Source organism: Pseudophryne corroboree, chromosome 7 (genome assembly GCF_028390025.1).
Source record: "Pseudophryne corroboree isolate aPseCor3 chromosome 7, aPseCor3.hap2, whole genome shotgun sequence".
Taxonomy (NCBI): Eukaryota; Metazoa; Chordata; class Amphibia; order Anura; family Myobatrachidae; genus Pseudophryne; species Pseudophryne corroboree.
In genome coordinates, this window is record NC_086450.1 from 104,088,889 (window position 1) to 104,361,460 (window position 272,572).

Consider the following 272,572-nt stretch of genomic DNA (forward strand, 5'->3'; position numbering starts at 1 on the left):
ACCGGAATGATAAAAGTCTTCTTGGGAAATTCTGACTTCTGGCCTGACAGGATATTTCCCATCACCCTCAGGCCCTGAAGTTTTCCGGCTTTTCTGGGCATGATACTACCACATGACCCTTATTCCCACAGTACAAACACAACCCCTGCTGTCTCCTCCGCGTCTTCTCACGCGAGGAGAGGCGGGTAGCCCCAATTTGCATAGGCTCCTCGGAAAATTCCTCAGAGTCTGAGGTTCCCTTGGGAAAGAAGGAAACCTCGGTCTCCCTTTCAAGCCTACGCTCTCTCAGCCGTCTATCCACCCGGATGGATAACTGCATGAGCTGATCCAAGCTATCAGGCAAGGGATATTGTACCAGTTGGTCTTTTATCTGGTTAGAAAGACCTCTTCGGTACTGGTGTCTCAGGGCTGGGTCATTCCACTGGGTATCATGGGCCAAGCTCCGTACAGTAAACCTCAACTGGCCTTCGCCCTTGCTTAAGGATCGAAATCTGAGCCTTGGCTGAGGCCGTCTTGTCAGGGTCATCATACAACATGCCCAGTGCCGTAAAAAAAGCATCAACACTTTTAAGCGACGGACAGTCAGGCTGCAACCCATATGCCCAGACCTGTGGGTCTCCTTGTAGCAAGGAAATCACTATGCCCACCCGCTGAATCTCTGACCCAGAAGACTGAGGCCTAAGCTGGAAATATAACTTGCAGCTCTCCTTGAAACAAAAGAACTGCGAGCGATCTCCAGAAAAACGATCCGGAAGATTTACTTTCGGCTCCTTAACCCCTGAAGGTGCTGCTGCTGCGGGAGCTCCGCCAGCGGCCTGGGAGGTGTGCATTTTAATGGACAAATCATTAAATTGACGAGTCAGGACCTGCACCTGATCGACCACCTGTTGCAACGTATTTTGAGGGGTATGCTCCATATTCCCACAAAATTTCAACAGGAGTATTGGGCTGCTGAATATGTTATGCACACCAGTGCCTGCAGGAATGTACTGGTGTTTGAACTGTTATACACACCAGTGCCTGCAGGAATGTACTGGTGTCTGAACAGAGAGGGATGCAAAACAAATGAACTCACAGACAGACTGGGAAATATGACATAACGTACACAGAAGGTGATAGGGTAACAAAACCAACACAGAGTGAACAGAGAAGCCCAGAGGCTAAGAAACTGGGTGTCTCCCTAGTATTAGAAATGCTCAGATGGAAAAAGCAAGATGTTGTGTTTTAATACGTAGAGAACCCGAAATGCTGTTGCTAAGGGCAACAGCAAAACCCTAAAGGGTTACCAACGGGTGTGGCAGTAAACTCCTTGGTCAGAGATGGAATAATAGACACAAGGAGAGTCTCCACAATCCTAATTCTCACTTGCAGGGCCCAGGTTCAGCTTACTGCCACTAAACTGACACATGGACGCCCTGCACAGTGAGAGAGGATTATGCAGGCAGGTCTGAAAGTACAGCCACAAACCTGCTGGGTTCACAGAATAGCAAAAGAACCTCAGCAGGCTAAACGACTGACTCCAGTCTTACTGCTAGGTCTGGATTGGCAGAGTGTAGTACCAAATGCCCAGGCCTATTTGCAGTAAGCAACAACAAAATACAAAGCTACACAGTACTGGCTAACTTTCAGGAACTGACTAACCAACAAAGATTCAGCAGCATCTGCTTAACCTGAGAAGAGGCCTTATAAAGCAGGTGCTGTCCACGCCCTCCTCAGACCTCACAGACTGTGAGCACAAAAACCAGCACCGGATCCCATGCCTGTAACCACTGCACAGCAAAAGACCCGAACCGGAGTATCAGCTGCGCTCAGGTTACTCCGCTAGCACTTGTCTCCCGGTTGCCATGACGACGTGGCAGCACAGGGCAGGAGACCCTAACACCTACGCTTCTTATCTGCAAACTTCTTGTATCTAGACGATGCTTTGAGCAGAGCCGCTCACACATTTTTCCAGTTATTTGAAAACTGGCGTAAGGTGATATCCACTGCTGGTACAGAAGTTGCTGGAAGCGGCTGGAATTCTGGAACTTTAGGGTGGAATCCATAGTTGATGAAGAATGGTGTTGAAGAAGATGAGGAATGATATTGATTGTTATGACTGAACTCGGCCCAGGGAAGGAGTTGAATCCAGTCATCTTGCGAGGAAGACACATAGATACGGAGGAAGGCCTCCAAGTCCTGATTCACCCTCTCAGTTTGACCATTGGTCTGAGGATGGTAAGCTGTAGAGAACTTTAATTTGACTTGGAGAACTTGACACAAACTTCGCCAGAATTTGGCTACAAATTGTACTCCTCTATCAGAGATGATCTCCTCGGGAAGACCGTGTAGTCGGAAGATCTCTTGAATGAATACTTGAGCCAACTTGGAAGCTGACGGAAGACCGGTGAGAGGAATGAAATGTGCCATCTTGGTAAACCGGTCAACCACTACACAGATGGTGTTAAACTTGTTGCACATAGGCAGGTCTGTAACAAAGTCCATCGACAAATGGGTCCACGGTCGACGGGGAACAGATAGTGGAACCAGTTGCCCCGCAGGCGACTGGCGGGATACTTTGTGTTGAGCACACTTTGGGCAAGATGCAATAAACTCCATGACGTCCTTCTTCAGAGTTGGCCACCAATAAGACCTAGAGATAAACTCAAGGGTTTTCTGAATGCCTGTATGTCCGGCAAAGCGGAAAGCATGTGCCCAATGCATGAGCTTCTTCCTTAACACCGGCTTCACAAAACTTTTCCCTGGTGGGGGCGTAGAGTCCATCCTTACCGTGGAGAATGCCAACGGATTGATAATAGGATGCTTGTCAGAAGACTCCGACTCATTTTCTTTCTCCCAAGAGTGGGAAAGGGCATCGGCCTTGCGATTCTGAGAGCCCGGACAGAACTGGAGTTTAAAGTCGAACCTGGAAAAGAAAAGTGCCCATCTGGCCTGACGAAGATTAAGACATTGTGCGCCTTTCAAATATAAAAGATTCTTGTGATCGGTAAGAATAGTGACCGAATGAGAAGCTCCCTCCAGCAGGTATCTCCACTCCTTCAGAGCGAGTTTGATTGCCAGCAACTCCTGATCGCCAATGGCATAGTTGCGCTCAGCTGGGGAAAACTTCTGTGAGAAGAAGCTGCAAGGATGTAGATGACCATCTTTAGCTCTCTGGGATAACACCGCCCCTACTCCAACGGAAGAGGCATCCACCTCAAGAATGAAAGGAGAGTTGATGTCGGGCTGTTTCAAAACCGGAGCAGAGATGAATCGTTGCTTTAATAGATGAAAAGCTTGCATAGCTTCTTCAGACCACTTGGACGGATTAGCACCCTTCTTGGTCAACGCAGTGATAGGCGCCACAATGGTGGAAAAGTCTTGTATAAACTTTCTGTAGTAATTGGCGAATCCTAAAAACCTCTGGACCCCTTTGAGGGTTACAGGTATCGGCCAATTCTGGATTGCTTGTAGTTTCTCAGGATCCATTTCTAGTCCGGAACCGGACACAATGTAGCCTAGAAACGGAATGGACTTGACTTCAAAAACACACTTCTCTAATTTGCAATAGAGATGATTGACATGGAGACGGGACAGAACTTCCTTTACCCAGAAACTATGTTCCTCTAGATTATTGGCAAAGATAAGTATATCATCTAGATAAACAACAACATGACGATATAAGATGTCTCTGAAGATCTCGTTCACGAAAATGCTGGAAGACAGCTGGAACAGTACTTAATCCGAAAGGCATGACGAGGTACTCATAATGTCCATCACGGGTGTTAAAGGCGGTCTTCCACTCGTCACCCTCTCGGACCCGGATGAGGTTGTAGGCACCCCTCAAATCCAATTTCGTGAAGATGGTTGCTCCACTAACTCTATTGAAGAGTTCTGTAATCAAGGGTAAAGGATATCGGTTCTTGACGGTAATGTCGTTCAAGCCTCTGTAGTCGATGCATGGCCGCAGGCCACCGTCTTTCTTCTTAACGAAGAAGAAACATGCGCCAGCTGGGGAGGAGGAAGGTCGGATGAAACCCTTCGCCAGATTCTCCTTAATATATTCTTCCATGGAATGCGTCTCTGGTAAAGACAACGGATAAGTTCGGCCTCGAGGTGGAACCTTCCCTGGGATGAGATCGATTGGACAGTCCCATTCTCTATGAGGAGGAAGGATATCAGCAGAAGCTTTACTGAACACGTCCGTGTAGTCTTGATACGGAGGAGGTGGAACATCAGACGACCTGGAGGAGGAAGAACAAACAGGAAGCACTTTGGACAGACAGGTCTCAGTACAGGAAGGACCCCATGCCAGTATTTGCGTAGTCATCCAGTCAATTGATGGGTTATGGAGACGAAGCCATGGAAGGCCCAAAACCACTGGATGTGTGGCTCTTGGAATCACTAAAAAGGAAATAAATTCTGAATGAAGAACTCCTACTCTCAGACGAACTGGTAGAGTTCTGAAAGAAATAACTGCGTCAAAAATCTTACTGCCATCCACGGCAGTTAAAGAAATGGACGAGGAAAGTCTCTCAGTGGGTAGGGACCACCGCTTAACATATGCTTCAGTTATGAAATTCCCAGCTGCTCCGGAATCTAGGAGGGCAATGACGTTCCTATAACGTTGAGCAATTTGAAGCGAGACTGGGAGATTACAATCATGGGGAGATGGAGAGGAGAGCATTACTCCTAGCCGGTCCTCTCCTTGGCGAGCTAGGACTTGAAGTTTCCCGGACGTTTGGGACAGGCATCGATTGCATGAGACGGAGCTGCACAGTAAAGACAGAGGGACTCAGAAAGACGTCTTTGATGCTCAGCTGGAGATAGACGGGAACTACCAATTTGCATGGGCTCATCTTTGGATGGAGACGGTTGACGAGGAGGAGGAGCAGAAGGTTTTGGAGTAGAAGACCTTCCCCGCTCAGTTGCTCTTTCTCTAAACCGTAGATCAACTTTTGTGCATAGGGATATTAGCTCATCCAACTTAGAGGGCAAGTCTCTGGTAGCTAATTCGTCCTTGATGCGTTCTGATAAGCCATGCCAGAATGCAGCATACAGGGCTTCGTCGTTCCATGCCAGTTCGGTTGCCAGGATCTTGAACTGTATTAGGTACTGTCCCACAGTACGCGTTCCTTGGTGTAAACAGAGAATCTCAGAAGAAGCTGAAGTTACACGGCCTGGCTCGTCGAAGATGCGCCTGAATGTCGTTACAAAGTCAGTATATGAGGACAACAGGGTATCGGATTTCTCCCATAAAGGTGATGCCCAATCAAGGGCTGAGCCACTGAGGAGGGAAATAATATAGGCAATTTCAGTGCGATCACTAGGGAAACTGCCGGGTTGTAGCTCGAAATGAATTTCACAATGATTGAGAAATCCCCTGCAAGATCTTGGAGATCCATCAAATTTTGCTGGCGTTGGAAGATGAAGACGTGGAGCAGAAATGGGTAAGGTGGGTGGGGTTACAGCTGGTGTCACTGTGTTGGACGCACTGGACGCGCCTGATCCACGGAGGGTCGTTTGGATCCCATCCAGCCGAGTAGAGAGAACCTGGAGACAGCGGATGAGGTGGCCTTGTGCAGCCTCCTGATGTTCGAGTCTGGCTGCCAGTTCTTGCATCGGCCTGGCCGCTTGATCCTGGTCTCTTGCTGGATTCATATGGTCAGTGCTTACTGTCACAACTGAGGGCCTGAGCTGACGGGAGGAAGCCTCAATTGTAGGGGCTGAGGTAAAACTAAACTTGGGAGGTTTAATCAGACCCCTAGACATGTAAGTAAGGTGTATGAAGATTGCCCGAAGGCGTGACCATGACAACCAGGATTTAAAAGTCAATAAAAGTTTATTAACAGAACTCCGTATTCACAGCAGTGGTAAATGAATAAAGATATGCAGTAGATAAAATGAAACAGTTCCTGGATCACTATAAGCTTGGCAAGAGCCACAGGGTACTGGTAGGATAAGGTACAGTTCTTAATGTTCCAGTGATGGAGTGTCCTTACCAGACCCGTCCGTAGTAGTGAGAGTAGCCGAGGAACACACCAGCAGATGTAGCACTTGAAGCTGGTAACGCTGTAGCTGAGAAGACTGCTGTGGATGCTGGATGGAACCAGCCAGGTGTTGAAAACACGGAGTGAATGCTGGATGGATACAGCCAGGTAGATAACACGGAGTGGATGCTGGATGGAACCAGCCAGGTAGTTGAATGAAGCTAGGGAGCGAGGATATAGGAAATGATGGTATGCAGGTACCGATGGTTTGCGGATACCGCTGGTATGTAGGTATCCGCTGGAGAAGCACCGGCACTTTAAGAAAGCTGAACACTGCTGGAAGCTGACCGCTGGAAGCTAATGGATCTGTAGCTGGAAGCTGGAGTAGTCATGGAAGACTGCAGAGTCAGGCTGCACCGCAAGGTGGTAAGCTGGTGCGGGTCTCTTAGTGGTAACTGGAGACAGGAGCTGGAAACCTGGAACAAAATAACCACAGGAGAGAGAGAGACTGGAAACAAGGTTTGACAACCAAAGCACTGACGATTTCCTAGTGCAGGCTCAGTCCCTTTATACCCTTAGGTGTAAAGGGATTGGATGACTTAATTATGCAGAGAAAAAAGTAAAATATATAGACCCACTAAGTAGTCACAGCTGCTGGAAAAGGTTTGTCAGACCTCCAGAAGGTTAAATAGATAAAGCAAAAATACCAGCGCTAAGAGTCGTTTAACCAAAATATTGATAAGAAACAATTGGATCAGTTAATCAGTGTTTTTATTTAACTTTTTTAATATAAAATAATGGTGATTAAAGGGGTTTCCATAGATTGCTGGAAGTACTCAACACAGGAGGTATCTGCGGTTATTTTGTATTCCAATGGAAAAGCAAAAGTCCTTATCCAGATCGATATTAAATGGTAAGAAGTGCAAAAGTTCCTCAGCATAGGCCTTAACGCGTTTCCCTGGACTAGGTCGTCCAGCTTCCTCAGATACCTCCTGTGTTGAGTACTTCCAGCAATCTATGGAAACCCCTTCAATCACCTACACAGACGAATACTAAGAGTCATCTTTTCGTGGAACTGTGGATGAGGTATATTTAGGGTATTACCAGCTGACTGTGCTTTATACTGCTTTTTGAGGAGGAGCGGATTTCCACTTAAGTCCGGGATCTTTTAAATTAATGATATTGTTCCTATCAGCAAAATCTACTATTCTGACCACTTTAGAGCCATTCAGGATTAACTAATGTTTTCCACATTATTATTTTTTTCATATGCTGTTATCGACTATTTAGTCTCTATTACGGTTTTAGTAATGTTTTAATATTATTTTATATTAAAAAACTAAAATAAAAACACTGATTAACTGATCCAATTGTTTCTTATCAATATTTTGGTTAAACGACTCTTAGCGCAGGTATTTTTGCTTTATCTAATTATGCAGAGCTATGGATTGGAGGTCAGGATCATGTGACTGAAACTAAGATGGCTGCGCCCATACCGGCCTGTGGAGGGAAAGCTGTTTGTATTCACCACATGGAGATTCCTCTGTAATGGCGGCGGTGAACATAGAGAACGCCGGCTTGCGTCTCAACCTTCAGCATGGACGGCCGCGGCTGCAGTAGGTGAGGAGTGCCACATACCCTGTATGCATTAGGATTATGGAGATGATGCCCGAGGCCCCGCCGGCAGGTGACGCCATGCCAGTCGCCCGGGCATTGAGGAACAATATCCACGGATCAGCAGAGATGAGATATGACGTATGAATGCTTGCATCACAGCTGGGAACCGGGCCTAGGACGCTGGGACAACCTTAGGAGACACCTGAAAGGTAAATAATGGCGTCCAGATACCCGGATCGTGACACCAGTGTCATACCGACCAATATCCATTCTCAACCTGGATTATGAAACCCTAACTAAAATCTTGGCCGATAGACTGAAATTGTTACTTCCTTCTATAGTTCACAAAGACCAATCGGGATTCATAGCGGGACGACATTCCGTCACCAATGTTCGAAGAGTCTTCTCAGCTATCTTTGCCATATCCCAGACTGATTCCCCTTCCCCTAGCGCTATTTTGTCCCTTGATGCCGAGAAGGCCTTCGACATGGTGCTCTGGTCTCACCTTTTTAACACTATGTCCAAATTTGGCTTTCCAGAGTAATTTATATCTATTATAAAACATTGGGGGTAATTCCAAGTTGATCGCAGCAGGATTTTTGATAGCAATTGGGCAAAACCATGTGCACTGCAGGGGAGGCAGATATAACATGTGCAGAAAGAGTTAGATTTGGGTGGGTTATTTTATTTCTGTGCAGGGTAAATACTGGCTGCTTTGTTTTTACACTGCAAATTAGATTGCAGATTGAACACACCACACCCAAATCTAATACCCCTTTCACATCGCACAAATAACCCGGTATCGACACGGCATATTGCCGTGTCGAAACGGGTCAGTGTGCGATGTGAAAGGTCCGTTGCCGATTTAGCGGGTCGCCTGACCCGGTAATTCAACCCGGTAAAAAAGAAGGGTTTTACCAGGGTTGATTACCGAGTCAGGTGCGGTGTGAATGGGAGCCGTGTCGATGCGACGCGGTTCCCATTCACAGCATAGGCAGAGGCGGCGCAGGAGATGAGCTCATCTCCCGGCGCCGCCTCCACCCCCGCCCCTGCTGCTGCTGCGCCCTCCGTTGCTATGGCAACCGACCCGGTATATTGCCGGGTCGGAAAGCCAGCCACAGAGCGCAAATGCCGGATCCCACCCGGTAAGGACACGTTTCTCTTACTGGGTAGGATCCGGCATTTGCGATCTAAATGCAGCATAACTCTCTCTGCACATGTTATATCTGCCTCCCCTGCAGTGCACATGGTTTTGCCCAGTTGCTAACAAAAATCCTGCTGAGATCAACTTGGAATTACCCCCATTGTACTTATCGCCTTTTTCCCAGTTGTCATGTAATGACTATTTATCAAACCCAATACCTATATTGCGAGGTACAAGACAAGGTTGCCCCTTATATCCCTTACTCTTTGCTATAGCACTGGAGCCTTTAGCGATAGTGCTACACAAAACACCCCTTTACCGAGGTATCCAAATTGGCCCTGTCGATTTAAGAGTTTCATTATTTGCAGATGACATGCTTTTATTTCTGTCCCACCCTGAACATTCCCTTCCGGTAGTATTGAACGTTATTGCTCACTTTAGCACATTTTCCGGTTACAAAATAAATATAGATAAATCAGAGATTTTATCCTTATCAGGATCTCTAGATTTTATGCGAACTGACCCGTCTTTCAACACTATGACCATAGTCCCCTCCCACTTTAAATACTTAGGCATACAAATCTCTGCTAAATTTTCAGAGTTATATGACTTAAATTTTGCCCCCTTACTTTCACAAATTTCAAAAACCTTAGACGGTTGGACTTCTCTTCCTCTCTCCTTATTAGGTAGAGTGGCAGTGGTGAAGCATATTATTTTTCCCAAATTACTTTACCACATGCAAATGCTCCCGATCCGAATAAAAGACTCTGATATTAAACTTATGTATACTGTTTGCCAGAAATTTATTTGGAAGGCTGGGAAACCCTGCATTGCGCGCAAGAAATTGCAAATGCTTCGAACGCATGGCGGCCTCGGCCTACCTGACTTCCTAGTTAATACACATGCAATCTTCTTTCGCTGTGCCTCTGATTGGTTAGAAAAAAGTACATACCAGATTAGTAGAGAAAGACCACCTTTCTGTCAAAGTGACAGTTACTCCACCCCCTTTCTCCTAGGCTCCACCCCCTTTAATATTAAATGATAGTGTTTGATATCGCTTTATATAAAATTTTATATAAAATTTATAGTGTTCGATATTAAACCGTATTAAAAGATAATGACTTTGAAAAGAGTGTCACGTAACACCAGTCGCAGAATGCGCAATAAAACTGTATCACAAACCAGCTTGTGATGAAAAAATTGACTTTAACAAGCTGTACACTTTCAAAACATTACAGTGTTATAGTTCACATGTTATAGTTCACACATTCCAACAATTTAAACGTCACGCTTGGTACACATGGTACAGCTTTAAAAAGCATAATGACTAATGACCATGCCCATTTTCTTAGATGCACGGAAGCATCACACATGGCACTGATTTAAAAAACATATTGATTTTAATGACCATGCATGATTAATGATGACAGCACAATTTAAAAATCCACAGATCTACGGACTACCGTGACAAAACAAATTCAAAGTCTTAGAACTACAGAATACCAAACTTGTAACAAAGACATCTGGTTATTAAATCAGCGTGTTATCTCTGTAGAAGAACATTAGCGCCACCTACAGGGCTATGTGTTGACTCAAAATGACAGTGCTTTTAAATAAATATATATATATATCCCTTATCCAAAATGCTTGGGACCATAGGTATTTTGGATATCGGATTTTTCCATATTTTGGAATAATTAGATACCATAATGAGATATCATGGTGATGGGACCTAAATCTAAGCACAGAATGCATTTATGTTACATGTACACCTTATACACACAGCCTGAAAGTAATTTTAGCTACAAATCAGTAATCCGGTTGAGGATAATGCTACCTTGTACCAAGTTTACACCTTGTTAAGGTGAGGGCGTTCGTACATCCATATCACCTACTGGATATTTATGGAATCATAAAATAATTTGTTTTCATGTACAATAGTTCATAAGAACTTCTGTATAAGGCTTTTTATGAATTAATTTTGTTATTAAATAATTTTATTCTAATTGTTTGTTTGGGTGACTTTTTGGTGAGTGGTTATCCACTGTAGGAATCCAGAAAACCTCATCTTCTACAGTATAAGATATATCCATTTGGAAGGACTTCCGTTCAATCTATACAAGAACTTTAGAGCACTCAGGAACTGTTTTTTCTGTATGTATATATATATATATATATATATATATATATAAGTATTTGGTATGTTTTTGAAGCGCTGAGTACGACGTGTAAGGTACCGCTAACAGATTATATCTTCATTGTAACTGAAAAGAATTATCACATTTACTAATTTATAAACCAAAGTTTATATGCTTAAAAACCCCACCCCAGCATCTTGGAAATGTGGGCCGGCATACCACAGGTTGGTGGGGGCCATCTGGCTCACAGCCATGACTATAAGAATAGGACACAGCTCTGAAGTGGGACAGAGCTCTGAGAAGGAATTTCAACCGAAGTTGCATCGCTATACACACGTGAAGGCATTATGGTAAGTATTATTATTATTATTATGCAGGGTTGCAGATTAAATATTTGGTAATAGTGTCATCTAACGGCGCATTATCATGTTGCAGGTGTGGGTCATGCAGATGCAATAGGCTATCTCATATTTATACAAATTGCATATTTTTTATTTTACAAATATAGCTGTGAATTATGTGACTGCCTGAAGGATGTTTAAATATGTGGTAATAGTGCCATTTAGCGGTGCATTATTATGTTGCAGGTGTGGGTCATGCAGATGCAATAGGCTATCTCATATTTATACAAATTGCATATTTTTTATTTTACAAATATAGCTGTGAATTAATGTGACTAAAGTGCAAAAAAAAAAAAAAAGGGGGGATATAAAATATCAGGAAGCGCTTCCTGATATTTTATATCCCCTTTTTTTTTTTGCACTTCAATCTACAATTGGTATTTAGTAAGTACCATTGGGAGCAGCTTAGTATTGATTAAATTAATTAATTTTGTGTATGATAAAACGAGCAGGATAGTTGACCATACAAGCGCCAGGGATTTCTTTTGGTTTTTAATTAATGTGACTGCCTGACGGATATTTAAATATGTGGTAATAGTGCCATCTAGCTGCGCATTATCGTGTTGCAGGTGGGGGTCATGCAGATGCAATAGGCTATCTCATATTTATGCAAATTGCATATTTTTTTATTTTACAAATATAGCTGTGAATTAATGTGACTGAAGGTTGCTTAAATATGTGGTAATAGTGCCATCTAGTGGATCATTTTGGGAATGCACCGACACTGTATTTCATGTAAATCGTTTGTGTTATGCACACCAGTGCCTGCAGGAAAGTACTGGTGTCAGGACTGTTATGCACTCCAGTGCCTGCAGGAATGTACTGGTGTTTGAACTGTTATGCAAAACAAATGGACTTACAGACAGACTGGGGAATATGACATAACGTACACAGAAGGTGATAGGGTAACAAAATACACACAAAGTGAACAGAGAAGCCCAGAGGCTAAGGAACTGGGTATCTCCCTTGTATTAGAACTGCTCAGATGAGAAAAGCAAGATGTTGTGTTTTAATACGTAGAGAACCCGAAATGCTGTTGCTAAGGGCAACAGCAAAACCCCAAAGGGTTACCAACGGGTGTGGCAGTAAACTCCTTGGTCAGAGATGGAATGATAGACACAAGGAGAGTCTCCACAATCCTAATTCTCACTTGCAGTGCACAGGTTCAGCTTACTGCCACTAAACTGACCCCTGACACCTAGCAAAGTGAGACAGGATTAGACAGGCAAGTCTTAGAATACAGCCGCAAACTTGCTAAGTTCACAGAGTAGTAACAGAACCCCAGCAAGCTAAACGACTGACTCCAGTCTTACTGCTAGGTCTGGATTGGCAGAGTGTAATACCAAATCCCCAGGCCTATTTGCAGTAAGCAACAAACAAATACAAAGCTACACAGTACTGGCTAACTTTCAGAAACTGACTAACCAACAAAGATTCAGCAGCATCTGCTTACCCTGAGAAGAGGCCTTATAAAGCAGGTGCTGTCCACGCCCCACTCAGACCTCACAGACTGTGAGCACAAAAACCAGCACCGGATCCCCTGCCATGCACAGAGCCTATAACCACTGCACAGCAAAAGACCCGAACCGGAGTATCAGCTGCGCTCAGGCCACTCCGCTAGCACTTGTCTCCCGGTTGCCATGACGACGTGGCAGCACAGGGCAGGAGACCCTAACAGTTTGACTGATATTAATCGTATCTCATTTTCATTATTGGTTCAGAGACAGACAATGCAGAACATCAACAAAGATAATGTCATGTGTACATCCGGATCCGGATCCGAAGGTGATGATGATTTGCCAAGTTATCAAATGAGCCATGGTAAGCTATGTCTATAAATACCATTGACACGTTTTTATTTATTTTTAAAAGTTTAATTAGTACGAAATTATAGTCAAGGTCTACAATTTGTTCATTTTTACTTATTTTTAAAAGTTTAAATAGTATGAACGTACAACAGTCTGGATACATTGATAAGTAATTAAATAATTATTTTCTCATTTTTATTTCTCACAATTTAATGACAGGCACCACAAACACAGAGAATTTCGATGATGTTGGAGAGAGTCCATTTGGTTTAGATTTCAGCGTTATACCAGATTTTACTAATATTTTGGAATTGGCTCCAGCCTGTAAGTAACATGATATTATTTTTATTTTTTTAATTTTTTTATTTTATTTAATTTTTTTCCCACCGGCTAAAGAATTAAAAATAAACCTTGTACAGTCGTGCTGATTTGTTGTCAACTGTACACACTTTATATTCTCAATAATACAACTCTTTTTCATGTTATTCTAATTTTATACCGTATGTAATATTTATTTTTCATTTTTTTACCGGCTAAAGATTCCACAAAAATGGATGATGCGACGGCTGACAGTATTCTACGGGACATATTGAACAAACCTGAATATTGTCACAACACCGCTATACAGACCGGCAATGCTGTTGATGAGCGACCGTTTTTCCCCCACTCGACAGGGGGCCGGGCTCAAACATTCGAATATAAAGCAGGTGTGTATTCAAACACTGTTATACGGTATATTGTTATGCAGTGATTTAAATGCTGATTTACGTGCATCGATGTTTATATTTATTTTATAATATATGTATTACAGATGATGCTGTAGCAAGACGATATGATCCTACGATACCAGCAGGTCGTGATACAGTCGCGCAAATACACAGGCCTAGTACAAGCGGGAAAACATCAAAACGCACAACCGCCGCTGAAACGGAGAACCATCATATCGCAACAGCAGGTGTGTAATCAAACACTGTTATATGGTATATTGTTATGCAGTGATTTAAATGCTGATTTACGTGCATCAATGTTTATATTTATTTTATAATATATGTATTACAGATGATGCTGTAGCAAGACGATATGATCCTACGATACCCGTAGGTAGTGATACAGTCGCGCAAATACACAGGCCTAGTACAAGCGGGAAAACATCAAAACGCACAACAGCCGCTGAAACGGAGAACCATCAATTCGCAACGCCGTCGATTGTACATAACAGCCTAAAGGAGATTGCTAGGTCATCGGTTATGGTGGTGCATAACGGTTGTATCAACCCGAACAAACGAAGGCCGGCTCGACCAAGAACGAATGAGAGAAGTCATAATTCAGCATTTACAGATCTTAAAAGAAAATTGTCGTATTCCGAAAATGATAAGCCGCAACGGAGAAGGATCGCGTTACAAACTGTATCAAGCGTAAGTAACGATGTTGCTGTAACATCAAAACACGCAGCGTTTAACACTGCAGACCGGGATGTCGCTGGTAATACAAAGACTGTAAAGGTTAAGAGGGCATCGCGTCTCTCAAGAAGTAATGTTAAGCAATTGCCGCAATCAGCTGTAATCACAATTCCAGATACACAGGGTTGTTCTGAAACAGAAACAAGGCACATAGCAGGCATTGGTGTGTTATCAAATGTTGACTCAAGAAGTAATGTTAAGCAATTGTCGCAATCCGATGTCATCACTATTCACGATACACAGGATTGCTCTGAAACAGAAACAAGACACATAGCTGGCAATCCTGTGATATCAGATATTGATGACATAAATGGGCAAGAGCTTATTACAAACTGTGTAGAGTCAGCGACACAAGAACCGCAGAATAGTTCTGATGAAGTATTATCAGCCGTTGCAGGAATTCCTGGTAATACTACAACGGTTGATTGGGTAACATCAATGCCCAATATTTTTACAACGGCAGCCGTGGTACACGCATCGGCTGATGCTTGTGCACCGGCACGCGGGATAGCGCCCGACATAGTTGATGAATGTCAAAATACAGAACAATTAGGCCAAGACGCCGAAATACAATTTTACGCGTTGTTGGGTAAGATACGGGAAGATGTTGAGAACATGGGCGTAAAAGCCGGATATTTGTTAAAACACATTAAAGGTGTGAGCCACGGTAGTAAATGTAAACAAGACATTGTTAAAGAAGTTGTTGAGACGTATATGAATGTCATGTCAAAATACATAGATCGGTCAGTTAAGACAACTGAATTTATTAAAGCCAACATACATCATTTTGCAGAAATAAATGAAACTGAGCCGTGACTAGGTATGTTAGGCAATGGTTTGAAACGTGTTTTAAATTTAAATGCCTGTAAAAAAAATCCACAAATTAAACCTTGTTTAACATACAAGATCTTACAGTTTGTCACGATCCGGGTATCTGGACGCCATTTCTTACCCATCAGATGCCTCCTAAGGCTGGCTCAGCGCTCCAGGACCGGATTCCATCTGTTATCCTGATGTGTACATTCCTGTATCCTCTCCTGTCACTCTGGGACGCTGTCACAGTAAGCGCCATATTACATCTGGCATGGCGTCTCCCGCGGCCTCCGCCGCCGTCCCTGAGCTTCTGCATGCAGAGTGTCAGAGTGGCGATTACGTCAGCCGCGGCCTCCGCTGTGTCCGCGTGGTTGGATGTGCACTTGTCAGCCTGGCGTCTCCTGTCTCCAGTGGCCGGCGCCGCCATTACTGTTTTCATTACCACATGGATTACAAACCAAACTTCCCTCCAAGTGTCTGCATGGGCGCAGCCATCTTGGATTCTGTCAGCTGATCATTTCCTCCAATCTGTTGTCAGTATTGTTAATCTGCATAATTGCCTAGCCAATCCCTTCCTTGCTGCAGGTATAAATACACTGTGCCTGAGCAAGGAAGGCGTCAGTGCTTTGGTTGTCAAACCTAGTTCCTGTTTGTCTCTCTCCTGTGATTGTCTTCCAGGTTCCAGCTCCTGTCTCAAGACTTCCACCATAGAGACCCGCACCAGCATTCCACCTGCGGTGTAGCCTGACTCTCCAATCCATTGTGGATTCATCTGTTTCCAGCTACAACATTACCTGCTCCCAGCTCAGCTTCCAGCAGAGTACAGCTTCCCTTAAAGGGCCGGTGCCCTTTCTACACTTTACCACTCTCCACCGGTATTATTATTTCTCCGCTCTCAAGTTCTACATTTCAGTTCATATTTCATCGCTCCCAAGTTCATTTATTATTTAACTGGTTCCAGCCAGTATCCACTCCGTGCTAACAACAGTCTGGTTCCAGCCAGTATCCACAGCAGCTGTTTTATCTTCAGCAACCCAGCTTTTCCTGGAACACCAGCTGGCACAATCCTGGGTTATCTCCATTGCTACAGTCGGGCCTGGTAAGGACTTTCCATCTAGAAGATCATAAGAACTATCTCACACTACCAGTGCCCTGTGGCTCCTGCCATCCTGTAGTACCCAGGAACTGTATTTATTCTTTGCTGACTTTTACGTTTTCTTTTACTGCTGCTGTGTTGCGGAGTTGTCATAATAAACATCATTGACTTTTATCCAAGTTGTCGTGGTCACGCCTTCGGGCAGTTATTATTCATGTTACTTACATGTCCAGGGGTCTGATACAACCTCCCAGGTTCCGGTACATCTCAGCCCCTACAACTGAGGCTGCCTCCCGTCAGCTCAGGCCCTCAGTTGTGACAGTAAGCACTGACCTAATGAATCCAGCCGGAGACTAGGATCAAGCGGCCAGGCCGATGCAAGAACTGGCAGCCCGACTAGAACATCAGGAGGCTGCACAGGGCCACATCATCCGCTGTCTCCAGGATCTCTCTACTCGGCTGGATGGGATTCAGACAACTCTCCGTGGATCAGGCGCGTCTGGTGCGTCAACCACAGTGACTCCAGCTATAACCCCACCCACCTTACCCATTTCTGCTCCACGTCTTCATCTTCCAACGCCAGCAAAATTTGACGGATCTCCAAGATTCTGCAGGGGATTTCTCAACCAGTGTGAGATTCAGTTTGAGCTACAACCTGGCAATTTTCCCAGTGACCGTACAAAAATTGCCTACATTATTTCTCTTCTCAGTGGCTCAGCCCTTGATTGGGCATCACCGTTATGGGAGAGGTCCGACACCCTGCTATCTTCCTACACTGCCTTCGTGTCAACATTCAGGCGCATCTTCGACGAGCCAGGCCGGGTAACCTCAGCTTCATCCGAGATTCTCCGTTTACGCCAGGGGTCACGTACTGTAGGACAATATCTGATACAGTTCCAGATCCTGGCATCCGAACTGGCATGGAACGACGAGGCCCTGTATGCTGCATTCTGGCATGGCTTATCTGAGCGTATTAAAGATGAGTTAGCTACCAGAGACTTACCTTCTAAGTTAGATGAGCTAATCTCACTCTGCACGAAAGTTGATTTACGTTTCAGAGAGAGAGCAACTGAGCGTGGAAGATCATCTGCTCCAAAATCTTCTGCTCCTCCTCCTCGTCAACTGTCACCATCTAAAGATGAGGCCATGCAACTTGGCCGTTCCCGTTTAACTCCTGCTGAGCGCCGAAGACGTCTCTCCGAGTTTCTCTGTCTCTATTGTGCAGCTCCGTCTCACACCATTTATGCCTGTCCCAAACGTCCGGGAAACTCCAAATCCTAGCTCGCCAAGGAGAGGGCCGGCTAGGAGTAATGATCTCCTCTCCATCTCCTCAAGATTGTAATCTCCCAGTCTCGCTTCAAGTTGCTCAACGTTACCGGAACGTCATTGCCCTCCTTGATTCCGGAGCAGCTGGGAACTTTATTACCGAAGCCTATGTTAAACGGTGGTCCCTACCCACCGAGAGACTTCCTTCGTCCATTTCTTTAACTGCCGTGGATGGCAGCAAAATTTTTGATGCAGTTATTTCTTTAAGGACTCTACCAGTTCGTCTGAGAGTGGGAGTTCTTCATTCCGAACTTATTTCTTTTTTAGTGATTCCAAGAGCCACACATCCTGTGGTCCTGGGCCTTCCATGGCTCCGTCTTCACAATCCTACAATTGATTGGACGACTACGCAAATCCTGGCATGGGGTTCCTCCTGTGCTGAGACATGTTTGTTTAAAGTACTGCCTGTCTGTTCTTCCTCCCCCAGGTCGTCTGATGTTCCACCTCCTCCATATCAAGATTTCACGGATGTGTTCAGTAAAGCTTCTGCTGATATCCTTCCTCCTCATAGAGAATGGGACTGTCCGATTGATCTCGTTCCAGGGAAGGTTCCACCTCGAGGCCGAACTTATCCGTTGTCTCTGCCTGAGACGCATTCTATGGAGGAATATATTAAAGAGAACCTAGCAAAGGGGTTCATTCGACCTTCTTCTTCTCCAGCCGGCGCAGGCTTCTTTTTTGTAAAAAAGAAAGATGGTGGTCTGCGGCCGTGCATCGACTACAGAGGTTTGAACGACATTACCATCAAGAACCGTTATCCTTTACCCCTGATTACTGAGCTCTGTGACAGAGTTAGCGGAGCTACCATCTTTACAAAGCTGGACTTGCGAGGTGCATACAATCTCATCCGGATCCGTGAGGGTGACGAGTGGAAGACCGCCTTTAACACCCGTGACGGACATTATGAGTACCTCGTCATGCCCTTCGGATTGAGCAATGCTCCAGCTGTCTTCCAGCATTTTGTCAATGAGATCTTCAGAGACATTCTATACCGTCATGTCGTGGTCTATCTAGACGATATCCTCATTTTTGCCAACGATTTAGAGGAACATCGTTTTTGGGTTAAAGAGGTTCTGTCCCGTCTCCGTGTCAATCATCTCTATTGCAAATTAGAAAAATGCGTCTTTGAAGTCAAGTCCATTCCGTTTCTAGGGTACATTGTGTCCGGTTCCGGACTAGAGATGGATCCTGAGAAACTACAAGCAATCCAAAATTGGCCGGTACCCTTAACCCTCAAAGGGGTCCAGAGGTTCTTAGGGTTCGCCAACTATTACCGAAAGTTTATACGAGACTTTTCCACCATTGTGGCGCCTATTACTGCTTTCACTAAGAAGGGTGCTAACCCGTCCAAGTGGTCTGAAGAAGCCATGCAAGCATTTCATCTTTTAAAACAAAGGTTCATCTCTGCGCCTGTTCTGAAACAGCCTGACATCGACTCTCCTTTCATCTTAGAGGTGGATGCCTCCTCCGTTGGAGTAGGAGCGGTGTTATCTCAGAGGGCTAAAGATGGCCATTTACACCCTTGCAGTTTCTTCTCCCGGAAGTTCTCCCCAGCTGAGCGCAAATATGCCATTGGCGACCAGGAGTTGCTAGCCATCAAGCTCGCTCTAGAAGAGTGGAGGTATCTGTTGGAGGGAGCTTCTCATTCAATCACCATACTTACAGACCACAAGAACCTTTTATACCTGAAGGGCGCACAATGTCTCAACCCTCGTCAGGCCAGATGGGCACTTTTCTTTTCCAGGTTCGACTTTAAACTCCAGTTCTGTCCGGGCTCTCAGAATCGCAAGGCCGATGCCCTTTCCCGCTCATGGGAGCAAGAAAATGAGTCAGAGTCTTCAGACAAGCATCCTATTATAAATCCGTTGGCATTCTCCACGGTAGGGATGGACTCTACGCCCCCATCAGGGAAAAGTTTTGTGAAGCCGATGCTAAGGAAGAAGCTCATGCATTGGGCCCATGCTTCCCGTTTTGCCGGACATACAGGTATCCAAAAAACCCTGGAGTTTATCTCTAGGTCCTATTGGTGGCCAACTCTGAAAAAGGACGTCTTGGAGTTTATTGCATCTTGCCCAAAGTGTGCCCAACATAAAGTATCCCGCCAGTCGCCTGCGGGGCAACTGGTTCCACTATCCGTTCCCCGTCGACCATGGACCCACTTGTCGATGGATTTCATTACAGACTTACCTATGTGCAACAAGTTCAATACCATCTGGGTGGTAGTTGACCGGTTCACCAAGATGGCACACTTCATTCCTCTCACCGGTCTTCCGTCAGCTTCCAAGTTGGCTCAAGTATTCATACAAGAGATCTTCCGACTCCACGGTCTTCCTGAAGAAATTATCTCAGATCGAGGAGTTCAATTCACAGCCAAATTCTGGCGAAGTTTATGTCAAGTCCTCCAAGTCAAGCTAAAGTTTTCCACGGCTTACCATCCTCAGACCAATGGTCAAACCGAGAGGGTGAATCAGGACTTGGAGGCCTTCCTCCGCATCTATGTGTCCTCCTCTCAAGATGACTGGGTTCAATTACTTCCCTGGGCCGAGTTCTGTCATAACAACCAGTATCATTCTTCATCTGCTTCAACACCATTCTTCACTAACTTTGGATTCCACCCTAAAGTCCCTGAGTTCCAACCGCTTCCAGCAACTTCTGTTCCCGCAGTGGATATCACCTTGCATCAGTTTGCCAATATCTGGAAGAGCGTACGATCAGCTCTGCTCAAGGCATCGTTCAGGTACAAGAAGTTTGCGGATAAGAAGCGTCGAGCAGTTCCTGCTCTCAAGGTGGGTGATCGGGTATGGTTATCCACGAAGAATTTGAGGTTAAGAGTTCCCAGTATGAAGTTTGCACCTCGCTATATCGGTCCTTTCAAGATTGAACAAGTCATCAATCCTGTTGCTTACAGACTTCAGTTGCCTCCCTTCTTAAAAATACCCAGGACATTCCATGTTTCCCTGTTGAAACCGCTGATCTTGAATCGGTTTCATTCCTCACTTCCTCCAACTCCGAAAGTCCAAACTCAACGAGGCGTTGAGTATGAAGTGGCCAAGATCCTGGACTCACGTCACCGTTACGGTCAACTACAATATCTTATTGACTGGAAAGGTTATGGTCCTGAGGAACGTTCATGGACCAATGCTTCTGATGTCCATGCTCCTGCCTTGGTCCGGAGATTCCATTCCAAGTTTCCTCAAAAGCCAAAGAAGTGTCCTGGGGCCACTCCTAAAGGGGGGGTGCTGTCACGATCCGGGTATCTGGACGCCATTTCTTACCCATCAGATGCCTCCTAAGGCTGGCTCAGCGCTCCAGGACCGGATTCCATCTGTTATCCTGATGTGTACATTCCTGTATCCTCTCCTGTCACTCTGGGACGCTGTCACAGTAAGCGCCATATTACATCTGGCATGGCGTCTCCCGCGGCCTCCGCCGCCGTCCCTGAGCTTCTGCATGCAGAGTGTCAGAGTGGCGATTACGTCAGCCGCGGCCTCCGCTGTGTCCGCGTGGTTGGATGTGCACTTGTCAGCCTGGCGTCTCCTGTCTCCAGTGGCCGGCGCCGCCATTACTGTTTTCATTACCACATGGATTACAAACCAAACTTCCCTCCAAGTGTCTGCATGGGCGCAGCCATCTTGGATTCTGTCAGCTGATCATTTCCTCCAATCTGTTGTCAGTATTGTTAATCTGCATAATTGCCTAGCCAATCCCTTCCTTGCTGCAGGTATAAATACACTGTGCCTGAGCAAGGAAGGCGTCAGTGCTTTGGTTGTCAAACCTAGTTCCTGTTTGTCTCTCTCCTGTGATTGTCTTCCAGGTTCCAGCTCCTGTCTCAAGACTTCCACCATAGAGACCCGCACCAGCATTCCACCTGCGGTGTAGCCTGACTCTCCAATCCATTGTGGATTCATCTGTTTCCAGCTACAACATTACCTGCTCCCAGCTCAGCTTCCAGCAGAGTACAGCTTCCCTTAAAGGGCCGGTGCCCTTTCTACACTTTACCACTCTCCACCGGTATTATTATTTCTCCGCTCTCAAGTTCTACATTTCAGTTCATATTTCATCGCTCCCAAGTTCATTTATTATTTAACTGGTTCCAGCCAGTATCCACTCCGTGCTAACAACAGTCTGGTTCCAGCCAGTATCCACAGCAGCTGTTTTATCTTCAGCAACCCAGCTTTTCCTGGAACACCAGCTGGCACAATCCTGGGTTATCTCCATTGCTACAGTCGGGCCTGGTAAGGACTTTCCATCTAGAAGATCATAAGAACTATCTCACACTACCAGTGCCCTGTGGCTCCTGCCATCCTGTAGTACCCAGGAACTGTATTTATTCTTTGCTGACTTTTACGTTTTCTTTTACTGCTGCTGTGTTGCGGAGTTGTCATAATAAACATCATTGACTTTTATCCAAGTTGTCGTGGTCACGCCTTCGGGCAGTTATTATTCATGTTACTTACATGTCCAGGGGTCTGATACAACCTCCCAGGTTCCGGTACATCTCAGCCCCTACAACTGAGGCTGCCTCCCGTCAGCTCAGGCCCTCAGTTGTGACACAGTTATTCCGACGTGCAAAGGTGAAACAGGCTGTAACAACATTAACCAGATTGAGAAAGCGCAAGCGGCACAGGGAACATGTGATAGGCGGGAAGCAGAGTGCGAGGTATGTAGATTTAGATCAATCGCCACCCCAAGCATTACCGATTGACGAATCACAGCCTGACAATATTGAGCGCATTGCAAGCCCCATATATGATGATGCAAGCGGTGTTGAGTCACCCGGTAATGACGAAGGTCGGCAACATGTATACTTAGAAGCAATTAACAGTTATGAACGACAACGACCGAATTTCAGAGCCGTTGAGTACCACAATCACTATCGGTTTGTTAATTTGGACAGGGTTACATCATTTGTAGAGGGAGTTCGAGCCGTTCATACTGCTATACAGGCCATGCTCGATGGCGTCCTTGCGGGCGTGGATCCTGCCGACCGCGTTCAGCTTAGATTGGAGGGGGGTGGGTTACACAACGCCATCTATTCGCATCGTAAGCCGCAAGAAACATTAGACGCTACCAGTTTTTTGAACCAGATTACAAACGCGCTTCAAAGTAACGCTGAATTCTTATTATCCACAGGCTTAAGATTTGTGATCAGTATTTTTAGGAACAGGTCAGGAAGTGGTTTGACTGGTAGAAGTTTACACCGCTTACCCCATAGTTTAATAATAAATAAGAGAAAAAGATATCTCTATGACTTCAGACGCATCGGTAATAACCTGTGTTTGGCCGCTAGCGTCTGTAAACTTCTGGATAAAGGTAACAATGCCAATGACCATGTAATACAGGAGAGAGCGATCCAACTACATAAAGCTTTGAATCTGCCACTTGATAAAGCGGTCAGCTTTAGCGATGTTGCAATTTTTGAAAATTATTTAAATGTTTCGATCAATCTCCTCTATTACAATCAAGGGGATTGGAAATACTACTGTACGAACAGCCGTTACAAAGACACGCTGTTTGTGCTATATCACGATTGTCACTTTTATGGGATACTCGATATCAAAGCGTTTCTTGGAGCCCGATATTATTGCATCCGTTGTCATAGCGCTTACCATCATAGAAATAATCACGATTGTCTTTTCTTTTGTAAGGCTTGTCACAGGCCGGATTGTATTGACGACGGTGTGACTGCGTTAAGGTGTTCGGTGTGTAGGGTATTTTGTCGATCAAACGAGTGTTTAGAGCTACACAAAGCTTTAGGTCTTGATCACAAAATATCCTGTCTTGAACATGTATATTGTGACAAGTGTTGTCTCTACAGGCGAACAGATCATAACTGCCGAGGCCTAAAGTGTCCTATTTGTAAGGTGTTCGTTGATGGGTTTTCGAATCATTTGTGCTATATACAAACCATCAAGCCGGAAGAGCCCACAAAGAAATACATCTTTTATGATTTTGAGTGTATGCAGGAGACGGGTGTGCACATACCAAACTACTGTTACGCTTTAACATTAACGGGGGAGAAAGACTGGGAGTTTAAGGGTGTTGCGTGTATCGAAGACTTTGTAAAGACGTTCATGAAACCAAAATTTGCGTCATTACACATTCATAGCCCATAATGCAGGTCGCTATGATGCGTATTTTGTGCTGCGCCAGCTGATTAAGGAGAAATTAAAGATGGAATTATTATCTAGAGGCGGCAACATAATGTGCATCACGGTAAAAGATTTGAAGGTAAGATTTACCGACTCTTTAAATTTTTTACCCATGCGGCTTAGCAAGTTACCAAAGGCGATGGGGTTTGACGGTACCAAAGGTTATTTCCCACATTTTTTTTAACACAGCTGATAACCAAAATTACATAGGCGCTATGCCGTCAATAGAGTATTTTGGTCCACAATACATGACGCCTGAAGAATTATCTGAGTTTACAGCCTGGTATAAACAGTATGTACACAAACCGTTTAACTTTCAAAAAGAGCTCGTACGATATTGTAAAGAAGATGTGAAAATATTACAAAAAGCTTGTGATGCTTTCAGATCGGCTGTTATAGCCATGACAGAACAGGAATTTCTAATAACAAAGGGGAAAAAAAGGTTGTGGTTAAACGTCACATTGAGGCTTTTCAATTAGTCACGTTGGCTTCCGTCTGCATGGCCATGTACCGTTGTAAATTTTTACAGGAAAAGACACTGGCCCTTGTACCGGGTGATAACTATCACAAGACTCAGAAGCGTTACTCAACGCCAGCCATACAGTGGTTAATGTACATAGAGCACAAAGAAGGTGTGAGTATAAGACACGCTTTACAAGGGGGTGAGAAGAAAGTTGGTAAATACAGCTTGGATGGTTACGCCGTGATTAACGGCACACCCACTGCTTTTGAATTCCAAGATTGTTTTTATCATGGCTCTGGTGCTTGTTACAACGCCGATGATAAAAACAAACTGACTAAAACGACCTACGGTCAATTACACCACAAGACGCAGGTAAAGTTGCACTACCTTAAACGTTGTGGATTTCAGATACGTGAAATCTGGGGTTGTGAATGGAAGTCTATGCTAGATTCTGATGCGGATCTACAGGCTTTTCTGAAGGGTAAAGAATTACCCGAACCCTTGGAGCCACGTGATGCTCTTTATGGCGGACGCACAAACGCCATAAAGCTGTATCACAAAACAGGTTGTGATGAAAAAATTCACTATTTTGATTTCACCAGCCTGTACCCGTATGTTAACAAAACCAAAACGTATCCTATACAGCACCCACGCATTATTTATAAGGATTTTGGTGATGTCACAAAGTATTTCGGTTTTGCCAGGGTTAAAGTTTACCCGCCTCGTGGTCTATTCTTTCCGGTTCTGCCGGTTAAAATGGGCGGGAAGTTAATGTTTCCATTATGTCGCACATGCGCTGAGTCTGGACAGACTGAGCCGTGCGTTCATGATTCAGAAAAACGTGCACTCATCGGTACATGGTGTACCGTGGAACTAAACTTGGCTGTAGAAATGGAGTACATGGTGTGTAAAATCTATGAGGTGTGGCATTTTGATGAGAGATCTGACAAATTGTTTTCAGGTTACATTAAAACGCACCTCAGGGATAAACAAGAGGCCTCTGGTTATCCCGAATGGTGTACAGACGCGGAGAAACGCCAAGAGTATATAGACGCCTATCAAAAAAATGAAGGCGTGTCTTTATGACCCGATCACATAGAAATCAACCACGCTAAAAGACAAATTTCAAAATTGTTTTTAAATTCCTTATGGGGTAAATTTGGTCAACGTAGCAACATGCCCAATACGTGTCTAGTGACCGATCCCGACAAACTTTTTGAATACGCGTTCTTACCGTACTATGATGTGTCCGCTTTGGACTTTGTTGACGATGATACCGTTATGGTAAATTGGAAGTATGCCAAAGACCATTACACCAGGGGCGCAATTTCAAATGTAACTATAGCCATCTTTACAACTGCTTATGCACATGTTGAACTGTACAAACTACTGTATAGATTACAAGATCACAAGATTATCACGACACAGATTCTGTAATTTTTGTCAGTAGACCCGGTGACTGGAGCCCGCCATTGGGTGATTATTTAGGCGAGTTGACCAGCGAACTACCCACAGGCACCCATATAACAGAATTTGTCTCAGCCGGTCCCAAGTCATACGGCTATCGACTAAACAACGGAAAGACCTGTTTAAAAGTTAAAGGTATAACGCTCAATGTTGATAATGCGCAGCACGTTAACTTTGACAGCCTGAAAGAACTGGTCTTAGATAATCCTTTAAACCCCGAAGGCGACGACCAGAAAAAGGTTGTGATCCGTCAACCCGGTATAGTACGTGTGAAAAAGTGCTGGCAGATAGAGACGCGTACTTTGCAGAAGACGCAAAGGTGTGTTTATACTAAACGGTCTCTTACGGACAACTTCACAACACTGCCGTTCGGCTATTAAGATGGACATCAGATTTCAGCACCCTTTCTCATGTATTTTAGCGGGTCCGTCCAATTCGGGTAAAAGTTATTTTGTGAAAACGCTGTTGCAACACGCTGCAACACATATGACTCATGTACCTGATAATGTTGTTTGGTTTTACACCTGTTGGCAGCCTATATACGACCAACTTCTGTGTGATTACCCCGGTACGCATTTTATAGAGGGTTTACCAGAGTCTTTTAGCGATGATCAACTTTTTCCCCCTGATAAGATTCATTTAACAGTGATTGATGATCTGATGGACGCAGCAAGTAATAATTCTGAGGTTGAGAAAGCTTTCACAAAGTATGTACACCATCGTAATCTCAGTATCCTGTACCTTGTCCAAAACATATTTTATCAAGGTAAAAAGAGCAGAACTATACATTTAAACACAAAATATATGGTCCTGTTCAAAAACCCCAGGGATAAAATGCAGGTGGGCATTCTGGCTAGACAAATTTACCCATCGAAACATCGTTTTTTTCTCGAATCCTATGAATCCGCGACGGCTGCCCCTTATGAGTATTTACTGGCTGATTTAAGAAACAATGCTCTTGACGATTATCGTTTACGAAGCGGCTTATTCCCACCAGACACGCCTGTCGCTTTTGTCATTAAGAAGCGCGGTTCTATAAAGCTATAACCGTACAACCTTTAGTCATTTGTTGTCATTCTAACAACTGTGAACATGTCGGGATGGATAAGACGTAATTGGGTGCTTTTAAAAACGTTAATTAAAGCAACACCAATCCGAAGAAACGCTATTTTATCCAATGCTTCAAACGATTTAGTCACGGCTATTTGTGAGATAGCGCTCAACACGCTTAAAGGTAAAATACCGCTGTCTCAACGACAGTTGAACTACCTTAAATAGAAGCGAGCGCTTATAAAATCACTTTGTAATAAGAAATGTGCCATTGGAAAAAAGAAGAGGTTGGTTAAACAGTCGGGTGGTTTTATCGGTTCGCTGCTTGGTTTTGCTATACCGCTAATTACAGGACTATTGTCTAATCGCTGATGGAGTACGCTGAGAAAATGTATCTGGTGCCTCAGAATCAGATAGACCGTTTACATAACAAACCGAACAGCGACGACATACGTAAAACAGCAATGCACGGTCTAGATGTAGAGATCGTGAAAATACTACAGAATAATGATTTATCAGAATATGAAAAAGCAAAGCGATATACAACGTTGTTGCAGAGATATCTGGTGTTGAGTAAACAGGCTGATAGTGAAATGTCAACTTTAGCTCTTTTATCCCCCGTTGCAAAATCTGTTGATGAATCAAATAACACGACACAACCTGTTGCGCACGATGCGGTTTATCATGAGCTTTTGAGCGGTGTTAATGCCCGGTATAAAAAAAACTGTGAAATACTATTGAGTAAAATGACACGCTCTAAACACATCACAGACTGGAACAGTAAAGGGGAGTTTCTGTACAAAGGCATCGCTGTGCCAGGTTCCAACATGTTAGATTTAATAAGAAGCATCACGCAAAAGCCACAGAGGCATGTAGTGCCTCATGGCACATTGAGGTCGGTCCATCAATTTGTTAACTAGTTATGCCACAGAGGCATATAGTGCCTCATGGCTCATTGAGGTCATTAGTTCCTATCATTAGTTGCTAGATAATGGAAAGGTAGAATTCTAATATTCGACCATCAATTTGTTAAGTAGTTATGCCACAGAGGCATGTAGTGCCTCATGGCTCATTGAGGCCGGTCCATCAATTTGTTAACTAGTTATGCCACAGAGGCATGTTGTGCCTCATGATTTATTGAGGTCATTAGTTCCTCGATAACGGAAAGGCAGAATTCTAATATTCGCCCATCAATTTAACTAGTTATGCCACAGAGGCATGTAGTGCCTCATGGCTCATTGTGGTCAACTGTCTGCAAAAAATAACGTGCGACAAATGTCAAAGTACAGCTTGTTTTGCACATATATATGTATGCATATATGAATCGTGTCTGAACATGTTCCAGCACTGTTGTATAATATAAATTAGAATTTTCTAAATGCTCTTTAATTCATAATAAAAAAGAAAAAGGCTATGTAGTATTGCTATTAAATATTCCACATGGGCTTGAAAAACTTTTGAAACTGTATTTGTTATTTTGCATGTTTACATTAATAACCAGATGCTTTTGTTATATGGTCATTAAAATCAATACGCTTCTTTAAATCAGTACCAGTTGTGACATGGCATGAAATTATAACTTCTGGAATGTGAGAACCCTTTTGTGCTTCGGTGCATCTAAGAAAATGGACACGGTCATTAAAAGCAATATGCTTTTTAAATCAGTACCATGTGTGACATTGTATGATTTTTAAATAGTACCATATGTGACATGGCATGAAGTTTCAGCTGCTGGAATGTAAGAACATTTTGTGTTACTTTAAAATATATCTTTTTTTTGTGTGTGTCATATGTGACATTCTTTTCAAAGCAATTATCTTTTAATACAGTTTAATATCGAGCTCTATAAATTTTATATTACATTTTATATAAAAGCAATATCAAAAGGCGTGGCCTGGCTGGCATCAGGAGAGGTCGGGTTTCTACAGAGCTCCGGCCAGCAACATTTTAAAAGGATCCCCTGGCCTAGATTTGAGGGCCCATATATAATAACACGGACCCCTAAGCCCTGCTGAACCACCCTGCACTCGGAGGTCGAGGCTGCGGAGTCGGGGGGGCCCTGCGCTGCCCCCTGCGGATTGCGGCCTACCTCTGTTCCAGAAGCCGGGGCCTCGATTTTGGGGTGAGGACGACGAACCACCGAGCCCGGGGCGGCGACTGTGCGGACTTCCCCCTCCACCTAACCAGCTCTCCGGAGGTCGGACACCTCGCCCATCAAGCCCTAAACCCCACGGAGGACCGGAGACCGGGCGGCCTGCGGGAGGTAGTGGCCGGAACGCATGGAACTGGCGGCTGGCGGCCATCTTGTGGTTGGCGCCGCCTGGACTTCATCTTCTGCGCTGCCTCGCTGATCCCCGGCCTCTACGGACGCCTGACATCCGACCCCCGTTCGACAGCTCCCCCACCCCGCTGACGGGAGATAACGGCCAGGAGACCTCCGGAGGGACCTGGTCTCATCGACTGGCGGCGGCCATCTTGTGGTTGGCATGGCACCCATCCTGCTTTATGGCTGGAGATAGACTGTAACACGAGCTCCCTCTGGTGGTTACTTCCAGATTTGCAGCTGCTACACATTTATTCCTATAATCCTGCCTGTCCATATGTCTCCTATTTGACAGCCGGAGGGGAATCATCATTGTATATCATCTTGAAATAACCGATGTGATACCTCAACAACCCTGTCGCAATCTGCTGTGTCCTGAAGCTGTAGATCCACTGAGGTGGATGTCTAGCTCCTACCACGTCACCTCAAGCCTTTCGACATATACATCACGCGGCTGTGACATTTTAGAGTGTCACGTTGTGACACCTCTAACACGTTATTTCTTGTAAATCTGCTCCGCAACGCCCTGACATGCCTGCTATCTTCATAGCAATGTAACTTTCCAAGATCTCCCCTACACTGATGTGACCCTCATTGAATTACTCTCTGCGCCCTACATTATTTCTATTCTACATATCTATTTCTGACGACCTCATATGGAGAAGTTCCTGGTGTCCACTCCAATGTCCTCAACTAGTCTTATTTCAGGCACACGCGAGGACACATCCCACAGAAATTCTTCTGACTCCGATTGCTCCACCACTCGAACCCAAAGAAAACGTACTAACACTACGATTACTAAGCAGCCTAAGATGAAACCCACTGACATTGCTGCGGTTCTTGGCCCTCTCCTAGACGAAAAACTGGCGGGCATCAAAGAAGCCATTGACTCCACCTTAGCCCAGCTGACTCAACACAGTGGCCGTTTGGATGAAGTTGAGCAGAGGGTCTCAACATTGGAGGACGATCTACAAGCCGCACAGTCTACTATAAAGTCCCAGACCACAGAAATGAAAGGCCTCACTGAAAAACTCGATGATTTGGAGAATCAGAGCCGTCGAAACAACCTGAGGGTGGTGGGCATCCCGGAGTCGGTAAGGGGCCACACACTGCTGGACCTTTTATCCAACTGGCTGCCTGATAAATTAGGTATGGACCTTCAGGGCTCATCATTAGCCATTGAAAGGGCACATAGGATTGGCCCTGAACGCAGAGACTCAGCCGGACGCCCTAGACCTGTTATCCTACGGATTCTAAACTACGCAGATAAAGCCAAGCTCTTAGACCACTACCGAAAGTCAGAGAATCTCCTCTATAAGGGAGAAAGGCTGCTTATCTTCCAGGACTTCTCCACCCATGTCGCCAACAAGCGCAGAGAGTTCGCTCCGATATGCAAGCGACTGTTTGAAGACAACGTCAAGTTCTCACTATTATACCCTGCCCGTCTTTGGGTCTTTGTCAATGGGAAACCATGCTTTTTTGATGATCCGATGGCGGCAAAGGCCCATTTTGCACACCCTGACACTTGACTGTCCACCATTACTTAACGTTTGCCTATCTTTATACTTGCCTTGATTAATAGGTCACACAGTGTTCGGGATATGATATAGGCATGCTATTTGCACATGCCGGAGGCTTCGCCTCCCATTGTTTCATGTTTGTTAGTTTGATGTTTTTGTCTGTTTGTTTGCTCGTTCTGCCTGCTGGGATAATGTGTCTCGATCCTCCATAGGTTGGCCCCTCCTTGCTCATTGGGACGGGGGGGGGCACCATTTCACCTATACGATTTTGATATTCTACTTTCCATCTACAGGGGTAGGATAGCATAGCCACCCATGCTGCCTCTCAGACCTCAACCCCGGTGACAACTCCACTTTTAGATTTTAATATAGTTTCTTGGAATGTGGAGGGTCTCAACAGCCCCGTTAAACGCAAGAAAGTGACTGCCCATCTCTCTCGCTTGTCCCCCCAAGTCGTGTTCCTACAAGAAACACACTGGGTGCATGATTCCCCTGTGTCACTAAAAGTCCCTTGGATTGGGGAATGTATATCTGCTCCTTACACCAATAAAACCAGAGGGGTTGCCATACTCTTTCATAGGAATCTTCAATTCTCCATCCTTAAAAAATATATCGACCCAGAGGGCAGATTTATCCTCCTAGATGTCTCCATTGACAATGTGATATATACCTTTTTGAATTTATATGCACCCACTGGATCTAACAATCTCTTTTTTGCAGATATCCTTCAGAGAGTTCTGTCCTGGGGCGGCCAAAATTTAATCCTAGGGAGAGATTTCAACACGGTCGTTGATCCATCCATAGACAGGTCGGGGGTGAGTACCAAAAAACCCGGATCCTCTTCCACTCTGCTTTCCTCTCTTTGCTCTCAACTTACCTTACTGGACCCTTGGCGTACACACCATCCCCTTCAACGGGATTATTCTTTTTATTCACACCCGCACTCTACTCACTCTCGCATTGACTATCTATTTCTATCTAAACACCTTTTCTTTAAAGTCACCCACACCTCAATTAAGGACATCATTATTTCAGACCACGCCCCCATCACCCTGTCCCTACATTTGTCCCTGCCCCAGAACATTTCTAAATGTTGGAGATTCCCAGCATATCTCATACACTCAGAGGATTTCTTATTACATCTCAAACATTCCTGGCATAATTATACTACTGATAACCTGGATCAAGTATCTAACACTCCACTCTTTTGGGGGGCCTCTAAGGCAGTCCTTCGAGGCCATATTATTTCCTATGTTAATTCTAAGCGTAAGAAATTCAACACAAAATTGCAGGAACTTAGCGCGGCTCTCACACTTGCATATAGCACTTACAAACAATGCGACAATCCTACTCATAGAGAAACGTACCTCATGGCAAAACAAATTTATGATACCTTTCTCACCGAACAGGCCCAGATCAGCTATGATTACGGCAGGAACAGGTTCCATAGGTGGGGGAACAAGTCTGGCAGACTCTTGGCCAACTTGGTTAGGGGGCCCCGAAACAAAACATGGGTTAACTCGTTGCACAGCTCTGGAGGTGTTCTTTCTGATCCCACTGACATCTGCTCGGCTTTTATGAGGTTCTATAAATCCTTATATACTGCCGACATTGATAACACAACTGATGGTCAATTATTCCTGGTTGAGGCGCAGTTACCGAGGCTGGAGGTGGAGGAAAGAGACTCGCTGGATGCTCCCATAACTGACGATGAGTTACGGGCCACCATTAAGTCCTTACCCAATGGAAAGAGCCCTGGCCCTGACGGCTTCAGTGCCGAATTTTATAAGATGCTAGATGCCGATATACTCCCTACATTAACACGATTATATAACCACATCCTAACAACAGGGGAGACTCCCCTTCGTTTTAACGAAGCCAAGCTTATAGTGCTTGCAAAACCGGGTAAGGATCCTGCCCAGGTAGGGTCATATCGCCCCATTTCACTCCTCAATCAGGACTTTAAAATATTGACCAAAATCATAGCTAATAGGCTGCAAGCCTACCTACCCCGTCTTATCTCACCCGCGCAGATGGGATTTGTCAAGGGTAGACAATCCACACGAGGAGTACGGGCGGCCCTGACTGCGATATCTCACACCCGCTTCAATCAGGCCAAAAACAACATCATTGTGAATTTGGACGCAGAGAAGGCGTTTGATAAAATTGCCTGGCCTCACCTATCTCGAGTACTCGCCCATCAGGGATTCGGCGCAGCGTTTTGCAACTTGGTACAGACCTTATATAATAACCCAGTGGCACAGGTCTTAGTCAACAATGTGACATCTCCATCCTTCACGTTGGAAAGAGGCACTAGACAAGGATGCCCCTTATCTCCCCTCCTTTTTGATTTAGCACTAGAACCTCTTATACGCCATATTCTGTTACACAAGAACTATAGGGGCATCGAGGTGGGTACACAAGAATTACGGGTGGTGGCATTCGCAGATGACCTCCTCCTTTTTATGTCAGACCCTCACCGTACGATCCCACAGCTGACTGCGGTGATTGATCGTTTCTCCTCTTTTGCAGGGTTTTCCATTAATTACAGTAAGTCGGAGGCACTAGCCATATATGGACAGGCGAGACTGGGTTGGAGGACCACCTTTCCCTTTAAATGGGCGAATACACATATTACCTATCTAGGCGTTGCACTCCCTACTCACCCCTGCCACCTATATAGGCTTAATATCACCCCGGTTCTCCATAAGATTAGAACCGAACTTGGTCTCTGGCAATCCCTCCCCCTTAACATGCTAGGGAGATGTAACCTATTTAAGATGGCCAGCTTCCCAAAACTCCTCTATATTTTACAGATGACCCCCCTTCTATTATCCAAGTCGGATCTATCTTCTCTGAATACCTCTATCTCCAGATACATCTGGGCTAGTAAACGCCCAAGGATTAGCATGAAAAAATTGTCCCAGACGGTACCTAGAGGAGGAATCAATCTACCTGATGTTAAACAATACAATCTTGCGTGCCTCCTCCGCATTGCTATGGACTGGCTTGGAGACAATAATTACTACACGGATTCCAGCTTAGACTCTCAACTTTGCACTCCCTTGTCCCTCAGTTATCTTCTCCATGCCAAACCCTCCAAGTTGGCGCTACATATCACCACTAATTCGTTACTACTCCCCATAATACAGGCGTGGAAAATGGCGAGGAAATCTCTCAAACTTCAACACCTATACTCACTCTCGATGCCCCTTATAGGCAACCTGGAGTTTCAGGAGGGAGAGGCTCTACAACCCTTCATTGCCTGGCACTCTCTTGGTATCCGCAACCTGCGCAACTTGCTTAATTCCTCTCGCGTCCCGCTGTCTTTCGCAGAGGCACGAGAAAAATATGGCCTGCCCCCTCACCACGAGTTTGCCTATTTCCAGGCAATACATTATCTTAAAAATGTACTATCTAAATTGACGGGGAACGACTTTCTTAACTCTCTAGATACATTACTCCAATCAACATGCTACTCTATATCAACCATTTATACACGTATTCGTCATGAACTTATCCCTGACACGGACCTTCCAGAGCTGTCCCAATGGTCCTCCCACATTTCAACGGTAACCCCTGACTCCCTCCTAAATCACTTTCAACTAACCCTAAAACTTATCCCTGCAAGCTCCTATCAAGAGATGGCCTATAAAATGCTCCATAGGTCATACATCTCACCTAAACGCCGATCTTTGATGGGCATCTCAGAAGACAGTAAATGCACTAAATGCTCAATGGAGGGGGCCGACCTCTTCCATTGCTTCTGGGACTGCGCTCTGGTGTCACAGTTTTGGCATGAGGTACATCATTATGGAACCACTTCCTTAGGCATATCCTTTAGTTGCACTGTTTCCTGGGCATTGTTTGGGTGTTTGACTGACCAGCCAGACGTCCCCAGGTCTAACAAAAAACTACTTATGATATTATCAGCGGATGGCAGGAAGGCAATCCTACAACAGTGGATCCACAACATACCTCCTAATCTTTCGATGGTGACCTCTAGATTATTTTTTCTATTCACCATGGACTGGCTGGAGGCCTCTATCCATAAAGAGAGGTTCACCCCTGCCTTGTTCCAATGTTGGGACACCTACATTTTGACACTCCCCTTGCACACTAAACAAGCCATTGACAAATGCTTTCAATCTACCTCATGGTACCTCCTCCACACTTTAGCCCAACCTAACCCCTTGAACATCTGACTTACCCTCTCTCTTTTCCTTTTTCTGGACCCCTCCTCCACTCCGTTCTATATTCAATCGTCTACCGGGTTGACTAGAAATATGGACCCCCGATATGGGAAGATTGCTCTGTGGATGGATCGACGGCCCGTGTCCCATAGTAGGCATTACATGTTAGTTTATTTTCTTATGTTTTAGGTATTATGTATATGTTTAGGGATCTTGAAATAATTTGTCCATATTGGCGGAGAACTGATGTTTAAACCACCCCTTTTCATCTATAGTCTACTCCGTTTTGGTAATTAAAGCACATCCTCAATTCCCTGATATCCTTAGTTATACATATGTTACCTTTCTTGGAAGGGTATAAAGGTTTTATGTGGAGAAAAGTTTGAAAATATGTTTTGATCTCTACCAGGTTTTATATGAGACTGAATAATCTATAACTCCCTGTCTCTTGTCCAGAGGTTTATATATAGTGCATATTATGTTGTACAATGCTAACTATATATTCCATTCTATGTCTCGAAATGCCGTATATCTACTCTGTATGGTGTGAGATTATAATAAAAATAGTTAAAAAAAAAAAAAAGCGATATCAAACACTATAATTTAATATTAAAGGGGGCGTTCCCCAGGAGAAAGGGGTGCGGTAACTGTCAGTTTGACAGAAAGGTGGTCTTTCTCTACTTCAGTGGCATAACTGTGTGTGGCATGATGTGTAATGGGCATAACGGTTTGTGGTATAACGTGTAATGGTTGTACAGTGTCTGTCATGATCTGTAATAGGCATAGCAGTGTGTGGCATAATGTGTAATAAGCATTACGGTGTGTGGCATAATGTGTATTATTTTATGTGACTACGCCCCTTTATGACATGTAACCACGTCCATTTTTACTATCAGTACCACTAAGAAAAAATTTCTACTTGCACCACTGGTTAAGCTGCACATAGAGCTGTATATAATGGGGCTGTCATGCTGCACACAGAGCTGTATATAATGGGGCTGTTATGCCATACACAGAGCTGTATATGATGGGGCTGTTATGCCGTACACAGAGCTGTATATAACAGGGCTTTTACTGTAAGCTGCACACAGAGCTGTATATAATAGGATTTTGGTTACCTACCGGTAAATCCTTTTCTCGTAGTCCATAGAGGATACTGGGGTCCATATTAGTACCATGGGGTATAGATGGGTCCACCAGGAGCCATTGGCACTTTAAGAGTTTGAGAGTGTGGGCTGGCTCCTCCCTCTATGCCCCTCCTACCAGACTCAGTCTAGAAACTGTGCCCGGGGAGACGGACATCTTCGAGAGAAGGATTTAACACAGATATTGGCGAGATTCATAGCAGCTCACACATACAAGGCACATCAAGCTAACTTAGCTTGAAAACTCAGCAACTGCTGAAACATTACTTACCAAGTAACAATGCAGTACGTAACTAAAACAAAGTTGTACTGAACCAGATAACAATTGCAGGAAAACGAAGCGCTGGGCGGGCGCTCAGCATCCTCTACGGACTACGAGAAAATGATTTACCGGTAGGTAACCAAAATCCAATTTTCTCTTTTACGTCCTAGAGGATGCTGGGGTCCACATTAGTACCATGGGGATGTATCAAAGCTCCCAGAATGGGAGGGAGAGAGCGCAGGCTCCTGCAGAACTGATTGACTGAACTTCAGATCATCAGAGGCCAAAGTATCGAACTTGTAGAACTTTGCAAACGTGTTCGACCCAGACCAAGTCGCAGCTCGGCAAAGTTGTAACGCCAAGACACCCCGGGCAGCTGCCCAGGAAGACCCCACCTTATGAGTAGAGTGGGCCTTGACAGACGTAGGACACGGCAAGCCTGCCGTAGAATACGCATGCTGGATAGTGAACCTGATCCAGCAAGATATCGTCTGCTTAGAAGCAGGACACCCAATTTTCTTGGGATCATAAGGACAAACAGAGAGTCCAATTTCCTGTGACGAGCAGTCCTCTTCACATATATTTTCAGAGCCCTTACAACATTCAAGGACTTTGATGAAATTGAGGAGTCAGTAGCCACTGGCACCACAATAGGTTGGTTGATATGAAATGCTGACACAACCTTCGGAAGAAACTGCTGACGTGTCTGGAGCTTAGCTCTATCTTTGTGGAAGATCAAGTATGGGCTTTTACAGGACAAAGCCCCCAACTCTGACACACGTCAAGCAGAAGCTAAGGCCAACAAAGTGACAGCCTTTCACGTAAGAAATTTGACCTCAACCTCCTGTAGAGGCTCGAACCAATCCGATTAGAGGAACTGCAACACCACGTTAAGGTCCCAAGGCGCAGTAGGCGGTACAAAGGGAGGTTGGATGTGCAGAACTCCCTTAAAAAAGGTCTGAACCTCAGAGAGGGCAGCCAATTGTTTCTGGAAGAAAATGGATAGGGCCGAAATCTGGACTTTCACAGATCCCAACTTCAGGCCCATATCCACACAAGCTTGTAGGAAGAGGAGAAACCGTCCCAGTTGAAACTCCACCGCAGGAAATTTCTTGGACTCACACCAATATACATATTTTTCCAAATTCGATGGTAATGTTTAGATGTTACTCCTTTCCTAGCCTGTTTCAGGGTAGGAATAACTTTGTTCGGAATGACCTTCCGAGCTAGTATCAGGCGTTCAACCTCCGTGCTGTCAAACGTAGCCGCGGTAAGTCTTGATAGGCAAACGGCCCCTGCTGCAGCAGGTCCTCCCGAAGAGGAAGAGGCCTCTGCTCTTCTTGCAGTAGATCCAGAAGATCCACGTACCAAGCCCTTCTTGGCCAGTCTGGAGCAATGAGGATCGCTTGAAACCTTGTTCTCCTTATGAGCTTTAGAACTCTTGGAATGAGTGGAAGTGGAGGAAACACGTACACTGGCTGGAACACCCAAGGAGTCACTAGGGCATCCACCGCCACTGCTTGCGGGTCCCTCGACCTGGAACAAATCCTGCTGAAGCTTCTTGTTGAGACGAGAGGCCATCATGTCTATCTGGGGTACGCCCCAAATATCTGTTACCTCCTTGAAGAACTCCGGATGGATACCCCACTCCCCTGGATGGAGATCGTGTCTGCTGAGGAAGTCTGCTTCCCAGTGGTCTACTCCTGGAATGAAGATTGGCGCTGTCACAACGCGTGCTTTTCTGCCATTGCAGCTCTGCTCTTCGTTCCGCCCTGTCGGTTTATGTAAGCCACTGTTGTCACATTGTCCGACTGCACTTGAATGGCCCGATTTCTCAGAAGATGGGCCACTTGGAGAATACAGTTGTAGATGGCTCTTAGTTCCAGAATGTTTATCGGCAGGCCGGCTTCCAGACTTGACCACTTTCCTTGGAAGGTTTTCCCTTGAGTGACTGCGTCCCAGCCCCGGAGACTTGCATCCGTGGTTAGAAGGATCCAGTCCTGAATCCCGAACCTGCGGCCCTCCAGAAGGTGAGGTAATTGCAGCCACCAGAGGAGTGAAATCCTGGCCTTTGGCGACAGACGTATTCTCTGGTGCATGTGTAGATGGGATCCCGACCACTTGTCCAGGAGATCCAGTTGGAAGGGCCGAGCGTGAAACCTCCTGTACTGCAGTGCCTCGTAAGAGGCCTCCATCTTCCCCAGAAGGCGAATGCACTGATGAACTGACACCCGGGCTGGCTTAAGGACATCTCGGACCATCGTTTGAATCACCAACGCCTTTTCCTCTGGGAGAAACACCCTCTGCACCTCCGTGTTGAGGATCATTCCCAGAAAGGTCAACCTCCTGGTTGGTTCCAAATGTGATTTTGGAAGATTCAGGATCCAACCATGTTCCCTCAGAAGCTGGGTCGTGAGTGCTATGGACCGTAACAGCTTCCCTTTGGATGATGCCTTTATCAGCAGATCGTCCAGATACGAAATTATGTTCACCCCCCCGTCTGCGGAGGAGAATCATCATCTCCGCCATGACCTTGGTGAATACCCTCGGTGCTATGGAGAGGCCGAATGGGAGGGCCTGGAACTGAAAGTGACAGTCCAACAGTGCAAATCGAGGATAAGCTTGATGCGGCAGCCAAATCAGAATGTGGAGGTATGCATCCTTGATATCCAGGGATACTAGGAATCCCCCCTCCTTAAGACCTGATATCACTGCCCTTAGAGACTCCATTTTGAACTTGAACTCCCTCAAAAAGGGGTTTAGTGGTTTTAAGTTCAGAATGGAACTGACCGAACCATCCGGTTTCGGTACCACAAAAAGGTTCGAATAGTAACCTTTGTTTTGCATATGAGGTGGTACTGGCACAATAACCTGTGTCTCCACCAACTTCTGGCTGGCTTCTTGCAGGACAGTCCTGTCCGCCAGCAGAGTTGGCAAGCCTGATCTGAAAAATCGGTGAGAAGGGAGATTTTGAAATTCCAGCCTGTACCCCTGGGACACAATATCTTGCACCCAGGGGTCCAGGCCGGAGGACACCCAGACATGACTGAAATGTCTGATTCTCGCTCCCACCGGCCCCACCTCCGGGGCGTGCAGTCCACCATCATGCGGAGGACTTTGGTGTACCTGAAGCAGGTTTCTGTTCCTGGGAACCTGCAGCCTCAGGTTTCTTGGACTTGGGCCGACCTCCCCGAAAGAAGGGTTTAGACGGTTTGGCCTTTCTGGGCTTGGTAGACCGAAAGGGCTGTGATGTAACTGAAGAAAAGGGTTTCTTCGGAGCAGGTGTAGCTGAGGGAAGAAAGGGTAATTTACCAGCTGTATTTGTGGAGATCCACGCATCTAACCCTTGACCTGTGTAGGGTAGGGTCTCCATACTTCTCCTGTATTTCGCGTCGGCAGTCCACTGGCGCAACCACAGTCCTCGACGGGCTGATACTGACATGGAGGAAATTCCCGCAGCCATGGAACCCAGGTCCTTCATGGATTCTACCAGAAATCCTGCCAAATCCTGAATGTTACGTAAAAACAATTCAACATCACATTTTTCCATAGTATCTAAGTCCTCAAGTAACGTGCCTGACCACTTTACTATAGCTTGGCAATCCAAGAACTGGCAATAGTGGGGCGTAGTATTGCCCCAGAAGCCGTGTACATGGATTTGAGTGTATTATCAATTTTACAATCAGCCGGCTCTTTCAAGGCGGTAGATCCTGGAACAGGAGTCTGGATACCGACGCGTCAACAATAGGCGGGTTTTCCCATTTTTTTTATATCCTCTACCGGGAAAGGAAACGCTACCAGAACCCTTTTGGGTATCTGGAATTTTTTATTCGGGTTTTCCCAAGCCTTTTCAAATATAGCATTTAATTTCTTTGACACAGGGAAGGTTAGCGAGGCTTTCTTATTTTCAGTGAAGTAAGCCTCATCAACCTACTCGGGTGTTGTATCAGCAATATTCAACACATCCCTAATAGCCTCTATCATCAACTGCACCCCTTTAGCAAGAGATGCTGTTCCCCGCAACACATCCCCGTGACCGTCTGCAGTGTCAGAATCCGTATCATCTTGCATGATCTGTGCAAGAGCACGTTTATGTGAATATACCGCGGGGAGCCCTGATGTACCAAAACTGGGCCAGACTGCCATACAGTTCTGTAAAGCCTGAGTTGCAGATTCATTTTGTGCAACTCTATTTGATATCTGAGAAATCATAGATTTGATAGAGGACAGCCACTCAGGCTCCCTTGTTGGAATCTGTGCTAAACCAGTGCAATCCTGATTACATGGAATGGGATCATCCTGGGAGGATATATCCTCTGCAGCATATGACACAGAGTCCCTGGACATTGCAAAATGGAGACCACAGACACTCCACACACACACACACACACACACACACACACACACACACACACACACACACACACACACACACACACACGACAGACAGAGTTTCACCCCCAAGAATGGCAAGTGAGACACAGAGATTGGAGCCAACCCACACACAGCGCTTTTAATATAAAGGGAGACCCCCTATCAGCACTGGCTGTGCACCGTAATAGGTTACACAGTCGTTTTGCAACCTCCCTCCCCTCTACAACCCCCTGGTACCGTGAAAGATAGCTGGAGTTGCTGTGGAGGGACTTGCTCTTCACTGACAGCGCTGTGCAAGCAGGAAAATGGCAATGAACGCTGCTGGGTCCGTTCTGAGAAGCTCCGCCCCAAAAATGGCACCGTCTTCCCGCTCTTCACAAGGATTATACTGGCCTGAGGATTTCACACAGTCCTGATGCCATACAGTCCTAATGCCCATTTGCCAGATTTTAGAGCCACAAGATGTAGCTACTGTATAAGCAGATGCCATCCTCTTTCTGGATTGCTGTGTGTAGAATAAATTACCACAAGAAATCATTACACCTTAAATACATTTATTTAATATCAATGTCATATAGTTTACAATTGAATATCTCACACACAACTCTATAAAACGATTATTAATGGAATTCAAAATATATTTAAAGTGTATTCATTTGCATACTCAAAGTGAAGGTGGCCATTTTGTGTGTTGCATTCTCCGCTTTGGGTAGGTGACGATACATTGGTTACAAGCTACACTGTCACTAGTTAGTATTGGTTGACATTGAAACAAGACGTAACCATTTACAAATAGGACAATTTCTGTAAAAAGGCAAAAGTGTTTTCTGATGGCTATAAGTCTATCTCTACCAATAATATATTTTAACGAGTGAATATCAAGTGATACAAGTGGATTATTTTCATCACCATAAACAGCACAAATATTGGGACTTATTTTATACAATCATAGGCATCTTTCAAGTGCAGAATAGGCTAATAACATAGGGTCCTGTCCCAAGGCCTCAGATATTGTATGTTAGCATTAACGGCATACCAGCAAGGCCGCATCCGTGGGCCTGAGTACTGGCAGGTGTGTGTGGCCAAATTTGTAACGGAGTGGTCACATCCCCTCCAAAATAATTAGAAAAAAATAAAATAAATAGTATGTGTGGGGCTGCGCAGGGACACCGGTGGCTAAACAGGGGGACATATGTCCCTCTTAGCAGCTGACCCGGCCCCCGCTTGGCCCCTCCCACAAGACCAGGATCAGCTAATTAGTACCCGTTCCCTCAGGCAACACTGCATACCAGTGGCTTGCAGACTAATTTACTACTTACACATCCAATTCTCTGTATACAGCTTCCCTTTTGAATTACGAATATTAGAGCGTATAAAACCCCCCCAAAACAAATCAATACAAGAGTGTGTTAGATAAAGTTAAAAGCTACAGCAAGACAGACTCACTGTGGAGAAAGCTGTACCACTACCTCTCCCCCTTTTTAAATAAAAGCTTATGTATTTCATATGGTTCGTCTTCTTTAATAGACGAGTTTAACTGCTCAATGTAAGATGCAGTAATTAGTCTTCATTGACTATGGACCTTTATAGCACAGTGTTTACCAAACAGTCCACATTTTAGGATATCTGTGCTTGAGAACAGGTGACTTAATTAATACCTCAGTCATTTTGCTTTAACCAGCTTTGCTCAAGCATAGATAGCCTTAAAACTTGGACTGTTAGGGAGCGTGAGGACAGAGCTTGGTAAACGCTGCACTAATATATGATGTAATTATATACAGTAAAAAGACTTTCTCCCTCCTGCTTACCCTAACAATATATCGAACATCCATTTATTTCTCACACAAGGCCACCAAACTCCTACTCCCCACCCCAGTATTTCCTGCCTCGACTACTGTAACCTACTCTTAACTTACAGACCTTCCACTGGGAAGCCAGGATCACCTCCACCTCCAGGAGTTACTGGCCCATCTACACATCCGGATATTCCTTTTTTGCTGTTTCACGTGTTGCTCAGTCTTCCTCTGACAACATTAACCTTATATCCCTAAACAGCTTGCCTCCTGGATCAATTTCTGAACTTAGCAAAAAAATCCTTCTTTCTCTTACGTCCTAGAGGATGCTGGGGACTCCGTAAGGACCATGGGGTATAGACGGGCTCCGCAGGATAGGGCACCTAAAAAGAACTTTGACTATGGGTGTGCACTGGCTCCTCCCTCTATGCCCCTCCTCCAGACCTCAGTTAGATCTTGTGCCCAGAGGAGAAAGGGTACAATGCAGAGAGCTCTCCAGAGTTTTCTGTATTAAAGAATTTTGTTAGGTTTTTTATTTTCAGGGAGTCCTGTTGGCAACAGGCTCCCTGCATCGTGGGACTGAGGAGAAAGAAACAGAGCTGGCTTGTCAAGTTGGGCACTGTTTCTAAGGCTACAGGACACCATTAGCCTACAGAGGGAGTCGGAACACAGGTCTCACCTGGGGTTCGTCCCGGAGCCGCGCCGCCGTCCTCCTCAGAGATGCCGAAGATAGAAGCCAGGTGAGTATGAGAAGGCGAGAAGACATCAGGCGGCAGAAGACATCAGATCTTCATGAGGTAAGCGCGCAGCGGTAAGCTGCGCGCCATTGCTCCCAGTACTCACACACAAGCAGGCACTGAAGGGTGCAGGGCGCAGGGGGGGGCGCCCTGGGCAGCAATATTCCTCATTTTGTGGCAATATAAGCAGGATTAGGCTGTGGCACAGTAAATCCACAAATCCCCCGCCATTTTTTATATAAGTTTACTGGGACCGAAGCCTGCCGTCGGGTGGGCGGGGCTTGATCCTCAGCACTAACCAGCGCCATTTTCTCCACAGAAACTGCACGAGGAAAAGCTGGCTCCCTGATCTCTCCCCTGCTGAACCTTCACAGGCTGGAAAAAAGAGGAGGGGGGCACTTTGGAACGCAGTGAGTGGGAATTAAGGCTATATATATATAAAAAGCGCTATCTGGTATATATATTCCAGTGTTTTTAAGCGCTGGTGTGTGCTGGCATACTCTCTCTCTGTCTCTCCTAAGGGCCTGGTTGGGGTTTTGTCCCCTTATAGGTTAATCCCTGTGTGTGTGGGGTGTCGGTACGTGTGTGTCGACATGTCTGAGGCGGAAGGCTTCTCCAAGGAGGAGGTGGAGCAAATGAGTGGTGTGTCCCCGTCGGCTGTGCTGACTCCGGATTGGATGGACATGTGGCATATGTTGAATGCAAGTGTGGCATCTTTACATAAAAGGCTTGATAAGACTGAATTAGGGGGGGGACATCAGGGGGTCAATCCTCGGATTGGACCGACTCACAGGGCCCGTCGAGGTCTCAAAAGCGTCCCTTAACACAAGACACTACTACCGACACGGATTCTGATTCCAGTGTCGACTATGACTAAGTAAAATTGCACCCTAGGGTGACTAAAACCATTCAGTGTATGATTGTGGCAATAAGGGATGTGTTGCATATTGAGGATGAACCCTCGGCCCCCGACACAAGGGTACACATGTTTAAGGAAAAGAAACAGATTATTAATTTTCCCACATCTCATGAATTAAATGATTTCTTTGGAAAAGCTTGGGAGACTCCGGAAAAGAGACCGCAGATCCCTAAAAGAATTTATATGGCATACCCCTTCCCTAAGCAGGACAGGGAGATTTGGGAATCATCCCCCACTGTGGACAAGGCCCTGGCGCGCTTGTCCAAGAAAGTGGCGCTACCGTCTCCTGACACAGCGGCCCTTAAGGACCCTGCAGATCGCAGGCAAGAAACTACCTTAAAGTGTATTTATTCTCATACGGGGGCTGTGCTAAGACCGACAATTGCGTCGGCATGGGTGTGTAGCACAATTGCAGCTTGGACAGATGAGCTGACAGATCAATTTGATAATATGGATAAGGATACTATATTCTTAACTCTAGCCCATATAAAAGACGCAGTCTTATTTATGAGGGATGCTCAAAGGGACATTGGATTGCTGGCTTCTAGTGCCAATGCCATGTCTATCTCAGCGAGAAGATCCTTATGGACTCGCCAATGGACGGGTGATGCGGATTTCAAAAAACATATGGAAGTACTACCCTATAAGGGTGATGTATTGTTTGGGGATGGGCTGACGGACCTGGTTTCCACAGCTACAGCAGGTAAATCAAATTTTTTACCATATATTCCCCAACAGCAAAAGAAAGTAACACCCTATCAGATGCAGTCCTTTCGGTCGCACAAGTCCAAAAGAGGTCAGGGATCTTCTTTCTTCGTCAGAGGTAAGGGCAGAGGCAAAAGAGCACCTGCTTCAGCAGGTGCCCAGGAACAAAAGTCCTCCCCGGCTGCTCCAAAACCCACAGCATGACGCTGGGGCTCCCCTGAGGGAGTCCGCACCGGTGGGGGCAAGTCTTCGACTTTTCAGTCAGGCCTGGGTCAGATCAGACCTGAATCTCTGGGTGTTGGAAAGTTTCCCAGGGGTACAAACTGGAATTCGACGAGGTGGCCCCGCGCCGATTTTTCAAATCGGCCCTACCAGCTTCCACATCAGAAAGGGATGTAGTGTTAGCTGCAATTCAAACGCTGTGTATACAGCAAGTGATAATCAAGGTTCCCCTGCACCAGCAGGGAAGAGGTTACTACTCAACCCTATTTTTGGTCCCGAAACCGGACGGTTCGGTCAGACCTATTTTGAATCTGAAATCCCTAAACCTGTACATAAAAAGATTCAAATTCAAAATGGAATCACTCAGAGCGATAATAGCCAACATGGAGGAAGGGGCGTTTATGGTGTCTCTGGACATAAAGGATGCGTACCTTCACGTCCCCATATATGCCCCCCATCAGGAATACCTGAGATTCGCTGTACAGGATTGTCATTACCAATTTCAGACGTTGCCGTTTGGACTTTCCACGGCCCCGAGGATTTTCACCAAGATAATGGCGGAAATGATGGTGGTCCTGCGCAAGCATGGAGTCACAATTATCCCATACTTGGACGATCTCCTGATAAAAGCGAGATCAAGGGAGAAATTGCTGAGCAGTGTGGCACTCTCTCTGAGAGTGCTCCAGCAACATGGTTGGATTCTAAATCTACCGAAGTCACAGTTGATTCCGACAACTCGACTACCGTTCCTAGGTATGATACTGGATACGGAACAAATGAAGGTCTTCCTCCCAATAGAGAAAGCCCAGGACATCCAGAACATGGTCAGAGACCTGCTAAAACCGAAAAGGGTGTCAGTTCACCAATGCACTCGAGTTCTGGGAAAAATGGTGGCGGCCTACGAGGCTATTCCCTTCGGAAGGTTCCATGCAAGGACTTTTCAATGGGACCTTCTGGACAAGTGGTCCGGGTCCCATCTGCACTTACATCGGAAAATAACTCTGTCTCCAGGGGCCAGAGTGTCTCTCCTGTGGTGGTTGCAAAGTGCTCACCTGCTGGAGGGTCGCCGGTTCGGGATTCAGGACTGGATCCTGGTTACCACGGACGCGAGCCTCCGAGGATGGGGAGCGGTCACACAGGGAAAAAACTTTCAGGGACTTTGGTCAGACCAGGAGTCCTGTCTACACATCAATGTGTTGGAACTCAAGAGCCATTTACAACGGCCTTCGACAAGCAGAGAGTCTTCTTCGAAACCTACCGGTTCTGATTCAATCAGACAATGTCACAGCAGTGGCTCATGTGAACCGCCAAGGCGGGACAAGAAGCAGAGTCGCGATGGCGGAAACCACCAGGATTCTTCGCTGGGCGGAAAATCATGTAAGCGCTCTGTCGGCTGTCTTCATTCCGGGAGTGGACAACTGGGAAGCAGACTTCCTCAGCAGACACGATCTCCATCCAGGAGAGTGGGGACATTATCAAGAAGTCTTTGCAGACATAACACGTCTTTGGGGTACTCCTCAAATAGACATGATGGCGTCACGCCTCAACAAAAAGCTTCAGAGGTATTGTGCCAGGTCTCGGGACCCTCAGGCAGTGGCAGTAGACGCTCTGATAACACCGTGGGTGTTCAAATCAGTCTACGTGTTTCCTCCTCTTCCTCTCATCACAAAAGTGTTGAGGATCATAAGGCAAAGAAGAGTACAGACGATACTCGTTGTCCCAGACTGGCCTCGAAGGGCCTGGTACTCAGATCTACAAGAGATGCTCACAGGAGATCCCTGGCCTCTTCCTCAGAGGGAAGACCTGTTGCAACAGGGGCCCTGTGTATTTCAGGACTTACCGCGGTTACGTTTGACGGCATGGCGGTTGAACGCCGAATCCTAGCGAAAAAGGGGATTCCGGAAGAGGTCATCCCTACTTTAATAAAGGCTAGGAAGGAGGTGACGGTTAAGCATTATCACCGTATCTGGCGAAAGTATGTGTCTTGGTGTGAGACCAAGAATGCCCCTACGGAAGATTTTCATCTGGGTCGTTTTCTCCACTTCCTACAGACAGGAGTGGATATGGGCCTGAAATTAGGCTCTGTTAAGGTTCAGATTTCGGCCCTCTCGATTTTATTTCAGAAGGAATTGGCTTCTCTTCCAGAAGTCCAGACGTTTGTGAAGGGAGTGCTACACATCCAGCCTCCTTTTGTGCCTCCAGTGGCACCGTGGGATCTCAACGTGGTGTTGCAGTTTCTAAAATCACACTGGTTTGAACCGCTTAACAAGGTTGAGATGAAATTTCTTACTTGGAAGGTGGTCATGTTGTTGGCCTTGGCATCGGCAAGGCGAGTATCAGAATTGGCGGCTTTGTCACACAAAAGCCCTTACTTGATTTTTCATGTGGATCGAGCTGAATTGAGGACACGTCCGCAATTTTTGCCTAAGGTGGTTTCTTCATTCCATGTGAATCAACCTATTGTGGTGCCTGTGGCTACAAGTGACCTGGAAGATTCCAGATCCCTGGACGTAGTCAGGGCCTTAAAGATTTATGTAGCCAGGACGGCTAGAATTAGGAAAACAGAGGCCCTGTTTGTCCTGTATGCGGCCAATAAGATTGGCGCACCTGCTTCGAAGCAGACTATTGCTCGCTGGATCTGTAATACGATTCAGCAGGCTCACTCTACGGCTGGATTGCCGGTACCAAATTCGGTTAAGGCCCATTCCACTAGGAAGGTGGGCTCTTCTTGGGCGGCTGCCCGAGGCGTCTCGGCATTACAACTTTGCCGAGCGGCGACTTGGTCGGGGTCAAACACTTTTGCTAAATTCTACAAGTTTGATACCCTGGCTGATGAGGACCTAGCGTTTGCTCAGTCGGTGCTGCAGAGTCATACGCACTCTCCCACCCGATTGGATGCTTTGGTATAAACCCCATGGTCCTTACGGAGTCCCCAGCATCCTCTAGGACACAAGAGAAAATAATAGGATTTTGGTACTCACCGTTAAATCCTTTTCTTCTAGTCCGTAGAGGATGCTGGGCGCCCGTCCCAGTGCGGAAACTCTGCAAGACTTGTATATAGTTGTTTCTTACATAAGGGTTATGTTACAGTTGAAATCGGTTTTGGACCGTTACTGTTGTTGTTCATATGGTTAACTGGTTATGTATGATCCAGGTTACATGGTATGATTGGTGTGGGCTGGTATGAATCTTGCCCTTGGATTGCTAAATCCTGCCTTGTATTGTCCATCTCCTCTCGGCACAGTTCTCTAACTGAGGTCTGGAGGAGGGGCATAGAGGGAGGAGCCAGTGCACACCCATAGTCAAAGTTCTTTTTAGGTGCCCTATCTCCTGCGGAGCCCGTCTACGGACTAGGAGAAATAGATTTACCGGTAGGTTTAAAATCTTATTTTCTCCCTTTCAGCTTCTTCAACAACTTTATAATATTGACCTCACTCGTATACTTCATCCCACGTTCAGCTACAGGACTCCTCTCACAGCATCACATCCATAAAACTGTCTACCGAACCCCTTCATGCTTTGCCCGACCTTCAAAACCTTAGTGTCCAATTTTTAAAGAAAATTAGAGAACTATACTCCCCGACTCCCACTCATCCTAAGGACAAGTCTTTGGACCAACCTGCAAAGCTCAAATGTGTCTCATTGCAGCACACCTCTCTATAAGACAGCTGTCACTGCAACAGGTTCCACTCTTTACAGGTTATGCAAAGATTTGATCCAAGTTGCTATATGGATAAATCCATAGGTGTAGCCTCAGATTCAGTGTGATTTACCGGCGGACGGGATACCGGCTGTCAATATCCCCACAGCGCCATCCCGCCAGCAGCGGGACGAGCGCAAAGAGTCTCTTTGCGGGCTTGTTGCGCTCGCCACAGGATCTATTCCCACTCTATGGGTGTCGTGGACACCCACGAGTGGGAACAGTCCTGTTGCGCTGGGATTCTGGGTGGCCGCATTGTCGTCTATGGGGATTCCGGCGTTGGTATCTGACCGCCAGGATTCCGACAGCCGGCAAATTAAACGCATCCCGTAGCCTCTATCTCCTTTATTTTTTTTAGTACGTCACAGGATCTAATCTATCTAGACTCTTCTCTACTGTACAATGATATATGGATCCTTCATAAATAAAAGATTTAGGTTAACAAAGGGTATAGTCTCCATAGAAACATAGCAAGTGGAGTTAAAGGGGCTATCTGCTTGTAGGTAACCGAGATACACTTGAATTACACAGGTTCAGTGGCTGATTAAACCCCAATGAAATGTAGGCTTGAATTCAGCCAGCCACAGAACCTGTGTAATTCATGAGTGCTCTGGTTTAAAGCAGCCTATTCAGGAAACAAACACATTGCTAGAACAGTGGGCAGTTAATCACAATCTAGTGCCTCTGGATAAAATAACATATTCCAGACTAAAAGGCTCAAATCTGTGTTGAATGAAGGAGGCTTGCATCAAACGTCAGCAAGTTGTAATCAAATCAGTGGTGTTCAGAAGCCTCCTAAACATGCAAAGCATATTGAAAATAACGAGGACAAGTCAATGAATAAAACAAAGTGGAAAAAGTAGGTCAGCAATTTTACAGAATAAATGCATTGTATAGATTCATCCTTTTAATGTGTAAAATAATGTGAATAAACCAGAGGCGTCACTAACTCTAATGGCACCCGGTACGGCCATGGCTTCATGGGTGGGGCTAAGCATCCTGACCCTCATTTTCGTCACTCCGGGGTTCGGGAGATGCGGCCTGCCCCCAGAGACTGGCTGCCTGCTGTGCTGGTTTCTGCAGGGTGACAGGAGCCGGATTGCTGTACGTAATGTTACAGTGCAGCACCCGGCTCCTGTCACTAAGTATGAGACAGCACTTTGGTGTCACAGACCCCGTACCCTCCTTGTGACGCCACTGAATATACTCAGGCTTACAGTTTACTGACAAATAATACCATTTTCATTTCCTAAAGCAGCCTGTACATGATATTAGATGATAACTGATCATTCCAGCACAACATAAACATTATCCCAACAGGTTGGGTCTCAGATCACACGTAAGATCATGGAATGGATCATGAAGCTGTGCATGTGTACTTTGTCGCTGATAGTGTTGTTATACTCCACATTATTCAATTTGACAGGAGTCTCACATCTCTCTGATCTCTGTGCTGTTGGGCAACCCTACATTCTTCTGGTATTATATGTGCCACCTGCTGCCTCCATTCATGCAGTCCTGTCCTGAGCGGTCACAGAGGGGGCAGGTAAGTACTACAGTCCACGTCTACAGGTGTAGTGTGATTTTGGTTGGTCAATTAATAAAAACTGCATAACCACTCTAACTTATGCAGAACTGAATTTGCTTTAATAGGGTATGGAAGTAAAATTGTGTGCGGAGCACCATCAGGGAGCATATACAGATGTGTTCTTATACACAATTTGCTGTCGTCTCGCCAAACAGCAAATCTTGGTGGGCAACTAGGACCCTCCAGGAGACTGCATAGATTACTTTGACACTTGTATATCTGTGTGCGATTGGATCTGAATCTGTATATGAAGTGCTGCAGTGGCAGTGGCTTTATTCTGTTGTGCTTTGTATGCAGACTCAGTCTCACAGATATACAAGTGTCGCATATCAAATTATTCAGCACATTCTCATTGTGTGTCCTGGAAGCACCCCACTATGTGACTAAGACACATTTTCGGGTAAAAATACGCCTTGTGCTAGCAGAGTCACACAGGACCTGGAGGCTCACACCTGCCACGTGTCTCACATCACAGGGCATAATGAGGCAAGATGTATGAGGACACATCTATAGGATTAATGTTCAACCTAGAACTCATACGTACAGTGTGACCCAGCTTGTTCACCCAACATATGAAGAACTGGATCACTACACTATAGAATCCACATAGTACACTAATATTGGGTGATTCCCTTTGGATATCTGGAAAATATGCACAGATACAGATTATTACTGAGGTTTCTTGGAGAGAATATTGTGCTGTGCATATAAAATAAAAGTAACCTTGGGGCAAAAAAATGCTATTGACTCCTGAAAGGACAGTGACACTAATAATAACTCCTGCCTCAACATACTGACAAACCATAGTATTATTCATACAGAACTGACCTGTGCAATTGAGCTATATATATATATATATATATATATATATAAATAAAACACATCTCCTATATAATAGCCCAGAGTGACTGTGTGTATAACGCTGGGTGTGGCTAGGAGCTCCCATTGGGTTAGTGGCAGGTCTATCACACTGACTGGGCAAGAAATGCCCTCCCACACTGGTTACATCCAATGGGAGGCTCTGCCCTTTGGCTGCTGTGTGTTCCCAGAGCAGGATTGACAATGGGGCTGATGGAGCTGCAGCTCCAGGCCCACCCCCCAAAATATGCCCACTGCATCTGAAGCAGCATACCCTCCAAAAATGTACACATAAAAATCGGTACAAATTCAAAAAGGGGGCGTGTCCACGGGTAAAGTGGCCTGACCACGCCCCTTTTCCTTTACTTTCAATGCAAGTTTGGAGAGCAGCAAGTCTCTGTGCTGTAGATAGGGAAAAAAAACCTTTTACTGCAGCGACCTATGTCCTGCTGCCAGTCCACCTGCCCCCTCCGGCATCAACAATCCCCACTCCCTAGCCGCGGCGAAGGTGGAACAAAAGCTGCAGCGCCCACCGGCATAGATGTGTATGAAAGCGGCGCAGCGGAAGGCTTTCATAGCCCTTCCTGCGCCGCATACTCTCTGAGCCCTGGAGCCTCCTCTGCGCGTGATGTCACAGAAGTGCCTCCCCGCCACAGCCGTGCCCAGATCCCCAGAGGCCCTGACTCTGCAACACAGCACCTGGGCTGCCGGCCTGGAAGGCCCGAGATGGCTAATGTAATGGATAGAGTGGGTGATATCGTGGAGGGTAATGTCTGGATGCTGAATCAATGTAAAAGGTGACAGTGCTGTGCAGTGCAGTGGGTGTGCATTGTCACTGATACTGCACAGCACTCTCACCTTTTACATTGATTCAGCGAGTCAGTCAGTACTTCCAGCCAGTGACTATTGTTAGTGCCGGTGTCCCAACCCGCCGCAATACAGGGAAGTAGACGCACTAAATAAACTACAGCTCCCAGCAGCGCTTAGGGGGCAATTCAATTGTGCCGCTCACCCCCTGCTGGACGTCTTTCGGAGCTATTAAACTGTTGCTCCGATCTGACGCCAATTAGTAGTTAATGCACCTGACAGATCTGGGTTTAGCTGCGCAAAACAGCTCAACCCATCTAAAGATATTGATTAGTTGTCTAAAGTCTGGGTTTGGGCGCTCTAACTATGGACTTTTTTTACACATTTTCTTCTCGCCCCTCCGGAGGCTGCAAGAAAAAAATAGGATTTTACTTACTGGTAAATCTATTTCTCGTAGTCCGTAGAGGATGCTGGGGACTCCGTAAGGACCATGGGGAATAGACGGGCTCCGCAGGAGATAGGGCACTTTAAGAAAGCTTTGGATTCTGGGTGTGCACTGGCTCCTCCCTCTATGTCCCTCCTCCAGACCTCAGTTAGAGAAACTGTGCCCAGAGGATATGAACAGTACGAGGAAAGGATTTATGTAACCTAAGGGCGAGATTCATACCAGCCACACCAATCACACCGTATAACTTGTGATAAACTACCCAGTTAACAGTATGAACAAGTAACATAGCCTCGATTCAAGACCGACCAACTATAACATAACCTTTATGTAAGCAATAACTATATACAAGTCTTGCAGAAGAAGTCCGCACTTGGGACGGGCGCCCAGCATCCTCTACGGACTACGAGAAATAGATTTACCGGTAAGTAAAATCCTATTTTCTCTAACGTCCTAGAGGATGCTGGGGAGAGTGTGGATGACTCTGCAGCACCGATTGAGCAAACAGGAGGTCCTCCTCAGCCAGGGTATCAAACTTATAGAACTTTGCAAAGGTGTTTGACCCCGACCAAGTAGCAGCTCGGCACAGTTGTAGTGCCGAGACCCCTCGGGCAGCCGCCCAAGAAGAGCCCACCTTCCTAGTGGAATGGGCCTTAACCGATTTAAGCAATGGCAATCCTGCCGTAGAATGCGCCTGCTGAATCGTGTTACAGATCCAGCGAGCAATTGTCTGCTTTGAAGCAGGAGCGCCAACCTTGTTGGCCGCATACAGAACAAACAGAGCTTCAGACTTCCTGATCCTAGCTGTTCTGGTCACGTAAATCTTCAAAGCCCAGACCACATCCAGGGACTCGGAGTCCTCCAACTCCCGTGTAGCCACAGGCACGACAATAGGTTGGTTCATATGAAAAGATGAGACCACCTTGGGCAGAAATTGAGGACGAGTCCTCAACTCTGCCCTATCCACGTGAAAAATCAGGTATGGGCTTTTATATGATAAAGCCGCTAATTCCGAAACACGCCTTGCAGAAGCTAAGGCCAACAACATGACCACTTTCCAAGTGAGGTATTTCAACTCCACTGTTTTGAGTGGTTCAAACCAAGGTGACTTGAGGAAACTTAATACCACGTTAAGATCCCAAGGCGCCACCGGAGGTACAAAGGGAGGCTGAATATGCAGCACTCCCTTCACAAAAGTCTGTACTTCAGGAAGAGAAGCCAATTCGTTTTGAAAGAAAATGGATAAGGCCGAAATTTGGACCTTTATGGACCCTAATTTTAGGCCCAATTCACTCCCGTTTGAAGAAGTGACGCAGACGGCCCAAATGGAACTCCTCCGTAGGAGCAGCTCTGGCCTCACACCAAGAAACATATTTCCACCATATACGGTGATAATGTTTCGATGTCACATCCTTCCTAGCCTTGATCAGGGAAGGAATGACCTCCTCCGGAATCCATTTTTCAGCTAGGATCCGGCGTTCAACCGCCATGCCGTCAAACGCAGCCGCGGTAAGTCTTGGAACAGACAGGGCCCCTGCTGCAGCAGGTCCTGCCTTAGAGGAAGAGGCCACGGATCTTCTGTGAGCAACTCTTGCAGATCCGGATACCAAGTCCTCCTTGGCCAATCTGGAACAATGAGAATTGTTCTGACCCTTCTTAGTCTTATTAATCATAACACCTTGGGTATGAGAGGCAGAGGAGGAAACACATAGATTGATCTGAACACCCATGGTGTCACCAGAGCGTCTACCGCTACCGCCTGAGGATCTCTTGACCTGGCGCAATACCTCTTTAGCTTTTTGTTGAGACGGGACGCCATCATGTCTATTTGAGGCAGTTCCCACCGATCCACGATCTGTGTGAAGACTTCTTGATGAAGTCCCCACTCTCCCGGATGCAGGTCGTGCCTGCTGAGGAAGTCCGCCTCCCAGTTGTCCACCCCCGGGATGAACACTGCTGATAGTGCGCTTACATGGCCTTCCGCCCAGCGCAGAATCCTGGTCGCCTCTGCCATGGCCACTCTGCTCCTTGTGCCGCCTTGGCGGTTTACATGAGCCACTGCCGTGATATTGTCCGACTGAATCAGAACCGGTTTGTTCTGAAGCCACTCCTCCGCCTGGCGTAGGGCGTTGTAAATGGCCCTTAACTCCAGGACATTGATGTGGAGACAAGTCTCTAGGCTTGACCAGAGACCTTGGAAATTTCTTCCCAGTGCGACAGCACCCCAACCTCAGAGGCTCGCGTCCGTGGTCACCAGGATCCAGTCCTGAATGCCGAACCTGCGACCCTCTAGGAGGCGAGCACTGTGCAGCCACCACAGGAGAGATACCTTGGCCCTGGGAGACAGGGTGATCAGTTTCTGCATCTGTAGATGGGACCCGGCCCATTTGTCCAATAGGTCCCATTGGAAAGTCCTCGCATGGAACCTGCCGAAGGGGATGGCCTCGTATGAAGCCACCATCTTCCCCAGAACCTTTGTGCAATGATGCACCGAAACCTTTTTTCGCTTTAAAAGGTTCCTGACCAGGGCTATGAGCTCCTGAGCTTTCTCCCCCGGAAGAAAAACTCTTTTTTGGTCTGTGTCTAGAATCAGGCCCAAAAAGGTCAGGTACTAGCTGGGATTTCGCTAAATTGAGAATCCAGCCGTGCATCTGCAACGTCTTCACGGACAGAGACACGCTGTCCAGCAACTTCTCCCGAGATCTCGCCTTTATAAGGAGATCGTCCAAGTACGGGATAATTGTGACTCCCTGCTTGCGCAGGAGCACCCTCATTTCCGCCATTACCTTGGTGAAAATTCTTGTGGCCGTGGAAAGACCAAACGGCAACGTCTGAAATTGGTAGTGACAATCCTGTACTGCAAATCTCAGAAACGCCTGGTGAGGGGGTAAAATCGGAACATGAAGGTACGCACCCTTTATGTCCAGGGACACCATCCAATCCCCTCCCTCCAGGCTGGCGATGACCATTCTGAGCGATTCCATTTTGAACTTGAACCTCTTCAAGTACAGGTTCAGGGATTTTATATTTAGAATGGGTCTGACCGAACCGTCCGGTTTCTGTACCACAAACAGGGATGAATAATAACCCTCTCCTTGCTGGAGATGAGGAACCTTGATTATCACCTGTTGAATGTACAATTTGTGAATTGCTGCTAACACTAGCTCCCTCTCTGACGGGGTAGCCGGCAGAGCCGATTTGAAAACCGGCGAGGGGGCATGTCTTCGAATTCCAGTCTGTATCCCTGGGAAACAATCTCTATTGCCCAGGGATCCACCTGTGATTGAACCCAGACGTGGCTGAAAAGACGAAGACGTGCCCCCACCTGATCTGACCCCCCCCCGGAAAGCCCCAGCGTCATGCTGTGGACTTTGCGGAAGTAGGGGAGGACTTCTGCTCCTGGGAACTAGCTGAGTGCAGCTTTTTTCCCTTGCCTTTACCTCTGGCAACGAAGGACGATCCTCGTACCTTCTTGTTTTTATTGGAACGAAAGGACTGCATTTGATAATGTGGTACCTTCTTAGAATGCTGCGGGGAACATAAGGTAAAAAATTCGATTTACCGGCCGTAGCAGTAGAGACTAGGTCCGAGAGGCCTTCTCCAAACAACTCCTCCCCCTTGTAAGGCAATGACTCCATATGCCGCTTTGAGTCGGCGTCTCCCGTTCACTGCCGGGTCCACAAGAGCCGCCTAGCAGAAATAGACATAGCGTTTATTCTAGAGCTTAGTAAACAAATGTCTCTCTGCGATCAACAGGATCCTTGAGGGAAGCAGTATCCGGAGAAGGCAGTGCCACCTTCTTGGATAAGCGTGTCAGCGCCTTGTCTACTTTAGGCGCAGATTCCCATCGTATCCGATCCTTCTGTGGAAAAGGATACGCCATGAGAATCCTTTTGGGAACATGGAGTCTCCTATCCGGAGATTCCCAAGCCTTTTCGCATAATTCGCTTAGCTCAAATGAGGACGGAAACGTGACATCAGGCTTTTTCCCTTTATACATGTGAACCCTCGTGTCAGGGACAGGGGGTTCCTCCGTGATATGCAAAACCTCTTTTATGGCAATAATCATGTACCTAATACCTTTTGCCACCTTCGGCTGTAATTTTGCATCCTCATAGTCGACACTAGAGTCAGTATCTGTGTCGGTATCTGTGTCAGCGACCTGGGATATGGGGCGCTTTTGAGACCCTGATGGTCCTGGCACCACAGGGACAGGCTCGGACTGGCTACCTGACTGATCCCTAGCTTCAGCTTTGTCTAATCTTTTATGCAGGAGATTTACATTTGCATTCAAGACATTCAGCATATCCACCCAGTCCAGGGTCTGCGTTGCCGACGGCGACCTGACATTCAAGCACTCCCCCTCCACATTAAGCGAGCCTTCCTCATCAAACATGTCGACACACACGTACAGACACACTGCACACACCCAGGGAAACTTTTTCTGAAGACAGTATCCCCTGAAAGGCCCTTTGGAGAGACAGAGAGAGAGTATGCCAGCACACACCCCAGCGCAACAACCTGGAGACCAACACAGAATGCTTTTCCCCAGCAGCGCTGTATTATACTTTATCCGCCAATTATGTGCCCCCCCCCCCCTCTCTTTTTAAACTCCATTCACCGTGTGTAAGCAGGGGAGAGTCCGGGGAGCTTCCTCTCAGTGTTCTGTGGAGAGAGAAATGGCGCTGGTGAGTGCTGAGGGAGAAGCCCCGCCCCCTCGGCGGCGGGCTTCTGTCCCGCTCAAAATCGTGTAAAATGGCGGGGGCTCAATTATATACATGTACAGTGCCCAGCTTTACATGTATATACCTATTTGCCATCTAAGAGGTGTTATTATTGCTGCCCAGGGCGCCCCCCCCCCTGCGCCCTGCACCCATACAGTGACCGGAGTGTGTGAGGTGATGTGGAGCAATGACGCACAGCTGCAGTGCTGTGCGTTACCTCTGTGAAGCTGAAGGCTTCTGCCGCCTGAGACGTCTTCTTGCTTCTGTTCTTCTGGCTCTGTGAGGAGAACGGCGGCGTGGCTCCGGGGGTGGACGTCCAGGACGAAACTGTGTTCACCCCCTCTGAAGCTAATGGTGTCCAGTAGCCGAGGAAGCAGATCCTATCAGTTAAGTAGGTCTGCCCCTCTCTCCTCAGTCCCTCGATGCAGGGACCCTGTTTGCCAGCAGTGCTCCCTGTGAAAAAAGTAAAAATCCAAACAAAAATGCTTTCTGTAGCAAAGAACTCAAGAGAGCTCCCTGCAGTGCGCCCTTCATCCTCTGGGCACAGTGTAAAACTGAGGTCTGGAGGAGGGACATAGAGGGAGGAGCCAGTGCACACCCAGAATCCAAAGCTTTCTTAAAGTGCCCTATCTCCTGCGGAGCCTGTCTATTCCCCATGGTCCTTACGGAGTCCCCAGCATCCTCTAGGACGTTAGAGAAAATGTGACTGCTGCGATTAATTATTCGTCTGATCAGGGCAACAACTGAATAGTTCCGATAGACGCCCATTCGTATAGAAGCAGGGGCGCACAGCACAAATGAATCACCCCCTTACAGCAAAACAAATCACTGAACTCCTAACAATCTTGACAACCTTAAGGATAAAAGGCCACATACTGTTAACCACGTTAAACATTGTTTGTAGATTATACTGTATATATTATCCAGGTAGATGAGTCTTACATTTTATTAAAGGGCTTGAGAAATATAAAAAAAAAATTGGGGTCTGATTTTTATTCTTCCAACAACAGCTTCAGATGAGACAGTATCTCAGCGCCAGTTGACCATACGCTTATAGAGGAATCGATTATGTCGAGCTCCTTGGCAATGCGCTTCTGCAATGTGTAACCCTCCCTCGGCATAGCGATATCATCTTTCTTCAGGTAGGTTACAGGGCAGAGGTCATTGCTGCCATCGCCAATGTATACGATTTTAGAATACTGCACGCCGCTTGTTATCTGCTGAGCTACAAATTCCTCTAACACTTTCCGTTTGCACAGGTTCTTTGGGCAGGTCTTACAGTTGTGGATGTGAAAATTTTGCACGGTAAGATTCCCAAAGCGATCAAAAGCTGCAGGGTTACTGAACACCACATCGAAGACGTTTTGGACGTTGGCGTGGGTCAGGATCCAGTCAATAAAGATGGTATTTGAGTCGGAGATGATTATGCAATCAAAACAGTCCTTGTTCTGGCCAATGAACTGGAGGAGCTCAGTCATTCCTGGAGTATAGGGGATGGCGATCATTATTTTCTTCATGTCATCCTCGCGTATTCCCTGTTCTCCAAGGTAGGTGAAGATCCGGCCCATGTATTCTGTCCATTTTCCTTTCTCGTAAGAATTCTGCAACACGTTTGGGAGCCTTTTATCGGGGGCACACTGGACAATCCAGGTGTCGCTGTTATCATTAACAATGGTGTGGTCAAAATCAAACACAAGCAGGATCTTCATGGCTTTGAACAGGACGGTGTTTTTGTCACCTGCAGATAAAGGAAATCACAGGTTTGGTTAAAGCGATCTTCTTAATGGCAGATAATGATTCTTTTCTTACAAAGTAATAATCCTGACTGAAATGCTGTAACCCCCATACTCTCCCATCTTGTATTCATACGGGTTTAAAGGAGGTCTGCTTCTAACGTGCCCAATAATGGTTTCCGCCCTACTGTAGTCTCTTTCCCCACCAGCAGCTAAAATTGTTATTCCTCTACCTTATGTATTGTGTGTTCCATGATCCTATTAGATTGTAAGCTCAGCTGGGCAGTGCAATCTTTACCTTCTGTGTAAATCAATATATGCTATTGGATCATGATCCCCTCAACCAATACATGCCCAGAACTATCAGGAGTCTCCCAGCGCCTGCAAAGGTGGCCACTCTTCAGTACCCTGCGCTCACCCCACAGCCGCCTTGTGAAGTGGACAGGACAAGGGGCGGTGATGAGACGATTTGCGTTGCCCTCCACAAAAGAAAACATCAGGAGGTGGAAAACACATACATGTAAAATGAATATGGACCTATACTAAATACAAGCATGAAAAGAAAAAGGATTAAGAGCGTGAGCCACAGGTTGTGACACGGTCTGGATAGATTCTGTAACTAACCATTAAACATGGCCAAAATGTAGTCATAGCATTCGGATAAATGTAAGAAACGTGCTGTAACCCATAATAAATAACATTAGCATCAATTTTGTATACAAACTAGACAAATGACTGCAAGAATGTAATTGGTTACAGCACCATTTCTCGGGAATGTCCCCTAATAGCTGCCACAGGAAACCATATCCTACAGAAGGGGAAAGTCGTTTTTAACTTCATAAGCATTGACAATCCACATTACTTTCTGCGTTAGGCCACAAACTTACGGAATATAGCCTATTATGGTGCCACAAGGGTTCCGCACGCCTAACAAAATACATAAACAATGAGTAAGACAAGAAAACAATTACTTATAGTACAATACAATGTAGGACAAGTACATAGTATATAAACATTTCTGCGTCAGGGTGGCAGAAATCAAGGGCTAGGTGCAGTTGTAGGGAGTATGGAGTAGAAAAAGGTCTAAAAGAGGGAAAGCACACGAGGGGAGAGAGTCTTGCTTGTGAGAGCTTACATTCTGAAGGGGAGGGGCAGACAGTCAGGTGTGACACAGATGGGGAAGAAGTGAGCATGGAATAGAGGGTTAGGGGGTTAGGATGAGAGATGGCTGGGTTTGATGAAGAAAAGAGTCTTGAGAGCCCGTTTAAAGTTTTATCAAGAGGTGGAGGTCTGATAGGGAAAGGTAGAGAATTCCAGAGGTAGGGAGAACCAAGGCCAAAAAAATTAACCAGTTAGCAGGAGAGATGGCATGTAACATACATAGTAACATAGTATCTAAGGTTGAAAAAAATAAGAATTTACTCACCGGTAATTCTATTTCTCGTAGTCCGTAGTGGATGCTGGGAACTCCGTAAGGACCATGGGGAATAGCGGGCTCCGAAGGAGGCTGGGCACTCTAGAAAGATCTTAGACTACCTGGTGTGCACTGGCTCCTCCCACTATGACCCTCCTCCAAGCCTCAGTTAGGTACTGTGCCCGGACGAGCGTACACAATAAGGAAGGATTTTGAATCCCGGGTAAGACTCATACCAGCCACACCAATCACACCGTACAACTCGTGATATGAAACACAGTTAACAGTATGAAACAATAGAGCCTCTCAACAGATGGCTCAACAATAACCCGATTTAGTTAACAATAACTATGTACAAGTATTGCAGACAATCCGCACTTGGGATGGGCGCCCAGCATCCACTACGGACTACGAGAAATAGAATTACCGGTGAGTAAATTCTTATTTTCTCTGACGTCCTAGTGGATGCTGGGAACTCCGTAAGGACCATGGGGATTATACCAAAGCTCCCAAACGGGCGGGAGAGTGCGGATGACTCTGCAGCACCGAATGAGAGAACTCCAGGTCCTCCTCAGCCAGGGTATCAAATTTGTAGAATTTAGCAAACGTATTTGCCCCTGACCAAGTAGCTGCTCGGCAAAGTTGTAGAGCCGAGACCCCTCGGGCAGCCGCCCAAGAAGAGCCCACCTTCCGTGTGGAATGGGCTTTTACAGATTTTGGCTGTGGCAGGCCTGCCACAGAATGTGCAAGCTGAATTGTACTACAAATCCAACGAGCAATAGTCTGCTTAGAAGCAGGAGCACCCAGCTTGTTGGGTGCATACAGGATAAACAGCGAGTCAGATTTTCTGACTCCAGCCGTCCTGGAAACATATATTTTCAGGGCCCTGACAACGTCTAGCAACTTGGAGTCCTCCAAATCCTTAGTAGCCGCAGGCACCACAATAGGCTGGTTCAGGTGAAACGCTGACACCACCTTAGGGAGAAACTGGGGACGAGTCCTCAATTCTGCCCTATCCATATGGAAAATCAGATAAGGGCTTTTACATGATAAAGCCGCCAGCTCTGACACTCGCCTGGCTGAAGCCAAGGCCAATAACATGACCACTTTCCACGTGAGATATTTCAGATCCACGGTTTTTAGTGGCTCAAACCAATGTGATTTTAAGAAACTCAACATCACGTTGAGATCCCAAGGTGCCACAGGAGGCACAAATGGGGGCTGAATATGCAGCACTCCTTTCACAAATGTCTGAACTTCAGGTACTGAAGCTAGTTCTTTTTGAAAGAAAATTGACAGAGCCGAGATCTGTACCTTAATGGAGCCCAGTTTTAGGCCCATATTCACTCCTGCTTGCAGGAAATGCAGAAATCGACCTAGTTGAAATTCCTCTGTTGGGGCCTTTTTGGCCTCACACCATGCAACATATTTCCGCCATATGCGGTGATAATGCTTTGCTGTAACATCTTTCCTGGCTTTAATAAGCGTAGGAATGACTTCCTCCGGAATGCCCTTTTTCTTCAGGATCCGGCGTTCAACCGCCATGCCGTCAACGCAGCCGCGGTCTTGGAACAGACAGGGGCCCTGCTGCAACAGGTCTTGTCTGAGCGGCAGAGACCACGGGTCCTCTGAGATCATCTCTTGAAGTTCCGGGTACCACGCTCTTCTCGGTCAATCCGGAACCACGAGAATTGTGCTTACTCCTCGCTTTCTTATTATTCTCAATACCTTTGGTATGAGAGGTAGAGGAGGGAACACATAAACTGACCGGTACACCCACGGTGTCACTAGAGCGTCCACAGCTATCGCCTGAGGGTCTCTTGACCTGGCGCAAAACTTCTCTAGTTTTTTGTTTAGGCGGGACGCCATCATGTCCACCTGTGGACGACCCCATTGATTTACAATCATTTGGAAAACTTCTGGATGAAGTCCCCACTCTCCCGGGTGGAGGTCGTGCCTGCTGAGAAAGTCTGCTTCCCAGTTGTCCACTCCCGGGATGAACACTGCTGACAGTGCTAGTACATGATTCTCCGCCCATCTGAGAATTTTTGTGGCTTCTGCCATCGCCGTCCTGCTTCTTGTGCCGCCCTGTCGATTCACATGGGCGACTGCCGTGATGTTGTCTGACTGGATCAGCACCGGCTGGTGTAGGAGCAGGGATTTTGCTTGACTTAGGGCATTGTAAATGGCCCTTAGTTCCAGAATATTTATGTGAAGGGCAGTCTCCTGACTTGACCATAGTCCTTGGAAATTTCTTCCCTTTGTGACTGCCCCCCAGCCTCGTAGGCTGGCATCCGTGGTCACCAGGACCCAGTCCTGTATGCCGAATCTGCGGCCCTCCAGAAGATGAGCACTGTGCAGCCACCACAGAAGAGACACCCTGGTTCGTGGAGACAGGGTTATTAAACGATGCATCTGAAGATGCGATCCGGACCACTTGTCCAACAGGTCCCACTGAAAAATTCTGGCATGGAACCTGCCGAATGGAATTGCTTCGTAAGAAGCTACCATCTTTCCCAGGACCCGCGTGCAGTGATGCACCGATACCTGTTTTGGTTTTAGGAGGTCTCTGACTAGAGAAGACAACTCCCTGGCTTTCTCCTCCGGGAGAAACACTTTTTTCTGGGCCGTGTCCAGAATCATTCCCAGGAACATTAGACGTGTCGTGGGGACCAGCTGTGACTTTGGGATATTCAGAATCCAACCGTGCTGGCTCAGCACTTCCTGAGATAGTGCTACTCCCACTAACAACTGTTCCTTGGATCGTGCCTTTATTAGGAGATCGTTCCAGTATGGGATAATTAAAACTCCCTTTTTTCGAAGGAGTATCATCATTTCCGCCATAACCTTGGTAAATACCCTCGGTGCCGTGGAGAGTCCAAACGGCAGCGTCTGGAATTGGTAATGGCAATCCTGTACCACAAATCTGAGGTACTCCTGGTGAGGATGGTAAATGGGGACATGCAGGTAAGCATCCTTGATGTCCAGGGATACCATGTAATCGCCCTCGTCCAGGCTTGCAATAACCGCCCTGAGCGATTCCATCTTGAACTTGAATTTTTTTATGTATGTGTTCAAGGATTTCAAATTTAAAATGGGTCTCACCGAACCGTCCGGTTTCGGCACCACAAAAAGTGTGGAATAGTAACCCCGGCCTTGTTGAAGTAGGGGTACCTTGATTATCACTTGCTGGGAATACAGCTTGTGAATCGCTGTTAGCACCGCCTCCCTGTCTGAGGGAGCAATCGGCAAGGCGGATTTTAGGAAACGGCGGGGTGGAGTCGCCTCGAATTCCAGCCTGTATCCCTGAGATACTATTTGAAGGATCCAGGAATCCACCTGTGAGCAAGCCCACTGATTGCTGAAATTCCTGAGGCGGGCCCCCACCGTACCTGGCTTCGCCTGTGAAGCCCCACCGTCATGCGGCGGACTTGGAAGAGGAAGCGGGGGAGGACTTTTGTTCCTGGGAACCTGCTGTTTGCTGCAGCCTTTTTCCCCTGCCTCTGCCTTTTGGAATCTGCATCTCCAGTCCACTGGCGAGTCCATAAGCATCTCCTAGCAGAGATGGATAATGCACTTACTTTAGATGCCAGCCGGCAGATTTCCCTCTGTGCATCTCTCATGTATAAGACTGAGTCTTTGATATGGTCAATTGTTAACAGGATCGTGTCTCTGTCTAACGTGTCAATATTTTCTGACAGTTTATCTGACCACGCAGCGGCAGCACTGCACATCCATGCTGACGCAATAGCTGGTCTGAGTATAATGCCTGAGTGTGTATATACAGACTTCAGGATCGCCTCCTGCTTTCTATCAGCAGGTTCCTTAAGGGCGGCCGTATCCTGGGACGGTAGTGCCACCTTTTTAGACAAACGTGTGAGCGCTTTATCCACCCTCGGGGGTGTTTCCCAACGTAACCTATCCTCTGGCGGGAAAGGGAACGCCATTAGTAGCTTCTTAGGAATTACCAATTTCTTATCAGGGGAAGCCCACGCTTCTTCACACACTTCATTTAATTCATCTGACGGGGGAAAAAATAAGAATTTACTTACCGATAATTCTATTTCTCGTAGTCCGTAGTGGATGCTGGGGACTCCGTCAGGACCATGGGGTTTAGCGGCTCCGCAGGAGACAGGGCACAATAATAAAAGCTTTAGGATCAGGTGGTGTGCACTGGCTCCTCCCCCTATGACCCTCCTCCAAGCCTCAGTTAGGATACTGTGCCCGGACGAGCGTGCATAATAAGGAAGGATATTGAATCCCGGGTAAGACTCATACCAGCCACACCAATCACACCGTACAACCTGTGATCTGAACCCAGTTAACAGTATGATAACAACGAAGGAGCCTCTGAAAAGATGGCTCACAACAAGAATAACCCGATTTTTGTAACAATAACTATGTACAAGTATTGCAGACAATCCGCACTTGGGATGGGCGCCCAGCATCCACTACGGACTACGAGAAATAGAATTATCGGTAAGTAAATTCTTATTTTCTCTAACGTCCTAAGTGGATGCTGGGGACTCCGTCAGGACCATGGGGATTATACCAAAGCTCCCAAACGGGCGGGAGAGTGCGGATGACTCTGCAGCACCGAATGAGAGAACTCCAGGTCCTCCTCAGTCAGGGTGTGCCCCTGACCAAGTAGCAGCTCGGCAAAGTTGTAAAGCCGAGACCCCTCGGGCAGCCGCCCAAGATGAGCCCACTTCCTTGTGGAATGGGCTTTTACTGATTTTGGCTGTGGCAAGCCTGCCACAGAATGTGCAAGCAGAATTGCACTACAAATCCAGCGAGCAATCGTCTGCTTAGAAGCAGGAACACCCATCTTGTTGGGTGCATACAGGCTAAACAGCGAGTCAGATTTTCTGACTCCAGTCGTCCTGGAAACATATATTTTCAGGGCCCCGACAACGTCAAGTAACTTGGAGTCCTCCAAGTCCCTAGTAGCCGCAGGTACCACAATAGGTTGGTTCATGTGAAAAACAGAAAACACCTTAAGGAGAAAATTGAGGACGAGTCCTCAATTCTGCCCTGTCAGAATGAAAAATTAAGTAAGGGCTTTTATATGATAAAGCCGCCCATTCTGACACACGCCTGGCTGAAGCCAGGGCTAATAGAATCTTCACCTTCCATGTGAAATATTTTAATTCCACAGTGGTGAGTGGATCAAACCAATGTGACTTTAGGAAACTCAAAACAACATTGAGATCCCAAGGTGCCACTGGGGGCACAAAAGGAGGCTGTATATGCAGTACCCCTTTTACAAACGTCTGAACTTCAGGCACTGAAGCCAGTTCTTTCTGGTAGAAATTTGACAGGGTCGAAATTTGAACCTTAATGGACCCTAATTTTAGGCCCATAGACAGTCCTGTTTTCAGGAAATGTAGGAAACGACCCAGTTGGAATTCCTCTGTAGGGACCTTCTTGGCCTCACACCACGCAACATATTTTCGCCAAATGCGGTGAAAATGTTTTGCGGTTACATCCTTCCTGGCTTCGACCAGGGTAGGGATGACTTCATCTAGAATGCCCTTTCAGGATCCGGCGTTCAACTGCCATGCCGTCAAACGCAGCCGCGGTAAGTCTTGGAACAGACAAGGCCCCTGCTGGAGCAGGTCCTTTCTTAAAGGTAGAGGCCACGGTTCTTCTGTGAGCATCTCTTGAAGTTCCGGGTACCAAGTCCTTCTTGACCCATCCGGAACCACGAGTATCGTTCTTACTCATCTCCTTCCTATGATTCTCAGTACTTTTGGTATGAGATGCATAGGAGGGAACACATACCCTGACTGGTACACCCACAGTGTTACCAGAGCGTCCACCGCTATTGCCTGAGGGTCCCTTGACCTGGCGCAATATTTGTCTAGTTTTTTGTTCAGGCGGGACGCCATCATGTCCACCTTTGGTTTTTCCCAACGTTTTACAATCATGTGGAAGACTTCCCGCTGAAGTCCCCACTCTCCCGGGTGGAGGTTATGCCTGCTGAGGAAGTTTGCTTCCCAGTTTTCCACTCCCGGAATTAACACTGCTGAGAGTGTTATCACATGATTTTTCGCCCAGCGAAGAATCCTTGCAGTTTCTGCCATTTCCCTCCTGCTTCATGTGCCGCCCTGTCTGTTTACGTGGGCGACTGCCGTGATGTTGTCCCACTGGATCAATACCGGCTGACCTTGAAGCAGAGGTCTTGCTAAGCTTAGAGCCTTGTAAATTGCCCTTAGCTCCAGTATATTTATGTGGAGAGAAGTCTCCAGACTTGATCACACTCCCTGGAAATTTTTTCCTTGTGTGACTGCTCCCCAGCCACTCAGGCTGGCATCCGTGGTCACCAGGACCCAGTCCTGAATGTCGAATCTGCGGCCCTTTCATAGATGAGCACTCTGCAGCCACCGCAGAAGAAAACACCCTTGTCCTTGGAGACAGGGTTATCCGCTGATGCATCTGAAGATGCGATCCGGACCATATTCCCAGCAGATTCCACTGAAAGGTTCTTGCGTGAAATCTACCGAATGGGATCGCTTTGTAAGAAACCACCATTTTTCACAGGACCCTTGTGCAATGATGCACTGATACTTTTCCTGGTTTTAGGAGGTTCCTGACTAGCTCGGATAACTCCCTGGTCTTTTTCTCCGGGAGAAAACATCCTTTTCTGGACTGTGTCCAGAATCATTCCTAGGAACATTAGACGTGTCGTCAGAAAAAGCTGCGATTTTGGAATATTTAGAATCCACTCGTGCTGTCGTAGAACTACTTGAGATAGTGCTACTCCGACCGCCAACTGTTCTCTGGACCTTGCCCTTATCAGGAAAGCGTCCATATTTCTTTTAGGAAGAATCATCATTTCGGCCATTACCATGGTAAAGACCCGGGGTGCCGTGGACAATCCAAACGGCAGCGTCTGAACTGATAGTGACAGTTCTGTACCACGAACCTGAGATACCCTTGGTGAGAAGGGCAAAATTTGGACATGTAGGTAAGCGTCCCTGATATCCAGTGACACCATATCGTCCTGGTTCGCTATCACTGCTCTGAGTGACTCCATCTTGATTTGAACCCTTGTATGTAATTGTTCAAATCTTTTAGATCTCACCGAGCCGTTTGGCTTCAGTACCACAATATAGTGTGGAATAATACCCCTTCCCTTGTTGTAGGAGGGGTACTTTGATTATCACCTGCTGGGAATACAGCCTGTGAATTTTTTTCCAATACTGCCTCCCTGTCGGAGGGAGACGTTGGTAAAGCAGACTTCAGGAACTTGTGAGGGGAAGACGTCTCGAATTTCCAATGTACACCTGGGATACTACGTGTAGGATCCTGGAGTCCACTTGTGAGTGAGCCCACTGCGTGCTGAAACTCTTGAGATGACCCCCCACCGCACCTGAGTCCGCTTGTATGGCCCCAGCGTCATGCTGCGGACTTGGCAGAAGCTGTGGAGGACTTCTGTTCCTGGGAATGGGCTGCCTGCTGCAGTCTTCTTCCCTTTCCTCTAACCCTGGGCAGATATGACTGGCCTTTTGCCCTCCTGCCTTTATGGGTACGAAAGGACTGAGACTGAAAAGACTGTGTCCTTTTTTGCTGAGATGTGACTTGGGGTAACAAAAGTGGATTTTCCAGCTGTTGCCATGGCCACCAGGTCCGATGGACCGCCCCTTTATACGGCAATACTTCCATGTGACGTCTGGAATCTGCATCACCTGACCACTGTCGTGTCTATAAACATCGTCTGGCAGATATGGACATCACATCTACTCTTGATGCCAGAATGCAAATATCCCTCTGCGCATCTCGCATATATAGAAATGCATCCTTAAAATGCTCTATAGTCAATAAAATATTGTTCCTGTCAAGGGTATCAATATTTTCAGTCAGGAAATCCGACCAAGCCCCCCCAGCGCTGCAAATCCAGGCTGAGGCGATTGCTGGTCGTAGTATAACACCAGTATGTGTGTATATACTTTTTAGGATATTTTTCAGCTTCCTATCAGCTGGCTCTTTGAGGGCGGCCGTATCTGGAGACGGTAACACCACTTGTTTTTATAAGCGTGTGAGCGCCTTATCCACCCTAAGGTGTGTTTCCCAACTCGCCCTCACTTCTGGCGGGAAAGGGTATACCTCCAATAATTTTCTATCGGAGGAAACCCACGTATCATCACACACTTTAATTTATCTGATTCAGGAAAAACTACAAGTAGATTATTCCCACCCTACATAATACCCTTATTTGTGGTACTTGTAGTATCAGAAATATGTAACACCTCCTTCATTGCCCTTAACATGTAACGTGTGGCCCTAAAGGAAAATACGTTTGTTTCTTCACCGTCGACACTGAAGTCAGTGTCCGTGTCTGTGTCGACCAACTGAGGTAAATGGGCGTTTTTACAAGCCCCTGACGGTGTCTGAGACGCCTGGACAGGTACTAATTTGTTTGCCGGCCGTCTCATGTCGTCAACCGACCTTGTTGACATTATCACGTAATTCCTAAATAAGCCATCCATTCCGGTGTCGACTCCCTAGAGAGTGACATCACCAATACAGGCAATTTGCTCCGCCTCCTCACCAACATCGTCCTCCTACATGTCGACACACACGTACCGACACACAGCACACACACAGGGAATGCTCTGATAGAGGATAGGACCCCACTAGCCCTTTGGGAAGACAGAGGGAGAGTTTGCCAGCACACACCAAAAACGCTATAATTATACAGGGACAACCCCTTATACAAGTGTTTTCCCTTATAGCATTTTCACATATGTAATCATATCGCCAAATAAGTGCCCCCCCTCTCTGTTTTAACCCTGTTTCTGTAGTGCAGTGCAGGGGAGAGCCTGGGAGCCTTCCTCACAGCAGAGCTGAGCAGGAAAATGGCGCCGTGTGCTGAGGAGAATAGGCCCCGCCCCCTAAAACGGCGGGCTCTTCTCCCGGAGTTTGTGAGATCTGGCAGGGGTTAAATACATCCATATAGCCTCAAGGGCTATATGTGATGTATTTTAGCCATAAAAAAGGTATAATACATTGCTGCCCAGGGCGCCCCCCCCAGCGCCCTGCACCCTCAGTGACCGCTGGTATGAAGTGTGCTGACAACAATGGCGCACAGCTGCAGTGCTGTGCGCTACCTTATGAAGACTGAAAGTCTTCTGCCGCCTGTTTCTGGACCTCTGCAACTTCGGCATCTGCAAGGGGGGTCGGCGGCACGGCTCCGGGACGAACCCCAGGGTGAGACCTGTGTTCCGACTCCCTCTGGAGCTAATGGTGTCCAGTAGCCTAAGAAGCAAATCCATCCTGCACGCAGGTGAGTTTACTTCTCTCCCCTAAGTCCCTCGTAGCAGTGAGCCTGTTGCCAGCAGGACTCACTGAAAATAAAAAACCTAACTTAAACTTTTATTCTAAGCAGCTCAGGAGAGCCACCTAGATTGCACCCTTCTCGGCCGGGCACAAAGATCTAACTGAGGCTTGGAGGAGGGTCATAGGGGGAGGAGCCAGTGCACACCACCTGATCCTAAAGCTTTTATTATTGTGCCCTGTCTCCTGCGGAGCCGCTAAACCCCATGGTCCTGACGGAGTCCCCAGCATCCACTTAGGACGTTAGAGAAACTACAGGTAGTTTTTTCTCCCCAAACATAATACCCTTTTTTGTGGTACCTGGATGTAAATCAGAAATATTTAACACCTCTTTCATTGCCTCAATCATGCAGTGAATGGACTTAACGGGCATTAAATTTGACTCATCGTCGTCGACACTGGTGTCAGTATCCGTGTCGACATCTACTTGTGCCACCTGAGATAGCGGGTGTTTCAGAGCCCCTGATGACTTTTGAGACACCTGGACAGGCACGAGCTGAAGACTCGGCTGTCCCACAGTCGGCATGTCGTCAAATTTTTTATGTAAGGAGTCTATACGTGCACTCATTTCCTGCCATAATACCATCCACTCAGGTGTCTGACCCCCAGGGGGTGACATCCCTGCTAAAGGCATCTGCTCCTCCTCCACATCATTATCCTCCTCAAACATGTCGACACAGCCGTACCGACACACTCCACACACACAGGGAATGCTCAAACAGAGGACAGGACCCACAAAAGCCCTTTGGGGGGACAGAGTAAGAGTATGCCAGCACACACCAGAGCGCTATATATATATATACAGGGACTAACTGAGTTATGTCCCTAATAGCTGCTTTTCAATATAATATACTGTATACAGTGCCAATTTTAATGCCCCCCCTCTCTTTTCCCTCTTACTGTACTGTAGAATTGCAGGGAAGAGCCAGGGAGCTTCCTTCCTGCCAAGCTGTGAGGGAAAAATGGCGCCAGTGTGCTGAGGAGATAGGCTCCGCCCCTTTTTCACGGCGTATTCTCCCGCTTTTTATGTGATTCTGGCAGGGGTATTTACCTCATATATAGCCCCAGGGGCTATATATTGAGGTATTTTAGCCAGCCAAGGTGTTTTTATTGCTGCCTCAGGGCGCCCCCCCCAGCACCCTGCGTGACCGGAGTGTGAAGTGTGTATGAGGTGCAATGGCGCACAGCTGCAGTGCTGTGCGCTACCTTGGTGAAGACAGGATGTCTTCATGCCGCCGATTTTCCGGACCATCTTCTTGCTTCTGGCTCTGTAAGGGGGACGGCGGCGCGGCTCCGGGACCGAACATCAAGGCTGGGCCTGCGGTCGATCCCTCTGGAGCTAATGGTGTCCAGTAGCCTAAGAAGCCCAATCCGGCTGCAAGCAGGCGAGTTCGCTTCTTCTCCCCTTAGTCCCTCGCTGCAGTGAGCCTGTTGCCAGCAGGTCTCACTGAAAATAACAAATTCTAAGACTATAACTTTCTAAGAGCTCAGGAGAGCCCCTAGTGTGCATCCAACCTCGGCCGGGCACGAAATCTAACTGAGGCTTGGAGGAGGGTCATAGTGGGAGGAGCCAGTGCACACCAGGTAGTCTAAGATCTTTCTAGAGTGCCCAGCCTCCTTCGGAGCCCGCTATTCCCCATGGTCCTTACGGAGTTCCCAGCATCCACTAGGACGTCAGAGAAAAAGACAATTTGTCTATCGAGTTCAACCTATTTGTGGTCTCCTATGCAGTTTTATTTTAGGACTAATTTTGCCTGCTGCTGATGTCAGCCGTTGTGTTTTAATAACTATAGTGCGTGACTATGCACCATAACCCTGGATGTCCTTATCCATTAGGAATTTATCTAACCCATTCTTAAAGGTGTTGACTGAGTCCGCCGTTACTACTTTCTCAGGCAGGGAATTCCAAACTGTATTGTGGAACGATGGGTGGGAGTGTAAAGGGAGATAAGGTCAGATATATAAATGGGAGAGGAATAGGTGAGGGCTTTGTAAGTTAGTGTGAGAAGCTTTAGTTGGATTCGGAAAGGGAACAGGGGCCAGTGAAAGGCTTCTAAGAGAGGGGAGGTGGATGTAATACGTTTGGAGAGGAAGATGAGCCAGGCAGCAGCATTGAGGATAGATTGGAGTGGAAAGAGGCGTTTGTCAGGGAGGCCAGATAGAAGGAGACTACAGAAGTCCAATCTGGAGATGACCAGTGAGTGGATGAGGGTCTTAGTAACATCCAGGATGAGAAAGGGTCTGATCCTGGAAATATTTTTGAGATGGAAACATCAGGACTGTGAGAGGTACTGAATGTGTAACTTGAAGGAGAGGGAGGAATCAAGGATAACTCCAAGACAGCGTACTTGAGGGCTAGAGGAGATAGTTGTGCCATCAATTGATGAAATTGTGGGAGGTGAGGTTATGCGGAGGGTGGGAAGATGACCATTTAAGAAATACAAGTGAGGAGAGAGGGGGAGAGGGCAAGGGAGGAAAGGTAGATTTTAGTATCATCAGCATAGACATGTTATTGAAGTCGAAATAACAAACGAGCTCACCAAAAGAGGACCTTTCAAATAACCAAGACATTCTTTAGCGCTACCTTCCCTTCTACTGTGTCACAAATGGGTTTCCTTTTGCTACAGAGTATTATTCCCTAGCCTTATAGTAAAGCCTATGGTTGCATTGCTCACTTTTCACATAAGTTTGCGTTGGCCTTTTCCAAGCATGCATAAAAATCGAGCTGGCTCTCCAACATGACATCATGCGCAGCGGATGGATGATCATTGGTTATGGAAGTAGGAATAATAAGAATTTACTTACCGATAATTCTATTTCTCGGAGTCCGTAGTGGATGCTGGGGTTCCTGAAAGGACCATGGGGAATAGCGGCTCCGCAGGAGACAGGGCACAAAAAAGTAAAGCTTTACTAGGTCAGGTGGTGTGCACTGGCTCCTCCCCCTATGACCCTCCTCCAGACTCCAGTTAGGTACTGTGCCCGGACGAGCATACACAATAAGGGAGGCATTTTGAATCCCGGGTAAGACTCATACCAGCCACACCAATCACACCGTACAACTTGTGATCTAAACCCAGTTAACAGTATGACAACAGAAAGGGCCTCTTAAAGATGGCTCCTTAACAATAACCCGAATTAGTTAACAATAACTATGTACAAGTATTGCAGATAATCCGCACTTGGGATGGGCGCCCAGCATCCACTACGGACTCCGAGAAATAGAATTATCGGTAAGTAAATTCTTATTTTCTCTATCGTCCTAAGTGGATGCTGGGGTTCCTGAAAGGACCATGGGGATTATACCAAAGCTCCCAAACGGGCGGGAGAGTGCGGATGACTCTGCAGCACCGAATGAGAGAACTCCAGGTCCTCCTTTGCCAGGGTATCAAATTTGTAAAATTTTACAAACGTGTTCTCCCCCGACCACGTAGCTGCTCGGCAGAGTTGTAATGCCGAGACCCCTCGGGCAGCCGCCCAAGATGAGCCCACCTTCCTTGTGGAGTGGGCTTTTACAGTTTTAGGCTGTGGCAGGCCTGCCACAGAATGTGCAAGTTGAATTGTGTTACAAATCCAACGAGCAATCGACTGCTTAGAAGCAGGTGCGCCCAACTTGTTGGGTGCATACAATATAAACAGCGAGTCAGATTTTCTGACTCCAGCCGTCCTTGCAATGTATATTTTTAAGGCTCTGACAACGTCCAACAACTTGGAGTCCTCCAAGTCGCTAGTGGCCGCAGGCACCACAATAGGTTGGTTCAGATGAAATGCTGATACCACTTTAGGGAGAAAATGCGGACGAGTCCGCAGTTCTGCCCTATCCGAATGGAAGATTAGATAAGGACTTTTATAAGATAAAGCCGCCAATTCAGATACTCTCCTGGCAGAGGCCAGGGCTAGTAACATAGTCACTTCCAATGTGAGATATTTCAAATCCACCTTTTTCAATGGTTCAAACCAATGGGATTTGAGGAAATCTAAAACTACATTTAGATCCCACGGTGCCACCGGAGGCACCACAGGAGGCTGTATATGCAGTACTCCCTTGACAAAAGTCTGGACCTCAGGGACAGAGGCCAATTCTTTTTGGAAGAATATTGACAGGGCCGAAATTTGAACCTTAATGGATCCCAATTTGAGACCCATAGATAATCCTGATTGCAGGAAATGTAGGAAACGACCCAGTTGGAATTCCTCCGTCGGAACCCTCCGATCCTCGCACCACGCTACATATTTTCGCCAAATGCGGTGATAATGTTTCACGGTGACTTCCTTCCGTGCCTTAATCAAGGTAGGAATGACTTCTTCTGGAATGCCTTTCCCTTTTAGGATCTGGCGTTCAACCGCCATGCCGTCAAACGCAGCCGCGGTAAGTCTTGAAAAAGACAGGGACCCTGCTGTAGCAGGTCCCTTCTCAGAGGTAGAGGCCACGGTTCGTCCGTGAGCATCTCTTGAAGTTCCGGATACCAAGTCCTTCTCGGCCAATCCGGAACCACTAGTATTGTTCTTACTCTTCTTTGCCGTATGATCTTCAATACCTTTGGTATGAGCGGCAGAGGAGGAAACACATACACTGACTGGTACACCCAAGGAGTTACCAGTGCGTCCACAGCTATTGCCTGTGGATCTCTTGACCTGGCGCAATATTTGTCCAGTTTCTTGTTGAGGCGAGACGCCATCATGTCTACAATTGGTCTTTCCCAACGGTCTATTAACATGTTGAAGACTTCTGGATGTAGACCCCACTCTCCCGGATGAAGATCGTGTCTGCTGAGGAAGTCTGCTTCCCAGTTGTCCACGCCCGGGATGAACACTGCTGACAGTGCTATCACGTGATTCTCCGCCCAGCGAAGAATCTTGGCAGCTTCTGCCATTGCACTCCTGCTTCTTGTGCCGCCCTGCCTGTTTACATGGGCGACCGCCGTGATGTTGTCCGACTGAATCAACACCGGCTTTCCTTGCAGGAGAAGTTCCGCCTGGCTTAGAGCATTGTAGATTGCTCTTAGTTCCAGAATGTTTATGTGAAGAGACTTTTCCAGACTCGTCCATACTCCCTGGAAGTTTCTTCCTTGTGTGACTGCTCCCCAGCCTCTCAGGCTGGCGTCCGTGGTCACCAGGATCCAATCCTGAATGCCGAATCTGCGGCCTTCTAATAGGTGAGCCTTCTGCAACCACCACAGAAGTGACACCCTTGTCTTTGGTGACAGGGTTATTCGCAGGTGCATCTGCAGATGCGACCCTGACCATTTGTCCAACAGATCCCTTTGGAATATTCTTGCATGGAATCTGCCGAATGGAATTGCTTCGTAAGAAGCCACCATTTTTCCCAGGACTCTTGTGCATTGATGTACTGACACTTTTCCTGGTTTTAGGAGGTTCCTGACCAGATCGGATAACTCCTTGGCTTTTTCCTCTGGAAGGAAAACCTTTTTCTGAACCGTGTCCAGAATCATTCCTAGGAACAGCAGACGAGTTGTCGGGATTAAATGGGATTTTGGAATATTCAGAATCCACCCGTGTTGTCTTAGCACCTCTTGAGATAGTGCTAAAGCTGTCTCCAGCTGTTCTCTGGACCTTGCCCTTATTAGGAGATCGTCCAAGTATGGGATAACTAATACGCCTTTTCTTCGAAGAAGAATCATCATCTCGGCCATTACCTTGGTAAAGACCCGAGGCGCCGTGGACAATCCGAACGGCAGCGTCTGAAACTGATAGTGACAGTTTTGAACAATGAACCTGAGGTACCCCTGGTGTGCGGGGTAAATCGGAACGTGTAGATACGCATCCTTGATGTCCAAGGATACCATAAAGTCCCCTTCTTCCAGGTTCGCTATCACTGCTCTGAGTGACTCCATCTTGAACTTGAACTTTTTTATGTAGAGGTTCAAGGACTTCAGATTTAGAATAGGCCTTACCGAGCCATCCGGCTTCGGTACCACAAATAGAGTGGAATAATACCCCTTTCCTTGTTGTAATAGGGGTACTTTGACTATCACCTGCTGAGCGTACAGCTTGTGAATGGCTTCCAACACCCTCTCCCTTTCGGAAGAGACGGTTGGTAAGGCAGACTTCAGGAAACGATGAGGAGGATCCGTCTCTAATTCCAACCTGTACCCCTGAGATATTATCTGCAGGATCCAGGGGTCTACCTGCGAGTGAGCCCACTGCGCGCTGTAATTTTTGAGACGGCCCCCCACTGTCCCCGAGTCCGCTTGAGAGGCCCCAGCGTCATGCTGAGGTTTTTGCAGGAGCCGGGGAGGGCTTCTGTTCCTGGGAAGGAGCTGCCTGTTGGTGTCTCTTCCCTCTTCCTCTGCCTCGTGGCAGGTACGACAAGCCCTTTGCTCTCTTATCTTTGTAGGAGCGAAAAGGCTGCGGTTGAAAGGTCGGTGCCTTTCTCTGTTGGGGAGTGACTTGAGGTAAAAAAGTGGATTTCCCGGCAGTAGCCGTGGCCACCAAGTCTGATAGACCAACTCCAAATAACTCCTCCCCTTTATACGGCAAAACCTCCATGTGACGTTTTGAATCCGCATCGCCTGTCCACTGTCGTGTCCATAAGGCTCTTCTGGCTGAAATGGACATAGCACTCACCCGAGATGCCAGTGTGCAAATATCCCTCTGTGCATCACGCATATAGATAAATGCATCCTTTATTTGTTCTAACGACAGTAAAACATTGTCCCTATCTAGGGTATCAATATTTTCAATCAGGGATTCTGACCAAACTACTCCAGCACTGCACATCCAGGCAGTTGCTATAGCTGGTCGTAGTATAACACCTGCATGTGTGTATATATTCTTTTGAATAACTTCCATCTTTCTATCTGATGGATCCTTAAGTGCGGCCGTCTCAGAAGAGGGTAACGCCACTTGTTTGGATAAGCGTGTGAGCGCCTTGTCCACCTTAGGGGGTGTTTCCCAGCGCGCCCTAACCTCTGGCGGGAAAGGGTATAATGCCAATAACTTTTTTGAAATTATCAACTTTTTATCAGGAGCAACCCACGCTTCATCACACACGTCATTTAATTCTTCTGATTCAGGAAAAACTGTTTGTAGTTTTTTCACACCATACATAATACCCTGTTTTACGGTATCTGTAGTATCAGCTAAATGTAACGTCTCCTTCATTGCCAAAATCATATAACGTGTGGCCCTACTGGAAAATACGTTTGAATTTCTACCGTCGTCACTGGAATCAGTGCCCGTGTCTGGGTCTGTGTCGACCGACTGAGGCAAAGGGCGTTTTACAGCCCCTGACGGTGTTTGAGGCGCCTGGACAGGCATTAATTGATTGTCCGGCCGCCTCATGTCCTCAACTGACTGTTTAAGGGAAGATAAACCATCACGTAATTCCACAAATAAAGGCATCCATTCTGGTGTCGACCCCCTGGGGGGTGACATCTGCATATTTGGCAATTGCTCCGCCTCCACACCAATATCGTCCTCATACATGTCGACACCACGTACCGACACACACCGCAAACTCACAGGGAATGCTCTAATGAAGACAGGACCCACTAGCCCTTTTGGGGAGACAGAGGGAGAGTCTGCCAGCACACACCACAAAGCGCTATATATACAAGGGATATCCTTATATTAAGTGCTCCCTTATAGCTGCTTTAATATATATATATATAGCCATTAATGTGCCCCCCCTCTCTGTGCAGTGCAGGGGAGAGACCTGGGAGCCGTTCTGACCAGCGGAGCTGTGACAGAAAATGGCGCCGTGTGCTGAGGAGATAGGCCCCGCCCCTTTTTCGGCGGGTTCTTCTCCCGCTATTTTTCCAGTCAGGCAGGGGTTAAATATCTCCATATAGCCCCTATGGGCTATATGTGAGGTATTTTTAGCCTTGTATAAGGTTTATATTTGCCTCTCAGAGCGCCCCCCCCCAGCGCTCTGCACCCTCAGTGACTGCCCAGTGAAGTGTGCTGAGAGGAAAATGGCGCACAGCTGCAGTGCTGTGCGCTACCTTATGAAGACTGAGGAGTCTTCAGCCGCCGGTTTCCGGACCTCTTCACGCTTCAGCATCTGCAAGGGGGTCGGCGGCGCGGCTCCGGGACCGGACTCCACGGCTGGGCCTGTGTTCGATCCCTCTGGAGCTAATGGTGTCCAGTAGCCAAGCAGCAAATCCACTCTGCATGCAGGTGAGTTTACTACTTTCCCCCTAAGTCCCACGTTGCAGTGATCCTGTTGCCAGCAGGACTCACTGTAAAGAAAAAAACCTAAACTAAACTTTCTCTAAGCAGCTCTTTAGGAGAGCCACCTAGATTGCACCCTTCTCGTTCGGGCACAAAATCTAACTGGAGTCTGGAGGAGGGTCATAGGGGGAGGAGCCAGTGCACACCACCTGACCTAGTAAAGCTTTACTTTTTTGTGCCCTGTCTCCTGCGGAGCCGCTATTCCCCATGGTCCTTTCAGGAACCCCAGCATCCACTTAGGACGATAGAGAAAAGATGAAATGCTATGTATGACAGAAAGAGAGAGGCATAACCGGGTCACACTTACATAAGTGTAGTCATTAGCTTCCAATGCCCCCACTCCATTCATTAGTCACACGTCTTTTACAAACCTTCCCCAGCCTTGGACAGCACATATAATTCTATTAGCCTCCTGTACTCAGTCACCTTAATATTTCCTCACCGCAATCACTTCATTTTTCAGTCCTTAGATTTCTTGCTTGTTGATCAGTTTGTAAATGCCAAATTGCTTTCTAACAAATATTTAAAATGCCCGCTCTAATATATACTGTGGACACCTGCGCATCTTATTACCATGTGCTATGAATGTGCGCTATACATCGCAAAACACTGCATCCCATAAGAGAAAACAATACACCCACACATTATCTGATTTCCAAAGCTCATTGATGTATATACAGGTTGAGTATCCCATATCCAAATATTCCGAAATACGGAATATTCCGAAATACGGACTTTTTTGAGTGAGAGTGAGATAATGAAACCTTTGTTTTTTGATGGCTCAATATACACAAACTTTGTTTAATACACAAAGTTATTAAAAATATTGTATTGAATGATCTTCAGGCTGTGTTTATAAGGTGTATATGAAACATAAATGAATTGTGTGAATGTACACACACTTTGTTTAATGCACAAAGTTATAAAAAATATTGGCTAAAATGACCTTCAGGCTGTATATAAGGTGTATATGAAACATAAATGCATTCTGTGCTTAGATTTAGGTCCCATCACCATGATATCTCATTATGGTATGCAATTATTCCAAAATACGGAAAAATCCCATATCCAAAATACCTCTGGTCTCAAGCATTTTGGATAAGGGATACTCAACCTGTATTTGTTATTAAAAGGATATGTATTCAATATATCACAATGTACAGTATATATATATATATATATATATATTTGTCAATAAAAAAGCTGCGCATCAGACACACTTTCCTTTTTCACGTATCCAGTAGATTTTTAGAAAGTCCTGTGTCCCGTTTTTTATATACGATGTATGCTGCCGCTTCCTCCGTTTAGGAATTAGAGCCACTAATTCCAATGCACATGTAACGAAAGAAGAATGGAGGGCGCAGGTGTAAGTAAAAGGTTTACAATTCCATTTATTAAAAACAAATGCTCACATACATCTCAGTTTAAAATGGTGCGTTCCGTCTTTCACATAGCAATCAAGCCCCGGAGCCGCTCTCTCCCACAACCGATCCTCCGTTTCTCTGTTAGGAATCACGGGCAGTTAATCCTTCTTTCACCGGGAACAAGACCAGGGTATGACAGTCTGTCACCAGCTCCACAGGCCACGCCCAACGCGTTTCGTCAATGGACTTCATCAGGGGGTGTGGCTATGAACTATCTCACACTTCATTTATACCACAAAAAACACCTGTACATCATTATCATATGAACCTGTGCAATTTACAAGGATTGGAAGCATTTGAGCTGACACATTCTATACACATATAAGGATATCAAGATCACATGCTTTTAAGAGATTTATATACCGTGCAATCTCTCCAAAAAACTTTTACAAATATCTATTCATATACCATTATTTATAAACCGCTACTATATATCAACATCATATCTCTACCTAGTAGCTATCATATAATAACGAATTTAAAAAAGAATTTAAAAAGACACAACAAGTATGGGTACTCCAGATATCACATATTAGCGCAATACAACCTGAAAGAGAGTAAATGAAACGGTGACTGGCAACAGATACAAACATCATAATAGATCATTTCAAGGGATAAAACCAGAGAATAATAATCATTTTGATATGTTCAAGTTCAACAAAGGCATTTATTACAAATTAGCCCCTTTCAACCTGAATTCCAATATACCCGTAGGAGCTCAGCTCACAGTGGGGCAAAGGGATCAATGATCCGACTACAATGCCGCACAAAGCGAGGTCCCCGTGGTACATCTAATGTAAAAAAGGGGTAATATCATAGTTCTCATTTAGTCCTAATGGACTAATTGTCTCTAACGCATGGATCCAAAAAAACTCCCTTTTACTAAGCTGTTTTAGAATATCTCCCCCTCTATCATCTAACCTAACATGCTCCAGTGCTTTAAAGCTGAACTTACTTAGATCACCTCCATTGCACTTCAGAAAATGCCTGGGGACACTATGTCAGGAACATAGTGTCCCCAGGCATTTTCTGAAGTGCAATGGAGGTGATCTAAGTAAGTTCAGCTTTAAAGCACTGGAGCATGTTAGGTTAGATGATAGAGGGGGAGATATTCTAAAACAGCTTAGTAAAAGGGAGTTTTTTTGGATCCATGCGTTAGAGACAATTAGTCCATTAGGACTAAATGAGAACTATGATATTACCCCTTTTTTACATTAGATGTACCACGGGGACCTCGCTTTGTGCGGCATTGTAGTCGGATCATTGATCCCTTTGCCCCACTGTGAGCTGAGCTCCTACGGGTATATTGGAATTCAGGTTGAAAGGGGCTAATTTGTAATAAATGCCTTTGTTGAACTTGAACATACCAAAATGATTATTATTCTCTGGTTTTATCCCTTGAAATGATCTATTATGAAGTTTGTATCTGTTGCCAGTCACCGTTTCATTTACTCTCTTTCAGGTTGTACTGCGCTAATATGTGATATCTGGAGTACCCATACTTGTTGTGTCTTTTTAAATTCTTTTTTAAATTCGTTATTATATGATAGCTACTAGGTAGAGATATGATGTTGATATATAGTAGCGGTTTATAAATAATGGTATATGAATAGATATTTGTAAAAGTTTTTTGGAGAGATTGCACTGTATATAAATCTCTTAAAAGCATGTGATCTTGATATCCTTATATGTGTATAGAATGTGTCAGCTCAAATGCTTCCAATCCTTGTAAATTGCACAGGTTCATAGGATAATGATGTACAGGTTTTTTTTGTGGTATAAATGAAGTGTGAGATAGTTCATAGCCACACCCCCTGATGAAGTCCATTGACGAAACGCGTTGGGCGTGGCCTATGGAGCTGGTGACAGACAGTCATACCCTGGTCTTGTTCCCGGTGAAAGAAGGATTAACTGCCCGTGATTCCTAACAGAGAAACGGAGGATCGGTTGTGGGAGAGAGCGGCTCCGGGGCTTGATTGCTATGTGAAGGACGGAACGCACCATTTTAAACTGAGATGTATGTGAGCATTTGTTTTTAATAAATGGAATTGTAAACCTTTTACTTACACCTGCGCCCTCCATTCTTCTTTCGTTATATATATATATTTACATGGTTACAATTTACACAGTAAGCAGTTAATACAAACTAATTCAAATACATACATGGCCAGCGATACAATTACCATATTTTGCTCAATTAAAGTCTCCATACCATATCACTCTGTCTCTGTAAAATCATACAGCCACTGGACAGTCAACATCTCCACCATCTGGGACAAAAGAACAGCCAGCTCTTGTGTCTGCAATCAGCTAAATACTATGTAGTTTGGGGGAGTGCACAGACTAGTCTAGGGGAGGGAACTTTCTCATTCATGATGAGTCACTGGTCAGTTCATATGCAAGCAAGGTCCAGCCTTGATGGTGTAATTACAGGAGATAGCCACTGGTCAGGCATGCTGTCTTCCAGGAAATCCATTGTTCTAATAAGAGTGACTTTAGCTTTCATACATTTAATCATATCTACTTGTTGCAATGATCTACAACTTAATAACAGGCATCAAATTGATATACACATTAATCTGGTTGCTTTAATACCAAACGACATGTCCATCTTGCTTCATTCCAATGATACACATACATGACGTTACTCCATTATATCATTTGAAACTTTATGATGTCTGGCGCTTGATATGTTTAAATTATGTGCTGTATGAAATATGTGTTGAATCTATCTTTGTGGCATGTCTGTGTAAATGCATATGTTACCATATATTGCTGTGCTCGCTGCTCGTATTTGCAAGCATAGCGACTCAATATGTGTGGAGTATGTAAGTTCTCTCTATGTAAATTTTTTGACTTCCACAAGTTTTACATAATCAAGGAAGCAGTCCCTTCTCCTCTACAGCCCTTACACACCGGTCTATTGTGCCTCATGTTAATTCCAGGACTGTGTATAGTGTAGCAAGACCTAAAGATATAACAAAGCACATACAATATGCTAGGATGGTGCTCTTCTTTATGAATGAGAGCAATAGACCTGTATCCATCATCAATACTGATCATTAAGACTTATAGCAAGATCTTAACAAACATATTAGAAGCTTAAAGCTGGGTACAATATTTGTAACGATTTGTCAAATTCTGATGGATCGGAACGTCAAAATCTTCAAATCGTCCAGAATGTTCGCACTATGCGCAACATTTTTCGTCGCATCTTCGGATCTTTTGTACATGCAGGAAAACCCGTGAATTTAGTTAGCTACAGCATACTACTGGATGTGGCCACTGACTATATATTTTGTTAGATTGCACAGTGTGTATGCACTATATCGTGTGTCCGGGAGTTCAGAGGAAATCGTTGCGACATTGCATCATTTGCAAGTCGTCTAATGTGTACCTAGCATTAGTGCCAAGAGACGTGGGACAGTACCAAGAGAAAAAGTGTCAAGAATCAGTAAGAAACAACAAACTAGGTGGTCTGTAATAGCATGGTGTAGGCACCATTTTGTCAGCTCTCCTGCAATATCCTGTCCCTAGCCTGCTTATTTGGTTGTTTCTACACCGGTTCGGTCTCCAAAGTGAATACCCCCTATTTTCAGCCTGGGGCTTTGTGGTGGGCTATTTGAGCAGTGGCTTCCTGCCTACTCGCTGAAATTCCAAGAGGCCAGGGCATCTTCCATTGGGGCCTGGTGCTTCCGCTTCCGACTCCTGCGGCTAGCTGGTGTTGCGCTTACCTGCTGGCTCACTGCTAACTTTAAATGCATCCTAGGGGTGACTCCAACTGCTTGTCTTCTCTCTAGCTCCCAGTGTTTGGGTTGTGCTGGATGCTGACCGACGCCCACTTGCTGCTGTGACCCTCCTTGGCCGGTTCTTAGATCTCCCTGCTGCTCCGGTGCACTTAGGGATGTGGATTAAGTTAGAACCCAGAAAATTGATTGCAGTGCACTGCATCTTTTTTTTTTTTACGCATCTCCAGAACAAGTCTGATTTTTCCTAAAATCTTTATTTTTAGTAAAAAACACCAGGACTTGCTCTGGGACCCTGGTGGTTTTGAAACCGATTGATCAGCACATACACACAGGAAGAATTACGGAGTTCGCCTTGTATTGGGATACTGTGAACACTTGTGAAAACGTGTAAAGTAGCCTCATAAATGGCTCCCAGGAAGGAGTTTGTCAATCGAAAAGCAATCTGCCATGGTTGCTTTGAGAAGTGCAGGGCACAGTTTGGAGGTTTCTCTTGGTGGCCTGCAGTGTACAAAGGTGTACGTGAGCACACAACAGGATTACAATTAACCATTGCTTTAATACATGGGGGAGAAGCAGTATCAACGCACATAACCGCGCTGATACCACTTCTCCCCCATAACACTGATTGATACAGTCACCCCTGTGTTCCAAACGGGACAGATTCCTAACAGCTTGTCAGATCCATGCTGATCCGATGGAAACGAGAAAAAGAGTGTCAAGCGCAGTCCGAAAACCATTCCTTAGGTCCATAAATAAAAGGAAGAGGCTGTTGTGGGCTAAACAGCACAGAAGCTGGACCACTAGTCAGCAGAAGAAAGTTATTTTCACAGACAAATCAAAGTTTGGGTCCAAGAGGCGCAAGTTCATTTGTCATGCCGCAAGCGAGCGCATGCTTCCTGTTTGCATTCTGCCCACAGTCAAGCATGGAGGAGGTTCCATTATGGTCTTTCGGAAGTGGTGCGTTTGGTGATTTTATAAAAATCTAAGTAATCATGGACTCCAAAGACTACCACAACATCCAAATGCACTATGCCATCCTTTCCGGCACCTGTCATATTGGTCGTGGTTTCACACTACAGAAAGAGAACGACCTAAAACATACCTCCAGTCTGCAACAAATATGTGCAGTCAAAACAACGACAACAGGCGCTGAAGAACATGGTTTGGCCGCCACAGTCCTGATTGCAATCCAATTGAACTCCTTTGGGATCATCTGAACAGGTGTTCGCGATGTACATGCTACAGGACAAGTGGGCTGCGACCTGAGCTGAAACTTTAGACAAATTGACTGTCAGAACGCCCCGCATTTGCACTGCTATAATCGCCGCTCAGGGTGGATACTTTGATGAGAGAACAACGTATTTGAAAACAATGGGGGTCATTCCGAGTTGTTCGCTCGGTAAATTTCTTCGCATCGCAGCGATTTTCCGCTTAGTGCGCATGCGCAATGTCCGCAGTGCGACTGCGCCAAGTAAATTTGCTATGCATTTAGGTATTTTACTCACGGTTTTTTCTTCGTTCTGGTGATCGTAATGTGATTGACAGGAAGTGGGTGTTTCTGGGCGAAAACTGGCCGTTTTATGGGAGTGTGTGAAAAAACGCTACCGTTTCTGGGAAAAACGCGGGAGTGGCTGGAAAAACGGAGGAGTGTCTGTGCGAACGCTGGGTGTGTTTGTGACGTCAAACCAGGAACGACAAGCACTGAACTGATCGCACTGGCAGAGTAAGTCTCGAGCTACTCAGAAACTGCACAGAGATGTCTTTTCGCAATATTGCGAATCTTTTGTTCGCAATTTTAAGAAGCTAAGATTCACTCCCAGTAGGCGGCGGCTTAGCGTGTGTAAAGCTGCTAAAAGCAGCTTGCGAGCGAACAACTCGGAATGAGGGCCAATATGTATAAGCACAAAACTGGTTTATTTGCAAAAATATATATTCATCACAAACAAGTTTCCTTTGTTCATTATTTTCCAAAAATCTAGATAATTTGTGTGATCTATTGAAATGAATGTACTGTAGTGCAAATCAATACCCAATATCTAAGCTGTATCTCCACTGTGGACATAATATTTCTACATAAAACTAATGATTCATTATAGCACAGTCCAGAAGGCCTAAGGATTGCAGGATGTATGGGGATTAATGTTCTGGTTGCCATCTCACATACCACTCATCATGATCATCTTACCTCTAAGCCTTGTAGAAGCAGCCCCTCAGCGTAACAGCAGCTCTGTAATGAGATTCTGAGGGTAAAGGTAGCAATGACGTCACCATTTCACCTGCCGCCATCTTTCCTGTGGTCAACGTTCTAGGAAATTCACAGCACGAAGTTCAAATGACTCTGATTCGTACATTAATCCGGTGGACATAAACAATTAGCTCGCCAACTGAGGGAAATGGTACACAATAATCATTCGACGACATACAATTTGTTGTGTTAATCTAAACGAATTAGTCTATAGTTAATACATGTATGAGAGTGTTAGTCGTATATGGTTATTCTTCTGATAATGTTTAGTATTCGTTATACACTGATAATCCTTTACGCGTGTCCGTAAAACCATTTGCCCTACTCAAAGATGGCGGCAGAAGATTCGGAGCTCTCAAGAGTTACCGCCCCGCTTTAGCGTGACGTCGACGAGACGTAAGCATTTTTCTCTGCGCTTTTCCTGTAAGGTAACTAGGCAACGATAAATAAAATGGCGTCCCTGCCTAGCAACGTGAGGACGCTGTAAACAGTCCTCCGTGGACTAAGTGAGAGAGAGACGTGGTGGTCACAATGATGGCGGCGGCTGCCAGCTCTCCCGTAGTCCAGTACGGGAGAAGGAAAGGTTCCAACACAGCGCAGCAGAGAGGTGAGCAGAGGCTTCTCCATCATCTACACTGCAGAACCCAACGTGCCATAACAGATTATTATAGTTCCACAGCAGATGGCTAGCTGCAGCTGGGATTTTCAGGTTAGGGTACCTCAGACAGATTCAAGGGGTAATTTCACAAATACAATTAATAAATTATAGTATATTGTGCTGGGGTCAAATAAAGTATACACAAATTGTGATGCATATTTAGTTTACACATAAGGAGTGTCTTCTTGGGTAAGCGTCGACACACTTTAGGAGGCGTTTGGGGTTACCCGGCAAACATCATCATGGGATCATACGTGAAACCAAACGCATCCCTTGGTGTACAGCAAATCACATACGTGGTGTATTTGCAGTGATTTCTTTCACAAATCTTAAAGTAGATAAGAAAATGTAACCATGATAAAAATTATTATTATTTTTTTTTCCTGGTAGTCTGGTGGCTATGGGGGCCATTCAGGTGCAGACACAAAGCGATGGTGGTACGCATATCGTTCATGCGTCTGAGCCACAGTGTGCGCGCGCAGCGAGTGATATGCGAGTGGCAGCAAGATTTTAGTTGCAAAGTCAGTGACAGGATCTCAATGTTTTGGGGTGGTATCGGGGAGTGGTCATGCTAATGCGGGCGTGTCATGGCCGATCGGACAGCGTTTTCTAGGCATGCATATATTAGCAGCTGTGATCACACTTGCTAATGGAGAGGCCTGTGATTCTTCAGAGGCACTCAGGCTTTGCGTGGCAACCCGATGTGCAATAATGTTACCAATGTTTCTGCAATCATGCGGCGCCGTACGCAAAAGATTGCAATTGCAGTGGGCATCCTTTTGCATGGGTTCTGCCATATTAGCATATAATCGCAATTGCATATGGCAAATCATTGCAACAGGAGTAGGTAGAACAGCTGCACCTGAATGACCCCCTATTAGGGTTACCACCTCATCCCTTTAATTCTGGACACATTAATTACACAGGTCCTGTGGCTGGCTGACTTCAAGACTCCATTTCCCCTGGTTTTAATCAGCCACAGAACCTGTGTAATTAATGTGTCCAACATTAAAGGGATGAGGTGGTAACCTTATCCCTATATACAATGTATAACTCTATATAAATCAATGGTTTCCAGACTCTGGCCCTCATTCTGAGTTGATCGCTCGCTAGCTGCTTTTAGCAGCAGTGCAAACGCTAGGCCGCCTCCCTCTGGGAGTGTATCTTAGCTTAGCAGAAGTGCAAACGAAAGATTAGCAGAATTGCTCAAAAATCTTTCCTGCAGTTTCTGAGTAGCTACAGACCTACTCCTAGGTTGCGATCACTGCAGACTGTTTAGTTTCTGGTTTGACATCACAAACACGCCCTGCGTTCGGCCAGCCACTCCCCCGTTTCTCCAGCCACTCCTGCGTTTTAGCCTGACACGCCTGCGTTTTTTAGCACACTCCCGGAAAACGGTCAGTTTCCGCCCAGAAACACCCACTTCCTGTCAATCACTCACTGATCAGCAGAGCGACTGAAAAGCGTTGCTCGACCCTGTGTAAAATTGTATAGTTTTGTGTGAAATTACTTGGCGCGTGCGCCCTGCGGCCCATACGCATGCGCAGAACAGACGATTTTTAGCCTGATCGCTATTCTGCGAAAAAACGGCAGAGAGCGATCAACTCGGAATGAGGGCCTCTGTCTCAATGACCCCCAACAGTTTACATTTTCCAGGTCTCCTCACAGAATCGCAAGTGAAATAATTAGCTCCACCTGTGTATCCTTTTATCCTTTACAATGTGTCAGTGAGTAATGAATACACCAGTGTTTTTCAACCGCTGTGCCGCGGCACACTAGTGTGCCGCGAGCGGTTGCCAGGTGTGCCGCCGTCTGCCAGAGATGCCGCTGCCCTCCGCCAGAGATTCCGCTGCCGCCCGCCAGAGAGAGACCTGCTTCCGCCCGCCAGAGAGAGACCTGCTTCCGCCCGCCAGAGAGAGACCTGCTTCCGCCCGCCAGAGAGAGACCTGCTTCCGCCCGCCAGAGAGACCTGCTTCCGCCCGCCAGAGAGACCTGCTTCCGCCCGCCAGAGAGAGACCTGCTGCCGCCCGCCAGAGAGAGACCTGCTGCCGCCCGCCAGAGATGCCAGCACAGCTGCCGCTGCAATCAGTAGCCGGTTCGGCAGTGCTGTGCACTTCCGCTACCCACCTATGGCGAGACATAGGTCACGCACGGCCCACCCACTGCTGCTCCGTGCTGCTGCTGCGCCGTGCTGTTGCTGCCACTGCCTGGTCCATCCACTCAATGCTCCTCACTTCTGCCAGATCAGGTTATTTATATATATTTTTTTCCATTATGTATGTGTGGAATTACTGTGGGGTGGGGGCAGATATTGTATGGAATTACTATTGGGGGGCAGTGTGTGGAATTACTGGGGGGGGGGGGGCAGTGAGTGGAATTTCTATTTGGGGGGCAATGTGACATTACTGTGGGGACAATGTTTATGCAATATGGAGCTGTGCATATACGAAGTGGCAATTTTGTACTGCTGGTGGGGAATTTTAGACGTGGTCCTGATGACTCCTTCTGCATTATACAGTTATAAATAAGGAGTAAATAGTGGCCAGGTTAAGTTGCAGGTGAAATTAGTTGGGGAGGCAGTGTGTGGTTGAATTACTCTGGGGGACAGTGTGTGGCATTATTATAAATTAGTTTTAGTACTGTGGGGGCCAATGTGTTTGCACTTCTGTGGGGGCCTGTGTTTTTGTTTAATTGCCATGGGGGCCAATGTGTGTATATGCGGTTTTTATCCCGTGGGGCACTGATGGTGTGCCTTGGCAATTTTAAAGTCTTGTAGGTGTGCCGCGAGTGGAAAAAGGTTGAAAATCACTGGAATACACCTATGCACCTGCTGGGTGACCTGGAAAACGTGAATTGTTGGTGGTCTTTGAGGACTAAGTTTGGGAACCACTGATAGAAATAAATAAATAAATAAATGTTAATAACCAGCTGAAAGGAAATGATATAAACTCTTAGAAGATCATATAATTAATTATATGAAGTTTATCATTAAATATGTCATGTAAGTTAAATTAATTACATTGTCCTTTCATATTTACTTTATGCAAACACAATAATTCCCATCTTATCGTCCTGAAATTCCTATTATGTGAATAGCTTGGAGATAGGACTTACATGTGTCCCAGCACACTAGGTAGGACATTGGGCCTGATTCAGAGGAGTAAATATACTAAGGTGTGAGTTTTTTTTAAAAGTGGAGATGTTGCCTATAGCAACCAATCAGATTCCACTTAACATTGATCTAGCTGCTTCTAGAAGATTATATCTACAATCTGATTGGTTTCTATGGGCAACATCTCCGCTTCTTAAAAAATGTGACTTTACTAAATATACCCCAGAGATGGACGCTAATTAAATTGTAAATGCAATTTATTCGGCTTCTCCTGATATCAGCAAGTGGAACTACCGCGCAGGAAGGAAAAGAGACACCCACTGGAGCTATCGCAATTGCATACTCATTTGCAGCCTATACGCAAGAACATGGAACATCAGGCTTATGGGTATCCCCATGACTGTGCAGACTGAACATGGCAGTAGCAACACAGGCGCCATGTCTGCGTTTTTCCAACCACTCCCCACTAACACCTCCATATGGTCACTTCCTTTCTCTTACGTCCTAGAGGATGCTGGGGTCCATTTTAGTACCATGGGGTATAGACGGTTCCGCAGGAGCCTTCGGCACTTTAAGACTTTTCAACAGTGTGAAATGGCTCCTCCCTCTATGCACCGCCTCCAGACCTCAGCACATCAGTGAAGCTCTACTGAGTTTTGCTGAAAAAGACTGTTAGGTTTTTTATTTTACAGGGAAGCTGCTGGCAACAGTTTCCCTGCTTCGTGGGACTTAGGGGGGAAAGTAGGAAGTAGGAACCAACTTCTCAGTTAGTTTAATGGCTCTGCTTCCGCTGACAGGACACCATTAGCTCCTGAAGGGTACTGCATACCTCCCAACATGACCCTCTCCAGGAGGGACACAATGCTCCGCTTCTGGATTTTTCTCTTCATTTATGATTGCCAGCACCTCTGTTGAACAGGTTAATGGATAAGAAAGGTGTTTCAGCACAGGTGCCAGCAATAAGCAGTAAGAGGGAAGTCCAGGAGCAGAGCATTCTGTCCCTCCTGGATAGGGTCATGTTGGGAGGTATGGTACTGAACACAGCCCTTGCCTGGCTGCTGCTCACTCCCACAGCACTGCCGCCACCCCCTAACAGAGCCAGAAGTCAGAAGGCTGGTGAGTATTAACCGGAGACCTGCAGAGAGGGGCCCTCCGGTCATCATGGCGGCATAAAGGTACCAGCGCAGCAACATGTCTCTCAGCACAGGGTGCATGGCGTGCGGGGGGGGGGGGGGGGTTGGGGGGGCGCTCTGAGGGACATGATAAATCCTTACTCTCACTGGCAAAATGTACATACATGTGAGCCGCTGATGTATACTACCCCCGCCAGTATAAATATTACTGTAGCTGAACCGCGCCATTACAGGGGGTGGGGCTTCACCTCAGAATTGCTTGTAACACTCATTTGGCCCCATTTTCTCCTCACAGAGACGCTGGAGCGCTGATCCTACAGGCTGCTTCTCCTCACACATTGCTGATACAAGTACCAGGGTGTTATAGAAGGGGAGGGGAGCACATAATTTATTGAAGTCTGCGGGCTTCACCTTGGATAAAAAGCGCTGTTTTGGTATATATGTATATTCATTATATGTAATACATATAGGGCGCGTGGTGTGGACTGGCAATCCCCTCTGGGTCTCTCTGACAGACTTTAGGTAGATCTGTCCCTAATAGCTCCCCTGTGTGTGTGAGTGGTGTAACTGTACACGTGTGTAACATGTCTAGAGAAAGTTCTTCCCCAGAGGAAACCATTTTGGAGGCACAAGAGTGTTCTGAGCCTGTGTGGGTGAGAAAGCTGCAGAGTAATATGTAAATTCTCTGAGTCTGAACAACAGACAAACCAAGACAGTCTGTGGAGGATGCTCTGTTTGCTGATTCCTCCACGTCACCCACTCGGGACCCCTCCTGTTCCCAGAAAAGGTCTCTGACCCAAATTATGGAAAGGGACACTGACACAGATTCCGACACTGAAGTCGACACTGGAGATTTGAGGGGGGTAGATCCCAAACTGGCTAAGAGCATTCAATGTATGATAGTCACTATAAAAGACGTGTTGGAATTTCCTGACACAACACCTTCACCTGAGGAAAAAGATTATTTTAAATTTAAATTAAAAAAACAGGTGGTGACTTTTCCTCCGTCTAAGGATAGCGTACCTTTTCCCTGAAGAGGATAGGCGTAAGTGGGAGTCACCCCCAATGATAGACACCTCAGTCTCTAGGTTGTCAAAGAAAATCATTTTACTTGCCCCAGGGTCAGCTTCATTAAAAGAACCTGATGACCGCAAATTAGAGACGACTTTAAAGTCCATCTATGTTGCTACGGGTACGTTACTCAGGCCCGCGATTGCTTCTGCGTGGGTAGGTACCGCAGTGGAAAAGGGGGCATACAATTTAATTGGTAATATTGACATGGTCGATAAAGATGATATGCTGCAAATTCTAGGTCATATCAAAGATTCTGCAGGTTACTTGGTTGAGGCTATGAAGGACATAGGCTTACTGGGCTCAAGGGCCTCTACTATGGCGATTTCAGCCGCAGGTCGCTCTGGATTCGCCAATGGAATGCGGACGCTGAATCCAAAAATATTGGGTGCTCCCCTACAATGGTGAGGCCCTCTTTGGAAACTAGATGCCATGATATCAACTACTACATCTGGCAAGTCAGCATTTCTGCTGTCGGCAGCTACACCGGCTTAAAAAAAAAAAAAGTATCATTCTCATACTATGCAGTCCTTTCGGCCCAACAAGTACAAAAAGGCTAAGAGTACCCCTTTTGTCACAGGAAAAGGTAGAAAATCTACAACACCGTCAAGCTCCCAGGAGCAGAAGTCGGCAACTACTTCTGCAAAAGCCACAGCATGACGTTGGGGCTCCTCTGTGGGAGTGCGATCGGGTGGGGGCACGTCTATTATATTTCAGCCAGGTCTGGCTTCACTCAGACCTGGATCCTTGGATATTACAGATAGTATCCCAAGGTTACAGGTTGGAATTTCAAGACCTTCCCCATGCCGATTTTTCAAATCAGCCTTGCCAGTTTCTGCTCAGGATGGCACAAATGTCCTGAACGCAATACACAAATTATGTCACAAAATAATTGCCTTGGTTCCTGCCGAACAAAGAAACCAAGGTTTTTATTCAAGCCTGTTTGTGGTGCCGAAGCTGGATGGCTCGGTCAGACCGATTTTAAACCTAAAATCTCTGAATCTTTATTTGAAAAGGTTCAAATTCAAGATGGAATCCTTGAGAGCGGTGATTTCCAGCTTGGAAGAAAAGGAATTTTTGGTGTTGGTGGACATCAAAGATGCTTACTTGCATGTCCCCATTTACCCGCCACATCAAGCATACCTGAGATTTGCGGTTCAGGATTGCCACTACCAATTCCAGACATTACCGTTCGGGCTCTCCACGGCTCCGAGAATATTCACCAAGGTGATGGCGGAGATGATGGTTCTCCTTCGCAAACAAGGAGTCAACATAATTCCATACTTGGACGATCTCCTCATAAAAGCGAGATCCAGGGACAAGCTACTCCAGAACATAGCATTGTCCCCGAAGGTGCTTCAACAGCACGGTTGGATCATCAACTTTCCAAAATCGCAGTTGGAACCGACAATGAGATTATCATTTTTGGGAATGATACTGGACACTGAGATACAGAGAGTATTTCTACCGGTGGAAAAGGCTCAGGAGATCCAGAGCATGGTCAAACAACGTTTGAGACCAAGAACCGTATCAATTCATCAGTGCATTCGTAAAAATATATTATATACCAAGTATACAATAAACAGGCGCAAAGATGAGTGGTTTTTTCCTAGCAGCTGTGATTGGAGAAGGTCAATCTCCAGAACAAAGGAAAACAATAAAAGTGAATTACAGCGCTAATACAACTGATGCTAATGATATGTGAATTTATTCATTAAAACAGACTGATAATCAATATATATGTAAAATTATTAAAAAAATTGCTCTTAAACCAATTTCATGGACATATAATAGACCTCAGCAAATGACCTTAGCTAGGCAAAAGTCCATATGATGATGTTTGGACAACAGGTCTAATTTACACCAAGACCAGTTTGTTTAGTTACCCATCAGGTGTTCCAATATATGGATCCGGATCAAGGTCCTTAACAGTGGGAAAGGATTCTGGTTCACAGTTCGTTTTTTGTTTGACACCTCAATGTCCAGCACGCTGTGTTCCGTTTGTAAATGAATCCTGAGATTCTTCCTTACTTAGACCAAGTTAAATTCGGGATCCTGGTTCACAAATGGCATGTAGATGGGTGGTCCTGGGTTAGGAGCCTGATGAAGCTGTCTTGAGTCACGTCCAATGGTTAAGAGCAGAGTTCCCTTACGCGTTTCGCCGCTCCCCAAATTATTACTTTTTCGAACTCTAAATTTACAATTGGAAAGTTCTTATATTCATTTTGTATGTGCCTCTCTGTTTTTGCTAGTAATAGCCATGAATTTTGATAATTGATATATTGTCCCCCACACTCATGTGGGTGTCTAGCACTAATGCACACCGGGTAGAGATGGTCTTGTTGTTTCAGAGACCATCACTTTCGGTGATTGTATTTATAATTGATAAATGCTTTATTATTTAAATTTTAATGCTGTCCTCCGATATGTTGTGTAAATCAGTAGAAATATATGGTGTGATGTAATCATTACGTAGTCAGAGTACATGCCATTTGTGAACCAGGATCCCGAATTTAACTTGGTCTAAGTAAGGAAGAATCTCAGGATTCATTTACAAACGGAACACAGCGTGCTGGACATTGAGGTGTCAAACAAAAAACGAACTGTGAACCAGAATCCTTTCCCACTGTTAAGGACCTTGATCCGGATCCATATATTGGAACACCTGATGGGTAACTAAACAAACTGGTCTTGGTGTAAATTAGACCTGTTGTCCAAACATCATCATATGGACTTTTGCCTAGCTAAGGTCATTTGCTGAGGTCTATTATATGTCCATGAAATTGGTTTAAGAGCAATTTTTTAAATAATTTTACATATATATTGATTATCAGTCTGTTTTAATGAATACATTCACATATCATTAGCATCAGTTGTGTTAGCGCTGTAATTCACTTTTATTGTTTTCATCAGTGCATTCGTCTGTTGGGGAAAATGGTAGCGGTTTACGAGGCGCTACAATATGGCCGATTCCATGCCAGGGTCTTCCAGTGGGACCTACTGGACAAGTGATCCGAGTCGCATCTCCACATGCATCAAAGGATAACCTTTTCAGCGAAAGCCAGAATTTCGCTCCTGTGGTGGCTACAAATTTCTCACCTCCTGGAGGGACGCAGGTTCGGGATTCAGGCCTGGATCCTGGTGACCACGGATGCAAGTCTCTGAGGATGAGGAGCAGTCACGCAAGGCGAAAGCTTCCAAGGAAGATGGTCAAGTTAAGAAACTCGCCTTCACATAAACATTCTGGAGTTGAGAGCTGTGTACAACAGTCTTCATCAAGCGGCACACCTTCTTCAAGGTCGTCCCATACAGATCCAGTCAGACAATGTAACGGCAGTAGCTTACATAAACCGTCGAGGCGGAACAAAAAGCAGAGCAACAATGGCAGAGGTGACAAAGATACTCCTCTGGGCAGAAAGACATGCAATAGCTCTGTCGGCAATTTTCATTCCGAGAGTGGACAACTGGGAAGCAGACTTCCTCCAGCAGACACTATCTCCATCCAGGAGAATGGGGCCTCCACCCAGAAGTCTTTGCGGAGGTGGCAAGTTGTTGGGGTGTTCCTCAAGTGGATATGATGGCATCACGCCTCAACAAGAAGCTTTAGAAATTTTGTTCCAGGTCAAGAGACCCACAAGCAATAGCGATGCACTGGTGACCCAGTGGGTGTTTCGATCGGTGTATCTGTTCCCTCCACTTCCGCTTATTCCAAAAGTTCTCAAGATCATCAGAAGAACAGGAGTTCGAGCAATACTCATTGCTCCGGACTGACCAAGGAGGGCTTGGTATCCAGATCATCAAGAGTTATTAATGGAAGATCCTCTGCCTTTTCCTCTTTGCGAGGACCTGTTTCAACAGTGGCCGTTAGTTTATCAAGACTTACCGCGGTTGCGTTTGACGGCATGGCTGTTGAGCGCCAGATTCTAGCCCGTAAGGGTATTCCCAATGAAGTCATTCCCACACTTATTCTGGCCAGGGAGGGGGTAACGTCCAAACATTACCATCGTATTTGGAGAAAATATGTATCTTGGTGTGTATCCAAGAAGTCTCCTGCGGTGGAGTTTCAATTAGGACGACTTTTCCTATTTCTACAGGCAGGTGTGGATGCTGGATTGAGATTGGAATCTATCAAGGTTCAGATTTCGGCCTTGTTAGTTTTCTTTCAGAAACAATTGGCTTCTCTTCCTGAGGTCCAGACGTTCGTGAAAGGGGTTCTGCGCATCCAACCTCCCTTTGTGCCTCCTGCGGAGCCATGGGATCTTAATATGGTGTTGCAGTTCCTTAAATTGGACTGTTTTGAGCCTCTGCAAGAGGTGGAGTTAAAGTTCTCACTTGAAAAGTGGTCATGCTGTTGGCCTTGGCTTCAGGCAGACGAGTGTCTGAGTTAGGAGCTCTGTCACGGAGTCCTTATTTGATATTTCATGAAGATAGGGCTGAACTGAGAACACGTCGGCACTTTCTTCCGAAGGTTGTGTCTTCTTTCCATATCAACCAACCAGTGGTGGTGCCAGTAGCTTCTGACACCTCAGCCGTCTCAAAGTCCTTGGATGTCGTCAGAGCGCTGAGGACTTATGTTGCAAGAACGTCTCGGATAAGGAAAACAGAATCTTTGTTTGTCCTCTATGACCCCAACAAGATTGGGGGTCCTGCTTCTAAGCAGACTATTGCGCGCTGGATCAGGGGTACCATTCAGCACGCTCATTCCACGGCAGGATTGCCGTTACTGACTTCGGTAAAAACCCACTCTACAAGGAAAGTGGGTTCGTCCTGGGCGACTGCCCGGGGGGTCTCGGCTTTGCAAATCTGCCGAGCTGCTACTTGGTTGGGTGCAAACACATTTGAAAGGTTTTTTTTTATAAGTTTGACCACTTGGCTGCTGATGACCTTCAATTTGGTCAGTCAGTTCTGCAGGAACATTAGCACTTTCCCGCCCGTACTGGGAGATTTGTTATATCCCCATGGTACTAAAATGGACCCCAGCATCCTCTAGGACATAAGAGAAAATAGGATTTTAATTACCTGCCGGTAAATCCTTTTCTCGTAGTCCGTAGATGATGCTGGGCGCCCGCCCAGTGCTCATTTTTCCTGCTGATTACGTTTATCTTTCTGCACATTTTTTCATGTGTTCAGTTGTTAACAGCTGTTGCTGTTGCGTTATGCATGCTGGTTGGCATGACTTATGTTTAAGGCCATGTTAGACGACATGTTTATGGATGGTGTGAGCTGGTGTGAATCTCGCCACAAGTTTAATAGTAATTCCTCTCTCGAATGTCCGTCTCCTCGGGCACAGTTCCTATACTGAGGTCTGGAGGAGGGGCATAGAGGGAGGAGCCAATTCACACTGTTGAAAAGTCTTAAAGTACCGAATGTTCCTTTGGAACAGTCTATACCCCATGGTACTAAAATGGACCCCAGCATCCTCTACGGACTATGAGAAAAGGATTTACCGGCAGGTAATTAAAATCCTATTTTCAAACACGTTGCAATGAAATCCTCATTGCGAGCGGGATCTCAGCGGCACCTTGGCACATGTGCAGTATGCCAATAATTGCTCAGTAGTGTGGAACATTGACACTGCGTCTATCTCTGAATCAGGCCCATAGGCTACAAAGTTTGAATTTACCATATTAGAGTTTTTAAAACTCTGCGTTGGCAACTGTGGTATAGTGCTGATAGTAATAGATTAAATTAAGGCTGTAAATAAGAGATTAGACTAAATGTATACCTCCTAACGCTGGCCTCATGGTATTCAGGAGAAGGGTCGTGCCAAAATGGGAGCGTACTTCTTCAGAAGCAAGCACTAGGCCACTGCCAAGCCACATCCTCCGCTGAAAACAATTATTTATTTATTAACAGTTTCTTATATAGCGCAGCATATTCTGTTGCGCTTTACAATTAGAACAGTAATAGAACAAAACTGGGTAAAAACAGACCGCCATAGAGGTTGGAAGGCCCTGCTCGCAAGCTTACAATCTATAGAGAAATAGGCATGGATACACAAGGATAGATGCTACCTATTGCATAATGGTCCACCAGATTGCTAGGTTCTTAATGGGTTGTATGATATGAGCACCCAGCAATGTTGGCCAAGTGTCAGGAGGGTGTGAGAGTAAAGAAAGACAATATATGTGATGTTATGTGTACTGTACAGAGAGGATGTAATTAGATAGGGAAGCACTGAAGGTTATGTAGGTGGGTCTGGAATTTAATAGGCTTGTCTGAAGAGGTGAGTTTTCAGGGAACGTTTAAAGGTTTGGAGACTAGAGGTGAGTCTTATTGTGCATGGGAGGGCATTCCACAGAGTGGGTGAAGCCCGGATAAAGTCCTGTAATTTTGAGTGTGAACAAGTAATGCGTGTGGATGAGAGACGCAGATCTTGTGCAGAGCGAGGAGGTCAGGTAGGGAGATATTTTGAGATGAATGAAGAGATGTATGTTGGTTAATAGCCTTGTATGTAAATAAAATTATTTTATATTTAATACGGTAGAATACCGGTAACCAATGGAGAGACTGACAGAGCGTATCTGCAGACGTTGAACGTCTAGCGAGGAAGATTAGCCTCGCAGCTACATTCAAAATGGATTGTAGTGGTGAGAGCCTATGTTTGGGAAGTCCAGTCAGGAGACTATTACAATAATCAATGCGGGAGATAATGAGAGCATGGATTAGAGTTTTTGCTGTGTCTTGTGTAAGATATGATCATGTTTTGGATATGTTTCTTAGATGTAGGGGCACAAAGGACAGTTCAGAGTCAAGAATGACACTTAGGCAGCGAGCTTGTGGGGTTTAATTAAACTTGTGGTAATTAAACAGCGTTTAATTACCACAAGCATCTGTGACAGGTGTGTGTGGCATTCAGTTCATGAGCAGTTGGGGCAGATGTGACGACTATCTGGACTTGGGACTCTTCTGCATAAAACTGGACAGTTGTGAGCTGTATGTTTTTTAAGGTTGACTAGAGTCAGAACTTTATTATTTTCAGTCTTCATCTCCTGCTATTCTGTGTGTCACCAGTTTTGAAGTATGTGCCTATAGCTAATCAGATCATCAGATTGCTCACAGGAACACAAAGGGCGGTATTCAATTATTTCATCCCCCTTCCACACCCGTTCTGTTTCTGCTGATGGGCGTGGTATTATCAATTCAACTCGCTACCACCAGGGCAGAGAGGGGCCCAACCCTTTACGTAGCTAAACCTGATTACTATGGGCGTGATATGCACGATAACGGGGATCACTTTAGAAAGGAGATTGGGCGTGATATATCATTTTAATAGCACCCAAAGTGTTTCTGAAGATGTATGTGCTGATCTTGTGGGTGGTAGTGACTTGTCCATATATGTTACTATTCAGACATGGGCAGGCTCCATGTGAGAGTGATGGGGCACTGTGATTGCGCTGGAGAAAAATGGAGGTAATCGGGAAACCACATAAATAGTTAAATATTGAAAGGATCAGGGTCCCCAACAGCACAGATTACTGTGGTGAGGCTCTTATAAAAATGATAGAGGAATACAGTTGTGTCAAATGCTCCTTTTGTATGAAGTTCATATATATAACTTAAGTTGTGACATAACTATTGACACACCAATCTTATTAATATTTGTATGTGGTCTATAAGTATATGGAATGGGGGTGAAGTTCGTAGCAAGATGTAGTATATGGATATATGGGTACATATAGTGGCAAGAGGGTGACTGAGTGGTGTGTGGTAAAGTTGTTCAGTAACTGTGGTACATACAGTATAGTGGCATTGTTTTGGATGAGTGATGTGGAGGGGCGGTGTGGCTATATTTCTGTTACTATAATCAAAGGTAATTCCGAGCCCTTTTGAATGTTTGTACATGAAGCCTTTGCAGGTTGCTCTTCACTGCTATAAACTATTGGGTGTAGGCCATGACGCATGAGGTGAAGGCAATTCAGCTGAAGTTATCTATTGAGTTGTGTTACTGCACATCTCTCAAACTAATCTATCAAAGAGTAGAAGTTCAAAAACATCTCCATGCAAAATGTTAAACAACTATGTATTAGGAGTACTGGGAGCGGAGCACTGGTGACTTGGAGTGTGATTGGGAAGAACATGCTAAAGGGAAGAGTGAACAGTTGGAGGGTGAGCTAGGAAGGATAGACGGTGGTGGAGCGATGAAGAAGTTATGAGGGGTGATAGTTTGCTTTTATAAAAAGGTAAGTTTCAAGGGAACCTTTAAACCTGGGAAACCTGGTAAAGAGTCTTGCTGTATGAGGAAATGATCGCCAGTGGATGGGGGCACCGTGAACAAAATTTTAGAGACAAGCTTGATGTGAAGTGAACAGGGTGGAGAAGAGGCGTTGGTCAGAGAAGGAACGGAAAGGGTGTGCCTGATTCGGAAGTAAGGCAGAAAAGCACGGGATGATACATCTGCCCCATCTGCAGTGCAACAGTTGCTTGCTTTTTTTGTTTTATAAACATGAATCAGGCCTTATGTTCGAGATGTAGGGAGGGGACGATTGGTTAGGGACTTTGGGTGAAAATGTAGCATTTTGATAGCGTGTTGCTTGATTACTGGACATAGTATAAATTATGACATAACATACCTGTTTATATCATTTTTATTATTACAGTTGTAGTGAAAGGGATACCAGACAGCACTGCAGATGTAGAAATGAGGCATGTAGACCTCCGGCAAGTTACTGTTCTGCCAAAAGCAGAGTGGGAGCGTATTGTGAAAAATAGCAACGCCTTAGAGAATGAAGCCAGGACACGTTATGAAGAGCTGAAAGAAAGAGAAGCCTTGCATTTACGTTCTAAGGAGGTGGTAAAAGGCTGGCCCAACACTATATCGGTGAGTAGATATGGCACAGTACTATCTCCAGGATACTCAGGCTTCCTTCTCGAGCCTGTCTCTGCCTGTAACATGCTTTACTGTATGTTTTACGCAAAATAAATACAATTATTATACACTAGGGGTGCAAACTAATGTGCAGAAAAAGGTGCTCTACCCCCACTTAGATTTACTTGCACACGGCCTTCTGGGTTACAGCCAGTGGCGCCGAGAGAGGGGGAAAGAGGGTACAAATTACCTGGGCCCAGGTCTGATGAAGGGGTCCAGTGGGGGCCCAAAACCATGCCTCCTTTGATTAGGCCATGCCCCCTAAAAAGTACCTGGACACAGCCAGACTCTCTACTGCACTAGCTGGGAGGCATGCCATGTTCCTGAGTGGTTGCTTCTCATGTGCTAGACACACTCCCAAAGAGGTGTGGCCATGCCCCCCGCATGCTGTGGTCACAACCAATCCAGGGGGGGAGGGAGAAAGTTGTTGTACCAGGGCCCAGGATTTCTCTTGGCAGCCCTGATTACAACACCTTACATCCATGCGTTTATCTTCATAAATCTCTGCAACTTTATATATTCTGAGCCAAGTGATCTTGCTGACATGTGCCGGTAGGTGCCATTCCTATACACATGGATGGAGATTAAGGGTTATTTTCAGTAAGTGTTGAAAGCTATCGTCTTGTCAGAAAGACGGCAGCTTCCGAAAGATTTAGGTTGGAAGGGGTTCCGACCTAATCAATAGGGGGGCGTGTTTTCCGACAAGGAAAGCTGTCAGAATACACGCGGATTGGCGGCTTCAGCCGCCGAGCCGTGTGTATTGTCGGAAGCGCGGCCAAACCCGACAGGTTTTAGCCCCGTTTCCGACAATGTCAATCCGACTTTTTAAAAAGTCGGATTGTCAGTATTGGAACGGGCCAAACCTGTCGGGCAATGGCTTAGCTACCATAGGTAGAGGCAGTGCAGCTGCTATGAGGCCCAGAGCTGAGAGGGGCCCATCTTTCCTGTCAAAGTTACATGTGTTACTGTATATACATTTTTTGCCATTGGGTGGAACGTAGGGGTCCTTTCAAACTTTTTCCTTGGGGCCTGCAATATACTGTATCTAGGTATGTTCCTGGACCTGCTCATTGTAGTGTGGTATTAAATGAACTGGAGGGTATTTTAAATGTTATATACTGTAATATGAACTGGGGCTCTGTAATGAGGCACAATATGAATGGGGAGCACTATATACAGTATAATGTGAATTGGGGGTACTGTGTGGCATAATGTGTACTGGCAGCTCTGAAATGTGACATACAGTAGAGTACTGTAGGGTGAACTTATTCACTACTACGATTCATAAAAGAAACTACGGCACTACTGTGGGGCATAACATTAAATAAGGCTCTGCTATGGTTCAGAAAATGAACTACAGCACTGTAGGACAATATTATAGGGCATAAAATTAACATCTGCTGCAGAGAAGTGTCTCTCTAGAAGCATTGGGACGGGAGCCCCTTCAATATGTTGCTATGGGGCCCACAAAGTTCTGGCTACGCCTCTGCTATCGGGTTTGGCCGCGGTACTGAATACTGACCTGTCGGAAAGGATCCGACAGGTATTGACTATACCCTCAAAGGTGCAAAAAGATTGATCCGTCCAATTACAGATATGTCTTGCGTGAAACAGGTGTTACAATTGCGGAAACTGAACTGTTATATGATTCAGGCGTCTATTCATGAAGCAGTGAAAAGAGTGGAGAAACAGACCAGTCGAGAAGTTGCCCATACAACCAATCAGCATCTCCCTTACATTTTATAGAATGTACTTGATAAAGGTTTCCTACAAAGCTGATTGGTTGCAATAGGCAACTTCTCCACTGGTTCTTTTCTCCACTCTTTTCACTGCTTCGTGAATAGTTCCCAGATATTTACATGTGAAGTTAATTCTGTAACATGTGAGTGACTGACTGACTCACTACTATATTATTTCTGCCATGTTTCTAATATTATACCCACAAACATCTCATATGGTATTTACACTCAAATTACACTAGATTATGGGGCCAATTCAGTAGGGTTAGCAAATTCTGCTAAACAGCAGAATTTGCTAACCATTAGCAAGCATGCTGACCGGCGCCTCCCCCCCTGCTTCAAGCAGAAATTGCGAACAGCACGCAATTTCTGCTTGTTAGCAGAAATTAAGGATGACTCCTGCCGGCGCAGTTTAGCTGCGGCCACAGGAGTCGTGGCGCCATTTTTGTTGTCGCAGCGGCTGCGTGTGACGTCACGTAGCCGCTGCGGTCGCACCCCCGACACGCCCCCGTTCGCGCGTACCAGCCCACCATTTGGGCTGGCGCGCCCCCGCAACTCTCCGTTTCCACCCAGAAAACGGAGCATTGCCGCCCCGCGACCGCCTCTGCCTGATTGACAGGCAGAGGTGATCGGAATTTCTGCGGCCCCCTCCCGCAGAAATTGCGGGCTCATGCGCAGTAGGGCCTGCTGCTCATGCGCCTGCGGCCCCTCAGCAAAAGTTCTGTACGAGTCGCTACTTGCGATTCATACTGAATTTGCCCCTATATCCGAATAGTTACATACTGTGTGCTTATTGTTTCTCATCTAATGTTTTATGGATCGCTATGGATCATCATATAGTTTCCCCAAAGCTTTTCATGTTGTACTATGGTTTTGCCCTTCCAGAAGTATCATCACTGCTCATGTGTTGCAATCGCACTGCACATGCGCCAAGGTACCTTTGAGATCACACTCGCACTGACATGCTATATGTCATGCTATATGCAGAGTGATTGACAGGAAGAGACCGTTTGAGGGAATTAACGTGGGAGTGGCGGCAAAAACACAGGCGCGCCATGGCCATTTTCGAGGCATGTATCTGCCTTCAGCTGCGGTGCATAGAGAAACATGGCACCAGTGCCGCTACTGCCGTGGCCATTCTATGTAGCAGACGATGTTCCTCATTGTGTAGGTGCTGCGTATGAGTACATGATTGCTGTGGACTTTGCAATGGTTCTGGTGGGTGTCTCCGCAGCCTAGAAAAACGCTCCTGCGCAGGCATTTGTGCACAGACATGAATGAGGACCATTGTTCATAAACAGTGAAATTGCTCCACTTTTGTAAATGCATGTATGGTGTATAATGATGGCGTATTGGAATGCTATTGACACTGGGGGTTTATTTACTGAAGTGCGGGTTTTCAAAAGTGGAGATGTTGCCATAGTAACCAATCAGACTCTTCTTACCATTTATCTAGCACCTTCCAGAAGGTAATAGCTAGTTTTGTATTGCTACAGGCTACATCTCCACTTTGGAAACTCGAACTGTAGTAAATTTAGCCCTACTTTGCAGTTTCTTATGCGTGTTTGTTTATTCTTATGTTCCCTCCCACGGTTATTTGTTTGATGAAAATAAATAAATGAAGACATAACTAAAATAAAAAGTATACATCTGAGTGGGGATCACAAGCAGATGCTACAGAGACAGTTCTGTTCTGGCAGTCACAGAGCCACGTATCATATTGATGTTTGTGTGGACAATACGTGGCTCAAAATAGAGATCAAGAAATGTATATATTCCTCTGTTTACCCCAATGATTTTCTCTCCTGGTATCTCCAGTGAACATGCCTTTATATTGTTACCATCGCCTACACCAAAGATTATCAATCATTTTTCACCTGGGTACCCTCTTGCAGCTAATTGCATTTTTGTTCTCTCAACAGTTGCAAAGCAAAATATTTGTTATCTATATAATTGCTTTTAGATAAAGGGGGAAGGGTGAGAGTTGCCATTGCCACAGCATCCAAATGCCAGCAACGGCACCGCATCTCACATCCGTTGCCCACCTGGCTGAATTCCAAATTCACTCAAAAGTGCTTGCTACCCGATGGGGTAACGAACAGGTTTGTGTGAGATTGGGCTGTAGTAAAGTGCAGCTGCTGTGCTGATTCGGCCGGGCAAAATCATTCGCCTGTAATTGAATTCCCCCATAATATTTAGGTGCCTCTATATATTATAAAAGCAATAAATGTGCTGTAGAGAAGATGCTTTTTTTTAAAAATGGTACAAGAATAAAATAAATTGTACATATATATTTCTCACATAATACAGTACAATAAAAAAAATGACGATAAAACTATTCTGCATCTGCTTTCTTTAGTATTACTAATAACAGGGCTAGGCTTTTTCATTTTTTTTTTTTTTTTTTACATTTATCTGTACAACTTTAATATTTTAAATAATCCAGAAGCCAGTAAAACATATTACCATGCAATGTCACAGGCTGATATCAGTAGCAAGTTCTGATATTAGGGGGTTTATTCAATCAGGCATGGGGAAAAGTTTTGAGTTACTGTCTGGAGTTACACAACTATTCTGCATAATTCCCGCACAGAAAACCCAAGGGTAACGCGTGCTAAACCATAGATTCTGCACAATGGGGGTCATTCCGAGTCGATCGCTAGCTGCATTCGTTCGCTGTGCAGCGATGAGGCCAAAAAACTGCACTTTTGCGCATGCATATGTGGCGCAATGCGCACGTGCGACGTACTGTTACAACAAACATTGTAGTTTCACACAAGGTCTAGCGACGCTTTTCAGTCGCACTGGCTGCCGCAGAGTGATTGACATGAAGTGGGCGTTTCTGGGTGTCAACTGACCGTTTTCAGGGAGTGTTCGGAAAAATGCAGGCGTACCAGAAAAGACGCAGGCGTACCAGGAAAAACGCAGGAGTAGCTGGGCGAACGCAGTGCGTGTTTGTGACGTCAAAACAGGAACTGAATGGTCTGAAGTGATCATAAGCGCTGAGTAGGTTTTGAGCTGCTCTGAAACTGCACAAAAAAACTTTGTAGCCGCTCTGCGATCCTTTCGTTCGCACTTCTGCTGAACTAAAATACACTCCCAGTGGGAGGCGGCATAGCGTTTGCACGGCTGCTAAAAACTGCTAGCGAGCGAACAACTCGGAATGACCCCCAATGTGCTGGAATCTATGGGTTTTCCTGCGTGTTAAATGCAGATTTTTTTGTGTACACCTGGGGTAATCCTACCCGGGGCTGAGCACTGCTGCTCACACAAATGGGCAAATAAATAGTGGGCATCTGTATGCATACGACAAAGCAGCCTGTCCATTTACAAGGAACCTATTTTGTTACTGAGGCATGCAGGCATCATGACTTTTGGTTAAGCCCACAGAACGGTCTCCGTGTACGTTGCACCTCCATTTAAATATAATTCCCAGAATTCTCTTCCACATATTATCATTTTCTGTGCAGGGTTTGAGACAAAAGAGACTGAAATCAAAGCAACTTCGAGAGGAAAAAGAAGAAGCGGAAAAGGAGCGGATTGACTTAGAGGAAGCCCAGTACCAGGCTGAAAAGAGGAGAGAGGCAATAGAAAAAGCCAAGACCAAGCTTTACTACCAGAATGACAAAGTCAGGGCGTTCCACGTAGGTCATCTTTCTGATTACATTTCCATTTTATTTTCTCTGACGTCCTAGTGGATGCTGGGAACTCCGTAAGGACCATGGGGAATAGCGGCTCCGCAGGAGACTGGGCACAACTAAAGAAAGCTTTAGGACTACCTGGTGTGCACTGGCTCCTCCCACTATGACCCTCCTCCAGACCTCAGTTAGAATCTTGTGCCCGGCTGAGCTGGATGCACACTAGGGGCTCTCCTGAGCTCCTAGAAAGAAAGTATATTTAGGTTTTTTATTTTACAGTGAGATCTGCTGGCAACAGACTCACTGCAGCGAGGGACTAAGGGGAGAAGAAGCGAACCTACCTAACTGGTGGTAGCTTGGGTTTCTTAGGCTACTGGACACCATTAGCTCCAGAGGGATCGACCGCAGGAACCGGCCTTGATGTTCGGTCCCGGAGCCGCGCCGCCGGCCCCCTTACAGAGCCAGAAGCAAGAAGTGTTCTGGAAAATCGGCGGCAGAAGACTTCATTCTTCACCAAGGTAGCGCACAGCACTGCAGCTGTGCGCCATTGCTCCTCATGCACACCTCACACTCCGGTCACTGATGGGTGCAGGGCGCTGGGGGGAGGGGGGGGGGCGCCCTGAGCAGCAATATTAAGACCTTGGCTGGCAAAATAATCACAATATATAGTCCCAGAGGCTATATATGTGATAAATACCCCTGCCAGAATCCATAAAAAAGCGGGAGAAAAGTCCGCCGAAAAAGGGGCGGGGCTATCTCCCTCAGCACACTGGCGCCATTTTCTCTTCACAGTGCAGCTGGAAGACAGCTCCCCAGGCTCTCCCCTGTAGTTTTCAGGCTCAAAGGGTTAAAAAGAGAGGGGGGGCACTAAATATAGGCGCAATATTGTTTATACAAGCAGCTATTGGGGAAAATTCACTCAGTTATAGTGTTAATCCCTACATTATATAGCGCTCTGGTGTGTGCTGGCATACTCTCTCTCTGTCTCCCCAAAGGGCTTTGTGGGATCCTGTCCTCAGTCAGAGCATTCCCTGTGTGTGTGCGGTGTGTCGGTACGGCTGTGTCGACATGTTTGATGAGGAGGCTTATGTGGAGGCGGAGCAGATGCCGATAAATGTGATGTCGCCCCCTGTGGGGCCGACACCAGAGTGGATGGATAGGTGGAAGGTATTAACCGACAGTGTCAACTCCTTACATAAAAGGCTGGATGACGTAACAGCTGTGGGACAGCCGGCTTCTCAGCCCGCGCCTGCCCAAGCGTCTCAAAGGCCATCAGGGGCTCAAAAACGCCCGCTCCCTCAGATGGCAGACACAGATGTCGACACGGAGTCTGACTCCAGTGTCGACGAGGTTGAGACATATACACAATCCACTAGGAACATCTGTTGCATGATCCCGGCAATAAAAAATGTGTTACACATTTCTGACATTAACCCAAGTACCACTAAAAAAGGGTTTTATGTTTGGGGAGAAAAAGCAGGCAGTGTTTTGTTCCCCCATCAGATGAGTGAATGAAGTGTGTGAAAAAGCGTGGGTTCCCCCGATAAGAAACTGGTAATTTATAAAAAGTTACGGATGGCGTACCCTTTCCCGCCAGAGGATAGGTTACGCTGGGAGATATCCCCTAGGGTGGATAAGGCGCTCACACGTTTGTCAAAAACTGCCGTCTTAGGATACGGCCACTTTGAAGGTACCTGTTGATAAAAAGCAGGAGGCTATCCTGAAGTCTGTATTTACACACTCAGGTACTAGACTGAGACCTGCAATTGCCTCAGCATGGATAGTGCTGCTGCAGCGTGGTCTGTGACCCTATCAGACAGGGATACTATTTTGCTAACATAAGAGCATATTAAAGACGTCGTCTTATATATGAGGGATGCACAGAGGGATATTTGGCCGGCTGGCATCCAGAATTAATGCAATGTCCATTCTGCCAGGAGGGTATTAGAGACCCGGCACTGGACAGGTGATGCTGACTTTAAAAGGCACATAGAGATTCTGCCTTATAAGGGTGAGGAATTGTTTGGGGATGGTCTCTGGGACCTCATATCCACAGCAACAGCTGGGAAGAAATTTTTTTTACCTCAGGTTTCCTCACAGCCTAAGAAAGCACTGTATTATCAGGTACAGTCCTTTCGGCTTCAGAAAAGCAAGCGGGTCAAAGGCGCTTCCTTTCTGCACAGAGACAAGGGAAGAGGGAAAAAGCTGCACCGGTCAGCCAGTTCCCAGGATCAAAATTCTTCCCCCGCTTCCTCTGAGTCCACCGCATGACGCGGGGGCTCCACAGGTGTAGCCAGGTGCGGTGGGGGCGCATCTCGAGAACTTCAGCGTACAGTGGGCTCGCTCACAGGTGGATCCCTGGGTTCTGCATGTAGTATCACAGGGATACAAGCTGGAGTTCGAGGCGACTCCCTCTCGCCGTTACCTCAAATCAGCAAGCTGTACTTCCAGCAGGTGAAAATCAAGGTACCCCTCCTTCAACAAGGCCGGGGTTACTATTCCACAATGTTGTGGTACCGAAACCAGACGGTTCGGTAAAACCCATTCTAAAATTGAAATCCTTGAACACTTATATACGAAGGTTCAAGTTAAAAATGAAATCGCTCAGGGCGGTTATTGCAAGCCTGGACGAGGGAGATTACATGGTATCTCTGGACATCAAGGATGCTTACCTGCATGTCCCCATTTACCATCCTCACCAGGAGTACCTCAGTTTTGTGGTACAGGTTTGTCATTACCAATTCCAGACGTTGCCGTTCGGTCTGTCCACGGCACCGAGAGTATTTACCAAGGTAATGGCCGAAAGGATGATACTCCTTCGAAAAAAGGGAGTTTTTAATTATCCCGTACTTGGACGATCTCCTGATAAAGGCAAGGTCCAAGGAGCAGTTATTGGTCGGGGTAGCACTATCTCGGGAAGTGCTACAACAGCACAGCTGGTTCCTACGACACGTCTACTGTTCCTGGGGATGGTTCTGGACACAGACCAGAAAAAAGTGTTTCTCCCGGAGGAGAAAGCTGAGGAGCTGTCATCTCTAGTCAGAGGCCTCCTGAAACCAAAACAGGTGTCGGTGCATCACTGCACGCGAGTCCTGGGAAAAATTGTAGCTTCCTACGAAGCAATGCCATTCGGCAGGTTCCATGCAAGAGCTTTTCAGTGGGACCTGTTGGACAAGTGGTCCGGATCGCATCTTCAGATGCATCGGCTGATAACCCTGTCTCCAAGGATCAGGGTATCTCTGCCATGGTGACTGCAGGGTGCTCATCTTCGAGAGGGCCGCAGATTCGGCATACTGGACTGGGTTCTGGTGACCACGGATGCCAGCCTTCGAGGCTGGGGGGCAGTCACACAGGGAAAAAACTTCCAGGGACTATGGTCAAATCAGGAGATTTCCCTCCACATAAACATTCTGGAACTGAGGGCCATTTACAATGCCCTAAGTCAAGCAAGACCCCTGCTTCGAAACCAGCCGGTACTGATTCAGTCAGACAACATCACGGCGGTCGACCATGTAAACCAACAGGGCGGCACAAGAAGCAGGATGGCGATGGCAGAAGCCACAAGGATTCTCCGATGGGCGGAAAATCATGTGTTAGCACTGTCAGCAGTGTTCATTCCCGGAGTGGACAACTGGGAAGCAGATTTTCTCAGCAGACACGACCTCCACCCGGGAGAGTGGGGACTTCATCCAGAAGTCTTCCAAATGATTGTACACCATTGGGAAAGGCCACAGGTGGACATGATGGCGTCCCGTCTCAACAAAAAGCTAAAAAGATATTGCGCCAGGTCAAGGGACCCTCAGGCGATAGCTGTGGACGCTCTGGTAACACCGTGGGTGTACCAGTCGGTGTATGTGTTCCCTCCTCTGCCTCTCATACCCAAGGTACTGAGAATAAGAAGGAGAGGAGTAAGAACTATACCCGTGGTTCCGGATTGGCCAAGAAGAGCTTGGTACCCAGAACTTCAAGAAATGATCTCAGAGGACCCATGGCCTCTGCCGCTCAGACAGGACCTGCTGCAGCAGGGGCCCTGTCTGTTCCAAGACTTACCGCGGCTGCTTTTGACGGCATGGCGGTTGAACACCGGATCCTAAAGGAAAAAGGCATTCCGGAGGAAGTCATTTCTACGCTGATTACGGCTAGGAAAGATGTGACCGCAAACCATTATCACCGCATATGGCGAAAATATGTTGCTTGGTGTGAGGCCAGGAAGGCCCCAACAGAAGAATTTCAACTGGGTCGATTTCTGCACTTCCTACAGTCAGGAGTGACTATGGGCCTAAAATTGGCTTCCATTAAGGTCCAGATTTCGGCTCTGTACATTTTCTTCCAAAAAGAACTGGCTTCACTGCCTGAAGTTCAGACTTTTGTTAAGGGAGTGCTGCATATTCAGCCTCTTTTTGTGTCTCCAGTGGCACCTTGGGATCTCAACGTGGTGTTGAGTTTCCTAAAGTCACATTGGTTCGAGCCACTTAAAACCGCGGATCTAAAATATCTCACGAGGAAAGTGGTCATGCTTTTGGCCTTGGCTTCGGCCAGGCGTGTGTCAGAATTGGCGGCTTTGTCATGTAAAAGCCCTTATCTGATTTTCCATATGGATAGGGCAGAATTGAGGACTCGTCCCCAGTTTCTCCCTAAGGTGGTATCAGCGTTTCACTTGAACCAACCTATCGTAGTGCCTGCGGTTACTAGGGACTTGGAGGATTCCAAGTTACTGGACGTAGTCAGGGCCTTGAAAATTTAAGGTTTCCAGGACGGCTGGAGTCAGGAAAACTGACTCGCTTTTTATCCTGTATGCACCCAACAAGCTGGGTGCTCCTGCTTCGAAGCAGACGATTGCTCGCTGGATTTGTAGCACAATTCAGCTTGCGCATTCTGCGGCTGGACTGCCGCATCCTAAATCTGTAAAAGCCCATTCCACGAGGAAGGTGGGCTCTTCTTGGGCGGCTGCCCGAGGGGTCTCGGCTTTACAACTTTGCCGAGCTGCTACTTGGTCAGGGTCAAGCACGTTTGCAAAATTCTACAAATTTGATACCCTGGCTGAGGAGGACCTTGAGTTCTCTCATTCAGTGCTGCAGAGTCATCCGCACTCTCCCGCCCGTTTGGGAGCTTTGGTATAATCCCCATGGTCCTTACGGAGTTCCCAGCATCCACTAGGACGTCAGAGAAAATAAGATTTTACTCACCGGTAAATCTATTTCTCGTAGTCCGTAGTGGATGCTGGGCGCCCATCCCAAGTGCGGATTGTCTGCAATACTTGTATATAGTTATTGCCTAACTAAAGGGTTATTGTTATGAGCCATCTGTTGAGAGGCTCAATTGTTGTTCATACTGTTAACTGGGTATAGTATCACGAGTTATACGGTGTGATTGGTGTGGCTGGTATGAGTCTTACCCGGGATTCAAAATCCTTCCTTATTGTGTCAGCTCTTCCGGGCACAGTATCCTAACTGAGGTCTGGAGGAGGGTCATAGTGGGAGGAGCCAGTGCACACCAGGTAGTCCTAAAGCTTTGTTTAGTTGTGCCCAGTCTCCTGCGGAGCCGCTATTCCCCATGGTCCTTACGGAGTTCCCAGCATCCACTACGGACTACGAGAAATAGATTTACCGGTGAGTAAAATCTTATTTAAACTAGGGTGAACTTGCGAAAGCAGCAACAAATCATACAAGTCTGTTAGGGATGTAGTTATGTGACCGGCGGTCAGGAGATCGCCGGTCACAATACCGACGGCTATATCCCGACCCCTCTAAATTCTGACAGTTGGCTTGCCAACTAGCAGGGACTATTCCCACTCGTGGGTGTCCATGACACCCATAGAGTGGGAACAGAACATGTGGTGAGTGCAGCTCACCACCGAGCCCGGAAGGGGCTTCGTTGCGCTGCCTTCCCCACCCCCACCGCTGGTATTCGTCTGCCGGGATCCCACGGTCGATATGCTGACCGCAGTGATCCCCAGCACCGTCAGCTATACCCTACCTGTCTATAATAATGCTACTTATGGAATTTGTACAACCACAGGTATCTGCCCCAAATAGTTGTCCTTTGCCTGTGCTGCACCTACTGTACACTCAGGGACCCCATTACTAATGAGTATAAAATAGACATCCTGTAGCAATGGAAAACTAACAATATTAAGATTCCCCTCCATTTTCACCAAGCTTGTCAACTTCTTTTCTCCTTGGTGATGAAGCCAACTTTCTTGATTAAACAGTATGTAAAATAAAGTACTGTACATTAGTCTAAATTGCATGTTATACAGTATTGAAATGCACCACCTTACTTTATTTTTGTTTATGTGCATGTTTGGGTTATATAATTAGGATATACATTATAACCAATCACTGTATTAGCATAAAACTACAAGACCTAGTAAAGATGTCATTTTATTTTAGGAGACCGCAATGTGTTTAACAGTAATTATAATTTATACTCCTCATACATGTGCCGAGATTTAACTTGTGCTAATTTAACTATTGAGGCATAAATAAGACCTCAAAATGCTTCCAATAAAACATCTTTATACAGGTTGAGTATCACATATCCAAATATTCCGAAATACGGAATATTCTGAAATACGGACTTTTTTGAGTGAGATAGTGAAACCTTTGTTTTTTGATGGCTCAATGTACACAAACTTTGTTTAATACACAAAGTTATTAAAAATATTGTATTAAATGACCTTCAGGCTGTGTGTATAAGGTGTATATGAAACATAAATGAATTGTGTGAATGTACACACACTTTGTTTAATGCACAAAGTTATAAAAAATATTGGCTAAAATTACCTTCAGGCTGTGTGTATAAGGTGTATATGTAACATAAATGCATTCTGTGCTTAGATTTAGGTCCCATCACCATGATCTCATTATGGTATGCAATTATTCCAAAATACGGAAAAATCCGATATCCAAAATACCTCTGGTCCCAAGCATTTTGGATAAGGGATACTCAACCTGTATAAACATATGTCCTCCTGTTTATGTATCACCTATATAAATTACAGAGTGGGTATCTGCTTACTGAAGTCCTGAGGGAACGAGATGCACAGATGGAGCTAAAAAATAAACTGCTGAATATGAGTAATAAGCAAGACAAAGACGCTGTATCCGACATGCAGCGAGAGCTACATGAAAGCATGTATAACGAGCAGCAGAGGGCGCTGCAGAAACATACAGAGAGGAAGAAAAATGCACAAGATCTTCTGAAGCAGTACGTAAGGCTTTACTGTTTAGTATTATCTCTTCCCCCATAATGGTTTTACAGTTTCTGTGATGGTGTTGTACACAGGTGCAATTGAGCTAATTGTTCTTTCAGTTCCCCTGTAATATACCAGGGGCGTAACTCCCAGAGGCAATGGAGACGCCTTCCTCCAGGCTCCAAGCCCTGAAGGGGCACCTGTATGTACAGCAGCACCTGTATGGTTCACAGGAGGATCCAAGTGTGACCGCTGCTTTTCTAATGGAGCTCTGCAACACACCTGCTGCATATACACACACATATCATAGTTGGTTTCCCTTTTCTTACGTCCTAGAGGACACTGGGGTTCCATTAAGTACCATGGGGTGTAGACGGGTCGACTAGGAGCCATTGGCACTTTAAAAATTTGATAGTGTGGGCTTGCTCCTCCCTCTATACCCCTCCTAACAGACTCCGTTTAGAAAATGTGCCCAGAGGAGCCGGTCACACTTATGGTAGCTCCTGAAGAGTTTTCTGCATTTATTTTCTATGTTTGTTATTTTCAGTCAGGGCTGGCACCCAGTAGCGGATCTTGCCACGGGCAAGCAGGACTTTTGCCCGGGGCGCCGCCTTCCGGAGGGCGCAGGGCGCCATCCGGAGGGCGCCCCACCAGAGCAAGATCCGCTGCTGCTGTGCCCCCCGCTGCCCGCTTGCCCCCCGCTGCCGCTGTGAAGGGAAACTAGACGCGTACGCGTCGTTTCCCTTCGTGGAGAGGTCCTTTACTGTGCGGTGCACGATGACGTCATCGCGCACCGCACATCATTTCAGGCTGTACAGGGGGCGTAAATGACCACGCCCCCTGTACGAAGCCACGCCCCCTATTGTCGCCCGGGTCTCCCTCTGTGAGCTGACCTTGAGAAAGACCCAGGCAGGGTCGGAACGCGTGGGTGCCCCAGTGGACTTAACTGACCAGAGGAGGACGTGGTACCATCTATGCCAGATTAAGAAGGCTGAATTGACATCAGAGAACTCTCCTGCTGCAGCTAGAAAGGCCTGACGTCTGCACGCCTGTGGAACTGTATTTTGCCAGTTTCTACCTTTTTCTGGTAATTACCCATTGCCTGTATCTATGTCAGATTGAGTCCACCAAAGAATGCCCAACAGCATAGGCTGTATATTCTATTGATAAAAAGTGGTGTTATCCAAGATATTTTAATGTTTTGTGTGGTGTAATTTGTGTGATTAAAAATCTTTTAACCTTAAGGTACTGCACTATGGGGTCTATTTACTAAGCCTTGGATGGAGATAAAGTCGCTGGAGATAAAGCACCAGCCAATCAGCTCCTAACTGTCATGCAACAGGCTGGGTTTGAAAAATGACAGTTAGGAGCCGATTGGCTGGTGCTTTATCTCCAGCGACTTTATCTCCATCTAAGGCTTAGTAAATAGACCCCTTTGTTCCACATTTCTCTTTCCTTTTTCGGTCTGTTGGACTAAGAGAATGAGATTATAAGAATACGATCGATCTTGACCTCCATACAGTGCTGACTCAGTGGTATCCTATATGTTTGTGATTGTTGGTGTGATTTGAGGGTGGAGGAACCTCGTTAGTGATACCCGAATAGCGGCTATGGGCAGCGCACTGAAATCTAGCAAACCTTTGTTACATTGAATTGAATACCCTGTTTGAAGAACCGTGGGTTAATCCTGATAAGAAATTTTAAATCCCTAAAAGGTTGCTCTCATCTTTTCCTTTTCCTCTAGAGGATAGGAAAAAATGGGAAAATCCACCGATAGTGGACGCATTAGTCTCTTGGCTGTCACGTAAAATTGTATTTAGGAAGGGATATCAAGGATGCATACCTTCACATTCCGATCTGGCCGCCTCACCATGCCTATCTACGGTTTGCACTACAGGACTGTCACTACCAGTTCCAGGCCCTGACATTTGGTCTCTCCACGGCACCGAGTGTGTTCACCAAAGTGATGGCAGAGATGATGTTCACTCCCTGCTTGCGGAGTATAAACATAATTTCTCTAACGTCCTAGTGGATGCTGGGGACTCCGAAAGGACCATGGGGAATAGTGGCTCCGCAGGAGACTGGGCACAAAAGTAAAAAGCTTTAGGACTACCTGGTGTGCACTGGCTCCTCCCCCTATGACCCTCCTCCAAGCCTCAGTTAAGATTTTGTGCCCGAACGAGAAGGGTGCAATCTAGGTGGCTCTCCTGAGCTGCTTAGAGTAAAAGTTTAAATAGGTTTTTTTTTATTTTCAGTGAGACCTGCTGGCAACAGGCTCACTGCATCGAGGGACTAAGGGGAGAAGAAGCGAACTCACCTGCGTGCAGAGTGGATTGGGCTTCTTAGGCTACTGGACATTAGCTCCAGAGGGACGATCACAGGCCCAGCCATGGATGGGTCCCGGAGCCGCGCCGCCGTCCCCCTTACAGAGCCAGAAGACTGAAGAGGTCCGGAAAATCGGCGGCAGAAGACGTCCTGTCTTCACTAAGGTAGCGCACAGCACCGCAGCTGTGCGCCATTGCTCTCAGCACACTTCACACTCCGGTCACTGAGGGTGCAGGGCGCTGGGGGGGGGCGCCCTGAGACGCAATAAAAACACCTTTTTTGGCAAAAAATACATCACATATAGCTCCTGGGCTATATGGATGTATTTAACCCCTGCCTATTTTTACATAAAAAAGCGGGAGAAAGGCAGCCGAAAAAGGGGCGGAGCCTATCTCCTCAGCACACTGGCGCCATTTTTTCCTCACAGCTCCGTTGGAGGAAGGCTCCCTGACTCTCCCCTGCAGTCCTGCACTACAGAAACAGGGTAAAACAAGAGAGGGGGGGCACTAAATTGGCATCTAAATATATACAGCAGCTATATTAGGGAAAACACACTTATATAAGGTTATCCCTGTATATATATAGCGCTCTGGTGTGTGCTGGCAAACTCTCCCTCTGTCTCCCCAAAGGGCTAGTGGGGTCCTGTCCTCTATCGGAGCATTCCCTGTGTGTGTGCTGTGTGTCGGTACGTTGTGTCGACATGTATGAGGAGGAAAATGATGTGGAGGCGGAGCAATTGCCTGTGTTAGTGATGTCACCCCCTAGGGAGTCGACACCTGACTGGATGGTCTTATGGAAAGAATTACGTGATAGTGTCAGCACTTTACAAAAGACTGTTGACGACATGAGACAGCCGGCAAATCGGTTAATACCTGTACAGGCGTCTCAAACACCGTCAGGGGCTCTAAAGCGCCCGTTACCTCAGGTGGTCGACACAGACCCAGACACGGACACTGACTCCAGTGTCGACAGTGAGGAAACAAACGTATTTTCCAGTAGGGCCACACGTTACATGATCACGGCAATGAAGGAGGTTTTGAACATTTCTGATACTACAAGTACCACAAAAAAGGGTATTATGTGGGGTGTGAAAAAACTACCCGTAGTTTTTCCCGAATCAGATGAATTAAATGAGGTGTGTGATGAAGCGTGGGTTTCCCCCGATAAAAAACTGCTAATTTCTAAAAAGTTATTGGCATTATACCCTTTCCCGCCAGAGGTTAGGGCGCATTGGGAAACACCCCCTAGCGTAGATAAGGCGCTCACGCGCTTATCAAAACAAGTGGCGTTACCGTCCCCAGATACGGCCGCCCTCAAGGAACCAGCTGATAGAAAGCTGGAAAATATCCTTAAAAGTATATACACACATACTGGTATTATACTGCGACCAGCAATCGCCTCAGCCTATCTCAAGTAGTACTACGACAGCACGGATGGATTCTAAATATTCCAAAATCGCAGCTGATTCCGACGACACGTCTGCTGTTCCTAGGGATGATTCTGGACACAGTACAGAAAAAGGTGTTTCTCCCGGAGGAGAAAGCCAAGGAGTTATCCGACCTAGTCAGGAACCTCCTAAGACCAGGCCAAGTGTCAGTACACCAATGCACAAGGGTCCTGGGAAAGATGGTGGCTTCTTACGAAGCGATTCCATTCGGCAGATTCCACGCAAGAACTTTTCAGTGGGATCTGCTGGACAAATGGTCCGGATCGCATCTTCAAATGCATCAGCGGATAACCCTGTCTCCAAGGACAAGGGTGTCTCTCCTGTGGTGGTTACAGAGTGCTCATCTCCTAGAGGGCCGCAGATTCGGCATTCAGGATTGGGTCCTGGTGACCACGGATGCCAGCCTGAGAGGCTGGGGAGCAGTCACACAGGGAAGAAATTTCCAAGGCTTGTGGTCAAGCATGGAAACGTCACTTCACATAAATATCCTGGAACTAAGGGCCATTTACAATGCCCTAAGTCAGGCAAGACCTCTGCTTCAGGGTCAACCGGTGTTGATCCAGTCGGACAACATCACGGCAGTCGCCCACGTAAACAGACAGGGCGGCACAAGAAGCAGGAGGGCAATGATGGAAGTGGCAAGGATTCTTCGCTGGGCGGAGAATCATGTGATAGCACTGTCAGCAGTGTTCATTCCGGGAGTGGACAACTGGGAAGCAGACTTCCTCAGCAGACACGATCTTCACCCGGGAGAGTGGGGACTTCACCCAGAAGTCTTCCACATGATTGTGAACCGTTGGGAAAAACCAAAGGTGGACATGATGGCGTCCCGCCTCAACAAAAAACTGGACAGATATTGCGCCAGGTCAAGGGACCCTCAGGCAATAGCTGTGGGCGCTCTGGTAACACCGTGGGTGTACCAGTCAGTGTATGTGTTCCCTCCTCTTCCTCTCATACCAAAAGTACTGAGAATCATAAGAAGGAGAGGAGTAAAGACTATACTCGTGGCTCCGGATTGGCCAAGAAGGACTTGGTACCCGGAAATTCAAGAGATGCTCACGGAAGACCCGTGGCCTCTACCTCTAAGAAAGGACCTGCTCCAGCAGGGACCATGTCTATTCCAAGACTTACCGCGGCTGCGTTTGACGGCATGGCGGTTGAACGCCGGATCCTGAAGGAAAAAGGCATTCCGGATGAAGTCATCCCTACCCTGATCAAAGCCAGGAAGGATGTAACCGTACAACATCACCGTATTTGGCGTAAATATGTTGCGTGGTGCGAGGCCAGGAAGGCCCCTACAGAGGAATTTCAACTGGGTCGTTTCCTGCATTTCCTGCAAACAGGACTGTCTATGGGCCTCAAATTAGGGTCCATTAAGGTTCAAATTTCGGCCCTGTCAATTTTCTTCCAAAAAGAACTGGCTTCTGTTCCTGAAGTTCAGACGTTTGTCAAGGGAGTACTGCATATACAGCCTCCTTTTGTGCCTCCAGTGGCACCTTGGGATCTCAATGTAGTTTTGAGATTCCTAAAATCACATTGGTTTGAACCACTCACCACTGTGGACTTAAAATATCTCACATGGAGAGTGGTAATGCTGTTAGCCCTGGCTTCAGCCAGGCGTGTCTCAGAATTGGCGGCTTTATCCTATAAAAGCCCTTACCTAATTTTTCATACGGACAGGGCAGAATTGAGGACTCGTCCTCAATTTCTCCCTAAGGTGGTTTCATCTTTTCTCTATCGTCCTAGTGGATGCTGGGGTTCCTGAAAGGACCATGGGGAATAGCGGCTCCGCAGGAGACAGGGCACAAAAGTAAAGCTTTCCGATCAGGTGGTGTGCACTGGCTCCTCCCCCTATGACCCTCCTCCAAGCCAGTTAGATTTTTGTGCCCGGCCGAGAAGGGTGCAATCTAGGTGGCTCTCCTAAAGAGCTGCTTAGAAAAGTTTAGCTTAGGTTTTTTATTTTACAGTGAGTCCTGCTGGCAACAGGATCACTGCAACGAGGGACTTAGGGGAGAAGAAGTGAACTCACCTGCGTGCAGGATGGATTGGCTTCTTGGCTACTGGACATCAGCTCCAGAGGGACGATCACAGGTACAGCCTGGATGGTCACCGGAGCCTTGCCGCCGGCCCCCTTGCAGATGCTTAAGTAAGAAGAGGTCCAGAATCGGCGGCAGAAGACTCCTCAGTCTTCTAAAGGTAGCGCACAGCACTGCAGCTGTGCGCCATTTTCCTCTCAGCACACTTCACACGGCAGTCACTGAGGGTGCAGGGCGCTGGGAGGGGGGCGCCCTGGGAGGCAAATGAATACCTATTTTGGCTAAAAATACCTCACATATAGCCTCCGGAGGCTATATGGAGATATTTAACCCCTGCCAGAATCCGTTAAGAGCGGGAGACGAGGCCGCCGAAAAAGGGGCGGGGCCTATCTCCTCAGCACACAGCGCCATTTTCCCTCACAGAAAGGCTGGAGGGAAGGCTCCCAGGCTCTCCCCTGCACTGCACTACAGAAACAGGGTTAAAACAGAGAGGGGGGGCACTAATTTGGCGTTAGAAATATATAAAAAAGATGCTATAAGGGAAAACACTTATATAAGGTTGTCCCTATATAATTATAGCGTTTTTGGTGTGTGCTGGTAAACTCTCCCTCTGTCTCTCCAAAGGGCTAGTGGGTCCTGTCCTCTATCAGAGCATTCCCTGTGTGTGTGCTGTGTGTCGGTACGTGTGTGTCGACATGTATGAGGACGATGTTGGTGAGGAGGCGGAGCAATTGCCTGTAATGGTGATGTCACTCTCTAGGGAGTCGACACCGGAATGGATGGCTTATTTAGGGAATTACGTGATAATGTCAACACGCGCCAAGGTCGGTTGACGACATGAGACGGCCGACAAACCATTAGTACCGGTCCAGACGTCTCAAAAACACCGTCAGGGGTTTTAAAACGCCCGTTTACTTTAGTCGGTCGACACAGACACAGACAGGGACACTGAATCCAGTGTCGACGGTGAATAAACAAACGTATTCCTTATTAGGGCCACACGTTAAAGGCAATAAAGGAGGTGTTACATATTTCTGATACTACAAGTACCACAAAAGAGGGTATTATGTGGGATGTGAAAAAACTACCGTAGTTTTTCCTGAATCAGATAAATTAAATAAAGTGTGTGATGATGCGTGGGTTCCCCCCGATAGAAAATTATGGGCGGTATACCCTTTCCCGCCAGAAGTTAGGGCGCGTTGGGAAACACCCCTTAGGGTGGATAAGGCGCTCACACGCTTATCAAAACAAGTGGCGGTACCGTCTATAGATAGGGCCGTCCTCAAGGACCAGCTGACAGGAGGCTGGAAAATATCATAAAAAGTATATACACACATACTGGTGTTATACTGCGACCAGCGATCGCCTCAGCCTGGATGTGCAGAGCTGGGGTGGCTTGGTCGGATTCCCTGACTAAAAATATTGATACCCTGGACAGGGACAGTATTTTATTGACTATAGAGCATTTAAAGGATGCATTTCTATATATGCGAGATGCACAGAGGGATATTTGCACTCTGGCATCAAGAGTAAATGCGATGTCCATATCTGCCAGAAGATGTTATGGACACGACAGTGGTCAGGTGATGCAGATTCCAAACGGCACAAAGGTGTATTGCCGTATAAAGGAAGAGGAGTTATTTGGGGTCGGTCCATCGGACCTGGTGGCCACGGCAACTGCTGGAAAATCCGCCGTTTTTACCCTAAGTCACATCTCTGCAGAAAAAGACACCGTCTTTTCAGCCTCAGTCCTTTCGTCCCTATAAGATCATATCTGCCCAGGGATAGAGGAAAGGGAAGAAGACTGCAGCAGGCAGCCCATTCCCAGGAACAGAAGCGTTCCACCGCTTCTGACAAGTTCTCAGCATGGCGCTGAGACCGTACAGGACCCCTGGATCCTACAAGTAGTATCCCAGGGGTACAGATTGGAATGTCGAGACGTTTCCCCTTCGCAGGCTCCTGAAGTCTGCTTTACCAAGGTCTCCCTCCGACAAGGAGGCAGTATGGGAAAAAATTCACAAGCTGTATTCCCAGCAGGTGATAATTAAATTACCCCTCCTACTACAAGAAAAGGGGTATTATTCCACACTATATTGTGGTACTGAAGCCAGAAGGCTAGGTGAGACTTATTCTAAAAAAATTTTTGAACACTTACAAAGGTTCAAATCAAGATGGAGTCACTCAGAGCAGTGATAACGAACCAGGAAGAAGGGGACTATATAGTGTCCCGGGACATCAGGGATGCTTACCTCTATGTCCCAAATTTGCCCTTCTCACTAAGGGTACCTCAGGTTCGTGGTGCAGAACTGTCACTATCAGTTTCAGACGCTGCCGTTTGGATTGTCCACGGCACCCCGGGTCTTTACCAAGGTAATGGCCGAAATGATGATTCTTCTTCGAAGAAAAGGCGTCTTAATTATCCCTTACTTGGACGATCTCCTGATAAGGGCATAGTCCAGGGAACAGTTGGAGGTCGGAGTAGCACTATCTCGGATACTGCTACAACAGCACGGGTGGATTCTAAATATTCCAAAATCGCAGCTGATCCCGACGACACGTCTGCTGTGCCTAGGGATGATTCTGGACACATTCCAGAAAAAGGTGTTTCTCCCGGAAGAGAAAGCCAGGGAGTTATCCGAGCTAGTCAGGAACCTCCTAAAAACAGTGCATCATTGCACAAGGGTCCTGGTAAAAATGGTGGCTTCCTACGAAGCAATTCCATTCGGCAGATTTCACGCAAGAACTTTTCAGTGGGATCTGCTGGACAAATGGTCCGGATCGCATCTTCAGATGCATCAGCGGATAACCCTATATCCAAGGACAAGGGTGTCTCTCCTGTGGTGGTTATAGAGTGCTCATCTTCTAGAGGGCCGCAGATTCGGCATTCAGGATTGGATGCTGGTGACCACGGAGCCCAGCCCGAGAGGCTGGGGAGCAGTCACACAAGGAAAAAATTTCCAGGGAGTGTGATCAAGTCTGGAGACTTTTCTCCACATAAATATACTGGAGCTAAGGGTAAATTTATAATGCTCTAAGCTTAGCAAGACCTCTGCTTCAAGGTCAGCCGGTATTGATCCAGTGGGAAAAACATCACGGCAGTCGCCCACGTAAACAGACAGGGCGACACAAGAAGCAGGAGGGCAATGGCAAAAACTGCAAGGACTTTTCGCTGGGCGGAAAATCATGTGATAGCACTGTCAGCAGTGTTTCATCCCGGGAATGGAAACTGGGAAGCAGACTTCCTCAGCAGGCACGACCTCCACCCGGGAGAGTGGAAACTTCATCGGGAAGTTTTTTCCACATGATTGTAAACCGTTGGGAAATACCAAAGGTGGACATGATGGCGTCCCGTCTGAACAAAAAAAACGGGACAGGTATTGCGCCAGGTCAAGAGACCCTCAGGCAATAGCTGTGGACGTTCTGGTAACACCGTGGGTGTACCAGTCGGTGTATGTGTTCCCTCCTCTGCTTCTCATACCTAAGGTGCTGAGAATTATAAGACGTAGAGGAGTAAGAACTATACTCATGGCTCCGGATTGGCCAAGAAGGACTTGGTACCCGGAACTTCAAGAGATGCTTACAGAGGTCTTATGGCCTCTACCGCTAAGAAGGGACTTGCTTCAGCAAGTACCATGTCTGTTCCAAGACTTACCGCAGCTGCGTTTGTCGGCATGGCGGTGGAAAGCCGGATCCTAAGGGAAAAAGGCATTCCGGAAGAGGTCATTCCTACCCTGGTCAAAGCCAGAAAGGAGGTGACCGCACAACATTATCACCACATGTGGCGAAAATATGTTGCGTGGTGTGAGGCCAGGAAGGCCCCACAAAGAAATTTCAACTCGGTCGTTTCCTGCATTTCCTGCAAACAGGAGTGTCTATGGGCCTCAAATTGGGGTCCATTAAGGTTCAAATTTCGGCCCTGTCGATTTTCTTCCAGAAAGAATTGGCTTCAGTTCCTGAAGTCCAGAAGTTTGTCAAGGGAGTATTGCATATACAACCCCCTTTTGTGCCTCCAGTGGCACTGTGGGATCTCAACGTAGTTCTGGGATTCCTCAAATCACATTGGTTTAAAACCAGTCAAATCTGTGGATTTGAAGCATCTCACATGAAAAGTGACCATGCTCTTGGCCCTGGCCTGGACCAGGCGAGTGTCAAATTGGTGGTTTTTTCTCAAAAAAGCCCATATCTGTTTGTCCATTCGGACAGGGCAGAGCTGCGGACTCGTCCCCAGTTCTCTCCCTAAGGTGGTGTCAGTGCTTCACCTGAACCAGCTTATTGTGGTGCCTTGCACCTACTAGGGACTTGGAGGACTCCAAGTTGCTAGATGTTGTCAGGGCCCTGAAAATATGTTCCAGGACGGCTGGAGTCAGGAAAACTGACTTGCTGTTATCCTGTATGCACCCAACAAACTGGGTGCTCTTGCTTCTAAGCAGACTATTGCTAGTTGGATGTGTAATACAATTCAGCTTGCACATTCTGTGGCAGGCCTGCCACAGCCAAAATATGTAAATGCCCATTCCACAAGGAAGGTGGGCTCATCTTGGGCGGCTGCCCGAGGGGTCTCGGCTTTACAACTTTGCCGAGCAGCTACTTGGTCAGGGGCAAACACGTTTGCTAAATTCTACAAATTTGATACCCTGGCTAAGGAGGACCTGGAGTTCTCTCATTCGGTGCTGCAGAGTCATCCGCACTCTCCCGCCCGTTTGGGAGCTTTGGTATAATCCCCATGGTCCTTTCAGGAACCCCAGCATCCACTAGGACGATAGAGAAAATAAGAATTTACTTACCGATAATTCTATTTCTCGGAGTCCGTAGTGGATGCTGGGCGCCCATCCCAAGTGCGGATTATCTGCAATACTTGTACATAGTTACAAAAATCGGGTTATTATTGTTGTGAGCCATCTTTTCAGAGGCTCCGCTGTTATCATACTGTTAACTGGGTTTAGATCACAAGTTGTACGGTGTGATTGGTGTGGCTGGTATGAGTCTTACCCGGGATTCAAAATTCCTCCCTTATTGTGTACGCTCGTCCGGGCACAGTACCTAACTGGCTTGGAGGAGGGTCATAGGGGGAGGAGCCAGTGCACACCACCTGATCGGAAAGCTTTACTTTTGTGCCCTGTCTCCTGCGGAGCCGCTATTCCCCATGGTCCTTTCAGGAACCCCAGCATCCACTACGGACTCCGAGAAATAGAATTATCGGTAAGTAAATTCTTATTTTCACTTGAACCAGCCTATTGTGGTGCCTGCGGCTACTAGGGACTTGGAGGATTCCAAGTTGCTGGACGTAGTCAGGGCCCTGAAAATGTATGTTTCCAGGACGGCTGGAGTCAGAAAATCTGATTCGCTGTTTATCCTGTATGCACCCAATAAGCTGGGTGCTCCTGCTTCTAAGCAGACGATTGCTCGTTGGATTTGTAGTACAATTCAGCTTGCACATTCTGTGGCAGGCCTGCCACAGCCAAAATCTGTTAAAGCCCATTCCACACGGAAAGTGGGCTCATCTTGGGTGGCTGCCCGAGGGGTCTCGGCTTTACAACTTTGCCGAGCAGCTACTTGGTCAGGGGCAAACACGTTTGCTAAATTCTACAAATTTGATACCCTGGCTGAGGAGGACCTGGAGTTCTCTCATTCGGTGCTGCAGAGTCATCCGCACTCTCCCACCCGTTTGGGAGCTTTGGTATAATCCCCATGGTCCTTTCGGAGTCCCCAGCATCCACTAGGACGTTAGAGAAAATAAGAATTTACTTACCGATAATTCTATTTCTCATAGTCCGTAGTGGATGCTGGGCGCCCATCCCAAGTGCGGTTTGTCTGCATTACTTGTACATAGTTATTGTTACAAAATCGGGTTATTGTTGTTGTGAGCCATCTTTTCAGAGGCTCCTTCTGTTATCATGCTGTTAACTGGGTTCAGATCACAAGTTGTACGGTGTGATTGGTGTGGCTGGTATGAGTCTTACCCGGGATTCAAAATCCTTCCTTATTGTGTACGCTCGTCCGGGCACAGTATCCTAACTGAGGCTTGGAGGAGGGTCATAGGGGGAGGAGCCAGTGCACACCAGGTAGTCCTAAAGCTTTTTACTTTTGTGCCCAGTCTCCTGCGGAGCCGCTATTCCCCATGGTCCTTTCGGAGTCCCCAGCATCCACTACGGACTATGAGAAATAGAATTATCGGTAAGTAAATTCTTATTTCTGCACCTGGACAATCTTCTGATAAAGGCGCCGTCCAGGGAGAGGTTGCTGGACAGCATTGGCCTCTCAACCAAACTTCTCCAGGATCACGGGTGGATTCTGAACCTTTCCGAAATCTCATCTAGAGCCAACACGGAGGCTTGCCATTCCTGGGAATGATACTGGACACGGAGTCGCAGAAAGTGTTCCTTCCGTTGGAAAAGGCATTGGTAATCCAGTCGATAGTTCAGGATGTCCTGAAGCCATCCCGAATATCGGTGCATCTATGCATTCGCCTTCTGTGGAAAATGGTGGCCTCTTACGAGGCGCTTCAATACGGAAGGTTTCACGCAAGACCCTTCCAGCTCGATATGTTGGACAAATGGTCCGGATCGCATCTTCACATGCACCAGAGGATTCGTCTGTCGCCAAAAGCCAGGATCTCCCTTCTGTGGTGGCTTCAGTCCTCTCACCTCGTTGAGGGTCGGAGGTTCGGAATTCAGGACTGGATCCTGTTAACCACAGACGCAAGCCTCCGAGGTTGGGGAGCAGTCACCCAGGGGGTGCAGTTTCAAGGAAGATGGTCAAGTCAGGAAGTTGTCCTTCCAGTCAACATTCTGGAACTCAGGCCCATATACAAAGCCCTTCTGCAGACATCTTATCTTCTTCAGGATCGGGCCATTCAAGTCCAGTCGAACAATTTAATGGCAGTGACGTACTTAACCGACAGGGCGGAACGAAAAGCAGAGCAGCAATGTCAGAGGTGTCAAGAATTCTCCTCTGGGCAGAGAAAAATGCTGTGGCAATGTCAGCGGTCTTCGGCCCTCATTCCGAGTTGTTCGCTCGCTAGCTGCTTTTAGCAGCAGTGCAAACACTAAGCCGCCGCCCTCTGGGAGTGTATCTTAGCTTAGCAGAAGTGCGAACGAAAGGATCGCAGCATTGCTACAAAAAAAAAATTGTGCAGACCTACTCCTACCTTGCGATCACTTCAGACTATTTAGTTCCTGTTTGGACATCACAAACACGCCCTGCGTTCGGCCAGCCATTCCCCCGTTTCCCCAGCCACTCCTGCGTTTTTACACACACTCCCCGAAAACGGTCAGTTACCACCCAGAAACACCCACTTCCTGTCAATCACTCAACGATCAGCAGTGCGACTGAAAAGCGTCGCTAGACCTTGTGTGAAACTGCATAGGCTGTTGTGAAAGTACGACGTGCGTGCGAAGTGCGCCCCATACGCATGCGCAGAATTGCAGTTTTTTGACCTGATCGCTGTGCTCCGAAAGAAAGCAGCTAGCGATCAACTCGGAATGACCACCTTCATTTTGAGAGTAGACAACTGGGAAGCAGACTTCCTCAGCAGACACGACCTGGACCCGGGGAGTGGGGCCTTCACCCGGAAGTGTTCAGGTGCTTGACATGTCGGTGGGGATATGCACAAATCGACATGATGGCCTCTCGTCTCAACAAGAAGCTCAAGAGGTATTGTTTCAGTTAGAGAGACCTACAGGCAGTGGCGGTAGACGCTCTGACGACTCCATGTGTCTATCAGATGGTGTACGTGTTTCCTCCACTTCCCCTGATCCCGAGAATTCTGAAAAGAATAAAAAGGGAAAAGGTTCAAGCAATCCTTATTTCTCCAGACTGGCCAAGAAGGGCCTGGTACGCGGACCTTCTAGAGATGCTTCTCGAGGATCCGTGGCCTCTACCTCTTCGCGAGGATCTTCTGCAGCAGGGCCCGTTCGTCTATCAGGACTTACCGTGGCTACGTTTGACGGCATGGAAGTTGAACGGCTGATTCTAGCCAGAAGAGGGATCCCTAATAAAGTTATCCCAACTATGATCCAAGCCAGGAAGGGGGTAACGTCTAAACATTACCACCGTATTTGGAAGAAATACGTCTCTTGGTGTGAGAGCAGAACTTATTCTGCTGTGGAATTTCACCTGGGACGTTTCCTGCTTTTTCTGCAGTCAGGTATGGATGTGGGCCTACGTCTGGACTCCATAAAGTCCAGATTTCGGCCTTGTCCATTTTCTTTCAAAAACAATTGGCTGAGATCCAGACGTTTTTGAAAGGTGTTCTGCGCATACAACCTCCCTTTGTGCCTCCCACGGCACCTTGGGATCTCAATTTGGTGCTGCAGTTCCTCCAATCAGACTGGTTTGAACCATTACAGGAGGTGGACGGAAAATATCTTACGTGGAAGACAGTCACACTGTTGGCCTTGGCTTCAGCAAGACGTGTGTCGGAGCAGGGGGCTTTGTCTCACAAAGCCCCTATTTAATTTTCCATGAGGACAGAGCTGAACTCAGAACTCAACAGCAATTTCTCCCGAAAGTGGTGTCTGCGTTTCACACCAACCAACCTATTGTGGTTCCGGTTATCACCGACACTTCCGCTACTTCAAAGTCTTTGGATGTTGTGAGGGTTTTGAAGGTATACGTAAAGAGAACAGCTTGTCAAATGGGGACACGGTGCACTAACTGGGGTTCCCCGTCACTTTACGAAGAAAACGACACCAAAAAAAGTCCAAAAACCCATGTCGACCTTTTGACCTAGTACATGTCAATATAAGAAAAGAACACTCTGCGCTATTTGAGAACCTTCCAGACTCCAAATAAAGTGAATTCACATGTATACATAATGATAATGCTGATTTAGATTACCTTATAACCTTCACAATAATGGGTAAGAGACACAGTACGCAATTGGCGTATGGGGTACCGTAAGGGTACGTATTTAGCGTAGCATACGCTAGGCCGTGATCGAGACGCACATGCGGCACGCTCGCTCACAGCTTAATGCGTGGTGTCGAGCACGCTATAGGCGAGCGACAACCGTAATGCTACGCTATCAGCGTAGCGGACGCTCGAGACCACGAGGAGATCACGAGCAGCGCAGACGCTCACAAGATGACAATCAGTAAACCTTGAATGTAACACACAGAAAGGATATTCTTATACTGTAAACCTTGTACTGAAACACTGTAGCGATATAACGCTGCTTAACCTTGTTAACACTAAAGCTGTTTGAGCGATCGAGACGCTCCTATTACTCTCTGCAATGAAATGAACACACGATACTGTGCTAAGGATCCAACACCTTTACTAACAAGCTTATAGTTATATCGAAAAGAGGTAAAACAGTTACAAGTTATACACTACATACTAACATATAATTCTAACAGAATATCTAGACATAAATATACAATAACGTTACAATCTTAAACTAAACAGAGAGAGAGAGAGAGAGAATGTGGCCAATACAAACAAAGAGCGAGATAATCACAGAGAATTACTTACACACACACTGGGAACGATCGCAGCGCAGCCTGGTACCAGCCCCGAGTTTGTCAATATGAAAACCGTTTGTGGAGAGAGTGGGGGAGCTGTTAAGGCTGGCTGATCTTATATACACTGGGTACAGTATACTACAAAGGGACCTACAATCTCATTGTTCATTGGACACAGGAATGTCTCCTCGCATCATATCAAAAGGTCATAGGTTAGTTTGAACAGGTGGGCTGTGACTATTTTAAACAGCTCAGGTGGGTGGGAATCTCCGGATTCCCGCCGCATGGATAATGAACTGCAAATATAGAATATGTCCAGAAACTACTAATGGTCATAACTACACGCAGGAGCTATTAATCTTTACCTAACCAACACCGGATTATTGCTATTAAAATACTCTTCAGTTAGGTACCAGACACAGCTGTTCAACCTTAATCAGACCCTTTGTACCACGTAAAGAGGGATTCCCAAGTCCGTGAACAAGTCACATTAACCAAACTTACAGTTATCATTTAGGGGAACATTATCTATAAAACGAGCTATTTGGTTCTATTATTAAACGATTGAGTCGCCCGCTAGACGCACACAAAGTCTACCGTAAATGCACATACCACGCGCTCGAGCGCATGGCCGAGGCGTCATCACGCGGCTGCGTGTATCCGCACGCACGGGAGAGAATGTGCACGTGCAGCAGGCACGCGCATGAGGTGCATATATGGCAACGTGCAGCGTGATATTTTTCTGACTTTGACAATAAAAACACCTTTTTTTTCTGGATTAGATTAATCACATAAATCTCTAATTAGTAGATGGAGCCATATATAAATTTAACAACTCTAATTAATTCTTATTTTCAAAAGCCGGTTTCTATATGCACCTAAAATAAAATATGGATCAGCTCTCATGCGTATATAATAACCACAATATGTGCAATAGGGGATATACTTATTAATTGATGTGCAAATCAGTATTCTCAGATTGTCCACTAACTGCTTGTAGAGAAACTGAATAATCAGATGTAGTAAAGTAATCACCGCTTGTTGTTACAAAGTCTCAAAACGGCTCCTTGTGTTATTACACTGAACACTCGTTGTTACAAAGTCTCAAGCAATTCCTTTTGCATAGATAATAGTAACAGTTCCTGATTGCCTAATCAGGCTGGCTAAATGGTAAAAACTCTCACCCTCCGTCTTGCACGTAGACGGATCCAGCTCTAGATACACTGCACTGCCGGTCAGGTGCGGCTAGGGAGCTCCGGACGTCTCCGGCCCCCAACGTATGAAATGCCGCTGCAGTCCCAAATGAAGCCGCTGATGTAATTTCGCTGGCGTCCGGCGTGGTGCAGTGATTCTTAGGTGATAACCGCAATGAATGATATTTGTCATCAGATGTCCCTTCTTTCCTCTGACTAGTTTCGCTCGTCACTGGAGCTTCCTCATAGAGTATATAGTACATGTCAACCTAATGACCATGTCGACCTTTTGCCCCTGTCGACCTAGTGCATGTCGACCTAATGACTGTCGACCTAAGTTGAGTCGACACAACGACCCATACCCGCCACAGACATCCATGGCAGGTTATCCAGGTAACCTCATATATACAATTTATGAATATTTGTTGGATTATTACATGATACAATTCATTATAATATTTGTCAATGTAAGGTTCATGCAATACCTTTCAAAAAAATAGGATTTTAATTACCTACCGGTAAATCCTTTTCTTGTAGTCCATAAGGGATACTGGCGTCACTTTGTACGATGTGTATAGATGGGGTCTCCTCCCCTCTTAGCCCTCCCCCACAGCCCAGTATAGGAAAACTGTGCCCGAAGGAGATGGACACATGACAAACATGACAAGACAGCTAGTGGTGAGATTAACGAACCAGCACACAGCAGAACAAACTAGCAACAGCCAGTGAAACAGAAATAGCAACAGCTGAGTCAAACAACTTCAACAAGAACAACTTGCAGAAAGGTCGAAGCACAGAGGCGGGCACCCAGTATCCCTTATGGACTACAAAAACTACAAGAAAAGTATTTACTGGTAGGTAATTAAAATCCTATTTACTCTATCATCCATAAGGGATACTAGGGTCACTTAGTACGATGGAGACTTCCCAAAGCTCCCAGAACGGGTGGGAACGTGCTGTGACGTCTGCAACACCGTATGTCAGAATTGGACATCCTCTTTAGCCAGGGTATCAAACCTGTTGAACTTGACAAACGTGTTTGTCCTTGACCAGGTAGCGGCCCGACATAGTTTCAAAGCCGAGACACCACGGGCAGCCGCCCAGGAAGAACCCACTGACCTAGTAGAGTGGTCCTTGATAGACCGAGGAACCGGCAAGGCTGCCGAAGCGTAGGCCTGTTGAATGGAAAGCCTAATCCAACGACTGCTTTGAAGCAGGACATCCCTTCTTGTGAGCATCATACAGCACAAAGAGGGAATCCGATTTCTGGACAGCAGCTGTCGTCTTGACATAAATCTTCAGGCTCGAACGACATCCAAGGACTCAGGGAAGTAGAGGAACCACGATAGGCTGATTCAGCTGGAATGCAGAAACCACCTTAGGCAGGAACTGCTGACGAGTCCTGAGCTCTGCTCTGTCCTCATGAAAGATCAAGTAGGGACTCATGCAGGACAAAGCTCCAAGTTCTGAAACGCGCCTAGCAGAAGCTAATGCCAATAGCATAACCGTCTTCCATGTAAGGTACTTGTCCTTAACCGACACCTGTGGTTCAAACCAAGAGGATTGCAGAAAGGTCAAAACCACGTTGAGATCCCAAGGAGCCATGGGCAGCACAAAGGGAGGCTGGATGCGAAGAACACCCTGTAGGAACGTCTGGACTTCAGGTAAAGCATCCAATTTCTTCTGAAAGAAAATGGACAAGGCCAAGATCTGAACTTTTATGGAGCCCAACCTTAGGCCCATATCCACGCCAGCCTGCAAGAAACCCAAAAAGCGCCCCAGGTTTAAATCCGCAGCCGGATATCTTCGGCCCTCACACCAGGAGATGTACAGTTTACAGATATAGTGGTACTGCTTTGACGTGACAGCTTTTCTGGCCTGAATCATGGTTGCAATAACCTTAGCCGGAATGCCTTTCTCAGCTAGACGGTTCCGCTCAACCACCATGCCATTAAACAAGGCCGACTTAAGTCCGGGTAGACAAACGGCCCTTGCTGAAGAAGATCCTCCCACAGTGGCAGAGGCCAGGGGTCTTCTATTGCCATGGCCAGAAGAGCCGCATACCAAACTCTTCGAGGCCAATCGGGGACAATGAGAATTGCCTGAACTTCCTCCCTTCTGATTCTTTTTAGAACCCTGGGGTGTAACTGAATCGGAGGAAACAGGTACACCAGCCGGTTAACCCACGCCATTGTCAGCGCGTCCACTGCTGCCAGCAGAGGGTCCTTTGTCCTGGAACAATCGCACCAAAGCTTGTTGTCGAGTCGAGAGGCTATTAGATCGATCTTCGGACAGCCCCACTGATCCGTTATTAGTCGAAATACCTGCGGATGGAGACCCCACTCTCCTGGGTGTAGGTCGTAAAGACTTAGGAAGTCCGCCTCCCAGTTGTCCGCTCCCGAAATGAATATGGCCGATACTGCCCTTGCTTTCCTTTTCTACCTAGAGGAGTATTTGGGATACCTCCCACATGCAGGCCCTGCTCTTTGTCCCTCCCTGCCGATTGACATACACCACAACCGTGGTGTTGTCCGATTGAACCTGAATGGCTTGACCTTGAACCAGGTGAGACGCCTGTAGCAGAGCATTGTAGATCGCCCTGAGTTCCAGTATGTTTATTGAAAGAGCGGCTTCGTGGCTTGACCACCTGCCCTGGAACTGTGCCCCTTGGGTGACTGCTCCCCAACCTCGAAGGCTCGCGTCCGTGGTCAAGAGAATCCAATCCTGGATCCCGAAGCTCTGACCCTCCAAGAGGTTGGAGGTCTGCAACCACCACAGAGAAATCCTGGCCTACAGTGAGAACCGTATAACATGGTGCATCTGCAGATTTCTTCAGGAGATCCAGTTGGAATGTCCTCGCATGGAATCTGCCGAATTGAATGGCCTCGAAGGAGGCCGCCCTTTTTCCCAACAGGCGGGTGCAGAGATGTACCGAGACCCGGTTTGGCTACAGAACTGCTCAAACTAACTCCTGAAACGTCCTTGCCTTCTCCACAGGAAGGAAGACCTTCTGAGCCACCGTGTCCAAGATCATCCCGAGGACGGGAGACACTGGGTCGGTTTGAGGTGGGATTTTTGGAAGTTTAAAATCCAACTATGGTGTGACAACAGAGTTGTTGTGCGGCAGATGCTGTCCAGTTGTTCCCTTGATCTCGCCTTTATCAACAGATCGTCCACTCACGCCCTGAATCCTGAGTTGGAACATAATTTCTGCCATCACTTTTTGTGAACACACTTAGAGCCGTGGATAGGCCGAAGGGTAGCGCCTGGAACTGGTAGTGTTCGTCTAGCAGAGCCAACCTGAGGTAGGCTTGATGAGGTGGCCATATTGGAATATGGAGGTATGCGTCTTTGATGTCTAGAGAGACTAAGAACTCCCCCTCCTCCAGACCTGAGATCACTGCTTGCAGAGACTCCATTTTTATCCGGAAAACCCGCAGATATGGGTTTAACGATTTGAAGTTCAAAATGGGCCTCACTGAACCGTCCGGTTTCGGTACCACAAAAAGGCTGGAATAATAACCCTTGCCCTGTTGTTGAAGCAGCACTGGAACAATGAATTGGGTCCGAACCAATTTTTGAATTTGTCTCTGGTAGCGTAAGGCACATGTCCTCTGAAGCTGGTAAGCCTGACTTGAAGAACCTGTGAGGCGGGGAACTTTCGAACTCCAGTTTGTAGCCCTGGGAGATCAGGTCTTTTACCCAAGCATCCTCGCAGGAGCTTCTCCAAATGAGGCTGAAGAATCTCATATAAGCTCCCACCCAGAGATCCCCCGTGGGCGGAGGGACACCGTCATGCTGAGGGTTTTGAGGAGACAGAGCAGACGCCCTGGTCCTGAGATCCTTTGGTGGCAGGCTTACGTGAATTGTACCTCTGGAGCCTCTTGCCGCATTTGAGGCACCTCTGACTTTACCCTTAAACCTTGCAGACTGAAAGGACTGCAGTGAAGTCCCTGTGTAAGAACGTCTAACTGGTAGAGTAGCAGACATGGACATGGAGTAGTACATGGATTTTCAAGCGGTAGCCTTCGAAATCCAAGTGTCTAACTCGCCTCCAAAGAGTCAATCTCCTGTGAAGGGTAAGGCCTCCACACTCTTTTTTGACTCTGCGTCCGCCACCCACTGACATAGCCACAACACCCTGCGTGCAGACACCGCCATGGTAGATGTATGAGCATTTATAATGCCAATGCCTTTTATAGTTTCACAGAGGAGACGGGCAGATTTCTGGATATGCTGAATCGGCGTATCCATTTCAGCCAGGGACTTATCCCCAGTCAGGCCCTCCTGAAGGTTACCTGCCCAGGTATGAATGACATGAGTCACCCAACAGCCCGCAATAACAGGCCTTTGGGAAGCTCCAGCTGCAACATAAATAGATTTCAAAGTGGTTTCTATTATTCTGTTTGCAGGTTCCTTTAAGGCACTGTCTTTTTCAACAGGTGTGATACTGAAGCATTTACAGCAGGGGGAGTCTCCCAGATCTTCCACCCCTCATGAGCAAAAGGAAAAGCAGCAACCAATTTCTATGTCACCTGGAATTTCTTGTCAGGAGTAGTCCATGGCTCCCTGAAAAGATAATCCAGTTCTTTTGAATCAGGAAAGGTGACCAGCACTTTTTTCTGTGCAGAGAAAAAGGATTGCTGTACATCCGCTTCATCCCCAGGAATATGCAAAACATCCCTTATAGCAAGAATAAGTGACTCTACGCCCTGCGCTGGAGAGGAATCATCCTCCTCAGTAGTAGATTCTAGCTCTCTCCCCATCCTCTCCCCCCCCTTCCACATCTGGTACCCCCTTCTCAGATTCCGAGAGGATCACAGGTAACCCCCGTTTTTGGGGTAATGAATGTGATAGGGGGGGTTACACGTCTGCCCTCTGTCCTATCTTTAGTCAGAGCAGCCATAGACTGTTGGAACTGATGCCATTCCTGTCTAGCAGTAGTTGACTCATTGGACATGTCATCCATGATAGTTTTAATAGAACTCAGCCAAGCTGGTTCCTGTAAATCACCCCCAGAATCTCCACTATCCTGTGAAGGCTGACTGCATTGCTCACACATGAGAGTATCTGCAGCGGAAGGGGAAAACCTGGTGTGACAGATATTACACACAGATTTTTTTTCACCATGCTGACAGGGAACATTTACATTCACACACACATACACAGAGACATAGGTACAAGCAAGCCTGCCCAGCCCAGTATGTGTGGAGAGACTCAGAGAGCAGGGACCAGCGCTCAGTCTGAAACTAACAATTCAGAAGTTAGAAGAGAGGCAATTTGATGTATAGTGCGTGAGGAGCCTAATACAAGATTCCCACAGCTGGCTCTCCCCCTTAACTACACCCCTGTACCAGTGTCTGGCTGTGGAGGATCCTCTGGAGGAGCTGGCTGTCCTGCTGCAGCGCTGAGAGTGCAGGAAATGGTGCCAGGCAGAGCCGGATTAAGAGGGGGGCCCTGGGGTTAGGGGGCCCCAAGGTACTTATCTAAAAGGGCCCCCCGCCGCAGATCGGCTCTCTCTTCAATCCGATCTGTGGTGCTACACTCACGAGTCCGGCTCCCCGCTGCCCTGTCAAGCTCCCCGCTGCCCTGTCCCTTCTCCATCTTCAGTGCAGCCTGCGGCGCGCCAGTGACTGAGCCGCATGCTTGCTGAACCGGACAGCAATTGGACGCTGTCCTGACTACAGCTTTAGAATAAGGAGGAGGGAGCGACGAGTGGAGCCCCGGAGGCTGTGGCTGTTTGCTACCTTGGAGGAGAGACCGAGAGAACCCAGCTCTCGGTCTCCAGTTGTACAGTACTGCCTGCCAGCAAAAATTTATATATTTCAATTTTATTCTTGGTCCTGGCGTGGACCTTTTTCAAGACCAAGTCATACAGTCACTGAGATCATACACAAATCAGAGCTATCCCTGTGGCACTACAAATACCAGAGGAAGGCTACTCCCACTCCAATTACCCAATCAGCTCACAGAGCAACCAATGAAGCTATAACCACCATCACGAAAATCCATCATAGTATAACTATAGTAGAAAAGCACTGGCGTTACAACGGGCCAATCTCCCATATAAACTTAGGGACCAACACTGAAAAATACTGCAAAGCTTACACAGAACGCCGCCGCGCTGTTCCTCCTGGCACGTCCGGGAAATGGAGCGCACGTGGCCGGAAGCGGTCACTTCGTGGAACGCAATGCGGAAGTGCGTCTCCATCGGTAACCATGGCGCCGGACAACGCATCAAGCGCTACCGCCAGCCAATGCTGACATATGCAGCCCAGTCAGATAGCCATATAGATCTATATAAAACACCACAGGGCCTTAGTTAATTCAAACCAGTATCAAAGGGTATATCCAGTGCAAACAGCATCCGTGGCCAGGTAGCAAGTGAAGCTAAAGCAAACATAGGACAATAGTAAGGGGCACATGGAATGCTATTGTATATGTTATTAGGCCCAACACCTAGTACAAAGCATCGTGCAGGGACTACATGACAATCAATGTATAATTATCAATTGAATAAATTATCCATTCGTTAAAAGACATAACATTAAACAAATAGCCACAGCACCCCAATTAAGTAAGCCCCTCATATGTAGCGCCACAGGGATAAAGCTCCACAATGTACATATACTGTACAAAAAATAATAACATATACAAAAAATAAATAATACCACTCGATGCCCAACCATAGAGGCTGGCACAAACCAAAGTTATACAAATAAGCTAAAAATACACACTAATGCAGGAAAAATGCACATAATGTATAGAAAATGTGCAAAAAGATGCACAAACAGGCGGTCATCAGGTGGATATGGTGAACAAGCTTTAGGTAGACACCCCAAAAAAATGAAAATCCTAAATATTTTTATAGAAAAATACTTAACTAGTTCTGTTCGTTGAGTCCCTTCGGTAACATAGTGTCCAAATAATGTATCCAGTAGGTCTAGCGTTTGAGAGGAAAGTCCTTCGATCACCTCCCCTCACCAGTGGAGGTATCCAATCAATCATCATGCACCTTAACATGCACCTGAGCTGATTGGGTAATTGGAGTGGGAGTAGCCTTCCTCTGGTATTTGTAGTGCCAGAGGGATAGCTCTGATTTGTGTATGATCTCAGTGACTGTATGACTTGGTCTTGAAAAAGGTCCACGCCAGGACTGAAACGTCGACCTCTACCTGTGACTATGTGAGTCTATATTAAAAGCAACTTTTCTACTAGCAAGACTGGTGAGTGCTTCCTGCTAAGCATGCTGAATATTATTGAGACTTTGTTTCAATTACATTGATCTCTGGAAACTAATGCACCCCAGCTGGTGCCTATGGATAAATATTGTGAGTGCAACTTTTTCAATGGACTTTACATACATACATACATACACACACACACACACACACACACACACACACACACACACACACACACACACACACACACACACACATATATATATTTAGATAGATAGATAGATAGATATTCTATACCAGACTGGAGAGTGCCACGTCGATCTTTCTATAGTGGAGGTCGCCATACCCAGAGCTGGATTAAGGAGGGACAAGGGGGTATGTACTTCTGGGCAATTTTAGACCTTAGGGCTCCCCTGTCTTAAATACCCCGGGCCCCCAAAGCCTTAATCTAGCTCTGGCGCCAGGAAGCCGTTGGTCCCGCTCTGAGGTAATTCTGCCCCCTGTAATGGCACTGGAGCTACATGCTCATTTATACTGGCAATGTCCCCAAACACTTTGTAAAAAGAGTTCCCAGCACTTAATTACACTGCTGCTGCCAGTCTGCGTGGATTGTGTGTGTGTGTGGGGGGGGGGTGTGTGGAGGCAGGCAGGCTATGTGATCACCCCAGAGGGAGTCCATATGCCTGCCCCACATCTGCGCCGCACCAAGAACCGGGGGACATCGCTAACGGGACCCCCGGCAACACTCACCGAACTCTGATCTTTAGGCTCTGTGCTGGGGGTGTACGGCGTGCTGCAGGTGTGTGTGCGAGAGCGCAATGCCTGCGGTACACTGACCCTCAGGTCCGTTATCCTGTCAGCGGGATCCGACTCAGCACCTCCAGGAGGCTGGTATTGGTCCCCCCCCCCCCCAGCGTCCCTAGGTGCAAGTAGGTGGTTGCCTATCCGCCTACCTGAAAATAATAAACATTTAAAATAAACTGAAGAAAAAATCCTCTGGAGCTCCAGAGTGTGCATCCTCTCCTCAAGGCACATTTTTCTAAACTGGGCTGTGGGGGAGGGCATAGAGGGGAGGAGCCAGCACACCCTGTTTGAAGAATTTAAAGTGCACCGGCTCTTTTGTGTACTAAGTGAACCCAGTATCCCTTATTGATGATAGAGAAATAATATTTTACTTAATATCTGATCTTGTATACTTAGAGGCTGATTCAGTTAGGGCAGTGGTACTGAAGCACAATTCTAAGTTTTGAGGATTGCTGTCTGTGGAAGTAAGTTTACTGCAGAGCTGTAACTAGACTTTTTGGTGCCCTCAAAAGGAACATATGGCGCATGCCCTCGTGAGGAAGGCATGTGACAAAGTTTTGGCACAAATCCTCTTTATACCACATTCGTGTACTTAACTTGAGAGCTCATTGTTATTTCAATTTCAATATACACATTTCAATATACTTCCATATCCAGGATACAAACCCATAACCTGTTGCATTCCAGTCAAACTACTCATTGAGCTATTTCATCCTGCATAAAGACTAACTACATGAAGCTACTTGCACTTTGTAAAAAAATAAATAAAAAAAATCAGCATTGCAATTGAGCAGATCTATGTAGTGTGCAGCCACACATCTAATCCCTTGCAGCCACACACTACATAGATCTGCTTAGCTACAATGCTGGGAATGAGTTAGAATCCCAGGTATGTCAGCATCTTGAAATGTAATAAAGGACAGTGTGACTGAATAACAAAGAGCTCTCAAGTTAAGTTCATGAATGTTGTATAGGTATTAGCGATGGAAGGGGTGGGGGAAGGAGACCGGGACGGTCAGGAGTTGCTGGGCTTCAAAAAAGGGGGAAGCTGCAAGTTAAAGTAATTAAAACAGATAATTGACAAATGCTGCCAACAGCGCCCCCTACCCTGCATCGCTCTGTGCGTTGTCACACTTCGCACATACCTAGTTACGTCCCTGCAAAACAGATCAACTCAGCTGGGCAAAGAATTCCACAAAACATGACTTGTTGGGGGTACTTGAGGCCTGGAGTAAATATTTACTCATTAAGATAGACTGAACATTGCTAGTTTTCCTGTCTTTTAGCACTGCAACTAATGAAGCCAACAATCAATTGGCACAATTCTTAAATTGTCTTAAAAAAAAAAAAGCAAAACTCCTGTAATCTTCTTTTGGTTGGAATCTGCGAATCGGGCATTTCCAACATGTTGTATTTTGTCGATCATTGGAGTTCACCAATCTGATCTGCCATCGTGGAATGAAGGCTTCATCGGATTGATGTATGGACCCTTTAGAGTTGAGCTAGGGCGTGACCCCCACCCAACTCTAAATCTGTCCACACTTTTTAAATTTGGTCCCTCCAAACAAAGCAACGTATTTTACCAAGGTGCCAGTTGGATTTATTGAATGTAAATAAAGGGCTTACTATTTCTTATATGATTCCTCAGGTTACAGGAACACAGGCATGCTGCTGTATTAGAGAAACAAGCCAACTACAAAGAAGGCGTGGAGATTGGAAGACTGACCAGGCTGCATGAGTGGGAAATTAATAAGTTGGCCAAAATGAAAATGGACGAAAAACGAGAAATAATGAATGCTCACTTGGTAAGTGGGGAGCAATACTGCAAAAGAATAGAACAGGTTGTAATGGATGAAGAACATAAATTGCTGTGTACAGGAACGTATGTCATGTCTACTCAAGTAGTGTTCTCACATCTTATTGCGAAAGTAGACTCTAACCTTGAGAATTTCTGATCTCTGAGCTTTTTACTGTATATCTAGGAAATCAGTGAATGCTTTCACCAAAGAGATGGAATTTATCTAGAAAACCAAGGTTGCAACTTATTCTACAATGGAGTTCTATTTATATTACAGAATTCTTCTCCATATAAACATATGATATGCTTGTCAAACCTGTTGAAGGTGACATTTGTCTAAATATTTTGTAAACTAGCAGATAAGTCTTCCAACAATGCACTAGATGCTTGCGGCACGTTGTATCCTAAGGATTGGCCAACAGCTTCTGCATCTAAGAAATACTTTATTGGTGTGCTGTTCTATTGTTGGGTTAAATTTTGACCTCATTCAGAAGAATATTAGGCTACAGGAGGCAATACTACTAGTTGTAAGGCACAAAAGAACAAACTTTATTTTGTGCCATTTTAAAATCATACCAGAATTAAAATGTTGCGGCCATGACTCCAAGCCTCCTAAGTCTCCCCAGAGGCAGAAATAAAATAAAAGTAATGTTTGAACAAATTCCTGGGGACACAAGAGTGCATCCTGGGAATATTTGCTGTAGAGCGGTTTTTACTGTAATTCATTAAATCTTCTCAAATCCCACCAGTGCTGTGCCTTACGATCCATCTACACTTCACAACATAAACACAAATTTTCTTAAATACCTTCAGTTTTGATAGGTTCACTAAAAAAATGTTCATGTCTGCTCTTTGGTAGACTTACAGACTATGGGGTATATGCAATTAGCGGCGAATCGTGGCAAATTATCGGCCGTTTTTCAATTCGACACAATTCTACAGTCTAATTTCGGCAAGTGGGTGCCGAAATTGACCATATGCAATAAAAAACGGATTCGACAGTCCCACTGACGAAAAACGGCCAATTTGACGGATTTTGTTCCGTTTTTTTTAAAAACGGGAAAAAACTCGGAAAAAAATGGCGTGGGGTCCCCCCTCCAAAGCATAACCAGCCTCGGGCTCTTCGAGCTGGTACTGGTTCTAAAAATCCGGGGGGAAAATGGACAGCGGATCCCCCGTATTTTTAAAACCAGCACCGGGCTCTGCGCCTGGTGCTGGTGCAAAAAATACGGGGGGCAAAAAGAGTAGGGGTCCCCCGTATTTTTTACACCAGCATCGGGCTCCACTAGCTGGACAGATAATGCCACAGCCGGGGGTCACTTTTATACAGCGCCCTGCGGCCGTGGCATTAAATATCCAACTAGTCACCCCTGGCCGGGGTACCCTGGGGGAGTGAGGACCCCTTCAATCAAGGGGTCCCCCCCCCCAGCCACCCAAGGGCCAGGGGTGAAGCCCGAGGCTGTCCCCCCCCATCCAAGGGCTGCGGATGGGAGGCTCATAGCCTTGAGAAAATGTAAAGAATATTGTTTCTCTAACGTCCTAGTGGATGCTGGGGACTCCGTCAGGACCATGGGGAATAGCGGGCTCCGCAGGAGACAGGGCACATCTAAAAAAGCTTTTAGGTCACATGGTGTGTACTGGCTCCTCCCCCTATGACCCTCCTCCAAGCCTCAGTTAGGTTTTTGTGCCCGTCCGAGAGGGTGCAATCTAGGTGGCTCTCTTAAAGAGCTGTTTAGAAAAGTTTTTTTTTAGGTTTCTAATCAGTGATTCCTGCTGGCGACAGGATCACTGCAACGAGGGACTTAGGGGAGAGACTTGCAACTCACCTGCGTGCAGGAGGATTGAAGTCTTAGGCTACTGGACACTGAGCTCCAGAGGGAGTCGGAACACAGGTCAGCCTGGGGTTCGTCCCGGAGCCGCGCCGCCGATCCCCCTTACAGACGCTGAAGAACGGCAGAACGGAGGTCCGGAAACAGGCGGCAGAAGACTCCTCAGTCTTCATGAAGGTAGCGCACAGCACTGCAGCTGTGCGCCATTGTTGCTACACGGCTCACTGATCTCGGTCACGGAGGGTGCAGGGCGCTGCTGGAGGCGCCCTGGGCAGCAATATAGATTACCTTAGAGGCAAATAAATACATCACATATAGCCATTAAGGCTATATGTATGTATTTAACCCAGGCCAGTTTTCCTAATAACCGGGAGAAAAACCCGCCGAAAAAGGGGCGGAGCTTATTCTCCTCAGCACTCAGCGCCATTTTCCTGACCAGCTCCGCTGGTGAGGAAGGCTCCCACTCTCCCCTGCACTACAAAACAGGGTTAAAGAGAAGGGGGGCATAAATTGGCGATATAATTATATATTAAGAGCGCATATATATATAGAAACAACACCTTCTAGGGTTGTTATATACATTATGGCGCTTTTGGTGTGTGCTGGCAAACTCTCCCTCTGTCTCCCCAAAGGGCTAGTGGGTCCTGTCCTCTATCAGAGCATTCCCTGTGTGTGTGCAGTAGGTCGGTACGTGTGTGTCGACATGTATGAGGAAAATGTTGGTGAGGAGACGGAGAAAATTGCCTGTAATGGTGATGTCACTCTCTAGGGAGTCGACACCGGAATGGATGGCTTATTTAGGGAATTACGTGATAATGTCAACACGCTGCAAGCCGGTTGACGACATGAGACAGCCGGCGGACAAATTAGTATCGGTCCAGGCGTCTCAGACACCGTCAGGGGCTTGTAAAAACGCCCATTTACCTCAGTCGGTCGACAGACACTGACACGGACACTGACCCCAGTGTCGACGGTGAAGAAACAAACGTATTTTTCCTTTAGGGCCACAAGTTACATGTTAAGGGCAATGAAGGAGGTGTTACATATTTCTGATACCACAAGTACCACAAATAAGGGTATTTTGTAGGGTGGGAATAAACTACTTGTAGTTTTGCCTGAATCAGATAAATTAAATGAAGTGTGTGATGATACGTGGGGTTCCTCCGATAGAAAGTTATGGGCGGTATACCCTTTTCCCGCCAGAAGTAAGGGCGAGTTGGAAAACACACCTTAGGGTGGATAAGGCGCTCACACGCTTATAAAAAACATGGCGTTACCGTTTCCAGATACGGCCACCCTCAAGGAAGCTGGAAAATATCATAACAGTATATACACACATACTGGTGTTATACTACGACCAGCAATCGCCTCAGCCTGGATGTGCAGCGCTGAGGGGGCTTGGTCGGATTTCCTGACTGAAAATTTTGATACCCTTGACAGGGACAGGATTTTATTGTCTATAGAGCATTTTAAGGATGCATTTCTATATATGCGTGATGCGCAGAGGCATATTTGCATTCTGGCATCAAGAGTAAATGTGATGTACATATCTGCCAGACGAAGACACGACAGTGGTCAGGTGAGGCAGATTCCAGACGGCATATGGAAGTATTGCCGTATAAAGGGGCGGTCCATTGGATCTGGTGGCCATGGCAACAGCTGAAAAATCCACCTTTTGTTACCCCGAGTCACATATTGGCAGAAAAGGACACAGTCTTTCAGTCTCAGTCCTTTCGTCCTCATACGGGCAGGCGGGCAAAGGCCAGTCATATCTGCCCAGGGGTAGAGGAAAGGGAAGAAGACTGCAGCAAGCAGCTCATTCCCAGGAACAGAAGCTCCTCACGGCTTCTGCCAAGTCCGCAGCATAACGCTGGGGCCGTACAAGCGGACTCAGGTGCGGTAGGGGGTCATCTCAAGAGTTTCAGCAACACTCGCAAGGGAACTCCGGGATCCTACATGTAATATCCCAGGTGTACATTGGAAATTCGAGACGTCTCCCCCTCACACAATTCACAGGCTGTATTCCCAGCAGGTGATAATCAAAGTACCCTTCTTACAACAAGGAAGGGGGTAGTATTCCACACTATATTGTGGTACTGAAGCCAACCGGCTCGGTGAGATCTGAAATATTTGAACACTTACATACAAGCGTTCAAATCAAGATGGAGTCACTCGGAGCAGTGATAGCGAACCAGGAAGTAGGGGACGATAGGGTGTCACTGGATATCAGGGACGCTTACCTACAGGTCCAAATTTGCCCTTCTCACCAAGGGTACTTCAGGTTCCTGGTACAGAACTGTCACTATCAGTTCAGACGCGGCCGTTTGGATTGTCCACGGCGCCCCGGGTCTTTACCAAGGTAATGACCGGAATGATGATTTTTCTTAAAAGAAACATGGACGCTTTCCTGATAAGGGCAAGGTCCAGAGAACAGTTGGAGGTCGGAGTAGCACTATCTTAAGTAGTTCTACGACAGCACGAGGGGATTCTAAATATTCCAAAATCGCAGCTTTTTCCGACGACACGTCTACTGTTCCTAGGGATGATTCTGGACACAGTCCAGAAAAACGTGTTTCTCCCAGTGGAGAAAGCCAGGGAGTTATCCGAGCTAATCGGGATCCTCCTAAAACCAGGAAAAGTGTCAGTGCATCATTGCACAAGAGTCCTGGTAAAAATGGTGGCTTATTACGAAGCAATTCCATTCGGCAGATTTCCCGCAAGAACTCTTCAGTGGGATCTGCTGGACAAATGGTCCGGATCGCATCCTCAGATGCATCAGCGGATAACCCTATATCCAAGGACAAGGGTGTCTCTCCTGTGGTGATTACAGAGTGCTCATCTTCTAGAGGGCCGCAAATTCGGCATTCAGGATTGGATGCCGGTGACCACGGAGGCCAGCCTGAGAGGCTGGGGAACAGTCACACAGGGAAAAAATTTCCAGGGAAGTGTGATTAAGTCTGGAGAATTCTCTCCGCATAAATAAGCTTAGAGCAAATTTATAATGTTCTAAACTTAGCTAGACCTCTGCTTCAAGGTCAGCCGGTATTGATCCAGTGGGATAACATCACGGCAGTCGCCCACGTAAACAGAAAGGGCGGCACAAGAAGCAGGAGGGCAGTGACAAAACTGCAAGGATTTTTCGCTAGGCGGAAAATCATGTGATAGCACTGTCAGCAGTGTTCTTTCCGGGAGTGGACGACTGGGAAGCAGATTTCCTCAGCAGGCATGACCTCCACCCGGGAGAGTGGAAACTTCATAGGGAAGTTTTTCAACATGATTGTGGACCGTTGGCAAAGACCAAAGGTGGACATGATGGCGTCCCGCCCGAACAAAAAACGGGACAGGTATTCCACCAGGTCATGAGACCTTCAGGCGATAGCTGTGGATGTTCTGGTAACACCGTGGGTGTACCAGTCAGTGTATGTGTTCCCTCCTCTGTTTCTCATAACCAAGGTATTGAGAATTATAAGACATAGAGGAGTATGAACTATACTAGTGGCTCCGGATTGGCCAAGAGGGACTTGGTACCCGGAACTTCAAGAAATGCTCACAGAGGACTAAGGGCCTGGGGAGCTAAGAAGGGACTTGCTTCAGCAAGTACCATGTCTATTCCAAGACTTACCGCGGCTGCGTTTGACGGCATGGCGGTTGAATGCCGGATCCTGAAGGGAAAAGGCATTCCATAAGAGGTCATACCTACCCTGGTCAAAGCCAGGAAGGAGGTGACCGCACAACGTCATCACCACATGTGGTGAAAATATGTTGCGTGGGTGAGGCCAGGAAGGCTCCACGACGGAAATTCAACTAGGTCGATTTCTACACTTCCTGAAAACAGGAGTGTTTTGGGCCTCAAATTGGGGTTCATTAACATTTAAATTTCGGCCCTGTAGATTTTCTTCCAGAAAGAATTGACTTCAGTTCCTGAAGTCCAGATTGTAAAGGGTGTATTGCATATACAGCTTTTTTGTGCCTCTAGGGGCACCGTGAGGTTTCAACATAGTGTTGGGATTTCTTAAAATCATATTGGTTTGAACAGCTCAAATCTGTGGATTTGAAATATCTCACATGGAAAGTGACCATGCTGTTGACCAATATCTCACATGGGAAGTGACCATGTGTTAGCCCTGGCCTCGGCCAGGCGATTGTCAGTATGGGCGGCTTTGTCTTACAAAAGCCCATGTTAAAATTTTCCATTTGAACAGGGCAGAACTGGGACTCGTCTCCAGTTTTCTTCCTAAAGGGGTGTCAGCGTTTTCACCTGAAACAACCTGTTGTGGTGCCTGCGGCTACTAGGGACTTGGAGGACTCTAAGTTACTAGACGTTGTCAGGGCCCTAAAAATATATATATATATATATATATATATATATATATATAGTTAGGACGGCTGGAGTCAGAAAGTCTGACTTGCTGTTTATATTGTATGCACCCAACAAGCTGGGTGCTCCTGCTTCTAAGCAGTCTTTCTCTATCGTCCTAGTGGATGCTGGGGTTCCTGAAAGGACCATGGGGAATAGCGGCTCCGCAGGAGACAGGGCACAAAAAGTAAAGCTTTTTCAGATCAGGTGGTGTGCACTGGCTCCTCCCCCTATGACCCTCCTCCAGACTCCAGTTAGATTTTTGTGCCCGGCCGAGAATGGTGCAATCTAGGTGGCTCTCCTAAAGAGCTGCTTAGAAAAAGTTTAGCTAGGTTTTTTATTTTACAGTGATTCCTGCTGGCAACAGGATCACTGCAGCGAGGGACTGAGGGGAGAAGGAGTCAACTCACCTGCGTGCAGGATGGATTGGCTTCTTGGCTACTGGACATCAAGCTCCAGAGGGACGATCACAGGTACAGCCTGGATGGTCACCGGAGCCGCGCCGCCGGCCCCCTTGCAGATGCTGAAGTCAGAAGAGGTCCAGAATCGGCGGCTGAAGACTCCTGCAGTCTTCTAAAGGTAGCGCACAGCACTGCAGCTGTGCGCCATTTTCCTCTCAGCACACTTCACACGGCAGTCACTGAGGGTGCAGGGCGCTGGGAGGGGGGCGCCCTGGGAGGCAAATGAATACCTATAAAGGCTAAAAATACCTCACATATAGCCCCTAGAGGCTATATGGAGATATTTAACCCCTGCCTGATTTTTCTAAATAGCGGGAGACGAGCCCGCCAGAAAAGGGGCGGGGCCTATCTCCTCAGCACACGGCGCCATTTCCTCTCACAGCTCCGCTGGTCAGGACGGCTCCCAAGTCTCTCCCCTGCACTGCACTACAGAAACAGGGTAAAACAGAGAGGGTGGGGCAAATTTATGGCGATATTTTGATATAACAAAGCAGCTATAAGGGAGCACTTATTATAAGGCTATCCCTGATATATATATAGCGCTTTTGGTGTGTGCTGGCAAACTCTCCCTCTGTCTCCCCAAAGGGCTAGTGGGTCCTGTCTTCATTAGGAGCATTCCCTGTGTGTCTGCTGTGTGTCGGTACGTGTGTGTCGACATGTATGAGGACGATATTGGTGTGGAGGCGGAGCAATTGCCAAATATGAGGATGTCACCCCCTAGGGAGTCGACACCAGAATGGATGCCTTTATTTATGGAACTACGGGATAGTGTCAACACGCTAAAGCAGTCGTTTGACGACATGAGGCGGCCGGACAATCAATTAGTGCCTGTCCAGGCGACTCAAACACCGTCAGGGGCTGTGAAACGCCCTTTGCCTCAGTCGGTCGACACAGACCCAGACACAGGCGATGACTCCAGTGGTGACGGTGACGAATCAACCGTATTTTCCAGTAGGGCCACACGTTATATGATTTTGGCAATGAAGGAGGCGTTACATTTAGCTGATACTACAGGTACCACTAAACAGGGTGTATGTGGGGTATGAAAAAACTACCTATAGTTTTTCCTGAATCAGAAGAATTAAATGACGTGTGTAATGAAGCGTGGGTTGCCCCTGATAAAAAGCTGATAATTTCAAAGAAATTATTGGCATTATACCCTTTCCCGCCAGAGGTTAGGGAGCGCTGGGAAACACCTCCTAGGGTGGACAAGGCGCTAACACGCTTATCTAAACAAGTGGCGTTACCCTCTCCTGAGACGGCCGCACTTAAAGATCCATCAGATAGGAGGATGGAAAATATCCAAAAAAGTATATACACACATGCAGGTGTTATACTACGACCAGCTGTAGCGACTGCCTGGATGGGCAGTGCTGGGGTAGTTTGGTCAGAGTCCCTGATTGAAAATATTGATACCCTGGACAGGGACAATATTTTACTGTCGTTAGAACAAATAAAGGATGCATTTCTTTATATGCGTGATGCACAGAGGGATATCTGCACACTGGCATCACGGGTAAGTGCTATGTCCATTTCGGCCAGAAGAGCTTTATGGACGCGACAGTGGACAGGCGATGCGGATTCAAAACGGCATATGGAAGTTTTGCCGTATAAAGGGGAGGAGTTATTTGGAGTCGGTCTATCAGATTTGGTGGCCACGGCTACAGCCGGGAAATCCACCTTTCTACCTCAAGTCACTCCCCAACAGAAAAAGGCACCGACTTTTCAACCGCAGCCCTTTCGTTCCTCTAAAAATAAGAGAGCAAAGGGCTATTCATATCTGCCACGAGGCAGAGGTCGAGGGAAGAGACAGCAACACGCAGCTCCTTCCCAGGAACAGAAGCCCTCCCCGGCTTCTACAAAAGCCTCAGCATGACGCTGGGGCTTCTCAAGCGGACTCGGGGACGGTGGGCGGTCGTCTCAAAAATTACAGCGCGCAGTGGGCTCACTCGCAGGTAGATCCCTGGATCCTGCAGATAATATCTCAAGGGTACAGGTTGGAATTAGAGACAGATCCACCTCGCCGTTTCCTGAAGTCTGCTTTACCAACGTCCCCCTCCGAAAGGGAGACGGTTTTGGAAGCCATTCACAAGCTGTACTCTCAGCAGGTGATAGTCAAGGTACCTCTTCTACAACAAGGGAAGGGGTATTATTCCACTCTTTTTGTGGTACCGAAGCCGGATGGCTCGGTAAGGCCTATTCTAAATCTGAAGTCCTTGAACCTGTACATAAAGAAGTTCAAGTTCAAGATGGAGTCACTCAGAGCAGTGATAGCGAACCTGGAAGAGGGGGACTTTATGGTATCCTTGGACATCAAGGATGCGTATCTCCACGTTCCAATTTACCCCTCACACCAGGGGTACCTCAGGTTCGTTGTACAAAACTGTCACTATCAGTTTCAGACGCTGCCGTTCGGATTGTCCACGGCACCTCGGATCTTTACAAAGGTAATGGCCGAGATGATGATTCTTCTTCGAAGAAAAGGCATATTAATTATCCCATACTTGGACGATCTCCTAATAAGGGCGAGGTCCAGAGAACAGCTAGAGATGGGATTAGCACTGTCTCAAGAAGTGCTAAAACAGCACGGGTGGATTCTGAATATTCCAAAATCCCAGTTAATGCCGACAACTCGTCTGCTGTTCCTAGGGATGATTCTGGACACGATTCAGAAAAAGGTTTTTCTCCCGGAGGAAAAAGCCAAGGAGTTATCCGAGCTTGTCAGGAACCTCCTAAAACCAGGAAAGGTGTCTGTACATCAATGCACAAGAGTCCTGGGAAAAATGGTGGCTTCTTACGAAGCAATTCCATTCGGCAGATTCCACGCAAGAATTTTCCAAAGGGATCTGTTGGACAAATGGTCAGGGTCGCATCTTCAGATGCACCTACGGATAACCCTGTCTCCAAGGACAAGGGTGTCTCTTCTGTGGTGGTTGCAGAGTCCTCATCTATTGGAGGGCCGCAGATTCGGCATACAGGATTGGATCCTGGTGACCACGGACGCCAGCCTGAGAGGCTGGGGAGCAGTCACACAAGGAAGAAACTTCCAGGGAGTATGGACAAGCCTGGAAACGTCTCTTCACATAAACATTCTGGAACTAAGAGCAATATACAATGCTCTAAGCCAGGCAGAACCTCTGCTTCAGGGAAAACCGGTGTTGATCCAGTCGGACAACATCACGGCAGTCGCCCATGTGAACAGACAGGGCGGCACAAGAAGCAGGAGTGCAATGGCAGAAGCTGCAAGGATTCTTCGCTGGGCAGAGAATCATGTGATAGCACTGTCAGCAGTGTTCATCCCGGGAGTGGACAACTGGGAAGCAGACTTCCTCAGCAGACACGATCTTCACCCGGGAGAGTGGGGACTTCATCCAGAAGTCTTCCACATGCTGGTAACCCGTTGGGAAAGACCAATGGTGGACATGATGGCGTCTCGCCTCAACAAAAAACTGGACAGGTATTGCGCCAGGTCAAGAGATCCGCAGGCAATAGCTGTGGACGCGCTGGTAACGCCTTGGGTGTACCAGTCGGTGTATGTGTTTCCTCCTCTGCCTCTCATACCAAAAGTATTGAGAATTATACGGCAAAGAGGCGTAAGAACGATACTAGTGGTTCCGGATTGGCCAAGAAGGACTTGGTACCCGGAACTTCAAGAGATGATCACGGAAGATCCGTGGCCTCTACCTCTAAGGAGGGACTTGCTTCAGCAGGGTCCCTGTCTGTTTCAAGACTTACCGCGGCTGCGTTTGACGGCATGGCGGTTGAACGCCGGATCCTAAAGGAAAAAGGCATGCCGGAAGAAGTCATTCCTACTTTGATTAAAGCAAGGAAGGAAGTAACCGTGCAACATTATCACCGAATTTGGCGAAAATATGTTGCGTGGTGCGAAGATCGGAGTGCTCCGACGGAGGAATTTCAACTGGGTCGATTCCTACATTTCCTGCAATCAGGATTGTCTATGGGTCTCAAATTGGGATCTATTAAGGTTCAAATTTCGGCCCTGTCGATTTTCTTTCAAAAAGAATTGGCTTCAGTCCCTGAAGTCCAGACCTTTGTTAAGGGAGTGCTGCATATACAGCCTCCTGTGGTGCCTCCAGTGGCACCGTGGGATCTCAATGTGGTTTTGGACTTTCTAAAATCTCATTGGTTTGAACCACTAAATAAGGTGGATTTGAAATATCTCACTTGGAAAGTGACCATGCTTCTAGCCCTGGCTTCTGCCAGGAGAGTATCAGAATTGGCAGCTTTATCTTACAAAAGCCCATATCTGATTTTCCATTCGGACAGGGCAGAACTGCGGACTCGTCCGCATTTTCTCCCTAAGGTGGTGTCAGCATTTCATCTGAACCAGCCTATTGTAGTGCCTGCGGCTACAAGTGACTTGGAGGACTCCAAGTTACTGGACGTTGTCAGAGCATTAAAAATATATATTGCAAGGACAGCTGGAGTCAGAAAATCTGACTCGTTGTTTATATTGTATGCACCCAACAAGATGGGTGCTCCTGCGTCTAAGCAGACGATTGCTCGTTGGATCTGTAGCACAATCCAACTTGCACATTCTGTGGCAGGCCTGCCACAGCCTAAATCTGTAAAGGCCCACTCCACAAGGAAGGTGGGCTCATCTTGGGCGGCTGCCCGAGGGGTCTCGGCATTACAACTTTGCCGAGCAGCTACGTGGTCAGGGGAGAACACGTTTGTAAAATTTTTACAAATTTGATACTCTGGCTAAGGAGGACCTGGAATTCTCTCATTCGGTGCTGCAGAGTCATCCGCACTCTCCCGCCCGTTTGGGAGCTTTGGTATAATCCCCATGGTCCTTTCAGGAACCCCAGCATCCACTAGGACGATAGAGAAAATAAGATTTTACTTACCGATAAATCTATTTCTCGGAGTCCGTAGTGGATGCTGGGCGCCCATCCCAAGTGCGGATTATCTGCATAAATTGTACATAGTTATTGTTAACTAATTCGGGTTATTGTTGAAGGAAGCCATCTTTCAGAGGCTCCGCTGTTATCATACTGTTAACTGGGTTTAGATCACAGGTTGTACGGTGTGATTGGTGTGGCTGGTATGAGTCTTACCCGGGATTCAAAATCCTCCCTTATTGTGTACGCTCGTCCGGGCACAGTACCTAACTGGAGTCTGGAGGAGGGTCATAGGGGGAGGAGCCAGTGCACACCACCTGATCTGAAAAAGCTTTACTTTTTGTGCCCTGTCTCCTGCGGAGCCGCTATTCCCCATGGTCCTTTCAGGAACCCCAGCATCCACTACGGACTCCGAGAAATAGATTTATCGGTAAGTAAAATCTTATTATTGCACGCTGGATTTGTAGTACAATTCAGCTTGCACATTCTGTGGCAGGCCTGCCACAGCCGAAATATGTAGATGCCCATTCCACAAGGAAGGGGGCTCATCCTGGGCGGCTGCCCGAGGAGTCTCGGCATTAAAACTTTGCCGAGCAGCTACGTGGTCAGGGGAGAACACGTTTGTAAAATTTTACAAATTTGATACTCTGGCTAGGGAGGACCTGGAGTTCTCTCATTCGGTGCTGCAGAGTCATCCGCACTCTCCCGCCCGTTTGGGAGCTTTGGTATAATCCCCATGGTCCTGACGGAGTCCCCAGCATCCACTAGGACGTTAGAGAAAATAAGAATTTACTTACCGATAATTCTATTTCTCGTAGTCCGTAGTGGATGCTGGGCGCCCATCCCAAGTGCGGATTGTCTGCAATGCTTGTACATAGTTATTGTTACAAAAATCGGGTTATTACTATTGTTGTGAGCCATCTTTTCAGAGGCTACTTCATTTTGTTATCATACTGTTAACTGGGTTCAGATCACAAGTTGTACGGTGTGATTGGTGTGGCTGGTATGAGTCTTACCCGGGATTCAAGACCCTTCCTTATTGTGTACGCTCGTCCGGGCACAGTACCTAACTGAGGCTTGGAGGAGGGTCATAGGGGGAGGAGCCAGTACACACCATGTGACCTAAAAGCTTTTTTAGATGTGCCCTGTCTCCTGCGGAGCCCGCTATTCCCCATGGTCCTGACGGAGTCCCCAGCATCCACTACGGACTACGAGAAATAGAATTATCGGTAAGTAAATTCTTATTTTTTTCCCTGTAGTACTACAAGTCCCAGCAAGCCTCCCCCGCAAGCTGGTACTTGGAGAACCACAAGTACCAGCATGCGGGAGAAAAACGGGCCCGCTGGTACCTGTAGTACTACTGGAAAAAAAATACCCAAATAAAAACAGGAGACACACACCTTGAGAGTAAAACTTTATTGCACACCTGCCGACACACACATACTTACCTATGTTGACCCGCCGACTGCCACGTCTCCAGAACCGACGATCCGGGGTACCTGTGAATCAAATTATACTCACCTCAATCCAGTGTCCAGATATAAATCCTCGTACTTGGCAAAAAAAGAAAACGAACAGCCGAACCAGCGGACTGAAAGGGGTCCCATGTTTACACATTAGACCCCTTTCCCCGAATGCCGGGACACCACGTGACTGCTGTCACCGAGGTCCCTTCAGCCAATCAGCGAGCGCAATAAAAACACCTTTTTTGGCAAAAAAATACATCACATATAGCTCCTGGGCTATATGGATGTATTTAACCCCTGCCAATTTTTACATAAAAAAGCGGGAGAAAGGCTGCCGAAAAAAAGGCGGAGCCTATCTCCTCAGCACACTGGCGCCATTTTTTCCTCACAGCTCCGTTGGAGGAAGGCTCCCTGACTCTCCCCTGCAGTCCTGCACTACAGAAACAGGGTAAAACAAGAGAGGGGGGGCACTAATTTGGCATATAAATATACAGCAGCTATATTAGGGAAAAACACTTATATAAGGTTATCCCTGTATATATATATATATATATATATATATAGCGCTCTGGTGTGTGCTGGCAAACTCTCCCTCTGTCTCCCCAAAGGGCTAGTGGGGTCCTGTCCTCTATCAGAGCATTCCCTGTGTGTGTGCTGTGTGTCGGTACGTTGTGTCGACATGTATGAGGAGGAAAATGATGTGGAGGCGGAGCAATTGCCTGTGTTAGTGATGTCACCCCCTAGGGAGTCGACACCTGACTGGATGGTCTTATGGAAAGAATTACGTGATAGTGTCAGCACTTTACAAAAGACTGTTGACGACATGAGACAGCCGGCAAATCAGTTAATACCTGTACAGGCGTCTCAAACACCGTCAGGGGCTCTAAAGCGCCCGTTACCTCAGGTGGTCGACACAGACCCAGACACGGACACTGACTCCAGTGTCGACGGTGAGGAAACAAACGTATTTTCCAGTAGGTCCACACGTTACATGATCACGGCAATGAAGGAGGTTCTGAACATTTCTGATACTACAAGTACCACAAAAAAGGGTATTATGTGGGGTGTGAAAAAACTACCCGTAGTTTTTCCCGAATCAGATGAATTAAATGAGGTGTGTGATGAAGCGTGGGTTTTCCCTGATAAAAAACTGCTAATTTCTAAAAAGTTATTGGCATTATACCCTTTCCCGCCAGAGGTTAGGGCGCGTTGGGAAACACCCTCTAGCGTAGATAAGGCGCTCACACGCTTATCAAAACAAGTGGCGTTACCGTCCCCAGATACGGCCGCCCTCAAGGAACCAGCTGATAGAAAGCTGGAAAATATCCTTAAAAGTATATACACACATACTGGTATTATACTGCGACCAGCAATCGCCTCAGCCTGGATGTGCAGTGCTGGGGTGGCTTGGTCGGATTCCCTGACTGAAAATATTGATACCCTAGACAGGGACAATATATTATTGACTATAGAGCATTTAAAGGATGCATTTCTATATATGCGAGATGCACAGAGGGATATTTGCACTCTGGCATCAAGAGTAAGTGCGATGTCCATTTCTGTCAGAAGAGGATTATGGACACGACAGTGGTCAGGTGATGCGGACTCCAAACGGCATATGGAAGTATTGCCGTATAAAGGGGAGGAGTTATTTGGGGTCGGTCTATCGGACCTGGTGGCCACGGCAACGGCTGGAAAATCCACCTTTTTACCCCAAGTCACCTCGCAGCAGAAAAAGATACCGTCTTTTCAGGCTCAGTCCTTTCGTCCCCATAAGGGCAAGCGGGCAAAAGGCAACTCATATCTGCCCCGGGGCAGAGGAAGGGGAAAAAGACTGCAGCAGACAGCCTCTTCCCACGAACAGAAGCCCTCCCCCGCTTCTGCCAAGTCCTCAGCATGACGCTGGGGCCTTACAAGCGGACTCAGGCAAGGTGGGGGCCCGTCTCAAGAATTTCAGCGCGCAGTGGGCTCACTCGCAAGTGGACCCCTGGATCCTGCAGGTAGTATCTCAGGGGTACAAATTGGAATTCGAGACGTCTCCCCCTCGCCGGTTCCTGAAGTCTGCTTTACCAACGTCTCCCCCCGACAGGGAGGCGGTATTGGAAGCCATTCACAAGCTGTATTCCCAGCAGGTGATAATCAAGGTACCCCTCCTACAACAGGGAAAGGGGTATTATTCCACGCTGTTTGTGGTACCGAAGCCGGACGGCTCGGTGAGACCCATTTTAAATCTGAAATCCTTGAACACTTACATAAAAAGGTTCAAGTTCAAGATGGAGTCACTCAGAGCAGTGATAGCGAACCTGGAAGAAGGGGACTATATGGTGTCTCTGGACATCAAGGATGCTTACCTCCATGTCCCAATTTGCCCTTCTCACCAAGGGTACCTCAGGTTTGTGGTACAGAACTGTCACTATCAGTTTCAGACGCTGCCGTTTGGATTGTCCACGGCACCCCGGGTCTTTACCAAGGTAATGGCCGAAATGATGATTCTTCTTCGAAGAAAAGGTGTCTTAATTATCGCTTACTTGGACGATCTCCTGATAAGGGCAAGGTCCAGAGAACAGTTAGAGGTCGGAGTAGCACTATCTCAAGTAGTACTACGACAGCACGGATGGATTCTAAATATTCCAAAATCGCAGCTGATTCCGACGACACGTCTGCTGTTCCTAGGGATGATTCTGGACACAGTACAGAAAAAGGTGTTTCTCCCGGAGGAGAAAGCCAAGGAGTTATCCGACCTAGTCAGGAACCTCCTAAGACCAGGCCAAGTGTCAGTACACCAATGCACAAGGGTCCTGGGAAAGATGGTGGCTTCTTACGAAGCGATTCCATTCGGCAGATTCCACGCAAGAACTTTTCAGTGGGATCTGCTGGACAAATGGTCCGGATCGCATCTTCAAATGCATCAGCGGATAACCCTGTCTCCAAGGACAAGGGTGTCTCTCCTGTGGTGGTTACAGAGTGCTCATCTCCTAGAGGGCCGCAGATTCTGCATTCAGGATTGGGTCCTGGTGACCACGGATGCCAGCCTGAGAGGCTGGGGAGCAGTCACACAGGGAAGAAATTTCCAGGGCTTGTGGTCAAGCATGGAAACGTCACTTCACATAAATATCCTGGAACTAAGGGCCATTTACAATGCCCTAAGTCAGGCAAGACCTCTGCTTCAGGGTCAGCCGGTGTTGATCCAGTCGGACAACATCACGGCAGTCGCCCACGTAAACAGACAGGGCGGCACAAGAAGCAGGAGGGCAATGATGGAAGTGGCAAGGATTCTTCGCTGGGCGGAGAATCATGTGATAGCACTGTCAGCAGTGTTCATTCCGGGAGTGGACAACTGGGAAGCAGACTTCCTCAGCAGACACGATCTTCACCCGGGGGAGTGGGGACTTCACCCAGAAGTCTTCCACATGATTGTGAACCGTTGGGAAAAACCAAAAGGTGGACATGATGGCGTCCCGCCTCAACAAAAAACTGGACAGATATTGCGCCAGGTCAAGGGACCCTCAGGCAATAGCTGTGGACGCTCTGGTAACACCGTGGGTGTACCAGTCAGTGTATGTGTTCCCTCCTCTTCCTCTCATACCAAAAGTACTGAGAATCATAAGAAGGAGAGGAGTAAAGACTATACTCGTGGCTCCGGATTGGCCAAGAAGGACTTGATACCCGGAAATTCAAGAGATGCTCACGGAAGACCCGTGGCCTCTACCTCTAAGAAAGGACCTGCTCCAGCAGGGACCATGTCTGTTCCAAGACTTACCGCGGCTGCGTTTGACGGCATGGCGGTTGAACGCCGGATCCTGAAGGAAAAAGGCATTCCGGATGAAGTCATCCCTACCCTGATCAAAGCCAGGAAGGATGTAACCGTACAACATTATCACCGTATTTGGCGTAAATATGTTGCGTGGTGCGAGGCCAGGAAGGCCCCTACAGAGGAATTTCAACTGGGTCGTTTCCTGCATTTCCTGCAAACAGGACTGTCTATGGGCCTCAAATTAGGGTCCATTAAGGTTCAAATTTCGGCCCTGTCAATATTCTTCCAAAAAGAACTGGCTTCTGTTCCTGAAGTTCAGACGTTTGTCAAGGGAGTACTGCATATACAGCCTCCTTTTGTGCCTCCAGTGGCACCTTGGGATCTCAATGTAGTTTTGGGATTCCTAAAATCACATTGGTTTGAACCACTCACCACTGTGGACTTAAAATATCTCACATGGAAAGTGGTAATGCTGTTAGCCCTGGCTTCAGCCAGGCGTGTCTCAGAATTGGCGGCTTTATCCTATAAAAGCCCTTACCTAATTTTTCATACGGACAGGGCAGAATTGAGGACTCGTCCTCAATTTCTCCCTAAGGTGGTTTCAGCTTTTCACTTGAACCAGCCTATTGTGGTGCCTGCGGCTACTAGGGACTTGGAGGATTCCAAGTTGCTGGACGTAGTCAGGGCCCTGAAAATGTATGTTTCCAGGACGGCTGGAGTCAGAAAATCTGATTCGCTGTTTATCCTGTATGCACCCAATAAGCTGGGTGCTCCTGCTTCTAAGCAGACGATTGCTCGTTGGATTTGTAGTACAATTCAGCTTGCACATTCTGTGGCAGGCCTGCCACAGCCAAAATCTGTTAAAGCCCATTCCACACGGAAAGTGGGCTCATCTTGGGCGGCTGCCCGAGGGGTCTCGGCTTTACAACTTTGCAGAGCAGCTACTTGGTCAGGGGCAAACACGTTTGCTAAATTCTACAAATTTGATACCCTGGCTGAGGAGGACCTGGAGTTCTCTCATTCGGTGCTGCAGAGTCATCCGCACTCTCCCGCCCGTTTGGGAGCTTTGGTATAATCCCCATGGTCCTTTCGGAGTCCCCAGCATCCACTAGGACGTTAGAGAAAATAAGAATTTACTTACCGATAATTCTATTTCTCATAGTCCGTAGTGGATGCTGGGCGCCCATCCCAAGTGCGGATTGTCTGCATTACTTGTACATAGTTATTGTTACAAAATCGGGTTATTGTTGTTGTGAGCCATCTTTTCAGAGGCTCCTTCTGTTATCATGCTGTTAACTGGGTTCAGATCACAAGTTGTACGGTGTGATTGGTGTGGCTGGTATGAGTCTTACCCGGGATTCAAAATCCTTCCTTATTGTGTACGCTCGTCCGGGCACAGTATCCTAACTGAGGCTTGGAGGAGGGTCATAGGGGGAGGAGCCAGTGCACACCAGGTAGTCCTAAAGCTTTTTACTTTTGTGCCCAGTCTCCTGCAGAGCCGCTATTCCCCATGGTCCTTTCGGAGTCCCCAGCATCCACTACGGACTATGAGAAATAGAATTATCGGTAAGTAAATTCTTATTTTTTTTCCCAGTAGTACTACAGGTACCAGCGGGCCCGTTTTTCTCCCGCATGCTGGTACTTGTGGTTCTCCAAGTACCAGCTTGCGGGAGAGGCTTGCTGGGACTTGTAGTACTACAGGAAAAAACAATATTCTTTACATTTTCTCAAGGCTATCAGCCTCCCATCCGCAGCCCTTGGATGGGGGGGGACAGCCTCGGGCTTCACCCCTGGCCCTTGGGTGGCTGGGGGGGGGGGACCCCTTGATTGAAGGGGTCCCCACTCCCCCAGGGTACCCTGGCCAGGGGTGACTAGTTGGATATTTAATGCCACGGCCGCAGGGCGCTGTATAAAAGTGACCCTCGGCTGTGGCATTATCTGTCCAGCTAGTGGAGCCCGATGCTGGTGTAAAAAATACGGGGGACCCCTACTCTTTTTGTCCCCCGTATTTTTTGCACCAGCACCAGGCGCAGAGCCCGGTGCTGGTTTTAAAAATACGGGGGATCCCCTGTCCATTTTTCCCCCGGATTTTTAGAACCAGGACCGCTCGAAGAGCCCGAGGCTGGTTATGCTTTGGAGGGGGGGGACCCCACGCCATTTTTTTCCGGGATTTTACCATTCCATCTAAAAAAAAAAAAAAAAAATATTTTAAAAAATATATAAATAATACTTGTGCCTCCCAAAAACACAAACCAAGTACCTAATCCCTTCTAATATAAATAGATCTGCTATTACCAATAAAAAAAACATGTTTTAATTTTTTTTTATTAGATTCACCCACCAAAGTGTGGCGGATTGAAAATGACGAATTTACTGTCTAAAAGCACTGTTGTCGAATTTCCAAACTTCAATTGAATATACTGTACTTTTGTCGAATTGCCGCATTTGTACCATTGCAGAAAAGTCGAATTTGACAAATGTCGAATTTCAAAAAGTCGAATTTTGAAAGTCCGTTTTTTTGACGGAAAGTACTGAATTGCATTGTCGATTTTTTTTTTGGGCGAAAAAGTCCAGTTTTTCGACAATTTCGGGAATTCGACCGCAATTGCATATACCCCTATGGGGTAAATTCAGTTGCAGGCAAATCCCCTTCCCTAGGCCGAATCACTGCGTATGTTCAGCCCTATTTAGCACAAAAGTGTTTGCTGCCCCATAGGGTTGCGAACACTTTTGTGTGAATTTGGCATTCGACCAGATGATTGACGGGTGTAAGATGGGGTGCCATTGCCGGCGTTTAAATGCCGCGGCAACGGCAATTAGCACTCTGCAGCAGGAAATTTAATTCCCCCCATCGATGACAAAAGTTAACCTTCTTAGTGATCTCTAGATATAAGATCCAATTAAATATTTTCAAATCTAACACTGGATCTACACAAAGTTTTGGGACACTTATAGCAATTACCAGTGAAATCTTTATCATTGTTAACTCATTTAAATAATGTTTTTTTTTTAAATGTAATGTACTTTATGAACATATTGTGAGATGAGTTTTTACACTTTTAGCGCTGTGCATCTTGTTTTAATAATTTGCTATTTATTTATAATACCCTTCATTTTAGATTTAGTTGTCCTTAAATCATTCCCAATAAGTGAACTGTGTGTAATTTACAAAAGGTACTTTTAAAAGTATTTATTCTTTACCTTACTTCCGCGTCCAGGCTTAACAAAGCTGTTTATTATTTCAGAACATAGTATATCATTTAAACATTCAATTAACTGAATTTGTTATGTATGTAACTGAAATATTTGTTTATACATAGGCACATGTTGCAGACAAAAACTTCCTTGAAGCCGTCGATAAACAGAAGGAAGAGGAAAATGATGACATGGTGCGACAGTATATTCTTGCAAAGAAAAAGATGGAAAGTCTGAAAAGAGAAAGGGAACTCGAAGTGTACAGGTGTGACAAGTTGTGTATATATGGATATATATGTATGTGTGTATGTGTGTGTGTGTGTGTGTGTGTGTGTATATATATATATATATATATATATATATATATATATTGAAAAATATTGCGCCACTTGCGAGTAAAATAACGCCTAAATATCTGGCAGTTAAAAATACAGACACGTGTGTGTGTGTGTATGTGTGTGTGTGTGTGTATGGGTTTTTTGTTTGTATTTATTAGAGCGATGTGTTCATGGGCTACATGCACCCCGCCCTGTGAGTGGTAAGTACAGCTGTGTACCCCGCTTCTGTGGTGGAGAGTGCAGTGTTACATGCACCCCACCCTGTGAGTGGTAAGTGCATAGCTGTGCCCCGCTTCTGGTGTGGTGAGTGCTGTGGTTTTCTCTGTGTGTGTATACGATGGGGTTAATCTATGGTTAGCTCTTATTAACCGTGGCCACTAGCTTTCTCATGCACCCCTCTGTGGACTCTATTATCCTGAACCTGTCTCAGCTGTTCCTTAGCAATCATCTCTGAGCCAGTGCAAGGTGACTAGTGTACCTTTTAAAAGCCATAAAGGGTGTGGCAGGTACACATTAAATCTAGCAGGCAGATGATGTGTGTAACAGCAGTGAAGTAGTCCGGTTTTGAGACTCTGTGATAGTGTAGGACCTGCATGAAGGTGGGGTACCTTGGAGATCGGTATGCAGGCTTCCGTGCATTGGCCAATCCACTAACTAAACCCCCATCATTTATTTATTGAATTGTTGAGGATAAGTGAGCTTACTTTGGTGAGTGCTGGGTTTTTTGTTTGTATTTATTAGAGCAATGTGGTCATGGGCTACATGCACCCCGCCCTGTGAGTGGTAAGTACAGCTGTGTACCCCGCTTTTGTGGTGGAGAGTGCTGTGTTACATGCAGGGCCGGTGCTAGGGTGTTCGGCGCCCCCCTGCAAACGATAAATTTGCGCCCTCCCATATTTTACAAAGGGACAGTGAGCATTGAAAAAAGGGAGTGTGGTTTCAAAAATAAGGGGCATGGCCACAAAATAGTATCCCGCCGGAATCCCGATAGCTGACAATGGCAACAGCTGGAATACCGGCGCACAGAGGCTATTTCCACTCATGGGTGTTTATGACACCCATAGAGTGAGAATAGAACCTGTGGCTAGCGTTGTGAGTCACTGAGCCTGCAACGGGAATCAAAATGCTCACCTAGTTGCTGGCATTCTGGCAGCCGGGAAGCTGCTGTCGGGATCTTGACAGCTGACATCCTGCCCGCCGGTAATTAGTATGTATTCCACATTGTCTATAGTAGGATGGTATCTAATATGGAGGAGGCTACATACAGGATACCTCCCAACTTCTATAGAGGGGAACTTGGGACACCCTCGCACGGTGAAGCTGCGCCCGTATGAAAATGGGCGCGGTTTATGGAAAATGATTTGTGGCTTCACTGGAGTACTGCGATCGCGAGTCACGCACCCACATTTCATCACTATGGGGGCATGGCCAGCGCTCTGTGAGCTGCTGGCATGCCCCCAGTCCCTCTCGTCTCCGTGAATAGACACTGTGCGCATGCGCACAGCGTCTATTTACAGCTGCTCTGCTACGCAGGGCAGCGAGTGACAGGAGCCTCCCAATGCCCCACCCCACCGCGGGACACTGCGGCCCGTAGGTGGGACAGAGAAAATCGGGACAGTTGGGAGGTATGCATACAGTACAAGTGTAAACCTCCCTGCATGCAGTAGCAGATGCTGCATTCTCTGCCTGAGCAAGGAAATGAGGACTGGCAGCCATGGATTTTATCCTCAGTCAGCCCCCAGACAGGGATGTTAATAAGTTGCAGGACAACCCCCCTTGGGTGAGTGGTGGGCAGGAGGAGGGGGGTAAGATGGCAGGAGGAGGGTGGTAAGATGGCACCAGAGAGTGCTGTGTTTTTACTACTCCCTCCCCCCCACACAATAACACACATACTACACACACAGTCACACAAACACCCTGTTTTCCCCCTCTCCTGCTTACAGTACCTCAAAATCAGCAGAGTACTGCATTCTGTCCTGTACTCTCAAGCTGGAATCCTGTTCCGTGTAGCTCCGCCCCCTCCTCGCCGTTAAGCTCCACCCCCTTTTCTGCCGAACACAGCGGCTGTCTAGTGAGGGAGGAGGACTGGAGGTCAGATTGAAGCTGCCTGCTGCCAGCGCCGGTGCCTGTCACACAGGCGCAGCAGCAGCAGGGGGCCCAGCCGCAGCAGCGGGGATTCAGGGCAGGGACAGCGCCTCTCTAGCCCTGGCGCCTACCTGCACTGCATCCCTTTGCTGAGCGGTAAGTGCATAGCTGTGCCCCGCTTCTGGGGTGGCGAGTGCTGTGGTTTTCTCTGTGTGTGTGTGTGTGTGTGTGTGTGTGTGTATGTATATATATATATATATATATATATACAGAATGGTAGAACCCAGCGCCTTGTGTGTTGTGCAAACTCCAAGTGGAAATTAAATAATAATATGCGTACCGCATCCCATGTAAATATCGAGCATGTAGTTTATATCGTATTTCTCCTGATGCCAGTTTTCAAGCCTTCCCACTGACTCCGTGAACGGTCCGTATGAAAATCAGAAGAATACCACAAAATAGTGTAATATTGCCAGCATATACGTAGGTGTGCATAGATTAATATCGGGTGTGATTAGTGATTGTGCCTATTAGATAAATATTGCACCCAGTGCCACAATTGAATGACAGTGAAAAAGTGCCCACCGCCTAGGGTAGTATAAAAATAAGTACCCTCAGAACTTGTAAAACTTGCATGTAGAAGTGTCTTTAAGGGTTCTTCTCCTGAGGTTCATATTGGGGACCCTTAAAAGTAAAATAGAGTCTCCCGAAGACGGGAAGAAGAGCCCATAGTGTAGTATTTTTGAAATTTTAATACAAACAAAGACATATAAAACACATAAAAAACAGAAGGATTGGATAAAAAATTATAAAAGCTTATCTGTAATCCTTCCAGAGGAGTGGATCATCTACCAATATATATATATTGTGTATAGTGTAAAACAACACTCCGCAATCTATATGGGCGTCAGCTATTCCCCAAGTATACAGGGGTGGTAAGTCCCTGTAAAGAATTTTGGATAGAAATAAGGAGGGGGGGGGGGGGCGGTAGGTGTTCGCCATTGTTCGCTTAGAACCCCCCCTTTCTCTATCTATCTATATCTATATATATATATATCTATCTATATATATATATATATATAGATATAGATATATAGATATAGATATATATATATATATATATATATATATATATATATCTCTAGGCATATCTATAATTGCTGAAGGAAAGTGGCTAGGACTCATAGATACTTTCAATCATTGGGAAAAGTAGCATAACCGGATGTCAGACTAAGCAAAGTCTTGAGGTGAAATATGCTCCTGAGGAAGCTGGTCACATTATACCAGCGAAATGCGTTGAGCCTACCCACCACTGTGCCCTGCCATCTGGATCTCCTACTTGCATGCTGGCGATATTTGGACCCTCTTTTTGACTTACTGGGATTTCAAGCACCTTTGGCCGATTGGATTCCCCGCTTCACAGAGAACTCTTTCCTAGCTGAGGAAATAAGGGGACTGCACCATTACCTTGGCCTACCGGTATCTATCACTTTAACCTCAAGACTTTGCTTAGTCTGACATCCAGTGATGCTACTTTTCCCAATGATTTAATGTATCTATGAGTCCTAGCCAGCCCTACTGTGGAGACCTTTGGCAACCAAGCTACACAAGCACAGATAATTGGTGATATATAATCAGAAATTCATGAATATTAATATATATGTTGTGTGTAATTTTAATAAATTGTTATATATATTTTTCTGTAAACAGCCAGTGCTGGTATACACACTTTCCTTTTTGTTATATACCCACACGGGAACTGACCCTTCCCTTACCGTTTGCTGTTGATTGCGCACGCGATAATACTTACCTATTAATTGCTGAAGGGTGGAGTGCATGTGCAGTAGACACTGGCAGAGAGTGCCTTGCGTGCTGGCTAATGAGCAGAGAGTCTAGTGCCTTGCCTGCTGGCTAATGAGCTGGCCCCCTCCTCTTAATATACCCTTGTATGTATGTATGTATGTATGTGTGTGTGTGTGTGTGTGTGTGTGTGAGTATGTATGTATATATATATATATATATATACACTGCTCAAAAAAATAAAGGGAACACTAAAATAACACATCCTAGATCTGAATGAATGAAATATTCTTATTAAATACTTTGTTCTTTACATAGTTGAATGTGCTGACAACAAAAGCACACAAAAATTATCAATGGAAAACAAATTTATTAACCCATGGAGGTCTGGATTTGGAGTCACCCTCAAAATTAAAGTGGAAAAACACACTACAGGCTGATCCAACTTTGATGTAATGTCCTTAAAACAAGTCAAAATGAGGCTCAGTAGTGTGTGTGGCCTCCACGTGCCTGTATGACCTCCCTACAACCCACACAAGTGGCTCAGGTAGTGCAGCTCATCCAGGATGGCACATCAATGCGAGCTGTGGCACGAAGGTTCGCTGTGTCCGTCAGCGTGGTGTGTCCAGAGCATGGAGGCGCTACCAGGAGACAGGCCAGTACATCAGGAGATGTGGAGGAGGCCGTAGGAGGGCAACAACCCAGCAGCAGTACCGCTACCTCCGCCTTTGTGCAAGGAGGAACAGGAGGAGCACTGCCAGAGCCCTGCAAAATGACCTCCAGCAAGCCACAAATGTACATGTGTCTACTCAAACGATCAGAAACAGACTCCATGAAGGTGGTATGAGGGCCCGACTTACACAGGTGGGGGTTGTGCTTACATCCCAACACCGTGCAGGACGTTTGGCATTTGCCAGAGAACACCAAGATTGGCAAATTCGCCACTGGCGCCCTGTGCTCTTCACAGATGAAAGCAGGTTCTCACTGAGCACATGTGACAGACGTGACAGAGTCTGGAGACGCCAAGGAGAACGTTCTGCTGCCTGCAACATCCCCCAGCATGACAGGTTTGGCAGTGGGTCAGTAATGGTGTGGGGTGGCATATCTCTGGGGGGCCACACAGCCCTCCATGTGCTCGCCAGAGGTAGCCTGACTGCCATTAGGTACCGAGATGAGATCCTCAGACCCCTTGTGAGACCATATGCTGGTGCGGTTGGCCCTGGGTTCCTCCTAATGCAAGACAATGCTAGATCTCATGTGGCTGGAGTGTGTCAGCAGTTCCTGCAAGACGAAGGCATTGATGCTATGGACTGGGCCCGCCCGTTCCCCAGACCTGACTCCAATTGAGCACATCTGGGACATCATGTCTCGCTCCATCCACCAATGCCACGTTGCACCACAGACTGTCCAGGAGTTGGCGGATGCTTTAGTCCAGGTCTGGGAGGAGATCCCTCAGGAGACCATCCGCCACCTCATCAGGAGCATGCCCAGGCGTTGTAGGGAGGTCATACAGGCACGTGGAGGCCACACACACTACTGAGCCTCATTTTGACTTGTTTTAAGGACATTACATCAAAGTTGGATCAGCCTGTAGTGTTTTTTTCCACTTAAATTTTGAGGGTGACTCCAAATCCAGACCTCCATGGGTTAATAAATTTGATTTCCATTGATCATTTTTGTGTGATTTTGTTGTCAGCACTTTCAACTATGTAAAGAACAAAGTATTTAATAAGAATATTTAATTCATTCAGATCTAGGATGTGTTATTTTAGTGTTCCCTTTATTTTTTTGAGCAGTGTATATAAAATATATCTCTAAACACAAGTCCATATATATATATTTGACACAATTTTCGTTATTTTAGATGTTTATGCCAAACATATTCAAGTTACAGTTATATATATCTTAAAGTGCAGAATATCAGCTTTAATTTGAGGGTATTCACTTCCAAATTGGAGGAAGGGTTTAAGAATGGCAGCTGTTTAATATGCAGCCCTTTCTTTTTTAAGTGACCAAAAATAAGTGGACAGTTCACTCAAAAACTGTTGCATGGACTGGTCTGGGCTATTACTTTGTTAGGTCTTTATCAGTTAAGCAGGCAAAAGGTCTGGAGATGATTCCAAGTGTGGCATTTGTATTTGGAAGCTGTTGCTGTGAACCCGCAACATATATGTTCAAATGAGCTCTAAATGCAAGTGACACAGGCCATCCTTATGCTGCAAAAACAAAAACAATCCATTAGAGAGATAGCGGGAACCTTAGGAGTGGCCAAATCAATAGTTTGGTACAGTGCATTGAGAAAAAAAAGAACACAATGGCGAGCTCAGTAACACAAAAAAGCCTGGACATCCACAAAAGACAAGAGTGGTGGATGATCACAGGATCCTTTCCATGGTAAAGAATAACCCATTCACAACATCCAGCCAAGTGAAGAACACTTTCCAGGAGGTAGGAATATCATTATCCAAGTCTACCATAAAGAGAAGACTTTACGAGAGCAAATACAGAGGATTCACCACAAGATGCACACCATTCATAAGGCTCAAGAATAGAAAGGCCAGAATAGAGTTTAAAAAAAAAATACAAGTATTAAGTGGCAAGTACAATTCCAGCCCATTTAAATTACACTATTCCCAGTGGGGTAAATCGCTTTTTCAGTGTACCCACAGGATTTTTGTGTTCTTTGTCTGTATGTCTTGTATTGTTTTTATGTGTTATATGTGTTGAAGTCTTTGTACCGGTACTTATTTTATAAATTTTTTATTAATTATTGTCTTTATTTATAAATACACTTTATATACCCTTTTATATTAGACTCTTTGAATTTGCTTTTTTATAAATGTACGCCTCTATATAGACCACTATTAGAATTTCTTATGAAAATTTCAATGAAAATTATGATAAGCTAGGGATGCGCTGAACTATATCCTTGTACAACTGTATTCTCTCTAGAGTAGGTGTTCTGTAGTACACCTACCAATAGTATATCAGCAGCAACCAGCTAAACTAAACCTGTGTGGTATTAATTAGCGCAGTTCTTTCGAACCATATCTACTCAAGAATAGAAAGGCCAGAATAGAGTTTAAAAAAAAAAAAAAAAAGACAACATCTAAAAAAAACCAGTCTAGTTCTGGAACAGCATTCTTTGGACAAAAAAAAAAACTAAGATCAACCTGTACCAGAATGATGTGAAGAAAAAAAGTACGGAGAAGGCTAGGGATGGCTCATGATCCGAAGCATGCCTTAACTTCTGGAAAATACGGTGGAGGCAGGGTGATGGCATGAACATGCATGGCAGCCAATGGCACTGGGTCACTAGTATTTATTAATGATGTGACTGTCAAAGTCAGAAAAATATCTCTATACACACTGCCATATTTGCACCTCATACACGTCCGCGCTGCGCATGCGTACGCTCTCCCGTGCGTGCGCATACTCACAGTCGCGGGCACCCGCAGGCGCACGGTATGCGTATTTACGGTAGAGTTTATGTGATCGTAGCGTGCGACTCAATCATTACATATTTTAACTATATAATGTATTTTGTAGATCATGGTCCCTTTGATAGATTCTGAAAGTTTAGTTAATATAGCATGTTCCTGGACAGAGGGATCCCTCTTTGTATTGTACGAAGGGTCTAACAGGAGTCATACAGTGGTGTTTAGTACCCATCGGAAGAGTATTTAATTAGCAATATTCCGGTGTTGGTTTGGAGCGGATTAATCGCTCGTGCGAATAGTTATGGACATAAGAAGTTTATGTCCATTTACTATTATTTGCTCTTACTTAGCCATGCGGCGGGAAACCCAGTATCCCACCCACCTGAGCTGTTGGAAATCGTCACAGCCCACCTGTATGAATCAACCTATGACCTTTTGTTATAATGCGAAGCCGAATTCCTGTGTCCAATGAACAATGAGATTGTAGGGACCATTGAATTGTATTGTGTGTGGGGCATAAATAGACAAGCCGATCACATCCAGCTCACTCTTCAACGGTTATCATTGCTGAAAATCGGGAGCTGGATGTCCAGAGGCGCATGCGATCGTTCCCCTTGTGCGTAAGTGTTTCTCCGCAATCATATTGTTCTTACTGTTATTGTGAGCCATTTCTCTCTATTTCTCTCTCTTCTCCTCTTTCTCTCTTATTTTCCCTTAAAACATAATTGTATTGTATTGTATTTCCTGTGTAGTTATCTGGTTAGGTAGTCTGTTATATTGTAGTGTATGACTTGTATTGTGTTAATTCTTTTGCAAGTATATCATTCATAATATATATATATATTAGGCGTTGGACCCTAAGCCCAGGTATCTGTGTATTTCTTGTAGTGTTAAGTATTCACAGAGCGTCGGTGACGCTCAAACAGCTTTTAAGTTAATAAGGTTACACTAGGTTGCATCTACACCCTATCTCTACACTAAGGCTTTACAGCATATTACATTGTTTATGGTTTAGATATAAAGGTTTAACATTGTGAGCGTCAGCGCCGCTGGTGATCTCCTCGTGGTCCCGAGCGTCCGCTACGCTATAGCGAATCATTACGTTAGACGGCAGCCAATAGCGTGCCTGCCTGTGATCTCTTGGCCGTGAGCGAACGTGACGCTTGAGCGTCTCGACTACGGCTAAGCGATTGCTACGCAACGAGCGTACCCTTACGGTACTCCATACGTGAATAACGTACAGTGTTCTTAGACCTCATAAAGGGTTTTATATAAGATAAATATTTAGCTTTATCAATTGGCGGCTCGCCCGTCCTTCACATATCTGCACTAGGTAATTTCAGCAGACATTATCCAGCAGCAAAGGGCGGGAGGTCATATTCCTCATAGTGCTGTTTGGATAAGCGTCTGCTTCGCTTAGTAAAGGGTGCTGAAGGAATCCGGGACCGGAGGTAAGAACAAAACGATAGTGTCTTTTTAAAACTGTTTATTTCTGTCTTGCGTACACACGCACGCATATCTGCATTTCTTTTCATTCGTGTATTTTCATATATCACTCTCCTGTTTGCCATTGTATAATTGATAAACGTACTAAGAGAGATTTGCCGCTATTTCATAGTTAAAAAGTAAAGGTAATACAGTTAAGGTATAGAAATACACACAGCTCTACCTAAAGGTAAAAGGAGAGATTGGTGTGGTGTGCGGTAGATGATCGAGGATCATCTACATTGATAAACGTGTTAGTTGTGTTACGGTGGACAAAGACTGGTGTACACGTGTCTCTAACAAAGGGAGAGACTCGTGTACGCAAAGGGCCGACGCACGCAGCGTAAATTACGCAACGGAGCGTCTGGGTACGCCCACGTAACTCAAGTCACACGATAGTGTTGATTTTTAAGTAGCGCAACAAGCGATAAATAACGCAACAAGCGATAAATAGCGCAACAGGCGATAAGTAGCGCAAATCTATTTAAAATTCGAAATTTAAAAATAATAGATCCTTCTCCTAATTTGTAACACATCTGTCTAAAGAGAAATTTCTGCGCAGAAATAGAAATAGAAACAAAAGTGTATATGTGGTGAGTGAGTGTTTGTTTTTACAATTTTGAGGATTGAACCAAAAGAAATCATCGAGTTCTCGTGAAGGTACATACGTGTAAGTGACATGCACGGTGGCTAGGGAGGCATCCTTGGTTAAACATAAAATTTGAGCATTAGAGTATAGCAGACCAGGAGGTCATACTGTAGCAGACCAGGAGGTCATAACAGACCAGGAGGTCTAGGTACAGCAGACAAGGAAGTCCGCTATAGAGTCCACAGGCACAACACCAAAAAAAGGGTTGGTGCAACACCCATATAGGCCATACAAGCTCTTGCTGAAGGAATTCGCAGCCGCAATTTTCGATTCCGCTGGTCGCTCCGTACATAAGATTAGTTGCTTATGTGCTGAACGATTGTACCGCACGTAATTGTGTGCATTAGTAAACCTGACCGGTACTATTTGTGTACGAAGGTCATAAACGCTATTTGTACATTCTAACGTGATTTGTGTAATTTTTTATTTTTTCAAAAAGGGAAGTTCGCTGGTCACTCAGGAACTATCTGACAACCACACCTTTACTGGAAAGGGTTAATGCTCTGCGGATCACACTCACATGTTCCAGTAAACAAAGGTTAATAGGGGCCCTGGGTCGAGTACGCCAGCACTATATCAGTGTGATCAGGTCGTATTGGTCGGCGTGGGCGAGTGAGTGAGGTGCTCGGTAAACTTCACCGTCAACCTATCGTGAATATCTTGGTTTTTTGTAAGGTTCCGTAACACCTGCAAATTATGGGGGCCAGTTGTTCAGGAAGGGGGCGATCAACCTCGGTTCGGGTTGATTCTATAAACCGACCAGTCGGGTCGGCAAGGTACGTAATGTGTGAAAAGTACGGAAGTCACACAGAAGCTTTATGTGATGAATGGGAGAGAATGACAGTACATGACGGGGAGAAATTCCCAAGAGTAGGTAGCTTCAGCACAGAAGTGTTAACGAATTTAAGGAGAAGGATATGTCTCATTAAATCAGCAAAGAGACGAATCAAGCATTATGATTATTTGCAGTTGTGGCAACAGGAGGGTGACATACAGAGAGGATTGGCTCAGGCGGCGGGATCTGGCTCGATCAGGAAACTGATAGCCACGGCCCCACCGCCACCATACATATCAGGAGAGAAATTGGTTGCGGAGAATGACGCACTAAGGTGTAACAAACAAACACTTAGCAACTGTGTAAATGTTAAAGATAATGTTAACCAATTAACCAATGCAAGTATTAACCCGTGCAAGTTGTACCCTGTTTTGAACTTTCCCCAGGAGTGTGATCAAGAGGACGAATCGGCAACAATATCAGCGCTCTCTCTAGCAGCCACCATATCAGAAACAACAGTAGGCACGGCCCAACCCATAAGATTAGTAACAAAGCCCCCTAGCGGAGGGACAGGTGAGGTCGTATCAACGGGTAAGTACGGCACCATACACTATGCTGAAACTATTTCACCACAAACTGCAGAATCTACACAGAATGATGTTGTTAGAATTAATCCTGTTAAGGTAATAGTAGTGCCAAATGGGAAAACGGACACTTCAGGAGTCACTCCTGTTAGGAATATCGCCATGTATAGCCCGTTTACCCGAATGGAATTAAGGACCATAGTGTCTGAATTCCCTGACCCTAGAAAAGATTTAGTTGCTAGCCAAAAATACATCAGAGACCTAGGAAACACTTTAGAGCCCAATAATAAAGATTGGCAAGTACTGCTAAGAGCTTGTTTACCCTCCAATGTCGACGCAACTCAATTTTTAGCTGACTGTGGATTAGATCAGGATGTACCTCTTACAGATGTGTACAACAAAGATAATGTAAAAAGAATAAGTTTACAGTTAAAGGAGTATTTCCCAGCGGTAGTTAAATGGAACAAGATATTCTCCATTAAACAAAAGGAGTCAGAAACAGCTGCAGAGTATTTTCACAGAGCATTATCAGAGATGGCAAAATACACAGGCATAGAGGACATTAAAACAAACATAAACCATCGAGAAGTAGCAGTATCGGTACTGATGGATGGTTTAAAAGAGTCATTAAAGACTAGGGTACAGACCACACAACCATGTTGGCGAGGTCTGTCTGTGGCTACTTTGAGAGAGGCTGCTATTGATCACGACCGGAATATCACCAGACACAGGGAGTCACAAGGTGATAAGTTAATGTCAGTAAGTATACAGGCCCTGACCACAAATCAGCCTGTGTTAATATCACCAAACCCTGTGGGTAAGTCAAATGTGGTAACATGTTATTTTTGTCACAAACAAGGACACTTTGCACGAGACTGTAGATCGAGAAATGTACAAAAATCTTATCAACCCCCTAGACAACGACACGACACACGACATTGGGATCAGGGTCCACAGAGACGGAGTTATGAGCCACATACAGGGGAAACAAAAAGATACCCCCCGAACAGAGACTGGCACGCCTCTGGTAGTTCCCAGCTAACTCCCTCACAAGTAGTTGCTGCCAGCGGGATTCAGGGAGGTCACCATACCCAATAGGGGTGTGGCCATACCTGTAATCTGCAGCCAGTAAAATTGATTGCAAGCCTTGGAAGTGAACCCGAAGTTGCAATTAATGTAGCTGGTAAATCATTAAACTTTCTTGTAGATACGGGGGCGGCCAAATCAGTGATAAATTCGACAGTGGGCATGAGAACCACTGGTAGGACAATTCCAGCCATGGGAGTAACAGGAGTAGTCCAGCATTACCCTGTTAGCAAACCAGCCGAGATTACAATAGGGCCTTTACATACCAAGCATTCCTTTTTGCTGGCTGCATCGGCACCGACTAATCTCCTGGGAAGAGACTTACTGTGTAAAATGGGGTGCGTCATTTATTGTACTCCTGAAGGTGTATTCTTGGACATACCTGAGAATCACGCTCAGGAAGTGCGAGACATGTTAGACTCCCCATCAAAATTAATGTCACATACCATTATGACAAATAGGACTCCCTCCCAAGTAGAAGAAATGACATCTCAGATACCAGAGTCACTTTGGACTAAAGATGGACAGGACACTGGATTAATGGCAAACGTAGCTCCGGTAGTTGTACAAGTGAAAGATGGTAGGATAGCTCCAAAAATCCCACAGTACCCTCTGAAGCCAGAGGTGGAGTTAGGAGTTTACCCAGTAATAGAGCGCTTGCTACAACAGGGCATTCTGGTAAGAACGTCCAGCACTGCCAATAGTCCCATCTTCCCTGTGAAAAAGAGTGGGGGGAGGGGTTACCGGCTAGTGCAGGATCTAAGGGGGATTAACAAAATAGTTGAGTCAGTTCCCCGTAGTGCCAAATCCAGCTGTCATCCTAATGCAAATCCCTCCCACTGCGAAATTTTTCACTGTTATTGACCTCTGCTCCGCCTTCTTTTCGGTACCTCTGCACCCTGACAGCCAATATTTGTTCGCATTTACATACAGAGGAGTCCAATACACATGGACTCGATTACCACAAGGATTCATAGATAGTCCAAGTATATTTTCCCAGGCTTTGCATGATTGTTTACAGTCTTTCCAACCAGAGAGTGGATCAGTATTAATACAGTACGTGGATGATCTACTACTGTGTTCTGATTCATTGGAAGCATCCCTGAAGGATACGAAACAGCTCCTGTTTCATCTTTCAGACACAGGACACAAGGTTTCCAAAGACAAGTTGCAATTATGCCAAACTAAGGTAAAATATTTGAGACACTGTCTAACACAAGGACTGAGACACCTGACCGCTGATAGAATTCAAGCAATTAGAGACATGACTCTGCCACAAACCCAGCAACAGATCAGAACGTTTTTAGGAATGTGTGGGTATTGCCGTAACTGGATCCCAGGATTTTCCATTCTAGCGTTACCTTTGCAGGAGATGGTCTCCTCAAACAAACCTGATCGGATTTCGCATACAGACGAGTCTGAGACGGCATTTGAGAGACTTAAACAGTGCCTAACGCAGGCACCAGCATTAGGTATGCCAGACTATGGGAAACCCTTTGAGCTATACGGAACAGAAAGTGCTGGTTGCGCGGCAGGCGTACTAACCCAAAAGCACGGTGATGCCAGCAGGCCAGTAGCATATAGCGCTCAGCTAGACACGGTAGCGCGATCCCTCCCCACATGCTTGCGAAGCGTTGCTGCGATAGCATTGCTAGTAACGAAAAGCGAAGATGTCGTGCTAGGTCACAACCTCACAATTCATACACCACATGCAGTGTCAGCCTTGTTAAATTCTGCCCAAACCAGGCACGTCTCATCAGCGCGGTTTACAAGATGGGAATTGGCACTAATGGCCCCCGTAAACATCACCATAAGGAGATGCAGTGCATTAAATCCTGCAACATATCTCCCAGGTGTGCCTGGACAGGCACAAAGGGTGGAGGATGAGAGTGGTGGGGAAGGAGGATTTAATACAAAGGAAGACACACATGATTGTATGGAATATTTGACTCAAACTTTTACTGCAAGGCCTGACATCAGTGACAACCCACTGGAAGATGTAGAACTTACGTTCTACACGGACGGTAGTTGTCATAGACAGTCAGACTCGGGAGACTTGTGTACTGGATACGCAGTCGTAGATGACCAAGGCACCATAGAAGCGGAACCGCTAGGCCCACCTCACTCAGCCCAGGTTGCTGAACTGGTCGCCCTAACCAGAGCATGTGAATTGGCTAAGGGCAAATCAGCCAATATCTACACCGACTCTAGATACGCATTTGGGGTAGTCCATGATTTCGGAGCCCTATGGCGCCTCAGAAATTTCATGACGGCAGCTGGTACACCGATAGCGCATGCAGCTCACATAAAAAGGCTTCTAACAGCGATACAGGAACCCGACAGAGTGGCTGTTATCAAATGTAAAGCACACACATATAGCCAAGACCCAGTATCACTTGGTAACAGCCGAGCAGACGAAGCTGCTAAGTTAGCAGCTGGTACCCCCAGACAGACAGACACCACACAACTGATGGTATTTAATACCATCAACACACAGAAGTTGTGTGAGATGCAAAATTTGTGTTCCACACAGGAAAGGGCAGTCTGGAAGGCAAAAGGATATGGCCAGGAGTCCTCAGGACTCTGGACGGATGGACACGGTAAACCAGTGGCCCCCAGAGCATACCTTCCATGTTTAGCTGAGGCAGCTCACGGGCTGACTCATCTGGGCAAGGAAGGGATGTGCAAGTTGGTAAGAGCATATTGGTGTGCCCCAGGATTTTCATCTCATGCGAGTAAAAGAGCAATGTCATGCCTTACCTGTTTGAGAAAGAACATCGGAAAGGCAATACCTACAGAACCATCTCATATCCCACCTGCCGGCGGCCCTTTCCAGGTAATACAGATTGACTTTATACAATTACCCCCTTGTTGAAATTTGAAATATGTACTTGTTTGTATAGATGTTTTCTCAAATTGGGTCGAAGCATTTCCGGCGGCCACAAATACCGCTATGTTTACTGCTAAGAAAATTGTGCAGGAATTTGTATGTAGATACGGTATCCCTAGAATAATTGAGAGCGATAGGGGTACCCATTTTACAGGTGATGTCTTTCAAGGAATGTGTAAGTTGATGGGAATTGATAGCAAGCTGCACACTCCATACCGTCCACAGGCGAGTGCGAAAGTGGAAAGAGTGAACAGCACTATTAAAAATAAACTGAGTAAAGTGATGGCAGAGACAGGATTGACATGGCCAGAAGCTTTACCCATTGTACTGTACAGCATCAGAACCACTCCCAGGTCCCCTCTTAATCTGTCTCCCTTTGAAATCTTGTTTGGTCGACAACCGCATGTTATGATTAACCCTCAGGATGATTTGAAGTGTAACAATGAAGTGACTGTAAAATACTTGATTAACATGAGTAAACAGTTAAGGAATCAAAATGATAATCTGAAGTTGGTGATTCCTGATTTACCAGATAGTAATTGTCATGACATTGAACCTGGGGATTATGTAATGATACGGAATTTTCTACGCTCAGGTTGCCTTATTGACAGATGGGAAGGACCATACCAGGTCTTATTGACTAGCACTACAGCATTGAAGGTTGCTGAGAGAGAGACTTGGGTTCATTCGTCCCACTGTAAGAAGGTTGCTGATCCAGAGAGGTCCCGTGATAAGGAACAGACGGTAGAGGTTGTATCACTGGAGTGTCTGTTCCAGGAGGATTGAGGCGGCACCTGAGCATTGAAAATCACAAGACCAAAAGCAGTTGTCGATCCCCTGTTCCCTTTTATTGTTTTTCTCCAACTTCCCATCCCCTCTCCCTCAAATTATTTTTTCTCTAACGTCCTAAGTGGATGCTGGGGACTCCGTCAGGACCATGGGGAATAGCGGCTCCGCAGGAGACAGGGCACAAAAATAAAGCTTTAGGATTAGGTGGTGTGTACTGGCTCCTCCCCCTATGACCCTCCTCCAAGCCTCAGTTAGGTTTTTGTGCCCATCCGAGCAGGGTGCAATCTAGGTGGCTCTCCTAAAGAGCTGCTTAGAAACAGTTTTTAGGTTTTTTATTTTCAGTGAGTCCTGCTGGCAACAGGCTCACTGCATCGAGGGACTTAGGGGAGAGAATTTCAACTCACCTGCGTGCAGGATGGATTGGATTCTTAGGCTACTGGACACCATTAGCTCCAGAGGGAGTCGGAACACAGGTCTCACCCTGGGGTTCGTCCCGGAGCCGCGCCGCCGACCCCCCTTACAGATGCTGAAGATTGAAGGTCCGGAAACAGGCGGCAGAAGGCTCTTCAGTCTTCATGAAGGTAGCGCACAGCACTGCAGCTGTGCGCCATTGTTGTCACACACTTCACACCAAGCGGTCACGGAGGGTGCAGGGCGCTGCTGGGGGCGCCCTGGGCAGCAATATTTAATACCTTTATGGCAAAAGAATACATCACATATAGCCATTGAGGCTATATGTATGTATTTAACCCATGCCAGTTATCTAAAACTACGGGAGAAAAGCCCGCCGAAATAGGGGGCGGGGCTTATTCTCCTCAGCACACAGCGCCATTTTCCTGCTCAGCTCCGCTGTGAGGAAGGCTCCCAGGACTCTCCCCTGCACTGCACTACAGAAACAGGGTAAAACAGAGAGGGGGGGCATTTTTTTTGGCGATATTTTGATATATTTAAGCTGCTATAAAGAACAACACTTATATAAGGTTGTTCCCATATATATTATAGCGCTTGGGTGTGTGCTGGCAAACTCTCCCTCTGTCTCCCCAAAGGGCTAGTGGGGTCCTGTCTTCGATAAGAGCATTCCCTGTGTGTCTGCTGTGTGTCGGTACGTGTGTGTCGACATGTATGAGGACGATGTTGGTGTGGAGGCAGAGCAATTGCCGATAATGGTGATGTCACCCCCCAGGGAGTCGACACCGGAATGGATGGCTTTGTTTATGGAATTACGTGATAATGTCAGCACATTAAAAAAATCAGTTGACGACATGAGACGGCCGTCAAACCAGTTAGTACCTGCCCAGGCGTCTCAGACACCGTCAGGGGCTGTAAAGCGCCCTTTACCTCAGTCGGTCGACACAGACCCAGACACAGACACTGAATCTAGTGTCGACGGTGATGAAACAAACGTATTTTCAAGTAGGGCCACACGTTATATGATCACGGCAATGAAGGAGGCTTTGCATATCTCTGATACTGCAAGTACCACAAAAAGGGGTATTATGTGGGGGGTGAAAAAACTACCTGTAGTTTTTCCTGAATCAGAGGAATTAAATGATGTATGTGATGAAGCGTGGGTTAACCCAGATAGGAAAATGCTAATTTCAAAAAAGTTATTAGCATTATACCCTTTCCTGCCAGAGGTTAGGGCGCGCTGGGAAACACCCCCTAGGGTGGATAAGGCGCTCACACGCTTATCAAAACAAGTGGCGTTACCGTCTCCTGATACGGCCGCCCTCAGGGATCCAGCTGATAGGAGACTGGAAACTACCCTAAAAAGTATATACACACATACTGGTGTTATACTGCGACCAGCCATCGCCTCAGCCTGGATGTGCAGTGCTGGGGTCGTCTGGTTGGATTCCCTGACTGAAAATATTGATACCCTGGATAGGGACAGTATTTTATTGACTATAGAGCAATTAAAGGATGCTTTCCTTTATATGCGAGATGCTCAGAGAGATATTTGCACTCTGGCATCGAGAGTAAATGCGATGTCCATATCTGCCAGAAGGAGTTTATGGACGCGACAGTGGTCAGGTGATGCGGATTCCAAACGACATATGGAAGTATTGCCGTATAAAGGGGAGGAATTATTTGGCGTCGGTCTATCGGATCTGGTGGCCACGGCAACTGCCGGAAAATCCACCTTTTTACCTCAGACCCCCTCCCAACAGAAAAAGACACCGTCTTTTCAGCCGCAGTCCTTTCGGTCCTATAAGAACAAGCGGACAAAAGGACAGTCATATCTGCCTCGGGGCAGAGGAAGGGGTAAGAGAGGGCAGCAAGCAGCCCCTGCCCAGGAACAGAAGCCCTCCCAGGGTTCTGCAAAGCCCTCAGCATGACGCTGGGGCCTTACAAGCGGACTCAGGAGCGGTGGGGGGTCGACTCAAGAATTTCAGCGCACAGTGGGCTTGCTCACAGGTGGACCCCTGGATTCTGCAGGTAGTATCTCAGGGTTACAGGTTGGAATTCGAGAAGTCTCCCCCTCGCCGGTTCCTAAAGTCTGCTTTGCCAACGTCTCCCTCAGACAGGGCGACGGTATTGGAAGCCATTCACAAGCTGTTTTCTCAGCAGGTGATAGTCAAGGTACCCCTCCTACAACAGGGAAAGGGGTATTACTCCACGCTATTTGTGGTACCGAAGCCGGACGGCTCGGTAAGACCTATTCTAAATCTGAAATCTTTGAACCTGTACATACAAAAATTCAAGTTCAAGATGGAGTCATTCAGAGCAGTGATAGCGAATCTGGAAGAAGGGGACTTTATGGTGTCCCTGGACATAAAGGATGCTTACCTACATGTCCCAATTTGCCCTTCACATCAAGGGTACCTCAGGTTCGTGGTGCAAAACTGTCATTATCAGTTTCAGACGCTGCCGTTTGGATTGTCCACGGCACCTCGGGTCTTTACCAAGGTAATGGCCGAAATGATGACGGTTCAGAAAAAGGTGTTTCTTCCGGAGGAGAAAGCCAGGGAGTTATCCGAACTTGTCAGGAACCTCCTAAAACCAGGGAAAGTGTCTGTGCATCAATGCACAAGAGTCCTGGGAAAGATGGTGGCTTCTTACGAAGCGATTCCATTCGGCAGATTCCACGCACGAACTTTTCAGTGGGATCTGCTGGACAAATGGTCCGGATCGCATCTGCAGATGCATCAGCGGATAACCTTATCGCCACGGACAAGGGTGTCTCTTCTGTGGTGGTTGCAGAGTGCTCATCTGTTAGAGGGCCGCAGATTCGGCATACAGGACTGGGTCCTGGTGACCACGGATGCCAGTCTGAGAGGCTGGGGAGCGGTCACACAGGGAAGAAACTTCCAGGGAGTATGGTCAAGCCTGGAGATGTCTCTTCACATAAATATACTGGAGCTAAGAGCGATTTACAATGCTCTAAGTCTGGCAAAACCCCTGCTTCAGGGTCAGCCGGTGTTGATCCAGTCGGACAACATCACGGCAGTCGCCCACGTAAACAGACAGGGCGGCACAAGAAGCAGGACAGCAATGGCAGAAGCTGCAAGGATTCTTCGCTGGGCGGAAGATCATGTGATAGCACTGTCAGCAGTATTCATTCCGGGAGTGGACAACTGGGAAGCAGACTTCCTCAGCAGACACGATCTACACCCGGGAGAGTGGGGACTTCATCCAGAAGTCTTCCACATGATTGTGAACCGTTGGGAAAAACCAATGGTGGATATGATGGCGTCCCGCCTCAACAAAAAACTGGACAGGTATTGCGCCAGGTCAAGAGACCCTCAGGCAATAGCTGTGGACGCTCTGGTAACACCGTGGGTGTTCCAGTCAGTGTATGTGTTCCCTCCTCTGCCTCTCATACCAAAGGTACTGAGAATTATACGGCAAAAGGGAGTAAGAACGATACTAGTGGCTCCGGATTGGCCAAGAAGAACTTGGTACCCGGAACTTCAAGAGATGCTCACGGAGGATCCGTGGCCTCTACCTCTAAGACCGGACCTGCTTCAGCAGGGACCGTGTCTATTCCAAGACTTACCGCGGCTGCGTTTGACGGCATGGCGGTTGAACGCCGAATTCTAAGGGAAAAAGGCATTCCGGAAGAGGTCATTCCTACACTGGTAAAAGCCAGGAAGGAGGTGACTGCACAACATTATCACCGCATTTGGAGAAAATATGTTCCGTGGTGTGAGGCCAGGAAGGCCCCCACGGAGGAATTTCAACTGGGTCGATTCCTACATTTCCTGCAAACAGGATTGTCTATGGGCCTCAAATTGGGGTCCATTAAGGTTCAAATTTCGGCCCTGTCGATTTTCTTCCAGAAAGAATTGGCTTCAGTTCCTGAAGTCCAGACTTTTGTAAAAGGAGTACTACATATACAGCCCCCAGTTGTGCCCCCAGTGGCACCGTGGGATCTTAATGTAGTCTTGGATTTTCTCAAATCCCATTGGTTTGAGCCGCTCAAATCGGTGGAGTTGAAGTATCTTACATGGAAAGTAACCATGCTACTGGCCCTGGCTTCAGCCAGGAGAGTATCAGAATTGGCGGCTTTATCATATAAGAGCCCATATCTGATTTTCCATACGGACAGGGCAGAACTGCGGACACGTCCTCATTTTCTGCCTAAGGTGGTGTCAGCGTTTCACCTGAACCAGCCTATTGTGGTGCCTGCGGCTACTAACGATTTGGAGGATTCCAAGTTGTTGGACGTGGTCCGGGCATTGAAAATATATATTTCAAGAACGGCGGGAGTCAGAAAGTCTGACTCACTGTTTATATTGTATGCACCCAACAAGATGGGTGCTCCTGCTTCTAAGCAGACGATTGCTCGTTGGATTTGTAGCACAATTCAACTTGCACATTCTGTGGCAGGCTTGCCACAACCTAAATCTGTCAAGGCCCATTCCACAAGGAAAGTGGGCTCATCCTGGGCGGCTGCCCGGGGGGTCTCGACATTACAACTCTGCCGAGCTGCTACTTGGTCAGGGGCAAACACATTTGCAAAATTCTACAAATTTGATACCCTGGCTGAGGAGGACCTTGAGTTCTCTCATTCGGTGCTGCAGAGTCATCCGCACTCTCCCGCCCGTTTGGGAGCTTTGGTATAATCCCCATGGTCCTGACGGAGTCCCCAGCATCCACTTAGGACGTTAGAGAAAATAAGAATTTACTTACCGATAATTCTATTTCTCGTAGTCCGTAGTGGATGCTGGGCGCCCATCCCAAGTGCGGACTGTCTGCAATACTTGTACATAGTTATTGTTACAAACAAATTCGGGTTGTTATTGTTGTGAGCCGTCTGTTCAGAGGCTCCTACGTTTGTCATACTGTTAACTGGGTTCAGATCACAAGTTATACGGTGTGATTGGTGTGGCTGGTATGAGTCTTACCCGGGATTCAATATCCTTCCTTATTGTGTACGCTCGTCCGGGCACAGTATCCTAACTGAGGCTTGGAGGAGGGTCATAGGGGGAGGAGCCAGTACACACCACCTAATCCTAAAGCTTTATTTTTGTGCCCTGTCTCCTGCGGAGCCGCTATTCCCCATGGTCCTGACGGAGTCCCCAGCATCCACTACGGACTACGAGAAATAGAATTATCGGTAAGTAAATTCTTATTTTCCCCCTTCTCATTCTTCTCCGTTTCCTCCTACAAGATGGACTTGCCCCAAGAGACTGTGATCCGGATTTTCCTGTTGACCATGATGTTGACCAGAGCAGTCTGTTCCGGCGAGAGTACCATGGAGGTCGAGAGAGGTTCTGGAATGGGTTCTGATGATAAAGATGGAGGCGTAATTTTCCAAGAACAACTTAACCAACAAGTAAAGGCGAGTATCAGAAAACGATCCGATAGCATTGACAATAGAAGGAATTGTGAAGGATTGTTAGCTGAAGAAAACTGTATCTGTAGGCTCTGTGACAACGTAGTGGAGGATGGGTGCATTAAGAAATGCCAATCCAGTTTTAATATCCATATGGACCGGCATCCATTGAGTGGCTATCACTCCTTAGTGGGTAGTGTGTTAAATAAAACAGATTGTTGGGTATGCTCTCAAGTACCTCAAGGTCATAGCAAATCAGGGCTAGTACCATTTCCTTTAACGTTAGGGGAGGTACTTGAGTTAAGTGGTGGGAGACCGGTGGACAGGAGGTTTAATATCTCCAGCCCTCCTAGTTTGAAGCTCCACCAATACCATGTGGATAGGTCCCTATTATGTTTTAACATCTCCAATCCCCGAAAGCCAGGAAATTGGGAAGTATCATGGAGTAACCAAACCATGACCTTTTCGCATAGAGCAGATAGAATGCCTACAGATACAGAGCTTATACGCCACATAGCCAGTAGAGGAAAATCTTTCCGATATAGGTATACCTTAGGAAATAGGATTACGAGAGTTGGAGAGGTATCACCAGGATACTGTGCACATATCGTACAACCTGATACGTGTACTAAGCAGATGGAAGAATTAGGGTTAGGAGATTTCACATGGAAGGTGTGTAATATGGTTATGTCCTACTCCGTCCCATATGTTCTCCCTGATGATGCATATTTCATATGCGGGAGAAAGGCGTATAAGTGGCTTGCCCCAAACTCTGAAGGATTGTGTTATATTGGAAAAGTACTGCCTGAAGTAATGACTGTATCACATGACAAAATGAAAGACATACACCGTGTTGCCCAAACTCCTTATACTCACACCCATTACGAGCACGTAGTTAAACGGCACCTGATAGAAAGAACAGAGCATCCGGCCTCTGACATGATCCATGAATCCACCGGGATTCAGTTTCTAATCGCGTTAGACATCACTCGCACCGCCAGAGGAGTGTTGAATTATAAATACATATCTGCGCTTGCAAATTTGTTAGATAATATCACTGAAATGTATGATGACACGTTTAGGTATACTGGAAGAGAACTTCAAGCTTATAAAACAGAACTGGTACAGCATAGAATGGTTCTTAATTACCTCACAGCAGTAACAGGCGGATATTGTGTCACACTGGCAACACAATACGGCGTGAAATGTTGCACATATATTACGAATAGCACCGAGGACCCGGTCGAGGTCATAGACCAAAAGATGGACGATATTCTCCAACTGAAGTGGGAATTTCGCAGGAGACACAATCTCACTCTCGCTGCTGTAGGTAATGAGCTGACTGGTTGGGTGTCATGGTTGAACCCACGAAATTGGTTCTCTGGTTTAGGAGACTGGGCTCAAGGAGTCATAATGGATGTTGGGAAGTTTCTTCTATGTATCTTAGGTGTTGTCATATCAATTGGTTTGATATTTAGATGCGGTCAGGCTTTAATGAAGTGCAATCGTCGTACTAGGGTAATGAGTCTGAGGAGTGAGGAAACTGTAATTCCAATGGATTTGATTTATGACCCAAATGTAGAAACAATGATGTGATGAAAATGCGATTTCTACGGTCCGTTTCTTTCACCTGTTTTTCCGTTTCCTCCAAGGTAAAAAGACCCACTTGGACGAGGAATTTGATGAGCCGATATACAGACAACAGATGGATTAAAGAAGAAGTTTTGACAACCTGATACACAGATTTTTGATGAACTTTGCCATAGATCCCCAGTTTCCCTAGAAATTTTAAAATTACGCTAGCCCAACACTTTTGTAAATCTATGGACATTGACAAAGCTTTTGCTCGCACCTTATGGGCAAAAGCACAAAGAAGACTGCATTCAACAGACACCGAACAAGACTTCAACCGACAAATGTTCATTTACCTGACATAGAATACCACTGCATTTACCGTAATTATGTCTTTTCTTCATCTCTACAACCTTCAGGTAATTACACACATAGTATAGGGAATACAGGCACAGATATCAGCAATCACATATTCCCCCATTCATGTATCATCAACTAAAATGTGCTCCCCCATTTTGTTACAACCAAAAGCCGAAAAGAGCTCGGTAAAGTTTGACAGCCCATCCACAGACCCGTACCACGGGATAAGAAGGAATTCAAATGTATACTTCGCAATGCCTCGAAGCTTGATGTACAACACGTACGGCACGATGATACATGACCCCTCCAAACATGGATTCATACACACATGCTTCTACTATCTCACTAGGTCATACCCTCTTCACACCTTCTCCACTCTCCTCCCTTACCCAACCATGGAAATGTATTAACCCCTGACATATATTTTTCTCTTTTTGAAATGTTTTAGAAGGTGGCAGTTATTGTTGACTGCCAAAGGGTGGACTGTCAAAGTCAGAAAAATATCTCTATACACACTGCCATATTTGCACCTCATACACGTCCGTGCTGCGCATGCGTACGCTCTCCCGTGCGTGCGCATACTCACAGTCGCGGGCACCCGCAGGCGCACGGTATGCGTATTTACGGTAGAGTTTATGTGATCGTAGCGTGCGACTCAATCGTTACATATTTTAACTATATAATGTATTTTGTAGATCATGGTCCCTTTGATAGATTCTGAAAGTTTAGTTAATATAGCATGTTCCTGGACAGAGGGATCCCTCTTTGTATTGTACGAAGGGTCTAACAGGAGTCATACAGTGGTGTTTAGTACCCATCGGAAGAGTATTTAATTAGCAATATTCCGGTGTTGGTTTGGAGCGGATTAATCGCTCGTGCGAATAGTTATGGACATAAGAAGTTTATGTCCATTTACTATTATTTGCTCTTACTTAGCCATGCGGCGGGAAACCCAGTATCCCACCCACCTGAGCTGTTGGAAATCGTCACAGCCCACCTGTATGAATCAACCTATGACCTTTTGTTATAATGCGAAGCCGAATTCCTGTGTCCAATGAACAATGAGATTGTAGGGACCATTGAATTGTATTGTGTGTGGGGCATAAATAGACAAGCCGATCACATCCAGCTCACTCTTCAACGGTTATCATTGCTGAAAATCGGGAGCTGGATGTCCAGAGGCGCATGCGATCGTTCCCCTTGTGCGTAAGTGTTTCTCCGCAATCATATTGTTCTTACTGTTATTGTGAGCCATTTCTCTCTATTTCTCTCTCTTCTCCTCTTTCTCTCTTATTTTCCCTTAAAACATAATTGTATTGTATTGTATTTCCTGTGTAGTTATCTGGTTAGGTAGTCTATGTTATATTGTAGTGTATGACTTGTATTGTGTTAATTCTTTTGCAAGTATATCATTCATAATATATATATATATTAGGCGTTGGACCCTAAGCCCAGGTATCTGTGTATTTTTTGTAGTGTTAAGTATTCACAGAGCGTCGGTGACGCTCAAACAGCTTTTAAGTTAATAAGGTTACACTAGGTTGCATCTACACCCTATCTCTACACTAAGGCTTTACAGCATATTACATTGTTTATGGTTTAGATATAAAGGTTTAACATTGTGAGCGTCAGCGCCGCTGGTGATCTCCTCGTGGTCCCGAGCGTCCGCTACGCTATAGCGAATCATTACGTTAGACGGCAGCCAATAGCGTGCCTGCCTGTGATCTCTTGGCCGTGAGCGAACGTGACGCTTGAGCGTCTCGACTACGGCTAAGCGATTGCTACGCAACGAGCGTACCCTTACGGTACTCCATACGTGAATAACGTACAGTGTTCTTAGACCTCATAAAGGGTTTTATATAAGATAAATATTTAGCTTTATCATGACAGAAGCAGCCAGATAAATTCTTAAATGTATAGGGATACATTGTGTGCTCAGATTCAGCAAAGTTGATTGGACAGCGCTTCACAGTACAGATGGACAACAGGGGTCATTCCGACCTGATCGCACTCTAGCTATTTTTTGCAGTGCTGCGTTCAGGTCAAAACTCGGCAAAACTGCGCATGTGCATGCACCGCATTGCGCAGGCGCGTCATACGGGTACAAAGTGGATCGGTGCTTGGCGATGGATTTTACGAAGAATCCATTCGCACAGCCGATCGCAAGAAGATTCACAGGAAGAAGACGTTTATAGGTGTCAACTGACCGTTTTCTGGGAGTGTTTGGGAAAACGCAGGCGTGTCCAAGCGCTTGCAGGGCGGGTGTCTGACGTCATTTCCGGGACCGGACAGGCTGAAGTGATCGCAGCGGCTGAGTAAGTTCAGACCTACTCAGAAACTGCACAAAACTTTTCACTTACGTCCTAGAGGATGCTGGGGACTCCGTAAGGACCGTGGGGAATAGACGTGCTCCACAGGAGACATGGGCACTTAAAAGAACTTTAGATATGGGTGTGCACTGGCTCCTCCCTCTATGCCCCTCCTCTAGACCTCAGTTTAATACTGTGCCCAGAGGAGACTGGGTGCACTACAGGGAGCTCTCCTGAGCTTCCTGAAAAGAAAGTATTTTGTTAGGTTTTTTATTTTCATGGAGACCTGCTGGCAACAGGCTCCCTGCATCGTGGGACTGAGGAGAGAGAAGCAGACCTACTTAAATGCTAGGCTCTGCTTCTTAGGCTACTGGACACCATTAGCTCCAGAGGGAGTCAGAACGCAGGTCTTCCCTATCGGTTCATCCCGGAGCCGCGCCGCCGTCCTCCTCGCAGAGCCGGAAGATAGAAGCCGGGTGAGTATAGGAAGGCAGAAGACTTCAGAGCTTCGGAGAGGTAACGCTGCGCGCCATTGCTCCCACAACACATAGCGCACACTGTGGGGTGCAGGGCGGGGGGGGGGGGGGCGCCCTGGGCTGCAATGTAGACCTCAGCACTGGCTTTTAGGAATATAATTACGCAGTTTGATATTATTTCAGAGCCCCCGCCAGTTTAAAGAAAGAGCGGGACCGAAGCCTGCCACTGAGTGGGCGGGGCTTCTCCCTCAGCACTCACCAGCTCCATTTTCTCCTCAAGCACACGCTGAGAAGCTGGCTCCCCAGACTCTCCCCTGCTGATCACCGGTGACAGAGGGTTTTAAAGAAGGGGGGGGGGCACAAAATTGGGCGCAGTGAATAGCGCTGTATCTGGGTGATATTTTTTCTTTTTCCCGAGATTATTGGCGCTGGCTGTGTGCTGGCATACTCTCTCTCTGTCTCTCCAAAGGGCCTTGTGGGGGAACTGTCTCCAGATAGAGCTTTCCCTGAGTGTGTGGTGTGTCAGTACGTGCGTGTCGGCATGTCTGAAGCGGAAGGCTATCCTAGGGAGGAGGTGGAGCGCATGAGTGTGGTGTCGCCGTCGGCAAAGCCGACACATGACTGGATGGATATGTGGAATATTTTAAATGCAAATGTGAATTTATTGCACAAACGTTTGGACAAAGCAGAGTCCAGGGACAACACAGAGGGTCATACCCTGCCTTTCCCTATGTCACAGGGACCTTCTGGGTCTCAAAAGCGTCCGCTTTCTCAGTTAGTTAACACAGATACCGACACAGATTCTGACTCTAGTGTCGATTATGATGATGCGAGGTTGCAGCCAAAATTGGCAAAGAGTATTCATTATATGATTATTGCTATAAAGGATGTGCTGCTTATTATAGATGACCCCGCGGTGCCTAATCCTAAGATCCACATGTTTAAAGAAAAGAAGCCTGAGGTTACTTTTCCACCTTCTTTTGAATTAAAAAAGTTATTTTAAAGTGCTTGGGAAACTCCAGATAAGAAGCTGCAGATTCCCAAAAGGATTCTTATGGCATATCCTTTCCCTATCAAGGACAGGATACGGTGGGAATCCTCCCCAAGTGGGTGATGCCAACTCAAAACGGCTTAAGGAGGTTTTGCCGTACAAGGGTGAGGAGTTGTTTGGGGAAGGTCTCGCGGACCTAGTTTCCACAGCTACTGCTGGTAAATCAACTTTTTTACCTTATGTTTCTCTGACGTCCTAGTGGATGCTGGGAACTCCGTAAGGACCATGGGGAATAGCGGCTCCGCAGGAGACTGGGCACCCAGTCTCCTGCGGAGCCGCTATTCCCCATGGTCCTTACGGAGTTCCCAGCATCCACTACGGACTATGAGAAATAGAATTATCGGTAAGTAAATTCTTATTTTCTCTGACGTCCTAGTGGATGCTGGGAACTCCGTAAGGACCATGGGGAATAGCGGCTCCGCAGGAGACTGGGTGCCCAGTCTCCTGCGGAGCCGCTATTCCCCATGGTCCTTACGGAGTTCCCAGCATCCACTACGGACTACGAGAAATAGAATTATCGGTAAGTAAATTCTTATTTTCTTCACAGCCTAAGAAAGCGACACATTATCAGATGCAGTCCTTTCGGCCGCATAAATCCAAGAGAGCTCAGGGATCTTCCTTTCTTGCCAGAGGTAAGGGCAAGGGGAAAAAGCTGCCAGCTACAGCCAGTTCCCAGGAACAGAAGTCCTCCCCGGCTTCTACTAAATCCACCGCATGACGCTGGGGCTCCAGTGGGGGCACGTCTTCGTCTTTTCAGCCAAGTCTGGGTTCACTCTCGGGTGGATCCCTGGGCAAAAGACATTGTTTCCCAGGGGTACAAGCTGGAATTCGAAGAGGTGCCTCCTCGCCGGTTTTTCAAATCGGCACTGCCGACTTCTTCCCCAGAGAGGGAGGTAGTTTTAGCAGCAATTCAAAAATTGTGTCTCCAACAAGTGGTGGTCAAGGTTCCCCTGCTGCAGCAGGGGATGGGCTATTACTCAACCCTGTTTGTGGTCCCGAAACCGGACGGTTCGGTCAGACCCATTCTAAATTTAAAATCCTTAAACCTATACTTAAAGAGGTTCAAGTTCAAGATGGAGTCGCTCAGGGCGGTCATTGCAAGTCTGGAAGGGGTAGATTATATGGTGTCTCTAGACATAAAGGATGCATACCTTCATGTCCCCATTTATCAACCTCATCAGGCGTTCATGAGATTTGTGGTGGAGGATTGTCACTACCAATTTCAGACGTTGCCGTTTGGGCTGTCCGCGGCCCAGAGAATTTTTACCAAATTAATGGCGGAGATGATGGTGCTCCTGTGCAAGCAGGGGGTCACAATTATCCCATACTTGGACGATCTCCTGATAAAAGCGAGATCGAGAGAACAGTTGCTGGTCAAAGTATCACTCTCCCTGAGGGTGTTACAACAACACGGTTGGATTCTAAACCTGCCAAAGTCACAGTTAGTTCCAACAACCAGATTGCCTTTCTTAGGCATGATTCTGGACACTGAACAAAAGAGGGTCTTTCTCCTGACGGAAAAGGCCCAGGAACTGCGGGACTTGTTCAGGGACCTGTTGAAGCCAGACAGGGTGTCGGTACATCACTGCACGCGAGTGCTGGGGAAAATGGTGGCGTCTTACGAGGCCATTCCATTCGGCAGGTTCCATGCCAGAACCTTTCAGTGGGACCTTCTGCACAAGTGGTCCGGGTCACATCTACAGATTCATCAGATGATCCGCCTGTCCCCCAGGGCCAGGGTATCTCTCCTGTGGTGGCTGCAGAGTGCTCACCTTCTAGAGGGTCGCAGGTTCGGAATCCAGGACTGGGTTCTGGTGACCACGGATGCGAGTCTCCGAGGATGGGGAGCAGTCACACAGGGAAGAAACTTCCAGGGTCTGTGGTCAAGCCAGGAGGCTTGTCTACACATCAACATTCTGGAATTAAGGGCCATATACAACGGCCTTCGTCAGGCGCAGACCTTACTTCAAGGTCTACCGGTTCTGATTCAATCAGACAACATCACAGCAGTGGCTCATGTAAACTGCCAAGGCAGCACAAGGAGCAGAGTGGCAATGACAGAAGCCTCAAAGATTCTTCGATGGGCGGAGAGTCATGTAAGAGCTCTGACCGCAGTCTTCATTCCAGGAGTAGACAACTGGGAAGCAGTCTTCCTAAGCAGACGCAATCTGCATCCAGGAGAGTGGGGACTTCATCAGGAAGTCTTCGCAGAGATTGCAAGTCAGTGGGGTCTGCCTCGAATAGACATGGCTTCACGCCTCAACAAGAAACTTCCGAGATATTGCGCCAGGTCAAGGGACCCTCAGGCGATTGCAGTGGACGCACTGGTGACACCGTGGGTGTTTCAGTCGGTCTATGTGTTCCCTCCTCTTCCCCTCATCTCAAAGATACTGAGAATCATAAGACGAAGAGGGGTTCAGGCGATTCTCATCGTTCCAGATTGGCCTCGAAGGGCCTGGTATCCGGATCTACAGGAAATGCTCTCAGAAGATCCGTGGCCTCTTCCTCTCAGGGAAGACCTGTTACAACAAGGGCCCTGTCTGTTCCAGGACTTACCGCGACTGCGTTTGACGGCATGGCGGTTGAACGCAGGATCCTAGCGGAGAAGGGCATTCCGGAGGAGGTCATTCCTACTCTGATAAAGGCTAGGAAGGAGGTGACATCGAAACATTATCACCGTATCTGGAGGAAGTATGTGTCTTGGTGCGAAGCCAAGACTGCTCCTCCGGAAGAGTTCCATCTGGCCCGTTTTCTCCACTTCCTGCAAACAGGAGTGAATTTGGGCCTAAAGTTAGGCTCCATTAAGGTTCAGATTTCGGCCTTATCCATTTTCTTTCAAAAGGAATTGGCTTCTCTTCCAGAAGTCCAGACTTTCGTGAAAGGGGTGCTGCATATCCAGCCTCCTTTTGTGCCTCCAGTGGCACCATGGGACCTTAACGTGGTGTTTCGGTTCCTTAAGTCTCACTGGTTTGAACCGCTTCAAACAGTTGAATTGAAGTATCTTACTTGGAAAGTGGTCATGTTATTTGCCTTGGCTTCGGCACGGCGAGTGTCAGAGTTGGCGGCTTTGTCTCACAAAAGCCCTTATCTGATTTTCCATGTGGATAGAGCTGAGTTGCGGACTCGTCCCCAATTTTTGCCTAAGGTGGTTTCTTCTTTTCATATGAACCAACCTATTGTGGTGCCTGTGGCTACAAGGAACGTGGAGGATTCAGAGTCCCTAGATGTGGTCAGGACATTGAAAATTTATGTGGCCAGAACGGCTCGGGTTAGGAAAATAGAGGCTCTGTTTATCCTGTATGCAGCCAACAAGGTTGGTGCTCCTGCGTCTAAACAGACTATTGCTCGCTGGATCTGTAACACGATTCAGCAGGCTCATTCTACGGCTGGATTGCCGTTACCGAATTCGGTTAAGGCCCATTCTACTAGGAAGGTGGGCTCTTCTTGGGCAGCTGCCCGGGGCGTCTCGGCATTACAACTTTGCCGAGCCGCGACTTGGTCGGGTTCAAACACTTTTGCAAAATTCTACAAGTTCGATACCCTGGCCGATGAGGACCTAATGTTTGCTCATTCGGTGCTGCAGAGTCATCCGCACTCTCCCGCCCGTTTTGGAGCTTTGGTATAATCCCCATGGTTCTTACGGAGTCCCCAGCATCCTCTAGAACGTAAGAGAAAATAAGATTTTAAACCTACTGGTAAATCTTTTTCTCGTAGTCCGTAGAGGATGCTGGGCGCCCGTCCCTGTGCGGACAACATCCTGCAGGACTTGTATATAGTTACTGCTTACATAAGGGTTATGTTTCAGTTGGATCAGTTTTGGACTGATACTGGTTTTGTTTCATACTGTTGACTGGTTCGTATATCCCATGTTATACGGTGTGAATGGTGTGGCTGGTATGAATCTTGCCCTTGGATTTACAAAATCCTTTCCTCGTACTGTCAGTCTCCTCTGGGCACAGTTTCTCTAACTGAGGTCTGGAGGAGGGGCATAGAGGGAGGAGCCAGTGCACACCCATACCTAAAGTTCTTTTTAGTGCCCATGTCTCCTGTGGAGCCTGTCTATTCCCCATGGTCCTTACGGAGTCCCCAGCATCCTCTACGGACTACGAGAAAAAGATTTACCAGTAGGTTTAAAATCTTATTTTTTGTACTGCTCGGCTGCACAAGCGATCGCACACTTGCAAAGCGAAAATACGCTCCCCCATTGGCGGCGACTATCGCAGCGCTGCAAAAAATAGCTAGCGAGCGATTAACTCGGAATGACCCCCAATGACCAAAAACATACTGCAAAATCAGAAGTGGAATATTCTGCAATGGCTGAGTCAATCACCTGATCTCAACCCAAATAAGCATGCATTTCACTTGGTGAAGACAAAAATAAAGGTAGAAAGACCCACAAACAAATCTGCAGTAAAGGCCTGGCAAAGTATAACAAAGGAGGAAACCCAGCATTTGGTGATGTCCATGGGTTCCATACTTCAGGCAATCATTGCCTACAAAGTTTTCTCCAAAAAGCATTAACAATTAACATTTATTTATGATCATGTTAATTTGTCCAATTACATTTGAGCACCTGAAAAAGTTTCATACAATGGCCCTCATTCCGAGTTGATCGGTCGCAAGGCGAATTTAGCAGAGTTACACACGCTTAGTCTACGCCTACTGGGAGTGTATCTTAGCATCTTAAATGTGCGAACGAAGTTTACGCAATATTGCGAACAAAAAAAACTTAGCAGTTTTAGAGTAGCTCCAGACTTACTCTGCCTGTGCGATCAGTTCAGTGCTTGTCGTTCCTGGTTTGACGTCACAAACACACCCAGCGTTCGCCCAGACACTCCCCCGTTTCTCCGGCCACTCCTGCGTTTTTTCCGGAAACGGTAGCGTTTTCAGCCACACGCCCATAAAACGCTGTGTTTCCGCCCAGTAACACCCATTTCCTGTCAATCACACTACGTTCGCCGGTGCGAACAAAAAGCCGTGAGTAAAAATCCTTTCTTCATAGCAGAATTACTTAGCGCAGTCGCAGTGCGAACATTGCGCATGCGCTCTAAGCTGATTTTCACTGCGATGCGAAAAAAAAGAACGAGCGAACGACTCGGAATGAGGGCCAATATTTTTGTTCAACTCCTTGAATTACAGCTGAAATTCTGCACTTCAACTGCATCTCCATTGTTTAATATGAAATCTACTGGGATTAACTGTATATAATGTGTTCGTGGGTGTGGTGTTATGCAAAAAATATGTGGTGCTAAAACAAATATCCTTATGTAGAAGGACTAACAGCATCTTCTTTTGCAAATAGAAAAACCATTGAACGTAGGGATAAAATCACAGACTTGCTGGCAGCTCAAATGAAAGAGAAATTTGATGACGAAGAACAGCGCACAGCAAACGCCATAGCTGAACTGGAACGGAAAAGCAAAAAAGAGAATCAGGAAAAAGAAGAAAAGATAAAAGCAGATATAAAGGCAATTACAGAGCACAGACTTGCCATGGTGAGTAGGGGCCTGTCTTAAAAAGAAAGGATTATTGTCGTAGCTAATATCCATCTGTTTACCGGAGATGTGATATTAAGAGGTTACTTTGCCACTCTGTCTCGTCGGCAATGCTTCTTTCAGGGTGTTGTGTTTAGCTGGTGCAGCAGCTTCCTGCTGTTGGCTGTGGCTGGTTCCACCTGACCACTTACTGAAGATCAGGACAGTAGGCATCGCATTGGCAAGTTGAACCCTGCACAGGTGATCCATGGCTTAGAGCAGGCGTTCTCAAGTACCCCAGCAGGCCATGTTTTGTGGATTTCTTTAATTATACACAGTTAAGTTAATCGGTTTTGCTGGTTCACTAATTATTTCATCTTCATGCACAGAGAGCCTCAAAACATGACCTGTTGGTGGTACACAAGGACTGCAGATGAGAACCACTGTTGTCGAGTAAAAAGCAGTTACCTTCCCTACCATAAACTGAAATAAGCACTTACTGACCCACTCCTTTAAGCAGGATGGCTAACTTGGGACAAGAGGTAGACTGTACTGAGCAAACCAATCAGGACTAAAATAAGCTGACCCAAAGAACAAAAATAGTTTTTTAATTACCTACCGGTAAATCCTTTTCTCGTAGTCCGTAGAGGATACTGGGGATCCATTTAGTACCATGGGGTATAGACGGGTCCACTAGGAGCCATGGGAACTTTAAGAATTTGATAGTGTGGGCTGGCTCCTCCATCTATGCCCCTCCTACCCAGACTCAGTCTAGGAAACTGTGCCCGAGGAGACGGACATACTTTGAGAGAAGGATATAAAAGGATAGTGGTGAGATTGCTGTTAAGTTCCTGGTGCTCAGAACAAGAGAGATGTTGTGTAGTGAGTCCAGAGCACCAGAACGTGACGCTGAAATAAGGTGTGGTATGGAAATAGCCCCTAGCAGCCTACCTCCATTGTTTCACCCGTGTGGTCAGTTCACGCCTGCGTGACTATGGTTTCTTGGGCCCACGGCAGCCGCGTTTGAAGGACGGATTAGGTCTGCCCAACTCCGATGCCCCCAGGTCTTAGAGTGAGACAAGGCGTGAACCGAGACAGGATAATAACAAGGGGACCTCTAACTAAAGCAAACAGAAGGCTAGGGGCTACTAACAACCCTAAAACTAAATACATGTGCGGCACGCCGCCAAAGGAAAAGAACAACAAAGGAAATGCTGTCCACTTGCCGACACTATACTGTTGTGTACCGGCGGTGACAGCATATGCAGAACCCTCTGCAAAACACCAGTAACAGATATAACCTAGGAATACAGCGGCCTAGGCCGACGGACGCGGCAAAGCCGCTACTCACGGAACCGGTACAAATACTGGCAAACAGATAGGAACCCCCAATGTAGCCGACACAGGCTCTCAGAACCGGAGGACAGGCAGAATCCCAAGCGACAGACTGGTGGACACCAAGAAGCCAGATACTCGACCAGGCACAGACAAAGCCACAGGACTTCTGGACAGGAACGCTTCATGGCAGGACACTGGATCAGACACTGGATCAGACACTCAGGAACTGTCAGGAACTAGCACAGAACTCAAGAACTATCACCGGTGTCTGTGTATTGCACTGAGCCAGAATATAACAGAGAGCCCTAATTAATTATGTCGTGCAGCTGCCCTGTTGCACGACTCCAAACTGACAAGATGCAATTAAACAGACAGGTGAGGCCAAACACATGGAAACAGGCTGCAATTACACAGACTCACCACCGGCAGCAAACAAGAGTCTTCTAAACCAGAGCAAAGGGAAATCCTGGCCTGCAAGAGAACTATAAACATAAAATAAATGGAAAACAGGAATGAACCACTACCTGTGGTTCATAACAGTACCCTCTCCTTAAGGGTGGGCTCCGAACACCCCATGACACCCACGGGGAACAGAAACAGAAGTATAACATAAAATACATAACCAAAATGCAAAACAGGAATGAGCCACAGCCGTGGCTCATAACAGTACCCCCCCCTTGAGGAGGGGTCAACGGACCCCAAAATTCAGGTTTTCCAAAAACAAGGTATACATTAATAAACCTGACACTGGACAAGCTTGTAACAGTGCCCCCCCCCCCCCCCCACCCCCTTGACGGTGGCCACTGGACACAAGACAAGAGAAAAAAAACAAAAACCTTTTCTTTTTTTTATATACACCACAAGGCAAGAGTCAGCAATATTTTTTTTTCTTCTTCTTCTTTTTTTTACAAAGTTCTTGAGGTCTGACCAAGGTAATTCCCCAAACATTGTCTGAACTGATGGTACCTTCCAGCAAGGCTGGATTCAAATTAGAGCTTGGTTTCTTAACCTTGGGAGCTGAACTTTCAGGCAAAGTATTACTACTAGAAGAAGACAGAAAAGCACATCCTGTAGTCAAAGCAATGGGCTGAGATTTTTGTGCCGAGTTTACAGTATACGGTGGACTCTCAGCATATAAGACGGGTGACCTAGAGGAACCTGAACCAATTTCTTTGGAACCATATCTCTTAATAACTGCATCACTGAATGCCGGGGGATCCTGAAGAATGGGATCTTCAGCTTTCATTAACCTGGACGCCCACTCAAAAGGCTCTCCTCTAAAGGAATATATCAGATAGAGCACAAGGTTCTCTGAAGTGATGCCCAGAAACGGTCTACACAACAAAATGGTGTAATAGTGTTTGTAAAGCGCCAGAAATTGGACTAAGTCCCCATCAAAGATTATAGATGTTGAGATATCAACAGAGTCAGGATCTGCTTCCTTCCCATCTGACTGACTAGAGTGCATTGCTAGGACCTGGTCACTACTGACCCTACTCGGGGCTGTGACTTTCTGAAACCCACCAGGGGCAGTGACTTTCTGAACCCCACCTGGGGCAGTTGCCCTTGGAACCCCACCTGGGGTAGTGACCCTCAGAACCCCCTCTGGGGCAGTGGCCCTCGGAACCCCCTCTGGGGCATTGGCCTTCGAGAACCCCGCTGGGGCAGTGGCCTTCGGGAACCCCGCAGGGGCAGTGGCCTTCGGGAACCCCGCTGGGGCAGTGGCCTTCGGGAACCCCGCTGGGGCAGTGGCCTTCGCGAACCCCGCAGGGGCAGTGGCCTTCGGGAACCCCGCTGGGGCAGTGGCCTCTGATTCTTTTACTGGGACCGGGCCGTCAGCCTCCCTCTCTGGGACCGGGCCGTCAGCCTCCCTCTCTGGGACCGGGCCGTCAGCCTCCCTCTCTGGGACCGGGCAGTCAGCCTCCCTCTCTGGGACCGGGCAGTCAGCCTCCCTCTCTGGGACCGGGCCGTCAGCCTCCCTCCCTGGGACCGGGCCGTCAGCCTCTCTCTCTGAGTCGATAATTATCGAAACTTCTCCCGGGACTATGACCTCCGGAACTTTTGCTGAAGCTATAACCTTCAGAACCTCCACTAACGCTATGCCTCTTGAGTCCTTTCCTGGGGAAGCGACCTCTAGACCCTTCTCTAGGGCTGTGTCTCTCGAGACCCCACTTGGGGATATTACTTCAAAGATCCCTTCTGGGGTTTTGCTTCTCGAGTTCCCTTCTAGAACTATGGTTTTAGATATCCTTTCTGGGGTTGCGCTTTTCAAGTCCCTACCTGGGGTAACAGCTTCTGAGACCCCTTCTGGTATTGACACCTGAGCTATAATATTCGATGTCCCTCTATGACTCTGGGCATCGGGTACCGCTCCAGGACTCTGGGCATCGGGTACCGCTCCAGGAATCTGGGCATCGGGTACCGCTCCAGGAATCTGGGCATCGGGTACCGCTCCAGGAATCTGGGCATCGGGTACCGCTCCAGGACTCTGGGCATCGGGTACCGCTCCAGGACTCTGGGCATCGGGCACCGCTCCAGGACCCCGGGCACCGCTCCAGGGGTTTGCAACTCTGCTTCAACAGGAAAATCAAGAGAGGAGAGAAACATTCTCCTTTGGTTCCTGAGTCTATAATGGGGCTCCCTAGCCCAAGGACCCCAATTATAGGACAGAGTGCTTTTTAGTGTGGGTTGTGTGACAAGTACCTCTGCCACAGTAGAGACAGGAGTAGGTCTTGAATCCTGACTCCACTTGGCCAGAGGGCAGGACTTGTCGCCACACTTTGGCTTGCGCAACTCACAGGTCTGCAGATAGTGGCCTAAACCCCCACAATATAGGCATAAATTTGAGTTTCTGCGACGCAGACGCTCCTCTTCTGAGAGCCTGGGCCGCGGAAAACTTTTAAACCTTTTCTCTTTAATTAAACCTGAGGATTCACTTGTCACCATACTGTGAACAAGAGTCTCTTTAGAGGATGAACTCTCAACAACTTCTGGCAAAATAAGCAAAATTTGGGTCAGAAGGTTTTGAGTTCAGGGCTGAGAGAGATGCTTGCAGGGCTTGCATAGTAGGCATAGGAGGATTTCAAACTAGACAAGACAAGACAAGACTAGACACGATTCTAGACACGATTCTAGACACGATTCTAAGACCAGATTCTAGACAAGATTCTTAGACAAGATTCTAGACACGATTCTAAGACAAGATTCTAGACAAGACAAGACTGGACTGGATTTTTAAACTAGACAAGACAAGACTGGACTGGATTTTTAAACACCGGACTGGATTCTGCACACTGAATTCTAGACAGGACTGGATTCTAGACAAGACACTGGACCAAAAAAGAAAAAACTACTATTTAGCTTTGTTTCTTTTTTGTTGTATGGCCGGTGATAATGTTACGTTCCTGGTGCTCAGAACAAGAGAGATGTTGCGTAGTGAGTCCAGAGCACCAGAACGTGACGCTGAAATAAGGTGTGGTATAGAAATAGCCCCTAGCAGCCTACCTCCATTGTTTCACCCGTGTGGTCAGTTCACGCCTGCGTGACTATGGTTTCTTGGGCCCACGGCAGCCGCGTTTGAAGGACGGATTAGGTCTGCCCAACTCCGATGCCCCCAGGTCTTAGAGTGAGACAAGGCGTGAACCGAGACATGATAATAACAAGGGGACCTCTAACTAAAGCAAACAGAAGGCTAGGGGCTACTAACAACCCTAAAACTAAATACATGTGCGGCACGCCGCCAAAGGAAAAGAACAACAAAGGAAATGCTGTCCACACGCCGACACTATACTGTTGTGTACCGGCGGTGACAGCATATGCAGAACCCTCTGCAAAACACCAGTAACAGATATAACCAAGGAATACAGCGGCCTAGGCCGACGGCACGCGGCAAAGCCGCTACTCACAGAACCGGTACAAATACTGCCAAACGGACAGGAACCCCCAATGTAGCCGACACAGGCTCTCAGAACCGGAGGACAGGCAGAATCCCAAACGACAGACCGGTGGACACCAAGAAGCCAGATACTCGACCAGGCACAGACAAAGCCACAGGACTTCTGGACAGGAACGCTTCACGGCAGGACACTGGATCAGACACTGAATCAAACACTGGATCAGACACTCAGGAACTGGCAGGAACTAGCTCAGAACTCAAGAACTATCACCGGCGTCTGTGTATTGCACTGAGCCAGAATATAACAGAGAGCCCTAATTAATTATGTCGTGCAGCTGCCCTGTTGCACGACTCCAAACTGACAAGATGCAATTAAACAGACAGGTGAGGCCAAACACATGGAAACAGGCTGCAATTACACAGACTCACCACCGGCAGCAAACAAGAGTCTTCTAAACCAGAGCAAAGGGAAATCCTGGCCTGCAAGAGAACTATAAACATAAAATAAATGGAAAACAGGAATGAACCACTACCTGTGGTTCATAACAGTACCCTCTCCTTAAGGGTGGGCTCCGAACACCCCACGACACCCACGGGGAACAGAAACAGAAGTATAACATAAAATACATAACCAAAATGCAAAACAGGAATGAGCCACAGCCGTGGCTCATAACAATTCCGACCCAGCACACACAAACAAGAGCAAAGCCATGCTAACCAACCTGGAAACAGGAACAGCAGCAGCTGAACCAAACAACAATACTTAAACAGGTAACAGTGCAGGACGAACAAAGCATTGGGCGGGCACCCAGTATCCTCTACGTACTACGAGAAAAGGATTTACCGGTAGGTATTTAAAATTCTATTTTCTCTTATGTCCTAGAGGATACTGGGGATCCATTTAGTACCATGGGGAAGTACCAAAGCTCCCAAACCGGGTGGGAGAGTGCTGAGGGTCCTGCAGAACTGATTGACCAAACTGAAGGACCTCAGAGGCCAAGGTATCGAACTTTTAGAACTTTGCAAACGTGTTTGAACCTGACCAAGTTGAAACTCGGCAGAGCTGTAAGGCTGAGACACTGCGGGCAGCTACCCAAGAAGAACCCACCGACCTAGTCGAGTGGGCCTGTACAGATTTTGGACATGGCAATCCTGCCGTGGAATAAGCATGCTGGATAGTGAGCCTGATCCAATGTGCAATTGACTGCTTTGAAGCAGGACACCCAATCTTATTGGGATCGTAAAGAACAAACAGCGAGTCCGATTTCTTGTGACAAGCTGTTCTCTTCACATACACCTTCAAAGCCCTCACAACATCCAAAGACTTTGACGTAACAGAGGTGTCTGTAACAACCGGTACCACAATTGGTTGGTTGCTGTGAAACGCCAATACCACCTTAGGAAGAAATTGCTGATGAGTCCTGAGTTCCTCATGGAAGATTACATAGGGGCTCTTGTGAGACTGCGCCCCCAGCTCTGACACACGTCTTGCTGAAGCCAAGGCCAACAGTGTGACTGTTTTCCACGTAAGATATTTTACGTATACCTCCTGTAACGGTTCAAACCAGTCCGATTGGAGGAACTACAGCACCAAATTGAGATCCCAAGGTGCCATGGGAGGCACAAAGGGAGGCTGGATGTGCAGAACCCCTTTCAAGAACGTCTGGACCTCAGGAAGAGAAGCCAATTGTTTCTGAATGAAAATGGACAAGGCCGAAATCTGGACTTTTATGGAGCCCAGACGTAAGCCCACATCCACACCTGACTGCAGAAAAAGCAGGAAACGTCCCAGATGAAAATTCCACCGCAGAATATTTTCTGCTCTCACACCAAGAGACGTATTTCTTCCATATACGGTGGTACTGTTTAGACGTTACTCCCTTCCTGGCTTGAATCATAGTCGGGATGACCTTGTCAGGAATCCCTCTCCTGGCTAGAATCAGCCGTTCAAACTTCCATGCCGTCAAACGTAGCCGTGTTAAGTCTTGATAGACGAACGGCAGGAGATCCTCGCGAAGAGGTAGAGGCCACGGATCTTCCAGGAGCATCTCCAGAAGGTCCACGTACCAGGCCTTTCTTGGCCAATCTGGAGCAATGAGAATTGCTTGAACTTTTTTCCTTTTCATTCTTTTGAGAATTCTTGGGATCAGCAGAAGTGGAGGGAACACGTACACCATCTAATAGACCTATGGAGTTGTCAGAGCGTCCACTGCCACTGCCTGTGGGTCTCTCGACTTGGAACAATGCCGCTTGAGCTTCTTGTTGAGATGAGAGGCCATCATGTCTATTTGTGGACATCCCCATTGACTTTTCAAGCACTTGAACACCTCCGGGTGAAGGCCCCACTCCCCCAGGTGCAGGTTGTGTCTGCTGAGGAAGTCTGCTTCCCAGTTGTCTACTCCCGGAATGAAAACCGCCGACAACGCCAACTCGTGATTTTCTGCCCAGAGGAGAATTCTTGATACAGTATCTCTGACATTGCTGCTCTGCTTTTCATTCCTACCTGTCGGTTTATGTACGTACTGCCGTCACATTGTCTGACTGAACCTGAATGGCCCGAACTTGAAGATATGAGGCCTGCAGAAGGGCGTTGTATACAGCTCTGAGTTCCAGAATATTGTTTGGAAGGATGACTTCCTGACTTGACCATCTTCCTTGAAACTGCACCCCCTGGGTGACATCTCCTCAGCCTCTGAGGCTTACATTTGTGGTTAGCAGAATTCAATACTGAATCCCGAACCGTCGACCCTCGATTAGGTGAGAAGTCTGTAGCCACCACAGAAGGAAAATCCTGGGCTTTGGCGACAGACGGATCCTCTGGTGCATGTGAAGATGCGATCCGGACCATTGGTCCGACAGATCCAGCTGGAAGGACCTCGCATGAAACCTTCCGTACTGAAGCGCCTCGTAAGAGGCCAGCATTTTCCCCACAAGGCGAATGCATAGATGCACCGATATCCGGGTTGGCTTCAGGACATCCCGAACCATCGACTGGATTACCAATGCCTTTTCCAACGGAAGAAAAACTTGTAGCACATCTCTGATAGCCCCTATAAGAGCCTGTATTCCCTGTGACAGAGCAGCGTCCCCCCCTTCTAAATCCACCTCCGCCTCCTCCATTTCTGACCCCTCAGCGTCAGACTGCAGGATATGGGCCAGAGTTCGTTTTTGTGGATAAATGGCAAGGGACTGAGACACTTGTTTGGGGACTGAGTCTCTGTTCATAATCTCATCCACAGACTGTCTTAAGTATTGCGTCTCTTTCGCATTGCGGGACAATTTATTAGAGATATTAGAAATCATTCCTCTGAGGGAATCCAGCCACGCTGGTTCAGCCCCCTAGCCTGAGTAGGTGCACTACACTTAGTACATAGTAGTGAGCTCCCTGGAGAAGAGGAACACTCTGCCGTACATGAAACACACACTTTGCCTGACATATTGTAAATGTGACAGCATACACTCACAGGAAAGGTTAAAAACACAATTAACCCATAAAGAGCCCTTCTAGGGAGACATATAGGTATTTGGAGCCAGCACACCGTGCCCTTATTGCTAATGCCAAGCTTAGCCGGGTCACAGACTAAGTACCCAGATTGGGGATTTAGTACACTAATAATCGCTCCCCCCCTGATATGACCTCCTGGTACCGCTGAAGTAATCTGGAGTCACACCGGAGGAACTGCGCGTCCCTATCAGTTAGCGTCTGTATCCACTGCAGAGGGAAAATGGCGCAGGTGAGCTGCTGGATCCGCTCATAGTGAAGCCCCACCCCTTCAATGGCACGCGGACTTCCCGCACTTTTTTATACTGGCTGAGGTAATTTGTGCCTAAAATGGAGACAGAACCGTTTTAAGGCTTCGTTTGCCAGTGTGGGTACTGTGTATAGTGTACTGAAACGCAGTGTGTAGACGCAATCCACCCCGGTAAGAAGCCGTGCGTCTCCGTACCCTCATGCCGCCATAATGGCAGCGACCTGCTAACTGGGACGCTGGCTAAGTACTCACCCCTCTTCTTTATTCTGGCTCTGTTAGGGGTGGCGGCGTGCTGCGTGAATGTACGCTTGCCATGGTGGGGCTTGCGAATGGTTCCCTCAGGAGCTAGTATCCTGTCAGCGGGGAAGGGGACCATTAACCCTTCAAGAGGTTGGGCCGTTCCCCCCCACTAAGTCCCACGAAGCAGGCAGGCTGGTGCCATCCAGTCCTGCCTGAAAATAACAAACAGAAATACAAATGCAGAAAACTCTTCAGGAGCTTCCATAAGCGTGACCGGCTCCTCCGGGCACATTTTCTAAACTGAATCTGGTAGGAGGGGTATAGAGGGAGGAGTCAGCCCACACTGTCAAATTCTTAAAGTGCCCATGGCTCCTAGTGGACCTGTCTATACCCCATGGTACTAAATGGATACTCAGTATCCTCTAGTACAGGGGTGGCCAACCAGTCAGAGACAAAGAGCCAAGAAATCTTGTTAGGCACATCAAAGAGCCGACTTCGAGCCGAAGGCGCACTTGCAAAAATGGGGTGTGACCTTGTGCCTGCTAGGACATGCCCCTGGTGTAAAATACATTGAAAAAGCCAGATCCAACATAAAATACAATGAAAAAGCCACTTCTACATCAAATAATTGAAAAAGCCAGATCCGCATAAAATATATTGAAAAGCCAGATTCACATAATATACTTCAGTTCTCCCATGTGTCACTCCAGCCAGCACCCGCCTGTGTCACTCCAGCCAGCACCCGCCTGTGTCACTCCAGCCAGCACCCGCCTGTGTCACTCCAGCCAGCTTCCCCGTGTGTATTTGGCTTCTTCAGTTCTCAGTCTACGTAGTGCTGCTGCATGTCTGGCTGGAGTGAAGCGGTTTACAGATCTCTTGTGGTCACGTGAGTTTGAGTGTTGGGAGCCACATTTGAATGAAGAAAGAGCCGCATGTGGCTCAAGAGCCACGCGTTGGCCACCACTGCTCTAGTACGTAAGAGAAAACTTTATGCTCATCTGCAATTAAAGTCTCCCCAGAATAGTGATGAGGACTGACCACTCCTTCCAAACAGAAGAGATTTCAACACACAATGGGTTAAAACCTATAAATGAGATATAATCATAATTTACAGTATTCTTCGAGACCCAACATCTTTATTGTTCATAAATGGGACAGTATCCACTGGAATTCTTTTTCATAAACAGAGGGATTTCCTGGCTGTCACTCAATGAATGGTATGTGGTTGTCAAGGTGATGCATTTTGTTACATGTAGCCTATTTATAGCTTCAAATAATGAAAAAAGAAAAAACAACATTTCTGAGGGGTACACTGGTATTCCACAGGGAATAACATCAGGGTGTAGAGTTGGATCTTGATCCGAGGCACCAACAGGCTAAAGCTTTGACTGTGCGCTAGGCAGCCCTGGAAAGAGCTTTTTTTGAAGACTTCAAGGGCCGCAGCACTTTTATGTCAGTCTGAAATTCTGTGCTGCGGGTCCATCACCTCCCCAGCAGCGCTGCATACTCCCACGGCCTGGTTCCCTGGTACTTGCGTCGGAGGTGCACCGGACTTTAGGCACACACCGCTGACGCCCTCCTGGATCGTGTGGCTGCACATCAGGGAGGAGGTAAGAGGTTCCCCACGTGGGACCCGCCGGTAAATCGCGTTGGTCACGGTCCCAGGAGACGGACCGCGCCGCTGGCGTGGACACTGTACTGCACAGGGACCCCACTATATCCACCAGGGCAAGGGAGCACAGGTCGGATTTACTAAAATCCGCTTGTTATAGGCTCCACAGGACCCGGTGGTGAGGACCAGCATAGGGGATAAGGTGCTGACATGTAGCCCCTCCCCCAGCTCCGGGCACCATCTACTGCTGGTGTTCCCGCCTTGGAGCTGCCTCACACTCTCCCTCACTCCCTGACTGAGACGCTGGGTGCCATCTTCTATGATTAGCTGCGACTGGTCTCCGGGACTGCAGGGCAAAGTCTCCTCTGTAAATCCGCCTGTACATCAGCGCCGTGATTTTACAGACACTTAAGTATTCTGCATGTCAATAATAAGACAGCATTAGTTAAGAACAAATGTACCTGTGCCAGAATATATTGCACGAGTATCCTGATATATACATCCGGTCTCGGACTGCGCATTGTTTTTTATATATATATATATATATATATATATATATATATATATATATATATATATACATATATATATATATATATATATACACACACACACACACACACACACACACACACACACACACCAGTCCAGTGCAGTTTTATTGTCTTACTAAAATATCTGCTTTGTCACCAGGAGCGGTTTTTGGTTACTGGCAAGCAGTGCCTGCGCCAGGGGCGCTGCAGCCGGGGGGCGCGGCCGCAGTCACCCCGCAGGTACCGCTGCCTACCCGCTCCCCGGCTGCAGCAAATGCCTTGGGCTGTGCGGGTGACCACTGCAGCCAGCTCCAGTGACAGACACTAGAGGTCATTATTGACCTCTAGTGTCTGTGCGGCGCTGCTGTGGGAGAGATGTAATGACGTCTCTCCCATAGAGAGGAGCCGCAGGAGGCCAGACGGAGCAGCAGCAGCGGTCGGGAAGCAGGAGCGGGGCAGTGGTAAGTATTGTTTTTGTATTTTTGTGTGTGTTTGTAAGCGGCTACTAAGGGGCACAGCGACAGGGGGCACAACTACTGGGTGCAAAGAAACGGGGGCACAACTACTGGGGGCAAAGCAACAGGGGGCACAACTACTGGGGGCACAGTGACAGGGGGCACAACTACTGGGGGCAAAGCAACAGTGGGCACAACTACTGAGGCAAATCTATTGGGGGCATAGCTATAGGGGGCACAACTACTGGGGCATAGCTACAGGGGGCAAATCTACTGGGGGCAAATCAACTGGGAGGCACAACTACTAGGAGCAAATCTGGGGGCACAGCTACTAGGGGCATAACTGGCCACGCCCCTCCCCTATGAATCCACGCCCCTTTTTGTTTAACTGTTTAGCTGGGGGGGGGGCGGGGGGATCGCCAGTCGAAACTTTTGCTCTGGGTGCCACAAGGTGTAGAACCAGCCCTGATTGTCACTGTGACTGTGTGTGCCTGTATCTGCTGTGTGGATTTCACTTTCAGTGTATCCCAGCTATATCTATCACTGTATTCTGTACCCTAGGACTAGGTGCATCAGGGTCTCATATATAGTGCTGCACAGTATTTACCGTTAAGTGTATTCTACTGTGTACTCAGTCACTTCATACCGGATTTATTGGCTGATGTTGTGTACTGTGTACGCAATCAAATAGTACCGGATTTAGACGCTGGAGTTGTGTACTGTGTACGCTGTCACATACTAGGGGATTTATTTGCAGGTATTGTACTCTTTCTGGCTGTATCGTACTCATACGCTATGCGGTTGCATTCACTAAAATGTCTAACACAAAGGGCAGGAAATCCACGGATGCTCCTGTATCATGCAGCACATGCGCCAGGGTTTTGTCTGAGTAGGAAGGTTTGAATGATGGTGTAATACATCTCCCAGTCAGTCTGCAGCTCCTGTAACCAATCAGGAGCCACCTTGGGCGGCGTTCTCATCTATGCTCAATACGCTTGTGACACGCCTTGCGCTCCCTATGGGACCTGTGCCCATGCGGCCACATATTGTCCCTATGGTAAATCTGCCTTGGGCAGAAAATTTGTCTACCCAGTTGCAGCAATTGAATCATACTTTGGTTAGACATAAACCTACCCCACGTCACTCTGGTGCCAAGAGGTCATCTAAGCTGGCCACTTTCTCCTCACAATCCATTAATCTCTCGGAAGATTCTTCTGATGAGGGTGGGGAGTATACAGCTGCTTCTGACCGAGGAATCTACAACTCAGGTTTATGTCCCTGACCTAGTGGTTGCTATTAAGCAAATCCTTCAAATAGATGATGATGTGGATCATCAGAAGGTGACAAAAACATTATTACCGCATTCTGACCATTTGGTAGACATTCGTCAATAACCCTGGTCTTCGCCAGGAAAGAAATTCTCCCTATCTAAAAAGATGGTAGCTCGTTATCCTCTCTCTTCTGAGTTGTGTAACAAATGGGAAAATTTACCGCCGGTGGATTCACATGTCACCCGTCTCATGGTGCAATCTACCCTACCTGTCACCTCACTGAAGGAACCGACAGATAAGTGTGTGGAGGGTTTCCTGAAGTCTATTTACTCCCTTACAGGTGCTGAACATAGACCCACTACAGCAGCCTCCTGGGCTGCAAAAGGAATTGAAGCATGGGTTCAGGCATTAGAGGAAGAGCTGCCTCAGGATATATCTGACACTGCCAGACAATACCTGTCTCATATTACCACCGCCGCCTATTACATTCAGGAGGCGTCCTCTGATGCAGGTGTGTTGGCGGCCAAGGTATCGACTACGTCCATTCTGGCTCACCGTATTCTGTGGTTGAGGTCATGGAAGGTGGACCTGGACTCCAAAAAGACCTTGGAGGTACTCCCTTTTAAGGGAGACATGTTATTTGGGGAAGATCTCAATAAGATTGTAACTGACTTAGCGGCTGCTAAGACTGCATTTCTCCCGAATACTAATCCTTCTGCACAGAAAACAAAAGGAACCAATTTTCGCTCCTTTCGGCCTCAAGAGAAAGCAAAAGGTCAGGCATACCCGAGATAATCTCGTGGTCCCAAAACCACTAAGCAAAACAATCCTGGGCTGCCCGTCAGTCTGCTTCTAAACACAACAAGCCTGCTGCATGACGAGGCGGGCCTCCCTCTGGGGGACCCCAGGGTGGGAGGCCAACTTCTGCGAGTCACCCAGGTCTGGTTAAAGACCACTTCAGACGCATGGGTGCGAGAAATTGTCTCTCACAGGTATGCAGTCTCTTTCAAGAGACGTCCCCCTCGCCAGTTCTGCACAATGGTTATTCCTTCGGATCCGTTGAAGCTCTACAATTGGTTGTGTGTTCCCTCCTGGATACAGGAGTGATAGTGCCGGTACCTTTGTCCCAGAGAGGCAGAGAATACTACTCGACCCTGTTTCTAGTTCCGAAACACAATGGGTCTTTCCGGCCTATACTCAACCTCAACCTCAAATCACTGAACAGGTTTGGGAGAGTGTCTAAGTTCCGTATGGAAACACTGCGCTCAATTGTACTGGTCATGGAATCCGGAGACTATATGGTATCCCTGGATATACAAGATGCTTACCTGCATATACCTATTGCCATGTCCCATCAGCAGTATCTGCGGTTTGCTATTGGCAATCTTCACTATCAATTCCAGGCTCTGCCATTTGGACTGGCCACGGCCCCTCGGATCTTTACCAAAGTTATGGCCGTGATGATGGCTCATCTCTGTTGCCAGGGAGTCAGGATCCTGCCGTATCTGGACGACTTGCTGATTCTGGCAAACTCCCACGATGTCCCTCTCAGTCATCTCACTGACAGTAAACTTCCTACAAGGCCACGGGTGGCTCATCAACTGGAAGAAGTCCTCGCTGGTCCCTGCTCGGAGCATGGTGCACCTGGAGGCACTGCTGGACACACACAGTCAACGTCTGTTTCTGGCTCCAGAGAAGGTCCTGAAACTTCACGACAGGATCAGATACTTCCTCTCTTACCCAAGGGTGTCGATACACTCGGCCATGCAAGTACTAGGCCTAGTGCCGACTTGGGACATGGTAGAGTACGCTCAATTTAATTCCCGCCATCTGCAGAGGTTAATCCTTTCCAAGTGGGACGGCCTGCCTCATCGGATCAGGTCTCGCATGATCTCCTTGACTCTGGAGGTTCGTCTGTCGCTGACCTGGTGGCTACACGACCAGCAGTTGAGCAGGGGCAGTCCCTTCTGGATCTCCAACTGGGTCCTACTGACTACAGATGCCAGTCTGAGGGGTTGGAGCGCGGTGTTGGATCAACACTCTTTCCAGGGTCTTTTCGTGGACCAAGGAGGAATCACTCCTCCCAATAAACATTCTGGAATTGCGGGCAGTGTTCAATGCTTTGTCTCTCACCCTGCCTCTGATACGGAACAGGCCTGTTCAAGTACGGTCAGACAGCGTTACCACGGCAGCATACATAAACCATCAAGGTGGCACTCGAAGCCGAATGGCAATGATGGAAGTGTCAAAAATCCTTTGTTGGGCGGAACACCATCTGCCAGCAACATCGGCAATATTCAGTCCGGGAGTCCTCAACTGGGAAGTGGATTTCCTCAGTCGTCAGGACCTGCACGCTGGAGAGTGGAGTCTTCATCAAGAAGTCTTTCAACTCCTAGTGGACAAGTGGGGTCTACCAGATGTAGACCTGATGTCGTCTTTACACAATCACAAAGTTCCAGTCTTCGGATCAAGAACCAGGGATCCTCAAGCAGCATTCGTGGTAGCACTGGCAATTCCATGGAACTTTCGGCTGTCCTACGTGTTTCCTCCAGTGTCACTCATGCCCAGGGTACTGCGGAAGTTCAAACAAGAAGGAGGAAAACTACTTCTAGTTGCTCCAGTGTGGCCAAGACGACATTGGTTCTCAGACCTACAGGGTCTATCGATGGAGCGTTCTCTTCTAGTTCAACGCTCAGACCTCCTCGTTCAGGGCCCTTGTGTCTACCCAGACCTGGCCAGACTGGCTTTGACGGCGTGGCTCTTGAAGCTTCAATCCTGAGGGCCAAAGGATTCTCCGAGGCGGTTATCCAAACTATGCTGAAGGCCCGCAAACCGGCTTCTGCGCGGATTTATTATAGGGTCTGGAATTCTTACTTCACCTGGTGTGCTGCTAAGAATTACAATGCTTACAAATTCAGTACTTCTAGACTTTTAGCTTTTTTGCAACAAGGCCTCAACTTAGGCCTTCATCTGGCCTCCCTCAAGGTTCACATCTCTGCCTTGTGGTTTGGTTTTAGAGAAAAATTGCATCTATTCCTGACGTTCATACATTCACTCAGGGTGTTTAACGGATTCAGCCTCCCTATGGGGGTCATTCCGAGTTGATCGTAGCTGTGCTAAATTTAGCACAGCTACGATCAGGCACTCAGACATGCTGGGGGACGCCCAGCACAGGGCTAGTCCGCCCTGCATGTCAATACCGGCCCCCACCCACAGAAATGCAAAAACACCGCACATAGGTGATGCTTTTGCATTTCAGAAGTAGCTCCCAGCCAGCGCAGCTCCTGCGGCTGGCCGGGAGCACCTCCTCGCTGCCCGGGTTGCAGCGGCTGCATGTGACATCACGCAGCCGCCGCGGCCCACTCCCCCAACGGTCCGGCCACGCCTGCATTGGCCGGACCGCGCCCCCTAAATTGCGGCTTAATGCCGCCGTCCAGTCCCCTCCCACCCAGCGACCGTCTCTGTCTGTTCTTCGAACTCGCCCTGGTTATTTGCCCAAGGTGGTGTCATCTTTTCATCTTAACCAAAAGATTGTGGTTCCGGCATTTATCTCTTCTGGTTTGTCCTCCAAAGAGCGGTCTTTGGCTGTGGTATGGGCTCTCCATATTTACGTAGCGAAAACTGCCTCCATCAGGAGGTCAGATACCCTTGTTGTACTTTTTGGTTTTCAAAAATGTGGCTGGCCTGCAAACAAGCAAACATTGGCCAGATGGATTAGAATGGTGATTGCACAAGCATATGCACATGCTGGTCTTCCAGCTCCTGCTGCTATTAAAGCCCATTCTACTCTGTCTGTTGGACCTTCTTGGGCGGCCCGCCGAGGCACGTCCACTGAACAATTGTGCAAGGCAGCTACGTGGTCTTCTGTGAACACGTTCATTAGGTTATATGCCTTTGATACTTCTGCCTCCCAGGATGCTTCCTTTGGACGCTGGGTTGTCATACCCGCTATGGCGCGTTCCCTACCATGAGGAACTGCTTTAGGACATCCCTGATGTTTCCCTGTGGAAACCAATGTACCCCGCTGCAGAAAAGGAGATTTATGGTAGACTTACCATTGTTAAATCTCTTTCTGCGAGGTACATTGGTTCCACAGGGCGCCCGCCCTGACGCACCTAGCTTCTATGGGTTTGTATGGCATTAGCCGCTAGTCCCTTCTACTGTCGTGAAAACGTGGTTCTATGTGACTAACATCTACCGTCTCTTTTACCTGCTTCTGCATTGGACTCGTTAACGAAATTAAGCTCACGGTGCCTGGAGGCGAGGTTATAGAGGAGGCCCCACAATGCACCCCCAATGTTTCCCTGTGCAACCAATGTACCTCACAGAAAGAGATTTAACAATGGTTAGTCTACCATAAATCTCTTTTTTTACTAGAAAATTCTATACACAATACCCCATAATGACAACGTGAAAAAAGTATTTTTTGAGATTTTTGCTAATTTATTAAAAATAAAAATCTAAGATATCAAATGTACATAAGTATGCACAGCCTTTGCCACGAAGCTCAGAATTGAGCTCAGGTGCATCCTGTTTCCACTGATCATCCTTGAGATGTTCCTACAGCTTAATTGGAGTCCACCTGTGGTAAATTCAGTTGATTGGACATGATTTAGAAAGGCACACATTTGTCTATAAAAGGTCCTACACTTGACAGTGCATGTCTGACCACAAACCAAGCATGAAGTCAAAGGAATTAGCTGCAGACCTCCGAGACAGGATTGTCTCGAGGCACAAATCTGGGGAAGGGTACAGAAAAATATCTGCTGCTTTGAAGGTCCCAATGAGTACAGTGGCCTCCATCATCCGTAAATGGAAGAAGTTCGGAAGCAACAGGACTCTTCCTAGAGCTGGCTGGCCATTTAAACTGAGCGATCGGTGGGAGAAAGGCCCTAGTCAGGGAGGTGACCAAGAAGCCGATGGTCACTCTGTCAGTGCTACAGCATTCCTCTGTGTAGGAGAACCTTCCAGAAGGAAACCATCTCTGCGGCAATCCACCAATCAGGCCTGTATGGGCGGAAGCCATTCCTTAGTAAAATGAACATGGCAGCCTACCTGGAGTTTGCGGAAATGCACCTGAAGAACTCTCAGACCATGATAAACAAAATTCTTCAGTCTAATGAGACAAAGATTGAACTCTTTAGCATGAATGCCAGGCATCATGTTTGGAGGAAACCAGGCACCGCTCATCACCAGGCCAATACCATCCCTACAGTGAAGCATGGTGGTGGCAGCATCATACTGTGGGGATGTTTTTCAGTGGCAGGAACTGGGAGACTAGTCAGGATAGAAGGAAAGATGACTGCAGCAATGTACAGAGACATCCTGGACGAAACCTGCTACAGAGCGCTCTTGACCTCAGACAGGGCCAACGGTTCATCTTTCAGCAGGACAATGACCCCAAGCACACAGCCAAGAAATCAAAGGAGTGGCTTCAGGATAACTCTGTGAATGAATCTGATTGAACATCTCTGGAGAGATCTGAAAATGGCTGTGCACCGACGCTTCCCATCCAACCTGATGGAGCTTGAGAGGTGCTGCAAAGAGGAATGGGCGAAACTGCCCAAAGACAGGTGTGTCAAGCTTGTGGCATCATATTAAAAAAGATTTGAGCCTGTAATTGCTGCCAAAGGTGCATTAACAAAGTATTGAGCAAAGGCTGTGAATACTTATGTACATGTGATTTCTTAGTTTTTTTTATTTTTAATAAATTTGCAAAAATCTCAAAATCACTTTTTTCACATTATCATTTTGAGGTAATGTGTGTAGAATTTTGAGGGGAAAAAATGAATTTCATTGTGGAATAAGGCTGTAGGATAACCAAATGTGGAAAAAGTGAAGTGCTGTGAATACTTTCCGGATGCACTGTATATGTGTGTATATAAAATAATCTTCCTGACTATTGTATAATAATTTCTCCATCCTTCAATCACATTAACTTAAATTGCTGCAGTTACCAAGACACGGGGGATCTGCTGACTTTCTTCTGCTTAACTCACAGACCTGTCTAACAGGAACATTCATTTACTTCGCTCTTTGAAGGGCACTTATCAGTTTACACAATTTTTAATTTGCTATAGTACGATATTATATTATTTATCAAGCACAGTCTAATAAAATAATATTTTTGTATCAGAGAAAGAAAAAAGAGAAGGAAGAAGAAGATGAGAAGCTAAGAGCGTTGCAGGCACTTCATGAGATAAAAGAGGCCGATAACTTCTTTATTGCACAACAAAAAGAGAAAATGAGAAGAGCAAAGGAAGGGCAGAAGAAAGTACAGACAATGCAGATCCAACAGATGGTAAGAATTCCTCAATAAGATAACTTCATTACAGGCTGCATGATGGCACAACCTACATGATGGTACAGACATAGATAAGTTAAAGTCCCATAATACTTGCTAGCCTGAGGCACAATATCTAGAGAACTACAGATGTGTCCTCATACATCTAACCTCAATACGTAATGTGGTCGGAGACACCTTGCACGAGTGAACCTGTACGTCTCTGCTATCGCCTTTTTGCCCCAAAATGCATCTTAGGTGGGAGACTGCACTGATTAATTTGATATGCGACACTTGTATATCTGTGTGTGACTGGGTCTGTATAGAAAATAGGATTTTGGTTACCTACCGGTAAATCCTTTTCTCGTAGTCCGTAGAGTTTGCTGGGGTCCACATTAGTACCATAGACGGGTCCACCAGGAGTCATTGGCACTTTAAGAGTTTGAGAGTGTGGGCTGGCTCATTCCTCTATGCCCCTCCTACCAGACTCCGTCTACAAACTGTGCGTGAGGAGACGGACATACTTTGAGAGAAGGATTTAACACAGATAGTGGCGAGATTCATACCATCTCACACATACAAGGTACATCAAGCTAACTTAGCTTGAAAACTCAGCAACTGTTGAAACAGTACTTACCAAGTAGCAATGCAGTATGTAACTAAAAACAAAGTTGTACTGAACCAGATAACAACTGCAGGAAAACGAAGCGCTGGGCGGGCGCCCAGCATCTTCTACGGACTACGAGACAAGGATTTACCGGTAGGTAACCAAAATCCTATTTTCCCTTACGTCCTAGAGGATGCCTGGGTCCACATTAGTATCATGGGGATTTACCAAAGCTCCCAGAACAGGAGGGAGAGCGCGTAGGCTCCTGCAGAACTGATTGACTGAACTTCAGGTCCTCAGAGGCCAAAGTATCGAACTTGTAGAACTTTGTAGATGTGTTCGACCCAGACCAAGTTGCTGCTCGGCAAAGTTGTAATGCCGAGACGCCCCGGGCAGCCGCCCAGGAAGAACCCACCTTACGAGTAGAGTGGGCCTTAACAGACGTAGGACACGGCAAACCTGCCACAGAATACGCATGCTGGATGGTGAACCTGATTCAGCGAGAGATCGACTGCTTAGAAGCAGGACACCCAATTTTCTTGGGATCATACAGGACAAACAGAGTCCGATTTCCTGTGACAAGCAGTCCTCTTCACATAGATTCTCAAAGCCCTTACAACATCCAAGGACTTTGATGAAATTGAGGGGTCAGTAGCAACTGGCACCACAATAGGTTGGTTGATATGAAATGCCGACACAACCTTTGGAAGGAACGGCTGATGCGTTCCGAGCTCAGCTCTATCTTCATGGAAGATCAAGTATGGGCTTTTACATGACAAAGCCCCAAACTCCGACACACGTCTAGCATAAGCTAAGGCCAACAAAGTGACAGCCTTCCGCGTGAGAAATTTGAGCTCAACCTCCTGTAAAGGTTTAAACCAGTCCGAGCGGAGGAACTGAAACACTACGTTAAGGTCCCAGGGCGCCGTAGGCGGTGCAAAGGGAGGCTGGATGTGCAGAACTCCCTTCAAAAAAGTCTGAACCTCAGGGAGGGCAGCCAACTGTTTCTGGAAGAAAATGGATAGGGACGAAATTCTGGACCTTTATGGATCCCAACCTCAGGCCCATATCCACACCTGCTTGCAGGAAGTGGAGAAAACGTCCCAGTTGAAACTCCAACGTAGGAAACTTCTTGGACTCACACCAAGATACATATTTTTTCCAAATACGATGGTAATGTTTAGACGTTAGTCCTTTCCTAGCCTGTATCAGTAGGAATAACCTTGTTCGGAATGCCCTTCCGAGCTAGTATCTGGCGTTCAACCTCCATGCCGTCAAACGTAGCCGTGGTAAGTCTTGATAGGCGAACGGCCCCTACTGCAACAGGTCCTCCTGAAGAGGAAGAGGCCTCGGCTCTTCTAGCAGTATATCCAGAAGATCCGCGCACCAAGACCTTCTTGGCCAGTCTGGAGCAATGAGGATCGCTTGAACCCTTGTTCTCCTTATGAGCTTTAGTGCTCTTGGAATGAGTGGGAGTGGTGGAAACACGTACACTGACTCGAAAACCCACGGAGTCACTAGGGCGTCCACCTCCACTGCTTGCGGGTCCCTCGACCTGGAACAATATCGCCAAAGCTTCTTGTTGAGACGATAGGCCATCATGTCTATTTGAGGTACACACCAAAGATCTGTTACCTCCTTGAACACCTCCGGATGGAGACCCCATTCTCCCGGATGTGTCTGCTGAGGAAGTCCGCTTCCCAGTTGTCCACTCCCGGAATGAAGATTGCTGATAGCGCCAACGCGTGTTTTTCTGCCCAGAGGAAGATTCTTGTTACCTCTGACATTGCAGCTCTGCTCTTCGTTCTGCCCTGTCGGTTGATGTAAGCCACTGTCGTTACATTGTCCGACTGCACTTGAATGGCCCGATTTCTCGGAAGATGGGCGCTTGGAGAAGACTGTTGTAGACAGCTCCTAGCTCTAGAATGTTTATCGGCAGGCTGGCTTCCAGACTTGACCACCTTCCTTGGAAGGTGTCCCCGTGAGTGACTGTGCCCCAGCCCCGGAGACTTGCATCTGTGGTTATAAGGATCCAGTCCTGAATCCCGAACCTGCGGCCCTCCAGAAGGTGAGGTAGTTGCAACCACCAGAGGAGTGAAATCCTGGCCTTTGGTGACAGACGTATTCTCTGGTGCATATGTAGATGGGATCCCGACCATTTGTCCAGGAGATCCAGTTGGAAGGACCGAGCATAAAACCTCCCGTACTGTAGAGCCTCGTAAGAGACCATCATCTTTCCCAGAAGGCGAATGCACTGATGAACCAACACCCGGGCTGCTTCAGGATCATTCCCAGAAATGACAACCTCCTGGTTGGTTTCAAATGTGACTTTGGAAGATTCAGGATCCAACCGTGTTCTCTGAGCAGGTGGGTCGTGAGAAGAATGGACTGTAGCAGCTTCTCCTTGGACGACGCCTTTATTAGCAGATCGTCCAGATATGGAATTATATTCACCCCGTCTGCAGAGGAGAACCATCTTTTCCGCCCTCACCTTGGTGAATACCCTCTGGCTGTGGGGAGGCCAAATGGCAGGGCATGGAACGGATAGTGACAGTCCAACAGTGCGAATCGGAGATAAGCTTGATGCGGCGGCCAAATCGGAATGTGGAGGTACGCATCCTTGATATCCAGGGATACCAGAAATTCCCCCTCTTCCAGACCTGATATCACCGCCCTTAGAGACTCCATTTTGAACTTGAACTCCTTCAAAAAGGGATCCGTTGATTTTAGGTTCAGAATGGGCCTGACCGAACCATCCGGTTTCGGTACCACGAAAAGATTTGAATAGTAACCTTTGTTTTGCATATGAGGAGAGACCGGTACAATAACCCGTGCCTCCATCAACTTCTGGACGGCTGCCTGCAGGACCGTTCTGTCTGCCAGCAAAGCTGGCAAGCCTGATTTGAAGAATCGTTGAGGAGGGAGATCTTGAAATTCCAGCCTGTACACCTGGGACACAATATCTTGCACCCAGGAAACCAGGCCGGACGACATCCAGACATGACCGAAATGCCTGAGTCTCTCTCCCACCGGCCCCACCTCCGGGGTGTGCAGTCCACCGTTATGCAGAGGACTTTGGTGTACCTGAAGCAGGTTTCTGTTCCTGGGAACCTGCAGCAGCAGGTTTCTTGGACTTGGGCCGACCTCCCCGAAAGAAGGTGTTGGACGGCTTGGCCTTTCTGGGCTTGGCAGGCCGTAAGGGCTGTGATGCAGTTGAAGAAAAGGGTTTCTTCAGAGCAGGTGCAGCTTAGGGAAGAAAAGGTGACATACCCGCCGTAGCCGTGGAGATCCATGCATCTAACGCTTCCCCAAATAGAGCCTGACCTGTGTAGGGTAGGGTCTCCACACTTCTCCCTGATTCTGCGTCGGCAGACCACTGGCGCAACCACAGTCCTTGACGAGCTGAGGCAGACATGGAAGAAATTCCCGCAGCCATGGAACCCAGGTCTTTCATGGATTATACCAGAAATCCTGCCGAATCCTGAATGTTACGTAAAAACAATTCAACATCACATTTCTCCATAGTATCCAAGTCTTCAAGTAATGTGCCTGACCACTTTACGATAGCTTTGGCAATCCAAGCACTGGCAATAGTAGGATGTAGTATTGCCCCAGAAGCCGTGTACATGGATTTGCGCGTATTATCAATTTTACAATCACCTGGCTCTTTCAAGGCGGTAGATCCTGGAACAGGTAAAACCACCTTTTTTTAGAGTCTGGATACTGACGCGTCAACAATGGGCGGGTTTTCCCATTTTTTTCTATCCTCTACCGGGAAAGGAAATGCCACCAGAACCCTTTTAGGGATCTGGAATTTTTTATCCGGGTTTTCACAAGCTTTTTCAAAAATAGCATTTAATTCCTTTGACGCAGGGAAGGTTAGCGAGGCTTTCTTATTGTCAGTGAAGTAAGCCTCCTCAACCTGCTCCGGTGTTGTATCAGCAATATTCAACACATCTCTAATAGCCATCAACTGCATCCCTTTAGCAAGAGATGCGGCCCCCTGCAACACATCCCCATCACCGTCTGCAGTGTCCGAATCGGTATCCGTGTCATCCTGCATGATCTGTGCAAGAACACATTTTTGGGAATATACAGCGGGGAGCCCTGAGGTACCAGAACTGGGCCAGACTGCCATAGAGTTCTGTAAAGCCTGAGTTGCAGATTCATTTTGTGCAACCCTATTTGAAATCTGAGAAATCATAGATTTGATAGAGGATAACCACTCAGGCTCCCTTGCTGGTATCTGTGCTAAACCAGTGCAATCCTGATTACATGGAATGGGATCATCCTGAGAGCACATATCCTCTGCAGCATATGACAGAGTCCCTGGACATAGCTGTATGGAGACCACAGACACACTACACACACACAGGGGAGGGCAGAGTTTCACCCCCAAGGATGGCAAGAGAGACACAGAGATTGGAGCCAACCCACACACACAGCGCCTTCAAGGTAAAAGGTGATCCCCTACCAGCACTGACTGTGCACCTTAATAGGTTACACAGTCTGTATTTAGCACCCCCCTTCTACAACCCCCTGATATCGCGAGAGATAGCTGGAGTTGCTGTGGAGGGACTTGCTCTTCCTGGACAGCGCTGTGCAGGCAGGAAAATGGCGCTGAACGCTGCTGGTTCCGCTCTGAGGAGAAGCCCCGCCCCCAAAATGGCGCTGTCTTCCCGCTCTTCACAATGATTATACTGGCCTGAGGATAATGCTGGCTGACTGAGATCCACAGACCCCAACAGGCTTTCTGACCAGTGCAGGGTTTAGGCGCCGGCTCAGGGCGCCTTCTCACAGCGCTGCACAATGTGCCTCTGAGCTCCGGAGTGCTGTTAATACCGCGCTCCCTACCCTGTTGCCGCCATCTTCACACCGGCCCCCCACTTGCAAGGGGGGGTCGGTGACTCACTCGCCACCGATCTTCTGGCTCTGTAAGGGGGTGGCGGCATGCTGCTGGGGTGAGTGATCCCCTGTGGCGGGGAATGACCCATCCCCTCAGGAGCTCAGTGTCCTGTCAGCGGAGATAATGGCTCAGACCCTGCAGGGCGGACGCTACTCACGAAGCATAATAAACTCTAAAAAAAACTTTTTTCTAAAGAAGCTCTGTAGAGCTCCCCTAGCTGTGACCGGCTCACACTCTCAAACTCTTAAAGTGCCAATGGCTCCTGGTGGACCCGTCTATATCCCATGGTACTAATGTGGACCCCAGCATCCTCTAGGATGTTAAGAGAAAGCACAATGGAACTTGTCGTGGAATGAAGCCACGGCCACTGCATTGTAGCACTTTGTGTAGATTCAGACTCAGTCATACACAGATACATAAGTGTCACATATCAAATTAATCAATCACGTCATGTCACAGTACGACTAAGACACATTTTAAGACAAAACTCTAAGGCGAAAATGTCGCATTTGCAAATTCCTACATGTTAGAGGCCCTGCACATGAAGATATTGGATTGAACTTTTCCAACAAAGTCACTGGAGAAAAAAAAAGTATGATCATTCAATATTAAGTGATCTTGCCTTGTGTTACAGGCAAAGGGGGATATCCAATTAGCTGTCCCGTCGGGGGCTATCCTATTAACCCCGATAAGCCAGCACAAGCGGTGGCTTATTGGGGGTTAACTGAAGCTGCACCGGGTGCTGGCTCCTGACAGCGCCCAGTGCAGTGCTGCTCCTCCGGTCACATGGCCGCTCCCCCGTCATGTGACTGCTGCCGGGGGGCGGAGGAGAGGGGGGATACGGTCACTGCGCTGCCTCGGTTTCTCCACCGGGAGTCACCGCGCCGAGGGCAGCTTCCAGATGCCTGCAGTTCTAGCCTGCTGCATGTGAAAAACGGGGCTGTTTCTACCGAAAACACACAGGTTTCACTGAACCTGCGTGTTTTCGGGAGAAAGGGCATTTTTTTTTTACCGCCGATCAATCTGGATAGCCTGTAAAAAGAAAAATCGGTGGAACATCGGGAAAAACATTAATTTTTTTGCACCCGATGTTTTACCAGGCCTAATAGGATAGCCTTAAAAAATGCTACACCTGGCGCTTCAGGAAGGCACAATCCACATGACAATAAAATGTATATTTTATTAAAAATCAAATATAAAAATACAAGTAGTTCTTCTGGGAGCTAATTAGTCACAATTGGTGTACACAATAATAGCATAGAGCATTTCTTGTAACATTAATTGCAATATATATCTAATGTTACTGTAGTATCACGCAGTCTCAATAATTATAAGTGTCCAATACAGGACAATGGCAGATTACATAATCCTAATAATTCTTAATAGACTCACATGTACAGATCATTAGGATACTCAGCTCCTTGCTTATGGTAAATCCACAGTGATGTCCTGTGTGTAAATAGAGACTCCATATCTGTGACACTGTACTGTGGGGGTCTAGTAACTTGAGATTTAGCAAGTTCCCAGCAGGGATGAACCCAGTTCACAATGTCCCTTGCGGGTGTGTGAGGATGGTCGCTGAGGCTAGATGTAGCGTACTGGGGAATTCAGATGTACCTTGCTGTAAAGTCTGTGAGCGTTGTCCCAGTTGTCACAATACCGGCCGGCCACCGGGAAGCAGATGTGTAGCTGTGGATCTGGTTGCTGCAGCGCATCCAGGTGCGGTGGGCGCCCCTCGACTCTGTCTGAACACAAAAGTATCCACTGTTGGTGGTGTTTCCCAGACTTTCCTATCCTCTGTAGGGAAAAGGAAAGAATTTAACACCCGTTTAGGGGTAATAAACTTTTTGTCAGGATTTATCCATATTACCTTAGCCAGGGAATCTAATTCTTTAGAAAATGTGAAGGTTGCAGAGGACTTTGGTTTCACATTAAAAAAAACAATTCCTCTGTCAGTTCTTCCTCTTATCGGGAATATTGAGCACCTCTATAATGGCATAAATGAGGGCCTCAACTCCTTATGACAGGGAATTATCCTCGTCCACCTCAGCCTCTCCTTCAGCAAACTCTGGTAGTTCAGAATAAGATTGTAATAACTGAGGGAGAGTGCGTTTGTGACAGACCAACGGGGGGCTGAAGAGCCGGTCTGTGGTCTGCAGCAGCAACCATAAATATGTCCATAGTTTTTTCAGGGTTTGTCTTTCTTATTTAGCCAAAGCTAAATCAATTTTAAATGATTCCATCCACTCAGGTTCCTGCACATTACTACCCTGTGAAGGAACTGAGCACTGGGTATACATGTGGGACCCCTGTGAGGAAGGTGTAAACCTAGCCTTGCATAAACAGACATTTGCAGACATGCTGAGCAGAAAACACAGTATGATAACACAGTGTAGTATTAGTGAGCTATGCACACTTATCTCAGACTACCCTGAATGGAGTGACACAGAGAGGATTGGAACCAGCACACAACACCACAGACCAAGCAGCGCCTGCTGGGTGTCTCCTATGTGTAATTTCTGCTGTGGGGTACACTGGGCTCCACAAGGATTGGACAATGGGGTGTAGAGTGGGATCTTGATCCGAGGCACCAACAGGCTCAAAGCTTTGACTGTTCCCAGAATGCACAGCTCCGCCTCCTATATCATCCTGCCTCCCAGCACAGGAGCTCAGTTTTGTAAGTTGGTGCTGCAGTAAGCAGGCACTGAACAGAGGGGCTGCTCCAAGCAGCCCTAAGAAAAGCTTTTTATGAGGTAAAAAGTGAAGACTTCAAGGGCAGCAGCGGTGGTAAATGTCTTGTGACATTCACTGCTGCAGCTCCAGCTCTCCCCAGCGGCGCTGTACACTCCCGAGCCCTGGTTGCCGGGTACCTACAGCGGAGGCTCCGGTTTTCTTAACGTTAGACACACACGGCTGGGGCTCTCCAGGATCGCGTGGCCGCGCTTCGGGAGGCGGTAAGTGGGTCCCGCTTGCGGGACCCGGTCTTTATCGCGATCCGGCGCGGTCAGTGGGAGGCGGGCCGTGCGTGCTGGCGGTGGACACTGTGGCAGTACAGGCGATCCCACTAGATCACCAGGGCATGGGCGCAGGTCAGTTTTTTTTTTTCTAAACCAATTCTTATATCGCCCACAGTACCCGGTAGTTTTGCCAGCAGAGGGGATTAGGCTTAGACCTGAAGCCCCTCCCCTAGCCCCAGGGCGCTATTTCTAGCAAGTGTTCCCGCTCTGGAGCTGCATATCTGTCTTTTCCTCACTCCCTGTCAGTGTCTGCGGCGCCATTATCCCTCAGCTCACTGTTCCTGGGACTGCTTGGGCAAATCCTCCTATGTAAAGCCGCCTGGTTGTCAGCGCTGTGCCTTTACATGACACTTAAGTATTCTACCTGCCTTTTTAGACAGTGATAGTTAAGAAAGAGTGCACTTAGTCAGGGTTTTATAGTACAATTACCCTGTGATATACATCCAGTTCTTACTGTGTACTGTTATATCAATTGTTATATAGCTGTGTAAGCTAGTCCAGTGCAGTATTATTGTCAGTAATAACCTCTGCATTGTACAAACTGACTTTCTGTGTGTGCATTTGATAGCTGAGTGGGGTCCATTTCGTGTCTTTCACTCAACCTGCTATCCCTATATTCCATAACCTGAGGGGGCTTGGTGCGTCAGGTGTTATCTAATATAGGATTTTCACAAAGATATACTGTATTACGTATTTTTCTCTGTGATTTAGTCACCATCTCTCTCCTTTATCTCTGCTAGTGCTGACTACACTGCGCAGGGGTTTGGGTTCAGAGGTATAGTGCTGCTGATAATTGTACTGTGTTAACCTAATACTGCAAGTTATATCATGTCTGCTTCTGAGGGTAACTGTTCTGGGGCTGAACACACTGCCGGTGTTGCTGAAGCCACGGGGCCATATGAGAATATAGCAGCTGTGGGCTCTGGTTCTGGGGGCTCCTTGCCCCCCAGTGGGACTGTGGCAATGGAGGCACATACTGACCCACCGTGGGCCGCTTTTTCCACGCTTCTGCATACGCTAGTTCATAAACTAACTCCCCCTAGGGGTCCCCCAATGCCGGTACAACCCGCCATGGGCTGACGATTTATCTGCTCAATTAAAGAAGTTGAACCAGTCCTTGACTACTAAAAAGTCTGATGAAGACGGCACATATACTGACCCCTCAGGTTCTGACTCAGATATGGCTGATGGGGAGGGTAGTTCACATGTGGATGTTCCTGATCTTTTGGAGGCTATTAAGTTAATTCTGCAGATTACAGATGATCCCGAGCCATCTGTCCCTCCTAAGAAACCAGATAGGTTCAAGCGTCAGAAGGTGGTTAAGCAAGTTTTACCTCACTCTGACCACCTAGTGGATATACGTCAGGAACCCTGGGAAAACCCGGGTACGAAGTTTGTGCCTCAAAAGATGCTGGCTCGCTATCCCCTCTTGCCAGAGCTGTCTAAAAATTGGGAAATGCCTCCTCCAGTAGATTCACATGTGGCTAGGATGGTGGTTTCCTCAGCTCTACCTGTCACTACCGTCACGTCTCTAAAAGAGCCTACGGATAAACGTGTGGAGGGTTGTCTGAAAGCGATTTACACCCTCACGGGTGCTGCACAAAGGCCCACTATTGCAGCTACATGGGCTGCAGAGGCTATTGAAGCATGGGCCTTGGAGTTAGAAGCTGAAATCTCTTCTGACCATGCTAGACAATGCTTGTCATATATTGTCACAGCTTCTCACTATATTAAAGAGGCGGCTTCTGATGCCGGTATCCTAGCAGCCAAGGCCTGTACTACGTCAGTCCTGGCTCGCCGGATATTGTGGCTGAGATCCTGGTCTGTGGATCTGGACTCTAGAAAAACCCTGGAGGTACTCCCTTTCAAGGGAGATATTCTGTTTGGAGAGGACTTAAATAAGATTGTGGCTGACTTGGCTACTGCCAAAACTGCCTGTCTGCCTAATACCGCTCCTTCTGTGTCGAAGGCTAAAGGTATGTCCTTTCGCCCCTTTCGTCCTTCAAGTAAAGCAAAAGGTCAGGTGTACCATAAGCAGGCCCGCACTTCCAAACCTGGTAAGCCGAAGCCCAAAAGAGCTTGGGCTGCCCGTCAGCCAGCTGCCAAGACCGATAAGCCTGCCGCATGACGGGGCGGGCTTCCCCCTGGGGGATCCCAGGGTGGGGGGCTGGCTTCTAGGGTATACCCAGGAATGGTTGAAGACCACTTCAGATGCCTGGGTACGGGAAGTCGTCACTCGAGGTTACGCCATAGCCTTCAAATACCGACCCCCTCATCGATTTTGCCAGACAGACGTCCCTTTGGACCAGACAAAGGCAAAAACTCTACACTTGGTGGTACAGACCCTCCTGGATACAGGAGTCGTAGTACAGGTGCCTCTTGCTCAGAGGGGACGGGGATGCTATTCTCCGCTGTTTTTAGTCCCGAAACCGAATGGGTCCTCCCGGCCCATTCTCAACCTCAAGGCATTGAACAGGTTGGTGAAGGTTTCCAAGTTCCATATGGAAACCCTTCGCTCTATAGTTCTGGCCTTGGAACCTGGGGACTACATGGTCTCCCTGGACATACAGGATGCTTACCTGCATATTCCTATAGCAGTGTCCCATCAACAATACCTGAGGTTCGCTATTAGCAACCTACATTACCAGTTTCGGGCGTTACCTTTTGGTTTAACAACGGCTCCGCGAGTCTTCACCAAAGTTATGGCGGTGCTGACGGTGGTACTTCGCCGTCAAGGGGTCAGGATACTGCTGTATCTGGACGACTTGTTAATCCTGGCAAATTCCCCAGATCTTCTCCTGCGTCATCTGGATATGACGGTCCGGTTTCTACAAGCCCACGGGTGGCTCATCAACTGGAAGAAATCCTCCCTGGTCCCTGCTCAGAGCATGGTGCACCTGGGAGCGTTGTTGGACACTCACAACCAGAGGTTGTTCTTGTCTCAGGAGAAAGTCCTGAAGATTCAGGACAGGATTCGTTGCTTCCTTTCTCGTCCGCAAGTGTCGATACATTCGGCAATGCAGGTGCTGGGCCTAATGGTATTAGCATTCGACATGGTGGAGTATGCTCAATTCCATTATCGCCCCCTCCAGAGGCTGATTCTAGCCAAGTGGGACGGCCTGCCTCACCGGATCAGATCTCAAATGATCTTCTTGACTCCGGAGGTCCGTCTGTCGCTACACTGGTGGCTCCGGGACCAACAATTGTGCAGGGGTCGTCCCTTCTGGATATCCAACTGGGTCCTGTTGATGACAGATGCCAGTCTAAGAGGTTGGGGCGCAGTGCTGGAGCAACACTCCCTTCAGGGTCGGTGGACCAAGGAGGAATCTCTCCTCTCGATCAACATTCTGGAATTTCGGGCGGTCTTCAATGCGTTGAACCTGGCCCAGCATTTAATTCAGAACCGTCCTGTTCACGTACAGTCGGACAACGCCACCACAGTGGCTTACATAAATCATCAAGGCGGCACTCGAAGCCGTTTGGCAATGAAGGAAGTCTCACGGATTCTACGTTGGGCGGAACGCCATTTACCGGCCATATCGGCAATATTCATTCCGGGAGTCCTGAATTGGGAAGCGGACGTTCTCCGTCGTCAGGACGTGCATGCCGGCGAGTGGGGCCTCCATCCAGAAGTGTTTCAACTCCTCGTGGAAAAGTGGGGTCTTCCAGACGTGGATCTGATGGCGTCTCGACACAATCACAAGGTTCCGGTCTTCGGAGCAAGGACAAGGGATCCTCAAGCAGCATTCGTGGATGCGCTAGCGGTGCTGTGGAGGTTTCGGCTGCCGTATGTGTTCCCTCCGGTGTCACTCCTGCCCAGGGTAATTCGGAAGTTCAAGCAAGAAAAAGGAAATCTGCTTCTCATAGCTCCAGCGTGGCCCAGTCGGCACTGGTTCTCAGACCTGAAGGGCCTATCGGCAGAGCGTCCAAGTCTACATCCACAATGCCCAGACCTCCTCGTTCAGGACCCCCGTGTCTACCAGGACCTAGCCCGGCTATCTTTGACGGCGTGGCTCTTGAAGCTTCTGTCTTGAGGGCTAAAGGGTTTTTTGAAGGGGTCATTAAAACTATGTTGCGGGCCCGGAAACCGGCTTCTGCTCTGATTTATCATAGGGTCTGGCATTCCTACTTTGTTTGGTGCGCATCTAACAATTATGACGCTTCCAAGTTTAGTACAGCCAAACTTTTGGCTTTTCTGCAGCAAGGCCTAGATTTAGGCCTGCGTCTGGCCTCCCTCAAGGTTCATATTTCTGCCTTTACGGTGTGGTTTTAGAGAAAAATTGCGACTTTACCTGATGTTCATACTTTCACTCAGGGTGTGTTGCGTATCCAACCTCCCTATGTCCCGCCTGTGGCTCCTTGGGACTTGTCGGTGGTTTTGGAGGCGTTGCAGGAGCCTCCATTTGAACCTCTTGGTTCAGCTGACCTTAAGTGGCTTTCCCTTAAGGTGGTGTTCTTGCTGGCTATTGCCTCTGCTAGAAGAGTGTCGGATCTGGGTGCCTTGTCTTGTAGTTCCCCATATCTGATTTTTCACCGTGACAGAGCGGTTCTTAGGACTCGTCCCGGATATTTACCTAAGGTGGTTTCTTCGTTCCACCTTAATCAGGAGATTGTGGTTCCGGCCTTTGTCTCTCCTGATTTGTCTCCCAATGAGCGGTCTTTGGATGTGGTACGGGCTCTCCGTATCTATGTGAAGAGAACTGCTTCTATTGGAAAATCTGATTCTCTCTTTGTTTTGTTTGGATTTCACAAACGGGGCTGGCCTGCTCACAAGCAAACTCTGGCCAGATGGATTAGAATGGTGATTGCACATGCTTATGTGAAGGCTGGTCTCTCTGCTCCTGATCACATTAAGGCCCATTCTACTCGGTCTGTTGGACCTTCTTGGGCGGCCCAACGTGGTGCGACCCTTGATCAATTGTGCAAGGCGGCTACGTGGTCCTCAGGGAACACGTTCATAAGGTTCTATGCCTTCGATACTGCCGCTTCCCAGGATGCTTCCTTTGGACGCCGGGTTCTTGTGCCCGCTACAGTGCGTCCCCTCCCATAAGGAACTGCTTTAGGACATCCCCATTGTCCAATTCTTGTGGAGCCCAGTGTACCCCGCAGCAGAAAACGAGTTTTATGGTAAGAACTTACCTTTGTTAAAACTCTTTCTGCGAGGTACACTGGGCTCCACAAGGCGCCCACCCTGACGCTCTTAGCTTCGTTGGGTTGGTATGGCATTAGCCGCTGACACTTCTCCTGTCGTGAGAGTGTGGTGTATGTGGCTACTAACCGTTGTCGTCTCTTTTCCTGCTACTGCATTGGGCTGGTTAACTAAAAACTGAGCTCCTGTGCTGGGAGGTGGGGTGATATAGGAGGCGGCGCTGTGCATTCTAGGAACAGTCAAAGCTTTGAGCCTGTTGGTGCATCGGATCAAGATCCTACTCTACACCCCATTGTCCAATCCTTGTGGAGCCCAGTGTACCGCGCAGAAAGAGTTTTAACAAAGGTAAGTTCTTACCATAAAACTTGTTTTTCCTCACAACGGTATAACTGCTGATTATATGCTCCCCCCTTCACTATAACCCCCTGGTACCAGTTACAATGGTGAGTCAGTGTGTCCTGTGGAGGAGCAGTCTCTGCATGCAGCCTGTATCAGCAGCAGCAGGAAATGGCGCTGTTAAGCCTCTGGTCCCGCTCTCCGGGAAGCCCCGCCCCATAATGTCGCGCGGTCCCTGTATTTTTTTTTATACTGGCTTTCTCCATTTAAAGTGTAAAACGAGAGCACGCAACCCCCATTTACCATGTTGCCAGTCTGTGTTCCCAGTGGGCACCGCGGCCCGTAGCCAGGTGATCACCGTCCCTTCATGCCGCCAATTTGCCCCGGGTACCGTGTTCGGCATCTATTAAGGGATTGTGGCATGCTGCCGGTGTGGGCTCACACTCTGGGAGTGTGAGAATCACCACCTCAGGAGCTCAGTGTCCTGTCAGCTGGGATTACGCATCATTAACTCTTAGGAAGTTGGTTTGGTCCCCCCCTTAAGTCTCACGACGCAGGCAGAATGGTTGCCAACCAGTGCTGCCTGAAAAAAACAAACAGAAATTTCTGAAGAAAACTCTCTGGAGAGCAACCGAATGCACCCGGCTCCTTGGGCACATTTTCTAAACTGAGTCTGCTAGGAGGGGCATAGAGGGGAGGGGCATAGAGGGGAGGAGCCAGCACACACTATTGATTCCTTAAAGTGCCAGGCTCCAGTGGACCCGATCTATACCCCATGGTAATATACTATTCCCCAGTATCCACTAGGATGTTAGAGAAATAAGCATCTAGCAGCCTACCAGGAAACCTCCTAAAGTATATGGCCAACCCACACCTGATCATAGAGATTTGCTTTGAGATACTGTATATCAGCGCCATAACTATGTGTGTGCCAGGTGTGCCTGGCACACAGCGCAGTTGCCCTGAGGCCACAACGGCCAGCGGCTTGTAATGAGTCAAAATGACTCATTACAAGCCGCCTCTGCTGTGTGCGCCGCGCTGGTGAAGCCGGTCCGGAGGCAGGGGAGGAGAGCAGCAGCGCTGGAGGCAGCGGAGAAGGAGGGAGGGGGACTGGAGTTGCGGCAGCGCTATGTAATTGGTAGAGGCGCCGCTGCAGCAGTCCCCTCTCCTTCCGTATTGGCTGCCCGGCGCTGCTGTGAATGCTGGGATGCGCTTTCCTCATCAGCATTCACAGCGGCGGTGGGCAGCCAATACGGAATGAAAGGGGACTGCTGCAGCGGCTCCTCTACCAATTACATAGCGCTGCTGCGGCTCCAGTCCCCCTCCCTCCTCCTCCTCCCCCCCTGCCCGGGATCTGCCAGCACGAGGAGCCTGACTGCCAGCGGGGAGAGATGGTTAGTCTCTATTTCTCTATCTATTCTGTCTGCTGTAATGTGTAAAAAGGGGGATTGGCTGCCGTAGTGTGTAAAAAAGGGGACGCTGTCTGCCATAATGTGTAAAAAGGGGGACTGTCTGCCGTAATGTGTAAAAAGGCTCTCTACCTGGTGTAGTGGCGCTACTGTGCAGCGTAATTTGAATAATGTAGACTACTGTGCACCGTAGTATGAATTGGTATTCTTTTGTGGCCACGCCCCTTCCCCATGAAGCCAAGCCCTATATATTTTTCACGCGCCTACGGCACGCACTGCCCATGTCTTGCATGGGGGGGGGCGCCAATGACGTTTCTTGCACACAGCGCTAAAATGCCTATTTACGGTACTGCTGTATATCATCTCTCATTTTGGGCAGAAATGTTCTGTATACAGTGACAATGTGATGCTATTCTACTCCATTTTAAATTAAAACTGTAAATACTGCACCATAAATTATTGTAGTACATTTTGCACTCTGGGAGCCTGATTCAGATTTGTAAGCAAAGCATAAATAAAAAAAAAAATAGCACACAACTGGGCAAAATCATGTTGCACTGCAGGTAGGGTAGATTGTAACATGCGCACAGAGTTAAGATTTCAGTGGGGGGTGTCTAAACTGAAATCTAAATTGCACTGTAAAAAATAAAGTTGTCTGACATTAGTGGGTTACATGCAAAAGCAGACCGTATTTACCATGCACAGAAACAATATAACCCACTCAAATCTTTCTCTCTGTTCATGTTATATCTGCCCCTGCCCCATCTGCAGTGAAACATGGTTTTGCCCAGTTGTGTGCTTTTCTGCTTTGCTTATAAACCTGAATCAGGCACTAAGACCATATCATTTGTTAATGTTCAATCAACTTCTTTGCAGCACAGCACCAATATTGCTATACTGCAGTTCCTTCAAATTGCCATTTTGTTGTTGTTATTTTTAGGCGGAGAAGACCACCATGTCACAAATGGAAAGAGAAGTGGAGCTAGAATATGACAAGCAAAACTTAATGGACTCTCATAAGGAAGAGTTAGTCTTCCAGAATTATGCCAGGCAGGTGATTGATTCAGCCATCAAAGCTGGGAAAAATCCATACCCACTAAAGAAAGCGGCAGAGATTGGAACTGGCGGGGGACGTGGTCCAGTCTACCCTGAAAGGGGAGGTATCCGGCCTAGTTACCAAGTGCAGGACACCAGCGGGGTCCAGCTACCTGCTTTCCAGAATGTCACCACCCAAGAAATAAAAGAAATACACGATTCTGGCGATATACAACAAACCAAGAGAAGACTTGGTTTTACATTTTAATGTTTTTTTTGCCTTCATTGCAGCACTATGAAGTGTTAATTAAAACTAATACAACCTTAATATTGGATTATTAATTTAGCATATTTAGAATAACATGAGAACTGGAATTTTCATTGCATATTATCAATAGGTAATGTATGAATCCACAGATTAGCATTCTCTCACATGTTAAATACATTTACAAAAGAGTTTGCCAAATAGTAAAATGTTATCTGTAATGTTAGGTTCTAGAAACGAAGCAGTAACTGTGCTATCTCACTCAGAGCCGGCCCTAACCAATATGATGCCCTAGGCAAGATTTTGGCTGGTGCCCCCTAGCACTGCTGCTAGTTCCACCTCTGACCCTGCACCCCTTTCCCAGCACCATCACCGCTCACCCATAGCAGTCCTTAGTTTGATGTTCCTACCCCCTATATTTTAAATAACAACAGTGAACACATTCAGCGCACAGCTCAAAAATGGGCATGTTGTTGCTGGGAAGGGGTGTGGCCACACAATAGTGCCCCTAATTGAAATTGCACCACACAGTAGTGCAACTTTATTCATATTTTATCATGCGATAGTGTCCCTTCTTCATGTTACATCACACAGTAGTACTACTTTACCTTATATACGTTACTGGACACAGTAGTGCCCCCTTTTCACATTACACCACACCATATTGCTATTTATTCACATTACACCACACAATAGTGCCCTTTCTATACGTAACACCATACAGTCTGGAAATGGGCGTGCTAATAAAAATATCCACGGGTCCAGCGTGAGTGGGAGGCCCGAGAGGGATTTCAATACAACAAGTACATCATTCCAAAAGTGAACTATATGCGGACAAGTCCACCAAATATGGAAAAGAGTTCCCCTTTGACCACATCCTCGCCAACACACAGGAGTAGCAGAGGGGAATATCCTAGACAATTTGTCCGGGGTGTAGTACCACCTACAGTATAATTTATATGACGTTTCCTTAAGTCTGGTTGAGCTAGAACTTTTAGCTATGCCCTCTCGTACTTCTGCCCAACAAGTGTCGTCCGGGGGGAACCTAAGTCCCTCTCCCGTTCATGGCGAGTCTGCAAGACCGAGGATGCTCCAACTAACAGAGGATATATTAGCGAGATCAACCCATTACATATGGTGTTTTTGGCACATAAGGATTCAAAGGGAGTAAGATCCCGCATAACATCATTTTGAGGTAAAGAGAGGAGGAATTGACGAATCTGAAAGTATTCAAAGAAGGGCGGGGATAATGAGGAGAACTTACGCTTATGATCATCTATTGTCATCCAGGAACCTTGAGAACATAGATCAAGTACTATATGGACCCCAGCGCTGTGCCAGAGTATAAATCGATGAGGAGAAACACCAGTGGGAAAAGCAGGGTTGTCCCAAAGAGCAGGAGGAAAACAGTTTATATTTCCCCAGAGAGTTAGTCCAGATGGAGAGATGGAATATAAGAGAAGGAAAATAATTCATTACAGTTGCTAAGATTTGTCCAGACCCCACAGCGAAGCCAAAGAACAAAGGCCCAAGGAAAAGGCTTCCAAGTCAACCCAGGCAACAGAGCCCTGGGGTACAAAAGAGGCAACAATATGGCTCAAATGGCAAGTCAGATAATAAAATTTAACATCTGGGAAACCCCGGCCACCCTCAGAGCAAGAGAGCCGAAGTACATTAAAAGCTATCCTTGGGGGTTTATCGTTCCAAACAAACTTCACAAAGGAGGTCTGGGCGTCCCTAAGAACTCTCTCTGGAACTCTGACAGGTAGGGTTTGAAAGGGGTAAAGAAGTTGTGGCATAAGTGTCATTTTGATAACAATGATCCTACCCAGCCAGGAAATTATATAAGCCCTCCATTTTGCTAGATCGGATTTAATTTTACTGAAAAGGTGTGGGAAATTCTTCGAATACAAAGTGCTATAGTGGGATGTGATATAGACCCCCAAATACTTAATCTTATTAGTCTGCCAGCGAAGATCATAGGAGGAATGCAATGAGCGTTTGAGATCATCTGAGACATGTAATAGCATTGCTTTGGATTTAATTAAATTGATTTTATAGTCAGAGAGGGAGCCGTATTCCTCTATAATCTGATACAAGGCTGGAAGAGAAGACTGCGGCTGAGTAAGGGATAGCAATATATCGTCCGCAAATAACGAGATCTTAAAATTCTGCGGGCCTACCCTCACCCCTTGTATCCTATCAGAATGTCTTATCATAGCAGCTAAGGGTTCTATAACCATGACAAACACCAGGGGGGAGAGAGGGCATCCTTGTCTCGTACCGTTAGATAGTGGGAAGGGAACAGATAGTATTCTGTTAGTAAGGACTTTAGCTATAGGGGAGGAATAGAGAGCCAAAACTCCCGTTAGGAATTCTGACGATATACCAAACGCCTTCAAGGTTTCAAATAAGGGCCAGGAAATGCGGTCAAACGCCTTTTCGCCATCTAGCGAGAGGATGATGGAGTGTCTGCAGTTCAATAATTGTATAAGATCTATTGCTCTTCTAGTGTTGTCCCTGGCCTGTCGGCCAGGAATAAAACCCACCTGATCATAATGTATCAGACCAGGGAGAACACCACTGAGACGAGTCACTAAAATTTTGGCGTAGAGTTTAATATCCAAATTCAATAGGTATATTGGCCTATAATTAGCACAATCTCGGGGGTTTCTGCCTTCCTTGTGAATAACTATCACTCTAGCTTCCAACATAGTGCTGGGGAATGGTGTGCCATGAAGTACAGCATTAAACAAAATCCTGAGATGAGGGATCAAGATGGAGGCGAATTTCTTATAGTATGAGGCAGAAAAACCACCAGGGCCTGGAGCTTTAGAAGATTTAAAGTTCTTCAAGACCGCAGCAATTTCCTCATCCGTAATATCACTATTCAGCGGCAAAGGACAATAGAGAGGAGATCAACAGTGACTGGGCAATGGTTGGACCATATCATAGGTAATATACGTGTAGAGAGAAGTTTAGAGGATAGGTCCCGGCTGAGCAGGATCATATCAATCCTTGAGTAAGAGTTGTGGACAGGAGAATAAAATGTGTAGTCCCTAGTCAGAGGTTCAGTTAGCCTATATGAATCATACAGTAGCTGGTGTTTCAATAGCGTGTGCAAGGCCAAAGATGCAGAAGATGGGGGTTTGGGAGTAGAAGGGAGATGAAAAGAAGGGGAGGATCTATCGAAGGAGGCGTCAAGAACCTAATTAAAATCGCCCGCCACAATGAGTTCTCCTTTTCGTATTCTAGTCAAATGGGAGTTCAAATTCCTAAAAAAGGTGGCCTGATTTTGGTTCGGAGCATAAATATTAACAATGGTTCACAGGGTGTTATTGAGTGTTCCAACAAGCATGAGCCATCTACCCGATTTGTCCACATGACTGTCTACAAGTTCAAACATAAGGTGAGCAGCCAACAAAATGGAGACCCCCCCGTTTTTTATGTGTGGCATCGCAAGTGTGAAATGTAAGAGGGTAAGATCTAGATTTGAGATCAGGGTGAAGGGATTTCTTAAAATGGGTTTCTTGTAAAAAGACTGTCGCTTTTGGCCCATTTAAGTGAAAGAAAGAGTTTGGTGCGTTTGGAAGGGCTGTTCAAACCTTTAACGTTATGTGAATATAGTCTAAGAACCATGACAGTCGTCTCGTCGATGCACCTTATGACCTCCCTCCAGACTCCACACCTCTATAATAAACCAAACGAAAAATATTACAAACAGAAATAGTATTTGTCATACATTAATATACAGTTGACCAAGATAAGAAAGAAAAAAAGAACAAAGAAGGGAATGTTGGGGACCAGAAAAAAGCACATCTGGTCTAATATGCTGGTCAGAAAATGACAGAAAAGAGTCACTAAGTGACAGCGACCAGACTCTGGTATAAAACCCTGTCATAGGGACGCGTCCTAGCCGGTCCAGGGGCATCAAGTAAAGTGGACACCTAACATCACGTGTCCTGAGTCAAGGGACCAGTTCTAATGGGAGAGGAGATTGAACAGAGTGTCCCAATCCCTGCTACCCAATAAGGTAGACAATATTATACCCGGAGCCCCCAAGGTCAAAGCAGAGAATGCATGAGACAGGAAAAACCAGTGACAGGTAACAATGTGAGGAGCTCCAATGCAATAACATGAGAGGATGTTACCTTCAGGGGGAACCGCAGCTATAAACATACCTAACAGGTACTTGAACAATGAAGAGAATTTAATTTCGACACAAATAAGTATGGTGAAAAGAAACTAGGGCTAGAAGACAACATATGAATAAGGATAAAATACATCACCAAGTCACTTATGAACACCGAAACTGAAGAAAACAGGATTAAATAGTATAAGGACATATGGAACATCAGATCGGAGGACGAGCTAAAGCAAATTTCCTCGCCAAAGTCACTCTCGTCCAATCATGATACAAGGAGCGCCGCGGCGTAGTAATCGCCTCCAGAGGTGTAGCAACATGCGCCCGCTGCGGTGAGTCAGATGAGGTTGGCGGAAGGGGGAGACCCAGTGCATCCAGGAGTCGGTGAGCTTCGGCCAGATCCTTAGCCGAATGAAGGCGGTTACTGTGCCATACCAGGATGTGGAAGGGGAAACCCCATCTGTATCGAATACCATTGTCTCTAAGAACCAAGGTAATAGGCCTGAAGTCCTTTCTCTTGAGCAAGGTAGCAGGTGCAATGTCCTGGAATATTTGGAGTGAATGACCTTGAAACTGTATGTCGGTGGTCTTTCTAGCCTCTCTGAGTAAGTCTTCTTTGGCCGTATAGTAGTGACAGCGCAGAAAAACATATCGAGGCTGAGCAGAATCTTGTGAACGGGGCCGGAGAGCCCCATGGGCCCTATCCAACAACAGTTTTTTAAGGTAATCAACTAACAACATCATTTCCACTTCCCCATGGATACCTCTGATGCGGAGATTATTATACCGCGCTCTGTTGTCCTGATCTTCCTGGTGGTCCAGGATAAGCTGATCCTCCTGTTTTAGACCATAAAGTTCATCTCCCAGTACCTGTTGGGAAGTAATCACTTCATCCACATTCGACTCTAGATGGTCCGTTCGATCGCCAAGTTCAGTAACGTCGGCCTTAAGAGAATAATCGCTGTATGCACTTCCGCCTGCACCGCCTGGATAGACTTCCTCGTCTCCTGGATTTCACGGAGAAGCATCTGTAAGTCTTTCCGAGTCCATGGGGAATGATCAGAGTCTTCAGAATCTGAAACATCAGGGAGCGAGGACGCCTGTTACCCCAAAGTTTTAGCGGCTGAGAAGGCAAATTTTTTAAGACTTGGGGTTAGATCCGATCCAGTTGTTTTTTGTTGCCTTTAGGCATGGTGAAGCTACAGAGAGGTCAACACGAGAGAACCAATGTAGTATGTAGTTACTCATAATCTCCGCAGCAGGGAAACTGCACTGTAATTATTGTATCATAAGTAGCATAAAATGAAAGTCCCAGAACTCAGGGCATCCTCCACATTTTTACATTGTGAAGAAATTAAGCTTCCACAGGCAGATGAATGCAAACCATAAAGACCCCCACTAGATGGTGTTCCAGCTCTGTGCAGTAAATATGATACAGGCAGAATCCTTATGGAATGGTGGCTGATATATACATATACAGCTCTTAAAACACAATCCAAGGGGGTCACTGGGACTTGAAGTGGTTAAGCATCCAACAGTAGGGCTATGGAATAAGGAGCACAGGCTGTTAGGATACAGGTGTATGTACTGTAGTGTCCTTCTAATGCATCTCTGCCATTAAACACATCAGGCGCCCCCAAGAATCATGTGGTGGGTGTCAGGGGGTGGTGGGCCCTAGTCACGGGCCAGCCCGCGACAAGGGTGCTCTACAGTTACCTGGAACAGCAGGCTGCAGCAGCAGGGGAGCAGTGAGCTCCGAATCAAAGATGGCCACCGGGCTGGAGAGAAGCTGGTGATACCCTGCTCCTGTGCTGAAGAAATGTGGCCAGCGGTGCTCCTGGGGGTGCGGGGGCCAGAAGGCAGGCATCGCCAGTGCTCAGGAGTGGAAGGGAGGCCACACAGGCCAGCTGCGTGTCCCGCTGTCCCGATCCCGGGCCTCCGGCGGTGCTCGGCAGTCACGGATGTAAATTTAGTTCCCGGCTCGGCATGCGGAAGTAGGCCTCGGGACGGAGGTGCCGGACAAAGCCTACTGCAGCGCTCCAGAGCTTCACTAACAGCACGGGGAGCCGGTAAGCAGTGATGTGAGGTGACGGGTGCCTGGGAAGGGGGGAAAAGAGGTGGTTTGAATGCCTCTTACAGGAGCTGAAATTGGACACGTCTTCCCTGTATGCCCACCAGGCCATGCCCCGGTTTGTTTGTTTTTATAGAAGATACCAGATTGCATAAGTGGTATATACATACATATATATTATATATTATAATAGCTTAAGACCGCACTTACAGCTTCAACATAACATCAGGCAGTGCTCCATAATGGCCGACATGCCAAACAAATATTCACAAGATAAAGGGACTCACCACCAAGTCCAAAACAACTAGTTTTTATTCAATCATAGCAGCAGCAAAAATAGCCCAACGACTGGTACAGAGTTGACGTTTCGGTCCCTTTGTGGACCTTTGTCAAGAACAGCAGCAGTGCATCAGAGACATCCTGGAACCCATATCACCAGTCAAACCCTTTATCCCTTATATAGCACACCCAATCAGCCAGCACCTCCCCTTGCCACAGGACAAGAAATCATAAGCAAATCCGGGCTATACGCCATATAACAATGCTAATAAGACACATAAATCAACATCAGACCTGCATATAACACATATAATCAAAACCGCTACATATAGAGTTAAAAAAGGGTATAAAAACCTTAAATTCATAGCCGTCCGGAAGTCCCGTGCGTTCCAACACTCGTGGAATGCACGCCACTCCCTGTGACCAGAAGTGATATCGGGCACCCGGCAACCAAACAGCGCTGCCGTCAGCGCTACAGTGGTAACTAGGCGACCGCTATCAACACAGCCACGTGGATATAATGTACTGCCCCGGCCAAGCAGATCATGTTGGAACGTGGAAGTCTATCTTTATCACCTGCGTTCCACTTGAATCCTATGCATCACAGTGCTGCATGGCTGACAGGGATACTCATATTCGGGGCAAACGGCACACACCAACACATAATAACACACAAACATAACATATTAAAAACATTAATGCAGAGATCCTAAATCAGATCCCCCAATCTTGAAAAATGTAATTACTAATGTGATTCAATGCCAAGCTGTCTAAACACTACAACCCTATTTCAAAAAAATATTATAAGAATTATATTCATTTAATCCTCGAGGCGCCAGGGTGTCCAGCTCGTAGATCCATTTGACCTCTCTTTGCCGCAGAATTTTCCCTCTGTCGCCTCCTCGTTCCAACTTGGGTATGTGGTCAATAAGCATACATTTAAGGCTAGATATCGCATGTCCATGACGTACAAAATGTTCAGCAACCGGTTTATCCAATGTTTTAGTTGTTAACGCCGCTCGGATAGATGTCCTGCGATTCACCATCCTATCACGAAAACAGCATGTCATCATGCCGACATAATAGTAGCCACACAGGCATACTATAATGTAAATCACATACTCCATTCTACAATGTAGCCTCTGATGGATCTTAATTCTATGTCCGCTATGCGGATGCGTAAAATACTGCCCCACCATCATGGACAGTAGCGGATCTTGCCACGGGCAAGCAGGACTTTTGCCTGGGGCGCCGCCTTCCGGAGGGCACCGGCGCCATACGGAGGGCGCCGCACCAGGGCAAGATCCGCTGCTGCTGTGCCCCCCACTGCCCGCTGCCCCTGGCCGCTGTGAAGGGAAACTAGAGTTTCCCTTCATGGAGAGGTCCTTTACTGTGCGGTGCGCGATGACATCATCGCGCACTGCCATTAAAGGACCTCTCCACGAAGGGCTTCACAGTGGCCAGCGGCAGCGGGGGGCACATTTCAGTCTGTACAGGGGGCGTAAATGACCACGCCCCCTGCATGAAGCCACGCCCGCAATTGCCGCCCGGGGCGCGCAAAGCCCCAGAACCGGCCCTGATCATGGACCTACAGGTGGTGCAATCTGGACATCTATAGCAACCATTAACAGCCTTCGGTATCCATGATACATTGTGTGCAGATGGTTGCAATGTTGGTCGCATCAATAATTGGCGGATATTCTTCCCACGTCGGTAAGCACATAGTGGTGGCTCATGACCTAGTTCCTTAAAGACCGGGTCCGTTGCTATAATGGGCCAATTTCTACACATAGTGCTCTGTAGAGCATGCAGAAGATACATCGTAGGTAGTAGCAAATATCATACGCCTGATATCGACCTTATGTGTACGTACGGTCGTGCCCTGTGAATGCCTATACCTTGCTTTCTTCAAACATCTATCAATTGTGCACAATGGGTTGTTGGCATCAACCCTCTATAAGAAGAATTTTAAAGACTTTGTGATAGTGTAGGACCTGCAAGAAGGTGGAGTACCTTGGCGAGCGGTTTGCGGGCTTCCGTGCATTGGCCAATTCACTAAACCCCCATCATTTATTTATTGATGTTGTGAGGATAAGTGAGCTTGCTATGGTTAGTGCTGAAATTTCTGCTTGTATGTATTTGGGTAGGTGGCCATGGGCTGCATGCACCCCACCCTATGAGTGGTGAGTGCAGATATTGCACATGGAGAAGCCACAAAAACATATCTAATATTTAATCCATATAGTACATAATTTACACATAGCCTACACGCACCACACCAGCAAGTTACATTTGCTTCAGAGGTATAACAACAGAGGGATTTGACTTTACAGGATATGAGGGGACAAAATTAGGTTAGGAGGTGGTGTTTAGTATCCAGCTGTACAGTATTTTAAGGGCAATATTCCGATGGCAGTTTGCAGATAGTAGCATGCTCCTGCGCATAGATATGGGCAGGAGTATAATATTTATCACACTGTATTTACTGTACTCTTGATATTCTGCGGGAACCCAGTGGAGGACATCTGCAAGTGCACCTGGACCAGGCATCGCCCACCTATTCAAACCCACCTATGACCCCTCATGTACTGTAAATGACCAGTCTTTTGACCTATGGATGAAGAGATTAGTTTGCTTTGTTTCACACTTTGGACTATTGTAGAAAAGCCAAGCCTCCTGGCCGATCAGACATATTCTCTGCAGGTCATCTATCCTGATTGACTGAGGACCGGAACCGGGTGGCGCTGGCGAACAAACGTATGTATCATTGATTGTAGCCTTTTCTCTTATGTTATTATATTTCTGTTGTACCCCCTTTTAAGTAAATATTTGTTGCTGGGTTGGACCTCAACATTACATATACAATTGGTGTCACATTCCTTTCCTGTTAGGGGTTATAAAGTGTATTCCGCTGCACGTGTAGCTACTTTGTGCTTACAGCGTGCCGGCGTGCTTACGCAACGTGTATGCATTTCATAGAGGTTTTACACACACAATCTTAGCGGTCGTAGTAGCCTGAACATTTGTGCATTTAAGGTATTGCTTTTCTTTCCTGAAAGTTAATTGAATTTAACAATTGGGGGCTCCTCCGGTTCATCTCACACTCACAGACTTGCAGGCCATAACAGACTTTGATCTACCAACAAAGCGTGGAGACGCATGTTACATAACCTTGCATTGTGTTTGAAACCAGTTTGTGGTGTTAGACCACGTCTGTTCTGTATAGTCTTAGAGGTGCTGGTGTAACCCAAGGGACAAAGAGGAAAGAAAAAAAAAGTTGTTTATTATGTGTGTGTAATTTTTTGGGCGCAAAAGCGTACACAAAGCGTACCGATACTTTGCATACATTCTCACATATTGTTGCCATAAGTTATTAGTCATTATAGATCTGTGTGAAATCGGATACATTTATTTGCTATATATATATATATATATATATATATTTATTTATTTGAAATAGTGTGTTAAGGAAATAATTGTAAAACACGAAACGCAGTTCCAGCCTAAACGTTTAGGTTTACACTCAAGAGGATTGCCCGTGGGGGTGACTTCCGGCAAGCATACGGAACAATTGTGTGTTGTTAGTGAGCAATAGTAGTTTTATTGCTCACATTTATCGAGATAGTGTGGTTTATTGAGTTGCGAACGCACGTTTGTACACGTGGTACGGTACGTGAGGACAGCGTACAGAAACGCGCAATGGCATAGAGACACGCACGGTCGTGTGTTTACGCAAGGTTGCGTAGAGTTGCGAGCACAAGGTATAACCACACAATAACTGTTCAATTTAAGGCGGGATACATTTATACTATAGCACATAACTATCCGATTTTAAAAGCAGATTATTGTAATACTTTGTTTATTCCAGAGGTAGTACAGTTTAAACAATCAGTCAAAGGGAGTGATATTTTTCTGTACAGAAAAACACTGTGTATTTGTGTTAGCTGAAAGTAGGAGTGAACGTATTGAACCCCGGAAGTCGGGATCCCGTGGAGATACTGAGTTAGCAGAGGCTCAGTGGCGTAAGGTCAGCTAACTTACGTTAATAATAGAGGAAATACGCAAGTAGTGAGGAAACTTGCACAGGAGCGTGATAGAGAATAGATTGTGAATTGAAGTTTAAGGTTTTCATGTTACGCTACTGCTGTGGAGCACAGCTTGTGAATTCGACTCCAGTGATCATAGGGCGGATAGATAACAAGTATTTATACGCTGTGCAATTGGACTGCGCGTTTGTGTGTGCGATACGTGGCGCAATGTGATACCAGTTTGCATGCTTTTGTGTAAACTGCGTCATCATAAGCGTCGTGTAAAGCATACGCAAACGTGATCTGTATATAGTAGAGGGAAGTTTTTTCGCTGTTTCTCAGGAAAAGAATCTTCCTAGGTAAGACATTCACTGGAAAGGGTGATAATCTGTTTCTCATCCTACACAAATTTCAGTGAATAGAAACCAGTCACTGATAGGGTCCTCACTGGGTATGCGGTGGTCACTATTGGAGTGAGTCGTGGTACGGCCAGCAGAGAAGGAGCAAATGAAAGCGCTAGGTTGACTTTCACCTTCTGCTCGTGTTGTACATTTGAGTATTGTGTATTTGAGTATTGTGTTTAAAAAGTCCGCAATGGGATCCAATTGCACAAGCGGAAGGCATTCAGCAGCCAGGGTTCAGGCTGGAGAGCTGCGGCCCAGGGGGTCAGCAAGGTTGATAATGTGTGGGAAGTATGGTCCACACGCGAAGGCTTTTTGTGACGAATGGGTACATATGACTGCTGATGATAGGGCATCATTCCCTAGGGTGGGTAGTTTTGAACCAGAAGTATTGCAGAGCATAAGGATTAGGATATGTCTGATCAAATCTAGGAAACAAAGGATCAGACATACTGACTGTTTAAATCTGTGGCAACAAGAGGGAGATGTGCAAAGGGAACTAGCTCGCACAGCAGGTTCCAAACCCGACAGGAAGGTGAATGCGAGTGCACCACCACCGCCATATGTCGATGGGGAGAAATTGGCTACAACCAATGGTAAGTCGGTAAAAGATAGCAATATGCATAATCAATTTGTTAACCTTAACCCGTGCAAGTTGTATCCCGTTTTGAATTTTCCCCAAGGTTGTGAGGAAGACGACGAGCCTAGCACGATATCAGCACTCTCTCTAGCAGCTACCATACACAGGACACTCAGGTGGGCATGGCCCAACCGGTGAGAGCAGTGGCGATGCCCCCCAGTGGAGGGGCAAGTGAGGTTGTGTCCACCGGTAAGTACAGAACTGTCCATTATGCAGAGACAATAGCTCCCCGTATTATAGAGACAAACAGAAATGATGTGGTTGAGTTAAATCCAGTCAGGGTGATTGCAGTCCCCAATGAAGGAACTGATAATCAGGGAGTAACTCCCATCAGGAACATTGCAATGCATTGTCCTTGGTCCCGATCAGAACTGAGATCAATTATGTCAGAATTCCCCGATCCCAGAAAAGATGTAGTCGGATGCCAGAAATGTATTAAAGAATTGAGCAATGCCCATGAGCCCACAAACAAAGATTGGCGGACAGTGCTAAGAGCAAGTCTACCCTCAAATATTGACATCCCAAAATTCATATTCATATATATTTGTATGTTAATTTGCCTGAATGTAAGGCAAATTAACATACAACTAGGATTGTATTTCCCTACTGTTGTTAAGTGGAACTAAATTTTCTCCATAAGACATAAGGACAGTGAATTGGCATCTGAGTATTTCCATAGAGCACTGCAGGAAATGGCTAGATACACTGGGATAGCGGATATAAAGGAAAATGCCAACCACAGGGAGGTAGCTGTCTCTGTACTAATTAGTCATGGGCAAAGTGATTCACTGAACAGAGTTGAGACAGATGACTCAGTTCAGTGGAGTGTCTCGAGTCAGTGTCTCGGCACATGAGTCATGACTCATTTGTATTGGAATGTATTGCAGAGACTGCACATGATCAGTGAGTTGCCAGAAACTCAGTGCTGGCAGACCAGAACTGGTGACTCATGGAGGGAGACAGGGAGTGACTCAGTCCTCTGGGAGTTGGATCAGCTAGTTATTTAGCTGCAGTGATTGTGCAGTGCATCTGGGGGAGTCAGCTGCTTATGCACGGATTGTTAATAATATATTAACATAGATTCAGTGTTATGTTCATATATTATTAATAACCTATTATTGCATACTAGTTACTGAATATGCACATTACTTCTGCATACACTCCAACTGTACCTTTTTAGCAGGTACAGTACATTTTTTTAAGTCTCTACCGATTTTTGGCTCTCAAAATTTCTATTGAAAGGGGGAAAATGGCGTGGCCATGCCCCCATTACCCGTGACCACGACCCCTGTCCTAATCTGTACCGATTTTTGATATGTAAAATGTTGGAGGGTATGCTTCTCGCTGAGGAGAGAAAGCTTAACAGCCATGAAACACATATCATTCAGTCACAATCACATTGAGCAGGAACAGTGACCAATGAGCTGAGAGCACTGTACTGCAGGGGCTCCACCTCCTGCAGGCTTATGCTGCATGAATCAGATCCATTCACTGAGTCACTGAGTCTACACAGTGTTCAACTGTCTCAACTCACAGGCAGACTCAGGAATCAGGATGAATGACTCAGGCACAGCACTCACTGACTGGTGAGTCATGACTGTGCTCTCCCCCCTCCCACTGGGTGTCATATGATATTGCCACTGGCCAATCACAACGACACACTGAGTTTCCTCCCTCTGGCTGAGAGAAGCTACTGCTGCAGCTGTCTCAACTCACTAAACAGTGAGTGACTCGAATCATTTATACTTCCTGATGATTCGAGTCACTGTGTTGAGACAGAGAGTCAGTAGCCATCTCTAATACTAATGGATGGACTGAAGGAGGCACTAAGGACCAGAGTGCAAACCTCTCTGCCAAATTGGAGAGGTATCACGGTAGCTGCATTAAGAGAGTCTGCCATCGAACATGATCGCAAACATCAGTAAACACTGGGACTTGCAAGGGGATAGGTTGATGATGGTAAGTATACAGGCTCTTACAGGGAAGTCCCATCACCATAAACCCCAGATGGTAATAAACGGTCAATAATGTTTATTTTGCAAGAGAGAAGGGCATTTTGCAAGGGATTGTAGAAGTAATGGGACACATAATGTATATAGATCCCCTAGACCTGAATACGAACCACGGTACCAGACACATAGTTGGGATCAGGGAACACATAGAAGGGATTATGAACCGCATAGAGGGGAAACAAGGAGGTACCCACCAAGGAGGGACTGGCAGACCCCAGAAAACCTACAGCTGCCAATGCCCTGTGGGAGGGTCCCACTACACAATAGAGGTTAGGTCATACCTGTAGTCTGCAGCCAGTGAAATTGATTGCTGGCCTTGGAAGTGAACCTGAGGTCATGGTTGATGTAGCTGGTGTACCACTACCTTTTCTTGTAGACACAGGGGTGGCCAGATCAGTACTAAATTCAACCACAGGTGTAACAACCACAGGAAAAACGATTTCGGCAATGGGAGTAACGGGAAAGGTGCAGCAATACCTTTTGAGTAGACCTGCAGAGATTACGATAGGGCCGTTGCATACCAAACATTCTTTCCTGTTGGCTGCATCGGCTCCGACTAATTTGCTTGGCAGAGATTTATTGTGTAAAATGTGGTGTGTCATATACTGTACCCCTGAGGGTGTGTTCTTAGATATCCCTGAGAACCATGCACAGGAGGTACAAAATATATTAGACACCCCTCAAAGGCTAATGTTACACTCCACCATTATAGATGCATGTCCATCGCAGGTAGAGGAAATGATCTCGCGAATACCAGGTTCCCTTTGGGCCAAAGATGGACAGGACACTGGATTGATGGCGAATGTAGCCCCAGTAGTAGTACAAGTAAAAGGTGGCAGGATAGCTCAAAAAATCCCCCAGTACCCTCTGAAACCAGAGGTGGAATTAGGAGTATACCCCATCATAGAACGGCTGCTACAGCAGGGCATCCCAGTCAGGACATCCAGCACAGCCAATAGTCCCATCTTCCCTGTGAAAAAGAGTGGGGGGAGGGGTTACAGGCTAGTGAAGGATCTAAGGGGAATAAACAAGACAGTTGAGAGTCAATTCCCCGTAGTGCCCAATCCAGCTGTCATCCTCATGCAGATTCCCTCCACCTCTAAGTTCTTCACTGTCATTGATCTCTGTTCTGCATTCTTTTCTGTCCCTCTCCACCCTGACAGCCAATACCTCTTTGCTTTCACCTACAGGGGAGTACAGTATACCTAGACCCGTCTCCCCCAAGGTTTCATTGACAGCCCAAATATTTTCTCCCAGGCCTTACATGACTGTTTGCAATCTTTTCAACCTGAGAGTGGGTCGGTGCTAATACAATATGTTGTTGACATGTTGTTGTGCTCTGACTCATTCGAGTCGTCCCTGGCAGACACTAAACAGCTTCTGTTTCACCTCTCCCAGACAGGACACAAGGTTTCAAAGGATAAGTTGCAGTTGTGTCGGACTAGGGTTAAATACTTGGGACATTGCTTGACGCAAGGACTTAGGCACCTGACCACTGATAGAATACAGGCCATCAGCGACATGACTCTGCCGCAAACTCAGCAACAGATCCGCACTTTCCTCGGAATGTGTGGGTACTGTCGGAATTGGATTCCGGGGTTCTCTGTCCTGGCACTACCTTTGCAAGAAATGGTCTCCTCGAACACACCAGAACGGGTATCTCATACAGAAGAGTCCGAACTGGCATTTGAGAGACTAAAAAAGTGCTTGGCACAAGCACCAGCATTGGGTATGCCAGATTATGAGAAGCCCTTTGAATTGTACGGTACTGAAAGCGCTAGGTGCGCGGCCGGAGTCTTAACACAGAAACATGGTGATGCCAGCAGACTGGTAGCCTACTACAGTGCACAGTTGGACACTGTAGCACGGTCTCTCCCCACTTGCCTACGAAGTGTTGCAGCCATAGCTTTGTTGGTAAGTAAAAGCAAGGACGTAGTGTTAGGACACAACTTGACCATCCATACACCTCATGCAGTATCAGCCTTGCTAAACTCTGCCCAAACCAGACATGTCTCATCCGCTCAATTTACAAAGTGGGAACTATCACTGATGGCCCCTATAAACATCACCATAAAGAGGTGCAGCACACTAAATCCTGCAACTTACTTGCCGAGTGTGCCTGGTCATGCATAAAGGGTGGAGGATGAGAATGATGGTGAAGGAGAATTTAGTGCAGACACTGATACGCATGATTGTATGGAATACCTGAACCAGACCTTCACTGCGAGACCTGACATCAGTGACAACCCACTGGAAGGTGTAGAGTTTACCTTCTACACTGACGGTAGTCGCCCCAGACAGACGGATGCGGGAGACCTGTGCACCGGATACGCAGTTGTAGATGACTAAGGTATCATAAAAGCTGAACCCCTTGGTCCACCTCACTCGGCACAAGTCGCTGAGCTGGTAGCACTGACCAGAGCATGTGAGCTAGCAAAGGGTAAGTCAGCTAATATATACACGGACTCTAGGTACATCTTTGGAGTGGTGCATGATTTTGGGGCCCTGTGGCGCCTCAGAAATTTCATGACGGCAGCTGGCACACCTGTAGCGCATGCGTCATACATCAAGAGGCTTCTGACAGCCATACAGAAACCGGACAGAGTGGCTGTTATCAAGTGTAAAGCACACACTTACAACCAAGACCCAATTTCACTTGGTAACAGCCGGGCAGACGAAGCTGCAAAATCAGCAGCAAGCACCATCACACAAACCAACATCACACAACTGATGACATTTAACACGGTAAACATGCAACAGTTAATTGAAATGCAAAATTTGTGTTCCCTACAGGAGAGGGCAGTCTGGAAGGCGAAGGGATATGGACAGGAGTCCTCAGGACTTTGGACAGATGGACACGGTAAGCCAGTGGCCCCGAGGGCATATCTCCCGAGCCTAGCTGAGGCGGCACACGGTCTGACTCATCTGGGTAAGGAAGGTATGTGCAAATTGGTAAGAGCCTACTGGAGTGCACCAGGGTTCTCTTCTCATGCAGGTAATAAAGCAATGACATGTCTTACTTGCTTGAGGAAGAATATTGGTAGGACAATACCAACGGAGCCATCCCATATCCCTCCTACAGACGGAACTTTCCAGGTAATACAAATCGACTTCATAGTTACCACCCTGTAGGAATTTAAAGTATGTGTTAGTATGTACTGATGTCTTTTCAAACTGGGTAGAAACATCCCACACTGCCACAAATACTGCCATGTTCACTGCAAAGAAAATCGTGCAGGAGTTTGTGTAGATATGGTATCCCTAGAATGATTGAAAGTGATAGGGGTACCCATTGTACAGGTGAAGTCTTTCAGGTCATGTGCAAACTGACGGGTATTAATCGTAAGCTGCATACCGGCTCCATACCGGCCACAGGCAAGTGCGAAGGTGGAGAGAATGAACAGCACTATTAAGAACAAGCTGAGCAAAGTGATGGCTGAAACTGGATTGTTGTGGCCAGAAGCACTGCCACTAGTGTTGTACAACATCAGAACCACTCCCAGGTCACCGCTTAACTTATCACCCTTCGAAGTTCTTTTTGGACGACAACCCCATGTAATGATAGAGCCCCAGGATGATATGAAGTGCAATAATGAAATAACTGTGCAATATTTGGTTAGGATGAGCCAGCAACTGAGAAACCAGCAAAGGAATCTAAAACTGGCGATTCCTGACCTACCAAACAGTAATTGTCATGACATTGAACCTGGGGATTATGTGATGATTTGAAATTTTCTACGCTCAGGTTGCCTCATTGACAGGTGGGAAGGACCGTATCAAGTTTTGTTGACCAGCACGACAGCACTATAGGTTGCCGAGAGAGAGACTTGGGTCCACTCGTCCCACTGCGAGAAGGTCGCTGACTCGGAGAAAACTCATGACAAAGAGAAAGGTGAAGTGAACCTCGTATCGCTAGAGATTTGTTCTGGGAAAGCTGAAAGGCAGGGCTGTTGAACGGCACCTGAGCGTGGGGAGCAACAAAATCAAGGACGGTTGTCATACCATTTTTCTTTTTTCACCACCCCCACTGCATTTTTCTTTTTTTCTCTTCCTATTTTTGCCCCTTAACGAAATGGATCCACACCAAGAGACTGTGTTCCGGCTTTTTCTTGTGACTGTTTTTGATCAGGACAATCTGTTTTTGTGAGGGCCCCCTAGACGTCGAGCAAGGATCTGGAATGGGTTCTGATGGAGAGTACGGATTCATAGGACCCCAGGATCAGCGTATCATTTTGGTCAAGGCTGGTATCGGTAAGAGATCTGGTAGTCACAGAGCTCGGAAGCAATGTTAAGGGTTATTGTCTGATGAATACTGCATATGTAAGCATTGCGAAATATAGTCGAAGACGGTTGCATCCAGAGATGTCAGTCAAACAGTAATATCGACATTGGCGGGCATCCTTTGAGTGATTACCACTCAGTGGGTATGGTCTTAAACCAAAGAGGTACCTCAAGGACAGAGTAAGTTGGGATTAGTGCCATACCCTTTAACGATGGATGAGGTACTCGAATTATGGGGTGGGAGACCAGTGGACAAGAAATTCAATATATCTAGGCCCCCTAGCTTGAAGCTCCACCAGTACCACGTAGATAGGTCACTATTGTGCTTTAAGGCGTCCAATTTCCAGAAACCAGGAAATTGGGAAGTGACATGGAATAACCAGACAATGACCTTTTCACACAGACCTGATAAAAATACGTATAGACTCCGAACTTGTACGTAAGAAATACTTTCGGTATAGGTATACACGTGGGAGCAAAACCATGTGGGCTGGAAAAGTGTCGCAGGGGTATTGTGCCCACATCATCCAGCCCAATACTTGTACTGAGCAAATGAGAGAACTGGGGACCGGTTTCTTTATCAGGAAAATATGTGATATGGTTTTGTTGCATTTTGTCCCTTATGTTCTCCCAGATGATGCCTATTTCATATGTGGAAGGAAAGCGTACAAGTGGCTTACTCCGAGCTCTGAAGGGTTGTGTTATATTGGCAGAGTACTACCAGAGGTTATGACCATAGCACACAACAAAATGAAAGACATTCACCGCAACGCTCAGACTCCTTATACTCATACACACTATGAACACATCAAGAGACACCTCATAGATAGGGCAGAGCACACAGCCTCTGATTTGATCCATGAATCCACCGGGATTCAGTTCCTTCTCACATTAGATATCACCCGTACTGACAGAGGAACTATAAATTATAAGTACATCCATGCGCTGGCAAACTTGATAGATAATATCACCGAGAGGTATGATGACACCTTCAGGGAGCTACAAGCCTACAAGAAGGAGCTGGTCCAGCACAGGATGGTCCTGAACTATGTCACGGCTGTGACAGGTGGGTACTGTGTTACTCTGCCAACTCAATATGGTGTGAAGTGCTGTACGTATATTACAAATAGTACTGAAGACCCAACGGAGATCATCGATCAAAAGATGGACGAGATCTTGCAGTTAAAGTGGGAGTTCAGAAGGAAACACAATCTTACCTTGACGGCTGTGGGTAATGAACTGACCGGCTGCGTCTCATGGTTGAACCCACTCAAATGGTTCTCCGAGTTAGGAGAGTGGGCGTAAAATGTAATTGAGAGTGTGACAACACCCAGGATACAAAGTTTATCCTTTGTATCCTGGGTGTCGTCATAATTATCGGCCTGATATTCAGATGTGTTCGAATTTTGACGCGGCGGAAACACAGGACAAATTTGATGATTCTAAGGAGTGAGGGCGTTGTAACAGCGGCAGATTTGATTTATGACCCATCCGTAGAAACAGTGTTATGATAAGGATTGCAAATGAATTCCATGGCCTGTTTCTTTCACCATTGTTTTTGTTTTCCCCTCTACCCAGAAACATCAAACCGGAAAAGACTTCAACCATACCCAAAATTTATGTGAATGTATTTTTATGCGTCTTACCCTCAGTTCTGCAACCTACAGTTAATAGCACACAAAGTCGATAAATGTTATCCACATATAGTAGCACACACATACGTTTCCCCTCCATGTATCATTAGATAAATGTGTTCCCCATTTGTTGGTATATGAAGCCGGAAAGGTGAGGGATAATGGCCCTTGCCCGAAAAGAGCTCAGTAGTGTTTGTTTGCCCATGTGCAGACCCTTAATATGGGATGAGAAGGATTTAATGTATACTTCGCAATACCTCAAAGCTTATTTAGAACATATGCGGCACGATCATACATGCCCCTCAGACATTAATTCATACATACATGCTTTTTCCTATCCCACTAGGCTATACATTTCCCACCTACAAATCTCCGGATACATTTATTTTGTATATAATGTATATGTAATATTTTCAGTTTTATTAGTAATGTGTGGCAGTTATTGTTTACTGCCAAAGGGTGGACTGTCGAAGTCGAAAATATTATAGCCACATGCATCACGTGCAAACACCACTCAGTGGCCTCCGTGCGCGTGCTTGTTCTGCCGTGCGTGCGCATACCCGCACATTGCGTATATTGGCTCACAAGGGGGGTCATTCCGAGTTGTTCGCTCGGTAAAAATCTTCGCATCGCAGCGATTTTCCGCTTAATGCGCATGCGCAATGTCTGCACTATGACTGCGCCAAGTAAATTTGCTATGCACTTAGGAATTTTACTCACGGCATTTTCATCGTTCTGGCGATCGTAATGTGATTGACAGGAAATGGGTGTTACTGGGCGGAAACAGGCCATTTTATGGGCGTGTGGGGAAAAACGCTACCGTTTCCGGGAAAAACGCAGGAGTGGCCGGAGAAACGGGGGAGTGTCTGGGCGAACGCTGGGTGTGTTTGTGACGTCAAACCAGGAACGACAAGCAGTGAAATGATCGCAGATGCCGAGTAAATCTGAAGCTACTCAGAAACTGCTACGAGGTGTGTAATCGCAATATTGCGAATACATCGTTCGCAATTTTAAGATGCTAAGATTCACTCCCAGTAGGCGGCGGCTTAGCATGAGCAAATCTGCAAAAATTCACTTGCGAGCGAACAACTCGGAATGACCCCCAAGGTTGTGTACTAACGCGTGCTATGAGTAAATACGGTAGCATATGCATTTGCATGGAAAAGCCATAAAGACATATCTCATATTTAATCCACATAGTACATAATTTACACATAGCCTACACGCACCACACCAGCAAGTTACATTTGCTTCAGAGGAATAACAGAGGGATTCAACGTTTCAGGATATGAGGGGACAGAATTAGGTTAGGAGGTGGTGTTTGGTATCCAGCTGTACAGTATTTTCAAGGGAAATATTCAGATGGCAGCTTGCAGATAGTAGCACGCTCCTGCGCATAGATATGCACAGGAGTATAATATTAATATCACACTGTACTCTTGATATTCGGCGGGAACCCAGTGGAGGACATCTGCAAGTGCACCTGGACCAGGCATCGCCCACCTATTCAAACCCACCTATGACCCCTCATGTACTGTAAATGACCAGTCTTTTGACCTATGGATGAAGAGATTAGTTTCCTTTGTTTCACACTTTGGACTATTGTATAAAAGGCAAGCCTCCTGGCCGGTCAGACACATTCTCTCAAGGTCATCTATCCAGATTGACTGAGAACTGGAACCAGGTGGCGCTGGCGAACAAACGTATGTATGTATCATTGATTGTAGCCTTTTCTCTTATGTTATTGTATTTCTGTTGTACCTCCTTTTAAGCAAATATTTGTTGCTGGGTTGGACTTCAACATTACATATACAATTGCGTCGCATCCTTTCCTGTTAGGGGTTATAAAGTGTATTCCACCGCACGTGTAGCTATTTTGTGCTTACAGCGTGCCGACGTGCTTACGCAACGTGTACGCATTTCATAGAGGTTTTACACACACAATCTTAGCGGTCGCAGCGGCCTGAACATTTGTGCATTGAAGGTATTGCTTTTCTTTCCTGAAAGTTAACTGAATTTAACACCGGTGACCCGACAAGCGGGGAGCCAGTATAAATGGCGGCATCAGGGTGTGGAGCACAGTACTAACACTGTGATTCAGAAGGCTCAGCTGTAATGATGCGGCGCTGTGAGGGGCACCCTAGGCCAGCGACGATACCCTATTCACTGGTCACTCAGCTAGCAGGGACTTCGGTTGCGCTGCTAGCGCCGCTACCTCTGGCCAGTATAAAAAGATTTAAATTGTGCGGGAAGACGCGCCATGTAACGGGGTGGAGCTTTTCAGAGCAGAATCCGGCACCATTTTCTTCCTGCAGATCCACCAAAGACGCTGACAGGGAGCACTAACCCTCTATGACTCCAGTTATCCTGTGCGGTACCAGGGGGTGGTAGAAGGGGGGGAGGCTGTATGTTGCTGTGTATTTTTATTAAGGGTACACAGTCAGCGCCAGGCAGTTGTTTTATAACTGCCTTCTCTGAAGGTACTTGGGGGGAAACGGTGTCTGACATTTTCCTGTGTGTGTGTATGCAAATTCCCACATAACCAAGTCCAGGGACTCTGTCTCTTGTGCGGCAGAATATGTATCTCCTCCAGAGGAATCCATTCCATGTACTCAGGAATGTAATATGTTGTCTCAGCCCTCCGAATCTGAACCCCAGTGGGTGGCTTCTATTAAGGGAATGCTATCCCAGATTTCTACTAGGATTGCACATTATGAGACTGAATCACAGATTTTAAAACAATCTGTGGAGGTCTTGTCTGGTTCTGTCCCCACTACCTCAAAATCCCCTGATGTATAAAAAAAAAAAAAAAAAAAAATGCGCTTGCTCAAATTATGCAGGCCCACACGGACACAACTCTGACACGGCAGAGGCTGATGCAAATATATGCGGCGGGGGGGGGGGGGGGGGGGGTGAGGGATGAGGCTTCCATGGCAAGGGGGGGCAACAACTCATGATTGAGGCTTTTAGGAGTGTGTTGCACATTATTGACAAACCACCCAAACATGTAGAGGAGGCTTACTTTCCAGAGAAAGTCTCCCTGACCTTTCCTGCGTCTAAGGAATTAATCGCATTATTTGAAAAATCCTGGGAAAATCCAGAGAAAATTCCAGATTCCAAAAATAGTTCTTGTAGCTTTTCCTTTCCTTGAGATGACAGGAAAAAGTGGAAAAACCCACCTATTGTAGATGCTTCTGTATCTAGACCAGGCATTCCCAACCACGGTCCTCAAGGCACACCAACAGTGCAGGTTTTAGTGATATCTGTGCTGCAGTCTGGATGGTTAAATCAAAATAACTGAGCTACTAATTAAGTCACCTGTGCTGCAGCCTGGATATCACTAAAACCTGCACTGTTAGTGTGCCTTGAGGACCGTGGTTGGGAATGCCTGATCTAGACTGTCTAAGAAGGTGGTTTTACCTGTCATGGGGTTTACCGCTTTGAAAGAACCGGCAGACCACAAGATTGAAACTACGCTCAACTCCATATACACTGCTTCAGTAGTGGCATTAAAGCCCACTATTGCCTGTGCATGGATTTCTAAAGCCATAGTAAAGTGGTCAGGCACGTTACTAGAGGAATCAAATTCATGGTGGAGGCCATGAAGGACCTGGGTACGATGACTGCAAGGATGTCGTCCATGGCTGTTTCAGCATGCAGGGGACTCTGGCTATGCCAATGGTCTGCAGACGCGGAATCCAGGAGAAGTGTGGAAAACCTACCATTCACAGGTCGGGCTCTATTTGGGGAAGCATTGGATGCGTGGATCTCCACGGCAACCGCTGGTAAGTCAACCTTTCTTCCCTCAGCCTCTCTGACGACGAAGAAACCTCTTTCTATGTCCTCTGTGCAGTCCTTTCGGTCTGCAAAAACAAAAAAGTTCAAGGCTCCTACCACTTTCTTCAGAGGTGGGCGTGCAAAATCCAAAAAGCCGGCACCTACTGTTTCCCAAGCCCAGAAACCTGCCTCTGTTTCCTCAAAATCCTCAGCATGATGGTGGACCTCCCTGCCTGGAGAACAGGCAGGTGGGAGCAAGGCTCAAACGTTTCAGTTGCGTCTGGGTGTCATCTGGTCTGGATCCCTGGGTATTGGATATTGTGTCCCAGGGATACAAACTGGAGTTTCAAGAGCTCCCACCTCACAGGTTTTTCAAATCAGGCCTGCCAGCTTTGTTGACAGGGTTATCCTTCAGGAAGCCATTCACAAATTGGAAAGGGCTGCTGTTATTGTTCCAGTTCCACCTCATCTGGTACACCAGGGTTACTATTCAAACCTTTTCGTGGTACCGAAACCGGATGGTTCGGTCAGGCCAATTTTGAACCTGAAGTCGCTAAACCCTTATCTGAGGGAATTAAAGTTCAAAATGGAGTCTCTGAGAGCGGTGATCTCAGGGCTAGAGGAGGGAGAGTTCCTGGTATCTCTAGATATCAAGGATGCACACCTCCACATTCCGATTTGGCCGCCACACCAGGCTTATCTCAGATTTTCACTGTTAGATTGTCCCTATCAGTTCCAGGCACTGCCATTTGGCCTCTCCACTGCACCAAGGGTGTTCACCAAGGTAATGGCAGAGATGATGATTCTCCTCCGCAAGGGTGAATGTAATTCCATATCTGGACGATCTGCTGATAAAGGCAGCTTTCAGGGAGAGGTTGTTGCAGTCCATTGCTCTCACGACTCGACTGCTCAGGGAACACGGATGGATCCTGAATCTTCCAAATTCACATTTGGAGCAGACGAGATGGTCTTTCCTAGGGATGATACTCGACATGGAGGTGCAGAGGGTATTTCTTCCGGTGGTAAAAGCGTTTGTATCACCAACGATTGAGACCTGCCTGGGTATCGGTTCATCAGTGCATTCGCCTTCTGGGGACGATGGTTGCCTCCTACGAGGCTCTACAGTACGGAAGATTTCATGCATGGTCTTTCCAACTGGATCTTCTGGACAAGTGGTCGGGATCTCACCTGCACATGCACCAGAGGATACGTCTGTCGCCGAAAGAAAGGGTTTCACTCTTGTGGTGGCTACAGCTGCCTCACCTTCTCGAGGGACGCAGGTTCGGGATTCAGAACTGGATCCTCCTAACCACGGATGCGAGTCTCAGAGGTTGGGGCACAATCACCCAAGGGGAAACCTTCCAAGGAAGGTGGTCAAGACTGGAATCCATTCTTCCAATAAACATTCTGGAGCTAAGAGCCGTGTACAACGGCCTTCTACAAGCGGCGCATCTTCTACAAGATCAAGCCATTCAGGTGCAGTTGGACAATGTAACGACGGTGGCCTACATAAACCAAGAGGGCAGAACGAAGAGCAGAGCTGCAATGTCAGAGGTAACAAGAATCCTCCTCTGGGCAGAAAGGCATGCGTTGGCGCTGTCAGCAATCTTCATTCCGCGAGTGGACAACTGGGAAGCGGACTTTCTCAGCAGACACGATCTCCATCCAGGAGGTGTTCACGGAGGTGACAAGTCTTTGGGGTGTACCTCAAATAGACATGATGGCCTCCCATCTCAACAAGAAGCTTCGGAGGTACTGTTCCAGGTCACGAGACCCACAAGCAGTGGCGGTGGACGCCCTGGTGACTCTGTGGGTGTTCCAGTCAGTCAGTGTACGTGTTTCCTCCTCTTTCACTTATTCTATGGATTCTAAAGCTCATAGAGAGAACTGAGGTTCAGGCAATCCTCATTGCTCTGGACTGGCCAAGAAGGGCACGCAGATCTTCTGAATCTACTGCTGGAAGATCTGAGGCCTCTTCCTCTTCGGGAGGACCTTCTGCGACAGGGGCTGTTCACTTATCAAGACTTACCACGGCTACGTTTGACGGCATGGAGGTTGAACGCCAGATACTAGCTCGGAAGGGCATTCCGAACAAGGTTATTCCTACCCTGATACAGGCTAGGAAAGGAGTAACGTCTAAACATTACCATCGCATTTGGAAAAAGTATGTATCTTGGTGTGAATCCAAGAAGTTTCCTATGGTGGAGTTTCAACTGGGACAGTTTCTCCTCTTCCTGCAAGCAGGTGTGGATATGGGCCCGAGTTTGGGTTCCCTAAAGGTCCAGATTTCGGCTTTATCAGTTTTCTTCCAGAAACAACTGGCTTCACTTTCTGAGGTTCAGACTTTCTTGAAAGGGGTTCTGCACATCCAGCCTACGGCGCCCTAGGATCTTAACGTGGTGTTACAGTTCCACCAATCGGGTTGGTTCGAGCCTCTACAGGTGGTTGAGATCAAGTTTCTCACGTGGAAGGCTGTCACTTTGTTGGCCGTGGCTTCTGCTAGGCGTGTGTCGGAGTTGGGGGCTTTGTTTTGTAAAAGCCCCTACTTGATCTGACATGAAGATAGAGCTGAGCTCCGAACACGGCAGCAGTTTCTTCCGAAGGTTGTGTCGGCATTTAATAACAACCAGCCTATTGTGGTGCCGGTTGCTACTGACTCAATTCCATCAAAGTCCTCGGATGTTGTAAGGGCTCTGAAAAGTTATGTGAAGAGGATGGCTCATCACAGAAAATCGGACTGTTTGTTCTGTATGATCCCAAGAAAATTGGGTGTCCTGCGTCTAAGCAGACAATATCTCGCTGGATCAGGGTCACTCTCCAGCATGCATATTCTATGGCTGGGTTGCCGTGTCCAAAATCTGTTAAGGCCCACTCTATTCGTAAGGTGGGTTATTCCTGGGCGGCTGACCGGGGTGTCTCGGCTTTACAACTTTGCCGTGCAGCTACTTGGCCTGAGTCGAACACGTTTGCTAAGTTCTACAAGTTCAATGCTTTGGCCTCTGAGGACCTGAAATTTGGTTAATCAGTTCTGCAGGAGCCACCGCACTCTCCCTCCCGTTCTGGGAGTTTTGGTACATCCCCATGGTACTAATATGGACCCCAGCATCTTCTAGGACATAAGAGAAATTAGGCTTTTAAATACCTACCGGTAAATCCTTTGCTCGTAGTCCGTAGAGGATGGTTGGCGCTCGGCCAGCACTTCGTGATCCTGCTGTGGTTATTTCATTCAGTACTGCTTTGTTCTTGGTTAAGTACTGTTTTGGTTACTTGGTTAAGTAATATTGTTCAGCCGTTGCTGAGTTTTTGAGCTGGTTAGCTTGCTTTGCCTTGGATGTGTGAGCTGGTGTGAATCTCGCCACTATCTGTGTAAAATCCTTCTCTCGAAGTTGTCAGTCTCCTCGGGCACAGTTTATAGACTGAGTCTGGTAGGGGGGGCATAGAGGGAGGAGCCAGCCCACATTATCAAAGTCTTAAAGTGCCCATGGCTCCTGGTGGACCAGTCTATACCCCATTGTACTAATATGGACCCCTTCATCCTCTACGGACTACGAGAAAAGGATTTACCGGTAGTTAATTAAAAGAAATAAAAAATATATATATATACATACACACACACTGCTCAAAAAAAATAAAGGGAACACTAAAATAACACATCCTAGACCTGAATGAATGAAATATTCTTATTAAATACTTTGGGGTATATTCAATTAGCAGCGATAACGGACTTTTTGCGTGAAAAGTCCGGTTTTCGAGCGAAAAAACGGACTTTTTCCGCGAAACGCAATTACAGCCTATTCAATTTTCCTGGAAAATTTTATAAACCATATTTGGTTTAAGTTTGTAGTCACTACGGTATGTTGAAGTGCCCTATGCTTTCTTTTTAGTTGTCATGGTAACGGGAATCTCACGTCTGACTTGTCATGTGCGTATGACGTCAGCAATCAGCGACTCGTGGGCGGGTGTTCGGTCCCGTCCCCACGTCCGCAGCACACATGGTGATGTTTTGTGTATAAAAAGGTATGTGTTTTATGTTTGTATCATGTCCTGACGAAAATGTGTCTAATACATTGAAACGTTGACCAAAAGGAAAGGTGTCCGTGTCCATTTATCTGTTGTGAAGCCGAGTGCCGCGCTGCCGAGTCTCTGCATCTTTCCCTCTTGCGAGGGCACCGGCGCAGCTGCATGTTTATTACTATGGAGCGCCGGACCCCCGAGCTGTTTATATATATATATATATATATATATATATATATATATATATATAAAAAAATGAATACCATTATCGTGTGGAGGGCAAAAGTATAATCTTTCATTGAGTAAGTGAGAATAATTACATTTACAGCATCAATATTTGAAGTGGTCACTCATAAATGAGAGTCAGAGTTGTCAATAAAATCTATTCAAAAAAGTGTCAATTAATAATTTAAGAGCAGACATTTAAGAAAATAGAAATATTCCATCACATTAAATTGATTACAGCGTGCAGTTTTTTTTAAAGGAACTCATTTCCCTACATGCAGAGATGTTTACATTTCTGAACATTATTTAACATTTATTTTAGTAGCGCCAACATATTCCATTGTGCAGTAGAATACGATGGGGATACCTGGATAATTTTAATATAGCATAACTACTTTAAGTAAGTTAATAAAAAAAAGACCTGTTAGAATACAAAATAGAACATGAAAATGAACTAACACTGCCATTTACTTAATAATGGATTCGATTGCTAAAAAAACAACAAATTATGCTACAAATAACCCAGCAGCAGCCAATTAGAATCAGGCTGATTCTTATGGCTGCTGGTTGAAGCCATGGCTGTCTTTGTGGGATCCGGAATGCTGAAACCAGAATCCAAAATGATCGTGTGCCAGACCGCAGGAGAGGTAAACGGCGGGGATGAGGGATTGGAAAAGCTAGGTTTAGTCTGCGGGATGCGGGATGGGGGGGTTGTGGGAGGAGAACATTTTTTCATAATTGACTAGCAGGAAATGTATAGATTTTTTTCACCTTTACCTATCTCTAGCGTAATCAGTGGCACTTTACAATTGGGAAGACAAAAGTAATAATTGGTAATAACAGAGAAAGTTAAAATTGAGATTAAGAGTTAATTGGGCTCAGCATGCAATACAGAATAGAGAAAGAGTAAATACGTTTAATCTCTGAGAGGCAACAGAACAAATAAAACCACAAGTGAAGAAAAAAGGAGGATTTTGGTACTTACCGATAAATCCATTTCTCTGTATCCATTCGGGGACACTGGAACAGCCTGATACAGTAGGGGTGTGAAGCTTGCAACTCGGAGGTGTGGCACAATCTAAAAATTAGCATTGTCTGAACAGCCAGCTTCTCCCCCTTCACACCCCTCATCCCTCAGTTTGTAAAATGTGACGGAGAGAATAGGACATGAGACCACCGCCAATGGCGATGGTACCGAACCGAACCGTACAACATATCAAACAGCCTCCAAGAACTCCTTTAACAGAAAAACTAACGCTGTTAGCACAAACTGTTTTAACAAGAACTTTGAACACAGCAGGTTGACAGCACCGAGGCGGGCATCCAGTGTCCCAGAGTGGATTCAGAGAAATGGATTTATCGGTAAGTACCAAAATCCTCCTCTTTCATCCACTAGGGGACACTGGAACAGCTTTATACAGTAGGGGACGTCCCAAAGTTACTCCCAAGGGTGGGAGTGCTGTAAGTGGCCTGCAAAATTAAACATCCAAACTTAGAATCTCCGGACGCAAACGTATCAAACTTGTAAAATCTCGTGAACGTGTGCGCTGATGACCACGCTGCCGCCCTGCAAAGTTGAGTAGTAGAAGCTCCTCTGACAGCCACCCATGAGGCACCCACGGATCTGGTGGTATGAGCACCAGTCTGAACAGGAACCTGTTTACCACAGGATATATAAGCTTGCCTAATGGCAAGTCTAATCCATCTAGACAAGGACTGCTTAGATGCTGGCCAACCCTTCTTTGGACCATCATAGAGAACAAATGGTCCGACCTTCGGAAGACGACGTAACTTGTACGTATATTCGTAGAGCTCATACAATATCCAAAGACACGTCCCCATCTGCGAATCCCTGAAAAGATGGGACTACAATCGGCTGGTTCACATGAAACCCCGAAACGACCTTAGGAAGGAACTCCGCTCCTGTTCTGCCCTATACTCATGGAAAATTAAAAAAGGACTCTTACATGATAAGGCTCCCAACTCAGAGACCCTTCTGGCTGAAGCCAAGGCAAGTAATAACGTGACCTTCCAAGAGAGACATTTCAGGTCTGTTCTTTCCAACTGCTCAAAAGTTGGTGATCTCTAAAATTCCAACACCAAATTTAGGTCCCACGGTGCAGTGGGAGGACAGAAAGGAGGTTGTATCCTCAGAACCCCCTGTAAAAAGGTTTGCACTTCTTGTAAGGATGCTAACCACTGTTGAAATAGGATGGAGAGAGCCGAAACTTGAACCTTCAAAGAACCTTGGTCTTAGTCCTCCATCTAGACCAGGTTGAAGGAAAAGTAGAAGTCTGTATAAGTGGAAGTCCATCGAAGTCCACGCACGTTCCAGACACCAGTCCATATACTTCTTCCAAATTCTGTAGTAGTGCATGGCTGTGACCAGCTTCCTAGCAGCTATCATCGTAGGAATGGCCGTTCTTGGTATCCCTCTGTTTCTTAAGACCGGGTCTCTATAGCCACGCCGTTAAACGCAGCCTGTTCAGGTCTGGGTGAAGGAACGGTCCCTGAGATAGCAGGTCCACTCTCTGAGGTAACCGCCAAGGATCTTCTGCAAGAAGCCCCCGCAAGTTCGAGTACCAACTCCTGCGGGGCCAATCTGGTGCTATTAGAATTGCCCACACTCGTTCTCATTTTACCTTTTTGAGAACTCTGGGTATGAGTGGGAAAGGTGGAAAAATTTAAACACTTCTGTAACACCAAGGAAGTGTCAATTCGTCCACTTCTGCTGCTGGATCTCCTGTCCTGGACACATATCTGGGCAGCTGATGGTTTTGCCGTGACGCCATTAAGTCCACCTGAGGTAGATCCCATCTCCTCACCACCATGTCGAAGATCTGTGGGTGGTAGGCACCACTCTGCCGGATGCATGTCCTGGCGACTGAGATAATCTGCTTCCCAGTTCTCCACTCCTGGAATGAACACTGCCGAGAGGATGATGTTTAGCCTTTCTGCCCACAACAAAATCTTTGTGGCTTCCTTTAACGCCATCTTGCTCATTGTTCGTCCTTGACGGTTTATGTATGCCCTCGTTGTGACATTGTCCGACTGTATCTTCAAGTGTTGACCCATGATTAGGTCTTCGGCTAAGAGAAGAGCATTGTAAACGGCTCTCAGTTCAAAAATGTTTATGGGTAGCCTGCTCTTCTGTAAGGTCCATCTGCCGTGAAACTGATGTTCCTCTAGGACAGCACCCCAACCTCTGAGACTGGCATCCATTGTCAGGATCCTCCAATCCCAAATGCCGAATCTCTTGCCTGCTGCGAGATTCTTGTGCAACGACCCCCAAATTAAGGAGGTTCGTATTTGTGGTGGAAGTCGGATTCTTCGATGTAGAAGCCAGTGCGAACCTGCTCTCTGCGTAATAAGGGTTCATCTGGAATGGTCGGGAATGAAGTCTGCCGTACTGGAGAGTTTCGAACGATGCCACCATCTTCCCGAGAAGTTGCACACAGTGGTGTAGAGAAATAGTCCGTGTCCTTAGTACCTGAGCCACTAACCTCTGTAGGTCCTGGATCTTGTTCTCTGGTAAGAATACTCTCAATTGTATAGTGTCCAAGATGAGACCGAGGAATTGAATCCGTTGAACTGGCATGAGGTTGGATTTCTGGAAGTTCACAATCCACCCATGTTGAATGAGAAATTGATGAGATGTCTGAGCATCCTTTATCAGCTGTTCCTGAGAGGAAGCCTTGATCAGGAGATCGTCTAGATGAGTTATGATCGGGACCCCTAACAGTCTCAATGCTGCAACCATTATTGCCATGATCTTCGTAAAGATTCTTGGGGCTGATGACAGACCGAATGGCAAGGCCTTGAATTGGTAGTGATCCTTCACCAGTGCAAATATTAAGTATGCTTGGTGAGGAGTCCAAATTGGGATATGAAGGTATGCATCCTTTATGTCCATGGATACCATGAACTCTCCTTTTTCCAAACCTGCAATGACGGACTGGATTAATTCCATCTTCAATTTGTAGACCCTTAGAAACTGGTTTAAAGCTTTTAAATTGAGTATCGGCCTGAACGTCCCATCTGGTTTTGGCACGACAAAAAGATTGGAATAGAAACCCATTTCTCTTTGAGAGGCGGGGACTGGAATAATTACCTCTGATTGTAGCAATTTTTGAATCGCTGTCAGTAGTGCCTTCGCTTCTGGGGACACCGAGGCAATCCGGTTGTAAAAAATTGACTGAGGTCTCTGTTGAAAATCCATTTTGTACCCTAGGGAGATTATGTTGTTTATCCAAAGTTCTGGTGAGGTTTGGCCCAGATGTCCCGAAAACCTTCCATATGTGCGGCCACCAAGGGGGACCCCAGGTGAGCTGGGAGACCGTCATGCCACGGTCTTGCCAGCAGGTTTATCCTGCTTTCTGGCTGTTGCCTGTGAGCGGCCTCTACCTCTGCCTCCACATGCTTGTGCACCGAAACCTCTTCCTCGGGCTCGAATGGACTGTGATCTAAATGAATTATACACTGGTCCCAAATAACCTCTCCTAGCCTGTGGAGTGGTTATCGTATAAGGAGTAGGAAGAAAGGTGGACTTCCCAGTCGTAGCTTGTGAAATTCACTTGTCTCTGGACCGAAAAGCATTTCTCCCCCAAAGGGGATGGCTTCTACCGCCTTCTTGAAGTCAGTCTCCCTGCCATTCTCTGAGCCATAAAATCCTACAAGCCGAAAGCTGAGATGGGTGATGCTATCTTGCTAATATCCTTTGAGGCTTGACACAAGTATGAGGCTGATTCATGAATATGCTCCGCCAGTTGAGTAATCTCTTCCAGGCTATTTTCCTCTTCAATAGCCTGAACAATCCGTCCAGACCATGCTCCCATGGCCTCGTTAACCCAAGCACAGATGATCGTAGGTCTCTGCGCTGCACCTGCAGCTACAAAAATTGACTTTAATGCTGTGTCAACTTTATGATCTGAAGCATCCTTTAAAGTCGTTACATTAGGTATTGGTAAGATTGTCTTCTTTGACAACCTTCCTAGGGAAGCATCCACTACCGGTGGAGTCTCCCACTTAGCCATTACACCTTTAGGTAAAGGGTAATTTAGTTGAAACCTCTTTGGTAATTGAAAGCGTTTATCAGGCTGCTTCCAAGCTTCCTCCATCTGAGATTGGAGAGATTTAGGAATGAGAAACACTGCTGAGCGCGGTTTTTGGGATTCGAATATTTCAAAATCCTCTGGCTCCTTAACCTCTTCCACATTAAAGTTTAGGATCTCCTTTACCACTTCAATTAAGGAATCAAGACCCGAGACTGCAGTGTCCTCTTCCGGAAAATCGGCGTCTAGGTTAGATTCAATCAACTCACCTTCCTCTGTATCAATGATAAGACCCTCCTCCTCCTCTGATTCTGGTACAATAGGAAGAGGTCTTTTAATTGACTTGCGCACATGTGTTACTGCTTGTGCGGGCGGTGTTAACCTGATGAGAAATTCTTCTATCGTCTTTGAGAATCCCACAGCCCATTCCGATTGCTGCTTGCGTGATTCGGCCATCTCCTTGGAGATCGTATCTGCAAGGTATTCTTCCCATGACCCAGACGGAGTACTGCTCCCAGGTGGAGCGTCCTTGTCCAAGCAGGTATCGCACACCCCGGAGCTGCCAACCCGCATGCTCTTGTTACATTTCATGCAAACATAATAGGTTTTGGAGGTCTTGGTTGGTGCTTTAGACATGTTGACTAAACCCCGTACCAGACTACTTTGCAGCGCTTTCACCCTTTAAACTAGGAATAGAAAGACTGTGATAGATGACGGAAGCAAAGGTATCGAATTGCCTGGCTGGTTACTTTTCCTTCTTTTATATGGAAAAGAAATAATTTTTATTTATTTAAAAAAAAAATCTTAACACCGGCCAACTTGCAACCCTCACACACCCAACTGTAAGTCAGCTACGATGGGAGAGTTGGCATTCACTTGCTTCCCTGTATTCTCTTCAGGATCTTTGCAATAGAATTCCTTTGAAAATATAAATAGTAAATTATAATTTTTCAGGAGATCCTCACAGTACTTATATAAGTTTCACCAGCAGAGGGAGCTGTTACTATAATAAAAATCCCTCTTCCATATATCTATGTTTCACCAGCAGAGGGAGCTGTTACTACAATACAAATCCCTCCTCCATCTTATTTGTTAACTTATAAGAGGGGGAGGGCTCATCCATGCCTCTCAGATTGGCGCCTGTATGGAATTATTAAGATGGCCACCACTGAAATAAATTGGACACTTCATCATAATTAATGCCCCAGGTGGTCCCCACTACATATCTGAAATGGAGTCCTGGCACTAGAGTCCGCACTCGCGCTTACACATAGTACATCTCCATTGGCTGTGGGCTCCCAGTGCCCCCCTCACTGCAGCGTTTCTCTCCCCCTGCAGGTCGGCGCACGCCGGGACCACTCTCACCAGGTCCCGTAGCAGCGCCTCTCAGTGCTCATGACTCCCGCTAACTTCCCCTGCTGATGGGGGTGACTGCACAGCCCACATGCTCCACACTGGTGACCGCTGGCCGGTACGCTGCTGCGGGGATCCGACACTATTAATACTTATAGCAGCGCCTCACCTAGCAAAGCCTATTATTTTAGCCTAGGAAAAATAAATAATAAAATAATAAATAAATAAAATAAAAACTAGCAGTACTTTGGCCCTTTTATCACCAGTACTCAGATGAAATGAAGAGGATCTCCTGTCAAGAGATGCAGGTCCCTTCAAAAGGGATCTTTGTCTCTCAAAGATAAGCGGGCTTTGTCTCCCTTTTCATTAGGTTGACGCAGCACATTTATAAGATGTTTTCTACCTCCAGCACAATTTTTCAAACTGAGGGATGAGGGGCGTGAAGGGGGAGGAGCCGGCTGTGCAGACAATGCAAATTTTTAGATTGTGCCACACCTTTGGTTGCAAGCTTCACACTCCTACTGTATAAGGCTGTTCCAGTGTCCCCTAGTGGATGAAAGAGAAATTCTATTTAAATCACTAAAAATCATTCAAATAACACATTAGCAACCCCTTACAAGGTGAAACCAACAGTTTTGCAGTGTACATGATTACTGCATGATTAAAAAATACAGACTAGCACAAAGTCCCACACAGCCTGTAACTCGCACAAAGTCCCACACAGCCTGCAACTCGCAGGCCATTAAATGTCAACCAGGGACTTCAGACCACATGAAAATTAGTGACATTCAATGTTACAGAATTCAGATGGACACCCAAAAGGGCTCAATTCATTCAGGTAAGACTTAACAGTTCTTTTTAGTATGGAGGCATTTTTAGTAATAGGAAACAATACACACACAAAATTCTTATGCTTAAACGTTGGTCATGGCAGTGTCCACTGGAAGCAAAAATCTTTTGAGATCAGCGTGATTTATGCCTAAGACACATTGTTAATGAATTGTACACATGGCTGCGTGGTATCCAAATACAAGGGTAGTTCAATAACTAAGGTAACAAGACCTCTCATTGTGTAAATTGAACTCATACATACTGTATACGGATAATCAATAGTATGGCCTTGGTACAGATTATTTTTAACAGTCTCCATACTTGTCTAGGCATTTGTTCCAATGGTACACCAAGGCATCTATCCCAGCAAAGAAGAATTTCAGTGTCAAGCGACTGATCCAGGACAGCTTGCTGAACTTCACTGTTGGTTGTGAATCGCCTTCCACCCAGGTTCTACTTCACTGGTCCAAAGAGATGGAAATCACTTAGTGCCACGTCAGGGCTGTAGGGAGGATGGTCCAGTTCCTCCCAGTGGTAGAGATGTAGCAAACCTTGAACATCTGCCTTGCCGTTATCAAAGGCAGGGCACCAAACGTGTTTCCATGAGATAACGTTATCACCGTACAATTGACTATTTGGCAATTAATTTCAGCTGCTGATGTGCCTTTTAGCAACAGAAATCTGATCATACTACACACGTCAATGTTTTACCATGTTTCTACTAACCCTGCCATGTTGCAACCTATGTTAGGACAGTATGACCGATATGAGGTGTAGTCTAATGGCCGTGAGGGGAAGCAGTGGTCTACCTTCTTTAGCCTGGCAGGAAATTAGAATAAAATTCTATTGCTAGCATGTTTGAATTGCTGTACATTCCACCTATCCACTAGCCTTTCTGCAAATCAAGTTTTCCTCAAGTTTACTTTGAACCTACCGCTTTCCAATTTCAGCATGTGTCCGTGTGTTCGAATACTTCTTGTGCTTTAAAAAAATGTTTCCCCACTGGACCTTGTTAAAAATCCTTGATATATTTGAAAGTTTCTTTAATGTTCTCCCTTTTTCTTCTCTGCTCCATACTATACATATTAAGAAGTTTTAGTCTTTCCTGGTAAGGTTTTGTGATATAGGCCATGAACCATTTTAGTTGCCCTTCTCCGTACAGTCTCTAATGTATTAATATCCTTCTGAAGATAAGGCGTCCAGAATTGAATACAGTATTCTAGATGAAGTCATACCAATGACCTATACAGTGACATTATTACTTCTTTCTGCTGCTGATTCCTCTCCCTATGTAACCAGGCATTTGACTTGTCTTCCTCATTGCTTTGTTACATTGCTTGCCTGCCTTTAAGTCACCTGAAAATAGTGACTCTTAGAACCTTTTCCTCTTCAGTAGTTTCCATTTTAGTGCTGAACTGTATTTAGCCTTTGAGTTTTTGAGACCCAAGTGCATGATTTTGCATTTTTTGGCATTAAACTGTAGTTGCTACATTCTTAACCATTGCTCTAGTCTACATAGATCCTCAATCACTTGTTTCACCGTTCCTAGTATGTCTACTGCTGCATATCTTTGTGTCATCTGCAAAAATAAAATAAAAATAGGAATTTGATACCTACTGGTAATTCCTTTTCTCCTAGTCCGTAGTGGATACTGGGTTCTTGTACTTTAGTACCATGGGGTATAGATCGGGTCCACTGGAGCCTGGCACTTTAAAACTTTTAGTGTGTTTGTGTGTGTGCTGGCTCCTCCCCTCTATGTTCCTCCTACCAGACATACCATGAGAGAATACAACTGCGATGAGGCAACAAGCCAACACACAACCATGAACGTAAGGAGGGCGCTAACCAGAACAGAGGGTAGCAACACAAACCTAACCCGGATAGCGCGGCTATCCCAACAACATAACGGGACCACAAAGCCGGTCCAACCAAATACAAATACAGGTAAGCAGGAACAAAGCAACGAGGCGGGAGCCCAGTATCCACGACGGACTAGGTAAAAAAGAATTACCGGTAGGTATCAAATTCCTATTTTTTCTCTTACGTCCTAATGGATACTGGGGTCTTGTACTTTAGTACCATAGGGAAGTCCCAAAGCTCTCAAAACGGGTGGGTGAGTGCAGAGACCCATGTAAAACCGCCTCACCAAACTGAGGGTCATCCTTGGCGAAGGTATCGAACCGACAGAATTTAAACGTGTTCGAACCAGACCAAGTCATAGCTCAGCACAACTATAGGGCCGATACACCCCGGGCAGCCGCCCAGGAAGAGCCCACCGACCTCATCGAGTGGGCCTGAATAGACGTTGGCAAATGCAGAGATGCCGAAACATAGGCCTGTTGAATGGTCAACCGGAGCCAACGAGCAATAGATTGCTTAGAAGCTGGCCGACCAATCTTGGAGGCATCATAAAAAGACAGACAGCAAGTCAGATTTCCGATGACGGCCGTCCTTTTGACATAAATCTTCAGAGCCCTGACCACATCCAAGGATTCAGGACCAAGGGAAGCGTCCGACAACAGCGGAACCACAATAGGCTGATTCACATGAAAAGCTGACACCACTTTCGGCAAAAAATTATGACGGGTCCTAAGTTCCGCCCTGTCTGTATGAAAAAACAAATAAGGGCTCTTAAAGGATAAAGCCTCCATTTCAGAGACATGTCTGGCAGATGCCAAAGCCAATAACATCACTGTCTTCCAGGTGAGAAATTTTAACTCCACCTTATGTAAGGGTTCAAACCAATCCGATAGGAGAAAGGACAGAACCACATTGAGGTCCCACAGAGCCGTGATAGGTACAAAGGGCGGTTGCATATGCAGAACACCCTTCAGGAAAGGCTGTACTTCAGGCAACATGGCAAGTTGTTTCTGGAAGAAAATAGAGAGCACCAATATCTGGACTTTGATGGAGCCTAAACGTAGGCCCATATCCACTCCCGCTTGCAGGAAAAAGTAGAAAATGACCGATTCTAAATTCCACGGGAGAAACCTTCCTACTTTCACACCAGGAAACATACTTTTTACAGATACGATGATAATGTTTTGACGTAACCATCTTCCTGGCCTGGACCATGGTGGAAATAACCCGGGAGGGAAGACCCTTTCTTGCTAGAATCTCCCTCTCAACTTCCAAGCCATCAAACGTAGCCGCTGTATGTCTGGATAGACGAACGGACCTTGCTGAAGAAGATCGTTTTGGAGTGGCAGAGGCCAGAGATTCTCCAGAGCCATGGCCAGGAGATCAGAGTATTCACGCCCGTCAAGATCAATCCAGGACAATTAGAATTTCCAGAACGCTTTCCCTTCTTTCCTTTTTAGCACCCTTGAGATCAGAGGTAGAGGAGGGAACAGGTACACAAACTGGTACGTCCACGGTGTCATCAGCGCATCCACTGCTACAGCCTGCAGATCCCTCGTTCTGGAATAGTAACGGCATAGCTTCTTGTTGAGACGAGAAACCATCAGATCTATCTGCGGACAGCCCCATCAGTGAATTAACTGTTGAAACCCCTAGGGATGTAGGCCCCATTCTCCCAGATGGAGGTCGTGCTCCCTGAGGAAGTCTGCTTCCCAGTTGTCCACTCCTGGAATGAATATGGCTGAGATAGCCCGTGCGTTGGACTCCGCCCAGAGGAGGATTTTTGACACCTCTCCCAACTGTATGTACGCCACCGTGGCGTTGTCCGATTGAACCTGGATCACCTAACCCTCAGGAGATGGGAGGCTGGTAGAAGAGCACTGTAAACTGCCCTGAGTTCCAGGATGTTTATCGGTAACGCCGATTCCTGAACTGACCATAACCCTTGGAACTGGGCCCTTTGGGTCACCGCTCCCCAACCCCAGAGGCTGGCCTCCGTTGTCAGTAGAATCCACGAGTGGATATTGAAACTTCTGCCCTCTACCAGGTGAGGAATTTGAAGCCACCATAACAGAGAAATGTGGGCTTTCAGAGATAGGGTCACTTCCTGATACATATGCAGGTGAGTACCCGACCATTTGTCCAGCAGATCCAGTTGAAACGGGTGGGCATGAAACCTGCCATATTGGATTGCCTCGTAAGCAGCAACCATCTTGCCCAGTAATTTGATGCAAAGATGTATAGACACCCTGCGAGGACTAAGTACCGAGCAGACCATAGCCTGGATCGTCAAGGCCTTGTCCATCGGGAGAAACATCTTTTGAGATACAGTAGCTAGTATCATTCCCAGGAACTGAAGACGTTGGGTGGGTTCCAGGTGAGATTTCTGAAAACTTAGGATCCACCCATGATCCGTGAGTAGGCGAGTAGTCAGATCAATGCTGTGCAGTCGACGCTCCCTGGACAGTCTTTATTATGAGATTGTCCAAATAGGGGACTATGTTCACACCCATCATGCGCAGCTGCAGCATCATCATCTCCGCCATGACCTTGGTGAAGACCCTCGGAGATGTGGATAATTCAAAAGGGTAAGGCCTGCAACTGGAAATGGTCATCAAAGATGGTGAACCTGAGGTAAGCCTGATGAGAGGGCCACATGGGAATGTGTAGGTAAGCATCCTTGACATCCAGAGATACCAGGAACTCCCCCTCCTCCAGAGCGGATACCACCGGCCCTCAGAGACTCCATTTTGAATTTGAACACCCGCAGATACGGGTTGATAGACTTCAGATTCAAGATGGGGCGCACTGAACAGTCTGGAATGGGAATGACAAAAAGACTGGAGTAAAAACCCCTGTTGCGTAATGGAGGAGCTACAGGAACTACCACCCCTGTCTGCAAAAGTTTTTGAAAAGCTCCTTGTAAGGTAACTTTTGCTGCGGGTAAAGCTGGTAAGCCTGACTTGAAAAACCTGAGAGGAGGGAGTGTTTGTAATTCCAGCTGGTTTCCGTGGGAAACAAGGTCCCTCACCAAAGGATCCCGGCAGAACTCCGCCCACACGTGGGCAAAGTGTTGAAGGCGAGCACCTACCTGAAAGTCGCCTTTCTGCTGGGGCCAACCATCACCTGAGATAATAGGTCTGGTCGTATCGGAAGCGGAAAGAGCGCGCGTCTATGGAGATCTGATGACTAATGGCTTCTGGGCCAGGCTGAGGGTTACCAACAGGACAGTGTCTCCTTCTTGCTTGAACTGGTGAAAAACTAGCGGAAAAAGGAAAACTGGAGGGAAGACGTAGGTAGATGGAAGGTCCACAGAAACCTTGTGGTTATGTCGTGAAGCCATGAGATCTATTTCTTCTCTGAAGAGAGGACCATCGCTTGGGACCTGATCAGATGTGGGTGTCCATTCCACTGGGGCAGGATCCCAGGACTTGCACAGCAGAGAGGATGGACACTTGGTGACTGTGCAGTAACTTGCGTACCCCGTGCTGTAATGCTAACATTTTGTCTGCAGGTAGGAAAAAATAAGATTTTACTTACCGGTAAATCTTTTTCTCGTAGTCCGTAGTGGATGCTGGGGACTCCGTAAGGACCATGGGGAATAGACGGGCTCCGCAGGAGACAGGGCACTTTAAGAAAGAATTAGGAATACTGGTGTGCACTGGCTCCTCCCTCTATGTCCCTCCTCCAGACCTCAGTTAAGGAAACTGTGCCCGGAAGAGCTGACAGTACAAGGAAAGGATTTTGGAATCCAGGGTAAGACTCATACCAGCCACACCAATCACACCGTATAACTCGTGATAAACTTACCCAGTTAACAGTATGAACAACAGAGCATCAGATAAACCTGATGCAACCATAACATAACCCTTATTTAAGCAATAACTATATACCAGTATTGCAGAAGAAGTCCGCACTTGGGACGGGCGCCCAGCATCCTCTACGGACTACGAGAAATAGATTTACTGGTAAGTAAAATCTTATTTTCTCTAACGTCCTAGTGGATGCTGGGGACTCCGTAAGGACCATGGGGATTATACCAAAGCTCATAAACGGGCGGGAGAGTGCGGATGACTCTGCAGCACCGAATGACCAAACACAAGGTCCTCCTCAGCCAGGGTATCAAACTTGTAGAATTTTGCAAAAGTGTTTGAACCCGACCAAGTAGCTGCTCGGCAAAGCTGTAATGCCGAGACCCCTTGGGCAGCCGCCCAAGAAGAGCCCACCTTCCTTGTGGAATGGGCTTTTACTGATTTTGGAGGCGGCAATCCAGCCGCAGAATGAGCCTGCTGAATCGTGTTACAGATCCAGCGAGCAATAGTTTGCTTTGAAGCAGGAGCACCCAGCTTGTTGGATGCATACAGGATAAACAGCAACTCAGTTTTCCTGACTCCAGCCGTTCTGGCTACATAAACCTTCAAAGCCCTGACTACATCTAGTAACTTGAAATCCTCCAAGTCAGTAGTAGCCGCAGGCACCACAATAGGTTGGTTCAAATGAAAAGAGGACACCACTTTTGGCAGAAATTGCGGACGAGTCCGTAATTCTGCCCTGTCCATATGGAAAACCAGATAGGGGCTTTTATGTGACAAAGCAGCAAATTCTGACACACGCCTAGCCGAAGCTAAGGCCAATAGCATAACCACCTTCCACGTGAGATATTTTAACTCCACGGTTTTAAGTGGCTCAAGCCAGTGTGATTTCAGGAAACTCAACACCATGTTAAGATCCCAAGGTGCCACTGGTGGCACAAAAGGGGGCTGAATATGCAGCACTCCCTTTACAAACGTCTGAACTTCAGGAAGAGAAGCCAGTTCCTTTTGAAAGAAAATGGGTAGGGCTGAAATCTGGACCTTAATGGACCCCAATTTTTAGCCCATAGTCACTCCCGACTGTAGGAAGTGAAGGAAACGGCCCAGCCGGAATTCCTCTGTAGGGGCATTCCTGGCCTCACACCAAGCAACATATTTTCGCCATATACGGTGATAATGTTTAGCCATCACGTCCTTCCTAGCCTTTATTAGCGTAGGAATAACCTCATCCGGAATGCCTTTTTCTGCTAGGATCCGGCGTTCAACCGCCATGCCGTCAAACGCAGCCGCGGTAAGTCTTGGAACAGACAGGGCCCCTGTTGCAACAGATCCTGTCTGAGAGGCAGAGGCCATGGGTCCTCTGTGAGCATTTCTTGCAGTTCCGGATACCAAGTCCTTCTTGGCCAATCCGGAACAATGAGTATTGTTCTCACTCCTCTTTTTCTTACGATTCTCAGCACCTTGGGTATGAGAGGAAGAGGAGGAAACACATAAACCGACTGGAACACCCACGGTGTCACTAGTGCGTCCACAGCTATCGCCTGAGGGTCTCTTGACCTGGCGCAATACATTTGTAGCTTTTTGTTGAGGCGGGATGCCATCATGTCCACTCCCGGAATGAAGACTGCTGACAGTGCTTTTATGTGATTCTCCGCCCAGCGAAGAATTCTGGTGGCTTCCGCCATCGCCACCCTGCTCCTTGTGCCGCCTTGGCGGTCTACATGAGCCACTGCGGTGATGTTGTCTGACTGAATCAGCACCGGATGGTTGCGAAGCAGAGGCTCCGCTTGACTTAGGGCACCCTCGGAGGCTTGCATCCGTGGTCACCATGACCCAGTCCTGAATGCCGAACCTGCGACCTTCGAGAAGGTGAGCACTCTGCAGCCACCACAGAAGAGACAGGGTGTCCTGGGGAATAGGGTGATCAGCCGATGCATCTGAAGATGCGATCCGGACCTTTTGTCCAACAGATCCCACTGAAAGGTCCTCGCATGGAACCTGCAAAAGGGAATGGCCTCGTATGACGCCACCATCTTTCCCAGGACTCGCGTGCAGTGATGCACCGACACCTGTTTTGGTTTTAAGAGGTCTCTGACCAGAGTCACGTGCTCCTGAGCCTTCTCCGTCGGGAGAAAAACCTTCTTCTGGTGTGTGTCCAGAATCATGCCCAGGAAGGGCAGACGCGTCGTAGGAATCAGCTGCGACTTTGGAATATTCAGAATCCAGCCGTGCTGTTGCAACACTTCCCGAAAGTGTGCTACGCTGATCAGCAACTGCTCTCTGGACCTCGCCTTTATGAGGAGATCGTCCAAGTATGGGATAATTGTGACTCCTTGCTTTCGCAGAAGCACCATCATTTCTGCCATTACCTTGGTAAATATTCTCGGTGCCGTGGACAGACCAAACGGCAACGTCTGGAATTGGTAATGACAGTCCTGTACCACAAATCTGAGGTACTCCTGATGAGGTGGATAAATGGGGACATGCAGGTAAGCATCCTTTATGTCCAGAGACACCATAAAATCCCCCTCTTCCAGGCTGGCAATGACCGCTCTGAGCGATTCCATCTTGAACTTGAACCTTTTCAGGTAACTGTTCAGGGATTTTAAATTCAATATGGGTCTGACCGAACCGTCCGGTTTCGGTACCACAAACGTTGTCGAATAGTAACCCCTTCCCTGTTGAAGGAGGGGAACCTTTACCACCACCTGCTGGAGATATAATTTGTGAATTGCCGCTAACACTATTTCCCTCTCTATGGGGGAAGCTGGCAGGGACGATTTGAGGTAACGGTGAGGGGGCATCACTTCGAATTCCAGCTTGTATCCCTGAGATACAATCTGTATAGCCCAGGGATCCACCCGTGAGCGAACCCACTGGTGGCTGAAATTTCGGAGACGCGCCCCCACCGATCCTGGCTCCATCTGTGGAGCCCCAGCGTCATGCGGTGGATTTAGTGGAAGCCGGGGAGAACTTCTGTTCCTGGGAACTAGCTGTATTGTGCAGCTTCTTTCCTCTACCCCTGCCTCTGGCAAGAAAGTACGCACCTCGGACTCTCTTGCCTCTTTGTGATCGAAAGGACTGCATTTGGTAATATGGTGCTTTCTTAGGTTGTGAGGGAATATATGGCAAAAAAATTGACTTCCCAGCCGTAGCTGTGGAAACTAGGTCCGAGGGACCGTCCCCAAACAATTCCTCACCCTTGTAAGGTAAAACCTCCATGTGCCTTTTTGAGTCGGCATCACCTGTCCATTGCCGAGTCCACAGGACCCTTCTGGCAGAAATCGACATTGCATTTATTCTAGAGCCCAGTAGGCTAATGTCTCTCTGGGCATCTCTCATATATAGGACAGCGTCTTTTAGATGCCCCAGGGTCAGTATTATAGTATCCTTGTCCAAGGTATCAAGTTCCTCAGATAAAGTATCTGTCCATGCTGCTACAGCACTACACATCCAGGCCGACGCAATTGCTGGCCTTAGTAGGGTACCTGAATGTGTATAAATGGACTTCAGGATACCTTCCTGCTTTCTATCCGCAGGATCTTTTAGGGTGGCCGTATCCTGTGACGGCAGGGCTACCTTCTTAGATAAGAGTGTCAAAGCTTTGTCTACCCTAGGGGAGGATTCCCAGCGTTATCTGTCCGTTGGCGGGAAAGGATACGCCATAAGCAACCGTTTGGAAATCTGCATTTTTCTATCTGGAGATTCCCAAGCTTTTTCACATAACTCATTTAACTCATGTGAAGGGGGAAAGGTCACCTCATGCCTTTTTTCCCCAAACATATAAACCCTCTTGTCAGGGACTGGGTTTTCCTCTGAGATGTGCAATACATCCTTCATTGCTATAATCATGTAGCGGATGGCTTTAGCCACTTTAGGCTGCAACTTTGCATCATCGCCATCGACACTGGAGTCAGAATCCGTGTCGATATCTGTGTCAACAATTTGCGATAGTGGGCGCTTCTGAGACCCTGACGGCCTCTGCACTGTAGGAGCAGGCATGGGTTGAGACCCTGACTGTCCCAAGGCTTCAGCTTTATCAAACCTTTTATGCAAGGAATTAACATTATCATTTAAAACCTTACACATATCCATCCAATCGGGCGTCGGCGGCGATCCCACATTCATTTGTACCTGCTCTGCTTCCACATAGCCTTCCTTGTCAAACATGCCGACACACCACACACACAGGGGATGCTCTA

At 46.8% G+C, this 272,572-nt stretch overlaps 2 protein-coding genes across 2 annotated transcripts; one reads left to right on the forward strand and one right to left on the reverse strand.

Moving 5' to 3' along the window:
- Window positions 1–58,151: 58,151 nt before the first annotated feature.
- PHOSPHO2 (phosphatase, orphan 2) lies at window positions 58,152–85,659 on the reverse strand. The gene is made up of 2 exons (XM_063933514.1): window positions 85,257–85,659; window positions 58,152–58,957 (listed from the first exon to the last, which is right to left on the reverse strand). Exon 2 carries the CDS (start codon window positions 58,926–58,928, stop codon window positions 58,212–58,214), a length of 717 nt encoding a protein of 238 aa, XP_063789584.1. The 5' UTR covers window positions 58,929–58,957; window positions 85,257–85,659; the 3' UTR covers window positions 58,152–58,211.
- Window positions 85,660–85,742: 83 nt separating this feature from the next.
- On the forward strand, window positions 85,743–228,020 carry CFAP210 (cilia and flagella associated protein 210). The gene is made up of 9 exons (XM_063933513.1): window positions 85,743–85,923; window positions 99,891–100,111; window positions 105,369–105,542; window positions 112,540–112,745; window positions 138,833–138,989; window positions 159,035–159,174; window positions 191,683–191,875; window positions 211,087–211,251; window positions 227,598–228,020. The coding sequence occupies exons 1-9, from the start codon at window positions 85,848–85,850 to the stop codon at window positions 227,958–227,960; spliced, it is 1,695 nt and encodes a 564-aa protein (XP_063789583.1). The 5' UTR covers window positions 85,743–85,847; the 3' UTR covers window positions 227,961–228,020.
- The last annotated feature ends 44,552 nt before the right edge of the window (window positions 228,021–272,572 follow it).

What these genes read in the sequence shown, in the direction of transcription:
- PHOSPHO2 (XM_063933514.1), bottom strand. Translation starts at nt 58,928, where the DNA reads ATGAAGATCCTGCTTGTGTTTGATTTTGACCACACCATTGTTAATGAT.
- CFAP210 (XM_063933513.1), top strand. Translation starts at nt 85,848, where the DNA reads ATGATGGCGGCGGCTGCCAGCTCTCCCGTAGTCCAGTACGGGAGAAGG. An exon ending in AAATAATGAATGCTCACTTG is followed by an intron (nt 138,990 to 159,034) that starts GTAAGTGGGGAG and finishes GTTTATACATAG; the next exon opens with GCACATGTTGCAGACAAAAA. An exon ending in CAATGCAGATCCAACAGATG is followed by an intron (nt 211,252 to 227,597) that starts GTAAGAATTCCT and finishes TGTTATTTTTAG; the next exon opens with GCGGAGAAGACCACCATGTC.